This window comes from Pteronotus mesoamericanus, unplaced genomic scaffold, assembly GCF_021234165.1.
Source record: "Pteronotus mesoamericanus isolate MK-2021 breed Mesoamerican mustached bat unplaced genomic scaffold, CSHL_Meso_final scaffold_533, whole genome shotgun sequence".
Classification (NCBI taxonomy): Eukaryota; Metazoa; Chordata; class Mammalia; order Chiroptera; family Mormoopidae; genus Pteronotus; species Pteronotus mesoamericanus.
The window spans coordinates 4,032,053-4,245,775 of NW_026555320.1; the positions used below are offsets into that span (position 1 = coordinate 4,032,053).

General features: G+C 50.0%; 16 protein-coding genes, 1 non-coding gene and 1 pseudogene across 32 annotated transcripts; 9 read left to right on the plus strand and 9 right to left on the minus strand.

The window, feature by feature from the left end:
* The first annotated feature begins 646 nt into the window (after window positions 1–646).
* On the plus strand, window positions 647–45,938 carry ARIH2 (ariadne RBR E3 ubiquitin protein ligase 2). 3 transcript variants are annotated; one of them, XM_054594773.1, is made up of 18 exons: window positions 647–802; window positions 3,652–3,711; window positions 5,044–5,388; window positions 18,501–18,540; window positions 27,366–27,370; window positions 28,771–28,838; window positions 31,473–31,536; window positions 33,066–33,216; window positions 33,942–34,063; window positions 35,293–35,402; window positions 36,736–36,853; window positions 37,839–37,889; window positions 37,980–38,001; window positions 40,386–40,537; window positions 41,167–41,310; window positions 41,938–42,006; window positions 43,433–43,516; window positions 43,738–45,935. In XM_054594773.1, exons 3-18 carry the CDS (start codon window positions 5,140–5,142, stop codon window positions 43,807–43,809), a joined length of 1,521 nt encoding a protein of 506 aa, XP_054450748.1. In that variant the 5' UTR covers window positions 647–802; window positions 3,652–3,711; window positions 5,044–5,139; the 3' UTR covers window positions 43,810–45,935. The 3 variants fall into 3 exon arrangements, with proteins under 3 accessions (XP_054450748.1, XP_054450746.1, XP_054450747.1); XM_054594771.1 differs by lacking the exons at window positions 18,501–18,540; window positions 27,366–27,370 and having other exon boundaries at window positions 43,738–45,932; XM_054594772.1 differs by lacking the exons at window positions 647–802; window positions 3,652–3,711; window positions 27,366–27,370 and having other exon boundaries at window positions 5,255–5,388; window positions 18,501–18,546; window positions 43,738–45,938.
* LOC129087820 (small nucleolar RNA SNORA42/SNORA80 family) lies at window positions 7,971–8,103 on the plus strand. Its single transcript, XR_008530943.1, has one exon. It is a non-coding gene; the product is annotated as a small nucleolar RNA SNORA42/SNORA80 family (small nucleolar RNA).
* Window positions 45,939–48,678: 2,740 nt separating the features above from the next.
* P4HTM (prolyl 4-hydroxylase, transmembrane) lies at window positions 48,679–62,804 on the plus strand. The gene is given in 11 exon segments (XM_054594768.1): window positions 48,679–48,890; window positions 48,892–48,952; window positions 48,955–49,400; window positions 49,561–49,642; window positions 57,570–57,760; window positions 58,400–58,496; window positions 59,849–60,011; window positions 60,570–60,755; window positions 61,480–61,570; window positions 61,758–61,881; window positions 62,385–62,804. Coding segments are annotated over 11 exon segments (1,806 nt in total). The 5' UTR covers window positions 48,679–48,746; the 3' UTR covers window positions 62,606–62,804.
* A 266-nt stretch (window positions 62,805–63,070) lies between these two features.
* WDR6 (WD repeat domain 6) lies at window positions 63,071–69,804 on the plus strand. Its single transcript, XM_054594763.1, has 6 exons — window positions 63,071–63,215; window positions 66,057–68,529; window positions 68,606–68,689; window positions 68,773–68,889; window positions 68,989–69,107; window positions 69,200–69,804. Exons 1-6 carry the CDS (start codon window positions 63,116–63,118, stop codon window positions 69,658–69,660), a joined length of 3,354 nt encoding a protein of 1,117 aa, XP_054450738.1. The 5' UTR covers window positions 63,071–63,115; the 3' UTR covers window positions 69,661–69,804.
* A 92-nt stretch (window positions 69,805–69,896) lies between these two features.
* Window positions 69,897–72,902, minus strand: DALRD3 (DALR anticodon binding domain containing 3). Its single transcript, XM_054594767.1, has 12 exons — window positions 72,711–72,902; window positions 72,334–72,629; window positions 71,943–72,199; window positions 71,777–71,856; window positions 71,563–71,691; window positions 71,148–71,218; window positions 70,997–71,058; window positions 70,806–70,888; window positions 70,541–70,720; window positions 70,355–70,468; window positions 70,190–70,258; window positions 69,897–70,105 (listed from the first exon to the last, which is right to left on the minus strand). Exons 1-12 carry the CDS (start codon window positions 72,873–72,875, stop codon window positions 69,986–69,988), a joined length of 1,626 nt encoding a protein of 541 aa, XP_054450742.1. The 5' UTR covers window positions 72,876–72,902; the 3' UTR covers window positions 69,897–69,985.
* A 2,810-nt stretch (window positions 72,903–75,712) lies between these two features.
* On the plus strand, window positions 75,713–76,854 carry NDUFAF3 (NADH:ubiquinone oxidoreductase complex assembly factor 3). Its single transcript, XM_054594774.1, has 5 exons — window positions 75,713–75,815; window positions 75,903–76,095; window positions 76,235–76,301; window positions 76,412–76,512; window positions 76,592–76,854. Exons 1-5 carry the CDS (start codon window positions 75,739–75,741, stop codon window positions 76,706–76,708), a joined length of 555 nt encoding a protein of 184 aa, XP_054450749.1. The 5' UTR covers window positions 75,713–75,738; the 3' UTR covers window positions 76,709–76,854.
* A 583-nt stretch (window positions 76,855–77,437) lies between these two features.
* On the minus strand, window positions 77,438–82,311 carry IMPDH2 (inosine monophosphate dehydrogenase 2). 2 transcript variants are annotated; one of them, XM_054594769.1, is made up of 15 exons: window positions 82,108–82,311; window positions 81,620–81,668; window positions 81,310–81,411; window positions 81,149–81,223; window positions 80,597–80,803; window positions 79,984–80,071; window positions 79,711–79,910; window positions 79,535–79,625; window positions 79,341–79,436; window positions 79,030–79,101; window positions 78,233–78,376; window positions 78,003–78,147; window positions 77,765–77,908; window positions 77,603–77,686; window positions 77,438–77,509 (listed from the first exon to the last, which is right to left on the minus strand). In XM_054594769.1, exons 1-15 carry the CDS (start codon window positions 82,203–82,205, stop codon window positions 77,488–77,490), a joined length of 1,617 nt encoding a protein of 538 aa, XP_054450744.1. In that variant the 5' UTR covers window positions 82,206–82,311; the 3' UTR covers window positions 77,438–77,487. The 2 variants fall into 2 exon arrangements, with proteins under 2 accessions (XP_054450744.1, XP_054450745.1); XM_054594770.1 differs by lacking the exon at window positions 79,030–79,101.
* Window positions 82,312–82,356: 45 nt separating this feature from the next.
* QRICH1 (glutamine rich 1) lies at window positions 82,357–123,479 on the minus strand. Of its 3 annotated transcripts, none has more exons than XM_054594764.1 (11): window positions 123,323–123,479; window positions 121,845–121,904; window positions 113,224–113,553; window positions 100,044–101,093; window positions 93,670–93,847; window positions 92,910–93,064; window positions 90,924–91,038; window positions 85,729–85,837; window positions 85,220–85,371; window positions 84,800–84,890; window positions 82,357–83,504 (listed from the first exon to the last, which is right to left on the minus strand). In XM_054594764.1, the coding sequence occupies exons 3-11, from the start codon at window positions 113,530–113,532 to the stop codon at window positions 83,312–83,314; spliced, it is 2,352 nt and encodes a 783-aa protein (XP_054450739.1). In that variant the 5' UTR covers window positions 113,533–113,553; window positions 121,845–121,904; window positions 123,323–123,479; the 3' UTR covers window positions 82,357–83,311. The 3 variants fall into 3 exon arrangements, with proteins under 3 accessions (XP_054450739.1, XP_054450740.1, XP_054450741.1); XM_054594765.1 differs by lacking the exon at window positions 123,323–123,479 and adding an exon at window positions 122,660–122,742; XM_054594766.1 differs by lacking the exon at window positions 121,845–121,904.
* LOC129087660 (60S ribosomal protein L30-like) lies at window positions 118,319–119,316 on the plus strand (annotated as a pseudogene).
* Window positions 123,480–124,586: 1,107 nt separating the features above from the next.
* Window positions 124,587–131,278, minus strand: QARS1 (glutaminyl-tRNA synthetase 1). The gene is made up of 24 exons (XM_054594515.1): window positions 131,143–131,278; window positions 130,825–130,972; window positions 130,359–130,468; window positions 130,140–130,215; window positions 129,852–129,916; window positions 129,217–129,270; window positions 129,016–129,076; window positions 128,607–128,678; window positions 128,400–128,485; window positions 128,151–128,237; window positions 127,662–127,761; window positions 127,467–127,545; window positions 127,276–127,384; window positions 127,043–127,173; window positions 126,864–126,956; window positions 126,621–126,758; window positions 126,446–126,533; window positions 126,213–126,356; window positions 126,013–126,117; window positions 125,749–125,841; window positions 125,501–125,628; window positions 125,341–125,407; window positions 125,141–125,266; window positions 124,587–124,722 (listed from the first exon to the last, which is right to left on the minus strand). The coding sequence occupies exons 1-24, from the start codon at window positions 131,257–131,259 to the stop codon at window positions 124,672–124,674; spliced, it is 2,328 nt and encodes a 775-aa protein (XP_054450490.1). The 5' UTR covers window positions 131,260–131,278; the 3' UTR covers window positions 124,587–124,671.
* A 2,902-nt stretch (window positions 131,279–134,180) lies between these two features.
* USP19 (ubiquitin specific peptidase 19) lies at window positions 134,181–145,287 on the minus strand. Of its 10 annotated transcripts, none has more exons than XM_054594704.1 (27): window positions 145,158–145,287; window positions 143,500–143,762; window positions 143,242–143,280; window positions 143,002–143,130; window positions 142,783–142,916; window positions 142,407–142,706; window positions 142,092–142,308; window positions 141,805–141,961; window positions 141,642–141,713; window positions 141,410–141,525; window positions 141,087–141,301; window positions 140,807–141,002; window positions 140,589–140,722; window positions 140,312–140,470; window positions 140,118–140,228; window positions 139,584–139,694; window positions 139,396–139,497; window positions 138,553–138,693; window positions 138,351–138,469; window positions 137,987–138,124; window positions 137,575–137,888; window positions 137,360–137,470; window positions 137,063–137,279; window positions 136,818–136,970; window positions 136,558–136,718; window positions 136,298–136,476; window positions 134,181–134,665 (listed from the first exon to the last, which is right to left on the minus strand). In XM_054594704.1, exons 2-27 carry the CDS (start codon window positions 143,624–143,626, stop codon window positions 134,549–134,551), a joined length of 3,969 nt encoding a protein of 1,322 aa, XP_054450679.1. In that variant the 5' UTR covers window positions 143,627–143,762; window positions 145,158–145,287; the 3' UTR covers window positions 134,181–134,548. The 10 variants fall into 10 exon arrangements, with proteins under 10 accessions (XP_054450679.1, XP_054450678.1, XP_054450677.1 ...); XM_054594703.1 differs by having other exon boundaries at window positions 142,086–142,308; XM_054594702.1 differs by having other exon boundaries at window positions 134,182–134,665; window positions 141,087–141,307.
* A 232-nt stretch (window positions 145,288–145,519) lies between these two features.
* On the minus strand, window positions 145,520–157,051 carry LAMB2 (laminin subunit beta 2). The gene is made up of 33 exons (XM_054594797.1): window positions 156,967–157,051; window positions 156,803–156,888; window positions 156,512–156,684; window positions 156,293–156,428; window positions 156,139–156,212; window positions 155,547–155,735; window positions 155,391–155,454; window positions 154,959–155,161; window positions 154,745–154,865; window positions 154,231–154,419; window positions 153,832–154,011; window positions 153,597–153,709; window positions 153,263–153,342; window positions 153,042–153,174; window positions 152,695–152,853; window positions 152,490–152,617; window positions 150,670–150,802; window positions 150,290–150,482; window positions 150,066–150,209; window positions 149,626–149,857; window positions 149,376–149,539; window positions 149,065–149,289; window positions 148,759–148,976; window positions 148,551–148,647; window positions 148,090–148,462; window positions 147,811–147,995; window positions 147,500–147,741; window positions 147,073–147,421; window positions 146,567–146,774; window positions 146,348–146,489; window positions 146,088–146,264; window positions 145,837–145,996; window positions 145,520–145,757 (listed from the first exon to the last, which is right to left on the minus strand). The coding sequence occupies exons 2-33, from the start codon at window positions 156,885–156,887 to the stop codon at window positions 145,621–145,623; spliced, it is 5,406 nt and encodes a 1,801-aa protein (XP_054450772.1). The 5' UTR covers window position 156,888; window positions 156,967–157,051; the 3' UTR covers window positions 145,520–145,620.
* Window positions 157,052–160,411: 3,360 nt separating this feature from the next.
* On the minus strand, window positions 160,412–169,038 carry LOC129087661 (laminin subunit beta-2-like). The gene is given in 16 exon segments (XM_054594604.1): window positions 160,412–160,466; window positions 161,980–162,101; window positions 162,192–162,350; window positions 162,932–163,075; window positions 163,164–163,250; window positions 164,163–164,244; window positions 164,318–164,480; window positions 164,577–164,765; window positions 164,847–164,967; window positions 165,058–165,257; window positions 166,603–166,666; window positions 166,736–166,924; window positions 167,020–167,093; window positions 167,178–167,292; window positions 167,457–167,580; window positions 168,959–169,038. Coding segments are annotated over 16 exon segments (1,968 nt in total).
* A 313-nt stretch (window positions 169,039–169,351) lies between these two features.
* On the minus strand, window positions 169,352–173,031 carry CCDC71 (coiled-coil domain containing 71). 2 transcript variants are annotated; one of them, XM_054594795.1, is made up of 2 exons: window positions 172,968–173,031; window positions 169,352–170,987 (listed from the first exon to the last, which is right to left on the minus strand). In XM_054594795.1, exon 2 carries the CDS (start codon window positions 170,933–170,935, stop codon window positions 169,454–169,456), a length of 1,482 nt encoding a protein of 493 aa, XP_054450770.1. In that variant the 5' UTR covers window positions 170,936–170,987; window positions 172,968–173,031; the 3' UTR covers window positions 169,352–169,453. The 2 variants fall into 2 exon arrangements, with proteins under 2 accessions (XP_054450770.1, XP_054450771.1); XM_054594796.1 differs by having other exon boundaries at window positions 172,997–173,026.
* A 3,562-nt stretch (window positions 173,032–176,593) lies between these two features.
* KLHDC8B (kelch domain containing 8B) lies at window positions 176,594–180,745 on the plus strand. Its single transcript, XM_054594485.1, has 6 exons — window positions 176,594–176,662; window positions 177,564–178,063; window positions 179,120–179,284; window positions 179,628–179,852; window positions 179,932–180,033; window positions 180,463–180,745. The coding sequence occupies exons 2-6, from the start codon at window positions 177,688–177,690 to the stop codon at window positions 180,657–180,659; spliced, it is 1,065 nt and encodes a 354-aa protein (XP_054450460.1). The 5' UTR covers window positions 176,594–176,662; window positions 177,564–177,687; the 3' UTR covers window positions 180,660–180,745.
* Window positions 180,746–182,150: 1,405 nt separating this feature from the next.
* On the minus strand, window positions 182,151–189,138 carry CUNH3orf84 (chromosome unknown C3orf84 homolog). Its single transcript, XM_054594605.1, has 4 exons — window positions 189,112–189,138; window positions 187,320–187,433; window positions 182,983–183,039; window positions 182,151–182,567 (listed from the first exon to the last, which is right to left on the minus strand). The coding sequence occupies exons 1-4, from the start codon at window positions 189,136–189,138 to the stop codon at window positions 182,151–182,153; spliced, it is 615 nt and encodes a 204-aa protein (XP_054450580.1).
* Window positions 189,139–193,916: 4,778 nt separating this feature from the next.
* On the plus strand, window positions 193,917–211,605 carry IHO1 (interactor of HORMAD1 1). Its single transcript, XM_054594474.1, has 7 exons — window positions 193,917–193,972; window positions 196,155–196,329; window positions 197,438–197,601; window positions 205,257–205,305; window positions 205,501–205,588; window positions 210,057–210,160; window positions 210,466–211,605. The coding sequence occupies exons 1-7, from the start codon at window positions 193,917–193,919 to the stop codon at window positions 211,603–211,605; spliced, it is 1,776 nt and encodes a 591-aa protein (XP_054450449.1).
* On the plus strand, window positions 199,086–199,538 carry LOC129087552 (ferritin light chain-like). The gene has a single exon (XM_054594475.1). It carries the CDS (start codon window positions 199,086–199,088, stop codon window positions 199,536–199,538), a length of 453 nt encoding a protein of 150 aa, XP_054450450.1.
* Window positions 211,606–213,723: the final 2,118 nt, after the last annotated feature.

Here is a 213,723-nt window from a genome sequence, read left to right on the forward strand (position 1 = left end):
CTCGTGCAGCAGAAACTTGAGTGAGCCTCCGTGGCTCAATCTATCCTTAACAGTTGACAACATGTCCTGGAAAGCATTACAAGTCATAACGGGTAGTTCCTATACTGTTTGAAAAAAGATGTGCAGCAAGGCAGTTAAGATTGTCTTTTACGCTGAATTGGAAGGGGAAGAACTGGACGGCCAATCAGGGTGCTGAGAGGTTCGGCCACCTAGGCGACGGCCTCAAAGTATAGGCGTAATGCGGCCCCGGCGCGCTGACCCAAAGGCCCTGAGGAGAACAACAGTCCTTTATCCACTCCACGGACGTCAAGCTATTATGACCGTGTCCAGCACCGGAATACAAATAGCAACGTGAGGAGTCCATCAGAAAAACGCTCGTTAAAAGTATCCCGGCGGGTGGCGCTCATAGCCGAATGCAGAAAGCGATGCTGTGACTACGCTGCAGTAAGCCAAGCTTTCTAATTTGCGGCTTCCCGCATCCCTCGGAGCTCAGCTTGCCCACCAGATCAGACCCTGAGACGGAGCGCTGCGCTACAAGCAAGCGTCGGCCGAAAGGTAATTATTACTCCGCGCCCGCCGCGACCCCGGCGACCGCCGGTCGACCCCGGTCCGGAAGTGACGCAAACGCGCTGAGCACTTCCGGAGTTACGGAGAACGCTCCGCCGGAGGAAGTAGCGCGGGCCTTGACCGGCGTCGGCCCGCCGCCACCTCCGCCGCCGCCGCGCCTGGGTCCGTTCTCTCTGGTCCGGCCCGATTCAGTCCGGCCCGCCCGGACTCAGCGGCCCTGGGGTCGCGGCCTCCGGTAAGTTTGAGGAGAGAGTTGCGGCCTTGTTTACCGGGCGGGCCGGAGGAGGGGGGTGGGCTCTCAGCGCACCTCCCAAGACTGGCCGGGGCTCCGCCTTCGCCGACGCCCGTGAGGCCCCAGCGCCCCCCGGCAGCCGGTACTTGATCTCAACTACCGCCGCCGTTTGCGGAGGGGCGGCTGAAGTGTACGGCCGAGGCGAGCGAGCAGGCAGGCGCTTGGCGACTCAGTTTTTTTCTCTTCCCAACGCCTTCTCAGCTCGCGGAGAGGTCAGAGGCCATCGCCTCTGACCGACTGGCGCCGGCGTCTCTGGACCCTCCCCAACGGGCGCGTAGGGAAACGCGCCGCCCCCGGGGCTCCCCACTCGAGTCATCGCTGGGAGCTCTCGCAGGGCCGCCCGCGCGGTTAGTTAACGTCTGCCTGTGAGGGGACCCCCAGCGCGTGGGCTCCGTGTCCTCGCAGATACCTCGGCGCCTTGGAAGGTACGGGCGGCCCAGGAGCTGCGCCGCCGCCTCGCCGGACGCCGCTGTGCCAGCCGCGGGAGAGGCAGCAGTCATCTCGGATGACTTCACCTCAGTACTGATTGTTGATCGCTCTGCCCCATGGAACTTTCTGCCCCAGTGGACATATTCTTGACCTTAGCTGTTCAGTAGGGTAGCCACTAGTCACTGGCATTTGACTTGTGGCCAGTGTGACTGTAAAACTAAAGTTTAAATCTTATTTAATTTTTGAGTTAAATTTTTAAAAATCACATGCGGCTAGCAGCTGCTGCATTTGACAGTTCAGACATAGTGTGAGGCTTTAAAACTAAGGTGCTGGTTCATATAATATTTTTATGCCAAATAGTTTTCTCCGGAGATGTAGACTTAATAAAAGACCGTTCAAGGCTAAATGTTATATCTGGAGTAAACATCGTCAGGCTCACCAACAAAATCTCTGTTCTTGTCAACTTTCCGCTGAGAAGCCTTCAGTTTAGACGCTTTAGCCTAGAGTGCGCGCCAGGTCTTTGGCTCTGGGGAAGAGTAATTATTCTTTTCCTGCCTGGGATGTAGGAATAATTAATATCTCAGGAAATTAAAGTGCTGTCATTAACTTAGAAACAATTAAAAATTCAGTGTTTATTTAAGTGTGAACGAGAACACCCAGTAAGTAGAAATGGCGGTCTCCTTTTTCAGGTTCCCTTGTAGGAGGGGACCCTTAAGTTTTCCTCTATTTCTTGAGTATTTAGTCGGTGAGAAGCCTGGGCAACCTGTCAGCCCAAATCCTGGGGAGGAATCCAGAGAAAGCGAAGAGCATTCTCTTCCGTTGTGATTCTGGAGGTAACTTTGGACAATCGTAGGCTCCCCGGAAGGGCGATGGGAAGTTATGAATCACCCGTAGGCCCTGAGCCTGGTGGTTGTATGACGCTGGGCTCTTCTGGTTGCCAGCGGTGTGGTCCTGGGCTTCCTCATTTGTGAGCAGTCGATGATGCCACTTCGTAGGGTTGTGAAGATTTACTGAACAAGACGCAGACCTGAAATTGGGTCTCATTACATGGGAGCTATTGGTAGTGATATTTTGTAGATAGCAATATTCATAGGTCCTGTTTGCCCAGTAAATAGTATCTTACATAAAAATACAAATGAAAAAAGGATTTTAAAAAATCCATCGTTCCTCCACTATTTTGAAAATAATCTTCCACAGTTTTTGGTCAGACTTTGATTTTCATTTAAGTTGTATTTGCCTGTCTGTTTGGAAGTTGTGGGCTCTGGTTTTCAAGAAATCCTAAAGAATTAAGAAACAGACATACAATTTCTAATTGAATAAGCAGGTAGTACCTACTTAGTCTTGAGTAGGAGGATCTGTATCTCTGTGACAGTCAGGTGGCTCTTGAGCATTTCAGAAGAGAGGTGGGGAATGGATGCTGATATTGCCTAGTGGCATCCTGTAGGGGACATTTTTTATTTGAACATACTTTTTTTTTGTGAGTAAAGTGAGATCTGAAATATTGGCAGTATTCAGTCGCGTTAGAGTACCACAACAGAGGTGCTTTTATAGTAAAAGTCCAGTTTTAAGTCAGTTACAATTTACTTTGTCCACACTTAGAATTGAACAATAGGAGTAAGGTGGTTGGCTTTCAAACTGAGGAAGGGAATTGGGTATAAATTTCCATCATCAGTACCCCTGGTTAGATTATTGTCAGCTGTTTACTTTGAATACTTTCCTTTTTTTAAGAAGGCCATGTAACTTGTCAATATAATTGTGACAAATGGATTTCTGTGGCACATACAATACAGTTGACCCTTGAACAATGTGAGGGTTAGGGGCATTGAACCCCTGCGGTCTAAAATCTATGTATAACTTTTTTAAATTGATTTTTAGAGGGAGAGAAACATCGATTTGTTGTTTCACTTACTTATGCATTCATTGGTTGCTTGTATGTGCCCTGACCAGGCATCGAACCTTGGCATATCCAGACGATGCTCTAACCAACTAAGCTACCCAGCCAGGGCTACATATAACTTTTAACTCTCTAAGTACTTAACTAATAGCTTACTGTTGCCCAGTAACATAAATGTTAATTAACACATTTTGTATATTACATGTATTACATCTTATACCATTACAATAAGGTAAGCTAGAGAAAATAAAATGTTAATTATAAAGAAGAGAAAATATATTTACAGTATTTATTGAAAAAAATCCACATATAAGTGGGCCCATGTTCAAGGGTCAGTTATAATTTCATAGTTACTCTGGTCTCTTGCTGTTTGTTTTTCTAAGTATCTTTGCTTTTTAAAAAAATAAATTTGCAAAAGTAGGGTACCAATTAAAAAATATGTAATTAGAATTTTCTCTTTTCATTTTAGATGGAAATTATATGACAGTATTTGGGTGGCATCTTCCTGAAAGATCTTCAAGGATTACAGGTATTTTTAATTTAAAATTTAAGTTCTCTTCTAAAGGAAAAATACCATAGTTCAGTGGTGAACTGGTGGTTCTACCACATAAAACAACTTGTTAAAAATCAAATTGCAAATATTAATTACTGTTCTCTTATGTGATTTTTAAAAATTGGGCATTTATAGGTAATGTCAAACTTAGATTCACTGATTTTTTTTTTTTAAAGTTATAATTAAAATGTGGCTCTACAGTCCTTTAGACTGCTGACATGTTCAGTATACACGCATTTTGTATCTTTGGCCTGTTGTTTTTTTTTTTTTTTTTTTTTTAGTTTATCTACTTCAAATAGACTTTACATTTGTATTTAATCCAGATTTGGTTGTGTAAATTATTTACATACCATTCAATTTAAATGCTCTTGCATTTTAAGGTTGTTAGTTTTTAGATTTAAGTCACTATTTGATACTGTTTCTTGCAAATGATCACTTGAAGTAGTACTTGTGCAGAGAAGTTAATGGGTATTTGCCAAAATCTTCTTTGAGTTGAAGTTAGTACTTGTGATTATTTTGCTTTCTCAACTAGTGTTCTCTGTTCATTTATATGTAATTGAGTAACATTTTGATCTGTGAGCATTTTTCAGTAGCTGTTTTTATTTGAATTTTTCACCCTAAATAGATTCTGGTTTTCCCTAGCCTTGATCCTGCTAAGACAAAGAATATTTGTAGTTCTCCTTCATTAGGTCAATTTCTTTGCCCCTAATTAGGTAACCCTTTTAAAGGATCAGTAAAACCCCTTAAGACTGAGTTAGTTAACCTTGCAGACTAGAGGAAGATGTTGAAGAGCTATGTGGCTTTTTTCCTTTAGTAACTATGCAACTGCGTTCCAGATACTTGAGAGTGGTATCTGTGAAATAGTGATGTTCACCCCGCCCCCCGCTATTATAGTGGAAACTGTGTCCCTACTTATGTACTGTCTTTGTCATCATTAAGTGGAGTGTGATTAGCAAAGAGATTTTAAACTTTGATAGTTCAGCCTTTACGTTGCTTCCCCTGTGGGCAGCTGTGGGGATGTGCTTTTCTCTTAAAGACTCTGGCAGGAAGGACTCATTGACATAGAGCAAACAGCCTTATTTTTTCATGCTGCACCCTTCATGTGAAATTACCATTGTCAGCCACATCTGCCCCTCCAGGAAGGGTTTCCCCTTTGATGGGGTGAGGTAACCTTTATGAGACAGAAGTTGAGAATAGGCCATAGTGAGGGTAGGGCCAGGGTTATACCATTTTAATTCTTGAATGACTTCTGTTACAACTTCTCACAGTGAAAGTAAGTAATACGTATTTTTTTCTTTTTTTCCTTAGAAGACAAAAACACTAATGTATTTGAGAAAGTGGTAAAGATTGGGGGGAGGGGAAAAAACCCTGCTTTCCTGACTTGCAACTTGGCTGGATGCTAAGATGTCTGTGGACATGAATAGCCAGGGGTCTGACAGCAATGAAGAAGACTATGACCCAAATTGTGAAGAAGAAGAAGAGGACGAGGACCCTGGGGACATAGAGGACTATTATGTGGGAGTAGCCAGCGATGTGGAGCAGCAGGGGGCCGATGCCTTTGATCCGGAGGAGTACCAGTTTACTTGCCTGACCTACAAGGAATCCGAGGGTGCTCTCAATGAGCACATGACCAGCTTAGCCTCTGTCCTAAAGGTGAGCAGCGCTGTCAATGCCAAGTGTTATCTCCCCTTAATTAAATCTTAAAGCTTAATATGAGCTGTTGCTAACTAACATTTCCTCCAGACTGATTGAATGGCCCTGTAGCTTGAAAACAAATTTGAGTATATATTGCATCATTTGGACACACTTGATGCATTTACCTTGTTTTCTAATATTTGCATGTCTGAGATGCCCAGATTCCCAGACTGCTGAGAATTAGGAGGGTTAGGGTGGTTTCAGGAAAGATAGACCAGAAGTATGTAGAAGCAGAATTGCAAATTAATACTGGTTTAAGAAAGTGAGTCTTATGAAACTTTTATTAGTTAAGATATGATAAGCATCAGAATCACCATCCTTTACACAGTCCTGTGTGAGTGACTGATAAATGTGTTGAGAAGTATCAAGATAAGCGATTTGCCCTAAATAATCAGTGCCTCTGGGCTAATGACCTCATTTGTTTCATATGCTGGTGACTAATGCTGGAAGAAATCTTATAGCAGTAACTATAAGAATAAAGTAAGTCCTCATAGCTTATGTTTCACTGATTTGAGGGAATTGTTAATATAAAAGTTTTTAAGAATTAATAAAGTTGGTTTTTCCAGCAAGTATATTTTTAATTAAACCTAAACTATGTTTATTGTCTTGCACCTCGGGCCAGTTACTGTCCTCACTATGAACGTTTTGTAGTATGTAATATTGTACTAGCATGTAGTATACTCACATAGAACAGTATGTATTATGAATAATTTTACGATCATGTAGACAATTTCCCAGCATGTTTCTTTCTTTAATGTTGGCCATTATGTGAAAATGGGGATATTTTTCATATTTTACTGTTTCCGTTGACCTTCCTTCAGGAACTTTGTTTTCTGCTCAAATTGAATGTCAGGGATACATTGGGGTGATTTCAACCAAATAATCTTGTTGTTATTTAAATGGAAATAACTAAGGTGTGGTATGTATGGTTTCTCTAACAGTTTATCTACTAGTTTAGGATTTTCCCCCCACGCAGGTGGTCTGAAAAGGCTAATAATACTTTGGATTTAGATACTCAGGGCATTTTAGCAACTAGCTAGAGGCTGAATGCTAGAGGTTTTTTGTAACTTACTCTCAGGAGTGATTGCAGACTTTCTTTTCTGTGCTTAGCAGAAAAAACTGGAGAATGGAGACCCATTGGAACCTCTGGGTTCGGGATTTCTGCGCCATAGCTATAGCAAAGCTGCTGGGACCTATGATTCTAGAGGGCATTGCCCTAGTGAAATGACACACCAGGTTTCTTTCTTCTCCCCCTGAACACCTCTTCCTATCTGGTCAGCTAGCTTCTTTTGCTTTAATCATATTGCCCGGTTATGTACGGTGTTGGTACTTAAAATTAGGAATTGTCAAGTGTGTGGCTCTGTGTTGGACAGTATTAGTTGACTAAGTTCCTCTGAATGTTTCCATCTGTGCATATGAATCCTCAGTTTGTCAGGCCCTCTCTGCCGACTTTCCAGCCGTGCTAGAGAGAAGTGAGGGGCTTAGGCATCTCTTTCCATCTTTTTTTTTTTTTAACTGTGATAAAATATATATAACATAAAACATTTTTTAAAAAGATTTTATTTATTTATTTTTAGAGAGGGGAAGAGAGGGAGAGAAACATCAATGTGTGCGCCCTCGTGGGGACCTGGCCTGCAACCCAGACATGTGCCCTGACTGGGAAATCAAACCAGCAACCCTTTTGGTTCGCAGGCTGGCGCTCAATCCACTGAGCCACACCAGCCAGGGCTATATAACATAAAATTTACCATTTTACATCCTTCCATCTTATTATGCTGACATATGGTCAGCTCTCTGAAAAGCTTTCTCTCCCTAAGAAGCTCTTCCTCACCTTTTAGTCCTTTGGGGCTCCTTCAGAGTCTAACTTATGCTCACCCTGAGCGAGTCTCCTTAAGAACCCCTAGAAAACAGTGGTTGTACCCTCCTTTAGTGTCACTGCCCAGGTGTTACAGCCCATGTGTTTTACCTTTTCCACATATTGTTGTATGATTTCTTCAACTAGAGTGTTACTTATTGGAGGGCAGAAACTGCTTTATATATTACATCCCCTATCATTCCTGTCACAGTGTTTAATCCATAATAGGCATTGATTAATTTTTTTGGATACTTGCGGATTTTGTCAACTGTTGATGATAGTAGCTGATGCTATTGGTGTGAGCTAGATTCCCTAGTCCCTGCTGAACATCCTCTACTATAATGAAAAGGCATTCTGGCCCTCAAGCTCATGAAAAGAAGGAGCAAAAAGAACTTGGAACAGAGATTAAGGAATAAAAAGTGATGGAAGAAAGTTGAAATACAGGAAAGAGTAATAGAAAATGGGGCAAAAAAAAAAAATAGTCTGTGAAAATTTAGATATTGGAAGATGCCCGCCCCTGCCGAGGAGCACGTTAAGATCATTTTCATTCTGGGTCTGGGCAGCAAGGATCCTGGCTCTTTTGGTGGCTTGGCTGCACAGAAAGGGACTCAGTGATGTTCTAAGTGGTTTTGGAATTTGACCAGAGAGGCTAGGCAGAAACAGCATGGTTAAGAATAAAAAAGATTCATGGGTTTGGATTTATGGCAGGCCCATCCTGCTGGGTCTCTCATAGTGTCTCATGCCAGAGCAGACTGTGGCCTTGAACCATTGCTTGGCCTCTGCCCTAGGCTGCCAGCACTGAAGTGGGTTACACAGTGGAAAATAAGTAAATAAAATAAAGGAGTCACATGCAGTCTTCCTCTTTCAGACTGGCTAAAAGCTAGTGTTTTTATTTTTATAATTAGTATTATTTTTGAGGTGGAAGGGAATAATTAAGTGCTAAGTTAACAAAATGGTGTTCACAGGTGCTTTGGCTACAGTAGCTCCCTTGTTGCATGTGTGGCTGTGACTGGAGATCAGTAGTCTGTCGCCCACATTACTGCTGATTTCCCACATTGGTCATGGTGCTGTTTATACGACTCTGTGACATACTGAGATATTGCATTCTTTCGTATGATTTAGGCGCCTTTTGGCTAGTAGGAAATGTGACATGTATGTTGTTTAAAATTACAGTTTTGTGAAAAGCTGTCCATGAACAAAGCTATCAAGTTTGAAGAGTTGCTCGAACTTTTCACTATTAACTCAAGTCTGTGTTACTCGTTTTGTGTGTTGGCAATTGCCTATGGATGAGCCATAGTCTAGCATAAAGTTAAGCCTTTTATTGCCTTTGGGATTTGATGTCTCCAGTAGAAAAACCCCAACTCTGGGAAGCTGAGCTTTTGGTTTAATGAGGGCCTCTGGGCTGAGAGGGTAACTAAGTGTTCATGAGTAAGGTCATTAGTTGAGAATGCCCAGAAAATCAGCTCAAAGGCTGAGGATGGACAACAGAGAAAATGCTTATCTATTACTGGGGGGAAAACCACTATTCAAATAATGGCAAAACAAGAAGCATTGTTTGCACAAGAGCTATCATCTACAGAAGTGTAATAGAGATAAGATGTTTGCCAAGTGAAGTATTGTGTTGTAGGAGGGGAAAATCTGACAAATATTTTTAGTGATCATACATGAATCTTTAAAAGAAAAGTTTCCTTTTTAAACACTTTTTTATGAAACAAAGATTATTTTACTGTTATTGTTATAGATGAGAGAGACCTTTTCTAGTAATAACAGGCATTTTTAATACAATACTTGTAATAGTTAGCTAAAAAGAATTTTGTCTTTCAGTGAATCCTGTTAGTACTGTTCCATGAAACTCAGGAGGCATTTGCTATCAAGCTGCTCAGGAAGGGGCTCAACCGTGGTAGAGTCCCAGGTGGAGCTCAGGCCACTTTCCTGGGTGATGGAACAGAAGTGTCTACTGCAGTGTGAGCTCCTTCTCTCAGCAGCATGTTGGGGGTATATGTGTGTGCGGGGGGAGGGGGGCGCCCCACAGTGTTGTATTGGGCCCCACCCAATTGCTTAAGAAGGGAGAAGAGATCATTTACTTTGGGCTAGATCTAATGTACAGTGAGCTATCTGAGCTTTGTGTTGACAGGAGAACCTTGAAGGTTTGGTAGAAGGGCAGTCAGGTTACTGAAGTCCAGACCCAGTGATTTGATAAGCGTGAGGATAGGAAGGTTACCTTCTGGGCTGGGGTGGGAGACTAAGGTGTACAAATGAACAAATTGTGGAGGATCATAAATGCAATCTGAAGTGTCTTTACCATTGGGAGGAAGGAACAGATTTTTTAAACCTCCACACTGAACTTTGCGCTGCTCACTTCTCAAGCATCTGCTCGCTTTTCAAGCCTGGTATTCCCCAGGTAGGATTGGAGAAATATGCTGGTTATTTTAAGTGTTTTTATTACCATTCTTCTTGGTCTCTGAATTGCTGTGTTCACTGCAATAGAACTGGGAAAATGTTCCCAAGAACTCTGTTCTACCCCCCCTCTTGCTTGAATTTGTTTTAGTTTGTTATTCAGCGAAATATGGCTGGAAAATGTTTTAAGATTTTTTTGTGGATTGTTATTTCCCTTTGTGGATGAATCATAATGAGTTTTCAGAGCTTTTGATTCTTAAGTGCAGAAGTCTTTATAGTCCCAGTTTCAAAACAACCTGGTTTCTATGCATTTGCCACTTTTAACAAGCAATTGATGTTCTTAACACAAAGTACCTCATATTTAGTCTTTCACTAAGTGGCACTAAGTTCTTTTATATCTGACAATGCCTTAAATTTTATTTATTAAATCAACTTTTTTATATGCTGATGTAGCTGAATATTAAGGCTTTTATTTTTACTTACATATTTATTATATATTTTTTTTGTTATTACTATTCAGGGTAAAGTAACTTTAAGCTGGGCACAGTAACACTGTTTGTGTGCTGAGCAGCCATCTGATTTCTATTTTTATGACCTGATGTCAGGTTCCTTTGCATGCCTGTATCTTGGTAGAATCTAGATTGAACCCCTGTGTTCCAAATAGTTGGTTCTTAGTGGGTGTGTTGACATACTTCATAATGCTGTAAGTCTAGAAGTCTGATATGTATTTTATTGGAAATGTATAAATTTATTTTTAAAAGGGAGATGAGAAATGTCCAAAGTGACATTGAGAATTGCCTGAGTAGAACTAGTGCTGGAGTCGTCCCTGTCCTGCCAGTTTACAAAGGTTATTGTCATCATTGACTTCGTGTGCTCACTGTGTACTTGGCACCACACACAACATGCTCACTGCCTTCCAGAAAAGAAGCTCTTCATCAGAGTCAGGGCCAGCTTTCATTCTAGTCTTTTTGTTGTGCTTCCACACTACCTTGGGAACCATGTAAAAAACCATGTGTAATCAAGGGGTGATTCTAATCCCACACATGTATCTTAATCCTGGATTTATTTATATTTAATTTTTTTGTTGATGTTATTGCAGTGTTAAAGAATATCATTCATAATTCCATTAACCTAAAATTAATTTTCCTCCTTGTTTATTCTTCAGATATTGTCCATATTCATACATAATATAACTATGCTGTGATTCATTCATTCATTCAACCAGTATTGTCAGACCTACTATGTGTCAGGCACTGGAAAAATTAGCTGTGAACAAAATAGTCAAAAATCCCTACCCTGGTCAATATTACATTCCAGTAATCAGTATGTACATGTATTTTCATGTATATTTCAGACATTTCCTCATTTTTACTTCATTGTCAGATTATTTTAAATGACTGTATAGCATACAATCTTGTTCTTGAACCATAATTTGCTCAAGCTTTCCCCATTGGGCATTTAGGTGAATACTTATGTGTTACAGCTGTTACATTGGAATGTTATATTGTTGTAAGCATTTTCATGGAATGTGGCTTTTGTGTATGTTGGAACTTAGCCAGAGCCTTGGCTAGTAGTCAGCTGATTGGGTTTTGGTCCCTTTTCAACCATTTAATATAATGTGATCTTGGGCAACTTTTTCAATATCTCTATGCTTTAGTTTTCTCATCTATAGAATAATAATAATACTTCCTTTAGAGAGTTAAATGACATCATGCATGTCAAGTGCCTGGCACATCAGTGTTCAAGTAAATGCTTGGTTATGGTGGAGGGCAAGAGCAGAGCAGTGGGAATGTTGTTTTCACATGTTTGCTGGGGTTCCTTAAAACGCTTTCTCAGGATTGTGCCGTTTGAGTCGTGGGGTGCGAGCCACATGGAGGAAGGCTCTAGGTGACATATTGCTGACTGATGCCTCCTAGTGTGCTTGTGGTATTTGGGTCATGTACGTTGGATTCTTTTGCCTTCATCCAGAGCCTCCGGTGCCCTTCTCCTGGGGCTCACTAATAAGAAAAGTAAAAGTTACGCAAACTGAATTTTGAATTGGGACCAGGAAAAGCATACAGGGATATATATATATAGTCTGTCAGTTGTGCCTACTTTCTGGTTCGCTGTGGTGTTTGGTTTCGTTCCTTGCATTGACAGCACTACTTGATTAAATGTTTAGTTGATTTCGGGGTCCTTGTTACTGAGGTAAACCCCACCCCACCCCGCCACTTTAACTTTTTCCTCTGTCTCTAGCTCTGTCTCCCTGGCGCATGCATGCCCTCTCTCCCCTCTCATTTATATTTTACTTTGTCCTTACCTCTACTACTCTAGGAAAATTTTAAAGGATTAATTATCTGCCCAAAAGAGGGAAGAGTTGTAGGAAAGATTTGAGAAAGGCAAAAGCTTCTTATGTTGCTTCTTCTGAAATGTGTCCACCCTGTGGCTTGATCTTAAACTGACATTAATTGTAAGCATTTTTAAGCTTTTCTTGGAACTCTCTGTCACAAACCTTTATAAACATGAACTGGTTTTACTGCGGTAACTACAAGTTATCAACCATAAATAGAGGGAAAAAAACAGGCAGGATGAATGAGAGGTTTGTTTGAAGATTTTAACAGGAAAACAAAACTGTTCTTAAAATTGAACAAAGAGTGGTCCCTGTATCTGGGAAAATTACTCTTTGACTAGCAATTTCTTTTCTGGCCAGTATTTGCTCTACCCACTCTCATCCGTTATTGTAGGCTTTTACCCATCTCTTCAGTGCTCTCACAATTTATTTTCCAACATCTGTATTTAGCCTTGCCTCCTTTTGCAAGAAATAACTCCAATGCCATTAGACTTTGCTTCTTGGATTCTCTATCTTAATTGTTGATACCACGATTCACGAAGCTGGAAACTGAAGAGTTGCCCTTAACTCTTCTCCCATGAAGCCCTCCTTGATTCCCATGGTACAGTTGGGCACTCTTGTCTCTGTACCACCGTGTGCATGTTTCTTGGTATGTATTTGGACTGGTTGTACATTAGTGCTTTATAAACCAGGGCTTGAACTCTTTGAGATAGAGGCCTACATTTTTTTTCTTTGCATAATAGCACCTACCAAAATGCCTGGTTATGTTTTGTTCTCAGTAAGTGTTGCTTATTGTTAATCTGATTGTGTAAGCCCAGTCAATAAATCCAAAAGTTGAGAATTAACCAAGAGCTCTATTTCTGTATGTTCTCATTTGCAAATAGAGGACATGCTTGTCAAAGGGCTTCCATGAAGCCAGCGGATTTCTAAGTAGAGATAGGATATACTTAATGGATGTATGGTTCCCATCTTGGGGTGCATGTCAAAATTAGTTTGGGCAGTTCTGATATAGAAGCCTGAACTGCATGCAGATGTAATGAAACAGACTCCTAAGAGATGAGATATTTTACATTATTCATGTGTAAGTACAAAAAATAACGTGTAATGATTCAGGTTATCAAAGTGTGGAGGGAAGAGTGCGTCCTTTCTTTGGCTGTTGAAAGGATGGATGTGTCCCACATTCATAGTGTCCTGGTTTTGTAACCAGAGTGGGAATAGATATCTACTACCCCACTACTATCAAGTTGGATAGGTTTCCTGTAGTACTTTTGATGTCCAAATATACTTCCATAGTTCAATGATTATCAAGGTAAAAGTGAGTTCTTATGTTCATGTTGATAATGAGTAGTTGTAAGAATGACTAGTAGTATCTGCAATCATAAATACAATGTGAATGTTTTAAAAGTTGTGAATTTAATGACACTGTAGTGGAGCACAGTCCAATTTTTTTTTTTTTTTTTTTGTCTGCTTATTGATACTGGTTTCTGCTTCAAAATGGTTGACCACCCTCATATACCTTTGTCTTCCATTCATTTGTTGTTGTTTTAAGGTTTTATTTATTTTTAGAGAGAGGGGAAGGGAGGGAGAAAGAGGGAGAGAAACATCGATCCATTGCCTCTCTTACCTACCCCAACTGGGAACCCAACCTGCAAGTCAAGCATATGCGCTGACCAGGAATCAAACCTGAGATGTCTCGGTTTGCGGGCAGTGCCCAACGATCAGAGCTACACCCATAGGGCTCCCTCCATTTGTTTTTATTTGTCTGGTATTCAGATGTCTGCAGCAGTTTTATTAATGTACGAGCCAAAAACTGGAAACAACCCAAATATTCACAGACAGATGAATGAACAAATAGTGGCATGCCTGTAGAACAACATACTTCTCAGCAGTATTAAAAGAATGAACTGCTCATATAAGCATCATAGGTAAATCTCAAAATAACTATGATGCATGAGGGAACTCAGGGGGAGCAAAGAGTAAACACTTTATGATTTCAATTATATAAACATCTAGAAAATGCCAACTAATCTGTTGTAAAGGAAAGTAAAGCAATGCTTGCCTGGAGAGTTGGGGAAGGCAGGGAGAGAGAAATTATTAAAGACCGTGAGGTAAATACGAGGTGCTCCTCCATTTTTAAATATTATGAAAATAAAAGTAAAGGCATATACGTGTTATAAACCCATAATAACAAAGAGAACAGGTTGTGGGGACATCATTGTACATTGAAACCAGTTTGTCCAGCAGATCTTTGAAGAGGCTGTGGACTCTGGTATGACTGACAAAAGCTAAAAGGTATAGGGGTGCTGCAAACGGAGGGGATTAATTAAATGTGTGTATGTAGAACAGTCAGCCCAGCCCCCACCTTGTCTGGGCAAAATAGTCTCCCCATTTTCACGAAGTAGAATAACCTTGGGAGAAAAAGGGTTCTTAGAGCATGTAAGATTGGCTGACCTCATTGGTGATTTTGGAGGCCCTTGAGTCTGCTGGATCACCCTAAAGAAAAACCTGTCAGTTGACAGGCTCTGTTCATGTACACAGTTAGGGTTGGTTTTCCTGACATACACATAACCGTCCCCACCTTTTAAAACTGTATTATTTGCCTAAAATTAACCATTTTAAAGTATACAATTCAGTCACATTTAGTACATTTATAGTGTTGTACACCTGTCATCTTCATCTAGTTCTAATACCCAAAAAGGAAAGCTGGTGCCCATTAAGCATTTACTCTCCACTTTTCCCAGGCACTGGCAACCACAAATCTGCTTTCTGTTTCTATGGATTTACTTATTTTATATATGTCATATAAACCATGCAACGTATGACCTTTTGTATCTGGTTGCTTTCACTTAACATAATGTTTTTGAGGTTTATCCAAGTTGTAGCATGTATCAGTATTTCATTCTTTTTTTGGTAACCCTTAGTTTTCTAATGTGAATGGCTAAGCAAGAATCACCAGATATTGAAGAAAACATGCCAAATGAAAGAGAAACAGAAAAATTGATCTTAGGGGAAACAGACCATTAGATAAATTTGCTCACTTTTAAAAGCACACTATTTAGTGTTCTCCAAGATATTCAAGAAGATGTGGCATTTATAAAACAGAGGCCATCAGGAAAAAACAGTCAAAAAGAGCCTGTGAAGATTAATTATATATTTGCCAAGTTAAAAAAGATTTTGTAGATAAGATAAAATCAAGAAAATTTCTCAATACAGGCAAAAAAAAAAGTGAAAAAAAGAAACATAGAGGATCAATCTAGAGATGCAACATCTACTAGAATTTTGGGGAAGTGAGAACAAAATATTGCAAGAAGGAAAATACTAAAAACTGTAAGAAGAAAGTTTCCAAGAGCTAGAGAGAGGAGTAGTCTTAATATTGAAAGAGGACTCATTGCCCAGAAGAATAAAGGAAGACCCACTGCTAGAATTGTCACTGTGGCATTTCAGAAAAACAAAGATAGACAGAAAACCTAAAAGTTTCCATAAAGATATGCCAGTCTTCTAAAAGAAATGAGAACCAGATGTCTCATTGGCAACAGCCTTCAAAGTCCTGAGGGAAAATGGTTTTGAACCTAGAATTCTATCATTCCAAAATAAACTCATTTCCAGACATCAAGGACTTCCTATATTTACTTCCCTTGTAACTTTTCTGGTATATTTACTTGCAGATGAAAATTTTAAAAAAGGAAGATAAATAATTCCAGATACAGTTAACTAATCTGGTAGTCCACTGAAAAGTCTCATGATGTCACCTGTACAGTAGGTATGCAAAGCAGCCCGCATTTGAACAGAATTTTGGTGGGATCCAAGAAAAACTTTCAGGAATAGGAATGGGGTAGATTCCAAGCAACAGGCAGAATGAAGAAGTGGAAGATGGTTGGGATACGCTGAAGAAACCATAGGACTCTTTACAAAGGACAAGGGAATTAGAATTCCTACACAAAGCAAAAAAGCTACACAAAAAAATCATGAGCCAAATATAAAGCAAACACATATATGGCACAAGTATGAATAATTGGCGGCAACTAAGATAATCTATGGACATTCTCTTTTGAGTGGCCCAAGGGTAGTAATGCTGGAAGCTTAAGAAAGAAAATTGCAATTCTGGTCTTGTAAACGAGGCCTTAAAGTTACAAAGGTAATCGATAGAGGAACTGAAAATAGTGATGTAAAGATTGAACAGGCTTGGAAGGGAGAGGTAGGGAGTGGTACAAGTAAACTATGTCTGATAGAGAATTATGGGTGTGCTCAGTGACGTTGGTAACAACCAGAGGACCCTAGAAAAATGAGTGGTAGAGATTTCTTCTGGATAGGAAGCTTGGGAGGATGGGGGTTGAGGGAAAGACTGGTGTGGCAGTGTTGTTCTTTTTCATCAAAGTGCTTTTTGTGAGCCATTTGATTTTTTTTGTTCATTGATAATTGGAATTTGTTGATTCCCAATAAACAAGTGTTTTCTGAGTGTCTTCTGTTGTTTTAACTTTTAGATAGATGGTAAAAATGATGGGGGGAAATAGTTTAATCTCTGTCATAAAGTAACTTAAACATCTCTTTGCCTTTAGTTTCTGCCCCCTCATTTTTTTAGAATGGTGAAAGAGGAGGTATAAATAAGTAAAACTTTTTCAACTTCTATTTCATATTTTTCTTATGTATGGAGTAAAACCACCATTTTGATTATCTTGCTGTGCTGAAAAACTTTAAAGTGGCTTCTCCAGCCTGAACTCCTTCCTATTGCTCCCCTCCCCAACTCAAGTTTGATTTTTGCCTCCTCAGACCTGTCAGCATCTCTGTCCTTCTTGCAACCCACACAAGACCTCTTGGCCCTCAACCTTTTTTTTTTTTTTTTTTTTTTTAAACCTTCTTCGTAACAGCTGTATCTGGCTTCTTCCTGCATCCTCTGTGAGCTTGGAAGACCTTGGTGTCTGCCAAGGCTAGGAGGAGGGGATGGGTGTGTGGTGACTTCAGACTAGACTACAAGAGACGGCAGCACGGGCATTGTCCCAGGTGGTTGGGTATGGCACAGGAGGAAATTATTTTTAAAAATCTACATCCTCAAGGAGCTTCCATTCTGATGGAGTTTTACATGAACAGAAAGGTTATAAAAATAACGTTACATGTTTTGAGCATCGCTACGGATAGCAGTCGGTCACTGTGTCTTTGAAACATACTGTTGTAGTCTGTGGCTCTGTCAGTAAGATGGCCTGGTCTCTGGAGGAGGGACTAGGATGGAACTGCCTAGATAGTATTTGGTATTCTCTCTCCTTTACCTCTCTTCATAGTAGCAGTAGCTAGAATAGACAGAGCACTCTTTGAAATCATTTTTGAACAAGATGGGCTTGTGGCTGCAGGAGCATGGTAGGAGACTTGGCTTTTAGTCCTACTATGTGCAGTTCATTAGATAGTAACTCCTTGGTTTGCAGAAATGATGGTCATCTTGCCTATATGGCATCCCCATTCCTAGAAGGGGCTGTAAAAAGCATTTTGTACTAAGTACTTCCCAGAGGATTTTCATTGAAATGCACCCTGAAAGATACGCTGGCTGGGATTTACTTCACAATAATTTAGAGGGTAGGGGATAGGGGAGGTACAGACACAGTGGGCCTGGCCGTGAGTTGATGTTGGAGATGGGTAATGGGTACATGGGTTTCATTACACTCTTCACTGTTGTAGATGCTTGGAATTTTTTTTAAAAAGTACCCTCTTGGTCAAAAAATGCTGACTTTTATATTTTTGCTTTGTTGTGTTTTGCATAAAAAACTAGGTCTAGGGTTTTTTTGGTATGATTTTACTGATCAGAGATCATACTAGGACTGAATTAAGGTTAAAATGGAGAGAAAATTTCAAATTTGTATTTGTTAATCATATTTTTTTAAAGCATGTGTAACATGTGGGTGCCTTGATTACATGTCAGGCCTTCCTCCATGGAGACCTTTAAATAAAAAGTGAAAGGAAGCAAAATTATGATCAGGTGCCAGAGAGCTTACCTTTCAGAGGCTGAGTGTGTAAGTGTGGGAGAGGTGGAGGCCTACCACTTAGTTTAGACTTTAGGGATAAACCTTGCCTAAGGTCAGGGCCCTCTGGGGCCCACTTACCAACACCATTGCTGCTGATTTTGCCCCATTCTAGGCTGGTGTTCACTTACTCCTTTGTCTTTACTTTAACCTTGTTTCTTCCTTTTACCCTTTAGTATCTTCTTGCCTCACCCTCAATCCCATAAGACCTGAATCCATCCATCTTGATTTTGATAGGCTAGTTTTTCTATATCACCTTCCTTTCTACCCCAGGCCCAGAAGCTGGCCCATAGTAATTCACTCCTTTCCTTCATCTCTGCTGTGAAGTGAATGACTACTAGTGTTAACAAATGCCATTGGACCACAAAGTGGCTTAACACAGGCTGAGGCATGGAGACGCATTCGTGTAGCCTTAAAAGATTTCAGGCAGTTGGCAAGTAAGAATTCTAAATAAAAATTGAAACTACCACCTGTATTTTTTCAGGCCGTTGATGCTCACTGCCATCAGCTGCATCCTCCCTATGGCACTGGTAAGTGTGGGAAGGGCTGGTGACAGTTTTGGTGGGCTGCTGGATTTCTTTTTCCTGGGGGAGAAATCTGTTTGCAAGCTGTGTTGTTAACTTGTTCCTGAGGGCTGGACAGAGTGAACCAACTATAGGAGACTAAAAAGAGGAAGAAGCAACTGATCATGCTCCTGGGTTTCCTTGGGGAACTATTATCAGAAGCAGAGGCTATTCAGTGTGTGCCTTGATTCTTATATATATTTAGCCAGTTCTGTGCATTATTTTGAATAATAAACATATACTATCCAAGTGCTCTGGGATGTCAAGTAGCAACTGTTAAATTTCCTGAAATTCTTAAAACATTTTTCCTCAAAGATGGATGTTGGCTATGTAGAGACAGGGTACAGAATGTTGTGTGTACTGTTTCCTTCAGTAGCAGGATTTATCTTTCTCTGGTATTTCAAGTTCTTTGTGGTCAGGGGATCAAGAAATGTTTGTTTCAATGATTAATATAAAATTCTGATAGAAACTTGACTTTTGTTAGGGGGGTGGCAGGGGAGGGCTTGGTGGAAACCAGAGAAGAAACTTGTGACTAACAAACCTCAGATGGACTTGGGGGCCTATGATTTGAAAAACTTAACAGAGTGCTTTCTGCTTATGAACCTAATGGAGAAAAGACATACAATAAAGTTGAAACAGGTTGGGACAGCAAGTCACAGAGTTGCTAAAATATGAGCTGATAACCAAATTGTGCTGAAAACCAAGTTGCTTTCTGGAGTTGCCTTATACAAGCTTCTGAAATCCTTCAGCTGTCTCCTGCTGATGAGTGTCTCAGAGGCCACACAGATTCAGAAGTTTTATCTTACCAAGGTGGTCTCCATTCCAAGCCAGCAGTTTAATGTTTATACTATTTCATTTCTCTGTCTCTGAAGCACTTAGATGATAGGAAAAAAATTGCTCCAGAATGGCTAATGAAATGCTGTGGACTTTTGCGCTTTTAACCATGTTGTCAGGAACTCCTTGCCGGTAACATCAGCTAAAGCATTCATAAACAGTATCTTTGGCCCATATCCTGGATTTCCCCTGGACCCCTACTCTTACCTCTCCCTCCTCCCCCAGCCCTGCTTAGAAAACAGGGATAGAATTGTGTGGCACATTTACTGTATTTTTTATTTAAGGTTTTAAAAATTGATTTTAGAGAGAGAAACATTGATTTATTGTTACACTTATTTACGCATTCATTGGTTGATTCTTATATGTGCCCTGACTGGGGATTGAACCTGCAACCTTGGCATATTGGGATGACACTAACCAACTGAGCTACCTGGCCAGGACCACTGCATTATTTATTTATTTGATTGATTGATTGATTGATTTTAAAGAGGGGAAAGGGGAGAGAAAGAAATATTGATTTGTTGTTCCACTCACTTAATGCATTCATTGTTGATTCTTGTATGTACCCTTACTGGAGATCAAACCCACATCTTTGGTGTATCAGGAAAATGCTCTACCTGGCCAGGGCCACTATGTTCTTTATTTAAAAAAAGAAAAGAAACAAACAGGAGAACCTGACTCTGCAGCATCAGTCTGCTCCTTTAGGTATCTATGTACAGGTGATAACTACTGAACATGTTTGGGAGCCTTTATCAGGGAAATATCTGTTGTGTCCGTCCTAAGCACAGAATATAGAGGATAACATAAAATGTTTGCCTGCAACCTTTGGGAAATATTACTGACCAGCAGCAAAGTTCTTTTTGACATGCATGTAGCTAAGTGCTGCTTTCTGAAATAAAGATCTGGAACCATACGAGGGTATTGAAATTGTAAATGCAATGGCAAAACAGAGTCAGATTAGATTGGTAATGCAGAGCAGTGTCTAGGGTAAATGACAACAGGTAACTCCACGGTCCTTTTAAGCTGGAGGGGAGGCTCCCCCCCGAGCTTCCGGCCCATTACGGGTCAGGTTTGAGGGCACAAGAGAGAGAAAATGGGCACGGTAGATGGGCTGCATTTGGCTTCTGCTCTCACCCCGTCTTTGACCCTGTGAAAGCCACCTCTGGACCTGTCAGAGACCTGAGGGCCCCTTTCAGTCTTTGATGAACTTTATACCACATTTCATCCTTCCTTTCCCACCTTTTCCAGCTCTCAGCAAAAGTGAGATAGGAATTCCTTGGGGCTCATACTTACACTGACCAAGGCTTCAGAGGAATGTGATTGCTCAGAGACAGGCCAGGGAGTTAGAGGCAGGCTTGAGAGCTCTACGTTGCAGACTAACATTTAAGGAGCTGACGTGCTGAGAGCAGAGCATCCAATGGAACACTAAGAAGGTTAGTCTGGGAGGTTGAGAGGGAGTCAGAAGGTGTTGTGAAGTGATCAGCATTGCAGACTTACGTGGAAGTTTTATCTATTTATTTTAAAATTCATTCAGTATAATCAGTTGACCTTTAGTCAAAACTATGTTAAAACTCTTGAAGTAGAGTTTTTCATTTTGAGAAGTAGGTCACAGTAGGGTCAACCCTTTCTTTACTGTGATATTTGTTTATGCAAGTGATTGCCATTGAATTGAATTTGGTAAACTTTTCCCCTGACTTTGATTATGAAAAGTTTAAAGCATACGAAGAAGTTTAAAGAATTGTACAGTGGGCATCTATATTCCTGTCATCTAGATTATATAATTGCTAAGTTTTACTACATTTGCTTTATCATATACTATCCATCCATCAATTTTATTTTTATATAACTTTATTGAAGAATTGTTTACATTTTATTAAATTCACCCATTTTAGAATGTACTGGTAGATGAGTTTTAGTGAACTCTAAACATGCAGGTGTGCTGCTATCACCACAACTTGAGTTGTAGAATATTTTCTTCATGTAAAAAAGTTTCCTTGTGTCCATTTGCAGTCAGTCCCTACTCCCAGCACCAGGGAACTAGACCATTTTTCAGTCTCTCTAGTTTTTGCCTCTTCTAAAAATTTCATATAAATGAAATCATACAATATGTAGTCTTTTGTGTCTGGCTTTCAGTTAGTATGATGTTTTTGAAATTCATCCATATTGTGTCAGGTCAGTAATGCTTTCCTTTTTGTTGTTGAATAATGATTTTCCATTATATGGATATACCACATTTTGTTTATCCATTATTCATTATTAGATATTTGGATTGTTTCCAGTTTTGGGCTATTATGAAATATGCTGCTATGACCATTCACGCCCAGGGCTTTATATGGACATATATTTTCATTTCTCTTGTATAGATATGTAGGGATGGGATTGCTAGGTCAGATGGTAAGTATATGTTTAACATTTTAAGAACGTGCCAGATTGTTCCTCAGGGTCACTCTGCTATTTTACATCCCCGCCAGCATTAAAGAAGGGTTCTTCACATCCTTCCTGTCACTTGACATTGTCAGTCCTCTGAGCTATAATCATTCTAGTGAATATGAATTGGTATCTTGTGGTTTTAATTTGCTATTCCCTAATGAATAATGATGTTGAGGATCTTTTCTTTTGAGTATTTGTTATTCATATTTCTATTTGGTATTTGACCTATCCAAATCTTCTGCCTATTTAAAAAAAATTGGGTTTGTCTTACTAAGTTGCATGAATTCTTTTTATAGTTTGAATTAAGTCCTTTATCAGATAAATAATTTGCAGTTATTTTCTCCCAGTCTGTGGCTTTTCTCTTCCATTTCTTAATGTCTTTGAAGAGTAAAAGTTATTTTGATGAAGTCCAGTTTATCGATTTTTTTCTTTTAAGGATTGTGTTCTCATTATTGTATCTTAAGTAATTTTTGCCTAAACCAAGGTTGCAAAGATTTTCTTATAGAAGTTTTATATTTTTCAGTTTTACATTTAAATATGTGGATTATTTTGAGTTAATTTTTTTTGCGTGTGTTACGAAGTAAGCATCTATGTTCTATGTTTTGTTTGTTTTGTGTAATGCTGTTCGGTCATTCCAGAACCATTTTTTGAAAAGGCTGTCCTTTTCTCCATTGAATTACTTTGGCACCTTTGTTGAAAATTAACCATAAATGTATGAGTTTACTTCTGGACTCTCTTCCCTTTTATTGATCTATATGTCTGTTTATAAGCCCCACTGTCTTGATTACTGTATCTTTATAGCAAGTCTTGAAGTCAAGATGGTGTTAAGTCCTCCAACCTTATTCTTCTTTAAGATTGCTTTGGATATTCTGGGTTCTTTACAGTACCACAGATTTTGGGATCAACTATTAATTTGTACCAAAAATACCCAACTAAGTTTAATTGCCATGTTCAGTCTGTTAGTGTTATCCAGTATGGTAGATGTGACCACATGTAGGCATGGGGCATTTGAAATGTGACCTTTTAAAATTGGTATGTATTGGACTTTGAAGACTTAGGTTAAAAAATAATGTAATATAATTCATTTTTTGTGGATTACATGTTGAAATAATATTTCAGATATTCTGGGTAAAATTAAATGTATTAAAATGCATTTTACTTGTTTAAAGTTTTAGTTTTCATTTGCTGCTGTGAAGAAATACATTTGATTTTTGTCTGTTGACCTTATATTTTGTTACCTTACTAAATTTATTTATTAGTTCTAGAAGTCGTTTTATAGATTTTTTTTTTTTAAAGGGTTTTCTGCATGAGCCCTGGCTGGTGTGGCTCAGTGCATTGAGTGCCACCCTGCAAACCAAAGGGTTGCCAGTTTGATTCCCAGTCAGGGCACATGCCTGGGTTGTGGGCCAGGTTCCCAAAAAGGGTCAGGGAAGGGGGGAGCAGGGGACCAGCAAGAGGAAACCACACATTGATGTTTCCCTCTCTTCTGCCTCCCTTCCCTTCTCTAAAAATAAAGTCTTTTAAAAAGAGAAAAAAAAAATAAGGATTTTCTGCATGAACAGTCATTTTAGGGAATAGAGACAGCTTTGCCTCTTCATTCCAGTCTCTTATTCTATCTTTTATTTTATGTTTTTCTTTTTCCTTGCTTTATTGCCCTGGCTATGGCCTACAGTATACTGTTAATGAGATGGTGAGTAGTTATCCATGCCATTTTTCTGATCTTAGCATTCACTCTTTCATCATTGAGTGTATATAGCTTTCATAGGTGACCTACAATAGATTCAGGCAGTTTACTTTTCTCTCTAATTTGGTGAGAATTTGAATATTGAATTTTGTCTGTGGGTTTTCTGCATCTACTGAAATGATTATTTGTTTTTCTCCCCTTTATTTTGTTAATTTGGTGAGTTACATTAGGAGTTTTCAAGTGGTAAATTAGCCTTCCATTCCTGGGGTAGAACTACTTGATTATGATACACTGTACTTTTTCTGTATTGCTGGATTTAATTTGCTGAAATATTCGGAGTGATTTTTGTGCCTGTGTTCATAGGAAATACTGATTTAATTTTTGTTTTATTTTTTGCTTTTCTTGTTGTATTTTTGTATCAGGGTTATGTTAACATCATAAAATGACTTTGTAAATAGTACTCCTTCCTACTGTAGTTTCCAAGTGTTTATGTAAGATTATTATTGATCTTACACAAATAAGATTCGCAGTCAGGGCCTGGAATTTGGTGAGAAATTATTTTTATCACAAATTCAATGTTTTTAATAGATACAGAGCTGTTCAGTTTTTCTTTTTAATTTTGTGTCAGTTTTGTTAAGTATTTTTTTCAGGGAACTTGTCAGTGTCATCTAAGATATCAAATTTATTAGATTATTCATAATATTTTCCTTTTTTATTTCTTAAAAGATTTTGTCTTTTTACTTTTTAGAGAGAGAAGATGGGAGGAAGAATAAGAGGGAAAGAAACATCAATGTGCAAGAGATTCAGAGATTGGTTGCCTCTTACATGCCCCCACCTGGGGACCTGGCCCACAACCTAGGCCTGTGCCCTTACTGGGAATCGAACTGGTAGCCTTCTGGTTCACAGGCTGGCAGTCCATTGAGCCACAGCAGCCAAGGAAAGGCTGTTTTCCTTTCAATTATAACATTTGTAGGGGTAGTCTCTCTTTACCTGTTTTGGTAACTTGAATTCTCTTTTTCCTTAAGCTCTAGCTAAAGTTTGTATCGACTTTATTGAGTTTTTGAAAGAATCAATTTTCAAACTGTTAATTTTCACTGTTGGATTTTATTTATGTTTTTATCTTTATTCTTTTCGCTTGCTTTGAGTTTAGTCATCTTTTTCTAGCTTAAGGTCAATCTTTATGTAATTGATTTTTGGACCTTTTCTAGTATAAACATTTATGGTAGTAAATTTAGCTGCATCTCACAAATTTTATTATGCGACATTATTATCATTCAGTTCAAAATATTTTCTAATCTTTCTTGTGATTTCTTCCTTGATATGCAGGTTTTATAGAAGTATGTTCTTCAATTTCCAAATGTTCACTACAAAGATGGGCATTCTTGGCAGAGAACAGTTTAGGAAGTGTACAGGGGTGCAGGAATCCCTAGGTGTATTGTCAGACTCTGGGAAAGGGAATTCAATGGTGTGTCCTGTTGACTCTTCAACTAAGGGCCTAAGATGTGTCTCATTAGTACTAGAGAGCAGTGATCGATTTTAAACAGGGTGGGAACTGATCCTGGTGAGATGTAAGAACTCTGTAAGAGTTGTCTATTATTGTACCATTACATCAGGGCTTCACGAAGCTCAGTTTGAGAATTTTGGCATGAAGGGGTTCAGACAATAAACAGGCATGTAAATACAAGGTGCTTTTCTATTGTCCGGGTGGTAAGTGAGGCTTTTCTGATGGGCGTGCTTAGGAAAGGCAGGTGTGAGATGGGGCGGTGTAGAGCGGTGATGATGGGAGAGGGTGAAGTGGTAAGGAAGAGTGAGACGCAGAGAAAAAGGCCAAGGATTCCAGCTTGAAAGGTTGTGGGTGTGTGGTTCTCCCAGTGCCAGGATGGGCATACCATTTTGAGTGTAAGCATATCTTGGAAACATTGCAGGTGTGGTTCCAGATTACACAGTAAAGTGAATATTACAATACAGTGAGCCTCACGCATCTTTTTATTTCCCTGTGCATATAAAAGTTGCTACATAAAACTGTAGTCTGTTGTGTGCATTGGCATTATGCCTTTTTTTTTTTTTTGAGGATTTTATTTCTTTTTCGAGAGAGGAAGAGAAACATCAGTGTATGTTTGCCTCTCAGCGTGCCCCCCCCCCGGGGACCTGGCCCAAAACCCAGGCATGTGCCCTGACTGGGAATTGAACTGGTGACCCCCTTTGGTTCATAGACCGGCACTCAATCCACTGAGCCACACCAGCCAGTGTGCATTATATTTTTTAAAAAGTGTAAATTTTTATTTCTAAAAAATCCTAACCACCATCTGAAAAATGGCACCAATAGTTTGCTTGATGCAGGGTTGCCACAAACTTCAGTCGACGGGGTGGGGGATAATATCTGCAAAGCGCAGTAAAATGAGGTATGCCTGTACCTGAACAGGTGCTGCAAGAGACTCATCACAGAGACCAAGAGGGCTGTTAAGGCGGAGGGGATGTTAAGTGTCAGATTCTACCAAAAAGATAATGCATGAGAAATGTTTATTGAATTTGTCAAAAGGGAGTTTATATTGTTGGGTGTGTATGTGGGGGGGGGGTGTGTGCAGTGGGTTCTCTGTTATGACCCAAGTCAGGGTTGGGGGGTGGCATCCCTAGTGAGACAACTTTTAGCATAAATTATTCTAGGTACCCTTCTTCTACCCCTGGGCTGCTTTTGCCTTAACCTTTTGAACCTGACTTCCTTATAGATCCTCTAGTGTTTTTGTTTACTGGGCAAGGTTCAGTCACACTGCATTTTGCTTAAATTAATGGTTTCAGAATTCCTTTAGGTTTCTACGATATACAGTGGATGTTATAATGGCCCATTCTCACACACTGCCCTCGCAGCCCCCCCCCCCCCCCGCCACCGATGTATGAACCACAGTAGTGCCCCCTGCAGAAGGCTGGTGTGAAGTGCATGTGGCTGCCGTGCCCTTAACTGTTTAGTTTATATTGGTATGTTCTTTGGCTGTTTGCACTAAAAGAATGGATTCACATCACTCTATTGTCAGTTTTATAAAGTGCTAGGTGCATCTTTTCTTCACATTATCTGTTTCACCAAAACTCAACTCCACTGGGATATTCTGAGTTGATCATTAATGGAGTTACAGTCATTGCTAACATTTTCAGTTTCAACAGAGGGCCATGTTGTTTTCCATAGGTGAGTTGTACGAGATGTGCAAATTCTGAGGCTTTGTTGCTACTGTTAGTGCAGTTGATTAGGTGCTCAGACTAGGTATAGTGTTGAAATTCTGTTTCTTCAGGAAGGTTGGGAAATTACATTTTGAAAATGCACAGATTAAAGGCATGATGTAATTTGATTATCAGCATCTATTGAGTGGCCACCCTGTGACCGGTCCAATTCTGGATTCTGTGGACCTGTGAGAGGCGGCCTGACCCCTGTTCTTACCTTAAAGGCTTCACCTAAGTCACCTGTGGTAATAAGGGGAGGTGGCTGCCAAATATGGCCAGGAACCCTTAGGGATTCCTGCATGGCTCAGTACCCTTGATAGGACCAAGTAGCCACTGCATGGTGAGACATATAGAAGTCAGAACAGAAAGCAGTGGGTACAGGGCCGACAGAGCCCCATTGGGTAAGAAGAGATAACAGAAAAGGTTCCAGCAAGGAGCTTATCCTAAACAGTATTACTATCAGGTTTTTTAAAAAAATGTAGCTAAAAGCTCTGTTCAAACAGTCATAGTTTAAAACAGATGTTTTGTCTCATCATTTTGTGATAGTGGTCTGTTGTGGAGGAATAGTTTTGTTATGGCCACAGTTAAAAGAAATGTTAACTATAACTCATGAGTTTTAGGCCTAAAGTCCCTGTAGACCTCAACAATAAACTACTGCAGCAACATACCTGGGTCAGGTGCCTCTTGCCTGGTATGGAAGGGAAGTGAGGTCTCCTGTCGTTAGTGAAATAAGCTGTCTTGAGTCCTTGGTTTTTTTCCAGATGCACCTGGGCTTTGGGACACGCAGGCAGTCACTTACTGCACAGCCTTTGGCACTGTGCACTGGAACATGCCATTGTTTAGTAGAGGTGCGCCTGTCTCCTTTCAGGAGTGACTTGAGCTCTAGGAGCAGGGATCACATGTTGGTCATGTGTGTCTTCCCCCCCTGCAGTTCTTACCTGTGAAGCAGCATGCACTACCTTACAGATCCTTGGAGTTCCTCTTTTAAATATAGTCTAGTGAACAGAATACCAAGGTTCTGTGTGTTCTCTTGGCTTCTTAGCCTGAAGTGTGCTTCTTGTTTCTCCTTATAGCACCCTCATGGTACATAGTGCTCTTTCTGAGAAGCCTGATCTTGGCATCCAGATACATCCTGATCTTCTGTGGCCCCCATTGCCAGTCCTGACACTCAGGGTGGTCTGTTTTATAACTAGCTTACTTCTCCTATTAACAAGATATGGTGGCTATAACATGTACATGCTATCTTACTACTGGCTTCTTTAATGTAGCATTAAAATGTGAACCTCTTTCCCTCGTCACACACTTCTGCAACATCCTTTTCAGTGACTATATAGTAGTCCATTGCATGAATCTGTTATATATTATTTATCTATTTCCTTTTTTGTTGGACATTTAGGTTATTCTTAATTTTTTACTCCTGTAAAAACACTGTGGTACACAAAGGCTCTAAAAATTTCCTTAGAAAAATTTACTAAACTAGAATAGCTACTTCAAAGCACTTACTGAGGCTCTTTGGCCATAACCACTATGCTTTAAAAGAGAGTGTAGGAGCTAGAAAGGCTGCCCACATACTTTCAAATATCCTTGTAATTAGGGTTCACTGGATCCCAGGCACTCGAGATTTTAAACAGGAGTGTTTGTTTTGCTGGATTTATAGAAGAATTCCAAACCTAAAGATTTTCTGCAAGTAATGGGCCTAACAAGAAGTATACTTCCCACTTGCGGCCTCTTACAGCAGCTTGCGGGAATATATTACATTAGGGAGCTCATAGCTGTTTTGCTTACGTTGGATGCCGAGACTGATTTCTTGGATGGTCATTGATGAAAACAGAGATAGGAAAATTAAAGAGATCCAGGAAATCTCTAAGGTAATAAGAGTCTGAACTTAAAAGTCAAAGCAGAGCACCAAGACAAAGAATTTGAAATCAAGCCTGGGCCTGCTATATACATGAATGTATGCATTTCTCATAAGGTGGAGCTCTCTGAAAGGAACTACAGTTATAATTTGATTTTTTTTTCTTTCTTCTTTCTAGGTGTCTCATTCAGTTGCTAAACTTATATTAGTTAATTTCCACTGGCAAGTTGCAGAGATATTGGACAGGTAAGGTGTTTGGGGGAGGAAGATCCTCCCCCCCGCCGCCCCCGCAGTGATGACTGTTGTTCACATTTTGGAGTATATCCTTACAGTGTTCATATTTTTAAAACACTAGATCATATTGTGTATCCTTTTTTTCTCCCAGTATGTAGTGAATGTTTTCCCATATTTTCAGCATATTCTTTCTATCCCACTTTTATTGCTGGCACAGTATTTCATTATATAGTTGTTCTATACTTTCAGACCCCTATTGTTGTACAGTGAAGTTCAAATTTTTTATGCCCTGTTACTTTGTAATCAGTGCCCTTCTTGATAACACTTGCCAACATCTCTAGTTAATTCTTTTGGATACATCGAGTGAGGAATGCATCACAGCATACCACTGCTCCCTTGAGAAAAGGATTGCCAGTTGACCACCCACCTCCAGAACCAGAGCCCTTGAGGCACATCCTTTGCAGTCTCAGCATACCCTGGAAGTTGTCAGAGAGAGGGGTTTCTCCTCCCCCTGGTCGTGGGGAGGTGTTTCCTAGACACCCCTCTTGCCAGAGGCACATGCTTCTGTCTAGCTCAGGGTGTCTCATCCTCAGCATTGTTGACATTTTGGGCAAGATCACTCTTTGTTGTGGGGAGGTGTTCTGTGACTTGTAGGAGGTTTGGCAGAGTCCCTAGGCTCTACCTAGTGTAAGTCAGTAGCAGTGGTACGCCCAAGTCCTTGAAATAAAAAATGTTTCCAGGCACTGCCAGATAGCCCCTAGAGAACCAGATTCCCCCTGGTGAGAAACATTGGCCACCATCCTGCACTTTCACACTCCAGTGGGTCTTATTCTGTATGGCGTGATTCCACTGTAACTGCAGAGGAAGGTCATGCCTTTCCGCCTCCAGGCTAAACCCCATTGGGATGGCCATGCCAGCTGGAGTGTTTGTTCCACCCAGAAAGGAGCAAATGTGTTCCTCCTTCACTAACTGCACTCTCACTCCTACGCAAGAGCTGTATACTAGGTCTGGATTGACTTCTGTAAGAACTTCCCCCTGCACCCCTATTACTGCTGTCCTAACTCTGGGACCACATAGGTTTCAGCAGTGAGGTGTCTCTCACTGTCCAAACTCGTTAGTGTAATTTGGGAATGGAGAACATTTGGATGGCTAAAGATATTAAGAATGGTAGCATGAGAAGTAGGAATAAAAATAATTAAAGGAGGCATTCTGAGTAGGTGGAGTAAGGACCACACGTATAACATTTAATTCTTCCCTGCTCAGATTCCTGTTATCTTGGTAATGCTGGTTATCTTGGTTTTTGCTGGGCTTCATATAACACTTTCATTGCCACATGATTATTGGTTATATTTTTAAATGTATTTATGCCATACCTCATTCCAGAAGGAATTAGATTTTTATTACTAAATAGTGGTTTTTCAAAAATTTGTGTGTGCACACATCCTCTTCATCCTCTTGTCAAAAAACCATTTATGAAGGTTTTTTTGTGTGTGTGTGTGTGTGTGTCTTGTTTTTTCTGTCACAGATTATGCAGCTTTGAAAACTCTTGTACATGATTTCCAGTGTCACATAATTTTTGTAGGGCTAAGAATAATAAGTGTGCCATGGCTGGTGTGGCTCAGTGGATTGAACGCTGGCCTGCGAGCTGAAAGGTCACTTGTTTGATTCTCTGTTGAGGCACATTCCTGGGTTGTGTGCCAGGTCCCTAGTTGGGGGCATGCGAGAGACAACCAATAGGTATCTCTCAAGCGTCAGTGTTTCTCTATTTTTCTTCCCTTCTTTCTAAAAATAAATAAATAAAATCTTGAAGAAAAAAAGAGTACAAAGTAAGTTGATGGGCTATAGGTTATGTGTTTCTAAAACTTTGCTAGATAATGCCAAAATGTTTTCTGAAGTAATTGTTCAAAATTACATGCTCACCAGTGGTGTGTGAGCATTCCTGATACTGCCACACTTAAGTTTTGCAATCTGGTGGGTGTAAATGGCATCTAATTGTTTCTGATTTCAATGTCCCGGATTGTTTGGGAGTTTGAGCATGTTTTCTATGTTTAGTGGCCATTTGTGTTTCCTCTTTTGTGAAATGCCTAATCTCTCTTTTGTCCATTTTTATTGTTATTTTTGTTTTTTTCAGATGGGCTTTTAGGAGTTTTCGTTTTGTTTATTCTAGATATTAATCCATTGCCAGTATAGGGATTGCATTAGCTCCTCGTTTATGGCTTGACTTTTCACTTTATGGTATATCCTGATGAACCAAAGTTCTTAAAATGTGGCCTAATTCTTCAGTTTTCCTTTATGCATTACATTTTTTGTCTTAAGCTTCTTTCTCTATTCTGAAGCCGTAGAGATACTTGCTTCTACTTCGAGAAAAAAATTTAAAGCAGAAGTGATCCTTTATGAGTGTTTTTCTTACAGTTCAGTGCCTTTGAAGCAGGGTTATAATTCTCATACCAATTGAGAGCTTAAAAAATTGAAAGAAAAAAATATTTGCACTAAGGCAAAAGGAAGCTTAGTTCTGTGAGGTAGAATTAGAGACAAAGGCATTTTAGAATGACTGCCACACTTGTTGGTTTTGTCTGTCTTTATTCAGAGGCAAAACTGTTTGCCTTCAGTTTCTGATTCTCTTTATTTCTGCTTTTTGTTTTGTAGATACAAGTCTAATTCTGCTCAGCTGCTCGTTGAGGCTCGTGTTCAGCCGAATCCATCCAAGCATGTGAGTGTCTCCTACTTGGTAGGGCTTCTCCCAATGCACATGGCTTAGCTCTCACTGTGGCTTTACAGTGTTACTGAGAACCGCCTTGCTTTGTTTATAGTACAACGTGCCTGAGGTATTTGTTCCGGTATAGGCTTAAATTTTTCATTTCCATTATAGTTTGAAAAGCTGCCTCATAGCTGAGGAGTCTGTCATTGCCAGTCCTGGGACTCTCCTCAGCCTCACCTTCTTTGCACTTACACACAGCTTGCATTCCATTCCTGCGGGGTGCCTTGGTATTCCAAGCTCACTGCATGTCTTTTTGACTCTGCTTAGGCCTTCCCTGGCCTGGACTGTTTACAGCCTGTCCCAATCTTTGCTTGTGGGAATGAAACTCACTTTTTTTTAAAAGTTTTTTTATTGTACGGAACTCACTTTTAAAGACCCAAATCCAAGCTGTATCTCACAAAACCTATCTTCTGTGATCACTGTCATCCAAATTCCTCTAGTTATATCTTTAAACTTTTACATATGTATTGTGATTCAGTCATCATTTTAGTTCTCCTATACCAGACCGTAAGTGGTTTAAGGATAGAAACCATACCCTACAATGCCTAGCAATTTCCTCTATATCTAGAAGTTCAGCAGATATTTGTCAAATGAATGAGGGCTATGTTGAAAGAGCCCTCAGTAGGGAGAATTGAGGCTCAGATCACCACATAACTTCTGTAGCCTATTAGCAGATTTCTAGTCCCATACTGGGTAAACATGGGAATACAGTCCTTTTTCTAATGTTGAACTAACAAGAACCTAATGTAGACAGGTAGTGGACTTCTCCATGGTTTGTGGTTCCCCAATTGTCTTTGTCTGCCGGTTTGTATGGCACAGCATGGATCGTGGAGCTCAAGCTTTAGAGGTATTTGCCCGCATCCTAGAAGAGTCTCTTGCTTAGAAGGAGCCTTCTACATCCCTCTAAATTAATTGTATGTGACATCTCTTCCATGTGTTACGGATGAGTTGTAACTTGACAGAGGCTGTAATATTTTGTATTTTGGGCATATTGACATGGGAAATCTACTGTCTTTAATAAATAAAACTGCAGTGTGGGTTGTCTGAAGCTTTACGCAGCCTCAGAACCTTTATGACTGGGTTTGTAGTACCTGTTGAGGGGCAACTCTGTGCCGTGCTGCACCGGGCCAGTCAACAGAAGAAACCCAGTAGCCCCTAAGAGGAGTTGGACTGAATGACCTCTAAGGACCTTGACGATTCTGAAATCCTGAGCTTTTCAGCCTGAAATTATTAAACTACTCTACGTTCTCTCTGCTTCGTTGAATTCTAGTAATTCTCCATGCCCAGCTCATGTGCCATCTGCTTCGGGAAGCCTTCCTGATAGTGCTTTCTGCTCAGAATTCTTGGTGCTCCCAGAGTTTACACATTGCTGTTAAGTTCTAACACTTGTGGCAGGGTCAGGATTGCCACACAAGGCACCCTTGTGGTCTCCCAGGAACTGAAGCCTCCTCTTTAACTCATGTGGCTCTGCCTCTCCCCAGGTCCCCACAGCCCATCCCCCTCACCACTGCGCAGTGTGTATGCAGTTTGTGCGGAAGGAAAACCTACTCTCTCTGGCCTGTCAGCACCAGTTTTGCCGCAGCTGCTGGGAGCAGCACTGCTCAGTACTTGTCAAAGACGGCGTGGGTGTGGGTGAGTCTGCCATAGAACTTAGAAGAGGCTGGCACAGAGCATTTATCTCTGGTTCGACCCTTTCAGATACACAGGTCACCTGCATATCTTCTCTTCAGCCTGATTGTCAGAACCACTGCTTTCCAAACATCAGTCTGAACAGAAGCTAAGTTTTCCCTAGACCTGAACAAAATGAGACAATTAAGGCTGTTGTTTGGGCATATATGTAAATGTTGGTGTGAGTGTAAGGCTGCCTCTTGGGAGAACTTTCAGAAGAACTGCTCTTTAAGCTGCCTAGCCTATCTTGATTCCCCAAGGTGGCAACCATAACTCAGAAACACCAGAGAATTTGTTATTTAGGTAACAGTATAAGTCAAATTTGATGGTTGGTTACGAGAGTATTTGTCATACTATAACATGATACTGAAATGAAATTAGCATCACATGAATTACATCTGCAGAATCTCATGTGTTGGTCAGAATCACTTGCATATAATATTAAACATCACAAAACTCAGTCATTAGTCAGGAACCATACCGGATTTTTTAAAAGATATTTTTAGAGGTACTATTTGTAATGCATATGTAATTTGAGACAATATTTTAGTTGCATCACTGTGCAAATACATTAATTTCATTCTTTGAATAAATTCTCTTGCTTCAGGGGATTCCTATGTAGAATCTGAATTTTTGGTTGAACTCAGTGAGCAAATGCAGTTGTCCATCACATTGTCTTTGTTCAACAGGAGTCTCTTGCATGGCTCAAGACTGCCCACTTCGAACACCAGAGGACTTTGTGTTTCCATTATTGCCCAATGAAGAACTAAGAGACAAATACAGGCGCTACCTCTTCAGGGACTATGTGGAGGTACGACCAGCTCCTGTGTTTGTGGCCTCTATCTTCCTGGGCCTCCTTTCCATCAGATGCTCACTATAGTTGCTTTATAGACAAGGCTGCCATTAGGTGCTGGCATTTGAAGAAAGAGTTTCTTCAAATTTAAAAAAATCTGAGCCCTGGCTGTTGTGGCTCAGTTGGTTGGAGCAGCATCCCGTAAACTGAAAGGTTGCTTGTTCGTTTCCCTGTCAGGGCACATATCTGGGTTGTGGTTTGGTTCCTGGTCGGGATGTGTGGGAGAAGCAACCGATGGATGTTTCTCTCTCACATTGATGTTCCTCTCCTCTCTCTCTCTTTCTCTCTCTTTCCTTCTCTCTCAAATCAATAAGCATGTGCTCGAGTGAGGATTAAAAAAAGATTTTGAAACCTTTGTGCAAGTAAAAAAAAAAAATTTTTTTTTAAACCATTAGAATGATAGTGAAGAACACAGACTTGAGTCAGACAATTGTGTGAATTCCAGGTCTGTTACTTCCTCACTGCATAACCTTTGATCCATTATTTTACCTCCCTAAGCCTTGGTTTTCTCTTGTAGAATGGTCAGTTATCCACCGTATACGCGTTGCTTAAACAAGCTTATAGGCCAAGTTTAAACACAAGTCAGGAATAACTCAGTAGTTGCTGTTCCATTCAGTTCACTGTGTGGTTCAGCCCAGAGAAAGGGGTATTGCTTCTTGTGCAGTTTGAAATCTTGTCCAGGATTCCAGCATGGTCACTTTTAGAGTCCTTCTCCTCTATATGGCTACCTGTTTGGCTTGCTGGTTTCGTACAACATAGTTCTCTTCTTTTTTTATGCCTGAGCTTGCTGGATTGTTTGATGGTCTCGGTCTTCTCACGCACCTGCTGCAGCATAAACAGAGCCTTGTTCCGTCTTCTGTTTGCTGCCTTCGGTACATGGCTGAGGGTTGTTGGGCCTCTTAGCTGATGAAGTTGCTTTGCATTTTCATCTCACAGATACAATTCTGTATCCCATTTTGTACTCTAATCCTAGATCATTCTAGTGAATTGCTACCTAGTTTAATTAACTATTCCAGGGTCTTCAATATCTGCCTAATGTCTGAGCTTCACGACATTTATCTTGAATTTCTATAGCCCCTTGATGTAAGTCATCAGCTGGAAGAATAGGTGTTTGAGTACTCAGGGAAGTCTAATTTGGAGGCAGCAGTAGGGGATCACCTCATTGTTTCCCCTTGCTGTGTTCACAGAGTCATTATCAGCTTCAGCTGTGCCCTGGTGCAGACTGCCCCATGGTCATCCAGGTACAAGAGCCCAGAGCTCGCCGAGTCCAGTGCAATCGGTGCAACGAGGTCTTTTGGTAAGAGTGAGTGTGGATGCTGAACAGCCCTGGGCTCATGCCTTCTCCTCCTTCAAAGCACCGCTGCCAATGCTCCTGTGAGGGGGGCTGGGAGAGACAGGGTCTTTGAACCAAGAGAGCAGCTCTGCTCCAGGTGGGCAGGGTTTGTACACAGCATCTCATGTTCCATGTTATGTTTGATAATGCTCAGTCTGGAGACAAGAAAGTGGCACAGATTTTTGAAGAATGTGCTATGTTTTATGCTACTAAGACTCATAACCCAAGAGATTACATGTGTCTATGTACCTGCACAAGTAATTTACATATTACTGTTTATAATCTTAAACATTTTAATCTTTATAATTCACCCTATAATTCACAAATGTGGTTTATACGTACCTACTTGGGGTTTACTTCATTCAATAAATGATGGGAATAGCTAAAGTGTACTGAAGGTTTACCAGGGAAAAGGCACTATCCTGATCAGTGTACGTTCATTTTCACAGCTGTGTATGTTTGGCATACTGTTGTTATCCTTGTTAGGTGAGGCAATTGAGGTGCAGGGTATTGGCAAGAGTTCTCACCCAGTCCAAATGTGTCCCCCTAATCATGCCTCCCGGGGAACTTCATGGTCGGGCTTTGGAGAAACAGCATGGAAAATGTGGCACGTGTGCACATGTGCCGGTCTTTGAAGACGTTGTTGAGAGAGCCTGTGGCTCACCAGATGTTAAGAGCCACCACTAATGTAGTTGCTCTCCATCCCTCGTGCCCCACATGCTCAACTTCCTTCCCTGGGGCATGTGCTTGTACTAGCCATCAAGTTGTATGGGCCTTAACAAAAAGGAAATTAAAATCATGGAGGTTGACCTTGATGAGTGTGTTTTTCCTGAGCATAAGTTTCCTACATTGTTAGATATATCATGCCCCTATACATGGTGCATTTCTGGCATTTGTGCATCCTGTGTGCACATCTAGCTGAAAGATAAGCCAAAGCCCCCAGAAGCGGCTCTTGGCCCTGCCTTGGGTCTGAGCTGAGGCATCCTTCTCAGAGAGCCTCACCATGCCTCTGCAGAGGCTGAATTCTGAATCTGACATCCTTCCAGGAAGTGTTGACACCACATAAGACATTTACGACAGAATCTTCATTGATTGATTGAAAGTGTATCTTAGAAGGGCTTAGACTGAAGAGAAGTGTACATAAATTTCAGTGTAATCCCAAGTAAATGTCTAAAAGGCCTTCATTGGTGACTTTCCCTCTGAAATGCTCTAACTCAGGATCTCCTGGCTTGGATGAAAGGAAAATAAAAAACCTGACCTAACGATTATTTGAGTGTTTTTCTTTTCTGATTTCGAGTTTCAAGTGTCGTCAGATGTATCACGCCCCCACAGACTGCGCCACAATCCGGAAATGGCTCACAAAGTGTGCGGACGACTCTGAAACGGCCAACTACATTAGTGCTCACACTAAAGATGTAAGGACTGTGTCTTACCTGTCATGGATCTGCCCTCCTTAGTACTTCCCGGGGCCTTGCCCAGATCTGCCACCTGAGAGCAAAACACCCAGAGTCCCGGGGTCCTTGCTGGAGTCTGCAGACCCCTTGCCCAGACTTGGCAGAAGTAGCAGCAGTTCATCATAGTATGATTGATTGGTGCATTTGTTTTAGTAAAATGCTGAAATGCCTGGAAAAGTTAAGGAACTAATTAGAAAAAAAACAACTAAGGTTTTTATTGAATGCCTCCAGGCTTTACTATCCCTGGCAGGGAGGAGGTGGTTGATAGCCACCCCTAATAAATAGACTCTAAAGCAAGCCCAGGCACTCCCAATTCTTATTCTGAAACTTTCTGTGGGAAAGCATGACCCACAGCCCCTTGAGCCCTGGATGACTTGGCACCCAAGGCCCTACCCTGTGCCAGTCACGCACTGAGTTGATATGCTCACAAGCACAGCTGTGAACATGACTTCATTAAATACAGTCTGCTTTGTGGCACAGCATTCGATTGGTTTCTGCAGTGCTTCCCTAGGGTTGCTTTTGCCTCTCAGATGAGAGTAAGCAAGCTTTAGAGGTTGTTTCCTTGCCCTCTTCTAGAAGCAGAAGTGCAGGCAAGCTGATCAGGACTTAGTCCCACTCTCGTGCTGCTTTGGCATTCCTCCCAAGCAGGCAGGCTTTCTGCTGACTCCGCTTGCACTTAACTTGAGCGGCCCGGTGGCAGGGACAGATGATGGAAGGCTTAGTGCGGCTCGGCTGGTGCTTGGAGTGTTTCAGAGCCAAACATGCTGACCTCATTTCCTTGGATTGCTGTTCCAGCCTCAGCGACCCGCCACATTTAAGTGAGATGCTCCTCCCCAGAAGTGCTCGCACGATGAGTACTGGGCACGGGTACCAGGAGCTTTGTGTAATTTGTGTTAGAACCGACCTGATGGTACGTGAGCCTAATGGCGCCCTTCTGTCTCCTCAGTGTCCCAAGTGCAACATCTGCATTGAGAAGAATGGAGGCTGCAATCACATGGTGAGCAGAAGCCTGTACCCTTTGTGTATGTGACACGGAGCCTTTGGTCAGCATGCCTTTAACATGTTCTCTTCTGTTCTCCTCTGACAGCAATGCTCCAAGTGTAAACACGGTGAGTTCCAGGCTTGGTGCTCAAGGCCCTGTGGTGCACAGTCTGTGTTCCTTGTGCTTGGGTCTCTGTTGTTTGTTAGGGAGTACTTTTGTAGTGACATAGTCATAGTATTTATTTACTATTTTTTGGTCCCTCTTGCAATCCTGCTCCTATCTTGCTGGCACACATAGTCAGAAGTCAAGTTTGTGCCCTGGCTGGAGTGGCTCAGTTGGATGGGTGTCATTACGAAATTCAGTTCCCGCTTCCAGGCACATGCCCAGGTAGCAGGTTTAGTCCCTGGTTGGAGCATGTACAAGAGGTAGCCAATTGCTACTTCTCTTTCACATTGATGTTTCTGTCCCTCTCTCTCTCTTTGCCTTCCCCTCTGTCTAAATAAAATCTTACCCAAAAAAAAGAAGTTTGGGATGACTCTTAGACCCTCATGACCCTTAGTCATCCAAGAAGAAAATTTTAGCATGTTCCTTTCTGGGTTTTTTTTTTTTGCCGAAATAGGTAAGTAGCATGTGGCTTATCTCTGCTACCTTACAGATACATTTTAGAGTAGACTCTACATGGTTTTACTGGAGATTGTAAAATAACAGTTTTCCTCTGAGGTTTTATGAAGTTCCTAGAGGGAGTTTTGACTTGGCCTTTCAGGCATCCTTCACCTGTCAGGAGTAAGTTGCATAGAACCTGTTGGTTTTGCTTTCCTGTCTGCCAGATCAAGTAGAGAAGTAAAATTCCTTCAAGTAGAAAATATGTGCAAGAGATCTCCCACACGGCTGCTTAGACGCCAACCAGGAGAACCTGAGAGTGTCTCTTTAAGGGCCTATCTGGTACTATTCATGTGTTTTCCCAGGAGCTCACTGTAATCATAGTGGACACGGAAAGGTCTTAGAGGGGAACAGCGACTTAGGACACACATACAGTCTAAAGAGAGATGACAGAGTGAATACCCCCAGTATCCACCACATTCCTCGTACCCATTTGTCTCTCCCCAGTCATGGTCTCCTTATCCCTTGTTGCCTAGAGTTAACTGTTGTTCCTTGATGGCTATGTAGTTTTACCACCCAAACAGGCAGTCCTAAGCAAGAGTAGTGTTTAAAAAAGTAGCAAGCATAGCTTAGCTGACTAAGGAGAGCAATATTGCCACTGTCCAATGAGGACCGTCAGGAGAAGGGAAGTGAATGACCACTCGGTCTCCGGTTTTGACTTCAGCGTCCCTGAATTTTATAGGAGTGACTTTTGGGAAGTTAGTCAACTTCTAGGAGTGCATCCTGGGGAACAGGGTTTCGTACTGTCAGGTCTCTGGCAGAGACAAAAATACAGATTGGTATTGGACATCTAACAGAACTGTGGTTGGCCCCTCTTCGTTGGATCCCAGTAATTGTTTGGAAGTATAGCATCCATAAGGGATCTTTATTTTTCCTTCTTAGCTTCCCCAATGTGGAAGCAGAGTCATAATTCTGCATATGAACTGTTGAGTAGTTGTAGGTTTTATAGAAATGTGCTTTTTTAAAAAGTAGAAGGGTATAAAGCCTTTATCCCTAGTTTCATGTACAAAATATTCCTAGAACAGACATTGTAGGAGAGGGAGGTAGGCAGGCGGGCAAGTGTGTGTTGTGAATGAGCCTCGGTTGGACAAGTTTCTGCAACATTTCTGCTTCTCACAGTGGCATTGACACAACAGACTAGTGATCTTTTTTTAATGCTTTTAAAAAAATCCTGTGTTTCAGTTACAGTTTACAATCAGTATTATTTTGTGTTTCAGGAGCACCGCATAATGGTTAGATAATTGTATACAGTGTTTCCCCTGACACTTCCAGTATTATCTGGCTCCATACCTAGTTATTACAGTGTTATTGACTATATTCTCTACACTATACTTTACTAGACTAGTGGTCTTGTACAGTCAATATCTGCCTGCACTGGATTAAAAAGGCACAAAGCAGTCCTGGCTGGTGTGGTTCAATGGACTAAGTGCCAGACCGCGAAACAAAGGGCTGCTGGTTCGATTCCCAGTGAGGGTACATGCCTAGGTTGCAGGCCAGGTCCCCTGTAGGGAGCATGTGAGAATCAACCACACATTGATGTTTCTCTCTTTCTCTTTCTCCCTCTCTAAAAATAAATAAAATCTTCAAAAAAAACCAAAACAAACACAAAACACGTATGCTCATGGAACTGAGAATACACATAGGCTTTTGTGTAGATTGGCACAGGCAAGCTCCAGGGACAGTGGGATATGACTAGATGAGAGGTGCACACTCCCCCTGGGAAGAGGCTCCCCTGGGAAGTTCTGATCAGGTGGACTCTCCCTGGCAGGATCTCTGTGTCCTACTGCTTTTGCCTTTGGAGGACTATGGGCTTGTCCTGTGTGTGTGAATCCCTCCTTCTGTTCTGTGCAGACTTCTGCTGGATGTGTCTAGGAGATTGGAAGACCCACGGCAGTGAGTACTATGAGTGCAGTCGGTACAAGGAGAACCCCGACATCGTCAACCAGAGCCAGCAGGCCCAAGCCAGAGAGGCCCTCAAGAAGTATTTGTTCTACTTTGAGAGGGTAGGCATCCTCTCCTGCAGCTGCTCCTTGAGGGTGGGCTTCTTCAGTTGACCTACTGGGGTGGAATTTCCATGACCGGTAGCCAGAGCCTGCATGTGCATACAGAAGTCAGGGCATGGTTCACCTGCTGTAGCCCTGGATGATACCTCCATAGATACGGCTTTCGGACTCCACAGGGCACCCACGGTTGACAAGGAAGAATGTGGTGCTGACTGTGTGAATGCTGGATTAAAGGACAGTGGGTGACCATCAGATAGTCTTCCATGCAGTGCCATCTTAATAGTCAGATTTACAAGGCAGTTCCTCCCAGGAAGACCCTTCAGAAGCCTGCACAGCGTAGCACATTTGGTTTCTGAGCTCAGCAGACTAGTCGTAGCCTGTTAGTCCTCAGGGCTGGAGCCTTTCTGCCCCATAGAGGTGGGGTGATCTGGCAGGCAGTTGCTCTAGACACAGTGAGTGGTGTGGACTACAGAAATCTCCTCCTGCACTCCCAACAACACTCAGTCCCCATAAGTTACATAAGGCTGTGGCCATGCCCTTCCAGCCAGGTTGTCCATTCTGAACTCCAGTGTGGACCTCCGTGCCTTCCCAGGACTCCTACAACTTTCTCCTTCCTCTGTACCCTGTAGTGGGAAAACCACAACAAGAGCTTGCAGCTGGAGGCGCAGACGTACCAGCGCATTCATGAGAAGATCCAGGAGAGGGTCATGAATAATCTCGGGACGTGGATTGACTGGCAGTACCTACAGAATGCTGCCAAGCTCTTGGCCAAGGTCTGTACCACCTCAGTCTTCCGATTCCCTGCCCACTGCCTGGCCCTGTCAGGCCCAGACTTCTGAGGGTGGGGGACACTGAAGGGGGCAAGGGGCATTAGCACCCTGTGCAGCCCTGCATGCTTCTGCTTTTGGGTTGACAATTCCCTGTGCTGCGTGCACAAAGGACCCAGTCCTCTACTGATGTCCAGGGAAATTCCAAGAAGAGTAGTCCACTGCCTCTGCCTGCAGGGAAGGAACTGCGGGGGAAACTAGAGCCCTTTTCTTCTTTTGTCCCATCCATGCATCACTCAAAGGAAAATAAGAGCTTGTCTTTGGACAGTTAATGAGATAGATGTGTGGACTCTGATGTCCGACTCGAGAGGGAAGAGAGCCATTGAGGCGGCTGCTGGTAAATAAATCACAGCTTGAAAAAGGAACTGTGGGTGTTCTGTGGCCACTTTTGTTTCATTTTTTTCCATTTTGTCCCCCAATTCATCCTTTATTTGGCTTGGTCTCATTTCTTTCAGGCCCATACCTGTAGAGCCAGGCTAATTTGCATGGTGGGGTAAGAATTGTAAAAGTCGCCTGAGATGCACGTAGGTTAGAATGATAGACACAGGTACCTTCCCTTCTCTCCTGTTGCAGTGTCGATACACCTTGCAGTACACGTACCCATATGCATACTACATGGAGTCTGGACCCAGGAAGAAGCTGGTAAGGCAGAGCAGCCCCTCTACCCTGCCCTCTTAGCCTCAGAGGTGCCTTTGTTGGGGGCGGGGCGGGGGGGGCAAAATCAAAACAAAACTTTATTTTCAAATTTCATTTTTCCTCTAGGCATCTCCAAAATAGGTCTCAGGTGCTGGCATTTTGTGTAGTAGTAAGGCAGCCATACTGAACATGACCATACATACAGGCCAACTGGCTGACAAGGTCTGTGGCCGCTTGAGAGGCCAGTGTACCTGCTTTGGGAGAATATCCAGCATACATGTCCTTAAATGATAGTGGACTTTTTACATCTTCATTTAATTCTTTATCTCGTATATGACTTGTCATGCCCCCCTTCCTCAGTTTATAAAGTCATTCACATCTAGTGTCTAAATGTTGAAAAACATAGAAAAACATGTACATCATCTGTAATCCCATCAGAAAGAAATGGCCATATGTTAGCATTTTCTAGCCTTTTAAAGTTAGTTTTAGCCCTGGCTGGTGTGGCTCAGTGGATTGAGCACCACCTTGGGCATCAAAAGGTCGCTGGTTTGATTCCTGGTCAGAGCACATGTCTGGGTTGCAGGCCAGGTCCCCAGTTGGGGGCGTGTGAGAGGCAACTGATTGATGGATTTCTCGCACTTCAATGTTTTTCTACCTCTTTCTCCTTCCCTCTCTCTAAAAAAAAAAAAATCAATTTAATCTACAATTAATACTTACAAAGGTATCTATATATGATAGATCCTTATTATCATATATAGATACATATATATTTATATATAATATAAAATTAATGTTACATATAAGTATATATATGAGATACATAGATATGTATGTATGTATATATTGCATTTTATTGTTATAGCTATTTATTGTTGTAGCTGTTATTATTTTCACCAGGCTGGTTAATATCATTTTTTAATAGTTGCCTAAGTGTTCTGTTTTATGGATGTACCATAATTTGTGGGGCATTGTTTCTGTTTTTTACTATTATAAATAAGACATTGAGGGACATCTTTTGTGCATAAAGCTTGGATGTACAATTACTAAGTCAAACGGTTTGACTATTTTTAAGACTTGATTTGCAGAAGAGCCAAAAAAAAAAGTATTCAGGGAGTACAGTGTCTGTGCATATCTGTGTTGACATGTTTTTACAGCATCTGTTTCCCTGTATTTTGGGAGCATTCTCTGTGGTGGCATAAATTCTTGCCCTTTCCTTGGGGTGGGGAGTTAGTGTAGCTTTGCCATTTGTACTCTGAGGCAGCCTTTTGATTGGGCCTGGTGCCGGACACAAGGACTAGCATTGCTCTCTGAGGACAGCGTCGGGGGTTGCCTGTAGCTCTGGTGAGCCTGAGTGCTGCGTCTGCCCCTCCGCCTGCAGGCCCTGCCCGGCTGCAGCCCCCTCTCCTTTGACCCTCCTCCTCTGCCCATACAGTTTGAATACCAGCAGGCTCAACTGGAGGCCGAGATCGAAAACCTGTCATGGAAAGTGGAGCGTGCGGACAGCTACGACAGAGGGGTAAGAGCCTGCCGTCTTCTCGGACCTGCTGTTGCAGGCGAGGGAGGACTGGTATGTTAGAGGTGGCAGGGTTGTTTTGTGGGCTGGAAGGTGCTGCTAAGAAGGGTGGGAAGGGCCGTACTTTTGACCCCTCAGAGCCCCCATCATGGTGACTGTGGCTTTGACTGCCCCTGCTCACAGGGCTGGGTCTTGCAGGCATTCATTTTGCTTCCCTGGTGCAGGACTTAGAAAACCAGATGCACATAGCAGAGCAGCGGAGGAGAACCCTGCTGAAGGATTTCCATGACACCTAGGCTGGACACAGGTGTGCCGGAGCGAGGACGATGTGGCTGTGAGGGCTCCCGGCTGCCGTACTGCATGCTGCAGGCTCTGCCTTCACGACCCCAGGCAGCAGCCAGGGCCCCACTCCTGAGAGACACTGGCCACGTACCTCTTAGTCAATTTCTGTTTTGTTCTCATCTTTTTGCTTTTTGTTTCTTGGCCTCTTCAGGATTTTTTAATTCCCCCTGGATGGTTGTTGGGAGGGAGGGAAAGTTTTTTTCTGAATGACTATTAATAATAGTATTAGATCATTACAACTTATGTAATTTTCAACGGTTGTAAAATTATAAAAAAAAAAAAAGGCAAACCAACTATAGAATTACACAGAACCCTTTTTAAAAATAAATTGGCATTGGAGTGTTTTACCCTCTAGCTAATTTACTTAAAAGGCAACACGTGCTGCTTGCCCGCCCTGCCTCCCCCCGGGTGTGCACTGCGGGAGGGTTCCAAGGCGGGAGGGTTCCAAGGCCTCTGCACCCAGACTCACTTGGCGTTTGGCCACAGCTGGAATCCCAAGGGAGGAACCTGGGTGGCGGGTGGGGAATTGAGTTAGTCTGCATAATGGGCATGGCACGTGGGGAACCACGTCATGCCTCTTGCGTGTCCCTCAGACCCTTTTGTGGTCGGGCGCACCTGCCTTGCCTTGGCAGTGAGGAGACAGGACAGAACAGGATCTTGCCACGGGCTGTCTGATAAGTTTCGGGTGGCACTGCCTGTCAGCGGGCTCATCTTTATTCTTGAAGGTGAGGCTTACCTGGGTCTGGCTACTGACCGGGGGGCGGGAGTGCAGCGCAGTGTTCCCTTTTGTCTCCTGACGATAGAGATCCGCTTTCAAAGGGAATCGTTCCCCAAAATAAATTTGTTTAACCATGGTCTCTTCTTTTGTGCCAGTGTTCCAGTGTGTAACTCTGACCAGGTTCACACACAGCCATACCTAACGCTGCCCTGCTCCTCTCCTCTGGTGCACTTCAGGGTCAGAGTGCAGCATGGCCCTCCAAGGCACTTGTCTTCCCGGCTCAGGGGCCTTGTTTTCATGTGAGCTGGAGTGTGTCCAGCAGCAGCTCTGGGGCTCAGGTGCTCTCCCCATCGCCTGGTTTCGGGTGTCACTGCCTGTAGGGCGTGCGAGTCTGAGGCCAGGAAGGGTCCTTGGCTTGTGGTCCCAGCTGCTGTAGTGCGAGGGGCTGGCCAGGGAAGAAGATCAGTTTTTGCACAGTTAAGCCCAAAAGAGTGAGTGGTTTGTGTGGTGTCTTACCTGCCCTGCACCTGGTCCTGTGGGCCTTTGAAAAGTTAAAAGTCTGTGATTCTCGGGGTTTTGTGGCTTTGTTCAGCGCCTCCGCTCAGAGGCTGGCAGAGCTGCCTGTGCTCGGCAGAGCCTCCGTGACTGCCTGGAAGAGCTGCTTGGGAGATGTGTGGATACTGTGTGGGAAGTCTTGATACTCAAACATTTTCACCTCAGCCGTTTCCCAGGTACCATGGCTGTAACCTGAATTACTCTTGAAAAGACAAAGGACAGATGTGACTCTTCGGGTCATGGGTACATGGCTGGATGCAGGCTCCCTGCTCACGTTTTGTCTCTTCCTGTCATCTCTTGCAAGGGACGGCCTGGGGTGGAGAGGGGAGAACGAGTAGGAAGTGCAGCCAGTGAGCCCGGGTTTGGGCGCCGGGGAGCTCGCTGTGCTACCAGAGTGCCTGCGGTGGCCCAGGGTGGGGTGTGAACGCTCTGTGGGCACACGGACCACCCTGGCGTCTTACCTATCCTGTGTCGCCGCCATGGCCCAGGACCTGAGTTGCAGCTCTGCACCTTTAGTCACACCCTGCGTGTCTCTGGGCGTTTTTTGGACCACACAGCTGCTGTGCAGTGCACTCGCATCCGCCTGTGGCCCTGTCCACAGGCGCTGCAGGAGGCCCTGTGCCCAGACCACAGCCTGTAGCCCTTGACCTGTGGAGAGCTTCCTTCTGTCCCCTCAGTGGCTGTCGTAAATGGAAAGTTCAGGCAGGATTTTTCTGTCCTACAAAAGATAAAAGGTAAAGAAGGCACTGTGTTTTCATGAATTTACCATATATCTTTGTTTTCTTCAAAGAAAAAGTTGAGGTAATGTCATCTGCTCAAAGTTGAGTAGTTTATTCAAAATAAACTGAAAGTTTCTGATTATAAAAGTATGTGTAGAGTCTTTATTCAAAGGCTCCAGGTAGCGTCCTGAGCCAACATCCCAGGGGGTTGTGGGCCCTGAACACCGAAGGAGGGCCTTCTGTTGGTCAGCTCCTCCTCCAGAGGGCTGTGAGGTCCCTGCTGGCCTCGCTCTGCCTGTCTTCCCTTCCTGGCTTTCTAGGGAGAGGGCACCTGTGGAGGGGTGTAGACTATCCTCACACCTCTCCTTCCCTGGGGACAGGCCAGACCATCCCCACCACAAAGGAATCTCCGGGTTGTGGTGGGGTGCGGATCCCAATGGCCCGTGGCCTCCGCTGAGGCCCTGGGTCCCCCCAGAGCGGGTGTGGGAGCAGAGGGCTGTAGAATATGGGCAGGGGTTGGGGGCTGGGGACTGTGGTTTCACAGGGGCTCTGGGTGAGGAAGAGAGGACCCTAGAGAGAGGCTGGAAGTGTTCAGAGCTTAATGCCAAAGGTCGAGGACAGGAAGTACGGAGTATGGGTCTTCATTGAGAGGGCCCATCTGTGGTGTCAGGAGTGGCAGAAACCAGCGATGGTTCGGGTGGAGGTTCCAGAGCTGCAGGCACGTGCACAGGGCAGTTAAGTCCGGAGAAACCCGATCTGCCAGTCTGAACTCCACCAGTGCTTCTCTGGACCTCGAGTGTGCCAAGCCCTGTGCTTAGCCCCTGAGCATGCAGTGGTGTGCGAGAGAGACACGGGCTGTACCCTCCAGGTTCCTTCAGGACATAGGGCAGCGGGGGCACGGGGTGGGGGGCGGCGCAGATGGAATTGGTCCCTAGTGAATTCTTTCTCTGAGGCAGCAAGGCCAGGGGCCACTCCTGCAGGGTACCATGGCCTTGGCACCATGCCTTTGATCATTGTATAAAAGAACGAGAGAAGATAACACATTCTAGCAAAGTCTAGGGGAAGGGTCTTGCCACATGGGCCTGGGGCTCATGCAACAATCAACATTTCCTATGGACTGGGCCCTGATTTGGGTCTGAGAGCACAGCCATCAATCTTGGTTAAATCAATTTCTGTGCCCACAAGACAATCGGTCACACTAGCTGAACTGACAGCCCACATTACATAGCTGTTCAAAGTGGGAAGTGTTTAACCGATGTCACAAACAACTGCTAGTAACATTGATAGGTTGCCTCTCGCATGCCCCTGACTGGGGATCTGGTCTGCAACCCCAGGCACGTGCCCTGGCCGGGAATCGAACCGGCAGCCTTTCGGTTTGTGGGAGGATCCCCAAACCACTGAGCCACGCCAGTCAGGGATAAGCATTGGTTATAAAAGGCTAAAGAGGAAATGGTTTCAACATCCTTCATGAACACCAGAAAACCATGACATCCTTGGTAAAATTGTTGGTTGATATTTCATATTTAAGAACTTAGGAGATTCATATGACTTTGGAAAAATGTTTCTATTGTACTCAGCACTTGAGAGACTTCATGAAAAATAAACTTAATTCAGAGATTTCTGACCCAACTAGAGTGGATTAAACAAAGATTGCAGGAAATTTGAACACTGAAGTTGGTAATAGAGTTTTCGTTGATTTGAATCAGAAACGTTTCTTTTGCGGCTGTTTCATTTCTTGGGGAATTCACTTCAGGGAGAAGGGCCAGATCCTCGCTACGCCTGCCCTTGCATCGGGGAGGGGAGTCCAGGCTTGCCTGGTTGACAAGAGCTGTCAGTTCCCACCCCATCCGGAGCGGGATGCTGGACCACTCATGTTTGGTCAGCATCCCGGCTTTGGCTGAGCCACACGGCTCCCACTGCCACCGGCGCCCCTCCCACAAAAAACATCCAGAAACACCTTTGCTGAACGGTGTTTCTCTGTACTATTCTAAGGAGGCTGGCGAGATGGTCCCTGGACGTAGCTGGAGGAGCAGATGCACCCATTGTTTGGGCACTGGTGGCGCCGCCACCGTGTGTAGAACCTTCGAGAGAAGACAGGCCGATCCTTGGAGCCCCTGGCCTGTCCCTCTGAGGAAGCCAGAAAATGCAGGCTCCACTTTTCTGGGAGGAAGTGAAAGGGAAAGGGGTCTTGACAGGGTAGGGAGAAACCCCCAGGGCGACCTTCCTCCACGGTGTTTCCCTAGGGCAGGCGCATCACTGCCTAAGGATAACCAGGCCCTAGAAGAGCAAGGAGCTTGAAAATGCCCAGGCTTTGGCACTGGGCCACTGGTGTGTCCTTCCACCTCCAGGTTTGACAACAATATGCATTTGGTTTTCATCAGAGGTCATGGTCGCTCAATTATGGAAAAGTCCCTTTCTCCCTCCTCCCATGTGTCAGTTTGGAGCCGAGGGTTTCTGTGAGCACCTGCGGCATTCCTGGGGGTTACTGTTTGGAATCTGACCTTCACGGTGCCAGGGCTCTCCCGGGAAGCCCTCTGACAGTCCCAGGCCGGGTCCCACCATCTATGCAACCCCGCACATCAGACAGCTTCTCCCTAAGGCGCGACTTCAACAGGACTCCCTGGGGGCTCCAGGCCGACCACGGAGCGAACCTCCAAGCATTCTTGGCCTCCTACACTGGCGAGTGTCAGCGCCGAAAGCCACGGGGCCTCCCCCATCACATGCGCGGTCATCTCCGCGGTGCCCTAGTCCACCGCAGTGTTGAGTCATTTTTTGGCACTGCTGCTTCCTTGCTGCCACCCCACTCCCGGGAGCGAGAAAATACAGACCGTACTTTTCCGGGAGGAGGAAAGTGCGTCTTAACCAGGAAAAGGAGAAACTTCCACTGGGGTTTCCTTGAATGGTGCTGCTCTTGTTTGCATTTACATTGGGGGAGGAGGGGGTCGGCTTCTGCCTTGAAGGGTTTGCATCCCCGCCCTGCGATAGCCCAGCTCAGGAAGAGAAACTCCAATGTGGTCCTGGGTCCACAGCGCGCAGACATACTGGGCGTAGCGCGTACGGCTCCGGAAAGGCTGGCGCTCCATCCCCAGGCACGGGCTCCCACTGCCCGGGCGCGCGCAGGCTCAGCAGCGGTTGTCCAGGCGACGGCGCGGTGCGGCGCGGCGCGGCGCGGCGCGGGCATCCCCGCGGCCCCTCCCCTGGGCGCGCGCGCGACCTGGGCGCCATGGCGGCGGCGGTGGGCCCGAGGCCTGAGTCCGTGAGGCCGCAGTGGGTACCGCCTGAGCATGACTCTGCCGAGACAGCGGCCGGGCTGGGCGACTGCGAGGACGCGCCGGTCCGGCCGCTGTGCAAACCCCGCGGCATCTGCTCGCGTGCCTACTTCCTCGTGCTGATGGTGTTCGTGCACCTGTACCTGGGCAACGTGCTGGCGCTGCTGCTCTTCGTGCACTACAGCAACGGCGACGAGAGCAGCGACCCCGGGCCCCAGCGCCGCCCCCCGGAACCTGAGCCCATGCCAACCTTGGCTCCCCTCACCCGGCTCGAGGGCATCAAGGTGAGGCCCCCCGCCTCGCCGCGCTCTGGGCTCAGGGCGCCGCTCCCTGCCTGCCCCGCGCGCACCCCACTCTCCCCCCCCCCCCCCCCCATCAGGGCGCCTTTTCGTTCGCATGGCGCGGCCTGGCGCCCAAGCTGCCCTCTGTGACCCTTTCCCTTAGGTGGGGCACGAGCAGAAGGTCCAGCTGGTCGCCAACAGGGATCACTTAATGCGAACCCTCAGCCTCAAGCCGCTGCTCTTCGGTAAGTCCACGGGGCGCTCCCGGGACGTGTCAGGGGGCTGCTATGCGGTGGCCGTCTTGAGGCTCATTTTGACCACGTGATTTTAGTTTTGAAAATGGCTGCTTCCAGGTAGCCCCCCTTTTTTTCCAGCTAGAGGTTTTCCAGAGTGAAGTACCCGCCCCCACCTCCATAATAGGGTTGCAGGGTGACCTTTCCACACTCCGCTCTCTGACCCCTATTCTCTACAGCTGATCCTTCCATCACGGGGCTGGGCAATGTGACCCTGAGGCTAGTGTTTACACATTTCTTTGAAACTGTCTCAGGACACTCCTTGTTACCATTAATTCCCTCACGTTCTAGAATGGGGGAAGGGTGAGAGATGAGAAACAGGCTGTCCAACTGTGGATAAACTGGCGCCCTGAAACCGGCCCCACGGAGGCATCAGCCTTTGCTACCAGCACTTGAATTCTCCTTTGGACGGAGCTGTGCTTTCAGCCATAGTGGGCAAATCCTTGCAAGGCGGCCTCATTCGGAACCAGCATATTATTAGCCCATTTTCTGATCTCTTGTTATGTGCTAGGCTTGGTGTGATCGGTTCATTTAATTTTTACAGCCTGTCTGTGAGGTGGGTGTAAACCCCGTTCTCAGGCTAGTGGGTGAAACATGAGGCACAGAAAGCTGCAGTTGGCTTGGCCAGGTTCATACAACTAGTTCAGCGGTGAAGCTAGGATTCGAACCCAGGCAGCCTGCTTCTAAAGCCAGTGTGCTAACTGTGAAGCTCTGAAGTCCTTCAAAGACCTGCAGGTCAACAAGGTGGGGGCCCCCTGACCCATGACCTTGCTCAGCATCGGTTTGACGAGCCCAGCACCGGGTCCCAGCCTCAGTGGCCCCCTTACCGGCAGACCTGGGCTGTTCCTGGCCACTGGAGATGGAGAGGCCGGAAGACTTAAGAAGGGGGCTGGGGCCCAGGCAGAGCACCTGAGCACACGCCAGTACTCCTGGGGCGGAGGGCCCTCGTTGGGGGTTATGCCTAGACCCGTGCGAATGATCTCATTCGCATGCTCTTTGACCCGTGTGAATAGCTATTGACCTTGGTCCTGTTGTGGGCCCGGCCCTAAAAGGTGGTGGTGCTGGTTATTATTATTACTGTTGCATGATGTTAAAGTCTGTACCAAGCACTATTTTAGGTACTGGGAACCCAGCATTGAACAAAATAGGAAACAAACAAAAACACCTGAAGCTCACATTCACATGAGGAGACAGACAATAAATAAACTAATAAATAAATGTACATGGTGCATCAGATGATAATAAGGGATCACAGACAGGTAAGGCAGAATTTCAAGCGGGGTTGAAACTCCCAGTAGGATGGCTGGAGTTGGCCTGCCTGCAAAAAGCATTTGAGCAAAGACCTGCAGGAGCTATGGGATCGAGCCAGGTGGCTGTGGGGAATGTGTGATCCAGGCCACGTGAACAGCCCTCCCCTCACCCCGTCCCCTCGGCCCTGCCGTGACCAGGCACACCCGAGGGGTCGTGCTTTTTCTCCTCAGCCTTCCGGGGCCCATCCGTGCTCCGTTCAGGTGTGGGTGAGGTTAGGGGAGCCGCAGGGCCTTACTTCCTAACCCCCAACGTGCAAGGCAGAGAACGAGAACCCTAGACCCGAAGTCACCGAGAATAAGTTACAGCAAGCAGAAGAGGTGAGACAGAAGGTGAGCGGGCTGTGGGGGAGCCGTCAGATGGGTCTGTTTCCGAAGGGCACACTTGGGAGAGGGGGCCGCTGCAGGAAGAGCCTTCTGCTCATGCTGCTCCTTCCTCCAGACTCTTACATTGTCTTTGAGTCTCTTGGTGGAAGATGCCCCAGGTTTTACCCAGAAAGCCCCGGGACTTGCTGCTGGCTGAAATGAGGTGAAACGAACGAAGACCAGATCAGAGACTACAAGATGGCCAGTTGTAAGGGAAACCGCAGGGGCGGGGGTGTCCAGGGAGCGGCGGCTCCTGAGTGCGGTGGTGGTGGATGAATCCACAGAAGGAAGTTTGACCCCAAGAAGGAGCAGTGTCTGTCTGTCTTCTGTGCCTGCCTGTCTATCTGTCTACTGTCACCCTAAAGAGTCAGGGAGGCCCAAGAGGAGAGTGGGCCTGCTGTGGGCTCTGCCATCTCTGTCCTGCTGCTCTTGGCTCCAAGTCTGTGACCCGCCAGCCGCGGGGGCCCAAGATGCCAGGGCTCAAAGGGCGGGTGTTCAGGATACAAGCCGGGGTCCGGGGACTGGTTGGGTCCAACCTGGGGCACCTCTGTCTATATAGAAGGGAACCCCACCCATTCACAGGGAGGACCCCCCGCAGCCTCCCTTTGGGGAGCATTTCTTGTTTCCCACCCTTGTTCCTAGAGACATTTGACAAGAGGCACCTGGGCCATCAAATGTCCCATCCCAATTTCCTGGCAAATACCTGCTTGACTATGGTAGGCATTTTCCAAGGATTCGGACCTTCCAAATTCAGTTCAGAAGAGAGACGCTGCAGCTCTGAGTCATTGTCATCTCTCTGGGGACATTGCTTTCCCTTCCGTGGCTCACTTCTCCCTCGACGCGCCCCACACTCATTCTGTCGCTGAACAGATCAGACCTCATCACTCCCTTCCTTCAAAGTCTCCAAGATGTCTCATTTCACTTCTAAGCCTCATTCGGTAGCCCAGGGCCGGCCCTCGCCTCTCAGACCTCCTGCTACCATCTCCTGATTGACTCCCTGCTGATTCGTGGATACCAAGCTCATTGCTGCCTTGGGGCCTTTGTGTGTGCTGGTCCCTCCATCCGCAGGCTCCGCCAGGCCTCTGCTCACCCCTTCCTTCCTCAGAGACCTCTCTGGGCCTCATATTGGCCATAAGGGGTTTGCAGGCACGTAAGAGATTGCATCAGCCTGCTCGGTTTTCTCTCAGCACTTAGCATCATTGAAAACCGTCTTCTGTATTTATTGGTGTCATTTGTGCCTCTGCCCTGAAATATGAGCTGCATGCATAGGAGGCCTGACTTGCACTGGCCGTGTGTCCAGCAGCCAGAGTCGTGTCTACCGATAATTGTTGGCCAGCCGGAGGCGTCTCCTGGACACTCAGCCGGTCCAGCCCTGCCTGCCTGCTCAGAGCAGCCTCCTCCACCACCCCGGGCAGGTGCCTCCTGACTCAGCAGCCTCTTCGAGAACAGCAGAGGGCAGCTCCAGTGGGCTAGCAAGCGTTCTGCTCTGTTTTTCCTCAACTGCTTAAGATAAATGAGCCGGTTGCCACTGGTACACACAACTATTTTAAAACCAACACTAGTTTATCACAGGAGTTCCCAATTTATTCTTTTGCAGCGTAAGAGAACAATTAGGCCGCAACGTAAGACCCCCGTGCTCTTGCTAAACATGGGAGGCCCAGCAGCAGGGACGGAATTTTAGTGTGCATATTAGTTCAGGTCTGTGAGCAGCTGAAAGCAGTTTTCTGCGCGGACACCTCCTGCCGCCCACCTGCTGTTCCGCAGGCCTGCCGCTTGGCAGACCTACATCAGTCAAGGTCTCGCAGGCACAGCTGAGTCTGTGGGGCTTGACCACCAGCATCAGGCCCAGGATGAGCATAGCCCTAGGCTGTGTTTGCCCTCAGACCCAGCTTGGGGCGCCGGAGCTTGTGGGCAGTAGCAGGGCATTAGCCAGGCTGTCATCCGAGGCTGAAGAAGGACAAAAAGGTGGTCTTGCCTGCCCAGCACGCACAGCTGACAGGGAGCTGGCCTGCCCTTTGTCTGGGCAGAGCACTCCCAACTCAGGAAGGGGCCCAGCTGTGGCCGCGGAAGTGGGCTTCCGCCCTGCTTGAGCAGTTCGTGGGTGAGCCGTGGGGCTTCTCTGGACTCTGACCTGCAAATATCCGTGGGGGTAAGACAAAGAGCGTTTTGTGTCCAGGGGAGCACACAGCCACAGTTTGGCCGCCACACAGGCCATGGCTTTGAAGTCCCAGGCTCTCCCTGCCTGTGTTAGCCCCTATTCTGTGCACTGGTGACGGTGCCACCTGTGCACAGCCAGCTGCAGATGACGGTGGCCCCGGCTCCAGGCATGGTCCACGGTTACCAGTAGCCGGTGGCTCTGCACCCCTCCACTGAGCACGTAGACCCCAGCATGTCTTCCACGCAGGCGATTGCGCACACACGTGGCAGCCAGCATCAGGGAGCTGGAGCCAGCTCCGTAGAGACCAGTGGGCTAGTTGGAGGTCCAGGTCAAAGTCTGAGGGGCCAGAAGGTGCCCTGTTGCCCTGGGAGAGCCTACCCTTCACTGCTGAGTGGGCCAGAGGGGCGGAGCCGTGAGCAGAGCCTCTGAGAGCACCGCCCCCGCCCCTGCCCCGCCTTCCCTTCCACCTGGTGAACGCTGTTGTCTGAGGCGCTGCTCTAGGAATCCTGGTCCTAGGGAAGGGAGGGGCTGTCCTCCTAAATGCCACCCTCCTTAGCAGATTTCTTTTGTTTTAGCAACGTCCCAAGCTTATTAGATTTATTTTTTAGCTCTAACCAGGGATAGCTTTGGGGTAGCCCCTCTTTCATTTGTGTTAGCACCGAGGCAGAGCTGGAGTGAAGGTGGGTGTAAGGTCTGCTGGTTGCTAGGGACTCACCGAAGTTGCTGGGTGCAGGGGGCTCCAGGGCCTCCTTGGAGGAGCGTCTCCTATAACTCGCAGTCCCCACAGCGGGTGCGGGGCACAGCAGGGAGAGACGGAGGGAGGCTCCCACCAGGCTGCCGCTGGGAGTAGGCCGTGGGACCCTCAGCACAGGTCCCTCCCACCCTCCCCTCTTTGTTTTGCCCTTTTGGAGACAGATGGCTGCTGTGGGCAGTCCCTTTTCCACCAGAGACCTGTTTACCTGATTCCCGCGGGGAGTGACTAGAAAGCGTGGGGTTGAGGGGGGCCAAGAGCAGCCTAGAAGCCATGCAGAGACTCAAGGGCGGCCGGGCGGGAGCCGTGGGAGATGGCCGCCCGGCAGAGGCCCCGGCCTGCGGGGAAGCATCCGCAGCGCAGGGTGGCCGGCCGGGGTAGCCATTGCAGGCCGTGGTGGGTGCGCAGCTGGCCCGCGGACCTCACACAGGCTGCCGCACTGGTAGATGACCCTGTGGGGAGGGGGCGGGGCGGGGCGCCGGGCTGAGGCTTGGCACTCGGTGGTTGCTGGGCAACGACACCTGGTCGCCTGGCAACAGCCCTGCATCCCTCCCAGCCAGCGCTTCTGTCTTCTGTCCCCCACCACTCCTCCCGTGGCCCCGGCTGCTTTCCCCTTGCCAGCGCCCTTCCTCCTCCAGCTCCTGTGGAGGGCTAGTGCCCGGGAGGGGCCGTGGAAAGGGTCCTGCATCCCGGGCCCCCAGTCCTGATTGTGGGCGAAGAGTGTAGGGCCCGCCCTCCCTCCCTCTCTGCCAGAAAGGCCTGCAGGGCACTGCGGTTTCTGGCCAAGGCTGGGGGTGGCGCAGGGCCCCAGTGCTGAGGTTCTGGAAGAGCCCGTCCAGTGTCTTCGCTCCTGGCATGGTCACTTGGAGGCTCTGGGAAGGGCCCTCGCTCTGCAAAAAGGGACTAAGGAAACTGCTATTCACTGGCTAGGTTAGGCTGGGGGAGAGCAGTCAGCCTGGCCATCCCTGGGAGAAAAGGCCACCCAAGGATCCGTGGCCCCGTCTCTTGCCGGGGACCCCAGGCAAGCAGAGTTTCCACATCCCCTGGAGAGGGGCTCTGAGCCCCCTGCCTGAAGCAGCCTGCCCTCTTGTCCGACCTTGACACTTAAGGGCCCCTGATGATTCGTGGATCCAGGCCAAGGCTGCTCACCATGGGTGTTCGCCTGGATACCTGCTCCCCTCCGCCAGGAGCACCCTGACCAAAAAATCCTTCGTCTTCCTGCCCCGGTCAGCACCCGGCACTGACGGGCGTGCAGCACTGGTTAGTGAAGAGCTGCCAGCACAGGCCCTGGCTGAGGAGAGTCCCCTCCCCGGTGTGGGGGCCCTGGCGCCCTACCTGTCCAGGCACACGGGGCAATGAGGGAGCAGAGGAAGAGGCGGGCATCCGGGCACACTCCCTGGCCACCGGGACAGCCCGCTGACAGACTGCTGGGCGGCCGCAGCCACGGTGTCCCGGTCCAGCAAGTTGGGTGACTGCATCTCTGTGTAGCCAGTGTCATGGCACAGTGGTGGCTTCGAGATGGATGTGTACCGCCTAGGGCCCAGGGAGCCCCTGCCATGCTGTCACCCCACAGTGCCACCAGTGCCACCAGAAGCCACAGCCCTCCGGCCATCGCCTGCTTTCTCTGCTTTGCCGTAATGGGCTGAGGTTGAAGGCTTTAAAGGCCTGTACCCACGCCCCAGGAGCCAATGTACACCCAGCTCCCAGGTGCTGGGACCCGCCTGGTCAGGCTCCCGCGTGCTGGCCTGGGCCGTTGGTGTGTGATAAGCACACGGCAGGGGACTGTAGAAATTGGTGGCATCCCCTTTGGGCCTGCAGACTACAGCATCTAATAAACTGAGGAAACCTGGGCCTGTGCTTTCTTTTCTTTTTTTCTGGCTTTTCTGGTTTATTTTTTAAGCTCTCAGTAGGCGACTCCGTTCATTAGCAATTTGCTCTAAGTCCTTGTCCTGCAGCACTGCCTTCTCAGTGGACGGCTCACGGCCTCCCAGGTTTGCTGGGGTGGGAGTCTTTGTCTTGTCCTCAGTGTCCTTGCATCTGAGTCGCCTGCCCGTGGACGCCCAGCATGGTCCTGCGCGTGGATCCTGGAGTGCGACAGCCTGGGCGGCCCTTCGGTCCTCGTCAGGCCGTTGTCCCTGTGCCTGGGGTTCCTCGCGGTTCGGAAGGGCGACGACCACCTCGCTTTTCAGGGTTAAGGATACAGATTAAGGCCTTGATGGCCGCGTGCTTAGGACAGGGCACAGGGCCTGCCGCTTAAGTGTGACCTGCTGTGGTTACTGTTTTAAAAACCACTCCAGCCCTGGCCGAGGGGCCATTCCCCTTCCTTCCTCTTGGCAAAGACCGGAACTCCATGCCGGGAGTGCAGCCCAGGGAAGTAGCAGGCTGCTCTGCAGGGCTTCTGAGGACTCCCGGTGGCGGGGGGTGGCGGCTGTGGCGGTGGTGGCAGCGTGGCCCTTCCTCCAGTCTGTTGCTTTTGTGGGCTTCTTGTCCCTGGGCTCAGAAGTCCTCTCTCCGAGAAACAGGGCCCAAGCTCCTGTTCCGGCAGTGCCCGGGCCGCTGAGATGGGGGCTGTGCAGGCACGAAGCCCCCGCGTCCCAGCTCCACCGAGCTGCCTGTGGGGCTGGCATGGGGCGTCCAGCCACCGGGGCCAAGCCCAGCCTGACTCGGGGACTCAGAGGCACGGAGCAGGTATTCAGTGTACATTTATTCCCCAAGCAAAGGACACCTGGGGTATCTTCTTAGAGCACCTGCCAAAAACCTGAGTGACCCCCACTGACCTCCCAGCACTGGGCAACTCAGCCCTGGTCAGGTGACCAGCGCCCACTTGTGCAGCCGAATGGAGGGCAAGAGTGCTGAATGTCTTGCTGTTTGTTTGTTTTTATTTGAATAATGCCGAAAGTAAAAAGGAAAGCAGAAACCAGCCACCATCCGTCTACTTTTTAAATATATACCAAGAAGTGGAGGTCAACCCTCTGCTCCGCAGGTTCATCCTCCGGCCTTTGGCCCGACGCCGAGGTGCATTCGCCCAGGCCCGGCCTGGCTCAGCTGGCCTCCGGGGCTCCCCCGGGGAACGTGCGCTCTCGGCATCAAAGAGAGAAGCCCCACGTCCCGACGCTGGCCAGCGTTGGAGGACAACCTGACCTTGGTGTCACAGCCCAGAGCAGATGGAAGGGGTGTGTGACGTTCTCCTGACCTGGTGACCACCAGGGGGCTACCAGGAACCCTGTGGAGAGGAAGGGACCGGGTCCATCTGTCCCTGGCTTAGCCCTTGGCCTCACCCACCCCCTCTTCTGGCAGAAGTCCCTGGCTTCCTGAGCGATGAGGAGTGTCGGCTCATCATCCACCTGGCGCAGATGAAGGGGTTACAGCGCAGCCAGATCCTGCCCACTGAAGAGTACGAGGAGGCGATGGGCGCCATGCAGGTCAGCCAACTGGACCTCTTCCGGCTGCTGGACCAGAACCGGGATGGCCGCCTGCAGCTCCGTGAGGTCGGGACTGGAGTCGGCATGGGGCGGAGGGGTTGGGGCGGGGGGATGAGAATTGCCTTTCTGGTGGCCAGATCGCTTGTCCCACTCAGCCCCGGCCCCAAATCAGATGCCTCCTCATAGCAGCAGGCCCCGCCCCGGGGCCCCTTCTTCCCTGGGGAGTCCCTTGTTGCCCTGGGAACGCCAGGAGATAGCAGGAGAGTCCCCCTGGGGATGATGGCATGCATTGCCACAGTTCCTGGGCGTTGTGCCACCTAGGGGCTGGATTCCCGGCTGCCATGGCTGGGAGCCCCACGGAACGTATGGTGCATGGGGTGGCAGCTCTGAGGTGGCCAGGAGTCTGCATCGCTCTGCGTGCCCCTCGCCCTGGCTTCCGGGAGAGGTCTTGGTGGGTTGCAGGGTCCCTGGCCTATGCAGAGGGCCCGTGGCCCTCAGGGCTCTTGACTATCTTCCCGGCCTTCCCAGGTGCCACTGGACCTCTCTACCTACTTCATCAGCTCAAGGACCTTAGGCTTGCCCTATGTCCTCGCCCACGCCCTATCACCCGAGTCCTTAGCCCTACAGCAATAACTGGCTGCTGTCTGTGTTCTGGTGTCCCTCCAACACTGGGGCCACCCCGTGGCGGGGCACCTTGTGCTTTAGGTCCTGGCCCAGAACCGCCTGGGAAGTGGACGGTGGATGACTCCAGAGAGCATTCAGGAGATGTACTCTGCCACGAAGGCTGACCCGGACGGTGATGGTGAGCTCGCACCTCGCTGCCGTCCTGTCCCGGGGCCCTGCCCCACAGCCAGGCCGCCGCCGTTCCCAGCTTCTGGAGTAGCCAGAGGCACGGGGGTGAGGGTCCTGCCTTCCCTCACCCCTGGGAAGTGGGCAGGAGCCAGACCCCCCATTCCCCTTGGTGACAGTAGAGGGCGGCTCGCGGAGGCCTCATTAGTCAGAGCCTGAGGTGCAGGAGTCGCGGCTGCTGGCGGGCAGAGGGCAGAGCGGGGAGAGCCAGAGCGAAGGGACAGTGAGGCCAGCTTGAGGTGACCGTTCACCCTGCCGCAGCGGCATCTCTGCAGCCAGGCACAGGGTCTGCCCCAGAAGACAGCCTCCCGAGTCCCACCCAGGCGCCCTCGCCGCCCTCTCGCCCGCCCGCGGTCATCCGACTGCCAGGGGCCGACGTGGGGAGGGGCGCTGTCGTGCAAGTGCCCCTGCCACAAGCACACACTTTGGCAATAACCTTCAGGAGGTTTCTGAAGTGTAATTGTCACTCTCATGCCCAAGTTCATGATTAAGAGAAGATACAACAGCCAAACAGGACGTGGAAGAATGACCCTGTGGCCGGTGAACCCTGAGGGAAGGCTGTCCAGGACCTGCGGCTAGAGCGGCACCCTGCTGCCTCTGCCCCTGTGTACAGAGCTGGTGACAGGCTCATAGCCCCGAGTGTCACCCATTCTCAGAGGATTCTGGGCCACAGGTGGAAAGTGCCTCCTTTGGGTCAAACAGGATAATGTGGAACAAAGAGAGCGCCCAAGAGGGTGGAGCCCCCGCTCTGTGGGTTGGGCAGGAACGGGGCAGGGGGTCTCACTGGGAGAGAGGTCTGGCTTTTGTACCAAGGTCAGCTGGTGACCGGCAGGCAGGACTGTCCCAGGGTGGAACCTGAGGTCGTGAAGAAACCTGGGGGCCCAGCCTTAGCTTACACCCTGCGGTGTGGAAGGCCCTGGACAAAGGCCAGCGCCAGCTGCTGTCTTTCTTCCCCCTCCCTCCACAGAACCGAGCTTGGCCGCCACACTCTGCAGAGCCAGGCTGGAGGGCCAAGGACAGTCTGTGCCCTGGGACACCGGCCATATCGTTCAGACTCCCTCTGGGGATTCTGCTCTGGCCAGTCTCATAGGGGGTGGGCTTCTTCCTTTTGGGGGGCCAAATCAGGGCTCAAACGGAAGAAAGGAACTTCTCTAGGTTTTCCTGTGACAGAAAGCAGGTTCACTGACCCGAGAGTCCAGGTTGGGGGACAAGAGCACATGGCCCCCAAGGTAGGTAGGAAAGCGCAGCCTGCCGCTGCGGCCTCCCCGTGCGGGCTCAGTGGCACTGACGGTGGGTGCCCCGCAGGAGTGCTGAGCCTGCAGGAGTTCTCCGACATGGACCTTCGAGATTTCCACAAGTACATGAGGAGACACAAGGCGGAGTCCAGCGAGCTGGTGCGGAACAGCCACCACACGTGGCTCTACCAGGGGGAAGGCGCCCACCACGTCATGCGTGCCATCCGCCAGAGGTGAGCAGCTGAGGCTGTCCTCCCTGGTGCGGGGTCGGAAGACCGTGCAGGGCCCCCACAGAAGCCCTTGGCTGGGGCAGAGAGGACGGAATGGGTAAGCCAACTCAGGATTCAGTTCCACTTGTTAGGCTGGGATGGGGACCCATCGAAAGACAGGCAATTAACAAAGGCAAATTAGCCCTAAAGGTGGGCAAACAGTGTACACTTGGGATTAGAAGTACAGTGAATGTTTGTTTTCTGCTAATTAGAGAAATGACCTCTTATCTCTGTCTGCAGGACCTCCTGCTCCTAAGCATCCAGGGGTTTTAGATAACTTTCCTCCTGGGGGCAGTGGACCCCTCCCAGTTTAGTAGACATCTCAACCTTACCGCCCAGTGGGTGTCTCTGGCACCGAGTGGTACAGACTTATCCTGAGTATCCTCTTCCTGCTCCTATAGGGCCAGCCTGGTGTGACTTAGGGGGTTTCCAGGGGCGCTGGGCGGGGGCAGAGCTTGTGGCAGCTCCTTCAGGGCGCTGCCGTGCATGAGGCTGACCACCTGAATGCCTGCTGCCCGCCAGGGTCCTGCGCCTCACCCGCCTGTCACCCGAGATCGTGGAGCTCAGCGAGCCTATGCAGGTTGTGCGGTACGGAGAGGGAGGCCACTACCATGCCCATGTGGACAGTGGGCCCGTGTACCCAGAGACCGTCTGCTCGCATACCAAGCTGGTAGCCAACGAGTCTGTACCCTTCGAGACCTCCTGCCGGCAAGTAACTCCCACCTGGGGCCCGATTTCAACTCCCGGACCAGATACACTCATGCCACAAGCCCAGCCCTGCCCAGTGGGCGTGTCCTTGGCTTGGGGCCAGGAGAGCACTGGACCTTCCTGGTCAAGGATACTCGTACCTCCGTCCCCCAGGTTGTTTACCAAGAGTCAGGAAAAGTGGCCCTCCTGTCTCAGTGGCCAGACCAAGGTACCCACAGACACTGTAACTGGCCCCCAGGGCTCTGAGGCAAGGGGCAGGGCAAGGCTGGAACCCCAGGTCTTTCTGCCCACTCCCTGGGTGTTGATCCTGCCTCCGCTGCTGGATGCCTCAGCTTCTCTCTTTAAAGCTGTGACCCCTTCTCTGCCAGGCACGGGAGCAGGTCTGTCCCCTTCCTGTGCCTGCTCCGGCTCAGCCATTCTAGTCACAGTCTTTCTGCATGATCTCGCTGCCTCTGCTAGCCTACCCAGCTGGCCCCTTGGTCAGGGCCCTGTAATTTAAGTGAGGCTGTGATCTTGGCCACAAAAAACTTTGTGACACACACCAGGACCCTTGGTTTGTGAAAAGAATTGGCTAGGGAAATCTTGGTACTGACCTGCCTTGCCGTCACTGATCCCAGCCTGCCCCTCGGGCCCATGGGAACCTGGGCAGCTTCCCGTGCCTACAGGTAAGTCCCTGGGAGCATCCACAGCTGGGGACATGCTCAGTGGCCCCCCTGCCTTACAGCTACATGACAGTGCTGTTTTATTTGAACAACGTCACCGGTGGGGGAGAGACCGTCTTCCCTGTAGCAGACAACAGAACCTACGATGAAATGGTAAGAACCAACCAGGCTGTCACTTGGGTGGGACGGCAGGGCTTTGGGCAAATGTGGTAATTCCCCTCTAGACCTGGGACAAGGTCCCAAGACCTGGGCACATCCAATTGATTTCCCTCTACCTGGCCTTGGCTCCTGGCCATACAGTGGGGGTAGCTTGAAAACCTCACTGCCCTGCTGCCCACAGAGTCTGATTCAGGATGACGTTGACCTCCGCGACACTCGGAGGCATTGTGACAAGGGGAATCTTCGTGTCAAACCCCAGCAGGGCACAGCAGTGTTCTGGTACAACTATCTACCTGATGGGAAAGGTGAGGGTCTTTGGCTAGGCCAGGAGTGCCTCCTGAGGGAAGCTCGCCTTTTTCCAGCCCCGACTGCCACCCCGGTGGGCTGTTTCTGGGCATCCTACCAATGTTTTTCTGCCCCGGGTGCCTCCCCAAAACCATCCTCAGTGGCTCTGGCAGCCTGCACCTGTGCAGCCTCCTGGGTTACCATCCCAGTGACCCCTGATGCCCTAGCCTTCCAGCTGGCTGGAACCAGGACACACCCCTTACCACCCAAGGCTGGGAAGGCTCTGGACAGCCTTGGCCACAAGAAAGCTGGTTTCAGAGGGCCAGTGATGTTGACAAGGCATTAGATGGTGAGGGATGCTGGGCCCCTAAGCAGGCCTTGGGGCCAGATGTTTGCCGCCAAAGGTACGCACATCTGGGCCTACCCTTGCTGTATCCTTGGGCTGTATGAGGCCAAGCTTAGGTGAGCCCAGCCTGGTTTTCCTCTGATTCCCTCCCTTGCTCACACCATCCTCCTCTTCTAGGTTGGGTGGGCGACGTGGATGACTACTCGCTGCACGGAGGCTGCCTGGTAACTCGTGGTACTAAGTGGATAGCTAACAACTGGATCAATGTGGACCCCAGCCGAGCGCGGCAGGCCCTGTTCCAGCAGGAAATGGCACGCCTGGCCCGCGAAGGTGGCGCCGACTCGCAGCCAGAGTGGGCTCTGGACCGGGCCTACCGCGACGCGCGCGTGGAGCTCTGAGGGAAGTGTCGGTCCCGGCCCCCAGCCGCAGGTCGCCCGCCGCCTAAGACTGGGGACCCTTCAGCCCCCCTATCCAGCTCCAGGCCAACGGTCTGGCCGATGTCTTGCCCCATCCCCGCCTCCAGCCGCGATTAGGGCACAGCACCAATATTAATGTTATTTATTGTATACAGACTCATACCGCCCAGTCAAATAAAACCACAAGGCTTTGAGCCGCCGGGCCGAGGAGCTCGGGATCGTGGGAGGTGGTGTAGGAAGGGGGAGCGGGAGGCAGCCAGGGGCCCTCGGTGAGCATCACGTGAGGGGGAGGGGCGAGGGCGGCTCAGCCAATCGTGAGCAGGATGGCGTGGGGCGGAGGGTCTTCATTGGACATCTGCAGCGGGATCCTAGGCTCAACGACCTGTTGCTAAGGCCGCTGTACTTCAGCAGCGCCGCGCGCGGAGAAAGCTCGTCTCGCGAGAGTTCAGACCCTTTCTTGGTCGTGGCAGCTGCAGCTGCTCGAGGGTCGGCATGGATGCTTCAGAGGACTACATTTGGCCGCGGGCAACCTCGGAGCTCATACTCCTCCCGGTCACGGGTCTGGAGTGCGTGGGGGAACGGCTCCTAGCGGGTGAGGCTTAGTTTGAGGCGCGCTCTAGCGGAGAAGCCGAGCGCCCGTCTGGGCGGAGCCATAGAACAAAGGGATAGCCAAAGGAGGCGGACGGGCGGCGGAGGGAGGCCGGCCCGGAGGTGGGCGGGAGCGCTGGAGGTGGCGGGAATGTGGCCTGGCCGGAGGGGCCCAGGAGACAAAAAACAAAAAAGACGATGTGTCTACTGAGGCCCCTCATAAACTGCAGCAGACGTGGGCAGGGCGGGTGGACCTGCGGGAAGGTGCGGGGAAGCGCAGTCGTTTAGGCGGCGGGGGAAGGGGAGGAGAGAGGTGTGTCGTCCTTTTGATGAGTTGGGCGGGGGTTTATCCTCTCCGGAGGAGATGGGGAGGGGAGGTTGGGGGATGAGGCACCTCCAGGAGGTGGGCGGGTCCGGGGTGTATTCTTGGAGGGGGGCGGGGTCATGAAGGCGGGGGTGTGGCCTCGAGGGCAGGTGAGGCTCTTTCCTGAAAGGTGGGGATGGAGAGGCCTCTGACGAGGGTGGGGTCTCGAAAAACCGGGGATGAGACCTTTCTGAGTAGGCCAGTTCTCGGGGAAGCTGAGTCCCCCGTGAGATGGTTGGGATGCGGGAAATCCGGTATCCATACCCCCGCCCCCCGCCCCCGCCACCGGAGCGGGGTCGGAAAGCACAAACTGGCAAAGGCCTGGGTCCAGGGATTGCAGAGCCCTGGGAAGCAGTGAGGTCTGCCTGGAAGCCACGAGTGACTGCTGCTGCAGAGGTTAAAATGCGTTCCCAGGCAGGGGGTTAAAAAGGGACCCTGGCTGTCGAGTCTTGAGTGAGCTGCTGCCAATCCCAAGAGAGTAGGGGTGGGATGGGGAGGGATGCCCCAGTCTTGCTCTGGTGTGGAGGCCCTGGGGAGCCCGGGGTTCCTACCGTGAGATAACCTGAGTCTCCTGGAGGAGGGGAGAGCTAGGCAGAAACCCAAAGAAGCACAGGAGTGAACTAGGGGAAGAGTACGGTTGAGTCTCTGCCAGAGGATAAACATGCCGAGGCCTTCAGGCTGAGAGACTTTGCCACTTCGAGGGACAGGGAATTCCTGTGCTTTTGAAGCAGCGGTGGGGTATGGAGGAAGAGGCTGGAGAAACGAGCAGAAGCCGGTCAGTTTTAGGTCTAGATCTGATTTTATCTCTAAAGGGCTGTGGGGAGGACCCATTGAAGTGTTTCAAGCAGGGAAATGACTTGGGAAACAGGCTAGAAAGCTCTTCAAGTGAATTTACTTTGTTTCTGTGACTTCAGTCTGGTTGATTGGGACTTCATACGTGTGGCATCTGCACCTTTATTGCCATCATTTGAAACCATGCAACTGTGTGTCTCCCTGATCCCCTCAGCGGCATTCTCTCTAGCCCATCTGTCAGCCCTTCATTTTTTTTATTTCAACCACACTACCCAAAGATCGTGCTTGCTTCAGGGTCATCAAACTTTTCTCTGCCACGAAAGGCCCCCCCCGCCCCCCCCCCCCAACTTTTCCTTTGGCTAACCACTGCTCATCTTTGATTCCTCAGCCTAAACTAAGAGGGGGCCTCCCCCAACACTCACCCAGTGTTGTTTCTCCGTCTCAGTAAACGAGACCAGTTTCTCAGTCTCAGCACTATTGATGGTGTGGATCAGATCATTCTTTGTGTGAGAGGCTGGCTGTGCCTTGTAGGGTGCTGAGCAGCATCCCTGGCCTCCACTCCTAGATGCCAGTAACAGCTCACAGTTATGACTGCCAAAAACGTCTTCAAACATTGCCAGATGTCTCCTGGAGGGAAAATTGCACCGCCCCACCCCTCAACTGAGAACCGCTGGAGTAGGCTTTCCCACTTTATATTCTTAGAGCAACCTTTATAGTTCTTTCCTGGAACTTACCAAAATTACAACAACATAATTTCCTGGTGTGCTGTTGTTTAGTGCCTGTGTAATCCGTAGAGTAGGGTTTGTGCTTGTCATATTCACTAGTCCAGCATACAGATTATTGTCTGTTTTATAATTGATGCCCAATAGATGTTAACTGAATGTCAGTAGATGGAGACTGCAGACCAGCAATGGCATGAGGGGCTGTTATGGTCATGTCAGGTTAGGAAGTGATGTTCTGGGCCAGAGTTGCTGTGGCAGGGATTTGCATACTCTTTATGAAGTGAAGTCCACAGGACTTGGAGACAGAGAAAGTGTGGGAGGTTAGAGGGTAGGCCGTGAGTTTCCTGATTTGGGTCTGGGGAGTGGGCAGAGGGTGGTACTGGTTATTGTGATGAGCACTGAGAGCCCTTGACGATGAGCTGGTAGAGTGGGAGGTGCCTACAGGGCAGCCGGGCGGCAGCCGAGGGCCGCAGGAGCCCCTGCTGCCAGAGCGTGGGCGGCCCCTCCGATTTTTCCCCATTGATATTGAACGTGCTCACATCTTCGGAGATAGAGGGAAGAGCCTTCTGGAAACCGGGAGGGGTTCTGCGGTAGCCCCAAGGCGAAAAGATTGTCTTAGTGAGAAAGCCCCCTTAGTGGTGTTGGGAGCACCAGGAAGAATTCGTGTGCAGGTAGATGAAGCTGAGGATTTGGGGGCTGAAGCTGAGAGGGTTCCTATCTGAGGCATAGTTAGGTGAGGTGAAGAGGAGTCTGAGAGTGTGAGGAATTCATGGTCGGATCAGAACGTCAGCACTGGAAGTCCAGCTGAAGCTGAGACCAAGGCTTTTCCAAGGTTCAGGCCTGCGGGATTGTCTGTCCTAACACATTCCTAGGCTGCTTGTGGAGAACTCCCCCTGCCCTCATCTCTCCTTCATGGCTCATCGGGGTTAGATGAGGGGTTCTGATGTGGCTCTTTGCCTCTGTCCAGGTGAGGGGCCGGATGTCCTGGTGTACAGCTTGGATTTTGGTGGGCATCTGCGGATGGTGAAGCGAGTGCAGAACCTGCTTGGCCACTACCTTATCCATGGGTTCCGGGTGCGACCAGAACCCAACGGAGACCTTGACTTGGAGGCCATGGTAGCCGTGTTTGGGAGCAAGGGACTCCGAATTGTGAAAATTAGCTGGGGACAGGGCCGCTTCCGGGAGCTCTGGCGCTCGGCCCTGTGGAACATGTCTGACTGGATCTGGGATGCACGTTGGCTCGAGGGGAACATGGCCTTGGCCCTGGGCCACAACTCCGTGGTATTATACGACCCTGTGATAGGGTGCATCCTGCAGGACGTACCCTGCACAGACAGGTGCACACTCTCCTCAGCCTGCTTAATTGGAGACACCTGGAAGGAGCTGACCATCGTGGCAGGTGCTGTTTCGAACCAGCTCCTGGTCTGGTACCCAGCTGCTGCTTTAATAGACAATAAGCCCGTGGCCCCCGACCGACGGGTCAGTGGGCATGTAGGTGTCATCTTCAGCATGTCGTACCTGGAAAGCAAAGGCTTGTTGGCCACGGCTTCGGAAGACCGAAGTGTTCGCATCTGGAAGGTGGGTGACCTGCGGGTGCCTGGGGGTCGGGTGCAGAATATTGGGCACTGCTTTGGGCACAGTGCCCGTGTGTGGCAGGTCAAGCTGCTAGAGAATTACCTGATTAGCGCAGGAGAGGACTGTGTCTGCTTGGTATGGAGCCACGAAGGTGAGATCCTCCAGGCATTTCGTGGCCACCAGGGCCGTGGGATCCGCGCCATAGCCGCCCATGAGAAGCAGGCCTGGGTGGTCACTGGCGGCGATGACTCAGGCATCCGGCTGTGGCACCTGGAAGGACGCGGGCGCCCGGGTTCGGGGGTCTCCGCTCTCCGCTTCAAGTCCTGCAGCAGGCCGGGCGCCCTCAAGGCTGTGACGCTGGCCGGTTCCTGGCGAGTCCTGGCGGTGACTGGTGCAGGGGCCCTGTACCTCTGTGACCTCGAGGTCAGGTGCTGGGAGCAGCTACTGGAGGACAAGCGCTTCCAGTCCTACTGCCTTCTGGAGGCAGCCCCTGGCCCCGAGGGCTTCGGACTGTGTGCCATGGCCAGTGGGGAGGGTCGTGTCAAGGTCGTTCCCATCAACACTCCGGCTGCAGCCGTGGACCTGACCCTGTTCCAAGGGAAGGTACACAGTGTGAGCTGGGCCCTACGTGGCTACGAAGAGCTCCTGTTGCTGGCGTCAGGCCCTGGCGGCGTGGTGGCTTGCCTGGAGATCACAGCCGCACCCTCTGGCAAGGCCATCTTTGTCAAGGAGCGTTGCCGGTACCTGCTACCTCCAAGCAAGCAGAGATGGCACACGTGCAGTACCTTCCTGCCCCCAGGTGACTTCCTGGTGTGCGGAGACCGGCGGGGCTCTGTGTTGCTGTTCCCCTCCAGACCAGCTCTGCTCAAGGATCCTGGGGTTGGAGACAAGGCCGGGGCTGGGCCTGGAGCCCTGGGAGTGGATAGTGGCGGTGGGGAGGGTGAGACGGCCTTGGCTGAGTGTGGCCCTGTGTCCGTCCTTCCTTCTCTCCATGGGAAGCAAGGTGTGACCTCGGTCACCTGTCATGGTGGTTTCGTGTACACCACAGGGCGTGATGGTGCCTACTACCAGCTCCTTGTGCAAGGCAACCAGCTGAAGCCAGTGCTAAGGCAGAAGTCCTGCCGAGGCATGAACTGGGTGGCTGGGCTCCGCGTCGTGGCTGACGGGAGCATGGTCGTCCTGGGTTTCCATGCCAACGAGTTTGTGGTGTGGAGCCCCCGGTCACACGAGAAGCTGCATATCGTCAACTGTGGTGGAGGGCACCGCTCCTGGGCCTTCTCTGATACTGAGGCAGCCATGGCCTTTGCCTACTTGAAGGATGGGGATGTCATGTTGTACCGGGCTCTGGGGGGCTGCACCCGGCCACACGTGATTCTCCGGGAGAGCCTGCATGGCCGTGAGATCACATGTGTAAAGCATGTGGGCACCATCACCCTGGGGCCCGACTCTGAAGTGCCCAGCTTCATGCAGCCTGACCACCTGGAGCCCGACAGCGAAGGGCCCGGCCTGATTGACATTGTGATCACCTGCAGCGAAGACACGACCATCTGTGTCCTGGCACTCCCCACCGCCACGGGCTCAGCCCATGCGCTGACTGCTGTGTGTAACCATATCTCCTCGGTGCGTGCGGTGGCTGTATGGGGCGTTGGCGGCCCTCAGGATCTGCGGTCAGGCCTGACTGCCCACGTGGTGTCCGCGGGGGGCCGGGCTGAGATGCACTGCTTCAACATCGTGGTCGCCCTGGACCCCAGCACCCCAAGCCGCCTCGCCTGCCACGTTACACACCTTTCGTCTCACCGGCTAGATGAGTACTGGGACCGGCAGCGTCATCGGCACCGGATGGTTAAGGTGGACCCAGAGACCAGGTGATGTGCGCTGCCCGGCAGGGGCTTGGGGCGGCGGCATGCAGGGCTGTGCTTGACGGCCGCGTCGTCTCTGTAGGTACATGTGCCTAGCCGTGTGCGAGCTCGACCCGCCTGGCCTCGGCCCCCTCGTGGCTGCAGCCTGTAGTGATGGGGCAGTGAGGTAAGAACACTGGTGGGGGGGCGGGAGGCAGGGTATGGGGCGTCCAGAATAGGTTCTGAGCTGGGCCGCCCCCTGCCCCCCAGGCTCTTTCTATTGCAGGACTCTGGGCGGCGGCTGCAGCTCCTAGCTGAAACCTTCCACCACAAACGGTGTGTCCTCAAGGTCCACTCCTTCACACACGAGGCACCCGACCAGCGGCGGTGAGAGGGGCGTACGATGACTCTACGTGGGTCTGTGGGGGGGGGGCCCTGTTACTTTCGATCCCCCGACTGACCCAGCTGTCTTTCCCTGGCTCCCAGGAGACTCTTTCTGTGCAGTGCAGCCACTGATGGCAGCCTGGCCTTCTGGGATCTCACCACTGTGCTGGACCGTGGCTCCGCTGTCCTGGAACCGCCAGCGGACCCCGGGCTCCCCTGCCGTGAGTAGCTAGTGTGGCTGTCCCTCACCACCTCCCACTTTGCCCTCGCCCAAGTGGCACGCTGGGCCCTGACAACCATCTTCTTCCTCCAGGGCTGGGTGACCCCTGCCTGACGCTCCAGGCTCACAGCTGTGGTGTCAACAGCCTGCACACCTTGCCCACAGGCGAGGGCCATCTCGTGGCGAGTGGCAGTGAGGACGGTTCCCTCCATGTCTTTGTGCTTGCGGTGGAGGTGCCCGAGCTGGCGGAGGCTGGGGGGGGTGCTGAGCTGGTGCCCCAGCTGCGTGTACTGGAGCAACACTCTGTCCCTTGTGCACATGCTGCGCATGTGACAGGCCTCCACATCCTAAGCCCAAGCCTCATGGTCTCAGCCTCCATTGATCAACGGCTGACCTTTTGGCGTCTAGGGCACGGTGAGCCCACCTTCATTAACAGCACAGTGTACCACGTACCAGACGTGGCTGACATGGACTGCTGGCCTGTGAGCCCTGAGTTTGGTCACCGCTGTGCTCTTGGGGGCCAGGGACTTGAGGTTTACAACTGGTATGACTGAGGCGTCCCGCGGTGGCCGGCATGCTGGGCTGGGGCCTGCTCCCAGGCAGAGTGGGGCAGGAGCGACTGCCTGTGCCCAGCATGCCTCGAGGGGAGAAGGTGGCAGCCGCGGGTTCCTGACTTCAGAGCAGGCGCTGGAGGTGAGTAAAGAAAGTGCTGCCTGGGCAGGCCAAGGATACAGCCATCCTCACAACAGCAAAGCTCTGTGACAATTTATTTTGGCTCCAAGTCTCTTTAACAAAAATCTGTGGGGTTGGTTGGTTGGTTTGTTTTTTAAACAGTTGATGACTTTGTGAACATTCCCACGTGCTGGAACCTCTGTGGCCTTAGATGTAGCTCAGTGGAGGGAGACCCAGCGTGGCCAGGCCAGTGTGGAGCACTTCACGCACGGCCCGTAGAAGTTGCAGGCGGGCAAACATTTGACCGAACAGGTGTGGTCGAGGCTCCTGGGGGAAAGAAGAGGCCTGCTGGTCTCACCCTTGGCGTCCTTCCCCTGCACCGCCCACCCACCCCTGTTGCTGTGTGCTTACCGTTAGGATGTGTACCCGATTGTAGTATGAGCTGAAATCCATGCTCAGCTGCACCAGAAACTTGCACACCTAGAAACAGACTGAGTCACTGGCCTGTCTCTTTGCCCTTGTACCCCAGATCAGAATAAACAGTGTGCAGTGTCTGCCTGGTCTTTTCTGCCTCACCATCTCTGTGCGTGCAGTGATGTGGAGCCCTGGGGCTATGTGGTCCAGGGCTGCGGTCTGGCCCAGTAGGTCTGGGAAGGGGAGGACGCTGTTGAATAGCAGCAGCCACTCACCCTGTGGGAAGAAGGCTGCTGAGAGGGCAAGGCCGAGCTCCCACGGGTGTCAGCTACCAAGAGGGGCGCTCACCTCTTCACGAAGCAGAGAGAAATCCAGGCTGCTCACAGGTGGAAAAGCAGGGTACAGACCTTGTTCCATGCCGCGCTCGTAACCCTCAAAGAGTGTGGCGAGACGGGCACAATTATACATGACAAAGGTGCCACTCTTGGTCCCCTTGGTGGAAATGCCGTCGGCCAGGACCACGAGAAGCTGAAGGGCGGCACAGCTGCAGAGACGGCGGGCAGCCAACACAGCCCGCCCCCCGGCCCTGGCCTTGTGGGGTGCCCCGGCTCACCTGACTCTGCGGGGCCTTGCTGAGCATCTCAAACTTGATGGTCGCCACAGAGAGAACCCTGAAGGTTTCTGTCCAGGCTGGGTCTGAGGGAGTATAGGCCGGTCAGTCTCTGTGGGCAAGGGACCAGGGGCAGGGGTGCAAATGATCTGCTGTTGCCGCTGCCCACGCCACAGACAGCCTCCCCGGCCCACCTTGTGCCAGGTCCCTGCTGTGCTTCAGTGCTGAAGCCTTGCGCACCTGGGCATGCCGGAGCCTGCATTTTGAAAAAAAGAGGAGGGTCAGTGGGCGAAGTCCCCACCTCAACTACCGTGGCTCGGTGGCTTTCCTTCCAGCCTCACTCACTCGTAGTACTCGGGGGCAGTCAGGGTGCCAGGCACACCAGCTACTTTCACGGGGCCACACACCAGGTGCTTCTGTCAGAAGGATAGCAGGGGCTCAGCCAGCTGGCGACACCCTCCAGCAGTAAAACCCTCAGGAAACTGAAATCTGGTGCCCAGACTCCCTTGGCCTTTTGCCACCAGGCTCAGTGCCTGCCTCTCAAGCCTAGCCCCTTGGGACGCTGGCCCTCCAGTGTCCTCCAGGGTGTGCCTCCAGGCCCCACCTGCTCCCAGGACTCGGCGCCTGCCGCTCATTCCCACTCACCAAGCCTGATGTCTCAAGGTCAAGCGCTCCCTCCTGAACCAGTCAGCTTGCAGGCGCCTTGATGGGTTTCAGGGGCCCTCGGAGGTCGGTAGGGGGCGCTCCATCACAAACCTACCTGTCTGAGAGGGGCGTGGTCATCCAACTTCCACCAAAGAAGGTCCAACTTCTGTTGCTGGAACTCTTCCTCATAGCTTACCACGTGTATCACCACGCAGCTGTCCGTACCAGCATCTGGGGCTGCAGCCTGCAAAGGAGGAGGACAGTCACTGGGGGGACACAGGACAGCCCAGTTTGCCAGAGACCTAGGGGGTGGGAAGTCAGTCACTAACCAGGCCTAGGGAGCCATCCTCAGGCCATTGCCGCACAGCTGCCTGCAGCTCAGCCAGCACGGAGAGCAGGTCCTCAGTCACTGCATTGGGAACACAGGCACTGGGGCTAGCCGGGACTACAGGAGTCCCCGTCTTCTTTTTGGCCCTGCTAGGCTCCAGGTCCTACCCAGACAGTTGTCCAGGTTGGGGTCATAGCCAGCTGTGCGTCCCCGTCCTTCCACCAGCTCCTTCAGACGCACACTGCCAAGGACGTCCGGGGGTAGGGCTCCCCTGTCACCAGCAGAGGTAAACTCTGCTAGTGCGCGGCTCAACAGGGCTTCCGTTGAGGCTTGCTCCGAGGCAGAGGGCCAGTCCACCCGCAGTTGCTGCAGGAAAGTCGACATATGCGGGTCCCGTACGGCGGGCACTAGGCTCACACTCACCCTGCAAACAGCGAGGGCAACTGTTTCAACCTGAGCGCCCGGTACGGCGCCCCCCGCCCCCACACAACTCCCACCCGCAGCGGCCAGTCCCCAAGGGCCGCGGTTTCTCCTCTCTAGCTCCATGCGCCCGCTCACCCGTGAACCTGCAAAGCTCGAGCAAGGTGATCCGCCACGAGCACAGCGCGCAGCTGGCACAGGCGGAGCGCGCAGGGGGCAGCACGCAGCGATGGGCAGTGCAGGAGGACGCGCTGACCCTGCGCAGGGAGCGCGGCGGGCGCGGCATAGGCAGCCACGGCGCCGAGCACGCGCTCGAAGACAGCAGACCGCTCCAGTTGAAGCGCCAGACCCGCGGGTGTTGGCTCGCAACGCAACACCGGGGCCACACCGGGGCCCTGCAGGCCGACCACAGCATGGACCACAGGCTCCGGCACCTGCAGGGAAGCAGGCCGGTGAGCGGGCCGCGGCGCTCCCAGCTACTCCAGACCGCACGTCCCCTCCCGACCAGCTCCCACCTGTCCGTCCTCGAAGCGCGCCTGTAGTGCTCGCCGCGGCGCCAGGAAGTCTCGGGCACGCAGGTGGCGGGCGCGCGTCTCTTTGAACCACACGGGACCGCCAGCTCCCAGGGCCGCATTTAGGGCCCCCAGGGTTTCCTCCACCCGAAGGCGCCCAGTCGCCATAGCGACCGGAACCGGAAGCAAAATGTTGGTAGGCTGGACTTCCGGGAACAGCAACTAACTGGGCGGGGAATCCGCTCCCGAGTGGGCAGGTGCACCAGAGGGGAAACAGTGGCTGCCGCTTTTCGACGACGGCCCCACCGTGGCCCACCTGCCCGGCTTGGTCCGGGTCCGAAACCTCGGGACTCTCCTGGGCTTAGGGTTCTTTCGCTGTCACCTGCGTTAGCAACCAGGAAAAGGATCCTCGCGACCTGGCGGGGTCTCTTTCCTCATCGAAGTCTTACATCTCTGTATTTGTGTTAATGTTTCATTTCCCTTATTTTACGCATGAACAAAACGCTAAAAGTCCTAAATGAATTATCACTGGAATAGGGCAGCTTACGTCAATGCCACCCTCACAACGTTTTTAAAAAAATCTCATTTACAAGTAATTTGTTTTGCGGTTTCAGGTTTTCTGCACGCATTTTCTCCTTTGAGATATGGGTCTTTCATTCCCGATAAATTTCTGCTGATAGAATTACAGGTTTTCTCCTGATTCTTGAGGAATTAGAACTTTTATGATGGCTTCCAAAATTGCCGGGTTTGAAAGCGTTCTCCTTTAACCTGGTGTACTTTAACAGGGACCCTTCCTCCCGCTTCCTGGCAGGCTCAGGAGCACCCTGCTCCTCTGCCAGACAGAAAGCTCTTTCTTATCCCACGCTGGCACCCGAATGTTTTCACTAAAATTTACTTAAATCCCCTTTTCCTCTTTAATGAAATTGAAACTGACGCAGCACAGAGCGCTGGGAAAACTGATTTCTGCTCTGGAGCCGTACGAGTGCCCATAACTCAAGAGGGAATCCTAGGGGCATAAGAAGTTTGGCAAGGTCCCTCTCTCTGCTAGGCCTTCAAGGACCTCCCGGGAGGCGCCTAAAGAGCACTGAAGGCAGAAGCGACATTCCCGATAGCTTCTGGGGTGCCTACTCAACGGGAGTGGTCCTATCATTCCAAGGAACTTTCCATGCCGCAGGCGTGCGCCTACAGGACAGCTGTTATCAGGGTTGGCTGGAGACCCAGCTGGGGATTTCAGCTACTCTCGGTACAAGAAGACAGTTGGGGTGGTTTTTCCCCAGGAAGTGAAGGGCTATCTTTAGCGAGCTGCGGGCTGGGGCGGCCCTGTGGGACTCACCGCCATTGCAGCCCTGTCTGGTGGCCCTGGGTCTGCCCTCTCTCCCTCACCAGTGCTACCCCGGGGTCCAGAGATGGCCACCGCCCAGACTTTCCGAAGTCTACGACCCCGTCACTTCCAGCCTGAGGGCGCACCTGAGGGACGGAGACCAGACGACCCAGGGAAACACGTCTGGGGTCAGGGGCTTGCCCACCCCTTCTGGGCCAGAACGCTGCTCAGGCAGGAGAGCAGGGAACGAAATCCAAGCGCAGCTGGAATGCTCTGGAGACAACAGCTGCTTTTGGGATTCCGTTGCCCGCTGTCCAGCCGTGGGGAGGTGTGTGTGTGGGGGGGTTCCCTTGCCCGGGAGCGAGAGCAGAACCCCTTCATTTCCAGTCCCAGGAGGCGGACCTAGGAGTAGACGGTAAAATCGAGTCTTGTGGGAATGAGGAGCTCACCTGGGCCCCAAAACAATAGGTGGGGAGGTGGGGGCCTCCCCTGGGACCGATTCCCGTTCCGAATTACATCCGCGGGGTAGGATTAGTCCTGTTGATCTCATGCAGCCAGAGCCACTGGTGAGGTGACAGTGTCGGGGCGGGCTTCGGGATCCGCCAAGAAGGAAGCGCTCCCGTGGGGCCGAGGAGGAAGTAAACCCGCGCGCCCGCCTCTGGGACACCCCCGCACCCGGAGCCCTTTGTCCGGTGACCACCAGCGCTCGGAGGTCTAGGGGCCCCAATGGGCTCGCGCGGCGGCGGGAAGTCCCCAGAAATACACTGAGACCGCCCCCGTATGAACCGAGTCTGCCTCCCACCCGCCCAGCCCCGCGGACAGCAGACGCGGCAACATTCCCCTGAAGCCACGACACAGTCGGGTGCGCGAAGATGCCCAAACCCCGCGCGGGGGCCAGCGACTCTCGTGCCAGTAGGCCCTCTGCTTCGGCTCAAGTCGGGAGCGGGAGTATTCTCGGGACGCGAGCAGAGCGAGTGAAGACTGAGTGCTGCTCCAGCCGCCGTCTAGTTGAAGATCTGGTCCGGTTCCGTCTAGTAACTGCCACCCAAACACCCACAAGTACCCTACCACGGCGTCCCCTTCCGCTAGCTCTGGCCGCAGACTGGAGCCATTTTAAGGAGAAACCACCCGACCACGCCCCCTCGCGCTCCCGAGAAGCCAATCCACGCGCAGCCACGCCCCTCAGGACGCGCGGCGGCGACGCCAACGGTCGCGCGGATGACGGTTGGGAAGGGGCGTGATACCTGGGAGAGCGGGGAAACCTGAGCCGCCTGACCCGCCCTCGCAACCTGACGCCCCAAAACCGGGGTTAGGGGCTTAGAAGTCGGCACCAGGCCCTAGCCAGGTGTGCGGGACTCGGCCAGGTGCGCCCCGCCCCGCCCCAGGCCCAGGAGACCTTCGTGATGGCTCAGAGCCGGGGACCAGGCCGTGGCTGGGACCCAGGCAGTGTCCTGAGGCCAGCCCCGCCACCAGGTGTTTGGCTCCCTCAGGACCATCTGCGGGGGCCCGGGCAGGGGCGGGCCGCAGGTGCAGACACCGGAGCCGCGCAGGGGGATGCGGCCTCCCTGGGACAGGTGGCACTGGCCAGCTCCCTAGCATTCCCGCGCTGGGCCGGCCGAGCTGCGCTGTGCCCTCCGGGCCTCAGGGGGCGCTGTATCAGCACTGGGCGGGGCTCCTTGCGACCCCACTGACCCTGGGAACCGGTTCGCCATGGCCGCCGCGTTCGTGCTTCGACGCCTGTACCGAGCGCGACCCGAACTGCGCCGCCCGCCCGCGGAGCTGCTGTGGTGAGTCCAGTTCCGGCGTCCCTGTCCGCCTCTCGCCCGCTGCGGCTCATCTCTGGTCCCTCAGACCCTGACCGAGCCCCTCCGCAGGGCGCCACGGCGTGGGCACCGCCTCACGCCGGCCGACGATGAGCTGTATCAGCGGACACGCATCTCTCTGCTGCAACGCGAGGCCCCGCACGCCATGTACATCGACAGCTACAGCAGCCGCGGCTTCATGGTCAATGGAAATCGCGTGTTTGGGCCCTGCGCGCTGCTTCCGCGCTCCGTGCTGCAGTGGAACGTGAGCCCGCCCCTGCGGGGAGGAAGCGAGGGCCGGAGCTGCGGCTCACCCTCGGCTCCTCCGCGGTCCCGCTGCGGCGCAGGCCTTTGGGGAAAGCTGGGTGGGTTTGTTGACTTTAACCTGTCTCCTCCCCACACAGGTAGGATCCCACCAGGACATCACGGAAGAAAGCTTCTCTCTCTTTTGGATGCTGGAGCCCCGAATAGGTACTAGAGGGAAGGGCTGAGGCCCTCTGAGACCCCAAAAGCCACCCGACCCCACCCCAGCCTGTCAGCAGACCTGGTTGTGGACGAGCTCTGCCCCCATCCTTCCCTAGAGATCGTTGTGGTGGGCACCGGAGACCGGACTGAGCGGCTGCAGCCCCAGGTGCTGCGAGCCATGAGGCAGCGGGGCATCGCTGTGGAAGTGCAGGACACGGTCAGTAGCGGGGCTTGGGAGCGCTGAGGGGAGCCGCGGCCTAGCCCTAGCTCAGCTGATGCTGGCCTTGTCTTTGCAGCCCAATGCTTGTGCCACTTTCAACTTCCTGTGTCACGAAGGCCGAGTGACTGGAGCTGCTCTCATCCCCCCACCTGGAGGGGCCGCGCTCACACCTCTGTCCCAAACTGTAGAGTGAAGAGCCAGGAACTCACCCGATCTTTCCAGTAGGGCCCTGGCGCCTTATGCAGAGTGCAGGGGTTCCCAACCCTCTCAGTCTCCCCTGTGGCACTGTAATGCTTGTCCTGCTTGCCAGCAAATTAATAATTTAACCCACTTCTTCCATTTTGTAGTAGGTGCATTGCTGGCCAGGGGCTGCTGGCTCAGTGGGGCCTTGATGGGGGTTGTGAAGAAACCAAGGGGTCACCTTTTCATCTAGACTGCATGGCCCGTGAGAGGCCGGGAGCTGGTATATACAACCATTCAAGGCCGTAGGTCCGTCTACTTGCTCATGTGCAGAGGCACCTCAATTCCTTCTCCAGGAGGTTCTTTTGAAATTCCAGTTAGAGAACATGTGTGGGGGTCTCAGTCTGGTCCCATGTGGCCAAGTTTTGGGCTAGCAGGAGGCCCTGTGGATGTCAGTCTGAAGTTCCATGGACTGTTACCTGACCCTTACGAAGCCATGGTCGGCTTACAGAATCTAAGATTGAACGCTTGACCCTTGGGAGCGCCAGCTGGTCAGGGCTGGCTTGTGAGCTGCTTCAGGAGCACTCTGAATCTAGAGTTACTACCCCTTCCAGGTCCATGGAACACCCTGGCCTCAGGTCCTGAGGCTTTCCCGGAAATAAGGGTGTTGTGTTTGTGTGCATCTGTGACGTGGCAGCTGCTGAGCCCCACCTGCCTGTTGACTTCAAAGATCAGGCATCACTTTTTCTCAAACTTTTATTGAAAAACCATGGGGTTACGCTGTATCCCTTTTCAGAAAAGTCGCTTCTCATACCTGTAGGCAGAGGGACCAGCTGTGAGGTGAGGGCAGCAGAAAAGAATGGAGACCACCACCTCAGGGATGGGTAGGAAAGGGTTGGTGACTTACGAATGGAGGCTGTGGACACCACCTTCCACCTGAGCTGAGGATGTTCTCTTCTCAAACTTAAGCTCCCCAGAATACATCATGGCTCTGAAAAGGGGCAGATGTCAGGTGTGGGCAGCTGGCCTTGGATCAGCCTCTCCCTACGTCCAGGCTCTCCAGGCTTACCTGACTTGAGTCAAACTCTTGGCACCAATGTCTTGGCAGGAGTGTTGGATGCCAGCAATCAAGTAGGGGACAAATTTATGGATGGACCCTTTGTCCTGCACAGCCCCAGATACCCCCTGGGCCACCTTGATTTTGTCAGCTTCACTGCAGAGAGAGGCAAGAGACATGGACAAGGTCAAAGCACAAATAAGACCATCAGTGACGGGTTGGTATAAGTTAGTTCATTTTCCCGTCCCACCTGAAATATCGGTTCTGGCTGCTGAGATGCTTGTCCATGGCATCGAGAGAGCCCATACCACGGTATTTCTTTAGCCGGATCCCATCAGAGAAGAAGTACTCGCCAGGGGCCTCAGTGGTGGCAGCCAGGAGGGAGCCCATCATGACTGTGGACAGATGGAGTGTTAGGGGCAGACCCTGAATGACAATGGGAAAGGAGTCCCACCCGGTTCTCTAGGCGCTGGGCCTCACCTGTGGATGCCCCAAGGGCCAAGGCTTTGGCAATATGGCCCACATTTTGGATTCCTCCATCAGCGATGACGGGAACACCAAAGCGCCGCGCATATTCTGATACCTTGTACACTGCTGTTGCTTGGGGCCGCCCACAGGCCAGCACTGTTAAAAGATGAACAGATGGGTGGGTGGAATTGGTGGGGACAGGCAAGGAGCTCTGTGGTCACAACTCTGCACCCAGGAACTGTGAGCTACACCTGAACCAGGACTGCAGCCTGGCTGAGGACAAGTCGGATGGCTGCCCCATCTGCCTTGAACAGTACAAACAGCTGTGATGGCCACCACTCAACCCTGCATGTACGCGTGCATGTGTGCATGGCCCAGGGCAGCCTCAGGCACGTGCAGTCAGCAGCCGGGAAAGCCCCACCCAACTGGTATCAGGTGGGGTAGGGTTACTGTGCAGTTAGTACCCAGAGGCCCACCCCTTGCTCCCTATGTGGTGGGCAGCTCAGGCAAGATCAGGGAAGTGATCATGTGGAAGGAAGTGTGTGCTCCAGAGTTGGTCCCTGAGCTGTACCCTACTGCTGGAAATGTGGGTGGAGCAGGGTCCACATGGGGAAGGGGGTCCTGCCCTGTAAGCACCCCAGTAAGAGGAGGGAGCTGCGCTCTGGAGCAGCCCCCCAAAACCATGGTCTGTCATTCAGTCTGCCCTGCCCACCCATCGGCACCACAAACCCCGGGAGCTACAGCTACAGTCAACCAAGCAGCCGGGCAGTGGGCAGCTGGGCCGGGCCAGTGGGCCGGGCCGGACTTACTATAGCAGCCCGTGACAGTAGAAGGGCATTTGGGGCTGTGGGACTTTATGTCTGGAGGGATCTTGGGAGCTGCTAAATAAAACAAACAGACCAGAGTTTAGAGAGGGTGCAGAGCAGGAGCAAAGAGGCCAGGCTAGGCAGGGAGGAGTGGCAAGTGAGGAATGACGAGAGCTCGTCTTGCTTCCAGCATGTCACCCATCCAAGGGGCCTGTGTGGCCCTGGGGCTGCCCCTCTTGGAGGACTCACTAGTTCCCGAGAGAGCACTTGGCTCCAGGGCATGTGGAGCTAAGGGCCCTGCCAAAGCATCTTACCTTCCTGGGTGATGCAGATGGAGCCACTGCCCATGCCCACCCGCAGGGCATCTACGCCAGCATCAATGAGATTCTTGGCCTGAGCAGCTGTGACCACTGCAATGAAGAACAGGAAAAAGGCTCAGGCAAAATTCTAGGTGGGAGCTCAGCTTCCCTCGTCTTACCCACATCCTCAGTGCCCAGTCTGGCCTCACCATTGCCTCCAATGACTTGGAGGCTGGGGTATTTATCTTTGATGTACTTGATCATGTTAATCTGGAAGATGGAGTTTCCCTGGGAAGAGTCCTGCAACAGGAGGAAGTCCCAGTGAGATTGGAATATTTCACTGGAACTTCCCTAACTGCCCTGCCCTGCTTATACAGCAGCTCACCAAAACGACTACATCCACACCAGCCTGGGCTAGCAAGTCCAGCCGATACTTGTCATCTTCATGAGTGCCGATGGCTGCTCCACACAGCAGCTGCTTCTTGGCATCTTTGGAGGCCAGGGGGTAATCCCGGTTCTTCTTCAGATCTGTTCGGGCAATGATGGCCACCAGCTCATCCTCTTCATTTACAATGGGCAACTTTCCTGAGAGCAGAACAGGACATGAATCAGTGTCCTGGTCTTTGGTTACAGAACCCTTCCCATCTCAAAGACTCACCCTTTTTGCTGCGCTGCAGAATTTCATTTGCTTCCTTTAATGTGATGCCTGCGGGAGCCACCACCAAGTCATCTCTCTTCGTCATAATCTAAGGGGGAGGGGAGCTGTGAGGAAGGGCCAATCAGGGACCAGATCCCCAACAGGACCGGCCCTTAACTCAGGGGTGAGGTTTCAAAGACCACCTTGTTCACACACCTGCACCCAAACCGCCCTCCTTGAGTGAACCTGGTGGTCTGCAGCAATGTAGTAGCAAGCATGAGAACTGAATAGAAAGGACAATGTAACAATACAAGGAGTAGGCTGATAAATCATTAGAATAAAAAAGGGCCACACCAGACCAGTGATGAATTAAAAGGGGAGGCTGAAGTTGGTCCTTAAGCATTTCCTTCACCCTTAGGGTGGCAAAGAACACAGCGTGCATGTGGGAAAACATTTGGGTAGACTGAGAACCGGGGGTGGGGGTGGGGGTGGGGTGTGTGTGTGTGAGAAATCAGAAACTTGGTTAGGTATTCATCTTTCCTGGACAGCAGAGATCATCAAAGATGCCACTTAGGCAACAGAAGGCTCCTTGTCTAGCCTGGTTGCTGAAGCTTGGCTTTGCCAGTGCGCCTACCTCTTCCAAAAACCGGTCGTGCTCCTCCTCCTTGAGAAAATCAATGTCCCTCGAGGAGATGATGCCCACCAAGCGGCTCCCCATCCGGCCCGTATCAGTGATGGGGATACCACAGAAGCCATGCCGGGCTTTGGCTTCAAACACGTCCCGTACTCGATCCTTGGGGCTGAGGACCACTGGGTCCGTGATGAATCCCTGTTCATATTTCTGGAAGGGATGACGAGAATGGGCATTTCTGAACCACTTTCATCAGGTTCTTGATCTGAAGACTGGGGTCTATGCCAACTTCCCCTTTGGCAGTGCCACAGGGTCAAATCACACCAGCACCTCAAACGCAGTAATAGGAGACATGGGTGTGAGGTAGGCACTGTTCACCTTGTCGTCTTCTGTTGCCTTAAGACCCAGGGTCTCAGGCTCTTCTGCTCAGGAACTCAACTCCACAGTAGGAAAAAGGGATCCTTAATTAGGAGCAAAAATAAACCCCCCACTCCCACCCACTCCACCTCAGTGCAGTCCCTGTGAACTCTTGACCGTGATCCTTGCCCTGCTGACCTTCACTTTCCGAACTTCGTTGGCCTGGAATTCAGGTGTACAGTTGTGGTGGATGAAGCCAATACCACCTGTAAGCTGTAGAATAAAAGAGTAAGACATGATTGTATGCCTTTGGGGAAGATTAGGCCCCTGCTTCTGCCCTCATGCCCCACGGTACTCACTGCCATTGCTATGGCCATCCCAGCCTCTGTGACTGTGTCCATGGGTGAGGAAACCAGTGGGGTTTTCAGAGTGATCTTTTTGGTCAGAGCAGAGGTCAAGTCCTAAGGATGTAAGGCCAGCTAATGTGAGAACATTACATATAACATGATGGTGTCAGATCCCCCATAAAACAGGTGCCTGTATGACCTCCATGCTAGTACCACCATTCCATAAAATCTACCCCAAAGCCCACTCTGGTAAGGTATGCCAGGGTACAGCAGCATCTTGCCCAATCTTAATGCTAAGGACCCACTTACTGGCCATACTCACCACCTGGTCTGCAGTGAAGTCGATGTACCCGGGGAGAATGAGAAAGTCACTACGAGGGTAGGGGAGCAAATTGGGAGTAAGGTTCAGGCTTAGCACATCCGGACACTCCATCCCCACAGATCACCTCGTAAGACATTTGGGCAAAAAGGGCACGGACCTAGCCCATGTGTCACAGGCAAGACAGAGCACAAGGTGGAGATAGCGACAGGACCTTTTCTGCCACCTAGCTGTCATCAGCGCCCCGACACCCTGACAACTCCATGTGCCCAGAGAATGGAGTTTACAGCCTAAAATCCCAAGCACTATCAAAATGCCGCCTCCATTCCGCCCCGCTTTACCTGTCAAAGTGAGCCCCAGAGATGGCTGGGGAATTCCTGGAACCTGTCCCTTACGCCCGAACCCAAGCGGGCTCAATGGAAGCCCCACCCGGCCTCCCAGCCCAACGCGCCGCCCCCCTCCTCGCCCAGGCGAGCCCGCTAGGCCCGCACTTGTAGGTGAGACCATCCCCGCAATTGAACAGCTGCTGTGCCGTAAGCCCGTCGTCCGGCACGTAGGACGTGCCCCCGCTAATCAGGTAGTCCGCCATGGCCACTGCGGGGGGGAAGTCGCGAGCCTCGGAGGACCACGCCGCAGAGGCCTCTGGCGTCAGAGGCGCGCCAATATACACCCGCTGCTATCGTCAGCGCGCCCTACGCGTCGCTGACGTCAGGACGCATTGCGTGCGGGCGGGGCAGGTGCGACCGAGGTGGTGGTGTAAGAAGCGCATGCGCACAGCATGCACTAGCCGCGTAGTATTGCCCCCGCCCACAGGACCTTTGCCTGTTCAATTAACAGGCACTGCTTTGCTTCCACTGTTCCGCCAGTCTCCTCCCAAATAAAGAGGCGTTGTTCACTATCATATTGAAAAGACGTGCTTGTCATTCTTAATAAACAACTAGATTAAGAATACATAAGAGAAACAGAGTGGTATCTTTATATGATACACAAGTGTATGTTACAAGAATTCCATCAGGCACAGGAGCCTCAAGTTTAAGGCCTCAATGTTAGGCCAAAAAAAAAAAAAAAAAAAAAAAAAAAAAAAAAGCCATGGTAAAGTTTTTACTTTAACATCTAAAATGTCACTTGTCATAAAGGAGGGTGTAATAGAAATTGTCTTTAATAAATCATAATTGAAGTTCCCCTCATTTTCCTTCCATTAAGATGCTAAGTTTATGTCTGAGCATGAAAAAGACCATCCCCCTGTGGTCAGCAAAGTTGGCCAGAGTGGAAGCCAGCTGGAGAGTCCCTGGAGGGTCCATCCACCAAGTCCGTCTTTCAAGAGGAAGGGAAGGGGCCACATTTCTCCTAACAGTCCAAGCCCTTTCCCCAGGCCCCAGACAAAATAAAAAGAAAAAAGAAAAGGAAAAAAAAAAAAAAAAAAAGAAAGAAAGAAAAAGTCAGCCAGCAACTTTCTAGAACACCTGGCTCTCAGGAAACCCAGAGCCGCCATGGGCTGAGGAGTCTGCCACAGCAGGTTTATGAAGATGCACAAGGGCCAAAGTTTCCTTTTACATTTTAAACAGAAGCAGTCCAAAAGGCTTCATTACTACACCAATAAAAAAGGAAAAGAAAAAGTGGAGGCCTCTTCTTTAGTGTGAAAGTCTGTCCATTTTTTCCTGGATGCTTTCTCCCTTGCACCATGGCTAAGGGATCTCAGTGCATGGTGCTTGCGCTGGCCACTGCAATGGCCTCCTGAATTTCTCGTATCACCAGGATCCGAGTCAGCATCTGTCCCATCTGCTCTCTGCTGATAGGCTGGACCGAGTACCAGATTGGACTGTTGGGGGCCACCACTGGCTCAGGTGTCAGGTAAAAGGTGTCATTCCGGCCTTTCACACTCTGGGGACTGAAGAATGTCAGTAAAAGCTGGTTAAAACAACAATCTCAATCCTCCCACCTGAACCTCCCAGACAGATGTCTGCAAAAGTTGGGAAGGCCACAGCTCTGGAAAGTATGGTGGCACAGCTACTGAATTCCATGCGGTCAACATGCACTACCTCAAACACCAACGATGGGCTGCCTCTCTTCCACGCCTCCCTCACACACTGCCAGCTGATTCCTCTGACTAACCAGCTGCCCAGGGCTCCCAGGGCTCATCTACCGGAGTCCAGCCATAAGTCTTTGCTCAAGTTGTTTCCTTTAACCAATCCACTGATAATCCTTCAACTGTACCTGAGGGACTGGGGCCCTTACCTGGGCTTACCCCCCAATCTCCTAACCCCTCACTGTTGTGTTGTACCTTTCTTAAGTACTTAACACATGCCATCCTCTCAAGATTTATTGAAGAGCTACTGTGCGCTAGTCCTGCATTAGGTGTTCATGTTGGAGAATGAGCAAGACCCAACAGTCCCTACCTCCTGGAGCTTACAGGTAAGGGGAGAGGCAGACAGTAATCAAACACTTACACAAATACACACAAAATGACCAACGGTCAGAGATAAAATAGAGGAAAGAGCCTGAGGAAACAGGTAGGAAGTATGAAAATGCTTCCCTGATAAAGCTGTGTTTGAGAACAGGGATGGAGAGGAACTGTCAGATGGGTAGGGGGGTGGAGTGGCACGAAGGTTGCCCAACAGGATAAAAAAGTGCAGAGGCCCCTTAAGTGCAGAGGGGCCAGTGTAAAGAGCAACATGGAGATGAGGTTAGCAACGGGGAGTGAGTGAAAGGCCTAACAAGGCCATATTAGGACTACTGTCTTCTCAGAGTAAAAGAAAACCACTGAAGGTTTTAATTTAAGTAACATGGGAAGACCTATAACACAGATCATTCGGGCATTGATGTGAAGATGGCAGCCAAACTTCAGGCACAAAAGAACAGGAGCCATGGAAAGGGGTACCCCCCTAGAATGATGGTGGTAGTGACCAAAGGTCAAGCCTAAGAAGATGCTCAATATGTGAAGGAGGCAGCCTCTCCATACCTGCCTCCCTCTACCTTCATTTCCTTTCCAGGAAAGGGGACCATCAGGGAGCAGGGACCCCTTTTACATCACAGTGGCAGGTACATCATATGCTTTGGGAAAAGCAGTAAGGCTGCTTTTGTGCTTTGTTTTGAAAAGGTGTTTTTACTGTTGGGCACTAGAGAATGCCTGTGTATACAGGCACGCACGCACACATTCACCCACTTAGAATAAAGCCTCCTCACCATTTAAAGAGGTAGAAATCGTAGAGCTTGATGGGACATCTCAGTGGATTCTCTGGATTTTCCGTCTGTTCTGCATACATGTCATCTGTAACTATAAAACACAACCTCACCACCACAGACATGGCAGCCGACTGCTTTAGCTCATGCCCAGATCTGGAACCTCAGGCTTCCAGCCATCCCAACTAAGAAATACCGGAAGGGAAAAGGGTGTGAGGCATGAAGAGTGACTATCAAAGGAAAAGGGAGCTATCTTTTCCAGAGTATCTCTGCTTCTTGAAGAGTTTGAAGTTTCTGGCTGAGGAGAAAAGAAAGGAGAATTCCTATCCAAATCCCAACCCCACACTCATCACTAGCCCCTCAGGAACAAGGACACAGCAGGACAAGTAGCACTGTTTCTGGGCCCCTGCCTCCTTCCCCTACCTTTCTGGCCAGTCTGGTGTATCCCAAGTGCCTTCAGGTACCGAATACTCGTGCTTTTATCCTTAGGATTGGAGGGGTTCTTCTTTGTCTGTCGCAAGACCTTGGAGAAGGCCAGCTTCATGTGCTGGTCCACTGTCTTCAATAGGAAGTACCTGCACCACAAGTGAAAGCAAGGCAAAGGGAGGGGTGCCAGGAGGAGACCATCATTTGCCCTCTGCCATCAGCACTTTAGAGGAGCCAATGCCCACATTCCCAGCATATGGGCAGGCCCACACCCACACACACTGTCTAGTGGAGAAGCCACATCAAGACTGATGGTGGGGGTCTGGCAAGGCTGTCTGCTTCACAGGTCACCACGCAAAATGCAGCCAGGTGGGGCTGAGGGCTTTTGGTAGCCCAAAGGCTCTCAAATATGTGTCAAAGGAATTCAGGAGTCTGTGGATAATTTCCACCCTCTTCACTGGGCAGATGCCAGCAGTGGCCAAGTATGGAGCCTCTAGAACACTTACTTGGTATTAAAGAACATGAGGGTGGTCAGCAGGGTGGAAGGGGAGTGAGCCCCGAGCTGCTTGCACTCCCACAGCATCTCCTCAGTCACGTGGCTGGGCAGGACATAGCCTAGGAGGAAATGAGTACTGCTACAACAAGAGGATGGCAGACGTTCCCTCAAAGGTGCAGGACGGGAGGTGTGAGGCACAAGCAGGACTACACAGGACTACAGGGTTTAACCAGAGAAGTCTTCCAGGTATGGCAGAACCACCTGGAAGGGTTGTTAAAACACAAATGGCTGGGTCCCAACACAAACTTCTGGGGTGGGACATGACAATGAGCACTTCTAACGAGTTGACCTAAGACCGTACTTTGAGAACCAATGCCTTACATAAGACTGATCTTACCTGATGTCAATTCTTCCTTTAATCCAAAGTGAACATGGGGCAAAAGGATAGGACTCAGGGAAAGGGAAACACCCAAAATTATAATCCAAACTCAGCCTCTATGTATACTTCTCTGGAAAGAGGGCACAGAGCTTTCATAATGTTTTCAAAGGTGTCCAGGGCCCAAAAAACTGGTACGCGTGTTCATCTGCTCTTGTTAACCCTTCTGCTGTGTCTTCCATCTCTGGAAAGCAAGCCCGTTCTCGTCCTCTCTCTGGGTCAAGGAGAGACTGCCACTCAGAACCACTGGGCAGGTTTCACTGTAAGCCACTGGTACATTAGCAAATTGAGAGCTGCGCAGGGACAAAGGCTAGACGTTGGATCACCAAACCCCCTTCATGTTTTCATTAAACAGTCAATGTGTAAGTGTGTGTGAGCCAGGCCCTGAGGGCCTGGTGAAACAGCAGCAGCCGACACCAGCGCTTTTCTGCAGCAGTCTCAGAATTCTCCAGGCAGGCAAAGTCTAATATATTCCTCTGTTCTTCCTGAAGCAGGAAAAGTCTAATACATTCCTCTGTTCTTGCCAAAGCTGGCTCAGACTCCAATAGTGCATTTCCATCTCTTTAGGGCAGCTCTGCCTCTACTCTTATCTTCTGTGGTCTAGTGACAATGAGATAAGCTTCCCTGCCCTTGGACATGCCTGGAGAAGCACGAGTGGCAGAAGACAGCCTTCTTCAGGGAAGGCCAGGCCCAGGAGCAGCATGCCCTATTTTCCCTGGATTCACTCTGCCATCTGGTGTCACATTCCTGCCTTTAATTGGTGCTTCGTCCTTTATTTTAAATCCTCACATGAGGATATTGTTTTCATTGCTTTTAGAAAGACAGGAAGGAAGAGAGAAACATGGACTGGTTGCCTCCCGTATGCTCCTGGACTAGGGAACACACAGGCCCCTGACTGGGAACACATCCCCAAACTTTTGGTTATAGGACGATGTTCCAACCAACTGAGCCACACCGGCTAGGGCTTTAATCACGTCTTAACAACACAACTTAAACTTAATGCATGAAAATTGAAACTCTTGGCATGGGAGGTGATACATATACAGATATCATATAAAAGCCTTGTAGTTCTGTTCTGAACTACAAGTATCAGAATGATCTATTTTGGTTTTTTGTATTTTTGGTTCTTCCCACTTTAAGGCCCAAAACAATGCCCAATTCAGGAGAAATGAGCACATCTAGCATCCAGACTTTGGTTTGATACTGAAATACCGTCTACCACTTGAAAAAACAGGCTCCATGGAAAACAGACTGATTCTACAGCGGGACAAGAAATGTCCCAGATGAGCCTGAAACATTTTGAAAACCAGAAATCAAGGAAGAATAGTTGTGTCAAAAGAACTCAAGGACCAATTTAAAGAAGCTCCAAAATATCCACAGATGGGACAATTTGCGCATCAGTAAACTAAGGAAAAAAAAAAAAGATAATGGCAACGTACTGAATCACATTAAATATGTTTAAATTCATTAGTTCACGATGATTGTTAAAGACAAACAAAGAACCCACCCAATTAATTGGTTATCACCAGGGGAAGGTGGTGAAGCAACTATTCCTGTGAAAATTGCTAAACAAAGGAGAAGAAATGAGCCCTTCTCCTTCCTCTTCTATACAATTTATACTGCCAGGAATACAAAAGGTTGACAAGGAAGAGTTTGTTTTTCAGCTAATAATGAAGGGGTAATAACATTAGAATACCACCTTTTACAACAAATAAATTAATGGATCCAGATATTATGGACATCTGATGAAAATAAATAACCCATCTCTAATGTAATCTTTCCAAAAAGAAAACATACACACACACAAAAACAAAACCTGATCAACTGAGTCTTTATATGCAACTCCCAATTAACTGTAAATACAGGGGACAGAAGAGTATGTCAAACTACACCATGGGGATATAATCACCAAAATGTACACTCTGACAATTTAAAAGGCTACTTTCTTCCATAATAAATTGCAAGAAAAAAATCAAGGAGGAAATCAAAGGCTTAAACAAAACATTAAAAGGCATAGCAGTAATTTCATGTGTGGAACTGACACCTTGACTCAGATAAAACAAAATTATGACATTGATGAGACAATTAAAACTTCAAAGATAGAGATTTTGATGACATTATATAATTATCTTTTTAAAAAGATATGGCATTTATGATGACGGCATTGTGGTATGTCAGTAATACATACTAAAATATTTATGAGTAAAGTACCTGGGATTTACCATAACACGGAGGTGGGTATAAATGGTGTATATATGAAACAGTATTTGCCAGGAATAAATAGCAGGTACATGAGAGTGTCATTAATCTATTTAGTATTCTTTTATACATGCTTGAAATTCCACAATAAAAAGTTTTAAAAAGCAAATTCTGCATAGCTACACCTGGCTTGAAAATTTGCAAATCAAGTAGTAAGGTTAACTAATTCACTTAGGTCTCTGTTCTAATGATAGCCCCTCAGCGAGGCCTCCCTTCTACTGCCCTTAACATTTTCCATTCCGTTGTCTTCAAAGCCCTTTCTTAATCATAAATTTGATTGTCTCTCTCTGGTAGACTGTAATCACCATTATTATCTATACACCTGGAGTTCTGCCTGGCACAAAGTAGGCATTCAAAAATATTTAACCAATACTTTTTTTTTGGAGGGGAGGGATTAAGTAACAAACTATGAGTGGTGATGGATGTTAACTAGACTGTTTTCAATGCAAATACCAAGGAGCGTGATTGCTGGATCACAGGTAAGGAAATGTGTACTGCTGTACAAATATGTCAAATTGTCTTGTAAAGTGACTATACTACTTTCCACTCCCACGAGCAATGAATGAGGGTTATTATTGCCCCCTGTCCAGAATTTGATGATGCCAGTGTTTGGGATTTTAACCATTCTAATAGTTACATAGTGGTATCTTATTATTTAAATTCGCAATTTCCTGATGATATAATAATAAGCATCTTTTCATATATTTGTCTACCACTTGTAAATCTTCTTTAGTGAGACATCTGTCCAGATCTTTTGTGCATTTATTAACCATTGTTTGTTTCCTGTTGAGTGTTAAAGAGTTCTTTGTGTATTTTGGATACCAGTCCTTCATCAGGTATGTGTTTTACAAACGTTTTCTCCCAGTTTGTGGCTTATGTTTTGATTCTTTTAACCATGTCTTTCACAGAGAAGTTTTTAATTTTAATGAAAGCCAACTTACCAATTTTTTTTTCATGGATCACAGAACTTTTGGTGTTGTGTATAAAAAGTAATCACCAAACCCAAGGTCACCTAGATTTTCTCCTATTACCTCTAGGAGGAGTTTTATAATTTTGCATTTTACATTTAGGTCTGTGATCCATCTTGAGTCAAGTTTTGTGAAGGCTGTAAGGTCTGTGTCTAGGTTCATTTTTCTGCACACAGATGTCCAGTAGTTCTAGCATCATTTGTTAAAAATGTCCTTTCTTCCTTGAACTCCCTTTGTTCCTTTGTCAAAGGTAAGTTGGTTTTATTTTTGTGGCTCTATTTCTGGGCTCCCTATTATGTTCCATTGATCTGCCTCTTCTTTCACCAAAAACCTGCACACAATGTTTATAGCAGCTTTATTCATAATTGCCAAAACTTTGAAGTTCTTCAATAGGTGAATGGATAAACAAATTGTGGTACAACCATACAATGGAATATTACCAGCAAGAAAAAGAAATGAACTATCAAGCCACAAAAAGAACAGAATATTAATGCATACTGCTAGGTGAAAAAAACCATTTTGAAAAGGCCACATACTAAATTATTCCAACTATATGACATTCCAGAAAAGGCAAAAACTATGGAGATAGTAAAAAGAGCAGTGGTAGCCAGGGACGCAGGGGGCGGAAGAGAGGGATGACCAGGTGGGACACAGGGAATTTCAGGGCAATGAAACTTCTCTGTGATATGGTAATAGTTGACACATGTCATTATACATTTGTGAAAACCCACAGAATGTACAACAAAAGGAGTGAACCCTAATGTAAACTGTAGGTTTTAATTAATAATGTATCAACACTGATTCATCAATTGTAATAAGTATACTACACTAATACAAGATAATAATAGGGAAACACTGTGTGAAGGATATATGGGAGTTCTCTGTACCTCCTGCTCAATTTTTCTGTAAACCGAAAATTGCTCTAAAAAATAAAATTTATTAAAAAAATAATAAACACCTCAGGCAATCTACTACAAAACTCATCTATTTTCCAACATAACATGCTGCCCAGGAAGTTACCTACAGGTAAAACAAAAATTACATTCTATACAGGGTGGGGAAAAAGTAGATTTACAATTGTGAGTATGCAAAACAGAGTTTATTCTTGTATTATTAATTACTGAATTATTTTCAATACGAACAACTGTAAACCTACTTTTGCCCCCCGTATATGTAAAACATATGTTCAAACATATTTAAAAAACCCCAATATGTAACACAAGTAACCTACAGATCAAACAGTTAATAATTCTTAGTTTTTGCAATGATTCTGATTTTAATCAGTAAATTTAAATAGGAAAAGAAAAGAATAACTACTCCACGCTCTGAATGCCCATGTTCTTGCCACACTGGGACCAGCTGGGTCCTGTGTCTGGTGAGCAGTGCCCTGTCCACATCAGGGCAAGCAGCACAGAGGCGGATGCTGGTGCCTGGGATTTACAGCATCCTCACCCACATGCTGTATCACAGCCAGCCACACCAGCAGCCAATTTGTTTTAAACCCAGGTGGGAAAGACATCCAGGGACTAGGAAGACTCTTACCAAGTGGAGTGACTCGGGGCTGAACGTCCTTCAGAACTTCGTGTAGCCACTCCGTGAATCGAACGTAATAAAGATCGGAGAAAATGTCATCAACCCGTCCATTTTCAAAAAGATACTAAAAGAAAAGCAATCGACAAAAGTTGTTAGTAATCTCCTGGGTAAGATGTTCAGGGGAAATAAACATTTTTCTACCATACCATCACCTCCACGTACCCATTCTGCCCTTACTAAATCTGTATACTAGGTCAAAGCCATCGGCATTTAATGAATACTTCCACAGAACAGGTCAGATGGTGTGAACCAACCCTCAGAACACACTTAAAAGTTGGGTCAGTGCGGCAGATTTTGTGAATGCTGTTTCATCCAGGCAAGGCATTGTCTTATGGCAGCAAAAAACCCCACGCAAAAAACAAACACCACCACCCCCACCCCCACCCCCCGCAACGGTGAAGACTCTGGGGCCAGTGGTGTAAGTCTTTTAACTTTGGGGGATCAGTTTCCTTGCCTGTAAATGAAGATGGCTGTGCCTGTCTTCCAGGATCAGGGGGAGCATGGAATTAAGACAGCATGGAAACAATGCACCCAGTGTGATGCTTCACCTTAGGTGTCTTGAAAACCAAACTACAGTTGTATATTCTAATTCCATTCCTTCAAATATTTATTTTGTTTTAATGTAGGGAACAGTAAGATAAGCTGTATGTTAGCACCAGACTTTGCGATAAATTACTTTTATGCAAACCATGTTTACTTCAACAAAAAGGAAAGCATTAATAAAGTGTTTTATAATTTAAAAAAATAAAGACTCTCAACAAACAACAAGTGCTGGCAAGGATTTTGAGAAAGGGGAACACTTTTGCACTGCTGGTGGGAATGCAGGTTGGCGCAGCCACTGTGGAAAGCAGTATGGAGATACCTCAAAAAATTAAAAATAGATCTGCCTTTGGACCCAGCAATCCTACTTCCTGGAATATATGCAAAGGCACTCAAAGCACTAATTCGAAAGAACATAAGCACCCCTATGTTTATTGCAGCATTATTTACAATCACCAAGACATGGAAGCAGCCCGACTGTCCATCAACAGAGGAGTGGATAAAACACCTGTGGAACATTTACACAGTAGACTACTACTTGGCCATAAAAAAAAAATTTTGCTCTTTAAAATATTATGGATGAACCTGGAGAACATTATGCTAAGTGAAATAAGCCAGTCAGAGAAAGACCACACGATTTCAGTCATATGTGAAATCTAATGAAGAAACTGAATAAGCAAACTAGAAACAGACTTATCCAGAGCAGGATGGCAGCTAAAGAGCAGGGGGGTGTTCAGGGGTGGAGGGACTGAGCAAAAAGGAAAAAGGGCTCATGGACATGGACAACAGTGTGGTCTTGAGGGATGGAATCTCAGGGGACTAAATGATAATGGAAAAAAAATACAAAAAAAAGGGCTCTCAGGTAATATACCGAGTATTTTTGGGGGTGCGTTTTTCTTTGTTCTTCTGTTTCTTTTTAATGTACAAAATACTTTAATAGGAGTTTCTCTATAAGGCAAAATTATGAATAATGTTTATTTTCTTATTTTCTAAATTGAACATGTAGGTCTTTTACAAACAAACAAACAAACAAAACACCTGCATTTAAAAACTCATTATAGCCCTGGCTGGCATGGCTCAGTGGACTGAGTGCCAGCCTGTGAACCTAAGGGTTCCTGGTTCAATTCCTAGTAAGGGCACATGCCTACGTTGTAGGTCAGGTCCCCAGGTGGGGGTGTACAAGAGGCAACCACACATTGATGTTTCTCTCTCTTTCTCCCTCCTTTCCCCTCTAAAAAATAAATAAAATCTTTTAAAAAACCCAAAAACCTCACTATACAGTGAAAGAGAATGTCCTAACAATTACCCCTTGCTTGTCATTTTACTAATTTGAATATCCAGTAAATACCTGATCGGAACACGGCTCACCCATGTTCCTGTGAAGTCGCTTCCTACCTTCTGAATGCACAGGAAAATATAGTAGAGTACATCGGGATCATAGGGTTCTCCTTCTCCATTTCGAGCTTCTCGTGTCATTAGACAGAGCCCATAATTCAACTCAGCCACAGCAGAAGAGATGAGATCTTCTTGGAATCGCAAAAGTTGACGTCCTACAACACAAACCCAAAGGTGAATGGGGGTCCTGTCAACAGTCATCTCTTTATTGGTGCTCATACTCCTGAAAGGACAGCTGACAGCAAGTATTTCCCATTAGGGCTGGAATGGAAACAGCCACTTTTATCTGGCTTACTGAGGCAACAATCCTGTATGCTCTAGTACATCAAGGGCTTCCTTCCCATAATCCTCCCCACCTTAGATATCCTGAAAATTTTTATTAGGGCCATGACATGAAAGGGAAAAAAAATTCCACCCTCTGTAATGTGAGGACGTATGTAAGAATAATTCTAAGGAAGAAGGGCCTTGAGCACTAACTGGTTTCCATCTCCTCTCAGAAGCTGCTCTGCCCAGACATAGGTCAACTCCAGAAATCTACATGTATAAAAATGCCCAATCTTGGACAAAGCCCATAACCCTCCTCAGTTGCAGCTGGTTAGGCCTGCTTGTTGCTTGTCTTAAACTCAGCATACTATGTCAGGTGGGGCTCCCGGTCCCCAGAGTCAAGGGACACCACTTTCTTGCCATTCTCTCCTCCTACTGGTCCAGTGTCACTGAGTACTGGACAGGGCCCGCCTCCCTCTCTCTCCCAAACACTCACTCCCAATGGGCGCCAGTCTGTTCTGAGCATCCTTCTCTAGCTCAGCATTCTTGGTCTGGGCCCAGTTTTTCCATACTTCGAGCCCTTCTTCTGGTTTCAGAGAATTTGGAAGCAGAAGTTCTGGGGAAGGCTGTGGCTGTGACTGTGGTTCAACTTCGGCAACCTGAACAGTTTGAGCCTATGAGAGAGAAACCATCAAAATGTGTCAATACTCTTTTCTTTCAGGCCCTTTAAGAAAACTGCCGGAAAAACATTACTTGTAGTTCTTTTAGTTAAAAAACAAACAAACAAACAAACAAAAAACCTCTCTGCTTGTCCCATTTTCAAGAATCTTTGAAATTTTACTCCTTACACCTGGGACAGCAAAGCCTAGTACAGCAATTCTCAGCACTGGCTATATTTTTTAATCTCTGATTTAAAAACACCAATACCTGTGCTCCACCCTAGAATCTCTTTTTAAAGAGGCATAAATAAGTCTTTTTAAAACTTTTGCATGTTGCCCTGGCTGGTGTGGCTCAGTGGGTTGAGCACCTGCCTGAGAACCAAATGTTTGCCAGTTTGATTCCCAGTCAGGGCACATGCCTGGGTTGTGGGCCAGGTTCCTCGTTGGGGGAGTGCTGAGAGGCAACTGATCGCTGAGTCTCACACTTTAATGTTTCTCTCCCTTTCTCCCTCCCTTCTCCTCTCTCTAGAAATGAATAAATAAAATTTTAAAAGAGAAAAAAAAAAAAAAGGCTTCGTAAGTCAAAAGGCAATTCTAATGTTTAGTCACTGATCAAATATTACTAGCCTGAAGCACTGCTTGTCCAATTATAATAAGCAAAAAAATCACTTGGGGATTTTATTAAAGTGCAGATTCTGATTCAAAAGGTCTCAGGTGGGATTTGAGATTCTGTATTTCTTTCTTTTTTTAAAAAATATGTATCGTCACCCAAGGACACTTTTTTCATTGTTTTTAGAGAGGGAGAGAGAAAACATTGTTGTGAGAGAGAAGCATCAACTGGCTGCTTCCATATGCTGGAGAATGAACCTACAGCCTGTCAGTTTACCAGATGACACTTTAACCAACTGAGCCACACCAGCCAGGGCTCTGCAGACCACACTTTGAGTACCAAGTGCCCAGAGCAGTGATCACTAAACTTGGCTGCACCTTAAAGTCATCTAGACTGCTTTTAAAAAATACTCACATGCCCAAGCCTTAATCCCAAAGATTGTGATTTACTTTGTCTAAGGTTGAGGGCCTGCTGCTATCAGTATTTTTATTTTTTAATTATTATTATTTTTAAATCCTCACCCGAGCAAAGGTTTATTAATTGTTAGCCAAAGAAGGAGAGAGCGAGAGAAACACTGATCAGTTGCTTCCCATATGTACCCCAGCCAGGGATCAAAACTGCAACTAGGTATGTGCCCTGACTGGGAATGGAACCCGCAATCTTTTAGTGCATAGAACAATGCTCCAATTAACAAAGCTATCTGCCAGGGCCTATCATTGTTTTTAAATGCTCCCCAGGTTATTCTAAAGTCAAGCCATGGTTGAGAATCACTGTTTAGACAAAGAAAAGTACAACGAAGTTGTGTCCCTCTCCCTGCCACTGTAATATATGGAAGAAGGCTTTAGGGTCTGGATGGCTTCTCTAGCTATAAGGTTCTATTTCTTTCATGTTCTGTCTCAATAATAGCGCTCTGGCTCATGAGGACATTTTCTGAAGACCAGAGGCATTGCTCTAGCTGCCTGCCTCCAAAGGAGAAGTGGTCCCATCCTCCATGGGCTAACAGCCAAGCCACAGGACACAGGGACAGAGTATGTCCATGAGTCTGAATCATAATCTCCATCAGGTGGACAGACACCAACACATACCAGGCACAGGTTCTTGGGTCTCACACACCTGTCCACATTCTAAACAAATTTCCTTGAGCAATTCTCCTTTCCAGGACTGAGCAATGTCAAATCATTCAAATCGAAAGCACAATCATTTATCCATGACACATAAATCTGCTATGAATAAAAATAAAAAATATCATAGTAGCTTCGATATATACAGTATTAAACAAGGAGGTAAAGCAAATACCAGTGTCAGACCCTTAAACCTTTGTCAACCCTAGAGCTCCACTCTAGACACACTTCTCAGTTCAACCACTATTCTCCTCGCTGAGTCTCACCCGCTTTCCCAGTCTGGATTTCCACATCTGTGAAAATGATGGCTAACTTTGTGCCCCCAACTATGCTAACTAGATCTCCCCTTAATATACCCAGTGGGCACTGTATATCTCCAACGGGACATCTCAGAGCCACTGCAGACTAACATCTATGGAGAGAATGCACCCCCACCATTCGAGAACTATCCTCCGAGTACCCTCCCTACCTTGTTCAGTGGCAACACCATCTACTCAAGCTGAAAATCTAGGAGTCTGACTGGGTAGTGAGGTGGGGCAGTGCTTCTCTACTGGCTTCTGGGCCAGGCCTCCTTCATTGTGTGCCTCCACGCACTAAATGTAACATTCCCAAGCATCTTGACAACCAAAATTCTTCCACATGTGTCCAACTGTCTATCAGTGGGTAGGGGTAGTAATCATCCCACCAAGGTTAAAAACTGTTGGTGTAAGTAGGACCTTGTACACTGTGGTATAGTGATTTTTTGCTTTTGTTTTTTCGATTTATAATGGAGCCCTTAGAGAGTTTAAGCTGGGAAGTGACATGATCTTACATTAAGAAAAAGTATTCTTGTTCATCTATGGAGAATGGAATGAAAAGTAAAAGTGGAAGCAGGTGCTGGTCACCTAGACTACCACAGTAGCTGGCAGTGGAGATAATTTAAGAGTCTGAGAAGTTTGGTGGTGGAACCAATGTGGCTGTGAGGAGTAAGAGAAAGCAGATTCAAGGATGCATCCTGGGTTTCTGGCTTAAACAAATGGGTATAACCAGCTGATGGGGAAGTTTTCATTAGTGCAAGCATTGATGCTAATGAAGAGCTGAGAAATCTTCAATTAAATCCAAGGAAATAAGGAGCTGCTGAATGTGTGAGGAGGGTCCTAAGGGGAAAGGCATAGTGTAGAGACACAAGATCTGTGTGTTAGATAACTGTGCAGCACAGCACTTAGGATGGGCTGCAGACCCTCTCTGCCCAGGGTTGAATCCCAACTCTCCAACTTACTAATGGTGGCTTTGGTCTTGTTGTTTAAACTGTGCCTCAGTTTCTTCATTTGTAAAATCTTAAGGCTGGTGTGAGAATTAAATGAGTTAAAATATGTTACATGGAGAACAATGCTGGCAGATAGTGTCACTGAGTATCTTCAGCAGCAGCACAGCAGCAGGGGTGTCCAACCTGCGGCCCACGATGGCTACGAATGCAGCCCAACACAAAACCGTAAATTCACTTAAAACCTTTTTTTTTTGCTCATCAGTTTTTGCTAGTTTATGTACTTAATGTATGGTCCAAGACATCTCTTCTTCTAGCATGGCCGAGAGACACCAAAAGGTTGGACACTCCTCATTCTAGAGGTTGCTAAAAAAAACCATGTCAAAGACAGAAATTCCTGAAGGAGAAGAGAGGACTAGTATTCTACTCTGATCAACACCAAGATGTATGGTTCGGATAGAGGAGAAGGCACCAGCAGCCTCCGGAGAAGGACAAAGAATTAATGGGCCCTGAACAGTGTGGCTCAGTTGGTTGGATGTCATCCCACAAAGCAAAAGGTTGCCATTTCAATTCCTGGTCAGTAGACATGCCTGGGTTGCAGGTTCGGTCTCCAGTCGGAGTGCCAGTGAGGGGCAACTGATCAATATTTCTCTCTGACATCGGTGTTTCTTCCCTTCTCTTTCTCCCTCCTTTCTCCTCTCTCTAAAAATAAATAAATAAAAATGTTTAAAAAAGAATCAATGGAGCAGGGAAATAACCAGGAGTGTGTAACAACATGAAAACCCAAAGGAGAGTTTCAAGAAGGCTATGTTGTATGTTGCTGAGACTGAAAACAGATAATGCATGTTAGATCTGGCCACTGATGACCTTGGTTCACAAGAGCAGACCACTCAGTTGTGTGTTGAAAACTGGTGAGCAAATGGAGCTGGCTTGTAAAGATAATCATTTGAGAACTCTCGGAATAAAGCAGAGCAGAGAAATGAGGCAACTGATGAAGGTGGATGAGAGGTCAAAGGAAGGATGTTCCTCCATAAGTCTGGTTTTAAAGACAGGCAATGAGAGCTTTTGTAAAGGGTATGGCAGGTGAAGGGGCACAACACCGCCATCAGCTCTCCCTAGGGTTGGCCCCACATCACAGCACAACTACCTTCCCACGGGCCGTGAGCGCTCCAAGGGCAGAGGCAGTCTCACTCACCTCTGTTGCCCAGCACAGAGGCTGGTAAAGGAGGGCAGGGGAAAGTTTGTAGTACAGATGGACAAACTCATCTTTCCTACCTACATGATAAGCATTCTTCCCAACTTTTCTTTTTTTGGTAATATCTGATGTAAGTCCCTATTAGGACTTTCCCAAAGGAGACACAGCACTGAAGAACATGGGTCCCCTAAACAAAACTCCAGAAAAGATCTGCTGAAGGGCCCAATGTACAAATTATTAAGGAACTAATGAGCACTAAGAGCCCTGACCTGCAAATTAAACATGGGAGCCAGGAGAGGCCTGATCAGCTTCATGCCTGTGTGAACAAAGGTTGAGTACAGAACTGTTACAAGTCTCCTGGGTGGTCTCTTACATGCAATCAATTCTACACGCCTGCTCTTGATTCTTCTTCTTATCACAATTCCAGATTCTGGGAAAATTGCCCACCACAAATCATCGGATTAAGGTCAACTCTTCACTTTGGGAAGACAACCCCACTGTCCCTGTACTATCTCCTCTCCCCCAGTCCCCCTCTCATGTTGCCCTAAGCCATGTCTCTTCTGTCCATCCCTGGCTCTGTGCTCATGCTCCTCTATTCTTCTGTCAATGCAAGCTATAAACTAGAAAGCATACAGTGCTTTTTCCACAAAGATGCCTCTGCTGACTTTTTAACCTAGAATGATTTCTGAATTCCCAATTTTTCTTTGTGTGTGTGGCACACAATGCCCACTTGATTATACTGCCTTATAACTAGACTATAAACAACCTGAAACAATGACTGTCTTGTTCTACTGCTAGGCCTGACACCTGGATGTTTCACAGTTCCTTAACAAAGTCACCTAAGATAATGTACTGCTGCTGGTATGAAACCACTTGGTCATCTTTTGCCCAAGCAAAATCATGTATGGCCTGAGTTTCTGAGTGTGGCCCCTGGTCTGCCAGTGCCTTGTTTGTGCCAGCTCCGTTACATGCATTCCCAGGAGCCCCTGCCCTCTGAGGGCACACTGTCTCCAGCAGGTCCATGAGACCAGAGGTCTTATATCCACTCTAAAGTTCTGCTAGACAAGGGACTGGAAAGTTTACTACTAGGCTTAAAAGATGATAGCCTTAAAGAGATTAAAAATTAGAAGGGATAAAAGAGCCGAACAATTTTAAAGCTAAAATTTCAACAGAGTCCTATTTTTGCTTCTTTTCTATAAAAATAAACTATTTCAAAATAAAAAGCTTTAAAAAAAATTTTCAACATAGCTGCCATATAGAAAACTCAATTACCTGAGGCTTATCTTGATTCTTTTTAAGAATCACTGGCTGGGTAGCACAGTTGGTTAGAGCACCATTCCAATATGCCAAGGCTGTGGGTTCAACAACTAGTCAGGGTACATGCAAGGATCATCCTATGAATGCATGAATAAGTGGAACAACAAATCGATGTTTCTCTCTCTCCCGTCACCTCTCTAAAAATCAATTAAAACAAAAAACAAAAAAACACCACTCTTTGGGAAATCACACTACATAGCTGGCTTGTTCAAGGCTCCTGAAAGTGATAGGCCAACCAGGAGATATTTTAGATCTTTCAATTCACCTCCACTGTATCCACAGATGACAAGAGAAAAAGAAACAATTTCACGTCCTCTTCACTGAGCTGAGTTTAGAGTCTGTGTGCTGAACTACTAGGGTTCTACCAGATCCTTTCATTTGCGATGCAGAAAGTAGCTCCTAGGACTAGGACAACATTTGGAATGTTCCAGTAGTCTCTACCTAGAATTTTACCCTTCTTAAAAAGAGATAATGAAGCATCCCAGGCAACCTCCAAAGCTGTTACTGGTCATTTCATTTACCTCCAGGTACCAGGATAGAACTCCTTCCTGTTGCATAGCTTCACCTGCTGCTTTTTGTGCACCCCCCACCCTCAACTAAAATATTAAATACTATACTACTGCAAGACTAACATCATTGCATAAACAACCAGAGGTTGCCAGGCAAGTTCTGTGTTGCACTGGGTCCTCAGGGAGCAGACTGCCCCACAGATAAGTCTCACTTACTGAACAAGTAACCTGGAGCTGCTGCTGTTGCTGCTGCTGCTGCGGCGGCGGCGGCGGCGGAGGCGTCTGTTCCTGGGGAGTCTGTTGCTGTGGCTGCTGCTGAGGGTCCCATATATGGACAGTCTGAGCTGTATTCTGGTATGTGCCTGCCACAGCCTGCACAGCCACTGGAATGTGGATGTTGCCATTCATGAACTGTGCTGGAAAGAGAGAGTTTGCAAGGGTCTGCACTACCTCTTCATGGGAGTTTTTCACTACAGATGTGGTGCCCACCATCTTCTCCTTGTCATCCTCTAGCTTTACAGCTGCCAAGGCCGTGGGTGAGCCACTGACGTGAACTGCATTGTAGGCTTCTTGGGGAATGGCAATGTGAGTGATGCTCTGCTGCTGAGGATCCCCCCGGGGCTGGGCAGAGTAAACAGGGATGGTCCAGGTTTCTCCTGTAGGGCTAGTAATGGTCCCAGTGGCACTGTACAGGTGGGCACTGTCCACTGTCAGTAAGTCTGGCCTCAAAGATACGTAACTCTGCTGCTGGCCCTGTGGAATGGCCAGCACAGTGGCCACTGGCTGCCCTGAGATGGCATAGGACACAGTGATGGGCATGTCCACTTTGCGCTTCTTCACTGGCTGGAGAACACTGGCTGTGCCAACCCGCCGCTCCCCTTCCCGAGGTGAGCCCTGCTGGGACGGCGGTGGAGAGAGGGCACCCACAGTCTGGATTTGGATCTGCTGACCCCCAGCAAGAGACTGGCCAGCCACCAACTGAGCCTGGATCTGCTGATGTGGGATGTGTTCCTCTGGAATTTCTGCAGCTTGGATCTGCTGGGCTGCCTGCACGTGCTGCACCTGGATCTGGGCTGCTTGCAGCTGTGAGGGGCTGGGGCTCTGCAGAGATGGGGTCTGGATGGAAGGGGCTGCCGGCTGTGGTGCTTGGCCTTGGATCTGCACCTGGACCTGGAAGGGCTGCTCAGCAGGCTGGTGAACGGTAAGCTGCGGGGAGAGCTGCTGAGCCGAAACCTGCTGCGGAGACTGCTGTACCTGCACCTGTACCTGCAGCGACAAGATTTATCAGTGAGTGAATTGGGCAACACTGAGAATCCAACCCTAAATGGAAGGAAAGACCTCAGGCAGAGGGCCCTCAGTAATGTGAGGACAAAGGGCTGCCGTACCCTAGGCTTCTGAGGATGACATAATCCCCAACGCCACGTGCAAAATTCTCCAGCATCACACTGCATTAAAAGTGGCATATGTCCACCTGAGAGCAATAAGACTATCAACTGAGGTCCACGAAGGAAATACCGGAACTTTTACTCATTTTCCACACTTCTTTAAAAGTGTGACCCCTCTTTGGTTTTGCTTATTGGTATAGTAATACAAATATATATTGGCTTCTATGTTCAAAAAACAGTTTATCCATGGGGTGAGCGGTAAAGTATGGGGAACACTGTTCTAAAAGGTCAGAAAGACAAGTACGTTCCTTCCACAGGTACTCAATTCCCATCCTCAGGATCAGAAGTACTCCCACCACAGACAACTAGTGGAAAACACAGTAGAAAGAAAACTTTTCTTTAAATTTATTCTTTTCCCCATCGCCATTTATCCCCCCTAATACCCTCTTCCATGTCCATCCATCCCTCTCTACTGAGAGACAAAACTTTTGAAATCTCTTTTGGAGGTATCTCCCACTTTGCTGCTAAAATGCAGGCTGGACGCTGCTGGATGATTCCCTACAGTGCCTCTTTAAAAAAAATCTGAGGTAAAATTGGTTATAACCTTATGTAAGTTTCAGGTAAACAACACTGTAATTCAATATCTGTAAACACTACAAAGTGATCACTACCCAAATCTAGTTACCATCTTTCACATACAATTGAGTGCTTTCACTTACTTCATCCTTTTGCTTCAGGTAACCACAAATCTGTTCTCTGCAGAGATGAGCGTGTTTTTGTTTTGCATGTTTCTTTTGTTAGAGTGCTTATTTAAGACATGTTTGTTTTAATAGAGAGGCCCTGAAAAATCCCCACAAGATTCCTGATAATTTAAGGAAGGTTACTATATCTTGGATCTCATATTTCTGATAATACAAGTCATGTTATTGCTATTACTTCACCATACAAAACAGCATAAAAAGATGCTATGCCTCGTACGTACTTTAAAAAAAGGAAAGATGTGAAAGCATTTGAGATCTTGCTTCCTGGCATATGTCATCATTTGGCTCAAATAAACTCATAAAAATTGTTTTTTTAATTTCAAAAAATGATTTTTTCCCATCAGACACACATATCTAAATTAATCTAAACACAGGTTGGAATTAGTAAAGAGGAAAACAAAATGGCAGATGAGGAATTATATTTATCTAATAACAAAAGGAGACCTATTACAAAAGATAACCAAGGATGGTGCTGGGTAGGACATGACCGGTGTGGCTCAGCTGGTTGGGTGTCATCCTGCAAAGCGAAAGGTCGGAACACATGCGTGGGGTGCAGGTTAAGTCCCTGGTTGGGCACGAGCAAGAGGCAAATGACAGATCGATGTTTCTCACATCAATGTTTCTCTACCTCCCTCCCTTCACTCCCCTCTAAAAAATAAAGAATTAAAAAAAAAGAGAGAGAGACAAATAACAAGTGTTGGTGAAGATGTAAAGAAACTGGAATCCATCCTGGATGGTGTGGCTCAGTGGACTGAGTGCCAGCCTGTGAGCCAAAGGGTCACCTGGTCCATTCCCAGTCAGGCCACATGCCTGGGTTGTGGGCCAGGTCCCCAGTAGGGGGTGCTCAAGAGGCACGACATACTGATGTTTCTCTCCCTTTCTCCTTCCCTTTCCCTCTTTCTAAAAATAAATAAAATCTTAAAAAAAAAAAAAAAGAAAGAAAAGAAAAAGAAATTGGAATCCTCTAACATCACTACTGTTGGGAAAATAAAATTGGTGTAGCCACTTGGGATAATAGTCTGGCAGTTCAACAAAAGGTTAAACATACAAAAATATGAAGAACATCCATATGACTCAGAAATTCCACTCCTATGTATATACCCAGGAGAAATGAAAACTGCAGCATTATTCAAAATAGCCAAAAAGGGTAAACACCACAAATGTCCATCAACTAATGAATGGATAAGTAATATGTGATATTTCCATACCATAAAATATTTAACAATAAAAAAAATGAAAATTTGGCCCTGGCTGAGTGGCTCAATTGGTTGAAGTATCATCCCATACACCAAAATGTTGTGGGTTCAATTCCTGGTCAGGGCACATACCTAAGTTGGGGGTTCAATTCCCAATAGGGGTAAATATGGGAGGCAGCTCATCAGTGTTTCTCATGCTCTCTCCTTCTAAAATGAATAAACATATCCTCAGGTGAGGATTAAAGAAAAAAAAAAAAAAAGAAAATTTGATACATGCTACAACATACAGATGTACCTTGAAAACAACTATGCTAAGTGAAGTCAGTCACAGAAGACTGTGTACACATGATACCATTTATATAAATGCCCCATATAGTCAAATCTATAGAAATAGAAAGCAGGTTAGTGGTTGTCCAGGAGCAGGGGATTGGGAAAATTATGAAGTAACTGCTGACAGGTATAGGGTTTCTTTTTTAGGGTAATGAAAATATCCTAAAATTGATGTAGTAATGGTTACACAACTCTATGAACAGACTAAAACCACTTAGTTGTACACTTTAATTGGGTGAATTATATCTCAATAAAGCTGTTATGTCCTGGTCAGATAGCTCAGTTGGTTAGATTGTCATCCAGATACACCAAGGTTGCAGATTTGACCCCAGTCAGGGCATGTACAAGACCCAACCAATAAATGCATGAATAAGTAGAACCACAATTCTCTTTAATGGCCGACTTAACTGAAGACAGCTGGATTCTCCCAACGTGCTTCTGCATCCAATCTGTTATGTACATATCACACATGGCCTCTGCCAAATTCCTCTGTACACTCATGAGAATGAGAGTGAAGAAGACAAATAACATCTTAGTTTTATAATAAAAACAGCTATGACCTTGAGGAACCCTGAAAGGGTATTGGAGACTATCAGTCTTTGAACCATCCCTTAAGAACCACTGCTGTAGAGTTAAATAGACAGTACATTGTATAACTATTTTATTACTTGATTTTTAAAGAATTGATCTGAGAGAGAGAGAGAGACAGGGAATGAAACATAAATCTGTTTTTCCACCCATTCACGCATCCATTGGTTGATTCTTGTAGTGCCTTGATGGGGGATCAAACCCATAACCTTGGTGTATCAGAACAACATTCAAACCAACTGAGCTACCTGGCTGAGGCCTTTTTACTTGTTTTTTTTTTTAAGGTTTCAAAAATATGATTATCATTGACTCATATCTCATATGCTTCATCATTTTACTGTAGTTCTCTTTTTTAAAGATTTTATTTATTTATTTTTAGAGAGGGGAAGGGAGAGAGGAAGAGAGGGAGAGAGATATCAATGTGTGGTTGCATCTCGCGCACCCCCCTCCAGGGATCTGGCCCACAACCCAGGCATGTGCCCTGCACTGGGAATCCAACTGGCGACCCTTTGCTTCGCAGGCTGGCGCTCAATCTACTGAGCCACACCTGCTAAGGCTACTGTGTCTCTTTTAATTAATTTGTCTTATTTATCAACATTACACATCCCCAGAAACAAGTTAGTGGAAATACTAAGGAATCAGAACGGGGTCGGGGGACGGGCGGGCAGGCATCTACCCCTCACTCCAAAAGAAACAAGTACAAATAATCTAATGTGGTTTTATATCCAAAGTAGTTAGAATTTAAGATTAGGATAGTAAGAGTTAAGAGTAGACATTAACTCAACTTACTGTGGTAATCATGTCACGATGTAAGTCAAATCATTAACTTTTTATGTGTATGTGCATTTAAACATACACAGTGCTGCATGTATATCTCAATAGAACTGAGGGGAAATGCAGATTTTCAGACCCCCAGACCTTAAAAATTTGGGGGAAGGGGGACTGCAGGGCAGCCACTTCTAGTTTAAGAAACCTTCCAGATGATTCTAATATACCCCAAAATTCGATAACCATAAATGCAGAAGTTTTATTGGATCTCATTTGTCTAGGTTTTTAACTAGTTTGCAGATGAATAATCTATTTCTTTTTCCCTAGTGTCATTCAGAACATAAGTAATCCGGAGCTCAACACAAGGACTATGTACTCCAACTAAATACAATGAGAAACTATAAAGTAACACATGCATTACCCCTATTAAAAATCTTTTGTTCTAAACAATCACTAAAACAAAAAAAAATTATATCTAAATGATATAGTGATTTTTAAAAAGATTTTAATTATTTATTTTTTTCCCAGAGAGGAGAAGGGATAAAGAGGGAGAAAAACATTGATGTGCAAGAGAAACATCTACTGGTTGCCTCTCATATGCTCCCAACTGGGGACCTGGCCCACAACCCAGGCATGGCCCTGATCAGGATTCGAACCAGTGACCCTTTGAATAGCAGGCTGGTGCTCAACCCACTGAGCCATATCAGCCAGGACACTGACATTTCTTTTTTACGTTTTGGCTACTTACTGTATAGAAGTATTATTTTACTTAAAGGAGAATAAACTGGGTTATACGTTGGGTCAATTTCCAAATGCCTCCTTATAAACATTTTTTAAATCACTTTATTTGCACAAGAAATAAGAAACAACTCTTGCTTCACATTTCTCTTAGGCTGTTAATGGTTCAATACCCATTAGTTGCATATAGTGAACAATCACTTGAAATGTGGCTTGTACAAATTACTATGTGCTACAAGCGCAAAAAACCACCTGATTGCAAAGGTTTGTACCAAAAAAAGGTAAAACGGTTCACTAATAATAATTTACTGATTACATGCTGAAAATATTGGGTTAAATAAAATGTGATTTTTAAAAAAATTTCAATTTCACCTCTTTCCCCTTTAAAAGAGGCCACTAGAAAATTTAGAATATGCATAATATAATGGCTTACATTCTATTCCATGTTTGAGTTTCACTGCTGATGATAGTGCTCAATGAGCCAGAAAACCACCCCACTAGGTGAGGAATCACAGCACCTGGGATCCAAGCCCACCTGTACCTTTAAAAAACTAGTAAGCAAAACTTTAGGGATTGTGGTCGATTTTCACTGTTCGAATAATGCTCTTCTGAAAGTGGTAAAGTCTTTATGTAGTAAACATTTAGCAAACTCTTATGCAAATGAAATTATCAGAAACATGGCCAGGGAAGAGTTTTAAATGTGGGCGAAAAGACTGGACATGAAGGGCCAGAAAAGGTAGCAATAAATAAACAGTTCATCAGCTCTGCTGGTGTGACTCAGTGGACTGAGTGCCCACCTGCGAACCAAAAAGTCCAAAATGTCGCCAGTTCAATTCCAGTCAGGGCACATGCCTGAGTTGCAGGCCAGGTCCCTGGTTAGGGGTGTGTGAAAGGCAACTGTTTCTCACTCGCACAATAATGATTCTCTCCTTCTCTGTCTCCTCCCTTCCCTTCTCTCTAAAAATAAATAAAATCTTAAAAAAAAAAATCATTCATCACTCCAAAGTGATGATTAGGCTGTGAGAAAATAGCCTATTTTAATCCTGTTTTTGGCCACAAACGTGTGTTTGCAGAATACACTATACTGTGAGTGCTGCCTCTCCAAGGCAGAAACCAGAATCACTGTAGAGTGCAGACATGAGACCAAGCATTCTCAAGTCAGACATACTGCATGAAACTTGGACTCAAGGGAGCAACAGGAACCACAACCTTCATTTCTCTGGTGCGAGTGGAAAAGTGTGGCCTAAACGAAGCAGGATGAACCTGTGCCCAAAGGTGCGGCTGAAGATCCCTGCCAGAGCAGGCTAGCAAGCCTCCAAGACCCCGTATCTGGATCTCCCATAAACTCCCTGCTATCCTTTAGTCAATCCTTTTCCTGAGTAAATGACCAGGAAGGAGGAAATGTGTTGCCTGATGTTTGTAACTAAAAATCGAAACCCAGACAGATACAAAAAATATTCAATACCATACCAAGATGAAAACTTTAAGATCATATTTAAGGTAGGAGAGGAGGTGTATAGTGGGGTACCAGAGACGTGAACTGTATCTGTAACATTATATGCCTTTTTAGGAAACTGACTGTGGGGGTGGAGGGTGGGAGGGGTGGAGGAGGATAAAGGGGAACAATTGGGACAACCGTTAATAGAGTAACAATAATAAATCTTTAAAAAAAATTATGTCTTTTTAGAAAAGGGCAAAAATAGCAAACTGGGAATACTTGTTTATAAATAAATGCTTGTCTGGATACTTTTCAAATATTTGAGAAGCAACTCAAGCTCTAGGTAGGGATGACATTAATGAGAAGAAAAAGAAACAAACAAGCAGCAGCACCTTTTATTTATTTATTAAGCGCTTCCTATGTGCCAGGCAGTGTGCTTAGGACTTGGTATTTTATGTAATCCTCAACGTAACTACAACACCTAAATTCTTTTTATTTCTATGATATAGATAACGGACTCAACGTGGTTCAGACACCTGCCTAAGATGACATCTAATGTAGCACAGGTAAAAGAAACTCATGTTTGTCTTAGAGCCAAGTCTGGCTCTTGATTACTTCACTCCTCAGTCTCAGCAGTTCTACGGTGCCATGCGGGGACAGGGGCTGCCCCAGCATGGAGGGCATGTGTGACAGCAGAAAGAGAAAGAGAGAGAGACATGAAGTTGGGATGACAGACGGGGGGGATCTGTACCTAAGCCACTGAATCCTTGAGATGTTTACTTCTAGCAACAAAAGAAATGCTGAGAAGTCCCCTTTTCCAAAGCATCCTTCATTTAAATAGGCCAGACTGACCAACCAGCCATATGCGAAGCCTCAGTCCCTGCCCTGTAGAAGGGTGGAGAAGAAACAAGCAACTCTACAGGTGTTAAGCAAAACTCAATCCCTGGGACTCGTCATCTGAGGGCCTTCCCTCTGGCACATACATTTAACTTGACATGGATGCCTTAGGGAGTACGCAACACAGGAGGACTCTTGAAAGGGAAGTTCCAAATGAACACCCTTCACTTGGCTCAGGCAGACCCACCAGCAACAGGAAACTTGGGCTTTTCCTAGAACTCTACACACTGTGAGGGCACTAACGTGGAAACTCTTCTTTCTGCCTTCAGCAAAGTGTCTCCCTATTTCAAACAGACATATGCCACTGTGATACTGTGATATAACCAATATGTATTTTTGCCTTTGTCTCTGATTGCTGGCTAGAGACCCGAAAACCTTTGTGATTTCCTAGGTAATAATAAAGGTGCTAGGAGCATTCCGTGTTCAAATGACACAACTTTCGGCAGATTCTTGGATGGCTGCTGGTCACCAGAAAGTCCAAACCATGATTAGAAGGTTGGTAATTTAATCCCCATCACCCACTGTCTGGAGAGGGAAAAGGGGCTAAATATTGAGTTATTAATCTATCATACCTACATGATTCAGCCTCCATAAAAATCCCAGAAGTATGGGGTTCTGGGAGCTCCTGGGTTGGTGAACATACCTGTGTGCTGGGAGGGTAGTGCACTCCAGCTACCCTCTGTGCTCTGGAGTCTTCAGAAGCTCGCACTACGTATCTCTTTATCTGGCTGTTCACCTGCATTCTTTATTATATAATAAACCAATAAATGTGTTTCCCTGAGTTTTGTTAGCCATTCTAGCAAATTATTGAACCCAAGGAGGGGTACTGAGAACTCCAATTTATAGCTAGTCAGTCAGAAGCACAGGTGACAACCTAGGACCTGCAACTGGTATCTGAAGTGGCTGGCAGTCTTATGGGACTAATCCCTTAGCTTGTACAATCTGACACTAACTACAAGGAGACAGTGTCAGAACTGAACTGAACTGTAGAACGCCAGCTGGTGCTGGAGAATTGGTCTGTGTAGGAAATAACCCATACATTCGGTGGCCAGATGTGTGAATATGGTAGTAGCAGGGAGTAAAGGAACAAGTTCAATTCAGTTACTCTTCTAATTAACTTTCGACACATACCTTTGTCTCCCAGCAATTCAACAAAACTGTTCTAAGCACAAAATTACTTTGTCAAATTCAGCAATCTATGTGCTGCTTCTAGTCTGGACAGATGAAGTCATGAGAGCAGAGCAAACTCTCTAGGGTGATGACAAGCGGTTTTTAAAAAACAATCTCATTTTACCACAGTTAAAAAAAACAGCAATCTAGAAAACAGCCTCAGCCCTCAAGATATCAATAGTAAACTGTTTTGAAATTTTAAAGGCTATTTATATAATTTTTTATTCTTATCAAGAGTTAGGTTGAGAGATAATACTATGGGGCAAACAGTTAACATTTGAGTCGAGAAGGCAGTCTGTTCGGCCCTTTATTTCAGTGCACACACGTCACCTCTCTAGGCTCATCCATTCACTCAGTGAACTCTAGTTACACTAGGCTTTTTGCTGTTTTTCAAAAAAGCAGGCTCCCACTTTAGGGCTTTCTGGTTTGGAGTGTTCCTTCCTCAGATAACCAACCACATCTGCCGGCTCTCTTCGATCTTAACTCTTCTGTCACCAGCACACTGAGGCTTACCCTGGCCATCCCCAACTGCTTTGTTTTTCTCCTTTACATTTATCACTATGTAACAAGATTTTTGTTCTGTATCATCTATTTCCCAGTTACAATGTATGCTTCACAAAGGCAAGGAGGTTTCTGTCCTCTTCACTGCTGTACCCAAGCATCTAGCAAAGGATATAAATATAAATATAGGGCATGTCTTGGATTAGGAGAAAAAAGTTAATAATCATTGTCCTCTACCTATAAGTTCAAAATATTCCCAAGCACCACTTTTGTTTTTAACTAGAAAAGTAGCTCATGTTTAATTTTTAAAAAATTCAAGCTTTCCTCCTTAGCAGGCCAATCCCCAGCCCAGTTGATGTTTTCGCCTTCACTACTCAAGGACTGTTATATTCTACATGTTAAAAACCAGTGATACTAAACTAGGTTTGACACTCAACAATCTGTTAAATATCCTATCCTGTCAATATGCACAGATCTACTCTATTTTTCTGGCTGCAGAGGACAAGACACTACAATTGTAGCATTATTTACTATTTCCCTTACTGAAAGAGTGATTTGTTTCCGGTATTGCTACTATAAGCAATGCAGCAGTGAATATCCTTATATACACGTAAGAGATCACAAATGCAAGGCCAAAGGTATGCACACACAAACGTTTGAAAAGTATTGCCAAATTCACTTCCAAGAAAGGCACACTAATTTATCCTCTCATATCCTTATTGCACTGGATAAAATCTTTATGTTTTTCTAAAAAATAAAATATGGTATTTCACTTTAAAAGTTTACACGTCCAAAATCACCAGTAGCATAAAGTATCTTCTGTTTTGTTTTTCAAATTTTATTTATTTATTTGTAGGGGGAGAAAAAGAGAAACATCAATTTTTGTTGTTCCGCTTATTTATGCATTCATTGGTTGATTCTTGTGTGAGCCCTGACCAAGGATAAAACCTGCAGCCTTGCAGAATCAGGATGATGCTCCAATCGAGCTACTTGGCCAGGGCACAAAGTATCTTTTGATATGCTGATCAGTACTGCTGATCTTCAGTGAATTGCCTACTTACATCCTTTGCTCATTTTTCTACTTCATTACTTTTTCTTAATTAGTAAGAGTTTTTTGTGTATTAGGAACACTAGTCGGGCCTTGGCTGGTGTGGCTCGGTGGACTGAACACCAGTCTGTGAACCAAAGGGTCGCTGGTTCGATTCCCAGTCTGCGCACATGCCTGGGTTGCAGGCCAAGTCCTTACCTGGGAGCACACAAGAGGCAACTGATCAATGTATCTCTCACACATGGACGTTTCTCTCCCTCTTTTTCTCCCTCTCTTCCTGTCTCTCTATAAATAAATAGAATCTTAAAAAAAAAAGTTTACAAAAATTTCCTATTCTTTTAATGGTTTGGTTTTGTTCTTAGCTGAACTCTTTCACCCACCTGTACGTTATTTGTATTGAGAGGTATCTGACTTTACATCCAAAAAGGAGCCGACAGCCTTACTACACTAAATGGAATGTATCTTCCCATACTCATCAGCAGTGCCTTCATCCCGAACCTAATATTTACTCATAATGTATGTAGATATCTGTGTATGTGTGTGTGTGTTAAGTCCTTAGTCAGTTCCCAAACCATGGGTCTGTGGCTGTCCCAGGGGACTCTTCTGACTCTATTCTTCACTTTTTGGCTCAGGGAACCCTGAGGACTGCTCCACCTTCCCTAAAAGTTCTCTCCTACATGAATTCCTCTATCACCCAACTCTGTCTGTTTCCTCTATTTTAGCAATTTCTCAGATTTAGTGTGGTTTTTTTTGTTTGTTTGTTTGAATCTTCACTCGAGGATATGTTTATTGATTTTAGAGAGGAAAGGGTAGCGGGAGAAAGAGAAACAATGATCAGTTTGCTTCTTGTATGCACCCTGACAGGAGATGAAACCACACACAACCTAGGAACATGCCTGACCAGGAATGAGTCTGAAAGCTTTCTGGTGTATGGGATGATGCTACTGACTGAGCCACTGGGCCAGGGCAAAGATTTAGTAGGCTTTTGATAGTATTTGTTTTTTTTTCAGCACTGCCAGAAAAATTTTGGAAGTATCTTTCCAGCCTTGACCATGTTGGGCATCATCCTGCAGAGCAAAAGGTTGTCAGTTTGATTCTTGGTCGGTTCCTGGTCAGGGCACATGCCTGGGTTGTGGGTTTGGTTCCAGTAGGGGCATACATGAGAGGCAACTGATTAATTTCTCTCTTGCATCAATGAGATGTTTCTTTCTCCCTCCCTCCCTTCCTTTCTCTCTAAAATAAAAAAAATCTTAAAAAAAATTACCTTTTGTCATGTAGAATGGGGAATATATGTTCTTATGGTTCTATCATATTGACCCTTTCTCATGGATTTGTTCTTTTTTCATTTACAAAGGGTTTGTGAAAGAAGGTGATATTAATAGGCAATCTCCATCAGTGATCTTGAACCTAAAGTCTCAAATAACATTTTAAACTCAAATCCCAAACCACTGGAATCTTATGAACAAGGAGGTCCAAGCTGTAACGGCAAAATAGTGTCTTGAGCCAGAGTCAGCCTGCTCTTGTCTACCTTTCCTGTACCATTCCTTACAAAACCCAGAATGCACCACTACATCCCTCCGCATACCAGATGCTTTCTTATCTATGATCTCATTTTGCCTAACTAAATCATATTATCCCTCTTTAGCAGAAGAAAAAACTAGGGCTAAACAGATTAAGATCATGTCAACAAATAAGAGGGCAAGTCAAATTTAAACCCAGAGCCATGTCCTTCCCATATACCCATTTGCATTCCCAAGAGGCAAAGGGGCTACCTTCTATTTCATCAAACATACCTCTCCACACTCCTGCCTCTTCGTCATGTTCCACTCCCTTTCTTATTTTCTTGGTGGAACAAGCATCAAGGACAACATGAAATGCAATCGTAATAGAGTAACATTTCTAACTGGAGATTATTAGCTCCACATAAGAATCCCTGAAGAGAAAAACTTTTATCATCTCAGCAAATATACGCGTTTTTCTTCTTTCAATGTATCTGATCAATGTATCTCTCACACATGGATGTTTTCCTCCCTCTTTTTCAGTAAGTTTATTATCAATTAGCGTTATTTCTTGAGGCTTATTCATAGCAAGTGCAGACCTAGAAATCTGCAGGTGACCTGACTCATGGAACCATATTAGATCTCTAAAATATATCAACCTTTCCATTTTAAAATGAGTTCCAAATGTCATGCTTTTAGTGACGAGCTGAGACTCACCCTCTTATGTTCTTGATCTGCTCAGGGTGACAGACCAAAGGGAAGCCTCAGTCTCACTCAGGTGTGTAACATCCAAATCCAGTCCCAGAAGACCTCTAGTTTCTATACTGTTCAATGTTCCAACACAAATGGCAAGTATCTGTGGTCTTTTCAGTTTACAGTGGTTGCAAATATTTTTAATCTGCATTAACTGTGAAATATGAAAGCCTTCTCGTGAAAGAAAATGTTTTAAAAAGCCAGAGTATTCCCCTTAGTGAAAATAGCCTGACACTGTATACAGATGTGATGCTCCTACTAACTCAAACCATGATGGCAAATAACGTCTATCAGATAGGCTGCGCCTCAACATTGCCCTTTTACCTGAACCTGCTGTGGCTGTTGAACCTGGATCTGCTGTTCTTGCTGAGTCTGCGGCTGAACACTGGTGGTGACTGGACAGGCAAGTTCAAGCAAAGACCCGGCCACTTCGGTGCTGTCTGTGTAAATGCAGTTCCCACCCTGCTGGTAGACCATGGTAGTGGTAGCCGTCTGCTGGAACTCCTGAAGGGCTTCTGGCCCCTTAGAGGCTAGTGAGTCCAGAAATTCCTTCATCCTGTGTTGTGGGACAGACCGTGCCTTTACTCGGATGTATTCTTCAAAGGAGATGGTGTTCTCCAGAGAATTATTCATATTGTAGACTCCTTAGGGTTCCTAGAAATAAAATAAATAGCCAGAAGTCAAAATTATATTATTGTTTTTCTATCTTGAAATGCACAGGCCAGTCATAGTTGCATCAGAGTGAAGAGTCAGGGCAGCTGTATGCATCTGGAATCCAAAGTAAAGTTTTATTATATCACCTTATCTTTTCAATTAATGGTATCTGAAAATTGTTTCCATAAACATTTCTTAAATCAAACTATCACATTTAAGACAAACAAAAGCATGCGTCACAGTACTGGATGAAACAGGCCAAAACCACACTCCCCACCCAGCTCTAGGCCAATCCCATCTTTTCTGCAGAGCCACGCATCGGACAGTAAGTCACATGCAAGACTGCTCTGTGACCATCACAGAGACGACTACTAAGGAAGCTAGGAGGAGGGATTCCTACTGACATGTTCTATTTGCACAGTCAACGATGGCCTGCAGGGAAGGGACAGGTATGCCACCTAGCTATGGCAAGACCCAAGAGACAGGGGACGTGTCCTTTTTCGCCTCCCATCAGAACCAACCAATTTCCACTTTGCCAAAAACCACTCACATTCTTTTGTAACATAGCTTACTAATTAAGAGCATGGCTTTTGGAGCCAGACTGCCTATGTTCAAATCCTAGCTCAGTCTCTCCTTAGCTGTCTCATCCTGGACAAGTCAGCTAACCTTAGTTTTCCTATCTATCAAATAAGGATAAAGTAGTATTCACTTCACAAAGTTGACATGAGGATAAAATAAAATAAAACATATTCTTTTAACATTATTAAAATAAGTGAGGGGTGAGTTGAATAATGTCTTAAATAACTAGGTCACTACTAAAATTCAGAAATCAATTATGTAAGTTTTCCATTGGGGTATTTACCTTGAGAACTAATCTGCAGGAGTGGGCACACTCCCAATTACCTGGAGGACAACCCTGCAGCCTGTCTATGGACGGCTGAGTGCTCTGCTGCTTTCATACCATTCCTTCTTGATCAGTTCTACCTCCAGAACAGCAGCAGCAGCAGGATGTGAGAGTAACACAAAGTGAACTTTTTGCCAAAAGGACTCTCAGTCAATCTCAAATGTCTGGAAAAGTGATTTGTTTCCTTGAGCCATTATCAGTCTCTCTTTCACTGCCCACATGTTCTGCCTTATGTTACAGGTATAAGGTGTTTATCTATCTCATCTCTTCCAACTGTCAGTCAAGACTGTATCCTTGTCCTCTCTGAATGGCTGGCATGTGGTAGGTGCTTCGCTGCATTTGGAATGCAATGTGGAAGAAGGATTATGACTCTTTGCTCCTGTAACATCTATAACTTACAACCATAAATGTTATGCTTTTCCCTAGTAAATGGTTAGTATAAACCTTGGGGGGAAAAAACCCAGAGCAAGCGTGAGACCAAAGAAAAAATACAGCTTACAGCTACTAATTTAGTGACACTGGCAATATTTCTGTGGAGTGCTGTTTAAGTATTGCAATACAAATTATATTCAGGTGCTTTCGAACAGAACAGACCCAGCAATAAATCTTTTATAATGATGTACATAATATACTGTAAATGTATTTCTCCACCAATAAAAAACAACACATATCTTATCCTGTCTAAAATCAAAATTCCTAGGAAACCCCACCAACAACTGAGTGCAAAAAATAGCAAGTGCAGGTCAAGAGAGTGCAAGGTGAAGCCGCCACGGATGGCCTGTTATTGTCTGTAATTTAATTCTTGTTTGTCCCCTTTACACCCCCCTTCTGACCCTCTCTCTGCTTGCCCCGCTCTTCCTCCACCGCTTCAGGGGCTTTCAGTTATCTTCTCTCAGTGGCAAACTAGGAGTCTGCTATGAGACTTCAAAACTAAGCTCTCAATGACGCCCATGGCGCATGTGAGTAAGAAGAGCACCAGGGCCAAGCACTCCATCCTTCCACTGCATATTCAGTGCAAGCCACTCCAGAGCAGGTGTCCCACAGACTCAGCACATCGGCACAGCCCATGTCAGAGCTTCCCTTTGATAATGTGACGACTGGAATTTCCCTCTTAAGAAGGCACCTCTCATAATAGAGACTCAACAGCAGTATGACGTTCACAACACGTGATTCTAATACCTAATTACATATATGCTTCTGCTCAAAAGGAGACAAAGGAGAGATTATGTGAACAGCAATTAGTAACTGGTTCTCTACCATGTTGACACTTATTTTTTTTACCTTCATTATAAAAGAACAGCAGAGGTGAACAGAAATTTACACTTCCCCAAATTTCTTTTCTTCAACAATTAGTTGCATTCTTGTAAAATACTTAGAGACTGCCTGAATTCTGAAGATTGCATGTGCTGGAATCACAGCTACTGTGTCAAAGCAATTTTTTTAAAAGAAAAAGTGTACAGAATCATGCAGCAAAAGCTTTGTCTCAAATCTGAGAGAAGACAGATACGACGAACACAAAGAAACATTCCAAATTAAGTTTACAGAACCAGGAAACCTTCATACAGACATTGCTTTTGGTAAAGGCAGTCCCTAGAATCTTCCCAGTGACCTTCTTTCCTTTCACTTTTTCAAGTTTCAGTAATTCCAGAAGCTTAAGCCTCATCTGAAGTCTGATATTAAATATAAAGAAGAAATAACCAACTTTTCTTCCTAGAAACAAGCTTTCTTCAGTTTTCAGTGTAGAATTCCACTTTGGTGTTCTGTTTTTGTTTGTTTGGCTTTCTTTTTGTGGGGGCGGGAGGAAGTAAAAGTAATATATCCATTTTCTAAGAAAAATGGTTCAAATACTATAGGAAGGTATAAAATGAAAAGTAAAAACAACTAAGAATGCTTAGGCGTCTCTCTGGTTCTTGATCAACCAATTTTAAATAAACACTAATCTGTCCTTTAGGAACAGTGAGGTTAGGGCATTAAGTCACCTTCCTCTCACCAACCTCTGCCAATCATATTTTTATTCTTGTCATGATCACTTTCATAACTTTAAACCTCTGTTTGTGGACTCATTAATTTTAGAATATGTCTAGACTTCCCACTATATAACATAAGGAAATTAAAGTTCCATGCCCTCTGTTTTTGACATTTAGTCAAGTGAATATAATTTGTTAATTCTTCTAGTTTTAGAACACAACATTTCATACCAAATCAAACAGAGACCTTTTTTCTAAATCAAGTTTCCAAAGATGATAAAAACCATTCTGCTCCAAACAAGTCCTACTTGTCAGTATTTCTAGACTGCAACCTTCAATAATGTCACTACAAGAACCTCTAGTCTAAATATAAATTTATTCCCTGAGCAGAAGGGCAAATAAGATAGTCATCTCTCCAAAAGGATGGAAAAGGGTATCTGCTATAAAGTCTCAAAGTTAATTTTTTAAGCTTTCAACAGCAAAGGGAAAAGGTAATAGCTTGAAGTAGAAAAAATTCTGTAAAACTTAGAAAATGTTGATAAAGGTTCATACACAGGTGCTCGTTATATTCTTCTTTATTTTTGTGAAAATATTTGAAATATTCAATGATAAAAATACCTTTTAGTTAGCAGCTAGCCCTGTGTTTTAAGTAGTTTAGGCTCCAAAGTGTAAAACCCCCTGCAGTGCTCCAAGCTTAGAGCCTGCTGTTGCTGGGGCTTCAAGCAGAAGCCACTGTTTCCATCTGCCTTTTTCCTTTCACTACGCCACCAGGAGGTTCTTCACAGACTCTGTGAAGTCCACACAATCATTTGAGAACCACAGAATCAGAGCAAGCTAAAATATATTAACAAGTAATGTATTCAAAGGAAAACCTTATAAAAAATTAATTAAAAAGGCCAATTTAAAAAAACATTCCAATCTGTTCATTTATACAGACTAAAACACACACAGCTTCATTTCTTGTCCTTTTAACCTGCTCACTTGGCAGTATCCACCCGACTGACACATCCCAATAATGAAAGTACACCAAGTCAGCATCTGACTTGACACAAAGGGCTGCTCGGGATGGGTAAAAAAAGCTCCAGGAATACACTGAAATATTTTACACTAGTCAGTGAGTAAAAGAAAAACACAGAAAAAGTAAACAAATTCTTAACAGCAATGATGGTTTCTTCCTTTGCTTTTATGTTCGGAGAGCCTTCCCTCCCATAATATCGGGTCATTTTCCATGTATACTTTTTTAAATTTACAGTCTAATTTTTAATATAATGCTTTGATACATTTAGTATTTTGCATAGTGTAAGATAAATGTCTAAAATTTTTCCCCAAAGACCAAACTACTTGTTCCTTTATCATTTATTTAACTATTGAAATTACTTTGCCACTGACTTGAAATGCCACTGTCATTACATACCCAATTCATATAAAGAAGTTCTGGCGCCTAAGCTTTTACTGTGTGATCCCCTAGATCTTTCTATAGCACAGGAGGCTTTTTAAAAAAGCATGTTAGTATCTGGAAGATTCTTGCCACCGCACCCAACACAAAGGTGGTTTAAAAAAATATATATATATATTTAAATTTATGTATATATGTATTTCACTCTGTGCATGAAAAGGGAACAAACCCAATTACATTGGTATATTCCAATATGTTTAATTATATGCATAAGAAAAAAGAGCCAGCAAAAAAAATGCATCTAAATGTTAACAGTAGTTTTGCTTGAATGGTGGAATCACAGAGGGCTTAAAGTTCCTATTGTTTAATACGCACCTGTATTTTCCAAAATTTGCATTAAACAAACAAAAATTAAAAAGTAAATTTTTTTTCAACAGCGGTTATAGCACAACAACACTAACAGTAACAGATACACAAACAATTCTGGTTGATCATAGCATGGTTTTCCCTCAAAATCTCAAACTCAAAGACAAAACCATCAAGCACCAGCTTCAAGGTGCTGTTCTTAAGATACACAAGGCTGCGCCTTTGTAAAAGAACAAGAGAAATGGATAAACTCAATGAATCTACTCTCTATAACCCCAAGAGAAACAAGATTCTCTTTTTTTTATTTTCAAGATGTTATTTATTTTTAAAGAGAGGGAAAAGAAGGGAGAAAGACAGGGACAGAGAGACATTAATGTGCAAACACCTCGCCCATGAACCAGGCATGGACCCTGAGCGGGAATTGAACTAGTGACCCTTCGGTTCACTAGTGAGCCAGCACTCAATCCACTCAGCCGCACCAGCCAGGGAAAAAACCAAGATTCTTAACTAGCTCCAAGTCAAAGACTTGGTGGGGAGCGGTAAATATTAATTAAAATACTTACAAAAAAACAAAGCTGGAGAGATAGCTGAGTACCCCCAATAAAGAGATGAGGAAAACACTCCAGGGCTCCATGGAGTGGGAGGAGTCTGTAAATAAGCATCTGCTTCGGAATACTTTAAGAATAGCTTCTTTGCAAAACAATAAACAGACAGCCTTCTCACTCCCAGGCTGTCTTGGCAAATGCTCTTGGTTGAGGGCCACCCCACACCTAAGGCAGGAAGGTGGTGGCCACAAAGAAGACAAAAAAGTCACTGGAGTCGATCAACTCTAGGCTCCAACTTGTTATGAAAAGTGGAATTATTGTGCTGGGGTACAAAAAGACTCTGAAGATGATAAGACAATGCAAAGTGAAACTGGCCATCCTTGCCAACAGCTGTCCAGCGTTAAGGAAATTTGAAATAGAACTAATGCCATGTTGGCCAAGACTGGTGTACGTCACCACAGCAGCAAATATATTGATTTGGGCACAGCGCGTGGAAAATACTACAGAGTAAGCACACGAGCTATCTTTAATCCAGGTGATTCTGGTATCTTTAGAAGCATGCCAGAACAGACTGCTGAAAACTAAATCATGCAGAATTTTTCTTTAATAAAACTGGCCAAAGCTTGGTTTAAAAACTGCACAAAACAAATATAAAAACAACCAATAAACAGACAAACCAGTCCCCCGACAACAGACCCAAGAAATCTGTTTTACGCACACCTTGATCTCTAGTATTTCCCCTGTCCTTCCTCTGTTAAAGCTTAGTATAGTACCTAACACAGCAGACCCTCCTATATGAATGTTATCATTATTTTATTACTTTATCACTAGAACACAAGATGATATCATGAACAAAGGTTACTCCAAAGCAGCAATCTATTACATTTCTATTGGTCTGCTTGCTATTTCTTTCTTTTTTTCTATTTAGATACTAAGGGAAGACCTAAGTACTCACTGGAATCATCCTTTCTTAGGTCCCCTCAAATCTGATACCTGACTCTCCACTCAGCTCCTCTGAGTGACTCTTGAATACATAACGGACTAGGAAAAGATACTGGGAACTACCTCAAAGCCCTGCCTCTTCCTATTCCCCCAACAGTCACGCTCTTGGGTACCTCTCAAAGCTCGTATCTACTTTAGCAATGACGCCTCAGCTTAGGAAGCCTAGTTTGAAGAACATATTCACTTGGAAAAAAAAAATCAATTTCCATTTTAAGAGGCTGCAGTCACATTTGTCCTAATTAACATAAGGAGTCATTGCAAGGAAGCAAATTGGGAGACATATTTCTGTTCTCAAAGATATTAATCCACTACAGGGTTTGCGATAGAAATTATCCCATTGGGCTATTCATCTGTCCCACACCTATACCAGAGGAGTCCCTTCCTTAGGGGCATTTTCACTATGGTTCTATTTTTGGACAACACACTTTCAAGTAGGAACTTAAATTACAGTCCTATCAAAGACTCAAGGGCTGTAAATTGGCACAACCATTTGCAATGTCTAGTAAAGTTAAAACGATCCATTTCATATGACCCAGCAATTCTATCCCTGGGTGTGTATGACACACATATATACAAAGGTACTTGTACTAGAATAATAGCATTGTTATTAGTAGTCCCAAACTAGAAGGATTCTAGATCTCTATCAACAGTAGAATGGATAAATAACAAACTATACCTGCACATAACATGGAAGTATTTCACAAACACTAAATACTAAAAGAAGGAAGACACAAAATACAGCATGATTCCATTTACATAAAATTCAAAAGTAAATAAAACCATGTGGTTGAGAGACACAAGGTGGTAAAAGTAAAAAGAAAAACAAAGAACATAATTATCACAGATGTCAGAACAGTAGTTGTCTCTAGGAGTTGAGAAGCTGTGATCAGAAAGGCACCCGTGAAAGGTTCAGTTCATGGGTGTTGGCATTTTTCTGAATTTTAAAGAGGTGGTAGTTAGATAGTGGTTCACTTCATAATTTTTCACTAAATTATGTACAGATCATCAGAATTTATATAGCTATTTCACAAATTCTTAGGGGAAGAAAAAAAGAGCTTTCTGACAAAAATCATAGCCTACCACCTCTACCTACAGTTTTGTCCTGTGAAGTGTGTGACCAAAGGACAATTCTTTCCTCCTTTCTGGCAAAGCAAGAGGTTAACCTATCATGTCTTCATGCAGCTACAATCAGCAATCACAATCCAGTACAACACTTAGGAAAAAATCAAATGAAGCATGTAAGTGAAGGCTAAAGGACTTAATACATCTGGAACAAAACCTGGGGCAACTAAATACAAAGTAACAGAAAAGAACAGGTGTTCATGCACGCCTCATTTTGAGACTGAGTAATAGAAAAAATTACAAATAAAGGGTGACCATTTAAAGAGTAGACAAGCAAGAAGCATGGCACATCAAAGACAACTCGCAACTGATTAAATTGAAAGAAGGCATGCAAGCATGAAGGAAGAAATCCCGGATTCTGAGGCTGTCATATGGAGGACAGCCACACCCAGAGTCACTGACTTTGGTTACTCTTTTTGGAGCAATTCAAATGTACAAGAAAATTCAACTACAATTTGATCTTTTGTTTAAAATGGCAATGTAGGCTGGAAAGGGGATGTGGAAAAGTGGGGGTTCATGGAGGGGTACACAAATTATTCATCAGAGGACTGGAAGCAGGACATCTGATAGGAAAATCTTAGTGAGCTTAAAAAAAAAAAAACACCACTATCTACAAACACCAGTTTAAAAGGTCCATCTCAAACTTAGTAAATAAAAAAGAGATATTTCAGAACAAGCAGGCCTGAGAGAAATTTAAGTGTTTCCTACATAAAGTTGACTGCTTTAGTATGAACCATTTAGGTCCTGAGGAAAGCTGATGCCTCAACATGCTAAAAGCCTGAAAGTTGTACTGACTTACTTTTTACCAGGAGAAATGTAGCAAACTGTGGCTGGATTCAAAGATGTGGTTCTCCCACATCTTCAATTTTCCAGCACCTAGTAATTTCTGGCAGAGAGCACCCAGAATGATTGACAGGATCTGTAATGTTTCAATATTACCAGGAAAAAACTGCACACATATTTCCAGCATATGAACGATTTTAACTCACCAGTCACCATGTTGCATGTATTTCTGCTGCTTGTCCTGAGTTCTTAAGACTTGTAACATTCTGAAGAAGACAGAACAAAGAAGTTCCTTCCATCCTCAGCCTCTTTTTAAATTTTAACTTTGTTCTTAAAATAATACAGTATATTTGAAAGAACTACCCCCATCATTAGCTTCTTTTTCCTTAAACTTAACATAAATTACAGCATGTTTTGTCTTAGAAAAAGAAGTGTGTATTTCTCTAGGACAAACCTAAAACGCCCCTAGTACCAGAACATGGCACTAGGGTTAAAAAAAAAAAAAAAAAAAAAAGGACTGGAAACAATTGAACTCTGTATCAAAAGTGCCTCTTGCAGTGATATACGGTCAAATTTTAGGAATTTCTTCTGATGGGAATATTGGAACTACAAAAGAAGGCAAAGCACTGATTTTCAGGTTGTTCAATTTCGTTCTGGACAACTTTTTGGCTGATGGATAGTGGGCCCTTAGTCTAACAGAATACAGGTCCCTCCCATCCACAAAGATGGGCTGCATTTAAGGATTTAATTAAAGTGGAATTTCAGAGCATGGGTAGTTTCACTTCGTCCACACAAGAGGATCCCCTTCCGGAGCGCACAGAGGTGACGTGTATGAATTGCGCTTATGGAAAAATTACTTTCTGATGACACGAAAGCAGGTAACGCTGAAGGCAGAGCCTTCCAGGACTACCTTCCTCCGCAGCACAAAGCAGCAGAGCAAGATGAGGAAACTCCAGGGGGCTCGCAGCCCTCACAGAGACTAGGTTTCAGAAGCAGGGCAGCACTCTCTTCAAGTACCCACCCCGCACAGGGGCCTCAGGTCACCGCATTATTCAAGAACGAGCAATTCTGCCCGCCTCGCAGAGAAGCGGAGCCGCTAGCCAGACCGCAAAACCGGTTGGTTTCTCGCGAGCGGCCAGGGGACGTCACCAGAGCAGGAAGGACCCAACCCGCAACCTTCCTCACACTGCCAGCCTCCTGCCCGCCGCCTCTCCGCGCAGCAGGGGTGTTCTGCGCGCACTCGCGGAGGCGCCGCCACCTAACAGCAAGGCGCGCGCCCCGAAGCGGGGGGTCGCGGGCGGGCGCGCGCCCCAGAAAGCCGTTCTTGCCCCCGGGCCGCAGTTCCAGGAACCAAGAAATCCAGCCCGGGAACGCGCACGTCAGCGGCCACGCGCACCTGGAGAGCCGCACGGCGCGCGCGCTCCCGCGCGTATAAACAGGCCCAGCCGCTCGCGAGCACCAGCGCGCGTTCGCGCGCCGCGCCCACCCGATCTCCATCCGCTCCTCCCCCACCCAAGGGGCGGGGGCGCGCGAACCCAGGGACATTCTCCGCTCTGGGGCCGCCCCAAGGTCTCCTGGGCCCAGCAGCAGCAGCCCGCCCGCCCCCGCCCGCCGTTGTGTGGGGTGGGCCCGCTGTCTCAGGCCCTCAGCCTCGCCGCATCCCTGCCCCCGCTGGATCCCTCACCCGGCGACGTCGTCGCCGCCGCTGCCGCCGCCGCCGCCGTTCTACCCGCCGGCCCCGCTGCACCGCTCGGGGGCCCGGTTCTGCCGTCGCCGCACCAAGACCGACAGGATTTTCCCCTCACAGCTCCCTGGGCGCCATCTTACATTCAACCCTCATAGCCAATGGGTGCCGAATGCCCCTCTCGCGATAATCCGAGCGTCGGGTCCCGCGAGAGTTGAGGCAGCCTCCTGGCCAGACTTAAAGGGAACGCTTCTGCCGAAGAGGTAGGCCTGGCCTCTGGCTGCAGTAGTGGCAAGAAGAGAGGTATAGGGCGGAGTACCCCGCCCTCGAACGCCTCTTCGCGCGGGGCGGAGCCAGGGCCGGGGATCGGCCTAGCCTTGGAGTCTGGGCAGGCTGGGGCTCGAAGCTTGCTCTGTAGCTACCTTCTGACGCCTGCTCGGGCTTCCTTAGGTCGCGCAGCCCCACACGGGGCGGGGCCCGGACTCTAGCTTAAGGTGGCCCCCCACAGCTCCTGAACTAGGCCTGCGCTTCAGCTGCGCCCCACCAGAGATGTCCCTGGGACACTCTCCTCTCCGTGTCCTTAGCATCTGGGATCCTCCTTCCCCACCCATCTTCTGCCTTTCTAGTCAGCCTTCCACAGCCCAGTCCACCTTAAAGCGGGCCTCTGGTAGCCTGGTGTTTGTATACAGGGAAAATGTGGAGGGTTGTTAAAGCTGCAGGCACACGCAGGCCTCGGCAGTAGCCTACCGTGCCCTAGCCTGCCACACTCTCTCTTAAAAAGGCCTCTGGACCTTTACCCTTGTTCCGCCTACCCTGGCAAACTATCCGTAATCCTTTGGGGTTCCCCTGGGGAGTCCCTTCCCGAGAGGACTCTGCTGAAGCCCAAGCTGGACCCGGAACCTCCTACAACCTCCTACAGGCCCCAGGGAAACCTCTCCTGCATGGTGCCTGGTCATTCGGTCTTCTCAGTGAGCCTGGCAGACTCAGTCATTTGCTGAATAATTGGACAGGGATCTTGGCCTCTCTTCCTCTACCTAGGCACCCAGGCAGACACTAACTTTCCAGAACCCTCTGGTGCAGGGCCCACTGCCATTCCCTCAGACCAGATGCAGAGGATATCCGTTCAGGCCCAGGCGCCTGCCCTTGGGCACCAAGAAGTGCACCAGTAGTTGTGTGCAGTGCACCATTGCCCCACTGCCACCCCCCAGCATGTCTCTAAGGCCCTCAGGTGCTGGGAGGGCAGACAGGTAACACAGACTCTGGGGGTGGATTTAGCTGTTCTTTATTGACATAGAGTCTGGGTACTCCTAGCCTCCAGAAGGATGAGGTAAGTCCATGGGGCTTCCGGCTCACACCTTTCCCGGGTCCTCCTTCAGTGTGACGGTCCGGTTGAAGACAAGCTGGAGAGCAGAGAGGCAAGAGTGACCACCAAACCAAAACTGGGCCAGGAGGTCCTGGGTGGATCTCACTACAGATACCCCACCACTACCCACACCCCATTCATCCCAGGGGGGCTGAGGGTCAGGAGACTTGGGTTCTCCGTAACTTTACGACTCTTAAGTAATGGATGGCTCTGGGCCTCCATTTTATAAGGAGTATAACAACCCCTGTGATTGCCCCCTTTGAGGAGTAAGAAAGGCAGAGTCCAAACAAAATTTTGTGCATGGACTTAATCTCTGAGCCTGCTTCCTCATCCGTAGAACATGAACCCCCACCTAAAGTGGTGAGAATTAACTAAGGAAATATAGACAAAGTGGTTGGCACAGTGAATGGAAACCATCATCACTGTGGAAAGGCCAGGCAAGTAAATTCAGGCACCTGTCCCTGGTGGCTGTCTGGGTCCACGGAGAAGTAGCCAAGCCGCTCAAACTGGAACTTGTCGAAGGGCTTTGCCAGGGCCACAGAACAATCCACTAATGCTGCCTCCACCACTTGTAGCGATGACTGCAGGCAAGGAACTCAGATGGCCATCCAGGCAGGGGGGCCCACCGCCCTCACCCTGTACCCCATGAGCCTACCGGGTTCAGGTCACTTAAGAATCCACCAGGCACCTCAGCAGGATCCTCAGGGTTTTTGTGCTGGAATCTGCAACCAGAGTGACGATCAGACTCCAGATGGGTAGCCCCAGCAGGCAATGCCCATCTTCTACCTGTCCCCACCCCTGCTCTGTTCACTCACAGTCGCTCATAGAGGCGAATCTCACACGTCAGAGGCTGTGACACCCAGTGAATAAAGGCCTTGGGCTTTTCTCCAGCATCTGCCCTTCTGCAGGTCACCTCCAGGCTTTCCACGCAGCCAGTAGGGCCCTTTTAGTCAAGGGGGAGAGGCCTGAAATCAGACTCTGGGACCACCACCAGAACTGCAGCCTGCACCCAGGTCCTCACCCCAGCAGGCACTACGGTGGGAAGGCTGCAGCTGGCTCTCACCTTCATGACTTGCTGCAGCTCGATGACATAGCCTGTATGCCTCAGCCCCACAGGCTGGCCCCGTGCCAGGCGCTTGTAGCCGGGCTCTGGTTCCTAGAGGTGGTAAATAGAGTAGCCACAAGAGGCTGCAAGGGTCGGAGACATACACGAGGTTCCCCCCCTGCCCCCGCCATGTTGGGCAGCAGTTGGTTTGCCTGAAGCAGGAAGTAAAATACTTCAGAACCGGGCTGAGCAGCAAACAGGAACTTCCACCCTCCCATTCACCTCCTTGAAGTCAGTCCTCTCAATGAAGACAATGGATCCAAAGGGAATCTGATGGAAGCCCTTAGTCTCATCAGCTGGGAAGTTGGGCACCTGGATGTCCAAAGACTACAAGAAGAAATGGGTGTCTGAGTCACACTAGGCACCTGAGTACCCCCACACCCCGCAGCAACACACACACACACACAGTCAGGCAGACCTACCCTGGCAGCAGGGAAGTTGGTGATGAGGACCTGTAATGGCTCCAGCACAGCCATGGCCCGCGGGGCTGTGTCATTCAGTACATCACGCACGCAGGCTTCTAGCAGATGTGGCTCCATTGTGGTCTGTGCCACTGTCACCCCCACCTAAGAAGAAAGGGCAGCATTGATCACAGCCACAACCACAGACTGCCGTGCTCAGTCCCCACCTGCCCACCCAGCCCAGTGGGCCATACCCGAGCACAGAAGTTGTTGATGGCCTCAGGCGGGAAGCCTCGCCGTCGCAGGGCTGTAAGTGTGAAGAGCCGTGGGTCATCCCAGTCCCTGTGCACAAGGAGGTGGTGAGACCTTTAGCAGTACATGCCACTAATCCCACCAACCTTTGAAGAGCCAAACAACAACTACATGTACCGCACAGCACCAGCTGCCACAAGCTGGAGGATCTTCCTCTTAGAGACAACTGCATAGTGGAGGTTGAGGCGTCCATACTCCCACTGCACAGGGCAATAGACGTCCAGAGCATTGCACAGCCAGAAGTAGGAAGAGCGTCTGGGGTAGGAGGGTACAGTCAGGACCTCAGACCAAGGAGAGACCACAGGAAGGGCTGCTGCAATCCCATTGGCCCTACCCGCCCCAAGGGCCCAGCTCCCTCACCGGGCCTGGAATTCCTTGGTGCAGAGTGAGTGGGTGATGTGCTCGATGGAGTCACAGAGGCAGTGCGTGTAGTCATAAGTGGGGTAGATGCACCTGCAGGGCATAGGCAGTGGGCCCCACCATCCAGCCCCACTGTGCCCCACCCATGGCCCACCAAACCACCCCATGCTCATACCCACCAGGTGTCCCCTGTGCGGTGGTGTGGTGTATACTTCACTCGATAGGCCACAGGGTCCATCTTGCCATCTTCCATCACCAGCTTCATCCGCAGCGTGGCCTCACCCTCCGCAAACTTGCCTTTGCGCATCGCCTGAGGGGAGCAAAGGCTCAGGCCGCCTCTCGGCACGGGGGCATCTTTCTCATCCTTGGCATCCTGGCCTACCCAGACCCACCGGCCCCTCCAGAATCCTACCTCAAAGAGTAGCAGTGACTCCTCTATGGGACGGTCTCTCCAGGGCGATGGCGGAGGGTTGTGGCCTTTGAGCTCCTCTCCCCGCTGGTGGCACACATAGGCCTGGCCCCTGTGGAGGAGGGGGTGTGAGTGCCCAGCATGACTGTGTCCTGGTCAGCCTGCCTGGCCCTGCATCATGGCCCTGGCCTCACCTGCGGATGAGCTCTGTAGCCCAGGCATACAGCTGGTCAAAATAGTCAGAGGCATATGTCACCTTGTAAGGAGTGTAACCTGAGGCAGAATGAGATACGGTATTAGCAGTCAGTCAGGGACTCCCAATGGCAGGCCATGGCCCAAGGAGATGCCCACTGACCACCAGCTCTGTCCAGACCTTGCTCAGTCCATACCCAACCAGGCCACCATGTCACAGATGGCAGTGAAGAACTTTGCTTCCTCTTTCTCAGGGTTGGTGTCATCAAAGCGCAGGAAACAGATCCCATTGTTGGCCTAGGAGAGTCGCAGAGTCTGTGAGCTCCCAACGATCAGCTCGCAGTCCAGCTCATCACACTGGAACATTCTCAGACCTCTCCCGTGTCAGAACTGGAAACGTCTTCAAGAGTTTCACTCATCTTCCTTTATCTCAATATTCTAAACAAGGCATCTCTTATTCCAAGTTGACATAAGACCGGTTGCACTGGGAATTCCCTCAAACTTGAACTCACTGCCTCATCTCAGAGCTTTTTCCCAATGAGCCTAATGGATTCCAAGGTATCTGCTGCACATGTGGTTCCCCTCCGTGGCCTCTGCTCTGGGCACGTTAGAGGAGAGCAGGGAAGGTATCTAGTCATGGAGGCAGCAAATCACTCTGCTTGCCAGGTTCTCAGACACACACTCACCTTAGCATAGCCGAAGTTGAAATTGATGGCTTTGGCATGTCCAATATGCAGGATTCCATTGGGTTCTGGCGGGAACCGGGTACGTACCTGAGATGAGAAGAATGGGAGCAGAAGAATTAGGTCAGAACTCAGGTGACCCTAAAGGAACAGATGCTGTTTCTCAGAGAGGCCATGGGGCAATATGCAGGCAGCTCAGGCCCCCAGGCAAATGCTAACAGCACTAGCTTGGCTGGTCATACTCCCACACACCTGTCCCCCAGTGATCTCCAGGTGCTGCTTCAGTAGATCCATGGTATGTGGAGTGGTTACATAGCCTGGGGTCTTGTAGTTTTCACCTGCGAGGACCAGAATAAGACTGAGGACCAGGCTGCAGGCCAAAGCTCCCCACCCTCAGGGCCTGGCTGCAGGAGTTGCTATCAAGATCCAGCCCTTCTCAGTTTTGCCCTGACTGCTTACCGGGCTTGTGGAACTTAAGTGCCTCTCCTCGGAGCTGCTCCATCAGAGACAGGGTCTGGCCAGCAACCTCGCCTGCAGAGAAGAGACCAAGGAAAACTCATCCTCTGGACACAGCTGCCACATCCAGTGCCGGGAGGCACCTGTCGGCACTACTCACACCCTGCAACCAGAACAAAACCTAGCACGCCTCTCAGTCCCAAACCCCACAGATCAGAGGTACACAGCCAGAATTCTCAGGCCTCCTCAGGCCAGTCTCTTGGTAAAGTAATCAAAGGAAACACCAGGACTTCCAACCTTAGAGTGGAAGACAGGGTGTTGTAGAAGACATGGCCTGAGGGCATAAGGCCCCCTCTGATGGACAGCTCAGAAGTCAGGGAGTTGAATGTGACAGGAGTCTCAAGCCTCTCACCATTCTCCACCACATCCTTGGTTGTCCTCCGGTCTGTTTCTTCCAGCCGAGCCTTTGCCACCTGAGGAAAGCCCAGAAGTCAGGTCAGAGTCTCTCTTGGGAAGGGTCTTAGGATCACTGGGGCCAAATGCTCTCTTTCCCAGCCAGAAGTCTCACCTTCTACCACCTCAACCCCAGGGACCCAGGACCATACTCAGCTACCTTAGGTTTCTTCTCTAGATCAGCCTCCGTCTTGGGACCCAGAAGGTGGAGGACCTGAGCAGAGACCAGAGTTAGACCTGGAACGGGAGTATTTTCTTTCCAGGATAGCCTGATTGACCCTGCCCACCCCCTAAGGACTTCCTGGCCTGTCTACCAGAAACACCTTGAAAAACCTACCTAGCCCATCCCACCTTTACTCCTCACAGGGTTCTTCTGGCCTCAAATGCTATTCATCACCTGAGGGTCTGTACTGGTTTCAGGTAACAAAAACTGCCATTTAGAGAGGAACTACGAGACCGGCATCAAGATATGCAACGTAGCTCAGCCATTCTGTGATTCTAGGCCAGCATCCTAAACAAAGATCCTCATCCTCAAATGAGATGAAAGCCACCCCTATTTATAAGGCGAGGAAACTGAGGTTCAGGGTCAAGTGACTCACCCCAAATTAGGCTCAATGCAGAGGCCCACATCTTTCACTGCCTCTTCAGGTGCTGCCTCCTCCACACCAAGCTCTAGCATTCATCAGCAGAATAGGGGCAGGGTCTATTCCCCCTGACCACTGTTTATCCCTCAGTGGACTCTAGACCCAACCCATGGCAGGGTATTTGCCTGCTTCAGCTCAAGGAGGTGCCCACCTGCATGTCCACTTCATGCTTGATCATTTTGCCATCTGCCCACTTGAGCGCAGCCCGAGCCTCTCCTAGAAACGTGGGCACAAGGAGCTGCAGAAAGGCAAAAGAAAAGGCACTTCCCACCCTCTTTCCCAAGAAAAGGTCCCGGCTGACCTCAGGAATCAGAGCTTGGGCCCAGCCAGACCACTTTTTAAAGTGCTTCTACTCTTCCCCCACCTCCTTCTCGTCACTCCCAGAAGAGGACACATGACCAGAGAGAACGGCACAGTCCCTTCCCCAGGTCCTGCTTACCCATCAGCAGTCCCATGTTGAAATGATAACGCTCTACCAAGAGCTGGGGCCGGTGGTGATTGATGGCAACCTCCACCTGCAGAAAACCAAACCATATGGTTCAGGAAAGTGTCCTTTAGAACAACACCCTCACCCTGGGTATTCCTGGGTGGAGAAGCTGAGCCATTCCTTTCTAGGGTCTGAACTAAGGAAGCAACCGGTGCCTGGGGAAGGACTCACAGCCTCCTCAATCTGCTCTGGAGTCACGGTGATGCCCACACCACATTCCTGCTCAAAGTCTGCTGTGTCGATGGGATCCAGGGGATGACTCCTCACATACTCAAGGGCAGCTGAGAAAGGACAACAATGAGTTTGTGGCATCTCAGCTCCAAGAAGTAAGTAGGTAGGGCCTTAGTGCTACAAAATCCCAATTATGGCTTGGCCTTCTAGAAGGTTAAGCTTTGTACCACCTGAGAGCAGTCCTGGGGCCACAGGAAAGAAGCGTGTGTTGTGAGGGAGGCTCTACCGCAGACCTGCACAGTTCCCCAATCACACGGGAAGCCACCCTCTCCATCCCTCACTGCCAGGTCTGACTTGGAAGTGCAGAACTAGGCATCCACGGAGATACTGGGGGACTTGGCAGAAAGGGGTTTTGGCCTAGGATTGGAGCTGGAGGTGGGAGTGGCAGGACAGGCGGGGGTCTCACCGCTCAGCTGGGACTCGGTGTGGATCTTCTTATTGGCTATGTAATTCACGAGGAAAGACAGACGCTGGGGATCCCTGAGTCGGGAGGCCAAGCCATATAGCAGGGTCCCGGTAGCCTTGTCGATGGTGGAGCCCAGAGTCTGCTGTGCCTGGGGTCAGACGGGTCAGGAGAGAAGCCCAGCCGCCAGTGAGTAAGAATTACGGGAGACAAGGTGGGTGGGTCGGGATCGGGACGGGGACCGGGACCGGGACCGGGACCGGCCCGCAGCTGCAGGGGAACACAATCGGCATCCTGGGCCAAGGGCAAAAGGGTTCGCACCTGGATCGCCGCCTCGCGCAGCTGCGCGCTCAGAGCCGTGTTCTTGAGCGTCTCGCGGGCCTTGTGCTCGCTCAGGCCTAGGCCGGTAAAGAGCGACAGAGAGTCCACAGTCGCCATCGTAGAGACTACGGAAACCGAAGGAAAACTTCGGGGCCAATCTGCACGTTGACGTTAGCCCACTGACCAATAGGAGCGCGAAGCCGCCACGGAGAGCCAATAGTATCCTTCCTTGGAGGGGGCGGGACTATCCAAGGTTGTCGGCGCCATTTAAATGGCAGAGGAGTGCAGCCAAACCGACTTTTCCGGGCGCTTCACTTCCGTCTCCGCGTTACTGGCTCCTTTGGCTCCTTGAAGGGGTAGCAGGCAGACGCAGGCCTGGCCCTTTACTCTTCAGGTTTTCCCCTTACACCTTCGAAACCTTGGGACCATCCCAGTCTGTTCTCGGGAACAAATGTGAGTCCCTATCGCGTTTCTTAAATCTCAACATTGGAGTTGCCATGGAAATAATTGAGCAAAATGAAGCCCTGGAAATCCGGTTAAGACTCCAGCGCAGAGACCGTGGGGAGCGGCTGATCGAAGGACTTTATTAAGACTGGCACTTTTCCGGCGCTCACCTGGACACACCTGGCCAGGAGAGAGAAAGGAAGGACCTCGCAGAAGTTCTGTGATGATTCGTTTAAAATCTCTTGGCACACGTACCCTCCCTTGCCAAAGCACGCAAGTGTTGCGAAAGCCATAAGCAAATTAGACCTTGAAATCCATCTACAGGCATCTGACAGGACATTTTATTGACGTTAGGATATGGTGGGGAAGAGGAGATAGTATCTCCATAGTGATGGTTATTGTGCTTGGCAGTCTCACTACACTCCCTGTTTTGTTTGTGGAACTGGAGCTGCTGGTGGTGGGACAGAAAGGATATCCCAAAATTTGGAATTGGAACTCGTGTTTTTCAAGGCCTTTGTGTTGCTAATACCCCTGGACCTTCAAGGACTGGGAAGGATCCAGGCTACAATATGTAACCATATTGTGTCCTGCTTGGTGGCCGTATCCCACTAATGACCAAGTTCCGTTTCTGGGCCTGCATCTGAGTCCCATGTGATAACCAAAGGCCAGGATCCAGGTCCTGTGTCTTAGGGCTTCCCCCCTCCCCATGGCCCCTTGGCCCTGGCCTGATGCCCAGCCAAGGTTAAGTTGCAGGCATTGAGCAGGGGATGCATTGCTGTGGTGCCACAGATGGGCACCAAGAAGCAAAGCCACCACCTCACCAGCCCTGTGCTTTCACAGCTGCTGATGCCTAGTCCACCATAAAGATGCCTATAAGCAGAATGACTGCCACTGTTAGTGCCTCCTCTGCACCTGATACCATCAAAGGATTTCTTACAGCACCATCTTGAATCCTGTAGGTCTGGCGACAACCCCCTGCAACCCTCCCCTGGCTTCAGGGTAGCTACCCTGTGGATCCTGTGGCTCTGTGTTATGTGATCAGGCAGTAGTCCTACCAGTGCTACCAAGAATGCCACAAGTGGCAGTGATAGGCCAGCCCGTTGTCTGGAGCCCTATGACTTGGACAGAGCAGAACCATGGTGTATGGGTACAGCCCAGGGGGCTGGCTTGCTTGCATGAGCCCCTTTCACTACTTCCAGGAAAATCAATGAAAAGATAACCAAGGAGAAAAGCCAGGCAGCAGCCAGTAAGGTCCAGCTGTGGCCTGAAAAGAGGCAGGGTCCAGAAGCCAGGCCTATGGACAGGTCCCTGCAGGGTAGGCTAACAATGAATATAGAAGCAGTAGAGGTCACAGTGCTGATGGCCACCTCAGGCTTCTATAGATGCCACAGAAGGGCAATGTGGCAAGCTCAGCAGCAGCAGGGCTGTGGTCAGGGGTAGCAGAAGTCCCTGAGCCGTGCATCCAGCACAGTCCTGCTGCAGCCCCTGCCTAGGAGGCCCTCCAGCAGTATGACGGCACCAGTCCCCAGCTTGGCAATTCCACCATTTCTGCAGGGCCTCATGCCCAGCTCCCCGGGTCCCTCTCCAAGGCCAACAACGTTCACATGGCCCACGCATTGTTGTCCCCTTAGGAAACAGCCAACATTGGTCACTGGCTAACTTTCTCCAGGAGCTCCCTCTGCTCAATGCCAACCTTAACTCCAGCCAAGGCTGAGGGGTACTAACTAGCAGGGCCTAGACGATGAGCTTCTTGCAAGACTGGCCCCACAGGCTTGGTGGTAGGGATCGATCAACAGGACTGCCACCTCCCACCACTGCCTGCCTTACTTTCCAGCATATCTGAACACCTGCTTCACAGGTGGTCCCCTTACTCCCCTTGTCCCTCCAGCTGGGGACGCCCTCCGCACCTCCAGAAATTGAAGAGGAAGGGGCAGTGCTAACCATGAAGAAAGGCAAGGAGTCTTGTCACAAGATCTGCCCTTGCTCTATGCTGTGTGTGTACAAGGTCACAAAGGCACCTGAGGTGAGGCCAGGCCAGGACAAGCCTGCAGACCACAGCTTAAGGGAAAAAATGGCCTGCCTCTCTCCCTCCCACAGGAAGTCAGCCAAGATTAGCTTTGATGCTTTCCGCCTGTCCTTTTGGAGCAGTGTCTCCTTCCCCATTGATCTTTCCTGTGTTCTCCCTTGAGGGATCCAGATGGTACTCAAACTAGCACAAACAGACCTGAGAATGGGAAAGGAGGAAGAAGATCCCTCTGTAGTGCCTCCTGTTCGCCAAGTCGCCCCTGACCTGTCTGCCAGCTTCTGGAGCTTCATGGGTACTCCTCCGCCCCTTGAGTATGAGGTACTGACAGTGATGCAAACCACAGCCACCTTCACGAGACCCGGGACCAGTGGGATCAAAGGGCAGCGGGCAGGCCCCAGAGATCTGATGGCATAAGGGGCTTCATGACCCACAAGGCCTGAGATGAGGACCTACCATCTCTCCTCAGACCAGACTGTTTTCAGGGTCTTTGACACACAGACACACAGACACACATCAAATGATGGGAAAGGGAGGTGGCCGCGGCCCCTGGTGCATCAGTCACTAAGTCTGCTTATTTATCATTTATTTTTAAAATATATTTAAACAGCAGCAATCACTTCCAAAATGCAAAAAAAAAAAAAAAAAATTACAATTTTAGAATAAAATTATAACGTTTATAATGCGAGTCAGAAAGAATTGAAGGTACAACTGAGAATCAAATCACCCAGCACGGAGGGTGGCTGGAGAGCCAAGGCCCACTGGTTGCAGGTTCAAGCTGACAAGATGTCCCAACCTGTAAGGTCCCCACCCTCAAATCGCACCCCCAGTTCCCCACTGATGAAGCCAGAGCCTCTGGGTTAGAGAAGGAGAAGCGGCAAAGAGGTGACCCTCTGTGGGGGATCCCCAAACCCAGTCCCCCCACCAGCCAGGGACCTGCTAATCGACCTCCTCCATGTTGCTGTAGGTGGGGGCTGGGCGGTCCACAGGGGGGACGAAGCGTTCAGGGGCTGTCCGCGTGGGGGCCACCTCGGGGGCCTGGCCAGGGCCTAGTCCCTGCAACAGAATATGAGGACAGGGGTTGGGGGCTGCTCAGTATGCTGCCTGGAGTCCCAGGGGTGCTGGCTCGGAGCTCCGGCACCCAAGGGAGGGCCCCAAGGCAGGCGCAGACAGCAGCGGCATTGAGACAGAGAGACAAGATCAGGCCTGAACAGTCTCGCTTTATTAACACTTTAAATACAGGAAGCTGCTTTGGCAGGGCTGAGCCCCAGGCCAAGGGTCAGAGCAGCAGGATGATCGGACAGACAGCTAGATGGACACCCACCCTAGGATGCCCTGCCCCCTGCAGGAGCCACAGTCCCCACTTTCTCCCTCCAGATGCACACACTGAGGCCCACACCCGGAGTCGGTCCCCAGAGGCAGGCACGCCTGGTGGGCAGGCAGGCGAGCCAGCTCACAGCAGCCGCCTGCCGGTGAGCTCATCTCCAGCGACTCTGGGATACCAGAGGATAGAACACGTTGAGCACGAGGGCCACCAAAGCTGCCACGGTGCCCAGAACAAAGTACCGGAGGCAGCCCTCATCTGGTGTGGTAGGGCCACGTGGCGGGGGGCCCACCCAGTCTTGGGGCCCCCAGGGACCCAGGGGCGCAGGCCCCTCAGGTACCGGCTCCTCCTCGGCCTCCAGCTCCTGCCAAATCCGGGAAGCCTACAGTGTGCGGAAATGGCCATCAGCACCCAGAGTGGGTGTGGGGAGCACCCAGTGTCCCTGAGACCCTGGCCATGACAGTCCTACCCGAGGTGACTGGAGCTAAACCCCTACACCCCAAGTTAAGCAGCAGAGACGTGAGCCAAGTGGGCCGTTCGCAAGGTTGTCTAGACTGAGGGCACCGGGGTAGACGAATCTTGACAACATTTTGGTCTTAAGAAGATTCCCTATCCACATGCAACCTTCTGTGGCAGGGTGGGGCGAGCTACTGTTTTTTAGCCCAGGCCTCCCACAGAGGGGACCGGCTCATGGGGGATGAAGCTGCCAACCCTGGTAACCTCCTGGCTCCTCCCATCCCTGTCCAGATCCTGACAGCTGTCTTCTGTGGGGATTTCTCTGAGTCTGAGTGTAGAGGGCTCAAGGCAGGAGAGGACAGCAAGGTGAAGACTAGTACAGAAAAGAGATGCATTATGCCCACCAACCAGGCCTATGGCTCCCAGTGGAAGTAAAAGAGACAGAAGACCCCGAGGGCTCAGAAGAGATAGAGGCTCACCTCAGAGAGGGCGACAGCCACCCTAGGCCAGGGCCAGCCTGGACAGGCCTTGTCCTGAGTGGGCATCAGAACACGGGGACAGTCACAAGTGAGGGTTTACGGGCTGGCATGTGGGTAGCATGCAAAGGAAAGCTGGGAGCTGTTAGGTACCATCTGTTCACAGCACTGTACCCAGTGAGGTTCAGGACACTTGGCCTGTGCCAAGTGGGTGCCGATGTGCACACCAGTGGCAGCATGTTGGCGTGTGTGCACGTAAGTGTGTGCACACGGGGATCCTTCTGGCTAAAGGCTTTATGTGAGGGAACTCTGTCTGAGACAAGTATCGCAAAGCTGCAGGGGCCTACAGCTGGAGGAGAGGAAGCTGTGTCCAACCCCCTCCCCGCTGTGAGCCAGGCCGCACTAGCCTGCGGAGCCTCCCCCACGCCTCACCTGGCTGGCGGCAGCCTCGGCCGCAGGGCCTAGGTCTGGGTGGTGCTCAGAGTGACCTGCCCGCGGGGGCCTCTCCACAGGAGAGTTCCGCCGGCGGTAGAAGAGTACATAGGCATAACGCGTCACAACCTGGCTCTCGTCTACTGTTGTCACCGTGCTGTCATCGAACAAGCGCCAGCCTATAGCAAGGTGGGAAGAGTGTGAGCAGAACCTGCACCGCCATCCCTACCACCTGTCCGGCTGGCTGCATGTGCCCTCACCCACGTCGCTGCGCTGGCTGCTGCGGTCATTGGGCAGGCGTGCACAGGCAGTGTAGTGGCCACCGATCATGCCTCCGTAGTGGTTGATGACAGCATACAGGTCATAGCTGGGCAGCTGCTCCTCTTTCTGACCAATGCAGAACTTGCTCAGGTCCAGGTTCCTGTAGGCCCAGCCAGAGATGTGAGACAGTCAAGAGGTGCCCAGGGTGCCTCCCTTGGCCTCCCCACCCTGCCTACAGACACCAGGGCCCTTCACCCACCGAACAGGGAACTCCACCAAGTCGTTGATCTTGTCACGCCAGATGAAACTGCGAAAGGAGAAGCGCTTGAGCTGCACAATGAGCACATTTGGCAGACGCCACAACAGCAGCTGCTTGGAGGCCTCACGATGTTGTTTGCACTGAGGGCAGTACCTGGAGGAGGACAGAGGTGTGGTCAAGACCAGCAGCTCTCCACTCCCCCTGCCCACGGCGTGCACACGGCGTGCCCCCCGCCCCGTCCTCACCAAGCCTCCTCGGGGGCCAGCACTTCGGGCCTAGTGAAGAGGTTGAGGCACTGGTCCAGGGTGAAGTGGCCAGCACGGGCAGCCTCGCCAGCGGAGCCCGGGTCCTCCGCACATTCCAGCTCCTTGGAGGCCACCAACACGAACTCCTGCAGGCGCTCATTGTTCCGCCAGACAAGGGCCAGGCTGCAGTCGTCTCCCAGCTCCAGCGGGGAGTCTCCTGGAGACGGGCAGGGAGGGGTCAGCTGTGGAAAGCCGCCAGCACCCCCACCCCGGGGCCCCCACCCACGCTTCAGACACCTTTGTCCTCTAGCCGCTGCTCTCGATTAGATGCGTCGATTTTATAGATAAAGAACTGAGGGGTGTGGGAACTCATGGCTTCGCTTGGGTGCTGATACCCGGGCACAGCGGCTAGGAGGGAACACGACAGTTAGCGCTCCCCACCCAGCAGAGCCTGCACGAGCTCTCCCCCACCTCCCCTCCCCGAGCTGCACAGCCTTCTGCCAGACTCTCACCTTCAGGCCGGGACACCCTCTCACCAGCGGGCAAGGAGCCAACTTCAATGGGCCCACTGGCCAGCATCTCGGAGGAAACTCCACTGGTGCTGGGCACAGGGCCCCGATCAGAGGCTGCCCATACCCGGGGGACCCCTGTGTCTCCCTCAGCCACAGGGGTCACCAGCTGGAGCTCAGGCGGCTGAATGGGGTCCCTCTCACTGTCCCCAGCCTCCAGGGAGCTACTGGAGTGCAACGTGGTACAGCCAGGGCCTTGGGACTCCAAGGCCATGCGGCCAGGCTGGAAGGGTGGCTGGAACACGCTCACAGAATACCTGGCAACAGGCAGCAAAGCAAATAAGGATCCTGACGAGCCCATCCAGCAGCTCTGCCCCTTCCCTACCCTGTCGTAATTCAATCACTGGGCACTTACCGGGCATAGCCCTCTAACAACTGAGCAAGACGGGCATAAGTGAGGCGTGAGGCAGGTACACTGACCAGAAAGGGGTAGCCGATGTTCTCAGGGCGGCAGAGGCCCTTGTGGTCAGGCCAGTGGGTTTTCTGGCAAAGCCTGGAGGACAGGGGGAGGTAAGAACAGGGTGTTAGCCCATGGGCCTCCTATGACTCTATACTAGGGGCTAGCTTCTGGCCCTGGACAATGGGGACACCAGCCCTGCCTCCCCCAGGGGCCTGGTAGAGTGGGGTGGTGAGTGGAGAGCTTAAAACTTATTTGGAGGGCAGGCAGGGTGGCAAGTGGTGGCGGGGAGGAGGGATGGGCAGACCGCGGGGGTCCTCACTGGTTGCAGTAGCCCACGCGGTAGCACCGAGTACAGCGCTTCAGCTTCTCATCCTCGGACTGCTGCTTCCGCTGGCAGGCTGCGCACTTGGAGATGGGGATGCTGGGCACCTGGGGGCGCTAGGATGGGTTGTCTGGCTCAGCAAGGCCAGGCCAGGTGGGAAGGCCCCCACCGCCACCAGGGCCCTGTGCCATCCACTCACCTGTTGCACCTCTAGCACCACCACCCGCTCTTTTGCCAACTCGGGGGATAACAGCTCAAAGCAGAGAAGCGTGTCAGATGGGGACACGGTGTCCAGTGAGTGGGAGGGCAGGAACACACGGTGGAAGCGATTCTTAATCACCTGAGACAGAGAACACACAGATCCTACGTGAGGACAGGCCCTTCCCCTAACCCTGCCCCAGAGTACAGGGAGAAGGCCTGGCTCTGATCCTTGATCTGTTGGGGAAAGAGCGGGGATTGTGGCCCAAGCGAAGTACGGGCCTCTGCTGGCACCAGCCTTAGTGCCCAATGGGCTAAGGAAACTGGAGCTTCTGAGGGTCTGAGCCACACCAGCTCTCCAATCGTGGGGCCCTGCTGAGACTGCCACACGGCTACCGTGGGAGGCCGCACTCGAGGGGGTTCCTCCCTACCTCTACCCTCTAGGAAGAGCCCTGCCAGGCTGGAAGCTAAGGGGCTTTGGGGGAGACCAGGACACACATTGGGGATAAGGTAAAGGAGCAGCAGGTGGGAGGAGAACCAGAGGTGGTGGAAGGACACTCCTGCAGCTCAAGCTCCTTGTTCGGGCAGGGAAAAGCATTGAGGGTCACCACCAAAACGGGGAGTAAACCCTGACAACGGCCAGGAACTAAGGGCGCCTCTGCCGCACGGCCCAAGTGCCCTGGCGTCAGCTGTGCCTCAGCCGGCAGCACGCTGCCTGTTCCAACGCAGCCGCGGACGCATGCGTGAGTCCACGCACAGATGCCAGCGACTGTCCCCAAGGGTCCGTGTGCTGTGAGCACACACCTGTCCACATGCTTAAGAGCCGGGAGAAGGACAGACACACCTCAGCCAGACGCAGGTTCTCAGGCTTCACGTGGACGCTCTGAGAGAGGGAGTCCAACACTTCGCTTGCAGTGGAGTTCTCTTTGCTGACGCTCACCAGGAACTGTGACGGTGAAAAGAGCAGATGGTGGACGGGGGAGGCGGCCTCGGGGTCCCAGGGCTGCACAGAGGCAGGAGGTCACTCCTCACCTTGACGGGCTTGCTGTGGGGCTCCCGGGCGAAATAGAAAACAGGGAGAACCTTCTGCTTCTGTGGCAAGGGCACCGGCAGGTAGAGGAACGGGTCAAAAGTGATGGAGACCTGCGGATGCACAGGCGACACAGGGTGCTGCACAGGGAGCGGGGGCATCAGGGCCTCACAGCCAGCGACAAAGCCTCAAGTCGTTGGATAGAGCAGGAGGGCCCCCAGGAGAGAACAATCGCGCCTTCTGGCACTTGAGGCCCGGCCAGGACTAGTCACTTTGTCCGCGTGGCCCTCCCGTGCCCCGTGTGCCTTTTCAGTCTCGCCCGCACCCCTGCCCCTCCTTACAGCCGTCTTGGAGCCCAAACATCGCTGTTACCCCAGCCAGGAAGCCTACCCAGCCAAGCTCGGCAGCCCACGGCCTCCCGCCAGCCTCCTGGCCCGCTTTCCTCGCAGCACCTAGAGGTGCACGTCCCTCCGGCCTCCCCAGAAACGCTCGCGAGGCCAAGCGAGGGGCCGTCTTTCAAGGGGAGCCCATCACACCTTGGCGCACACGGGGCACACCAGCTTCGACTTGTACTGGCCCTGAAACAGGTCCACGATGAAAGAGTCGTTCCTCATCTTGTGTCTCTGCCATGCTTCCTCAGCTACCACCTGAGGGGCAGAGCGGTGAGGGCCGAGGAGACCCACTAGCTGGGACGTGCGTGAGGCACTCCTGCCGCCGCCCCATCCCTGACCTCATCAGGCCGCCCGTCCGAGTCCACAGTCTCCGTGTAGGGCTTGTTCTGAATGCGGTTCAGGTCCTCGTGCAGCCCGTCCAGCAGGAAAGCCATGAACTCCTGGGCGTCGTGCTGTGCGTAGCCTGTGAACTGGCTGGCCTTGCTCGCCACGATGGCCTGGAGGCAGGGGTTAAGGCGTAAGCATGGAGCCCCAGACCCCGCAGGGCACCCGGCTGGCTGGCTGGCCAGCCCTCCCCACCCTCTCCATAAAAGGGAGGAAGGGGCCCCAGATCACCTTCAACTTGGAAGGCTGGAAGGCATGGTGGGTGCCCTTCCACAGTGCCCGGAGCAGCACGGCAAAGCCGATGGCTAGCCGTCCACCTGTTCCCAGTGGGTTGTTATAGTTGATTTCGGCCTCAAAGGAGCGGTCTAGGGACAGCAGCCAGACAGAAATGTGAGCAAGGGAAGGCATCCCCTGCGCCCACAGCCCGGGGCTCCCGGCCCTGCTCTCACCGTGGAAGAAGTCCCGGAGCTCCCGAGTGTTGGACAAAGACTGGATGACGCTATTCATGAAGCAGGTGTTGCCTAGATTGACAAGGCCAGTGAAGCCCGGCAGACACACCTTCTTCTCTTCCTCCTCCTCTTCCTCCACACTGTCTCCACTCACAGGGCTGTGGGGCATTGGAGGCACCATACACGTGGGCTTGGGCTGTGGGAGCAAGGGGGGCATGAGACAGCGGCCCTGAGGCTCTCCAGCCTCCACCCCTGGCCCTTCCCACCCCAGGATTCTCACCGAGGCCAAGTGTGGCTCTGGCTTTGGGGCTACATGCTCCATGGGGGTGCGGGCCGCCACACCATCCAGCCCGGTGTCCTCAGCTCGCGCCTTGGGCTTCTCCTTCTCCACACCCCGGGCTTCCTCCTGGCCAGTCAGGGTGTGCGGGGCACCTCCCGGCGGGGTAGACTCCAGAGGGGTTGGACCTGTCGGCACGGCAACCTTTGCACCACCCACTGCACCTTAAAAAGGGGGAATGAGGGGGCTGGTGGTTAGCAGCACGTGGCGAGGGGTGGGGATCCCGGTCATGCCGGCTGAGCAATGAAGGAAGCTCGTGTGCAGACCTCGTGCAGCTGGGGCCTCCAGGCCCCCCCAGCGCTGACTCTGCCGCTTCCGGAGGCAGATGTCGATGCGAGAGGCGGTGAAGCAGAAGGTACACTGCTCTGGCTCAGTCAGGTTCCTGCAGGAAAAGACTGAACTCAGGAACTTAGGTGGCATGGGAGTCTGGCTCGATGGGCCAGGGAGATGGAGCCCGGGGTGTGACAGGCACGGGGGCGGGGGCCGGGCACCACCCACCTGAGCTTCACCTGCCAGCGGAAGACGGTGTGGGGCCCGCAGCCCGGGTGCAGTCTCAGGAAGTTCCCATCCCTGCACAGGCACAGCGGGCAGGAGGAAGAGCATGAGACACACTGTCCTGCCTGGCGCGCACCGTCTGCCCCGTCTCTGGAGACCCACCCACCTGGTCTGGAAAATAAGCGTGAAGTCCTGCTCGCGGAAAAGCACTCGAGAGGTGTCCCTGCGGATTTCCTTCACGTACACGTGCACCACCACCGAGTCAGGCCCCTTCTCATATGAGTCATTCTTGACAAATGCCAGGTTCACCATGGACTCGGGCTCTGCGTTGAGACCAGAGCTCAGTGCCACCCAGGGCAGGCTCCTGCCTGTCGCTGCTCTACTCCCTGCCCAGCCACCAGCCCTGAAGCCCGGCCTAGGGCTCTGCCCGCCCACCCTCAGCCACACCTTTACCATCCACCAAGGACGCGGCATCTGCTGCCACTGCCATCTCCTCTTTGGAACGGTCACCTTTCTCGGGGTCTCTGCTCCGGGCCATGACTGGAGAGACTGGGTCATTCCTGGGGGACACCGCCTTCTCTCCTGCCAAAAGCACTAGGTTCTCCTCCGAGCCCCGGAGGCAGGTCTGGGAGTTCGGCGGTGGCACCCGGAGCTGTTCCTCAGCCTCAGCCTATTTGTGGCAAGTTTGTGGGCAAGATCAGCCCTGGGCCAGCCAGGCAGGGCACCCCCCTCCATCTTTCAACTCCCACACAGGCACTCCATGCTCACCTGGGTGGCTGGCTCAGCCAGGAAAGGGGGGGCATCGCCCCGGGGTCCAGGGCCATCTCTGGACCCCTCCCCCTCTGGCCCTCTTCGGAGATGCACAGCCCTCTTGGCACTGGGCCCTGCCTGGGCCCCGGGGCCAGCCCCTGCCCCTACCTCACCACGGCCCTGGGCCCGCTTCTGGTTCCGGGCCTCCTGCTTTGCCCTGCGGGGCTCAGGGCCTGGCTCCGGGGCAACGGGAGATGACTCCTGACCATTCTGCTGGCACTGCAGCCCGGGCGCCAACTCCTGCGTCCCTAGAGGTTTCTGCGGCCAAAGACACAGCAGTCAGGCCCTGTCAGCCACACTGGGTACCCCCACCCCACCCTGCTCTGGAACTTACCAGGAGAGAAGGCCATGTGAGCAGAGGCACCTTCTTGGGCAGTGCCAGCTGCAGGAGGCCACCTTTGCGAGACTGCACTTTGGTGCAAGAACTTTCTATCTCGGCATAGAAAACGCCGCCCCACTGCCGACCACCTGGAGACAGAGTGGGACAGCGGGCTTGGGTGGTGTACATGAGAGGGCTCAGGTGTCCTGCCGGGCTCAGACGAGACGGACGCACCTGGGAGCCGCACCACACAGTCTGTGTCTGTGAAAGTAGCATCCACGTCCTCCTGCCGCAGGGGACCCGCTCCCACACGCAGCTTGACAGTCACTTCATCTGCACTCTGCCTCCAATCGAACAACACCTCTGTAGGGAGAGTGCCAACAAGACTGTGAGGGTCTCCAGATGAGGTCTGTGCCCTCAGAGCCCCTCTCTTCCCCCAGCACCCTAGCACCCAAAGGCCCACTCATTACTTACCCTCTTTGGTCTGCTCCTCCCGAGGAGTGGAAACTGACCCTGACAACAAAGGGAAGAGTGAAGAGGGGGTAGCCTCCAAGTCCTCCCCACCCCACCAAGTGCCATTTTTAGGATCTCAGCCAAGTGCTCAGACCTCAAAGCTGAGGCTCTACACAGCCCACCAGGGGTCCTTCCCGCAGCACCAGACCAGCCCCTGATCTATGTCCTCAACAGGGAGGGAGGACGAGAAGGCCACAAGCATTCTGGGAATGCCACTACCACCTCTCCTAGGATCTCCATCCTTGCTCTCTTGGTTCGCTCGATCCTTCTGCTTCTTCTTACTGGTGGCCTCCTCCAGTCCTGGGGGCCCTCTCCTTGGGCCCGTAGCACTGGCCCCGCCAGACATCTTGAGCCGCTTGGTCGACAGCCAGAGTGCCCCGGGGTCGGCAACGGCGTCTGGGTCAGGGCTACGGCGCTTTCTTCCTGGCCCAGCTATCTTGGCAATTCTTTGTGGCCAAATTCTCCAGCAAGGAAGCGACAGCCTAAGGAGAAGGGGCCAGAAATCACTACCAAGGCCCAACAATTTGCTCCTTGGTTACAGCTAGGGCTCAGCAACCAGGGATATTTCCAACCCTACACAGCAATATCCTTCCGCCACCTGATGTGGCTCTGGCCACTCTCAGACTATTCTGAAGGGGGAATGAATAATGCAAGCAACCCCTTCTGGCTGAGCCCCATAGATGCCGGCTGTACAGATCTGCAAAGACGGAAGCCTCAGTGAGATGCCAGGTCAAGGCAGCCATGGCCTGGGACCAGACTCCTCTACGAATCTGGAGAGGAGCCAAGGCTCCAGCCCACAGGGTGCTCACTTTTCCTTCACTCTCACTGGCTGCTTAGTCACCACCCGAGAAGAAGAAGGTAGAGGAGAAAGGCAGGACAGAGACCGTCGAGCAGCAGGAGGACCAGACTCTGCGGCTGCAAACAGACTCAGCCCAGGTGCCGCCACTGCCCTGGCAAGGTCCTGGCGCTAAGGCGCCCCACCTGCCGCCTGCCAGCTCCCACGCTCCTCTGAACCAGCTGCCGTACACTGATTGGGTTTTTCTTCTCTACGCCCCAAGAGACATTCCTTTCCCCTGCTGCTGTCCCAAGCAGAGGGGCCTGCAAAAGCTGGGGTGAAAAGGGGATCCAGATGTCACATTACCCTTTCAACAGCAACCTGGAGCAATGGCAGGGCGGGCGCCCAGTTTTGAGACTGAAACAGTTACCATCCCCTTCCTCCTCCAGGTCGGCTAGCTCACCAGTGGAGCCAGGGACCTTTTACCCAGTTTCCCACAGACCCGCCAGTGAATTCTGGGCTGTTTCTCCATCCGAAATTGAGAAAAGGTGGGGATGAACTGTGCATCCAGGCCCTCTGGCTGCCTCAAACAGGGCCTGAGACAGTAGCAGGACAGGGACTAGCTCTGCTCCCCAGGGCGAATGCAGGGGCTGATATCCTTCTGTGGGTCAAATGTGTGGCTGGTGGGCTGAATCTTTAATGACGAGAAGCCAGGGCCAGGGCCAGAGGGAGGACAGCCTCCGCCTCTTTCCCCCTAGGCCCTTAGCAGAAGGTCGCGTCCCTCCCCATGCCGGCCAGTAGGGCCGCGCCGGGTTACTGACCGCAGACCAGCGCCCCGGGCGGGCTGCAACCCAGCTCCAGCCTCCAAACCCTGGGCCCGCCACCGCCTCCTCCAGGAAGCCGCCCTCGCTCGCCTTTCTGAAGCGGGAGGCCGGCCACCGGCGCAGCGTAACTGCCCCGCCTGCATCGGTGGGCCCCGCAACCTGCGGGGCTCAAGGGGCGGGAGCTGGCACAGGCCGTGACCTTGAACAGGCCGCCCCGGGCCCGCCTCGCGTCCTCCCTGCTCGGGCCAAACAGGCGAATAGCGGCCCGTCCCACTCACCGAGCGAGGCCGCCGCCGCCAGCCCTCTTCGGGCCCTGGCAACCCGCTCTCGGTTCCGGTTCCGGCGTCAGGTCGGTTCCGGTTCCGGCGCGCCCCTCCCCCGTCCCGGCGCCCCCGCCACCGCCTCGGCTGCTTGTTTTGTTGTTTCGACTTCTAGGTACAGCCGCGGGTGGCTGAGCGCGGGGCTGGTGACGCACTTCCGGCGGGAGTGAGCACGCGGCGACAGGCAGCTCGGGGGCGGCCCGAACGGAGGAGGCGGGGCTCCGGTGCCTGGGCCTCGCCCGCCTGGGCCCTGCTAGTGGCCGCCTCGAGGTTCCGCCCAGAGACCCCGCCCTCCCCAAATCAGAGTCCAGACAACACAGTAGGGATTCACACAGGTTTATTGGGGGCCTTGCTGGTTGGGAACTGTTCCATGCTAGAGTAATTCGTGAGAGACGGGACTGGGTGACTGGGGTAGGGAGGGTCACTGGCAGGTGTTGTAGATCTGGACCTGCAAATTGATGTCTTGAAGTACGCTGCGCATCCTGGCCTCCAGCCCATCTAGCTGGGCCGCTTTGCCCTCCAGCGCCCGCTCGTTCTCCTCGTAGGTGCCCTCCAGCTCTAAGAGGGACAGGTCTTAGCCAAAGGGTTCTGCCCCTACAGTCCCACGTCTCTGGTGCCCACCCACCCAGATCCTCACCTTGCAGCCGTTGCAGCTTGTCCTGAGCCGCCTGCAGCAAGCCCCGGGCCTCATCCCGCAGTTGCTCTGCCCGCGCCTGCGCAGCCAGCACGCCCTGAGCCTTGCGCTCAGCCAGGTCCTTCACTGTCTGGTATTGGTCGCCCAGTGGGCCCTGCAGCAGCTGGGGATGTACAGAGCAGGGTCAGTGTGTTGGCCCAGTGCAGGCCCAACCGCTGCCCTCACCCCCTGGGGCTGGCTCTGCCTCAGCGTACCTGCTCAGCCTCCCTGGCACGACCTTGGGCATTGCTTGCTGTTTCTTCGGCAGTAGAGGCTGCCAGACTGTTCCCTGCTCGTTTCAATTTCAGAGCCTCCAGGAGACCATCCAGTTGCTGAGCCCGCTCGCCTGCAGAGCTCAGCGCCTGCTCTGCACCTGTCATCCTCTCCTGCACCTGCCATGGGGAGGCCTAGAGTTAAACGGGTCTATGAGACACACCCATAACTTTACCCCACTGGTGTCCCAGGGAAACCACACCTGGTGTAGGGTCCGCTCTGTGTCTCGTGTGTCAACAACTGCCCCCTGGATAGCACCCTGAGCAGCACCCTGTGCCCGCTGGGCCTCCTCCAGTGCTGCCTGTACTGTCTCTGCCTTCTGTTTCTCACCTTCAGCCCGGCTCCTGGGGAAGAGAGGAAATCAGGGCCTGAGAGTATTAGGACCAGGTGCCAAGGATGGGGGTCAGGGCTGGGGTCAGACCGTGCCCGCTGTGCTTCCTGTAGTAGCTGTTCTGCCCGATGCACGTCTCCCACAGTGCGTGCGAGGATTGTGTCCACGTCTGCCAGGCTCCGGACCCGCTCTGCGATTTCGCCAGCCAGGTGCTGGATCTGCTCAGGTGATGCGGGGATGGAGAGCTCTAGCACCCGTGTGGCCACCATCTCAATGCTGTCAGGATCAGCTCCCTCCTCTATGGAACACAATCAAAGACTTAGGGACACATCCTCCAGCATGGGTATGGGGACACGATCTTGGAGTATGGGCTCGGGACTGCACGTGGGATATGGGTCTGCTGGTAGAGATAGGCATGTAACCACAGGGACAGGTACTGTATGTGGGGCACAGACTCAGGGTCATGGACTTGAGGACCACAGATGGGCAACGCTCAGGGGCCAGACGTGGGGTCATAAACACAGGCCCAGTATGAGCCCTGACCCAAGTATGAACCCAGGGTCACACACAGGAACACAGACACAGGGGCGGCTCACGGCTCAGGAAGTCCTTCACACTCTGGATGAGTTCCCGCAGCTCCTGGTTAGCCTGCTCCACCTGTCCTCTGGAAGCATTGGCCTTGTCCAGGGCCGCCTGGGCCCGCTGCTGTGCCTCGCCCGCCTGCCGACGGGTCTCTGCCACCTGGCCGAGGATGCCGCCACCTTCCGCCAGTGCCCGCTGCAGCTCTGTCTGTGTGTGCCGGGCCCGACCCAGGGCCAGGTCTGCCATGGCCACTGCCCCGCTGCAGCCGAGGCCCCCACAGCGGGGCTGCCCGTCCTCGTCCCGGCAGCCGGCTCCCCCACAGGGGCTCGTAGCACAGGGTGCATCCCCCGGAGCACCACACACCTGCCAGGCACAGGACGAGTCAGGGCCCTGTAGGCGGAACAGCCACCCCGACATGTCCCACCTCACGCTGTGTCTCACCAGTTCATTTATGCCTGTCAGGCTCAGGTTGTGGGTACGGGTAGAGAGGTCCCCCAGTGCCCGCTGGTTGGCCATGTGCTTGCGGTTGAAGTCCTCCCTCCGGGCACTCATCAGCACCTCTGTCCGGTGCCGGGTGTCTGCCGAGTTGCTCACAGGGCTGGGCACTGTCAGGGCCGATGCGTTGGCACGACGTTCTGCCTCCGCAGACAGGCTGTGGGCATGGCGGATGCTGTCATAGGCACCTAAGTTAAGCAGAGACAGTCAGTTGAAGATCGAGCCTGGCCTACCTTCACAGTTGGCCAACAACTCACCCAGGAAGTTCGAATGTTTCAGCAGGTCCAGATGCTGGTCAAGCTGCCGCAGTGTGAGATTAAGTGCAAGCCCGTCTCGCTCCAGACTGCTTAGTGCATGGTTGGCATTGTAGTTCTCATCCTGCACATCTGTCAGCTCCGCCTCCAGCTGGGTCAGATGCTCCGTGGCTTCCCCGATTTGACGCCTGTACCGGAAGGGAGGGAGGTGTTTCAGAGGCTTCGGCCCTTATGCATTGGGCCTCAGCCCCTTCCCACCACGTGTCTCAGGCCCATCCGCACCGCAGCTCCTCCGTGGCCTCCACAAGCTGTGCGGTGGAGGCAGCTGAGATGTTGCGGGCATGCACAATCCCCTGCACAGTGCCCAGCTTCTCCTGTATGCGCCAGAAGTTGCTTTCAAAGGCACCCAGCACACCCGTCTGCTGCAGCTCCTGCGCCTTCTGCTCCAGGCGCCGTGTACGGGCAGCCAGGTCCTGCACCACTCGGTCCCAGTCTCCGAAGCATGCATGGCAGGGGTGGCAGGCAGGAAAGGCACCCGAGAAGCCACGGGCACACTGATCGCAGCGCACACCAGATACGCCGGGGCGGCAGCTGCAGTGACCTGTGGTGCGATGACACTGAGGCGTATCTATTCCACGAGGGTCACAATCGCAGGCTGCAGGAAAGGGCAGACCACAAAATTAGGTGCTGGTGGGGAATCCTGGGAAGTCCCCCATCCACCCCAACCCCGCTGGCTCCCTCACCACGGCACTGCAACCCAGGGTCTCCCCAGTGAAGCTCCTGGCACTCCGAACAAGTTCGCCCACCAAAGCCGGCATGGCAGTGGCACTGCCCCGTGAACTAGAGTGGGAACAGGACAGAGGTCAGAGCCTCAGCCAAAGGCTAAGCCTGCGAGACTTGAGGCAGACAGCTTGTCCCATCTACCCCGGCCTCCAAAGGAGGATCCCATACCTCATTGCAGGTGAGGCTTCTGGCTCGGTTTGGGTGGCAAGCACAGGGCTGGCAGCCGTGGCCGCTGGTAAGATTCCAGAAGTTGGGGGCACAGCGGTCACAGCTAAGGCCCTGGACATTGGGGAGGCATGGACACTGCCCGCTGCTTGGGTCACAGTTGCACCGGTCAGCGGATGGGCACTGCCGAGGGTCTGTGCCCAGCTGGTTGCAGGTGCAGCCTGTGCCAGCCAAGAGGAACACAATAATGAAGGGGGGGCCTGAGCAATGGGCCCCCACCCCAGCCATCCCCTCCTGTCCCACACTCACGGTGACAGCTCTGTCGGGCAGCCTGCCCGTGGAAGCCAGGCTTGCAGTGGGCACAGCGTGGCCCCTCGGTGTGGTGTAAGCAGCGCAGGCATTGCCCCGTGTGGGGGTCACAGGCCTCAGGGTCCGTGGGGTCAATGTTCCCACTGCACTCACACGGTTGGCACTGGCCACCTGGCCTTGAAGGGTCCCCAAAGTGCCCAGGAGCACAAGCTTCGCACCGCAGCCCTGCCCACAGTCGGGGGTGGGGGAAGGCATGAGTGCTCAGGCCAGCTGCCTCACCCTGATCCCACGCCTGCGCCTCGCCCACTCACCCGTGTAGCCTGCTCTGCAGTGACACATGATCTGCTGGGAGTACCCATCCCGATGGCAGGAAGTAGCAAAGTGCCGCCGGCTCCCGGGACCTTCGGGGCAGGGGCAGGGCCGGCACTGGCCCCCATGTGGCAGCCGAGGGTCCCCATGGAAGCCTGCGATGCACCTGCATGGAGAGGCAGGAATACGCTGTGTGTCGCCCCCGAGCAGCCTGCCCACCCGCCAACCCACTCGGAGCTGCTCCAGGCTCACCTTTCGCAGTGCTCACCCCCCGTGTGATCCCGGCAGCCCAGGCAAGCGCCGGTGTGGGTGTCGCATTCGTCTGCATGCCCATTGCAGACACATGGCCGGCAGCTAGGGAATCCCCACTGGCCACGCTGGCAGCGGTCGCAGCGAAGTCCAAAGGCACCAGCCCGGCAGGGGCACTGCCCACTGATCGCTTCACAGAGGCCGCTGAGCGAGCCCTCAGGGCTGCACTGGCAGGCTGCAGGGGAGGCAGGGGCGGGGCCAGGGAGGGGGTTTGAGGGGAACCCGGGCGGGGTCAGGGCGGGAAGGCCAGGGGATGGCAGAGGACTTCGACTGACCCAGGGCTGGAAGTATGGGTTCCGACACAGAGTCAGAGGAAGGAAGGAGAACCAGAAAGAGCAGGCTGCACGGCGGTGGGAAGGAGGGCAGAAAGGGAAGGGAAGTACCTTGACAGCCTGTGGGACCAAAGCCATAGTAGCCAGGGGCACAGAGGTCACAGCGGCGCCCGACCACTGCAGGTTTGCACCGGCACTGACCGCCATGAGGGTTGCACTCAGAACTCAGTGAGCCCTGGGGGTCGCACTGGCAGGCTGTGGGGAGTGGGTGCAGGGTCAGGTCAGGCTGGGCCCCCCGCACCTGTGCCCCACCAGTCCTCATCCCAGACACTCACGCAGGGCGCTGTTGTAGAGCAGCGCCGACAGGCTGATGAGGAGCGGGCCACAGGCCTCAGAGGGAGGGGTCTTGCTGGGTGCCAGACCCTCCTCTTGGCAGCGGTAGCGTTCAAAAGTGGCCCGGCGCTCAAGGGCAGCGGCGTCGCCACTGCTAAACATCTCCAGCACGAGGACGTGAGGCAGCAGCACCAGCTGAAGAGATGAGCAAGGAAGAGTAAGGTTCAGACCTGCGGCCACATTGCTACTGCCTGGTTGCCTAGCGTAGCGCCGCCATTGGCCTCCTTCTTTTGTCACAGACTCCTCCTAACCAGCCACCACTGCAGGTCCCATCCCACAGGCCCTGCCATCTTGGTTGGTGTGGGGAGAGGGGACTGATCACCGAGTCGATGAGCAGGCTGGGTCCGGAGTAGGGGGCCTCGGGCTGGGCACTTCCCCCAGTTCTCAACAGCTTCAGATGCAGCTTGTAGGAGACCCCAGGCTCAAGGCAGACAGATCTGGGAAGCACCATGTACCTGGGGGGAGGGCCGGGGAGGCATGGGAGTCACCCAGGGTCCCTGCAGCCATTATCCTGGGCTCCTCCCACTACACACATAGCAACCAAGTCATTGGCCAAGCCAACAGATAGCCCGACAGAGAACCCGCACAGAAGATTCCCGCATATCCCCCTCACTGGGGTCACGCCCCTGCACAGACCGGTCTCACGAAAAGCGTTCCATACAACCAGGCAGCCCCACAGCCCTCTCAGGCACAAATACTTGCCAATTTTCCCTCCATGGCCTCTTCACACTTCCCCTGACCTTGACCTCCAACTGCATCACCAAGACTGCATCCTCCCCGACTCTCTCCCTCTCTCCTAGCTCATTCCCATCAGCCTGAAAACCACGCTGGGGCTCTTTCTTACCCCCTGAAAAAAATCTGCCCTCAGTTCCTTGAGTTTCTGCTTAACCGATGCCTGTTTTTGCTCTCCTGCCCAACAAATTGCTAGAATGTGACCGGAGTCGCTGCCTCCCCTCTCGAGCCTCCCATTCCAGTGGAGTTTTTGCCCCAACACGATGTGGAGATGGCCTGTGCCAAGGTCACCAACGACCTCATGTCGCCAAAGCCGGCAGCCACTTCTCTGTCTTATCTGCTCCAGCACTCAGAAGTACGTGGTGAGATCGGGGCTCCTTCCTTCCCAAGACACTCTTGTCTTCTCTGGGACCCTGTCCGCAGGCCTGGTTTCCCCTGCTCCCCAGACCCTCCTTCCCTATAGGCCAGCACCAGGGCACCCCAAAGCTTAGTTCTGGCCTTCCTTCCTTTCTCCGGTTGTTTCATCTAGGCCCACCTCTTAGCAACAAGTTCCAAAGTGATGTCTCCAACTTGAGCCCTCCTAGTAATTCCAGACACAGAAACCCAGTCACCCACGGGCCTCCCCGCGACGTCTGAGCGTCTCAGAACTGCTCCTCCGCCGTCTCCACCTCAGTCGAGAACCCCGTCCCCATCCAGACGCCCAAACCAAAAAACCCTAGAGTGGCCTTCCCACTTCCTATGCCTTTCCCATGTGGTTAAGCCATCAGCTCTGCCGCTCGAACCCTCTGGAAACTTCCTCTTCTTGCCACCTCTGCTGCTCTGCCTCTGTCCAACCCCCTGTCACTCAGCCAACCCAATAGCCTCAAGTCGATCTTCCAGCTTTCACTGCCCCTTTTGAGGGATCTTTGTTGAACACAAGTCACAGTTGGCAAAATGTCTATAATGGGCACAGCAAGGTTCATTATGCTATTCTCTCTGCTCCTGTGTATGTTTGAATATGTACGTGATAAAAACTTTACAAAGAAGTAAAGTGATGAAAAAAGATACATGAAGCAGACCCTACCCAAAATGTAATAAGACAGCACTCAGACCAGTCACATGGCTGCTCAGAGAGCTCTGATGGCCTCCCTCACCGCCGCGGGCACCCTACGGCGATGCTGGGTGGCTTCCCATTAATGTCTGCCCTGGCCTTCGGAACCTAGAGCCCAGAGAGAGCGAGCCTCATCCTCTCTACTTCCTTTCTCTGACCAGCGCCATGCCCAACAGCACCTGGCAAACAGTGCTCAGGAGGGGACATTTGAAGGAAGGGACAAATAAATGAGAGCTGGGCGTCCTCCAAGTACCCTTCAGGGGTCGTAGGGCTGACCTCCCACCTCCCACCATCGCAGGTGCTGCCATTCGGGCCCTCACCTGGTGTCCGGTCGCAGAGACCCTGAGACGTGGTCATCCTTGGGCAACACATGCCCACATGGGCTGCGGGCGGACACAGGCCCTGGGCGCTGCACCACCAGTTCTATCTCTGCCCACTGCTCAGGGACCTGGGGGGATGGGGCGGTGAAGGAAATGCTCCAGAGAGAGGGTCAGCTCTGGGTCAGCTAGGTGTCAGGGGGCTGACCTGGGGCTCCAAGCGCAACAGCAGGTCATAGTCCATGGCTCGCGGAACAGAGGTCACCAGGAACTCCAGCGCCTGGCCTTCCCGCAGCCTAACGAAGCCCCGGCCTGTCCAGGATGGAGTTCCCCCGGGGGTCGCCAGGCGCTCCACCACATCGAGCATCTGGGAGGACATGCGGCTGTGGGTGGGGGCTCAGGCAAGGCCCACCTCTTCCGCCACAGCCTGCCCACAGACCCCAGCCCTCCAGCAGAGGCCCTGCCCAAGGCCCACGCGCCCCCCCTCCCCCCCGCGCAAGGCGCCGCCCCTAACCCCACCTCTCCATGCCCAGCCCTCCAACACCGCTCCCCTACTTGGCCTCTGGTGTCCTCAGCCTCAAACATTAGGTGGTCGAGGAAGGGCCGGAAGTAGCCAGGCTGCACCTGATCACAGCGTCGCCCCACCATGTGCTGGCGGCAGTGGCACTCACCCGTGGCTTCGTTGCACCTGCAGAGGGCCGTTATTAGCGCAAGGCCCCCCTCTCCTGCCCAGGGTCGTTCCCCATCCCTCCTGGAGCCCCGTATACAGCACTCACTGGGGATCCAAGGCACCACCCACGTCGCAGTCACACGGTCGGCAGCCGAGCAGGTCGTGGCTCAGGCCCCAGTGGCCAGGCTGGGAGAGAGGAGGTTGTGGGGGTCAGAAACAGACCCCCCTCACCACCCAGCAGGGGATCCAATGATGGCTCTCAGCCTCTACCACCCCTGGTTGAAAACTGGCTCCCACCCTTGGCCCCCCCAGACCTGCTTCTTAGCCAGGACTGGGCCTTAATCTCTCAGCACCCACACGGTGGGGCATGGACGCCACCCCTCGCCCTGTGCCCTGAGGATAGGTGCCGGACCCCAGGATCCCAGTCCCTCCAGTCGCACCAGGCAGCGGTTGCAGCCACGTCCAGCCACAAGACGCTTGCAGAAGCAGGTTCCGCTGTTGGGGTCACATGGTGTGCCCCCAGGCACTGTGCCCCGTGCATCACACTGACACCCTGCGGGGGAAGGAGACCCATCAGGGCTTTGGGGGGGTGCCGCAGAGCGCTCGTTTGCAGTGGGGTCAAGAATAAGAAGCCAAGGGTTAAGGAGAGTGCAAGTCAGGGCAGGGAGCACATACGCTGGCAGCCTACAGGGTCACTGGCACTGAGCCCGAAGTAGCCATCACGGCATTGCTGGCAGCGAGAGCCCACCACGTGTTCTTTGCAGCGACACTGGCCTGAGACCAGCCCCAGCGCAGGATCGTCATGGGGATCACAGCGACCACCGTCTTGGGAGCCCATGGGGTCACAATCGCAGGCTGAGGGCAAAAAGAGGGGCAAGGGCACCCTATGCCAACTAGCCCCGGCACCGGTCGCCTTCCAGTCCCCCCTCATATTCCCAGTCTGCTGCCACCCTGTGCCCCCCACCCCAAATCCCTGCAGCCTGAACAGCTGTCTAGCGCTCCAACTCCCACCCTAGGCCCCGGCCTCCCACTCCCACGCCCAGGCCCAGCCTCACCGCCCAGGCCCAGCCTCACCGCGGCACACGGCGGGGTCCCGCAGGTCCTTGGTCGGGTCACGGTAGAAGAAGGGTCGGCAGAGCTCACAGCGGCGCCCAGCTGTGTTGTGCTGACATCCGTCACACACGCCTCCGCTCACGTTGCCAGATGCCAGGTACACGGCCATGTCAAAGTGGCAGCTGTGGGTGTGCCCGTGGCACTCGCACTCTTGGGGGAGGAAAGTGCAGGGCAAAGGCCTCTTGAGGGACCATGTCCCAAGGGCAAGGGACATAGGGGCCCCTAGTGCCCCCTAGGTCCCTACCACAGGCCAGAGTTTGTGAGTGGGGGCTCAGGAACTCTCAGGCTTCAGCGCTATGCTGGACCTCACCCAGAGCGGATTGCTGAGGAGGGCTGAGGGAGCCCCCGGGCACCGAGGCCTGGACACCCTTTGGTCACAGCCTGGGTGTTCGGGGCCCAACCAGCCAGCCCTAGGGCTACCCAGAGAGCAGCCAGACCGCGGGTTGGGGGGCTCGGGGGCCGGGGCCGCGCTCACTCTTGCAGGCGTGACTGTGGCCGTCCTCGGCTGGGTGCCAGGGCAGATCATGATAGAAATCTTGACACTTCTCACAGTTGAGTCCGCGAGTGTTGTGCTTGCACACGCAGGCCCCATGAACCTAGGAGGGCGGGCAGGCGTGTGGTCGGCACCGTCCATCCACGCCTGCACCTGCCCGCCCCCCGCCCTCCTCCAGCCACCTGGAGCCCCTCACCATGCCCTCCGCGTGGGCTGGTGCACCTGGGGCAGGCGCACACTGTGAGGCGTGTCCGTAGCAGAAGCAGTTGCCACGCACAACCAGCTCGTAGAGGGCATAGTAGTACTTCTCCCGGATCTCCCGCCGTGGGTCAAGCAGGTTGTCCCCCAGCGTGTGTAGCCGTGTCAAGTTCACCCGTAGGTTGGTGATCTTCAGCAAGTCTAAGGGGCGGGGGGAAGGCTTGGGGGCTGGCTGGCCAGGCAGGCTTTTGCTGGCCCAGACCCCCCAGGGGCTGCAGCTGCCAAGGTCACCTTGGGAGACCTCCTGTCCACTATCTGAGCTAAATTGGACTTGGCACCTGCCCTAGGAAGCACCCAAAATAGCTACAGAGGCCCCAAACAGTCACCAGCTGGACTCGGACTGCGCCAGGCCTGAGGGGGCAACACTCACTCTGGATCCGTGGGCTGTAAGGGTCTGCGATAGGGATGGCAGGGTCCAGCACACGATAGATGACCTGGAGGGGCATGGCGCCATTAGAGACGCTGGGCCCTGCCCTCGGGCCCATCACGTCCCCTTCATGCACCAAGCCCAGGTCCCAGGCCTCACCTCTCCTTCAGTGGATGGCTCGATCTCTGAGTAGCGCGACTCACAGACCACGTCATCCCAGTGCCGTGGGGGGGCCAGCGGGACTCCTGGGAAGTCAGCCCCACAGTCATAGGAGAAATATCGGTACACGTGCCAGGTGCGTCCAAAGTCTGCCGAGCGCTCCACCAGCATGGCAGCAGGGCGAAACGTCTGGGCGGGGGGCATGGCTGATCAGAGGGCGCCAGGACCTAAGTCCAGCCCAGGCCCATCAAGAGCTCTGCCCAGCAGGGGCCTGCCTGCAAGCAGCTCGGAGACAGGTGGGGTGACCAGTGGAAGCCAAGCAACGCTCAGGGAGGGTAACCGCCTCCGGGGGGAGGCTCAGGGGTCAGGGGGTCCAGGGAGGCAGCGCCTGACCCAGCCTGGGGTTGGGCGGCGTGCGCGAGGGCCTGCAGGCGGAAGGCAGTGGAAGGTGTGAGAGGTGAAGGAGCCTCCCACGCATCCAGAGAACAGCATGTGAGCTCAGGGGGGCGCTGGGCTAAGGAGCGGGGACTCTGTTCAGGGCAGGGGGGAGCCCAGCAGGGGGATTCAGGCAGGCTCCCAGACATGCTGGCACCTTGAAGGTCATAATGAGGTGCGTGAAATGGAACTCAGCCTCCAAGTCCAGCTGGATGGTGACCACAGGGACACCTGGGGCAGGAGTTGGAGGTCAGGGACGTGAGGCTGTCGGTGGGCAGCCTGCTCACCCCACGTCCCACCCATGGCCTCACCATTCTCCGACTGCCACCAGGCTGCCCGGCGCTGTGGTGCGAAGCTGGTAACTACATTCTGGATGCGATGGCTGTTCGGGTTGTTTCTGGCAGAGAAGGGGCGCCGGGAGTCACACAGGAAGCACTTCTTCTCATCCTGAGTTGGATCAGCGCCAGGGTCAGGGCCTCAGCCAGTGCCAGCCCCCACTGACTCAGCTCCCACCCCGCCCCCAGCAGCACCTGCAGGTGGCTGACGATGCAGTAGGGCTGGGGGCCATGCAAGCCACAGGTGGACGAGGCGGTCAGTCTGTCAGCTCGGCCCACAAGCAGGTCACCGGTGGCGGGGTAGCAGCTTCCCTGAGTGCAGCCTGGCACATCCGGGGCTGGGGCCTGGGCCAGGGAGGTGGCCAGCACTGGGAACAGTGGGTCAGCCAGTCCCACTGTGCTCCCTGGCGGGGAACCCCAGGGCCAGCTTCCCCAGGACCCACCATCACATCCCATAACCCCCAGGCCTCCACCAGACCCTCTCACCACTCAGCAGCAGGCCCACGCGGAGCTCCCAGGGCCCAGGCTGTCCCCCTGGGTCCCTCCCTCGATCCCCTGCGGCCCGCTCCATCCTAAAGAGGAGGGGAGTCGGGGATGAGAGATCTGGGGGATGTGCCCACCCTCCCCCTCCCTTGAGGTCCCATGCAGACCCTGCTCTCGTGGGTCCTTGGCTGAGGCCCCACTTAGTCCCCAAGTCCGGCTGAAGCTGAGTCTGGCGACTTTGGGCAAAGTTGGGAACCATGGCAGGAAGGAAAGCATGGAGTGGATCACAGGCAGGAACGCAACATTGCGCAGAGGTCCCCTCCCTGCTCTGAAAAAAACCTTCGTTCTAGAAACCAGACCCGGGTCGGCTCAGCGGCAAATCTTTATTGTACCCCGATGCCCAGGCCTCTGCTGAGCAAGGGGAAGGTAGCAGGTTTGGGGCTTTAGGCCCCTAACTATAGGGGGTGCACCAAGTAGGGGCCATGGCACAAGAAAAAGCTAGGAATCTGATCCTGGAGACCTCAAACTGCCCATACAGCCTAGCCTTTGTTCCAAGCGTCATGGGTGCTGTGGGGGTCACCAGCAACTAGGCGTTCAGACCCAGAGCCCCAGGGTTTTTGGTCCCTTAGGAGGGACCAAAGCTGGGGGTGGGGGAGAGACGGAGAAAGGCCCTCCCCTGCCCGAGGCACGATTCCAGGGCTCTTCGTCTCCACGAGCTGCTGAAGCCAGTAGGCACAAGAAGTACAGTCTCAGTATGAAAAGGGTGCTGGGCGGCCCACAACAGACCAACCAGAGAAGTAGGGAGCAGATCCAGGTTTTCCGGCTCTTTATCTGCTCCGGACCTTCTGGCCTGCCGGGAGTGCCGGCGTCCCGGCTGGAATGCGCGCTGCCGGCAGCTCTGGCCCCACCCAGGCTCCTGGGACTGTGGCTGGGACCACAGCTCTGCGGGTCTGCAGGGCTAGGTCACGCTGGCTCCCAGGGGCTGGGTGGAGAGTCCCTGGAGCTGCGGGCCCGGGGAACGAAGCTGGGATTCTCAGGGGAATCACTAGGCTTCACCGGGAGAGTCTGGGCAGGAGGTCCGTCAATCTGCCGGACTTTCAGTGTCGCTGGTAGTTTCTCCCGTTATCTGGACTAGGGGTCTCCGGTCACTCTGGGGGTCCCGTAGTTAACACGAGGGGCTCAGAGATACTAAAGATGACTCAGAATTTTACACCACTCAGAGATAAGGATCTTATCAGGATCAGGGGCACTCGATGGTCTCAGGGAATTTTACATGATCTCTCTGGTTTCTTAAGGTCAGAGGGCAACTAGAGGACATCATAGGGTCACATGAGGGTCATTCAGGGTTTGCAGACACTCAGTGGGGCCTGTGGTCTCTCAAGGTCAGGAGATCCCTGGGTCACTCTGGAGTCACTGAGTCACCCAGGCCATCTCAGAGTCCCCCACTTTGGCACCCACAGGCAGCTGTCAGCAGGTGGCAGGTGGAGAAGCTCTGCCGCCTGCTTCTCCAGGGCCCACAGCATGGCCACCTTCTTGCCCAGGGTCTGCTCATCCTGCACCAGGCGGCGCTCCAACCCTGGAGATGCGTTGCCTGAGCCAGGCTCTGACCTCTGGCCCAATCTCTGACTTTGGTCCTCATCGCTGTCATGACCCATCCCTAAGTAAACTCTAATCCTAATCTACATTTGACCTCCTGTTCTCAACCTTCACTCCTGCCCTGACCCCTAGGTGAACATGGAACGGACCTGGCCCCAGCCCTGGGCCTCCCACACATCCCTGGTCCAGCTCCAACCCTCCCGCCTGACCTTGATGCCACACCACACCCACCCACCGTGGCCACCACGCACCCTCCAGACGGCTCCAGCTCTTCTGCACCTGCTTCAGCAGCTCTTGGGCCTCAGCTCGCATCCGCTGTACCCTCTGTCCTGCATCCTTCACCGTGGCCATCAGGCTGTCTGTGCCCTCCTGCAGCTCTGCCACACCTAACCCGGCCACCTGCAACTCCTGGAGCAGGACTGGACCTGAGCCCCCCCACCCCCCACGCCACCTAGACCCAACGCATTGCTGCCCATGATTCCTGGGAAGCAGGGAGTTTTAGGGCTGAGACCCTACCTCAGCGCGGCATAGCCCAAGCCCAGCTCGGACCCCACTTCGCACTGTTCTGGGGCATCTTTGAGGCCCCAGGGTTCACTGTTCCCGTCTCACCTTGCCCAGGCCCCCAGCCAAACCCACGGCAAGTGCTGAACGCTCTTCTGCCTCTCGGGCCTGCCGCTGACTCAGCGCCAAATGGGTCCTGAGAGCCACAGCTGTACTGGACAGCAGCCCCAGGACCGGGGTCACCTCCACTGCCATTGTCATCTGGGCCAGGCGCCCTGCCAGCTGGGGCAAAGGTCAGGCGATCACAGGGAGGTCACAGCAGGGCAGCAACTCAGTAGAGCGTTCACATGGTCAGGGTATTTAGTAGTATCATGGTGTCACAGTGGGCCAAGGACCTCAGGGGGAAAATGGGACCACAGCAGCCCCATTGGACACGAGGTGCGGGAAGCTGAGGGGTGTGTTGGGGGATCACTTCCTGTACGCTGGCCTCCAGACCTCCACATATCTGTTTTGCTGCCTGCAGCCCTTGCTCTGTGGCCCTTGCGTGAGTTCCTGCCTCCGCCAGCACCCCCTGAATTTCCAGCGCTCGGTCCTGGGCCCTGGCTGTAGCCTCCCTGAAAGGTACAGGAGATTAGGAGGCACTCCTTCCTCCCCACCCTCTGACCTCTACCTCCAGCCTCCTGGCCCTCCACCTGGTCTGCTGCGCCTGATGGAGGACACCTTCAGCTTTGGGCAGCTGCCGGCCTCCCGCATCTGGTGGAGGGAGGGCATTCTGGATCTGATCCAGCAGGAGGGCCATACCGGCTGCCCCACCCTGGGGGAGGGGCACAGCCAGCCCATGCCATGCCACCAGCTCCACGCTCACAGCATCTGCACCTTCCTCTGTGGGGGTAGGGATGTTGGCTGTGAACTCTGACTTCTGACCCAATGAACCCTGACCCTAACATCTCACTGATCCTGCCTCTGACATGACTACCTGATATGCCGGAGGTTTGCAGGGGACAATGACTACACTTTCAGGAATTTTGTGAATCCGTTGTTACAGGGTAGGTCGCTGCAGTCAGCTACGGTGGGATTACTTGCACTGTAGCAACGGACTTTGTAGTAGTCCCCCAGACCCCCAGACAGTTGTTAGACACCTACCAGCACACTAATTCCCCCACCTGACCCCTGGGCGGCCCTTCTGAGTGTTCCTCACCCTGGAGGGAGTGTCATAGCCGTGACCTGGATGCCCGCCTGCCCCGCCCTCAGCTGGGAACAGACGTAGATGCGGACATGCGCCCAGGAGGGAACGCTGGGTCCTCTGCACCGCTGCTGGTACAGGGGCCGCGGCGGCCGCGCCCCAGGCCCCCCGGCACGGCTCCGTGTCTCCCTGGCCTGGATTCCCACGTTGCTTGCTGCGGCCTGGATCTGCTTCAGCTGGAAGGGGCAGGTCAGATGTGAAATGTGTCTCCTGTGGCCCAATGGCCAGGCTGTGACCCTCTGTGTCCCCGGCATGGCTCCCATCCATGGCCCCTATAGCTCTGTAGCAGCTGCTGATGCTGTTCCAAGGCTGCCATCACTGTCCAGGCTACAGGAGGCATTACGGGAGACCACCAGAGCCCACTGGGCAGTGGGCAGGGGCCCGGAGCAATGTGGGGCATCACAGGGTACAGGGACAAAGGCCAGCCCAGGGCCCTGCCCCCTGCATTCCTGCAAACAAGACAGGGGATCCATATGCACATCTCCAATTCCTCTACTGCTCTATACCCAGGTCACCCCTAGGAGAGCGTCCTCGCCTTGGCAAGCCCGCCCACAGTGATCCATATCTCCACCCACCCCTCCAGCTTTGACTCGGAGTCTCAGAAGCTGTGGATGCAGCATCTGGACTCTGTCAGCCAGCCCCTTCAGTTTTGGCTTCCACACAGCTGTCCCTGTAGGCTGGCCTGTCCCCCGTAGAAGCTGCTTGGTCCACCGCCGGGCCTCCCAGGCCTGTCCCAGGATGCAGCCTGGTCCTCCAAGTGAGGCCGCGGTCTGGGCTCTGAGCATGGCCTCCTAGGAAAGCAGGGCAGCTGAGGAAGCCTGGGCCTCAGCATCTGAAGAAGATAGGGGTGGGTAGAGGGGTGGCCCGGGGCTGGCTGGCTGGGGCAGCCTCTAGGTCCCCCATTATGGAAGCAATGGCACCTGGCCCCTCCTCCTGATGCAGCCTAGCCCCTGCCCTCACCTGCTATCCACCAGCTGCCCATCTGGCCTCACCTTGGACTCCTGTGGCCCTCTTGGGCCAGGCCAAGCCCTTGAGAGAGTCTAGCTCCCGGGAAAACTCTTCCAGAGGTTCACACTGGCCCCTCGCACCCGGAATCATCGCAGCAGCCGCCTGCTAACAATCCATTCTCCGCCTTCTCCTCTCTGCCCGCGTCCCTTCATGGCTCCCCGCTATCCCAGGCTAAAGGTCACGTCCCTCTCCTGGTCCACAAGTTCCAGGGCGGTCTGGCGCCTGCTTCTTCCCCGCTTCTATCCTCAGAATGTGATTTCCCCGCCTGATTCCACTTCCTACACTCCCCACTTGTCTCATTCTTTTAGGCCCAACTCCAAGCCCCTAACAGCGGCCCATCCCTCAGCCCATATTGTCTGCTGTAATTTGTGTCTCCCCCAGATGCGGGGTGGAGCCCCTAGGATCTCACTGAATCCAGGAAGATGGTGCCTCCCTCGGGCCTCCTCCCTCGGGCCTCCGCCCCGCTTTGGTCCACCACAGGCGCAGGGTCTTGGAGTAGCGTGTTCCCAGTTCAAAGCAGAAAGGTTTGGATAGAACCGAGCTCTGCAGGGAGAGGGGGAGGAGAAAGGGTGGGATAAGGGGGTCTTGGTCAAGTGATCCCGGGATAACCCATTTCTGCCCTGCAGTGATTGGGTCCAACATGCAGTCATATGACCAATGGAAAAAGAACAGCTTCTTAAATCCTGCTGTTTTAAATTAAGTCCCTGTTTCGATTGTCCTAGGATATGATGATATTCCACACTGTGAATTTTCCACTTTGTCTGGTCGTTGTGTCAGATGTGTCGGGAGCATAACGGGTCTCAGTATCAAGGGGTCACAGCGTCCTGCCTACCTGTGTGCGTGGGTCAAGGTGGCCTGGAACAGATGCTCTGAGGGCAGCAGGTGGGCGCAGCGAGTGCTGCTGGGCGGAGATTGGGCCCGGATGCTGACTAATGCCTGCCAGTCTTCAGGTGCCTAGGGTCAGGGGTCAGCAGTCATAGAACTGCCCCCACTCACCCACCATCCAGCACCACCAGTCACCTGCCTGGCACCCATGCCACTGACCTGGGTCTCATAGCGCAGGACAATATCATACTCCAGAGCACAAGGCGCCGTGGGAGCCAGCAGGGAGGGGCCAGCCCCGTCGGTCACAGGTGCAAAGTCTAAGCCCGCCCGCAGTGCGGGGCCGGCTCCCAGACGCAGGGACACGGGCTCCTCTGGGGCCTGGGCATGACACACAGACTCCCAAGGCCCCGGCCACTCCAGGACCTAGACCCTCAGGACTTAGGGTTCCTTCCCCCAGGACCCCAGAGACCCATATCCCCAGGGCTCGGGCCCTGTCCCTACTAAGGCCCCTGTGACTGGTGACTTTACCCTGCTCCTCAGATGCCTCACTTTGGGTGGCTGGTGGCCGTAGCGGGCTCGCCTGGCAGGGCAAAGTGCACATCGAGGGTCGCGCTGTCTCCGAAGTCAGGGCCGGAGCCAACAAGGGGAGGTCCCTGAAGCTTGTGTACAGTGGGAGGGGGCAGGCCAGGGGGCTCCCTGGGGGCAAGTTTGGTATCGGTGTCCTCCAGCATTCTGGCCCTGTCCTCTCCCACACTGTCCTGGGAATGTGGACTCCGTCCAAGACACCAAACCTCTGACCATGCTGATACCCCGACCTAGACGTCCTCACCTTCCTAATCTTGCCCAGCTTCCTCTTCCAGCTAGTTCCCTCTGGATAGCCCCTCCCTCCTCTGAGCCACAGTCTGAGTCTTGATTTCCTTCTGCCCCTGCCCTTGCCCCTGCCCCTACAGGACACTCACAGGCAGCCGAGGGGCGGCTGGCTGGAGGCCCTGGCCAAGCTCAGCGTCAGCAGTGGCCTGGTCGAGGGCAATGCAGAAGTGCCCAGACGAGTTCATGGCAGCGGCGGCCACGGAGGTGGGGATGGCACAGACAGAGGCCCTCCCCTGCGGAACACCTGGGTGAGCGTGGGGGTGGGGAGGGAGCAGAATCAACACCCAATTCTTGCCACTTGAGCCCATGCCCAGCCTCTGCCTTGTACCTGTTGCTGTAGGCACCCCCAAAGTCACAGTCACAGGGCCTGCAGCCCAGAGAGTCACTGCTTAAACCCCAGAACTCGGGCTGCAAAAGACAGGAGGTGGTGGAGGAAGAACAGGAAGGCCTGGACAGGGTTAGGGTCGGGGCCTGGCAGGTCATTTATGGAACTGCCTGGTGCAGGAGGAAGGAGGCTGAGTACAAGGCGTGAACACCCCTCTCCCTGCTGCCGAGGCGGAGGACCCCAGTGCACTCCTGTACGGCTTCATGTAGGGGAGGTAAAAAAGAAAGAAGAGGACACAGTGCTGGCTGGTGTGGCTCAGTGGACTGAGCGTCAGCCTGCCAACCGAAAGGTCACCAGGTTTGAGTCCTGGTCAGGGCACACGCCTGGGCGGCGGGCCAGGTCCCCAGTTGGGGGCGTGTGAGAGGCTGCTGATCAATGTTTCTCTTCCTCTTTCTCCCTCCCTTCCCCACTCTCTAAAAACAAGTAAATAAAATCTTTAAAGAAGACGACGATGATGACACAGCTAGAATTAAAGTAAAAGTTCAAGTATTTGTAATGTTCAAGTAAAGGCAAGAAGGGGGTGGAGTTGTCCCTTGGACTGAATCTTCCTTCAAACGCGTCTGCTGTGAAACGCCTTTCCACCCCCTGTATAATACTGTTGTAACTCATTGAGTTGCTCTTCTTTCTGTTTCCAAAGTGTCTGCCTGAGGGCCTGCATGGGTTCAGCTAGTCAAGGTGGTGCTGACCCTGGTGACCAGGTCAGGAAGTGCTACCACCCCATGTGCCAGGCTCAGTCTACAGTCACACTGAATATAGCCTTACACTGGTCAGCTTCCAGGGGCTCAGTGCCCAAGATCAAGGTCAAATCAAAAGGTTGGTCAAGACTCACCAGACAGCGGCTGCAGTCGCGTCCAGAGACAAAGCGTTTGCAGTGACAGGCACCGCTGGAGGGATCGCAGACATGAGTGCCGGGGACGCGGCCCCGGGGGTCGCACCTGCAGGCTAAGGCGCAGGGCTCTCAGGATGCTAATGGTCTGCTGCGGGGCTGTGTGGGTACCTGTGTCATTAGCGCAGTGACTGGGGGCAGAGCAAGGAGGACACGGGGGGTGGGGTTCACTCTTAGGGTCCATCACGCTGGCGGCCCTCTGACTGCGTAAGGCTCAGGCCATAGTGACCCGGCCGGCAGGAGTCACAGCGTTGGCCCCAGACATTGGCTTTGCAGCAACACTGCCCAGACAGGAGGCCGTGGGTCTCATCTGTGTGGGCGGCACACAATCCCCCTTCCAGGCCACCCACAGGGTCACAGTCGCAGGCTGGATCAGGAGCCAGAGTGAGGACAGAGTTAGGTCAGAGGTCGCCATGGGGGGTGGGCGGAAGGACCGTGGGGTCAGCTAGGATTGGAGGCTTACGTTTGCAGGAGTGAGGGGAACGGGGATCTTCCCGGGGGTCTTGGTGGGAGAAGGGCTGGCAGAGCTCACAGCAGTGCCCAGCCGTGTTGTGCTGACTTGCATCACACACGCCTCCGCTCACATTGCCAGAAGCCAGATACAGGGCCATATCAAAATGACAGCTGCGGGCATGCCCATGGCATTCACACTCTGGGACAGAACAAGGAGGGTGGATGTGGAGGGGCTGCCCCATGGCCAGCATGGCCAGGCCGAGCAGGGTGCGGCACCCACCCCGGCAGGCATGGGGGTCCCTGGGCTCTGCTGGGTGCCACGGGCGGTCCTGGTGCAGGTCCTGGCAGCGCTTACAGTGGGTACCCGCTGTGTGATGGTGGCAGATGCAAAGGCCATGCACCTGGCAGGAGGGAGGGCAGGGCGAGTCTGCCCCAGTCCCCCAGCTTGCCTGCCCGCCCCCGCAGGAGGCCGCTCCCACCAAGGCGCTCACCATGCCTGGCACACGGGTGGGCGCCCCAGGGGCGGGCCTGCACTCAGAGGCGTGGCCATGGCACAGGCAGCTGCCTCTGGCCACGAGCTCATAGAGGGCATAGTACTAGAAGGGGTGTCCCTTGAGGCCTCCCAGGGGCCTGTCACCCAGTGTGTGCAGTTTGGAGAAGTTCACACGGAGGTTCGTCACCTGCAGGAGTTCTAGAGATGGAGTGGGAGACTTCAGGAGCGCTGCTCATCGTTCTGTTACGACTGGGATTGCGGGCAAGGAATGGGGGCAGGAGGGCTGTCTCTCCCCTCTCTGTGTCATTGCAGCCACCTCCTCCAGCACCCCTGCTCTGGGACTTCTCTGTCCCTGCTCCTCCGGGAATACCATTTTAGGATGACCACAGCCTAATGGTGACAATCCCATCTCCGCACTGCCCCCGCCCTGTTATCATTCCTGAGTTGAGCCTTACACATCCCACTGCTCCTGGGCACCCCATTCTGGCATCTCTAGATTATTTGAAATGTGCTTTCACAGCGCGGCAAAGGATTCCATTCCCCAACCCATCGCCCAAACCACGTAAGGTATGAGTTTGCTTATTTATCAACTGTCTTTCCCACTTTAATGGAAGACAGCGGCCTTATCTACCTACTTCCCGCTGAGCAGCGCTCAGAAGACTGACACAGAGTGGGGCGAGTGCTGAATGTGCACGTGGACAGGGAGATGGGCCCATCGCTCCTCTTGCCGCTCCACAGCTTAAGTCTCGCTCCACAGCTTAAGTTTCGTTACTTGGCCAAGGCTACATCCTCTTTCCTTTCCCAGGTTTCCCCTTTCTCCCGATCAATGGAACGGGTCACAGCTAGTGTGGGAGCTCAGGGCGAGTGGTTGGTAATAACCACAGTCAAGTTGGTGGAGAGTGTAGAGAAAAGGCTAATTTGGGGCTTGTCCTCCTGCTGTGTACTCGCCTGGCCTGGCTCTGGGCTGCCCTGTTGGATTACGGTTGTGTCTACTCTGTCCTTCACTTCACAAGACCTCTGCTATGCAAGGTCACCCTGAGACACCCTGGCGCCACCTAGAGGTAGCTGCAGGGATGCGGGGCACCAACTAAGGCCAGGATGATGAATCAAGGGGGAGGGCAATACAGGGGGACCGTGATAGGGGCAGTGACGGAGGCTCACAAAGGAGAGTTATGAGGCATTGTAATAGGAACACAGACGTGGGGACAAGTTTTGGGGACTGGCGTGGAAAGCAGCGATAGGGACTACAACGGGGTCCCCCAAGCGAGTTCAGTGATGGGGCAGATGACGGAAGCTCCTACCAATGCCAGTCCCCACACAGCGGGCACAGGGGTGGGGAAGGGTGCTGGGAGGAGCGGGGCCATAGCGGACTGTAGCAGAGGACTGCGACGGGAGAGCTGGGGATCCGCGCTGGGGGATGGAGCTGCTCACCTAGCGCCCCGCCTCACTGCGGCGCACGCACACCCGGCTCGCCCTCGTCTCCCCACAGTATCTGGCTGTTCTGATTTGCAGGGAGTATAGAGTTGGCTGGGGGAATAATTACCCTGAATCTTGGGGTCGTTTGGGTTGTCCACCAGGATGTCTGGGTCCAGAACTTTGAAAACTACCTGAAGCAGCAGCAAGCCTGAGCCTCCGGCTTCATTCCAGGGCCCAACCCCCCTTCCTCTGGGCCTGACCTTGCCCTCAGTGGAAGGCTCAATGTCTGAGAAACGCAGATCACAGACGAGGTCACCGGCTCTATGGCCAGAGGCAGGAGGGATCCCAGGAAAGAGGCGTGAGCAGTTGTGGGCAAAGTATCGGTACACGTGCCAGGAGTGGCTGTGGTCCACTGATCGTTCCAGGCTCAGAGCCGCTGGGCGGAATGTCTGGGGGCGGGAGGGGGTCTTTGGGTTATGAGGGGCAAACATCTCTGGTGGCCATTGGGACAGGGGGCACATGGCCAGCTTTCAGGCTGGGTCACCTTTAAAGTCATGATGAGGTGGGTAAAGTAGAAGGCACCCTCTAGGTCTAGCTGGATGGTGACGTTCTCAACACCTGTAACCACAAGGGCTGGTCAGAGGGCTCAGGTCCTGACCTCAGACCCCAGACCCACACACAAAGGCACACCAGCACCCTCACCATTCTCAGCTTGCCACCAGGTCTTGTTGCCAGCAGGTCCACTCCGGGAGATCACGTTTTCAATGCCATGGCCACCGCGGTCCCGAAAGTCACAAAAGAAGCAATTTTCAGCATCCTAGCGGAGCGCCCAAGGAGAAGGACTAGGCAGGAGGTGCACAATCGGTCCCTCCACTTCACAGCTTAACAGCACAGACCTCCCCTCTAGCCCCAAGCAATGACCTGAACTCCCACAGGGCTGAACCTCCCAGGAAAACCCAGACACTGTGCCCAGGGCCTCACCCTGCTCCTCACGTGCAGGTGCCTGCCGATGCAGTAGGGCTCAGGGCCCTGGAGTCCACAGGCGGAGGCGGCACGAAGATTCCGGGCACGACCAACAAGCAGGTTGCCAGTGGGTGGGTAGCAGCTGCCATTTAAGCAGCCAGGTGGGGTAAGTGTGCCTGGCACTTCCTGGGCAATTGTTCTGAGAGCCTGGACTGGGAGGGGAACGGTCTGAGTCGAGTCCCTGGGGGCAGCCCCTCCAACCACATCCCACCCCACCCACCAGGAGGCTTGGAGACTTCTCCCCCTCCGATGGCTCTCAGGAAACAGCCAAACTCCTCACCCACTGGTGGTGGCGGGAGCAGCAGCAGCAGCAGAACTGAAAGGAGGGGGCCTAGCCTAGCTGGGGGTCCTGGGCGGTGGGAGCTGGACTCAGGCCTGCGAGAAAGGATGCTGGGTGGGCCCCAAGCTGGACCACCCTTGAGTAGCTGAGTGTGGCCCACAGGGCACTCCCCATTCTCACATGGTAGATGGAAGCAGGGCTGTCAGAGGCAAGATGCATGCAGTGCTGCGGGACCACCATGCAGCTGGGAGCTAGGAGGTCCCCAGAGCCAGAAAAACCAAGGGAGCCCACAGCCAGGGAAAGGATATTAGTAATGGCCACCAGATGCAGAAAGGTGGGGAGGAGGCACCAAGAAGCACTCTTAAAGCTCCTCTGTAGGTCTGCCATCCACCGCAACTAGGGCTAGTGGGGCCAGGGTTCAGATGAACCCTGAGACAGAAAAGATCTGATTCTCATTCAAATGAGGTTCCCACTCCCAGCCCTGAAAGGCTACAGTCTCCAGGGGCCTCTGGGGAATGTGTCCCCCGCCCTGCCAGCTCCAGCCACTGCCTTTCGGGCTGGGCAGCCAGCAAAAGACTGGCAGATGGGCAGGGAGCTAGTTTCGTTCAGGGCTCAAAGCCCAGCCCCCTCTCCAAAGCATGAACTCATGATGTCTGAAACATACAGGCCCCTGATGGGAGGCATGAGGCTGGACTTGGAAGACAGAGCACACGGAACCCAGGCAGAAAGCACCGTTGGTGGATGCAACCTGCAGATGCTCCTGGCTCAGCTGCCGCGGGATCCCACCCACCCAAGGAGAAAACTCCTTGGTCAGTGAGGGCAGACTCTGTGCCCAACCACCCAGAGCTCTGACCTCTGACTCAACCCCAATGCCTTGTTAACTGGAAAAGTCAAGGCTGGTCACTCTCTTTTGGATGGAGCAAGGGAGGAGAGGCAGAGGAATGTCAGTCACTTTAGGCCAGACGAGCCCAGGCAAAGCCCAAGGTTCCAGCCAAAGCAAAGCGGGCTGGGAGACAAGGCCGGGCTGCCTGCATCGCCCCTGGGGAATGGAATCACAAAACCCCCTTCCCTGGTCTAAAAACTTGCAGGGTGCAAGGTTCCCACACAGCCACCTATTGTCCTCCTGCACGGGGCCTATCGGGATAACAAACCAGGGCAGCCCCAAGGTGGGGTGTCCCACCTGAGGGGCTCTGCCCCCGCCGCAGGAGCTGCCTCTTTCACATCCACAGAGGGCAAGACATCCAGAGGGGCCTGTCCCATCGCTCACACTGATGGCCTGCCCCCACCTACCAGCACTCTCTCTGGCAGCCCTGTTCCTAGGGCCCCTTTCCTCTATGTTCAAGCTGGCTTTCCGCAGCCCCCTAGCCACCCCCCTGCCCCCCCGACACAAAGACCATGGACAGCAGGGAAGGAGACTGGAAGGTGGAAAGGTATAAAACGTGATAGATGAAACAGTGAACATACAACTTGAAGAGTAACAAGTCACAGTGCATTGCGCCATGAGAACACCCCCTCCCACCCCCACCCCCAATCCCACATCCTCCAGTCTTTGAAAGGAGGCTGGTGGCTGCCAGGGCCCTGGAGAGGCACCCAGAGTCCATGGGCATTGCACACTGTGCCACTGACAACACAGACAGTTGGGCTCAGTTTCCCGAAACATTGCTATGTGAAGGAATCAGGGTACCGAGTATGGCAGCAACGGCTGGAGCCGTATTACAGGGGATAGGTTCACACGGAGGATACGTTGAGCCTGCAGCCGCACCTCATCATCTGAGGACCACCTGTCCACCTTGATGGCCTGGAATTTCAGTAGCTTTGCTGTCCCAGGACCTACACATGCCTTAGGGGATCGGGGCCCAAGCCGTGTTCTCTTCTGGGGAAGATCTTTAGCCTCCTCAGCCCTTTTCCTCTTCTGCCCCACAGTCTCAGGGCGGCTTTTCTGGCCTTGCCTTGCAGTCCTGGCCTGAACAGACCCTCTCGGCCTGCCCCTGCCCCTGGGCTGGGTCCGAGCCCCCTTGGCCCGCACTGCCTTGGCCTTGGCCTTGGCCCGCACTGCCTTGGCCTTGGCCCGGGCCCGCACTGCCTTGGCCTTGGCCCTGGCCCGGGCCCGCACTGCCTTGGCCTTGGCCTTGGCCTTGGCCCGCACTGCCTTGGCCTTAGCCCTGGCCCGCAATGCCTTGGCCTTGGCCTTGGCCTTGATCTGTGCTGCCTTGGCCTTGGCCCTGGCACGTGCCGCCTTAGCTTTTGCCTGGGCCTTTGCCACTTTGGCCTGGGCACAGGCCACTTTGGCTAGTGTTTGAGCTGCCTTGGCCTGGGCTGTTTTGATGCTCAGGGCAGAGACACCTTTCATTCGTGGGCCACTGAGGGATCCAGTGGTTTTGCAGGTCTTTCTCTGAGGGCCAGTGCTTTGTCGGGGTCCAGCCCTGGGGCCTCTGCGAATCGGACACTTAGGACCCTTGCTTGTGGCTTTTCTGGAAACTTTGGGCTGGGGGTTCCCTAGCCCCTTGGCTGGACCTTTCCGCAGCTTCAGGGAAGAGTCCGCAAGAGAGAGCTGCAGTGACTGTGTCTTGTGCTTGGAACCCAAGCAGGGCATGGGAGTCTTGAGTGGAACCAGCGCCTCAAGGACAACGGAGAGCCGCATGGCAGGGTAGACACCTGGATAGAGGTGGGCGGGGAAGCCCATTGCCGTACCCCGGGCACGGCTGGCACTTGACTGCTTCAGGGAGCTCAGTAGCAGGTTGGTGGTAGCATGCTTGGCAAGGGCTGGTGTGGATGCTTTGGCCAGCCTGCCAGACAGTGGCATGGGAAGCAGCGTGGCCCGGCCTGCAGGCAGCCGCATAGCAGTTCGGGGAGCACTGGCTGGAGGTGATGTGGTGGCTGGGGTGGGGGCACGAGCCTGCAGCTTTGTCTGGCTTGGGGGTTTGGCTGTGCATGAACTATAGCCGTAGACATCGCCACTGCGCAGGATGGTAGGCTGGAAACCATCATCCCGTAGGCCCTGCAGAAAGGCCACAAGCTGGGCCTCTGTGGCACTGAGATCCTGGCTCATGGGGTTAAAGACAAGCAGCGCCTCCTCCAGGGCCTTCTTCCCTGCCGTGGAGATCCGCGACCAAGAGTGGACAGCTTTCTCCTCCACATGCTGCACCACCACGCTCATGGCATTAGGCACTGCAGATCTGCCTGGGCAGCCGCAAACCAGCGCTTGGCACCTCCAAGGCAAGAGGAAAAGAGTCAATAAGAATGGCATTGAGAAAGGAGTCAGGGCAGGTGGACAGGTCAATCAGGGCTTGCACTCTCCATAACATCCACTGACACAGAGAGGCCTGGCCAGAGCGAGCTACTCCTTGAAACAAAATGCTGTTCTGACCTACCATGGTAGCAGGGTGGAGGGTGGGAAGACAACCTATGTGGGTCAGAGGCGGCTTCTTCAGGGTATATGCCCACAAGCTAATCAGAGCCATCCAACCTGCTGCTGCGTCCCTGGAAAGATCTGGGCTTGGTTAGCCCATTTTAATCAAATTCTGTATTTTCTGAGGCCAGAAATCTAGTATTAGATTCGACCCTGAGAACACAAGTGAATACCTCTGTCCTCTGAAGCCCTGCACAGAAGGCAAAAGACACCATCAAGGTTCTTAGGAGTGCACACTGGAACCCAGCTTAGCTTGCCAGTGAGTCAAGAAAGAATTCTTGGGAGAGGCGACACCTAGCTGGGACTTGAGTGATAATAGGAAGGATCAGATGGAATGGAAAAGAGGAAACGTATATGCAAAGACTCCAAAGTGAGAAAGTAAGACACACTTGATATGACTGGAGTCTGTTGTCAGGGCTGAAAGATCTGTTGGAAAAAATAGGTGAAAGCAGGGCAACGCAAGCCTTAAATGCTCCTTGAATGCTGGCTAAAGGGTCAAGACTTACACCCAATATCCATTCCTATCTCTGTTCCTAAAGATGCAGCTATTCAGGTGCCCAGGGATGAATCTCCCTGCCCACCACAAGTTCTGCTTTCGGAGTTCCCAGACAGGCCGCTTGGAGGTTCAATTCCTAGCTCTACAGTCATGGAGACCAACCAGACTCTCTTTCAACAGAAACTAAAAAGATGCTAAGTAGCAGGTAATGACGACATAGCTCTAGACAATCGGGCAGCTTGGGGGCCAGGCACTCAGACCAAGAGCCCAAGATCTAACCGTAGGATCTAAGGCTTCCAAGTAGGACAATCAGTAAGGTGGAAATGAGCTGTTCTAACTAGGGCTTGGAGGGCGCCAACCTTGGTAGAGCCCAGACGGAGCTGTCTGGAAACACCCAAGTTGTCCCAGCCTTCTCTGAAGAAGCTGTAGGCTGTTGAGCGTGACTAATATCTAACGCCCCACCCAGCAGTGAGGGCCCCAGCAGCACCTCCCCATCTGCACTGAGAGCATTAAAGGATCAGCTGGGATCTGGCAGGCCCCTGGGGCCTGGAGGCACTGTCTGTGCAGCTTCCTCCTACCACCCTAATGGAGCAGATAGTTTTCAGAATCCCCTAGAGGGTGTGCCCTGGGGCTCTTTGTTTGGAAACATCCTGGGATCCTCAGGTGTCTCAGGCACTTCCCCTCTCCAGAGGCCGTTCTCCAAGCACAATCCTTGCACGTGGCTTTAGTTCTTTTATTTTTATTTTTTCCAGGGGGTGTAGTTCCCGGAGCTTTGAACCGTAGAGCTGTTCTAAGCGTTCAGATACCAGGCACAGATACTAGGGATGAACTGGGTGCTCTTTCGCCCAGGTCGGTATGAACCCTTCGGAGGGATCTTCTGGGCTTTCCAATAAGCTCTGGAAACAGCCTGCAGCCCGGCCCCCCAATTCCCTTCTTACGTGCCCCAGGGGCCGGCAGGGAAAGTTGATGATAAATGGGGGACGGGAGAGGCCTCATCCAAGCGGACCCCAGGCGGGGTAGCCAGGACTGGAAATCCGAGTCCCTGGAGCCCGAGCCGCGGTTAGGAGCGGGGCGGGTCTCAAGAACGAGCAAGATGCACGGGGCGTCTGGACCAGCCCGACGGGCCGCGCAGCCCCAGGGTGGGGTCGTTGGGCACGGGGTGGGGGTGGGAGTGGGTTGGGGGTCTCGGCTTGGCCAGCAGAGAGCCGGCTGCCCGGCCCGTCCGCCCTAACGTCTCGCGGACAGCCCCTCCGCGGCGCGGCTAGGCCCACGGCCCCAACCTACCGGCGCCGCCGCGGGGACCCAGGACGCACCTCTGCGCCGCCTCCGCTGCTCCAACATGGCCGCCCGCTGCGCACCGGAAGTGCGATACACTTCCGCTTCCGGGCCCTGGCCCGCCCTGGTGACCCTTGACCTCCGAGACCCCGTTTCCCCCAAAGTTGGGGGGCAGGATAGGTGGGTACCTGGGAGGGCTTCCTGGAGGAAGTAGGCGCGAGGGCCGTTCTCAACTCGTCCGGGCTTGTGCAGGATTCTGAGGAGCAGAGGCGCTCTTGGACGTGGTCCCCCGCAGGACCGCACTGGAGCCAATCCAGGACTGGGTTATGGGCCTGACACCCTGTTTGAGGGGAGTAGTGCTGCTGCAACATTTGGGAGGGACTCCCGGCAAAATCCAAGCCATCCTTCACCCTCTGGATCTCCCGCAGCCACTCACAAGGCCTGCCTCTGTCCCAGGGGCCTGGCCGGAGAGCAAAAGAGGAGTGCTCCATGCCTGGGAGTGTTGCAGGGGAGCCTCTTCGTTTTGTAGCACTGGTAACTTCTCTGTGGGCAGTAGACCCTCTGCTCTTCCTGAGAATGGAACCCACCGCAAGTGTCATGAAAGGCTGGTGTGCACACTCGTGCTACACAAATCCAAAGCTGGGCATGTACAGTCTGAGAGTCCCAGCATACGAGTGTGTGCAAAGGGTGCTGGATGCTTCATTTGGGGACTGGTTAATAGCCCTCCTCCCTCCCCATCTTATTCCAGGATCTTAAGGCTGCTGTACATCTCCTTGCCTATAGAGAGGGGTCTGAACATCCCTAAAGAGGAATACCCTACCGTAGGCCTCACCTGGTGCCCCTGAGCTTCGCATGGCTTCAGCACTAATGGGGGGGTCCTCAGGGCCTTGAATTGTAGCCAAGGTGTCCAACAGAAAATGCAAACTCTCCTGCTCATTTGGAGTGAGTGCTTCTAGCCCTTTGTCCTGCTAGAGAGAAGGGAAGGGTGGGGTCCTAAGGGCAAAGGTCTCAGCGGGTGCATAGTCAGGAGGTCCCACCTTAGTGTTCCCAGTCCTCAACTGTGGGTAAGTCCTGTCTCTACCCCATCAATGGTTGAGGATTAGCTGTTCACTCTCAGGACCAATCCAGCTTCACCTTCTGACGCAGTTATCTTCGGCAGCTTCTCTAAAGCCAGCAGTGTTGGCCCTCTGTGTACAGGTGGGGCCCAGATTCTATAAACAGAAGCCACTTCCATAAAGAGGCAGAGTCCAACCCCTAGATATAGCAGGGTCCTAGGCGTGTCCTAGAAAGGGGACCCATCTCTGGTGATGTCCAGCCCAGAGGTCAGTGTAAAATGGAGGATGGGCAGGAGTGGGGTAAGTTCACGCCCAGACCGTGTCCCTTCCAGACATTAGAACCAGTGGGGATGATAAGGGTTAGAGGTAAGGGTCATGAGGTACCTAGCTCCAAGGGGAGGCTGATCCTTCTGCCTCTTGGTGCCCAACATGTCCCAGATGGAACTCTCTGGGAGCATTCATCAGAGCAAAGTCTGACTTGAACTGGACTTTGGCAGATGTTGACCCCATAAGTGTAACTGGTATCAGAAGGGATGAATTTGGGAGAGAAAATAGAGCCATCCCAAAATCTAGCCCTTGCTCTCCACTTGGCATCTTTTACAGCACTGAGTGATGGATCCTAGGCTCATCATCATATGCTGAGCAAGGGACCTGGTGGGGCTGTAGGTGTGAGTGAGGGACTCCCCCAGAGGGAGTCTGTGTGCCGAGGAGAAAAACCAGGGCCAGACCTTGAGGAGCCACTTCTTGTGGAGTTAATATGAAGCAGGGCCTATAAATGACTCGGAGAGAGGCAGGGCAGTAGCAGGAGGAAGCCAAAGTCACAGGGTTGAAACTTTAAAGATGCCAGCAACCTTTCAATTCAGACAAAAGCCCTCTAAGTGTTAGCTAGATGGTGTTCCATGGTGACTGTGGCAAGGGCAATTTTGGGGGAGCTGTGGCAGCAGACACAAGTTGGCAGATACCAAGGTAGCAGAACCCATGAGAATAGATGGCTTCAAGAGTTTGACTGGAGGGGAGGAAGAAGAGACTGGAGGCACTTAGGGGGTGCTGGGATGTATCTAGAGGGGCAAAGTGGAGTGGGAGAATGGAAGCCTTCTGGCCAGCATCTGTAAATGACCTTGGCACCACCATTTCCATGCAGGTTCTCCAACTCCAACTGCTGGCCCCTGAAAGTGGCTGAAGATTTTTTTCTGGTCAGGGACAAGGCTCTACCCACAAGTCAGGCCAGAAGTCAGACAGACCAGGCAATTAGCCCCCAAGGAGATCTCACCTCAGGACTGAGGGAGATCTGAGAATGAGGACCTCGGCAACCCTTGCTGGGGGCCAGGGGTGGACAATGTGAGGCCCGTGCCCTACACTAGCTCCCAGAGTCCCCAGCAGGATTGGGTCCCAGTTGGCCATAGTGGGAACTTGATGACACACCCTTTATTCACTGCTCCCCCTCTCCTTGCCACTCCTCTCTGCTGGTGCTTCCTGGCCTCACCTCCCACATGAACTGTATGCACTTGTACCTTTGTCTCCAGCTATGCTTCTAGGGAACATGAGACAGACACTGTCCATGAAAGAGGGACAGGGTAGTGGCAAGCACGCATGACCACAGGACCTCTTGTAGGCAACCATTGGCCTGTATGAATGGGCTGCTAGTTCCCAGACTTAGCCAATACTCTTGAATGCTCGGAAGATGGGTCAGGGTTTGGGTCTGAGGTGGGTAGTCCTTTGTCACACCAGCTTACTCTTGCTTGACCCCAGTGTTGGCTAGGGGCAGGGCCAGGACCTTGAAGATGGACAGTCACAAAATGACTTGGCTCCCAGAATAGCCCAGGCCTGAGGCCCTACAGAATGAGGCCAGAGTGACCTGCCTGGAAGGTCCGTTGGCTTCTGAGTCTTCAAGCCTATACTTGCTCAGAGCTACATTGGCCGCCACAACCCCAGTATCCCCACCCCCCTCCAACTCAGGTCCATGGACAAGCCTGCCAGCACTGAGGAAGCGCTGTCTGCTCCCCCGACTCCTGCTGGCCTCTATCTCTACCATAGGACCTATTCTGTGCTCTGGTCTGTGCCAGGGGCAGGCCAAATGGGACGCCAAACCCCCCGCGAGAGGCCCAGGCCACGCACCAAGTGGCCTCCAGGGGGCGCCGCCTCGAAGCTTACGGTTGGGCTCCTCCAAGTTCAGTGGCAATGGGCGGGTGCCGGCCTCTCAAGCCCCCGGGTTGCGCTGGCTCGACCCCCTCCTGCTCCACGGATGCTCCCAAGCTGGGTCCCGCTCAGATAGGCCCCCCACCATACAAGTGTGTGCTGCTCACTGGTGTCTCGTTTCTCCCCCCGCCCAAGGTCGGGCCCTCAATTCTGGGAAGGCCCAGTGTCCACGTGTCCATCTCTCTGTTCACCCGTTGGCATGTGATCATGGGTCGGCGCACCGTGCTCCAGCCATGGCAGGTGCAGGGTTAAAGCGGGGGTTGGTGGGGGGCGGGGGAGGGGGAGGTTTTCCCGAGTTGGGAGGGGGGAGAGGGGCGGACCCCGTCCAGCCCCGCCCCGCGCCAGAGCCGAGCCGGAGCCCCGCCGGCGCCCGGCCTCAGCCCCAGCCGGAGCCGGCACCAGCGGAGCCGGAACGGCGGACCCCGCGCCCCGGCGCCGCCGGAGCCCCGGCCGGTGAGTCCCGCGAGAACCGCGCTCAGGGGAAGTTTGGGGCGCCGGGAGTAGAACCCCAAGCACACTCGTCTGGACCCGCCCCCCCCTCCCGCCCTCCTGCGAGCTGGAAGTTTGGGGCCGGGTGGCCCTCGCCCTAGGGGTCCCAGGGATGTGGTCCCCGCCGGGAAGGATGGGCTGGGGAACTTGGGGATTTGCTGTGTGGGGACCCAGAAGTCCAGCTGTCCATTCCTGCTGAAAACTCCCTGGACCCTGGGACCCTACAGTCCTGGGCTCATGGGATCCCCAAATCCTCCTCCTCACCCACTGTGGACACCAAACGCTGGCCTCTGTGGACCTGCCATGGACAAACCGCTGTGAGGGTAGACATCCGAGGGTAAATGAGGGACCTTGGCATTCAGCCCCTCCCTTCCCAGTCCCAGACGCCCTGATCTTGGCCTTTTGCTGGTAGAACTAGATCAACCAATGGCTCCCAAAGGGGTCTTAAGGATGCGGGAGTCTGGTCCCTGGCATGGGGTGGGAGATGCTGAGGGCTGCCCCGGGCACCGTGGCAGCCGGTTCGGGAAGGGTGCGTAGGGCTTCACTCACACAGAGCACCAGGGTGGGAATTGTTGGGGGAAGGAGAGGAGACTAGGGTGGGGAGCCCTGTCCTAGTTGCCTTACCTCCTGTCTGGACCTAGATATGACCAGGCAGCCCTTAGGTGAAGGCAGGGCATGGGAGGAGAATCCGTGGGAAGAGGGGAGCTCCAGGGGGGCCTCCACAGCAGTGGGCTGGCCAGCGGGGCGAGTCCTCCTGCCTTTCCCACCAGGGATCTGGAGCCAGCGCTGCCCTCAGCTACAGGCTGCTCTTCTGTACCTGAGGGGTGGGCAGTGGCGCTGACCTTTGTTCCCTTCTCTCCTCCAGGCCAAGGCAGTTCCCTGGACTGGTCAGACACGCCCTGTACCCCTGGTAGAGTCAGGATGAGGCTTTCGTCAGGGAGGCCTGCAGCCTGAGCAGATAGCATGGCCTGCCCCTGGAGGTGAACGCCATGGCCACAGGAGGGAGCCGGGCCTTTGCTTGGCAGGTGTTCCCACCCATGCCCACCTGCCGGGTGTATGGCACAGTGGCCTACCAGGATGGACACCTGCTGGTGTTGGGGGGCTGTGGCCGGGCTGGGCTGCCCCTGGATACTGCCGAGACACTGGACATGGCCTCGCACACCTGGCTGGCACTGGCGCCCCTGCCCACTGCCCGGGCTGGCGCGGCTGCCGTGGTGCTGGGCAAGCAGGTGCTAGTGGTGGGAGGTGTGGATGAGGGCCAGAGCCCGGTAGCTGCCGTGGAGGCCTTCCTGGCTGACGAGGGCCGCTGGGAACGTCGGGCCACCCTCCCTCAGGCAGCCATGGGCATTGCGACTGTGGAGAGAGGTGAGTGGTGGTGCCCCAACACCCTTCGCTCTTTTCTCATTTGGTTTCTTACCCTCAGAGATTGGACAAGAGCTGTAAATTTTGCCTGGGTGCCTCGGACATGGCTTTGCCTCCTGCACCCTCCCCTCTCTAGCTCTCAGCTGGGCCACCAGAAGCCTTCTCTGCCTTGTCCAGCTGTGAGGTGGGAGGCAGAACCCAGGCTGTCCCCTCGCATGAAGTTCCCTGGCCCATCCATTCCTCTTCTCTAAGAGGCAAGGAGGTGTGGCCCAGTGACTCTCAAAGTTGTTATAAATAGTCTGAGGGATGGTTGGGGAACAGGACCTTGGCTTAGAGCCCAACAGGTGCTTAGATTGTCCCCCGCCAAACACACACGTAAGGAAGCCTGAAGTGGACAAAAGTCAACCTGGCTTGGGGACAGTTGCCATGCAAGCTCCCAGCTGGCTGGCCTATCTCCTTAAGGCCCCCCGACATGCCCCCAGCTGACCCTGAGGGCATAACAGGGCAAGCACCTACGCTAGTGAAAAGGCGGCTGAGGAGGTGCTGGCAGGGCTCCTGGGCAGGAGGCTTGTGTGGCCAACACCCCCATTTTGCAGGCCCAAGCCCCTCTCCCAGCCACCCAGCCGGTCCCCAGAGCCCCTCCCTAGTCTGAAGTCCATGCTGAATAGGTCCCTGTATGTCCTCCACCCCTGGCTTAACCCATCCTCCAACCTCCTTTCCCCAGGGGAGCCTCCATCTAGTGGCCTCCAGGTCTGACCAGGTCTGGCTCTGCTTGGATGCCAGGCTTGGTTGCCATAGCGTCTCCAGGGAGACGGAGACAGATTATAATTAGATCTGCTGCCTCCTGCTCTTCCCTTAGAGGGGTCCTGGTCAGAGGAAGAATCCTAGCTCTCCCAGCCCCCACTCCAGGCAGGCAGGAGGGTTTCTGCTGCTGGGGGTGGAGGGTGTACCACAAACAAGCTGGGTCCCCTGTTACCCCCAGACCTGGCAATGGCAGCTGTCAGGGTGGGGTGCCCTGGAGAGGCTGGGGTACTGTCTGAACTACTCTTTTCTATGCAGATGGCATGGTGTACGCTCTGGGGGGAATGGGCTCTGACACGGCCCCCCAGGCCCAGGTTCGGGTGTACGAGCCCCGCCGGGACTGCTGGCTTTCGTTACCTTCTATGCCCACTCCTTGCTACGGGGCCTCAACTTTCCTGCATGGGAACAAGATCTATGTCTTGGGTAAGGGCCTGGGGAACGTGGGAAAGGGATTTGAAGTCCAGAAGCAGCTACCCCTGTGAGACAACTAGAATCAGGCTTAGTTCGGGATGGCAGGACAAGAGGAGCTTTTTCGGGGGAGAGCCAGGTTTGCTTGGAGGCTCAGACCTTCCGTGGCCCTGTGGGAACTGGAAAAAAAACCCCAGTGCCTGCGACCCAGAGGGGTGGGTGATCCATGTCCTGGTGGCGCGCACACAGCTGGGCACGGGTGGCTAGCGTGGGCGGTGGTGAAGGTCAGCACCCTGGTGGAGGAGGAGCCTGCCGAGTGCCCCAGGCTTCCTCCCAGGTGCCCCAATTCCATTGGCAGGGGGCCGCCAGGGCAAGCTCCCAGTGACCGCTTTTGAGGCCTTTGATCTGGAGGCTCGTACCTGGACCCGGCACCCCAGCTTGCCCAGCCGCCGGGCCTTTGCTGGCTGTGCCATGGCCGAAGGCAGCTTCTTCAGCTTGGGTGGCCTGCAGCAGCCGGGGCCCCACAACTTCTACTCTCGCCCACACTTTGTCAACACTGTGGAGATGTTCGACCTGGAGCATGGTGAGCATGGCTGTCCGGGGCTGTCCTCCCGTTCTCTGTGGGACGGAGGGACACAGGTCTGATCTTCCCTCTCCTGCAGGGTCCTGGACCAAGCTGCCCCGTGGCCTGCGCATGAGGGATAAGAGGGCTGACTTTGTGGTTGGCTCCCTTGGAGGCCACATCGTGGCTATCGGGGGCCTTGGTGAGTCTGCAGGGCTAGGGGTGGGAGGGGAGCCCAAGGCAGGAAGGAGTGGCCTCCAGCATGAGCGCCATGTCCGGCCCTTCTCCAGGCGCCCTGGGGCTTGGGCTTTGTGAGCTTCCCTTCCTCACTCTGTGAAACTAGCAGGGCGTGATCTGCCTGGGCCAGATCCGGGGGTGTCCTCAGCACCCGACGCAGGGTTTTGTACCGGCAGGGCCCTAGGAGACAGAAATAGGGCAAATCATCACTGAATGAATGGACAAACAGAAATAGGAATGATACATGAATGAATGATGACTGGGGCTATGAGTAGCAAGGCACCGACGGCCCGCCCTGGGGTGACACCTGCTGGCCCCACTCTGGGCCCAGGGAGCAAAAGAGCTGGTGCCCCTGCAGCCTGTGCGCTTTACAACCTCTGTCTCCTTCCTGCAGGAAACCAGCCATGCCCTCTGGGCTCTGTGGAGGGCTTCAGCCTGGCACGGCGGCGCTGGGAGGCACTGTCTGCCATGCCCACAGCCCGTTGCTCCTGTTCTAGTCTGCAGGCTGGGCCCCGGCTGTTTGTCATCGGGGGCGTGGCACAGGGTCCCAGCCAAGCTGTGGAGGCTCTGTGTCTGCGTGATGGGGTCTGAGTGCCCGATGGGACTTTGTCCACTGAAGCGGCTCGGTACCACAGGCAGATGTCTGTGGCTCTTGTGCCCCCGAGGAAGCTCACTGTGGCTCTGGGGGAGAAGGGATGCACAGGCACGGGCACCTGAGTCACTGCCTCGGGGACTTGGGCGGGTGGGGGGCTTCACCTTTAGCGTAGGATACACAGACGCGTACACCTCCTTACCCTCGTTCATTCATGGACCACGCCTAGCTCCACCCTTGCTCTGGAACCTACTGGGCCCTCTGTCCAAAGGAGAAGTGGGGGGAGGGGAGAGCTGGCCTCATACCCTGCAGGGTCAGTGCCTACCGACCTAGAGTTGGCCAGGCCCGCCCCAATGACTGTTCCTGAAAAATCCTAGCTGCCAGCATGTTTTGAAGGCCCCTGTAAAGCCAGGAGAGTTTGGAGAGGGCAGGTGACACAGAGGGAATGGAAGAGTGGGTGGGGCTTCCTCCATAGGGCCAAAGAAGTGTTGGCTTTGGCCCTTTACACTGCTGCCTGTGTGACCTTGGGCCAGTCATTTCACCTCTCTGTGCCTCAGCATCCTCACCTGTAAATGGGGATCTCGAAAACCTTCCTGCCCTACCTACCTCACAGGGCTGTTGTGAGGACCCAGGAAGTTCAGACGTGGAAGTAAAAATGCTGCTAAAATCTGGGGTACGGCCCCTGGTGTGGACTCCTGTGTCACCCCTGCAGCCCCTGGCCCTCCTTCGGGGGCCTCAGTTCTCCAAAGGATAAAGGTCCAGAAGAGCCTTTTAGATCTGGCCTCTGCCCCCAAAGTGTCTGGGGTCTCAGATCCTCTTGAGCCTCAGTCTCTCTTTTGGTGACATAGGATGACCGCTGTCCCACATTGTCCTGGATGATAGAGGGCATTCACAGGACAACCAGAGAAGAGATCAGAAAATGACAGCAAAACACCACGGGGTCAGGATGTTCTCTAAGTGTGTGTTACACAGCACCTCCGCAAAGCCTCTGCCCTCCTCCATAGGGAAGGGTCTGATGGGGCCTGTGGCCCAGGCAGTCTCCCTCTGTCCCAGCTGTGGGGAAGGTGTCTCTTAGGCAGGACTGCGCAGCCCCGCACCAGAGCCCTGGAAGCAGTAGCCTCCCGGAGAGAGCAGAGCCGCTAGCCCTTGCCTCCTCTTGCAGACTTGGCGGCCCACTGGCAGGGGCCGCTGACTGCTCTCCGTGCGGTCGTGCTGAGTGCAAGGTGCTCGCAGCGGGGCTTGTTGCAAGAATGGGCTTGGGGTCCCAGAACCCATCTGCTTGGCCATGGTAACCCTTCTGGACCCTCAGCCTCCTGCAGGCCACACCCCTTCTCACTGGGTAGCAGGGCTCCCAGGGCCACACCTCCCCTGCCCAGCTCACAGGCACCATGGCCACAGGCACCGTAGGAGCCTGGCATAGGGCCTGGCAGTGCCTCACTGCGCTCAGCCTCCGGGCCCTCTGGGGCTGCAAGCACAGACAGGCCGCAGTGTCAGCCATTCTTGTTTAATGCTCTGGACCAGTTGAGGCACTCGGAGACCCCAGCATGAAGGTAATGCTGCAGCAGCTTGGGTTTTGGGATCTCTGGGAGTTTAGGCAGTGCGTTGGTGACAGCGGCCTGGGGTCTCACGCTGTTGCTGCCGTAATGGTCACCCGGGGATGGCTGGCAGAAGTTCTCCTGGTAGGTGGTGCTGGCATAGTGAGGCTGGATCTGCACAAAGTGGACGAGGCGCTGAGGGAGGCCACCGGGTCCTGGGCCTGACCGGAAGTTGGCCTGGTAGGAGGACTCAAGGGGCCGCTGCTGATGGAACTCCAGCTCACAGGGTGCCCAGCACAGGAAGGTGTGTTTCTGCCACAGACGCTCCAGGTTCTTCCGCCTTCCGATCCCCTGCAGCAGGCAGCAGGGGCCCTTCTCAACGATATGGGCCCTTGGCCCACATTCCCGGCTGCAAGCATTGCCTGAGTCCCCCCTACACCCAAGCCTGCCTGGTGATGCCCAGCTTGTGCCTCGCCTCCCTGGCCTGTACCCCAGCCTTTTTGGCCTCCCTCCATTCTAGGGTGGGCCCTAGAAAGTCAGGGGACCCTGGGATATTTGCACATTGTAGGCAAGCTGCAGAGGAAACCAAAGCAGAGGTACCTCTGGTTGGGGAATGGATTGTTTCCCAGAGGAGAGAGGTTGTCAGGAAAACAGACACTCCTCTGTCTATATCAGGAGACCTCCCTGCCTGCACTGTCTTATTCCCACCTCTTCCCCACCCACGCCCACCCCAACTTCAGCCTAGGCTGGGGGCCTACCCACGCTCCTTCCTCTTTCCAGCACTCACTTTGTCAAAGGAAGTGCGGTTGTCATGCTTGGAGAAGAAGTGTTGCTGTGCTGGCTCCTTGAAAGAGAGTGAGAAAGGAGGTCATGGGGGAAAACAGTGCTTATCTCAGGGTCCATCATGGAAGGAAGATGCTGGGAGCCACTGCTCCTCATTTGCTAAACTGCCAGCACCCTGACAGGGCAGATACAAACTAGAGCAACATCTCACTTCTGGGACATCTCATCTTGGCACTTACCTCCAAAGTACCAGACTCTGGGGCTGCTGATTGAGGAAGGGGCTGAGGCATCTTTCAAAATATCCTGCCATCACCCTGTCCATGTGGCTCAGCTGGTTGGAACATCATCCTACACGCCAAAAGTTTGTAGGTTTGATCCCCGGTCAGGGCACATACCTAGGTTGCAGGTTCAATCCCTGGTTAGGGCACGTATGGGAAGCAACCGATGTTTCTCCCTCTGTCTCCCCCTTCCTCTCTATCAATGAACATATATCCTCGGGTGATGATTTAAAAAAAAGTTAAAAAAAAAAAGATATCCTGCCATCAGAAGAGTAGTGGTTCAAGGTTTACGTGGGCTCTTATCTTTACATCCCCCAGCCAGGACTAGGTTTCAATTCCCTCCTTCCCTCTGTCCACACCTACTCCCTCAGCAGCAGCCCAAGCTCTTGACCCTAAGTACCACCTGGAACTGAAAGCTTCCCCTCTAGCTCAAGCTCTCTCCTGAACTCCAGGCTCAGTAGCCAACTGCAAATGTCTTAATGGGCATCTCAAGCACATGACTGAGCTCTGGATCGTTCTCCAAACCCACTCCACCTACAGCCTCGCCCAGCTCATGTCATGACAGCTAGATCCAACCAAACACCTTGGGGACCCCCTGATTTTTTTTTCTTTCATGTCTCACATCCAATGTGCCAGGAAATCCTGTTAGTACTTCCTTCAATACAAACCCAGCACTGGGCCGCTCCTCAGCATGGCCACAGCCTTTGCTGGTCCAAGCTACCTACCTTCCTCTCTTGCCTGAATTATTGCAAGAGCTTCCCACCCGGTGTCCCTGCTTCTAAGTTTGCTCCTCCAAGTCTACTGTCCTCTTATCAGGCAGGATAATTATTTTAATACGTGAATCAGTTCACATCCCTTGTTTGCCAAAGATCCACAGCAGTTCCTTATGTTTGTGAAAGCCAAAGTCATCATCGCGGTCCATGAGACCCACACCGTATTGATCCCTTCGTCACCTCCAGCCATACCGGCATCCTCGCTGCTCCTCGAGCACACCAGCCACTCTCACCTCCGGCCTTTGCACCCGTTCTCTCTGCCGGAGATTTTTCTCCCGCCTGGCTGTGTGACTCCTTCTCACTTCCCTCTTGGGAGGCCTTCCTTGAACACTGCCCCAGCAGCCTCATCACCCCAACTCTGCACTTACACCTTCTAACATACTCTATGACTATATATTATGATGTCGCTTGCTGTCTGACATTATCGTCTGCCGTGCTCACATCTGTCTCTCCATCTCTGTGAACAGCGCCTGGCCAAATCAAGTGCCTGATCTGGTCCGTTCTGTCTTGGCTGGGTTGGGGAATGAGCAATGGCTGACAGAGGTTCCTAAGTAAAAGGCAGGGGCTAGCTAGCTTCATCCCAGATCTCTGAACCAGAATCTTCAGGGTGGAGCCTGTGCTATGTGTCTTTAACAAGCTCCCCTATTGGGACCTCCTGCTTTAGCCAGTGAAGGTCTTCAAATGGAATGAAAGATCAGTGAAGGAACTTTACCTTTCATTCCTCATAAAACAAGCTGGCACCACAGAGATTAAAAACCCAGGGGGTCCTGGCTGGGTGGTTCAGTTGGTTGGAGCTCTGTCCCATATACCAGAAAGGTTGTGGGTCTGATCCTGAATCAGGACGCATATCTAGGTTGTGGGCTCGGTCTCCATTCGGGGTACATATGGGAAGCTGCTGGTAGATGTTCCTCTCTCACATCGACGTTTCTCTTTCTCTCTCTCAAATCAATAAATATATTCTCAGGTGAGAATTAAAAACAAAAACAAAACTTGGGGCCCTTTTAGGAAAAAAGGAGAAAATATTCAGAATCTAAAGCTAGACAGAGTTCTTAGACTTGATCCATAAAAAAACAAAAGTCCCATTAAAAAATTTGATAAATTGGGCTTTATCAGTATGTACAGCAGGCAACTGATCGATGTTTCTCTCTCACATTGATGTCTCTCTCTCTCCCCCACCCCCTTCCTCTCTCTCTCAAATCAATAATAGGTCCTCGGGTGAGAAAAATATATGTATGTTAAAAAAAACCTGGGGGTCTGGGGCAAGTTCCAGTTGACCCCCAAATTCTCCCCCACCTCTATGCTCAGCTATAGAATTGTACTCAGCACGAGGACATGGATACCTTCGTGGTGGCCTCCAGCTCTGACTCTGGAAACTTGCTGTCCTGCAGCAGCAGCAAGCTCCATTGATTCCCACTGACTGGGGTTGTCCTCCCAGCTCTGGGGGCCTGGTAAGAAGGGCAATCATTTCTCCTCCACCCAGGCAGTTCTGAGTGTCCTGAAATTCTCAGGAGAATTTCACCTACATCTTTGTTTCTAAACCATCCAGGGCTCCTCTTCCCGTAAGGTGGTAGAATCCATGGTCTCTGACCAGGTGGGGCTCAGGTGGGGGTTCCAGCTGAAGAGGCCTTGGAGGAACAGTAGGTTTTCTGGGAGGGAGCTGTGTGTGCACATGGGGGGCTAAAGGCCCCCGTGGAGGCTGGCAGCCTGCAGTCACCGGGTGCTGAGGGAAGAACCTCTGGCTGACTGAGGCATGGCTGTGGCAGGGGCAAGGACACAGCAATCATGGCACCACCAGTGAAGGACCTGCCCACAACCATGGTCCTCTTGTGTGACCATAAGGACAAGCAGGACTAGGATTACACTTCCCAAGAGTCAAGCAGGTGAAGGCTAGAAATAAATAAATCTGGTTTAGAGGAAAAAAATTTTTTTTTTTGTATCTGAATGACATTGATAAAACCTCTACATGCCAAACTGAAAAGAAAGTAAAGCAGATGCCACAACCCGGAAAGGTTTTTAACAACTATAGCTGCAGTCAGCCGGTGGAGACCTGGTATCTCTCAGCTAATAAGAAAATAAAATGCGCACCTCCCCTGAGCAACCCTGCTAATTAAAATGGCGTCAGACCTAGGAGGAGCTGTGAGACTTGGCACTCACACAACGGGAGCCCAGCACACACAGATAGTGCTCTTTGGGACTGCTGATAGTGCTTGTAAATGCTTTATATAGCAAGTGCTCACTTCAACCAAAACATGTCCCCTCCTCTGTCCCTGGGGCACAGACGGAGAGGATGTTCTGGTTTGGAGATGAGAGCTGCCACTGAGGGCTACTACCACCACCCAGCAGGAAGTCCCCGGGTTGCCTCTGTCCCTGCAGAACTTAGGCCATCGCTCTCACGGGGGCAGTGGCCCTGGCTCAGGGGGCAGTGTTTCTTTTCCTGGCTCTCTCCCAGGCCAGCCCCCACCTGGCAGTGTCTCTCCACCCAAGATCACCGCCCCTGACAGGGTGGCCCTCCTCACACCACTGTCTCCTGGGTTCTAGAAGCCACGCCTTCCCCCTGTCCTGTTGTCAGCAGCCTGTGAGGCTACCTTCTCCTGCGGCGCCCACACCTCCTCTTTGCATGTCCACCCTTTGGAGTTCTCCTGTTTTGAGTGGGCTTTTTCCTGTTGGGGCCCTGACTGATGCACAGAGTCCCCTCCTTGTCTCCAGGCCTGGAAGCAGTGAAGGGCCTGGGACCTGCATCCGTCCCCTGTTCTTGGGAAGCCTTTCCCTGCACGTTAGGCCTTTTCTGCCATCACCCTTCCCAGTGCCCTGGGCTAGGCATGCGTGTGGGCACCAGCCAGTTTCCGTACTGCTTCCTTGACCAGATGAGCCTCCTCCCCGCTCACTCCGGAGCACTCCCTGGACTATGAGGCTCACTTGGGGCTAGCTGATGGGCTTTCACAGCACCGAGTAATCTGAGCATAAGGGCAGTTTTCGGCAAAACTCAAGGCTTACTTCCTGGGTTCTAGAGGCTGTCTCCCCATGGCTGCTCACCCCACCTGGGCCCTGACCCTTCCTCCTTCTAGAAGGAGCATTGAGCAAGACTGGTATTGGTTCCTCTTCGCCCTGCCTGTAGGAGAAAGACCTGACAATTCAGGGAAGAAGGGCCAGGCCTCATGCATGTCCTGGGGCTAGGCTGGCTCCAGGCATCAGTCCAGCTGTGTGTGGAAGGGCTGAGGATGATGCTCTCGGGGCTTGAGAGAAGCAGAAAACGGCCTAGCCACCCAGCTGCTCCTGGGGCTGCCTTGTACCTGGCTTCGCTGCAGGAACACTGCTGGAGGCTGGGGCTTGGCTGCAAGGCGGTACTCTCGAGCACTTTCACTCTTGAACTGCCCTCTGTAGTGCCCATAGAAGCCACTGTTGTGCTATAACAAGACAGGCATGAGCGTTGAATCCTACCCAAACCCCAATCCCAAGTCTTAGACCTCGACGACTAGATCTCAGAGGCTAGAAGCGTCTCCTGGGAGTTTCTGTAGGAATAGAAAGAATCTGAGGTGGAGGGGAGTCCCCTGGAGAGGGCCCTGCAGAGACTTGTCCTCCCATTCATCATTAGAACAGTTGGCCAGCTGTGCTGGCCCACCTGGGAGGGCTATGTGTGTGTGGGGATGGAGTTCCTTCCTTCCTTCCTTCCTTCCTTCCTTCCTTCCTTCCTTCCTTCCTTCCTTCCTTCCTTCCTTCCTTCCTTCCTTTTTTCCCCTCCTCTCTCTTAAGAGCCTAATATGGACTGGGAAGACAGCAGCGAAAAGACAGGAAGGTCCTGGCCCCTGTGAACCTTCCTTCTGTGGGGGAGTCAAGCACAGTGAATAGGGTCAGGAAAGAAGTAGCCCAATGACTACATCAAGAGTGAGGGGGAACAAGGACAGCTCCTCCTGACAATGGGGGAAGGAACCTGAACATGAAAAGGAGTCAGCTATGTGAGGAGGAGTAAAAGAGACTTCTATGTGCTGGGAACTCTAAGTGCAAAGTTTCAGAAGGCAGAGAGAGAGAAAGAGAAAGAGCCCTTGGAAGAACAAAAGAAGAGGTCTTATGACTAAAGGATTGTAAACAAGCTGGAGAGAAGTGAGGTGAGGTTAGGGAGGAACAGGGCCTACACTGGGTTAGGACTATGGATTATCTTCTGAGCAAGGGAGGGGACCAGATGGCTTCTGAGTAGGGTGACTCATAGCACTGAGCGGAGTTTTGAGAGCAGGGCCACTGTCTAGTGGCATGGTCCTTCCCTGGGAGATCTGAGAGAAAGTTCCCTTCACTGTCCTCCCCCAAATGTTAATAGGTCAAAGGTCCCTGGAGAACAAGGATTGAAGAGATCCATCTTCCGCATCCATTGCAAAGTCATGGATGAACACCTGTTTGACACAGACTCTGCTATCCCGGGGAAAGAAGGGCACCCTCTGAAACTGGAGCCCCAAAGGGATGAACTTCCTGAAGGAAGGACTTCAACAATGGATACCTTCTGGAGAGAACTTCAGAGCTAGGGACTGGCAGCTGACAGAAACGACCATCGGGGGTCTAAGAAGGAGCTATCCTGTGCTGATGTCATTAGGCAGACACCATGAGGAACTCCTGTGGCCCATCCTCTTTGTCTTGAGTGCTCCCTGGAGAGGGAAGTATGTCTGGTCCTCCATGATCACAGCCCTGAGCAGAAAGATCCTGTCCCCAGCCGGTCTCTGATCACAGCAGGATCTTTACACATGACCGAGAAACCCGTCATTTTTTCATCCCACTGAGGTCCTGAGTCATCCAACTTTACTGACCATCCTTCTACTGTCTGCCAAACACCTTGCTTTCTGTTCAGTTTAGTTCAATAGTATTTAAGTTAGCTGGTTAGCATGAGAACAGGACCTCTGGAAGGGGGCATGGTGTTGGGAAGACTAAGCAGTTTCCAGGAGTGATCCCAGGATGGCAGAGGGGTAGTCAGTAGTTCAGAGTTCTCCACTAGCCTGGATGCTGGATGAAATCCTTCTCACTTTACTTTTAAGATGCATTCAAATTTCAGGTACTACCCCAGGGCCAGGGACCAGGATTAACTATAAAATACGCTCTTACCCAGGAGCCTACTAAAGCACTCTGCATCTTTCTGGGGGAAAGGACCAGAGAAGATAAAACTTTCCTCTTGTCCTTCTGAAGCTGTGTGAGAAGCTCAGCAGGTCAACTTCTTGTTGCTTAGTGACAAAGGGAAGTTGTGACTGCACAATGCTGCTGAGGGTTGAGGCAGTGCCTAGCCTGTTAACCCCTTTGGGCTTCCTGCTCCGTTTTCACTTCCCTCCAGAGAGAACTCCGCCCCTCCGCATTAACAGCCTGAGAGAGTCCTTATATATAGAAACACAGAAGGCTCCATTGAGTCGTCTGATGAATTCCCAGTCAATGAAATACTGAAGAACATTTAGAGGCAAGTCCTGCATTTTTAAAACTGCCCAACCAAAATGCCAGGGATATAAATTTAGAAAGCACTCCTTGGAGCCAGAAGAAATGTTAAAGGAGTTGGTGCCTCTTAGGATAAAATTGGTGCTTCAGAATAAGGCTCTGTCTGTCCACTTCTCAGGATTCTGTGGTGACTGGGAGCACTAATCAGGCAGGCGAATGTGACAGGGGCCTGCGGGAAGGAGAGCCTCACAAAGGAACAAAAGAAGGAACATGAAAATATGTACACTGTGGTTCCATTCCAAGCTATCCTTGGGCAAATAATTCTATTTCTCTCTTTGGTTAAACAAGCACTGGGATGTGAACTGTTCATCCCTTTTCCTAACCAAAAGCAGCTGTCAGTCAGCCACTAAAAATGCACCGATGAAAAATTCAACCACGGGAAATGCTCAGAACCTGCTGGTGTCACTGGCACAAGCCCTGCTAGCCAGAAAGTCCACCCTGGTACAGTATCATTACCCTGGAGGTCCCTTCACAGTCACAGGTACAAGAACGTTCGCTGTAGCATCGCTATAGGGGGGAAACTCTGGGCAGCCTGAATGTTTACCAGCAGGACTGTGGGGAAACTGGCCAACAAGCGACACAGTGAAGAACTGGCTACGGACACTTGAATCCACAGACAAAAATCTTAAAATTGGTGAGTCGAAAGGTCAGGCTGTAGAAAGATGCACAAAGTATACCATTTCTAAAATGATACAGACATGCGGAGCAATGCTCCATGTTGTTTATGAATACAATGTATGAACTGAAATGGTTCCTGTCAGAGTCACGGATCATTTTCTCTCTGCCTTTCCTTTGTCCCATCGGCAGCGTCGGATCCAGCAGGCGCCCTCCTCCTCTTCGATGGTAGAGGCAGCTGCCGGGGCACCTCGCCCTCCCCGGTCCCCGACCACACCTCCTCTGGCTCCTTCACTGCTTTTTCCTCATCTAGGCCTCTAGCCGTTGAGTGTCCTGGGCCTCAGTACAATGCTCCCATCCACACGCCTTCATTGGTTACCCATCCTGTTTCATGGCTTTGAAGGCAACCACCAGACCTCAGCCATGCCCTGGCCCCGGACACCCAGTCCACCCTGCATTCAGCAGGGTATGTGTCTGACGTCTCCCGAGCGGATCTGCAATGGCCGGGGATGGTGACAGGGTGTGAAGGCACCTCTCAGGAGGTATATGTGGGCTGGAGGTGTGTGAGCGCGCGAAGCTGGCCAGCAGACCCGGCAATATTCTCACAGTTAAAACCGTTAGAACCGTTAAAACCGTTAGTCACATGCTGCAGCAGGGGCGAGCCTAGGGGGAGGGTGTAATCTCCATTGGTTAGAGCAGGCCCTGGGGGGCGGGGCTGCGCATGCTTAGTCGACTTCCGGGAGCCAAGTGCTTTTGAAGCCAGATCAGGGCTACCTCAGGTCAGACCCCTTGAGGCTCTCAGAGGTGGAGGCAGGAGGGGTTGGGGCAGGGCGCTGGGAGGAGTGGGCGGGGCGGTGTCGAAGCCTAGTGGTCCTGGCAAATAGGTTCGGGGTTGCGAGAGGACCTCGAGTTGTTTCTGGGGCACAGCAGTCTTCACTTGAGCCACGCCTTGCAGTCCCTAGCCACCCTTCCTTTCCCTTTGACTGACAACGGCTTAGGTTCTCCAAGGAGACCTAAGAGGCGTACTCACCCTCCGAGAGCTGTTTCCGTCAGGTTCCAAGGGCCATGCCTCCCATGCGAGTCCCAAATCCCCAGTCTGGCTCCGGAGATGTGAGGACGAGAGCCAGCCGGCAAGTCAGGGCAAACAGGAAGGCAGGGAATCCGACTGGGTTTTGTCGTTGATTACCTTTCCAGAAAACCTCTTGGAGGCGTCTGCGAAGGCCAGCAGAATGATTTAGCCTAGGGGCCCAGAGCGTGTCCTCCCGCAGGCGGGAGAGGACAGAGGAGGCTGCATGAGGTTGGGTGAGCCTTAGATGTGCCACAAAATCTGAGGGGGAAACGTGCTGCGACTCAGTAAAGGAGCGGAGGGTTGGAAGGTTGGAGGGTTCTATGCTTCCTTTAATGGTATTTGGGGGATGAGAAGGAGCCCTGCCCTGGAAAGCTTTTAATGTGTGCATTCGGTTTTCATTTACCTTAGTATGACTAGTGTCCTACCTAAGATGACTGCCTCTTCATTGCTAGTGTAGTAAGGGAGAGCTGTAACAGATGGGATTTCTGCCCTCTGAGAATTTAAAAGCCTATACAGGTAGCATGAGGACAGGTAAAATGCCGGGGACAGATAAACATGGGGCTGAGCACATCAAGCACTATGGGGCCCTTAGGCACAGTCACGGGTGTAAGCATGGCACTGGGGGAGCAGTATTCTAAACCCCAAGGCACATACTATAGGTAAATCCCTCTTTTCCCATCACCATGAACAGAAGTGGTAGACAACAGGGTTCGTCATCTAGATAAAGTAATAATGGCTTTAAATAATGGTCTTGTGGTGATGTGTATGCAATTGTCTACATCCTAAATCTAGCCTCTAAAAGGAAGAATTTCTGCTAGTGTGAATGGAAAAAAAAAACACTCGGGCTATCAAACAAATAAGTAAACATGAGTCAGTAATCCTACATTAAATTCAATTCACCATTGTTAAAATATGTACTAAGTCCTTGCTGATATAGGGACCTGAAATGTAATAACTGAAAACAAATCATGTGTATTTTTAAATCTGTGGATACGTGGAAACTTTTGCTCCATTGTCTAAATTGAGTTCCCAAGTATTTTTTTTCTCATTTAATGGTAAATATTTTCTGAGCACCTATTATGTGCCAGGCACAATTTCTAGATTCTGGGAATATGGCAGTGAACACAACAGACAAAAAATCCTATTCTCAAAGAGTTTAAAATTACAGTGTAGTAGGCCTGGGTATGCTTGCTGAGACAGACAAAACAAGATAAATTAATAAAATATATAATGTATTAGAATAATGATGTACTGTGGAGAAAAAGCAAGGGAGAGATGTAGTAATTGTTGAGGCATGATGATTTTTAACAAATAATTGAAAGAATATCTGAAGGAGGGGGAGGTGGTTTATTATGCTGACACAGTATGTGAGGGGAGAGAAGGGTTGTCATATTTAGCAAATAAAAATATAGAACAACCAGTTAAATTTGAATTTCAGGTAAACATATTTCTGTACATGTGTCCTGTGCAATATGTGGGAATTTCAACCTAATTAGCATCTATATTTTATCTGGCAACCCTTCAGTGGAAGGGGTGAGAAGTGGTCAGATTCTGGATATGTTTTAAAGGAATCGCCATAGTATTTACTGACAGATTGGATATGAGAAAAGGAAGTCAAGAAGGACTCTTGGGTTTTGGCATGAGCAACTGGAAATAATGGAGTTACGGAGTTGACATTAACTGGAACAGGAAGGCTGTAGGTGGAGAATGTTTGGAGGAAAGATGATGATCTTGGTTTTGATCATGTTAAGTTTGAGGTGCGTATTAGTCATTCAAGCAGCAATGTCAGGTCAGCAATAGAATATAGGAGTGTGAAGTTGAGGAGAGGGGTCTAGGCTGTAGGTAACAACTTTGGGAGCTATCAGATAACACAAGATACTTACCTATTAAGTTTTTATTGTGGAAAATTTCAAACATAAAAGCAGAGATCATGGATAAATGAATTCTAATGTTCATGTCACCTAGCTTCAACAATTATCAACCTAGGGCCAATATGTACCCCTTCTCAGCTCCCCTAGCTCATCTCTCTTGTTTTAAAGCAAAGCACGGATTATTTTATCCACTTAAAACTTATGTATGTATAAAAGATAAGACTCTATTTTTATTATAACTACAATATCACTAATACACTTAGCATTTTTAAAAAATATCATTATGTAGTAAGTCAATGTTTAAATTTCCCTGATTGCTTTCTTAATATTCAGGACCCTAACACATTATATTTAGTTAAAGTGCCTCATAAACCTCTTTTTTTCCATTTTTTTATTTAATTTATTGGGATGACAAGGGTTAATACAATTATATAGGTTTCAAGGGTACAATTCTATAATACATCATCATAAATCTTTTAGTCTATAGCTTCCCACTCCTCTTTTTTTCTTGCCTTTTATGCTTTGAAAACATAGGATAATATGGGTTTATTGGTCTTTTCCTAAAAGTAGATTATTAATAGGGTGGCAAGAGAAAATGAAAGGAGAACAGAGGATGGAAGGCAGATTTACTATTTCTCAGGTCACTGGGCTCTCCTTGGTGATAGTAAAGAGAAAAATTTGTATACGATTTAACAGCAGAAAATAGCTGTTTCTGGCTCATAGGTAATGGGAATTTTCACTAATTGGATGAAAATATAACTACTGAAATATCCTCATCTACATAGTCACGAGTAAAACAATCTTGGGGGGAAATTTATATTAACCTTTTAAATTAATGTTCCTCTTTCTTTAAATAGAGGTAACCATAAGAAATGAATTTTAATGTCTGGAATATCAAAGATATGCTCAGTATTCCCTCAGGCTCTGGGTAAGTTTTCTAGTTATATACTCAGATACTTAGTAAGATTTATTAGTTATATTGATTTCACAGAGAAGCTCCCCTTCCTATTGGTTTATAGCAATAGAATTACCCCATATAGTTTCTTCCCCTAGCCTGTCACTGCTGCATTCTCCCATAGTTGTCTTTTTTCCTTTTACCTATTTCATGATTATAAAAGCAATATCAATTGAGCTATGTGTGTTCAATTGAGCAACGACTCTGTATCCAGGCACTGGGCCTAGGCAGTATGATGTTTATCAGAATTAGACATCATCCAACATCTAGAAACTCTCACTTCAGTTGGAGTGATTGGTATTGAAATAGCAAGGAGAAAAATCAAAATGATTTTCTGTTCATTTGTATATGTTCAGTTGTATAGTATAATTTGTAGGTACTGTGGAGTTAAGAGCCACTCTAGCTGTTGAAAAGGCTCATTGAGATATTGTCCCCTCTGCTACTACTCCACCGAGGTACTTAAATCGGTGTCCACCAGCCATGCAATAGGCCTGCCATTGCTAGCTTGGTGTCCCAGAAGTAGTATATATTTGAGGGATTTCTAATTGCTTTTGGTATGCTTTTATCATTGGATAGTTTATTTTCTTCCTAACAACTTCATAAATACAGTTATTAATTCAGCAGAAATCCAGAGCATTGTTCTTTTTATTTCTCAAAAAGAAAAAAATGTGCTTACAGTTGCTACAGAGGAGGGTAAATCTTTGTTTAATGCAGATCATAACTTTAAGATGTAAATCCTACATGATTTCTGTATGTTCACAGGGCTGTTTTTTTAATGTAATGATTATGCAACCTATATTATATGTGTGCAGCCCGTTAACTTAGTTGATCTTAGAAAATGATTTTGCAGGTCAAAATAATTACTCTTCCCTGTGATAAATTGTTTCTTTCTGTCTTGTAATGGTTCCTTTAGCTTAGATATATATTTATATGCTACTTAATTACTTTAAATTTAACATTTGGAAAAGGAATGATTAGTGTATATGTGCTTTAACAAAAAGCATGTTTTCTTGGGTTACACAACAGCATTAAATAACACAAATTGTTGAGGTGTCTTTCAAGTAAAAACTTGAAGACTGTTTTACTTGTCCTACGTATACGTGCTGTCTCTAGTAGGCTTAGTACACTGCGTTCAATATGACTGTATCATTATCAGTATCACTATCTTCTTTATGTGTGAGGTTCAAAGACTGGCATAGATGTCCATGAAGAGCAAGTTGGAAGTCCATATCTGGAAGTATTTAAAGCAAACAAGGATAAAACACTAAGTGGGAAAGGGAACAATACCTTGCTTCAAAAACAATTGTTAATGGATTCTCCTGTGCACAAATCTGAACTGACCATATTCTTCAGTCTGGATGAGGCCTATATTAATTTGCTTGAGCTGCCAAAACAAAGTACCATAAACTGGATGGCTTAAACAACATAAATTTATTTTTTCATAGTTCTGGATGTTGGAAGTCCTAGAACTTTATGCCAGCATAATTGGTTTCTGGTGAGAGCTCCCTTCCTGGCTTGCAGACAACCACCTTCTTGCTGTGTCCTCACATGGTAGAGAGAGAAAGAGGGTGAGCTCTCTGGTGCCTTTTCTTATAAGGACACTAATACCATCATGAGAGCCCCACCTTCATGGTGTGTATGATGTAGATTTAAAAGTTTACATAAATGATATGTACTAGTGCTCATTCAGTTTTTACTTTTTTTCTGTGCTCAAAATTACATTGTTGAGACTTATTCATGTGGTTATATGTAAATCTAGTTTATTGCTTCTGACTAGTGCATCAATTATGTGCATATACCATATTTTATTTTTTTATCTATTCCCTTAGTGATGAAAAGATTCAACTTTTAAAAAAATATTTTATGAACTTTGATCTCCAAAATGGTGTTACAGCCTACAGGGCTATTGTACAAGGAATAATGGCTTTATTGTTTGAATTCCCATCTGATTGTTCCCCAGGTTGTTATAATCAAAATGTATGGCATTCAAAATTTTCTTGTTTCTTTATAGGTAGTACTGGCAGTGTTCAGGGGAGCAGGAGGTCAGAACAAACTAGCACTCTGCCCAGAATATTCTGAAGTGAATAGTTGTAAATTATGATTTTATTTGTTCAGGATGTTTTCCACTTGCTATAATTTTCTCGTTTAATTTTAGGACCACTAAGTCATCTAACTGGACTAATAATCAGACTGATTACTCCAGTCTCAGTGATTCTCAGTTCCTCTTTGGATCCCAATTCTGTCCAGAAAGTTCAGAGACCCTGTCAGCACCGTTGGACTTTGGTGTCCATTTGAGAGATCCAAAACAGTTACAAAAGAATTCTCTGGATGTGAGTCTGATTGCCAGCATTTTTCTGCACATGTTTCACTGTTCATGGCACCTTGCACCCTCGCTGGTGTAGCTCTGTGGATTGAGCCTGCGAACTGGAAGGCCACAAGTTTGATTCCTGGTCAGGGCTGCGAGAAGCAACTGAATAGATGTTTCTCTCACACATATCTCTCTGCCTCTCTTGCTCCCTCCATTCCCCCACCTCTAAAAATAAATAAAATCTTCAAAGTAGGCACCTTGGAACCTCACACAGTTCTCCCAATCACCATCAGCTGCCCTACTGTTTTCTTGAATCTCACTGATGGTCCAAAATCCTTTCCCTTTCAAAGGTGATTTTAGTTTTGGGAAAAGCCAGAAGTCGCAGAGCACCAAATCTGGGGTGTAACGGGGCTGAGTCACCTGGGTGATGGGATGTGTCACCAAAAAACTCTGCATGAGACGTGATGCATGATTGGGTGCATTGTTGTGATAAAGCTACCAATCACCAGTTGCCCATAGCTGCAGCCTTCTGAACCATCTGAATAGTTTCCACAGAGGAACGTTCAAACTTAATGCAAAATTTGTTGCAGATTCGTTGCTCTATTCGCTGAGTCATTTTGAATGTGACAGCCACACAGTACACATGCTCACTCGGCAGGCATCAACTGCCCCCACTGACTAGTACAGGGAAAACATCATTGTTCATGCATGCACATTCCAGTCCACTCTCCTTGGCTGCCAGGTTACATCAATGTCACGCAAGCTGTTCTCATTATGTTAACAATGGCTGGACTTTTTCCAGATAAGCTTCATAAATAAAATAGTTGGTGGAAAAAAATAATTCTCTGTTGTTGCCTTTAAATTTATACAGTTGATTTTAAGCCATTTTAGCTGACAGTTTATATATCTCTAGGCCAGTAAGGCAGAAACTATAGTAATAAAAACAGTTGATTTATTTTAATATAATTTTCTTGCATATATGAAATAAAAAGGAAATACTTCATGCTATGTTGTTATTTAGTATTGTGGTTTGCACTTAAATGTGACTCTGCATTGTATAGAAAATAGTGAATGTTATGGGTATTTTTATATGTAAAATGCTATAATGATTTTTTTTTAATGTATAACAGGGTGAACCTAGTATTTTCAGAAAGTACCAGACAAAACCCCAGCTATTTGGAGAAGATACAAAAGATGGAGGCTTATTTCCTCTTCCTTTGTCAGTTGGAAAATCAAAAGGCCTGTTGGACGAGTTTGAGGAGAAAAAGAAACGAGCAAGAGACAAATGTGACAGGTATGCAAACCTTTCAAGTAGACAAGACAGCTCCTCTTTTATGAAGGAAATAAAATGGAATGCCAATAGTGAAATAATCTGATTTCAGCATGATAGCACTCTTGTCTTTATAGCTCATCTAGTAATTATTTTTTATTTGCTTTCTTGTGAATGTAACTTGCGGTAGATTTTAATATGGCTGCCAAAGTTTGGGCCCCTCTAAAAAGAGAGTTAAAAGACGTTTTAGAGAAATGCAATATTCAAATAGTATTATATTTATTCTACCCAAAATTCTGCCCTTTAATTTGTTTTATTTTCAGATCATCAGAATTAGGAAATTAGATAACATTATTTGTTTTAGAATCAAGAGTACGGCACACGACCTAATCATATTTGGAGCTGATTTTCTCAAGCTGAAATGTTGCTGTTATTTTCAGATATTCCTTAAACTGTATACACCTTTTGATTTGTTAGTTAACTTTATACACACTTTGATTTGATATGTTGATTCTCAAAACAAATAATGCAAGATAAATTAGAGCTGCAATATTCTTTTAAAAAGTTGAAGTCACTGAGGAAATTAACTTGTTCATTTCTTGGTAGTAAGTTATTATCAAGGCATCTTCTTTAGGTATCACAGAAATCAAAACACCCAAGCGGAGAAGTAAACTGTTATTTCTGTGACGGTAAAGATGTATTGCTTCACATCACTACTAGTGCTTTAATATTGAAAGAGCCCAGAATTCCTAGATTAGGTATCTGCTACTGTATAACTATGTTCCTTTAGTTAGAAAAGCAAAGTGCTCTATTTGAAGAATTTGGTTCTGTTGGTAAACAAGCACTTCCCAGTCTTTGACAGACTTCTTCCCCCTGGGAATCAAGGCTCTTGCACCCTAGTGGTTTCTCAGAGGCCCCCAAGGCTATGGTAGGGTACTGTAGGCGGGCAGGCTGCCCTCACCCTCTTAGTGCTGCAGATAGAGAGATCGGTCTTCATTTTTTTTGTTGTTCTCTGGGCCTTTGGACTAGATTTTGTTTGATCAATATTTCTGAACTGAACCGAACCGAAAAAAATTTTCTTAAAACATGAGTTCCACTTGATATTTCCTTCCTTCCTGCATTCCTACCTTCCTTCCCTTTTCTTCCTTCTTTTCTGTTTCATTTCTTTCGTTTTTGTAGTAAATGAATTTCTGTTAAGAATTATTTACAAAATAGCAAAAATATATAGTATTTATATAGAGAGAACAAATAATGAGAACTCTGGAGAATTTCTGTCCTTTTAAAAGAATTAAAGACAGAGCCTTCTGTGGTCCCCTGGACCTGTCTCTTGTTTCAACAGTATTTGCATGGAACAGACCCAGGGCAACCCTCCTTCCAGCCTCCAACCATCCTCTAACCTCTTTTCCAGTCACCACCTTCAGAACTACCTCAGCCATCCTCAGCCTCTAAGAGCAGCCAACACTTTCCTTTTTTTTTTTTTTACCTTAACTCCTTATTGCTGAAAAGTCATGACCTCCCAAATTTATCAGCATTATTCCACCAAGGTGGAGGCTGCCGTCAACCGTCTGGCCAACCTGCATTTGAGGGCCTCCTATACCTACCTCTCTCTGGGCTTTTATTTCCACTGCGACGATGTGGCTCTGGAGGGCATGGGCCACTTCCCTGAGCTGGCCGAGGAGAAGCGCAAGGGAGCCCAGTGTTTCTGGAAGATGCAAAACAAGTGTAGTAGCTACTTTCTCTTCCAGGATGTGCAGGAGCCGTCCCACAATGAGTGCGGTACAACTCAGGACACCATGGAAGCCGCCATGGTCAGGGAGAACCTGAACCAGGCCCTTTTGGATCTGCAGGCCTTGGGTTCTGCCCACACAGACCCTCAGCTCTGTGATTTCCTGGAGAACCACTTCCTGGATGAGGAGGTGAAACTCATCAAGAAGATGGGCAACTACTTGACTAACCTCTGAAGGCTGGCTGGCCCCAGGCTGGGCTGGGCGAGTATCTCTTCAAAAGGCTCACCCTCAAGCACAACTAGGAGTGTTTGGAGCCCAGAGGCCTTTGAGGAGCCCCTCTGCATTTCCCTGCTGCCTGAGCCAATCCCTGAAACCACTAGGCATCCTTTTAAACCCTGGAGACCTCTCCCATGCATTGGACCAAATGAAAACAGTTAAGCTTTTTGCAGGAAAAAAAAAAATAATTCGAGCTTAGGATATTGACTTATATGATAAGCAGAAAAATCATAATTTTAATAAATTCTGGCAAAAGTAAAACCCAAAATGTTAGCTTCCTTGCTTTCTGTCAATAAATGCTTTGCCAGAAATGTGGTGAGAAGGAGTGAGAAATTTTAAAATAAGAGAGAGAAAGCATACCATTGTAAATTTGAAATCGGGAAAGTGATAAACTATAGTACATAGTTCAAACATAAGAAATGCTAAAAACCATTAAGTAATGGATTTACATATTGTGTTTTGAAATTACAGCTTACAGAAAGAGGTGAAGAAATTTCAAAAGAAGTCTTAATTATTTAGGTTGCATTTGTTATGCCTCTTTTGGTAGCTAATAGAAACCTACCTCAAACTAGCTTTGGCAAAAAGGAGTTCTCTTAACTAATCTGGGAAGAGCAGAGAATGAATTGGAATCAGGATCCATCTCTTTTCTGTGTTGCTCTCTCCATCTCTACTTTACTCTCCTACTAGAGGCCAGCTTCCTACTAGCACAGAGGAAGAGAATCTCTTCCCTTCTAATTTGAAAAATCGCAGTGAAGGGATTGGCTTGCTTAGGTCATGGGGGTGAGCAAAGGAGCATGACTGGAAGTCCTTACCAGAACCTCTTTTTGGACACAGAAGGAAGCAGTTCCCGTTAGCGGAGGATGCTGGACACACCAAACGATGGATGGACATTACCCAGATTATTGTTTTTTACCTGTAGTATCTGAAATAACGGATTAGTCTGCTAACTAATAAATAAGCTAAGGACCACAAGTAGATTTTAAAAATACCCATGTCCTTTCAATGATTGTTGATCACCATGGTGAAATTTGATCATTCAATCACTTAATAAGCGCTGTGGTTAGGCCCGATACTACAAACTGGGGATCCCAAGGGAAAGAACAAGGGTAACTGTCCTTTGAAGTTCTCTCTCTGGTTAGGGGAACATACATATGATAGATAAATTATACAACTGCACCAGAGTTGTTGTTTGTATGCAACATAAATAAGTTTATTTAAACAGGAAAAGAATTTTTAAAAATGATAATGGAATGCATTGTGGTTTGGGACAAAATGGAGTAAGCGTACTCTACGTCTCTCCCACTGAACCTAACTAAAAGCCCTGAACAGAGAGCATGGTAGTAGCCAGTGGACTGGGGAAACAAACCTGAATCCCAAGTATGAAAGTTCTAACTTTGACTTGCCTGGGATTTTTGTTTATTTTTAAACAAAATTTAAAATGTTTGCTCTGACAGACATTGAGAATGAAAAGATAAGCTACAGACTGGGAAAAAAATTCTTATAAGCAACATTGTCAAGAAAAGACTTGTATCCAAAATATATAAAGAACTCTTAAAACTCAACAGTAAGAAACAAGACATTTTATTAAAGAAAGCATATGGATGGCAAGTAAGTATATGAAAAGTTGCTCAACATAATTAGCCATTTGGAACTACAAATTAAAATCACAATGAGATATTACTGCACATCTATTAGAATGGCTAAAATTAAACAAAACAAACAAAAACTGTAACCCCAAGTGATGACTAAGGATATAGAGCAACTAGAACTCTTGCTGATGGAAATGTAAAATGATATAGCCACTCTGGAAAAGTTTGAGAGTTTCTTATAAAATTAAACATAGTTTATTATATTTCTCTTCAATTCTACTCCTAGGTATTTATCTCAGATAAATAAAAATGTGTATTAGTCAAAGTGTACAAGGTTTCAGTTTCTACAAAATGAATAAGTCCTAAAGATCTACTGTACAACGTAGTATGAGTAAACATTTGGAGGTGATGGAGATGTTTATGGCATAGATTGTAGTGATGGTTTCATGGCTGTATACTTATCTCCAAACTTGTATACATTAAATATGCACAGCTTTTCATGTGTCAATCGTACCTCGATAAAGTGATTTAAAAAAAAATATAGCTTGAGTACTGATCACTCAGAACAGAGACTGACTACCAGCAATTGGCAGAGTTGTGCCCTTGTGCAGTGTTGCTGTCAGCACTGCGTGCCCTATAATTTGCATAAACACATTGTTATTATTGGACATGTCAATAAGCAGGATATCAGATTCAATAGGCTTTGATTTTGATACAACTTTTTTTAAAGAAGATCACTCCATTAATGTGAGTATATTTTGAAAGAGCATTCAAAAATACCAACAAGAATGTACTCATAAGCTGTGGCTAAGAACTTGAATTTTTTTCCCTCTATATCACCAAAGCTAAGGACTTGTCACAAAAGAGACCTCAGTAAATAGTTGTTGAATAAGGGAATGGATTCTCAAAATATAATAATTCACCAGTACAGGGTAGTACAGAACTTCCTTTTTTTTTTTTTTTTTTTTAAGATTTTATTTACTTATTTTTAGAGAGAGGGCAAAGGAAAAAGAGAGGGAGAGAAACATCAATGTGTGGTTGCCTCTCACACGCCCCCTACTGGGGACCTGGGTTGCAACCCAGGCAACCTGACTGGGAATTGAACCAGTGACCCTTTGGTTTGCAAGCCAGCACTCAATCCACTGAGCTATACCAGTCAGGGCTCTTCTATTATTAAAAATAGTTTTTGTGTTTTTCTTTTAATACCAATGAACAGAAATTCATAGTTGACTTTTTCTAGAGCAAAGATTAGGTCATAGTTAACTTTCTATGATCTTGTACATAATATGTGGGTGGATGAGAAATCCCTATTTCTTAAGCATCTTATTTTATTTTGATAAAGAATAATAAAAATGGCTTCCAAATTAATGGTAGCTTTTTATGAAATGTTTATTTATCAAGCTTTTAATGTTTTTACTCTGTTTATTAAGCACGTTTTAAGGGCTTTGGGTAAACCAGAATTTGACATTTCAATTCAGACAAGATAGAACTGAGTAATGAATAGTTAACAGGGGAGCTATCAGTTATATGTAAAACATTCTAATATAAAATAATATGCAGAAGGTATTTATTTTGTATAACATAGTTTAAAGTTGGGAATATTGGTTCCTAAATATGCTAATAAGAGAGTGTGTTTATGAGAATAAAGAATCACTACTAACTGGTGATATGATATAGTAGAGGCTTTCCTGGGCAGTAATATGTACCATTGTTAGACATCTTTAAGATTGTCTTTTTCAGTCTTATGTATTTTTTAATCAAGTTATTACATGTACAAAACTTTTAGAAAATACCATTAGGATTATAGTGCAAAACAGCAGGTCTGTCCTTTGTCACTTCTGATTCCCTTTTTCTTTTTGCAACTAACTTGCAACCCTTTTAGCTATGCTGGTACTTACTTCCATATATCTTACAGCATGTTAGATGACTTAAATTGTCATTCCTTGATATTTTTTTTTTTGGCTTAAAAGAATGACTTTCTACCCTAGAATAAGAATTTACTTCTTTGCCTCTTCCCTACCCCAAACACCATAAATTCTCATCTTCCATCATCCCAATATAGCTATATGAACATTTTAAGTTAAATCGGTTTTTAATCTTTATATCCTTATCACTCTGTTACCAGTATAGAGAGCCCAGAAAAATTCTATATACTGTGATTACATTTTCCTAATATTCAAAATTGCCTCATTTTCCATTTTGCTTAGTTTTCTATATAGGAATCTTAAGTCTCTTCCCAAATTCTGCCGCCAAAATGCAAAAGCTTCTTGTTATATATTTAAACACATCAGAAATTATTTCAACATCAATTCTTTTCTTTTCAGAAGCATCCTTCCTAATTTCAATCTGAACTTGGTACTTTCTTAGTCCACAGAGTAGCTGTCATCCTGAGTTGAATTCTCTGATATTTGGATACTATGTCCTCTTCATTCTTGGTTTACTGCTTGGATTTGGTGAAGCATATATTCCAGAGACTTCCTGACAATAAGCACATGGCACTAAAACAATTTTTTGAGAACTTGTGTATCTGAAATTCCTTATTTTTCTCTCACACTTGATGGCAAATTAGGCAGGATATAGGAATCTAGATGGGAAATTATTTTCCCTCCACATTTCTAAAGCATCGCTCCATTGTCTTATTGCTTTATATGTTGCTTTTTAAAAGTCTGATGCTGTCCTGACTGGTGTGGCTCAATGGGTTGGGCATCATCCTGTGTACCAAAAAGTTGCTGGTCTGATTCTCTGTTGGGACACATGCCTGAGTCGGGGACCAGATCCCTGGTAGAAGCAACCTATCGATGTTTCTCTCGCACATTGATGTTTCTCTCCCTCTTTCCCTCCCTTCCCTTCTCTCTAAAAATAAGTAAATTGAAATCTTTAAAAAAAAAAAAGTTGATGCCATTCTGATCCTTGATTCTTCTCATTATCCACAGAGTTTTGAAATTTTACAGTAATGTGCTTTGAAGTAGCATGTAATAGTTCCTGGTTTTTGGGTAGTTCCTTTTGACCTATAAAGTTATGTCTTTCAGTTCTGGAAGTTTATATGGTATCTCTGAAAATCTCTCTATTTTCACTCTTTTTTTCTTTCTGTATCGCCAGTTTTGGGTATGTGTGGGATCTCCTGCATTGACCCTAATTTTCAAAAATTATTTTTCATCTCTTTGTCTTTTGTTCTATTTTTCTATCATATTCCCTTAGCTATTTCTACCATATTTCCATCCCTAGTTCTATTTCTATCATATTTCCAACTATTCTACTTGTTTAATTTCTGCCATTTTAAACTTCTAGATACCCTTATCCTCTGCTTTTATACTTTAATAACATTCTGTTAACATCCATAATTAATTAGCTTTTTAAATTTTTAATATTTTGATTATTTTCAGGTAATATCCCAATCTCTTTCATTAAAAAACATGCAGTTTGTAGATTTCCAAATGGTTCTATTATATTCTCCTTCCAAAGTCAGTCTGGTGGAACATGCAAGAGACTTCATGTAAAGAGTTGTCCTGTTGGAGTCTGAAAATTGATATTTGCATTTTTATTATGTAGATTAAAGAAACAAAGTCAGTAAAATGTTTAAATGACAATCCATGTCTGAATCTTTTCACAAGTGGGATATTTATTTGAGGAATAATTGTGATAGTTTCTTTTATTAGAAATTAATTTTATTCCCAGAATTGTCTTTCTCCTGCCTCATTCTTATGAGTTAAAGTAACAGTCAATTAGAGTAATATGCATCCTGGAGTTAGGAGTCACCAGGTGATAAGAATTTTTCAGCTCCATCAGAATCTTATGGGACCAGAGTTGTCTATGTTGTCCATCGTTGACTAAAATGTAGTTATGTGGCACATAGTTGTAAAAGTCTATCTGTTCTATCGTAGTAACCACTTAAGTTGCTAAGGTTTAACCTCATTTAAGATACATATAGACTGAATTTTAAAAAGAAAGAAAAGTCTATGTTCTCTTTTTTCCAGCTGCTTTGATGCTACACTAGGTGGATGCCTGCCATGTTCCCAGAATCAATTCTGTTAACATATTGTTTCAATATTTCACAAAGATTTATTTTCTTTTTTCTCTCCTATTTTAGTGAGACTCTCTACAACTTCATTTCCCATGTCCGAGAAAGTATTCACAAAGTAAGTATAGCTACATTTCAAAAACTTAGAACATTTTACATTTTAGGGTGTTTAATAATTATACTGTATTGACTTTCATTCATGTAGAATAGCAATATATTAAAAACTTTTTAAAAAATCATTAAATGACTATTCTCCAAGTTAGTAAAATAAGACAACAGTCTATGAATTTTTTCTTAATTTTGGGTTTCTTAGTTGCAGACATCTGTGGAAAAGTCTGAGGAACATCTCAGTTCAAGAAGCCAATCTATTTTGGATTCTTTGGAGACTGTGGCCAAAACATGTGAGTGTCTGCATTTGAGGTTATCAACAGAGGGCATCGGCGAGCAGTAAATGTGAACTGCCCGACACTAGCCAGGTTTCTTCTGCCAGTAGTGAGGTTCCGCACTCATTTCAGACGTGAGGCTGGGCCCACCCAGAAGGTTAGTGCTGAAGAGGTGTGACACACACCAAACTGGGTAGTGGGGCCAGGGGAATAAAAGGCACTGGGTAGTGAGACCCACTCCGCGTGGGAACGCCCTGTTCTAGGTGCCTTTTGGGAAGCGCTAATCCTCCGCCCAGTGACGCCAGTGGCAGCTCTGCCAGGTTTCTCGTCTCACTGCCTGAAGTAAATCAGCAGCCTTGCATTCCCAGTGGATTTCTGGCTGTGCTGTCTATAAAGACATTGCTCCCTTAGGACTTAGCAATAACGAAAGTGCTCCCTTAGGACTTAGAAATGCTCCAGTCACCTATTGCTCTGCTTGCTGCCTTGGTTTCAATGAGAGCTTTTTACAGTGAATTGCAGCATCTTTCTCAACTTCAGTTACAGCTTGTGGCTGGTAAAGCCCTCTGCCCTGCCAGTTAATCATCTACGTTTAGCTGATACTCTGGTCCTGGTCCTTACAGAACACAAGGGAGCTGTTGCGCAGCTCTCTGTAGGCAGATACCTCTCTGGAACCAACAGCGACACAGCAAGATGGTGGCTTCATCTGTACTTGTTTGCATTTGTCTGTGTGTTTATTTTCTATTTTAAACAAATTGAAGCCAGCTTATTCAAATGCCATGGGATGGATTGCTCATGATTTACAAAAATTAATGCTTTTGTGTGGCTTAGAAACTAATCCCCATATGTCTACAAAGAAGCACTGTGCTGTCTGCTGGCGTCCAACCTGGGTATCCCACACACAGGGCAACTGTGCGTCTGTTTAGAAACTGGTTCTGGAAGCCTAGAGCTGATATCCTTAGAAGAAGAAGCAAGAGAGAGAGCAGAGGCAAATCAGAAAGGCTTCCTTTGTATAACATGATAGGAAAATTCATTTCTAAGTGCCCAAGAATAGCACTCCTTTTGCTTTCTACGTTTAAAAGTCCATGAAGCACAAAAAGGAGGAGGGCGGCAAACCTGTGACCATTAAGGTCCAGAAAAGGAAGTGGAGGTGCCCAAGGCCCCAGCGCAAGATCAAGGCAGAGAGAGGGCAGGGACTGAGTCTGGCTTATAGTAGGCCTAAGGGGAGCCTGTTCCTTCGCCCCTATTGCTCCTTAATTGTCAAAGAGTAGGATTCAGGAGAGGAAGCTGCGTAATGGGACAAGCAGTAACAAACATAGTGGCATCGTACTAATTAGAAAGCCAGGCCATTTTTGAAGATAGGCACAAGTAGCCAGTCCTCAATCATTCCCTTTCTTGGGAGGTAGTGATCTCGAGCAGGAAGTTAGTCACCGAGAGAGGAACCAGACAAATCTTCTATCATACAGCCAGGCCTAGTCCAGCGAGCCTAGGGCACTGAACTTCCCAGTCGGTGCATTCTGCAGGCTTTCAGGATGCACTCACTGTGCTCGTAAGAAGAGAGGAACGTACCACTGTGTGAAGATGCTGTCTCTGTTACTGTGTGATTGGTGCCATCACAGAATGAGGCCATGAGAGCTTTCACCAGGTACTGTCTGCCTACTCAACCAGAAGGCTCATTCAAAGCCATTCGGTCTGACTCCTCTTCTTCTTCCACTAAGGGCACCAAGGACCAGAGTGATAAAATGAATTCCCAAGGCCATCCACATCCTACTTTATCTTGTGTTTAGGTGAGGTAATGAGTAGAGAGCAGTACTTTCACCTAGTAGGTACCAGTTCTATTGAAAAATGTAATTAGGAAAATAAAAAAGGAGAGGGCACTATCAAAAATTTAAAAATATCTCTTTTGGGAAATAGATAATTATTATATCAAAATTAATTCCATATGAATTGATGTATTAATATAATCATAAAAAGAACTATAAGAAAACATGGGCAACATTTTTATAGTTTTAGAATGAGAAAGACTTTTTTTAAGCAAGGCACATATAATTGTTAAGAAGAATGAGGCCCATCTATATGAACCACATTGGAGTGGAAATATCTATTCATTGTTCAATGAAAATGGCCCTTGTGCACAGAGTTTGCTCTAGGACACATCTTGTGGAAGAATGTGACTAGCCAGTGAAAATTGGGAAAGGTATCCTAAAAAAAACCAGGGACTAAGGAATCTCCTTTTATCCACTGGGCAGCCAGGCCTTTGCTCAGGGTCTTAGCACAGCAGGGAGAGCAAAACCAAACAGTCAGAGGAAAGTCCCTGGCCGTCCGCGGGAAAACATCAGAATCGACCTCACCTCAATGGGGCCTTTATCAAATCACTACAACAGAAACAAATTTTTACAAATCATCTTCACAAGGATGCAGAGACATTGTCCAGAATATGGAAATGGATTTAAAAATGGCATTTTCACACACACACACACACACCCTAACAAATCTGACATTTATAGCCAAAGCAGAAATGAAATGAGTCCCCTTCTAGAGGACACACACACACACACAGGACCTATGTATGTGGATATGCATATGTACGATGCAATTCTAGAAACTGCTCATAATGTTAAATCCAGGAAGTGGAACTAAGGTCTGCATGGGAGAGAGCTGGTCATTTTTCATTGTATTATACTGCTACAGTTTTGAGTTATTTTCAGAAATACACTTCTTAAAAGAAATTTAAAAAAAGATAGATGTTGGAAGTAATGAGCTTCATACAAAGGCTCCTGTAAAGAAAATGTGTTTCCCAAGGGACAAGGAAAGACTGTGCGGGGCCATAGGCAGATGTTTTTGGGCACTGGGTCTAGGATTGGACACTTTGCTTGGCTTCCTCATTCTCTGTTTTTGTGGTTGGTAATGTTCACTGTTGCTAAGAAACATTGCTATTTAGGAACTCATCTAGGATAGAATAATTATGTTTGCTTTTTACTACAAATATCTACATGGATGTCTGGAAAAATATTTGATTAATTGAGTTTAGGGACAGGAATCCAGTGCTTGAGATATAAGTAAACATCCTTTTTTCTAACTGGTTGACCCTTGAAATTTAACTTGTATGGAGCAACAGGAGAAAAATTTACTTTCTAAAAATTTCTTATGTTTTGATTGTGGTAAAGTACACAAAACATGACTTTTTGCAAGACCACACTGGCTTGTCTATTCCCAATCATAACAGGCTCTTCCTTTTGCCTCAGTGCTTTGGCACTTGCTGTTTCCTCCACTTGAATAACCCTCCCTAATCTTTGCAGGGCCAGCTCCTTTTTATCCCTCTGGTTTCATCCTAAACGTCTTCATCTCTGATAACCTTATTTATCTAAACTAGGTGCCCCCCCAACCTCTTATTGTTATTATAATCCTTATCAAAGCATTTATTACAATGTTCATTTATTCATGTGCATGTTGTTTACTTGTTTATTGTCATTTGGAGCTCAGTCTTGTGGTTCCAGATCAGGCCCATCATTCTTTAGATTCTAGTTTTTGGACTGCTTTTCATCATCATTCTGAAAATCCTTTTAAAAAATTTTTTTCTCAATAAATGTATGAGCATCTTCACATGACTGGCAATTTATCAAGAGGATGGCAATAATTAATTGCAACAATGAGTTATTAAGTAAGTGTGTGGGTTAAATTTCCATATGTAAAACAGGAAACCCAATATCAGTCCTGAGTGGCAAGCACTCAGTTTACCAAGCCTATTAGAGCCCACGTGTAAATGGAAGATAAATAAGTAGAGGGCGAGAAGTGATGGTAGAGCACACACACAGTGCACCCAGCAGAGAGAAGGAGCGACCAAGCCACACAGGAGACAGTATTTTTCCAAGCAGGTGAGAGTAGAGAGAAGAACAGGAACTGGAAGGAAGGACAGCTGGACTGGGGTGGTGGGTGAAGGGAGGGGTAGAGCGACGAGGAGAAGCAGGAGCGCTCCAGGCTAAGGGAAGAGCGGGCACAAGGCCAGCGTGGGGAGAGACTGCTTAGGAAGCCTTGCCCAGAGATGCGGGGAGACTGGGGGCAGGGTTGGCAGGGAGAAATGAGCCAATTTAAAGTTTGAGACTTCATCCCACAGCCAGTGGGGTGCCATTGAAAGTGTCAGTGAAGATTTCAGAGGGACATGATCGCATCTGCTTTCTAAGAAGATCTCTCTGATGACAGGGCCGGGAAAGCAGGCCAAGAAGGAGGTGGGGCACTGTCGTCTGGGCCACAGGTTTCAGGGTCCCCAGCAGGGGCTGAGGTTCGAGCTTGCCCTGGCTAGGATGCCCTCAGGGAGGGAGGGAGCCTCCTGCTCTGGCTTCCTCTCCTTACCAAGGCCCATCTGGGTGGATAGAGTCCTGGGCGCTAGCCAAGCAGGCTCTGGTGGCCATGCCAGGTTCGCTTCTCCCTCTCTGCCACTGTGGCCTGGACATAATCTTCATGAGGTGAATTGTCATCGTTCTGTATTTAGTGCAAGAGACTGCGCAGGCCCAGAGTGCTCTGGTGTTGGAAACGGTGCAGGACAAAGGCAACATGGAGCAGGCTATCCTTGAGATGCAGAAGAGATTTGACACTGTAAGTATAGACCCCAACCCCTTTCCTCAAGTGCATTTTTGGCTTTGTCACTAAGGCCCAGAAAGACACCTTTAATGCTGCAAATTTTCAGTCAAGAACAGAGGCCAAGACAACACAGGCCCTTTGGTAACATGCCAGAGTCCAGCTTCCTTCCCTAAGGTTCTCCAGCCCCACTCGTGCCCTTGGGGCTGTGCTCCAGAGGGTAGCCATTCTCGTCCCACATCCTTCGGTTTGTTTGCACATTTTACTGTGCTTTCTGTGTTGCACTGTTTGTAACTCTCTTCTTTCTTACTGCCTTTCCCTAGAAACAAGCAGAGTTCATAGAAATGAAGTCTAACCTGAAGCACCTTGAAGTTGTAGTTGTCCAGCAGAGTAAGGACTTCCAGCAGCTCTGTGAGCAGCTAGGCCAGCTGAATGTGCCCAGTGTCCTAGCAGAGCTGAAGAGTTTGATCTCGGTGCCTCGGGGCCCTGGGCATGTGACAGACAGCACTTCCCAGACCTCACCACCGCTGGTCCAGAGCCTCAGTTTCACCAGGCAGGACAAATTTCCCTCTGAGGAACCAGCTGTGGAGCAGCCCCAGGTGCTCCCTGCTGCCAGGAATCTTAGGAGGGGCTCACAGCGGCCTCAGGGGGAGTCTGGTGTCTGGAGTGAAGGAGCAAAGAGGGCTGCTCTCCAAGAACAGGCTGCGCCACTGGTTGTTGGAAGTGGCAAGAGAAACAGGCGAGTCAGGGACAAGGCCGTGCAGACTAACTGCAATAATCAGCTTATTACTAAAACAATCTCGGAGGACCGAGATCCTGGCATCAGGAACCTGGTTTCCCTAGGAGGCTCGCAGCTTATCTCCTTGGACTTAAACAACTTTGTAACCAGCATTGAGAATGTCCGCCAAAAACATCAAACCAAAGACATATTTTCACGTGACCCTCGTGAGCAGAGGTTGGTGACCAAACAGAAAGGCGGAACGGTACAACGCAGGAGGAAAGGCCAGCAGCAGCAGCCGCAGCCCAGGAAAGCCCACGGAGGCAGGCCCCCAGCCAGGAAGCAAGAGCATCCCCGAGGCAAAACCTGTGCTTTCAATTCCAAAGGTCCCCAGCCGCCGGTTTCTGGCTCACAAAGTTCCCCCTGGAAGCAGCCCCTGGAGGAACCCCTTGCTCAGCCCCTGCATCTGTGTGGCCGCAGGAGCCCCACAAAGCCAGTCTGCCCTGTTCTGGAAGGAGCACTCACACCCAGAAGGACAGCTGGGGAACCCCAAGGGACCCCCCGGCAGCTCAGTGGGCACTCTCCCCAAGACAACAGCCAGCTTTCTAACAGCTCCAAGGGGGACCACCAAATAAGCTGGTTCAGCGACCTCCACCTTGAAAGTCCCGCATCTCCTCTGTGCAAGGAGCCAGGGAAGAGTGTGCTCTATGACCTGGGTTTTGATAGCAGCGACGATGGCTTCTGACCAGCTCACAGTGACTTCAGCTGGTTTATTGGTCTCAACTGGGTAGACAAATTATAGAACATCTGGGCTGCTAACAGCAGAAAGCGCCCAAGCCTGCATGGGACTCTCAGGGTCCAAAGTCCTGCTAGGGAAGGGGCAGTCTGGCATTCTGGATATCTTGACAGGGCACAAGGGTCAAGTGCGTCCTTCTTTACTGAAATGAAGACGGTGGTGATGAGAGCTGGGGCGGCAGCCTGGGCCTGGGGCACTGTGCTGACGAGGGGCACGCTGGCCCCCCACAGGGGATGCTGGTCGTTCCCTCAGAGCTGGCACTGTAGGAGCCAGACTCCCAAACACAATTTTTGTCTCCAAAATATTCCCTACACAAGACCAATATCTTTCCAGGCCTCGTGACTTTTTTTTTCTTTTTATCTAGTTTTGCTGCCTGAGTATTTGCATTTTTGGTCTGTGGACATACCACCAAGACACGCTAAGTCAGTCTTCTTGTGAACAGATAGTGTTAAAGCTGCCAGTGACAGGTGACATGCACCAAACAAATGCCCAGAACATTACTGTTCACAAGCCACATGATTCCATTTTTCTTCCAGACTGTTCCCACCCCCTCTCTTGTTTTCAACCACTCAGTTAACGTAAATGAGGGCAGCTGTGTGTCCTGCGTGCCCTGTGTGCCCTGTTGTAGTTCTGGAGAGCAGTGGGCTTGCATGAGACTTTGGCTTTCCCTTTATATCTTGCTGAAGGTTTTGATTTTTTTTCAATATGTATGTATTTCTTTGTAGCAAAAAGCAAAACAATAAAGGTAAAATTTTAAAAGCATGTGCTTTTTTTTTAATTAAGTTACTGAACTGATCTCTCATCGGTAAAACAAGCAGTAAGATGCACTCCAGATTTTTATTCCCCACGCTTCTCTCAAGATGATTTTGAATAAACAATACCCTTCTCAAACTGATTTTTCTTTTTCTTTTCCTTTATTGTATGACAGTAAAGAATCCTCATGGGATAGATGGCTTCCAGAAATTGCCCATTTTCAAACCAATACAGTAAATGACATTGGGACCTTTGGGTGGACGATTATATTTTTTTTATTTTCAGGGGTGTGTATCCCACAAAGGCCAGAGAGTTTGATTTGCCTGCTCCACCTCTTGCAGGGACACTAGGCACCAGCCTAAGCTGCCCATACTCTCGTTTCCAGTCCGAGGGTCTCCTGTGGCCTGTAACTGGCCAGGCAATGGCAGCAGCCCTCCCGAGGCCAAGGGAGTGCAGACTTGGGCTCTTCCCCAGGTTTCCCTGGCCTCTCCTCTCCCTGTGGGCCTCACTGGACATCTGTTCACCCGGCCCTCTGCCAGCCGCCTCTGCCTTCCCTGCTGGTTTTCTCTGCTTGTGCTAGGAAGGCTTGGGAGGAGGGGGATCGGCTACACAGTGGGTTCCTTCCAGCTCTTCCTGAACTGACTCTAGGTGGCTGTCGAGTGGTTAGCATGAGGCCTGCAGACCAGAGAGGTCTATATCTGGAAATCTTTTATTACTCTCAGTTGAAAGTTCAGTTATTTTAATTTAAAGTTGAGGCCCTGTTGAGAGAACTCCATTAGTATTTATGACTGTGGCCTTCTCATTGAAGGGTCTGTCCAACTTTTAATGTCGAAGCAGGACACTCTGTCCTTTGATTCTGCAGTGAGTTATGAAATCTTGTATTCCTCCAGAAGTATTTCACTTTGTGGCCCGTAATCAAAGATCAGAGTGACTCAGTGTTTCATGAGCTGGGCGTCTTTGTAGACTGAGCAGTAAATTATTGTTTAACAAGTTTGGGTTAATTAAAATTATACTGCCGGGCAATCATCAAGAAAGAATAGTCTGTTTCTTATTTTGTTCCTATGGATTTTCTTTTTTTTTTAACCACTGTGCTCCTGGCAGATTCAGCGAACCTGACACAGCCCAGACACGTCCCTGGAGCATTCGATGTTTTGGCTCTGATAGAGGTTTGGCAATACAGCCAGGTGTGGCAGGTCCAGGGGCCTGAGCCCAGAGCCACGCCAGCTACAGTCTGAGGATGAAAATGAAGCCAACGACAGTACCTAATTGTCTTAACATTCAAGTATCAAAAGGCCACCTACAGGGAGGCCTTTT

What these genes read in the sequence shown, in the direction of transcription:
- IMPDH2 (XM_054594769.1), bottom strand. Translation starts at nt 82,205, where the DNA reads ATGGCGGACTACCTGATTAGCGGGGGCACGTCCTACGTGCCGGACGAC. An exon ending in ACGACCGGTTTTTGGAAGAG is followed by an intron (nt 80,072 to 80,596) that starts GTAGGCGCACTG and finishes CCTCCCCCTTAG; the next exon opens with ATTATGACGAAGAGAGATGA. An exon ending in GGCCCTTGGGGCATCCACAG is followed by an intron (nt 78,148 to 78,232) that starts GTGAGGCCCAGC and finishes ATCTGTCCACAG; the next exon opens with TCATGATGGGCTCCCTCCTG.
- DALRD3 (XM_054594767.1), bottom strand. Translation starts at nt 72,875, where the DNA reads ATGGCGACTGGGCGCCTTCGGGTGGAGGAAACCCTGGGGGCCCTAAAT. An exon ending in CAACCTGGACAACTGTCTGG is followed by an intron (nt 71,857 to 71,942) that starts GTAGGACCTGGA and finishes TTCCCAATGCAG; the next exon opens with TGACTGAGGACCTGCTCTCC. An exon ending in TCTCTCTGCTTCGTGAAGAG is followed by an intron (nt 70,469 to 70,540) that starts GTGAGCGCCCCT and finishes TTCTTCCCACAG; the next exon opens with GGTGAGTGGCTGCTGCTATT.
- NDUFAF3 (XM_054594774.1), top strand. Translation starts at nt 75,739, where the DNA reads ATGGCCGCCGCGTTCGTGCTTCGACGCCTGTACCGAGCGCGACCCGAA. An exon ending in GATGCTGGAGCCCCGAATAG is followed by an intron (nt 76,302 to 76,411) that starts GTACTAGAGGGA and finishes ATCCTTCCCTAG; the next exon opens with AGATCGTTGTGGTGGGCACC. An exon ending in CTGTGGAAGTGCAGGACACG is followed by an intron (nt 76,513 to 76,591) that starts GTCAGTAGCGGG and finishes TTGTCTTTGCAG; the next exon opens with CCCAATGCTTGTGCCACTTT.
- WDR6 (XM_054594763.1), top strand. Translation starts at nt 63,116, where the DNA reads ATGGATGCTTCAGAGGACTACATTTGGCCGCGGGCAACCTCGGAGCTC. An exon ending in GAGGCACCCGACCAGCGGCG is followed by an intron (nt 68,890 to 68,988) that starts GTGAGAGGGGCG and finishes CCTGGCTCCCAG; the next exon opens with GAGACTCTTTCTGTGCAGTG. An exon ending in GGACCCCGGGCTCCCCTGCC is followed by an intron (nt 69,108 to 69,199) that starts GTGAGTAGCTAG and finishes TTCTTCCTCCAG; the next exon opens with GGCTGGGTGACCCCTGCCTG.
- QRICH1 (XM_054594766.1), bottom strand. Translation starts at nt 113,532, where the DNA reads ATGAATAATTCTCTGGAGAACACCATCTCCTTTGAAGAATACATCCGA. An exon ending in TTTTCCTGTGCATTCAGAAG is followed by an intron (nt 91,039 to 92,909) that starts GTAGGAAGCGAC and finishes CTTTTCTTTTAG; the next exon opens with TATCTTTTTGAAAATGGACG. An exon ending in GCCCCGAGTCACTCCACTTG is followed by an intron (nt 85,838 to 90,923) that starts GTAAGAGTCTTC and finishes ATTTCCTCCTAG; the next exon opens with GCTATGTCCTGCCCAGCCAC.
- LOC129087552 (XM_054594475.1), top strand. Translation starts at nt 199,086, where the DNA reads ATGACCTCCCAAATTTATCAGCATTATTCCACCAAGGTGGAGGCTGCC.
- KLHDC8B (XM_054594485.1), top strand. Translation starts at nt 177,688, where the DNA reads ATGGCCACAGGAGGGAGCCGGGCCTTTGCTTGGCAGGTGTTCCCACCC. An exon ending in GAACAAGATCTATGTCTTGG is followed by an intron (nt 179,285 to 179,627) that starts GTAAGGGCCTGG and finishes TTCCATTGGCAG; the next exon opens with GGGGCCGCCAGGGCAAGCTC. An exon ending in GATGTTCGACCTGGAGCATG is followed by an intron (nt 179,853 to 179,931) that starts GTGAGCATGGCT and finishes CCTCTCCTGCAG; the next exon opens with GGTCCTGGACCAAGCTGCCC.
- CCDC71 (XM_054594795.1), bottom strand. Translation starts at nt 170,935, where the DNA reads ATGAGCGTGGTGGTGCAGCATGTGGAGGAGAAAGCTGTCCACTCTTGG.
- USP19 (XM_054594695.1), bottom strand. Translation starts at nt 145,022, where the DNA reads ATGCAGGCGGGGCAGTTACGCTGCGCCGGTGGCCGGCCTCCCGCTTCA. An exon ending in TGCCGCGTCCTTGGTGGATG is followed by an intron (nt 141,962 to 142,091) that starts GTAAAGGTGTGG and finishes GTCTCAACGCAG; the next exon opens with AGCCCGAGTCCATGGTGAAC. An exon ending in CGCGTGGGCTACTGCAACCA is followed by an intron (nt 138,125 to 138,350) that starts GTGAGGACCCCC and finishes CCTGTCCTCCAG; the next exon opens with GCTTTGCCAGAAAACCCACT.
- CUNH3orf84 (XM_054594605.1), bottom strand. Translation starts at nt 189,138, where the DNA reads ATGCAGAGTGCTTTAGTAGGCTCCTGG. An exon ending in GTGCTTTAGTAGGCTCCTGG is followed by an intron (nt 187,434 to 189,111) that starts GTAAGAGCGTAT and finishes GTCTTGTTATAG; the next exon opens with CACAACAGTGGCTTCTATGG. An exon ending in TGTTCCTGCAGCGAAGCCAG is followed by an intron (nt 183,040 to 187,319) that starts GTACAAGGCAGC and finishes CTCTCTTTCAAG; the next exon opens with GAGCCAGCACAGCAACACTT.
- IHO1 (XM_054594474.1), top strand. Translation starts at nt 193,917, where the DNA reads ATGAATTTTAATGTCTGGAATATCAAAGATATGCTCAGTATTCCCTCA. An exon ending in GCAAGAGACAAATGTGACAG is followed by an intron (nt 197,602 to 205,256) that starts GTATGCAAACCT and finishes CTCCTATTTTAG; the next exon opens with TGAGACTCTCTACAACTTCA. An exon ending in TGCAGAAGAGATTTGACACT is followed by an intron (nt 210,161 to 210,465) that starts GTAAGTATAGAC and finishes GCCTTTCCCTAG; the next exon opens with AAACAAGCAGAGTTCATAGA.
- ARIH2 (XM_054594773.1), top strand. Translation starts at nt 5,140, where the DNA reads ATGTCTGTGGACATGAATAGCCAGGGGTCTGACAGCAATGAAGAAGAC. An exon ending in CTGCCAAGCTCTTGGCCAAG is followed by an intron (nt 41,311 to 41,937) that starts GTCTGTACCACC and finishes CTCCTGTTGCAG; the next exon opens with TGTCGATACACCTTGCAGTA. An exon ending in CTGGACCCAGGAAGAAGCTG is followed by an intron (nt 42,007 to 43,432) that starts GTAAGGCAGAGC and finishes CTGCCCATACAG; the next exon opens with TTTGAATACCAGCAGGCTCA.
- LAMB2 (XM_054594797.1), bottom strand. Translation starts at nt 156,887, where the DNA reads ATGGAGCGGGCCGCAGGGGATCGAGGGAGGGACCCAGGGGGACAGCCT. An exon ending in TGTTGCGCTTGGAGCCCCAG is followed by an intron (nt 152,618 to 152,694) that starts GTCAGCCCCCTG and finishes CCATCCCCCCAG; the next exon opens with GTCCCTGAGCAGTGGGCAGA. An exon ending in GAGGCCACGGAGGAGCTGCG is followed by an intron (nt 147,996 to 148,089) that starts GTGCGGATGGGC and finishes CTTCCGGTACAG; the next exon opens with GCGTCAAATCGGGGAAGCCA.
- QARS1 (XM_054594515.1), bottom strand. Translation starts at nt 131,259, where the DNA reads ATGGCGACTGTGGACTCTCTGTCGCTCTTTACCGGCCTAGGCCTGAGC. An exon ending in CACCGAGTCCCAGCTGAGCG is followed by an intron (nt 130,469 to 130,824) that starts GTGAGACCCCCG and finishes GTCCTTTCTCAG; the next exon opens with CTGCCCTTGAGTATGTGAGG. An exon ending in TGGAGATCACTGGGGGACAG is followed by an intron (nt 128,238 to 128,399) that starts GTGTGTGGGAGT and finishes TTCTCATCTCAG; the next exon opens with GTACGTACCCGGTTCCCGCC.